Source organism: Monodelphis domestica, chromosome 6, assembly GCF_027887165.1.
Source record: "Monodelphis domestica isolate mMonDom1 chromosome 6, mMonDom1.pri, whole genome shotgun sequence".
Classification (NCBI taxonomy): domain Eukaryota; kingdom Metazoa; phylum Chordata; class Mammalia; order Didelphimorphia; family Didelphidae; genus Monodelphis; species Monodelphis domestica.
Window position 1 is genome coordinate 195,091,588 of NC_077232.1, and position 282,187 is coordinate 195,373,774.

Sequence of the window (282,187 nt, forward strand, 5' to 3'; positions counted from 1 at the left end):
TTGCTATTAAACCACAAAACATTTTAATGAATAGGACATATTGATAGGATAAGGCTGTGAAAAGAGTATTATTTTTTAAGCCTTAAAATGTAAATATTATGTGTTTGTGCCTGTGTGTATATGTATCTATCTTTTGTTTTTGATATTATTGGGCATGCCTTCCCAGCATCCCTTCCCATTAGAAATAAGCAATAAGCATTTTCTTCCCTCTTAGAGGAAGCAGAAGCTCTATGTGGACCAAAATCTAATCAAATTCTCCATGGAAAGAATCATAGCAACAAGGTTGGTAGGGACTTTTTTTCAATAAAACTAGGTTTGTTAGGGGTGGGTATGTATTTTTGTTTCTTAAAGAGAATTAAAGGGTAGTCAATGCCAATTTTTCTGCTCTCAAAAATTACTCAATTCCTCCAGTGACCAAATTAAAACCACTGAGGCTTTCCACTTGCAGTCCTCACTCTAGGATTTCTTTATTAAGCTGGTAAATAAATGTCTTTCATGACTCTGAGATAAATCCAAGCAGATGGGTGCAGCCTAAGGCAGACCATGAATGCCCATCTTTCCTGGCCACTCTAACCATGACAAAACTCCTAAGCAGCCCCACCTGCTTCCAGCAGGCATCTGTGTGTGGACACAGAACAGAGAGATGGGCATGCTGTGGGAATAATCAAATGGAAGCAGGCTAGGCAAAAGCTTCCATCTATTCCAACAAGCCCAAAGTGCTGGATTTTATTCTTTTCCTTTCTTTCACTCAGGTCTAAGGATAGAGGCAAAAACCTTGAGAAAAGAAAGCAAATTGCTCTAATGCTGATGATTAATTTCGCTAAATCTCTTAACATAACATTTTCATGCAGGTAATAATACCTACGATTTACAGAAGGCTTTAATGCTTCCCAAGCCCTTCCTATACATATTAACTTGTTTTGAGTCTTATAGCAAACTTGTGAAGTAGGGGGCATTATTGTTCTCATTTTACTAAAGAGAAAATTTAGGCTTAGAGAGATTAAGTGACTTACCAGGTGACACAGAGCTAGTAAAAGCCTGAAGATGGATTAAACTGAGGTCTTCTGACTCCAAGGCTAGTACTTTATCCTTTATGCCATGTTGTCTTTATTTAGATGGGCATCACGTCTAGAAACTATAATAATAATGGTATTGTTGGCATCAGTAGTTTATGATGCCACATATTGAAAGAGGGGAAAAGGAATTAGAAAGGGAGTCAAAGATCTGAATTAGGGGCAGTTAGATAGCACACTGGATAGAGTATCAGGCTTGGAATCACGAAGACCTGAATTCATATCTGCTCTACAACATTTCCCAGTTGTGTGACCCTAGACAAGTCACTTAATCCTGATTGCTAGCCCTTGCTGCATTTGTTTTAGAACTAATATTAAAACAAGGTAAGGTTAAAAAAAAAATCTAGATTCTACTATCTCTTTACTTTGCTACTTAAAGCCTACACAATATAGCAGTAAGTAGGTTTCACCTTACTTGCCAGCTACTTTCTTTCAGCTAAATTAGTATATTTAATGTTCCCCAGAGTTGGCATCTTTTCTCTTGGTCTGAGCTCTGTATCAGCCATTCCTTCCAGGAAAGTAATACCTCCTCACACACACATCCTTCCTAAAGGAAACCCTGGTTGGTTCTCTTCATTCTTAATGTTCTCTCCCTACTGAAATTATATAATATTTATTTTTCTGCCCTGCCTCTGAAGCTTACTACCTGTGTGACTTGCGGCAAAACATTTAACTTCCTTGGGCCTCGATTTCCTTATCCCAAAAAAGAAAAATTGTGACTCAATGGCTGCCAAAGTCTCATCCAGTCCTATATCTATGGTTCTGTGAACCATTTAAATGGTATTTAAATATATTCCTTCCTCTTTCAACTCCCCTATGAGAGAGAATGTAAACTTCTTGAGGGCAAAGACTAGCTATCTCCATTATCTAGTCCCAAATCCTTTAGATGGAAGAATATGTGAATTAGATTTGATAATTGAATTGAATTTATTTCAGCTATGCATTTTTCAAAACTAAATGTGTTTTCAGGCAACGATTTCTTCTTTATGGGACTCCATTTTCTCAAACTGAAAGTGTTAGACCATTTCCAAGGTCACTTCCACTTCTAATTTTGAGGGAAAACATACTTTAATGCAAAGAGTGTTAGCCTTAGAATAAAAAGGGAAAGAAGAAAGGAGAAAATAAAGAAAGGAAAGATTTTAAGTGCCTACTGTTGCCAAATACTGGGCTGAGGATTTTACAAATTTCTTATTTGATTTTTGCTTTCTCCTCCCTAGAATGACACAGATTAGAAGAAGAGAAAAGTGAAATTACATTTTTAAGGACCTTTAGTAGCAAAGAAGAGAATAAGTAGCACCCTCAGTTTTCCCCTTTACAATATGGAGATGACCCTTGCAAATATCTGTTTCAAAAGTTATTATAAGGATCAAATGCATGGAAAGTTCCTTGTAAGCTTTCTAATGCAATAGAAATATAAAGCATTCAAATGGTTCTATAATACTACAGACCAAATAATGAACTGTAATTTTATACCTCTATATCCCCTATTTAACCATAATGCCTTTATAAAATCCACCAGGAGAAATCTGACATATTCTTCATGAGAGGAAGGGGATTTACATGTTCCCTCAAAGAGGAAGGATATATATCCTTTCTTCTCAACTTCCCTTTATAGTTGCTTATACATATATATATATATATATATATATATATTTAGATAACATACTTTATGTTCTACATGAATATGAGATAAAAACTTGTCTGTTTATATAGCTGTATATAATTGATAAGTGCCTTTAGAGGAAGAAAGAATTCATCATTTGCAACTATTACATAGCAAGTTTGGGCCTTAGAGTTAATAGTATTCAATTCACTATTCTGTATTTGAAACATATATTAACATGTGAACCACAAGATTTAGAGCTGGAAGAGGTTTAAAAGATTATCGAGATGTAGAATTTACCCAAGTATCACAGGCAGAAGTAGCAACACCAAGATCTGGTCCTATGTCTTTCAACTTCAAATCTACCATTTTTTAATTATGAATTTTGAATCATAGTGATGGGAGTGATTTAAGTATTTTTCCAGTAAGATTTTCTTGTTTTTAAGTCAAAGAAATTAGAACTTTTAGTTATTTGATTTGGACCAGAAACCAAGTTTCCTGTCTCCAGAGCTTAGTAGAAACTTTCTTAATTGGTGATGTAACCAGACTTGAGTGTTTCTTCAGACGGGTCCTAGAGGCAGAGCCCAGGCCATTCATTCTCTTTGCTTTATTTTTCTTTACTTGCTTACTCTTGATTTTACTCCCTTTAGGAGGATAAGAGAAAATGTTATAAGGGAAAAGACTTTGGTCCTCCTCCTGTGGAAAAGGATCTCCATCTTTTTACCTCCATTTTTGTTCTTTCCTGTTTTAGATGATGGGATTGATATTGTAACCCTGTGAATTTTGAAAGGCCAGGAGAGAAAATGATCTATTATCCTGTGTTAAAAAGTGATTTATGGAACCCAGTCATGATAGCTGATAAAAGGACTCATCACCTGGCAACAATGCCATATTTGAACAGGAACTTAATGAGACATGCTGTGTAAAAACTATGCTCAGTACACTTATTCTCCTTAGAGGTCAAGATGTGATGGACCCACAGGGTATCCCTAAAATGTTAGGGCAAATGTTTATGCTTTTGTTCTTACTATATCTTGGAAGCAAATATTCCTTTGTAAAATCTAATTGATATTAATTTATAGAGAACAATAGAAGTCTCATAATACATACATTTGTTGCATAAAACAATTTTTTCAATTTTACTTATATTTTTATTCAAAATTTTACAAAAGCAACAATACAAGCACTTCCATATTCAAAGAAGAAGATAGTACCACAAAGGAAATCACAAATTTCCTCTATGTTTAGATTACTTTTCTTCATATCTTTATAACATGTATGTATCTATAGATACTACCATTTCCTATTCTTTTCAAAAAATCACTTTTTTAATTTCATAACTACCCTATAACAATAACATATATTATAAATGAGTATCAAAGGGCAATAAAGGAAGCACTGCGTTTTGGATAGACAGCTAACCTCAAGGCAAGCTTGGATATATGCCTGCCTATAATAATGTGAACGTGAAGAAGTCACTTTGTAACATCTCTCACTGCCCCAGTCAATTTGCCAAGGCTATAAATTTGCTGACACAGTTGCTGATCTGCACTGTTAAATGGAATTTCCTCTTTCAGAGTTCTCTGTATCAATGAAATCACTGGTCTAGACACAAAATCAAATGGCAAACAAACATTATCTTCCTCTCTAGAGTAATCTTAAATTCTGCATGTGCCCTAACATTTTTTCTCAAAATGATTTCACATGCATTCACCCATCTTACCTCCCAATAGCTACATGAGGTATGCAGAACAGATGACATTATTGACATTTTGAAGATGGTGAAACAAAGTCTCAGACAGCTTAAAAAACTTACTTCCCTAAGGCCATAAGACTATTAAGGCACAACGGACAATATCAAAATCAGGTTTTCTGAATCCTTGTTTATGGTTGGGTTTTGTTTTATGTTTTCTCTTTCATTAAGTCATTTTACCCCATCTTTCAATAAATAAACTAGAGATGAAATCAATGATTTTCTCATAAAGTTCTCAGGAGACAGAATTGAGCCTCAGGTGATGACATGATTCATCTACAAAGACTTTCCTTTACTCTATACAGCCATCCACAGTAAAACTGTGGCTACTCAGATTCTTTAAGTTTTGTTTTGTTTTTGTTTTTGTTTTATTTCCAGGCTATCCAAGTTTTGAAAGAGAGAGTTGAGCCAACCCCTTAAATACACTAATTCATCATGCTTCTCTTCATGCTCTTGGATGCTATTTTTTGTTTCGTACTAAAGATAATTGAACATTTTTCTTAATGATACAGAGTCACCTTGAACAAAAATAATCCCATTGTACAGTAATGCAATGATGTGATCAGGATAAAACGAAATGTACAGAGCGCCACCCAATACAGTTTTTGGATTCTTGTATCTATTTTCATCATATTTCTATATATTATTTGTCTCTGGAATTCCACCTTGAGACTGAACTGCCTTCATCTATTAGAGTCCATTATGCCCAACCACTCCTGAACCCTGCTTTATATAAATCATCTTCCTTACATGTCTATCTCCAAAACCTCAACGTCTACTTCTTGCTGTGGAAACAGTCACAAAATCATACTGCTATTGACTGGAAAGAAGAGGTCAGTCAGCTTCCCTATAGCTTCACCCATCATTCTTTTATTTTTTAATTTAATTTTTTTTTATATTTGGTCAATTTCAAATATTATTCCTTGGTTACAAAAATCATATTCTATTCCTCCCTCCCCTCTTCACCCATCATTTTTGATAAGTTCCTAAACCAAAGTATACATCCCTAGCCACCATTGCTGATACATGTTTTCTCCTACTAAAGAATAGAAACCCTTGCATTTGAACTCTTAGATTTGCAGAGTACCTGGCACAGTAAGCAATTAATAAATGATTATTAATTCATCAATTAATTTATTCCTCTTACCAACTTTCACTTTTATTTCTTCATTGTAAACCCTACTCTATTACTTACTACTTTCATATTTTATAAACTTTTACATACTTTTTATGATTTTACTACTATAGAAGCCACAACTGAAGATATTAAAAAGAATTTTTTCAACACCAAAGTTCTTAGTACTGTCAAATAGCTCAACATCAAAAATAGAAAAGTTTTTATCAATAGATACTACACTAAAGATGTGTAACAACTTTATTTGCCACTATTCCCTAAAGATCACTTGAGCCTTTCCATCTGACTTGTTCCTTAAACTTCTTCTATGTGTGCTCTTTTCATGTGATCCTTGAGAGCAAGAATTTTCCAGACATTTCTATTTGTATCCCTAGGTTTTTGTACATAGTAAGCCTTTCACAATCACTTTTTCATTCATTTATCCCCAGAGATTTTCCTGTCTGTATAGTTTTTCAATTCATGAATGATCCTCTATTCAAACATTATTCATAACTTGGAGTTTAGCAACCACTACTCACCCAAGATATCTGCCATTCTTACAAGTAAAGGAAAATAATTGAATTTGTGCCAGATGATAAGCCTCTGCCTATATTGTACATTTAACAGAATCTAGCTTAATTGAAATGCTAATTTTGCAGATGCTATAAAAACATGGCATATTACAAAGAAGTGATGCTCCTCCCAACACCTAGTGAACTACCATTGTTTCTAATTGCTATCAGCAATTATTTTTTGGTAGATAAGTCAAATACACATATCTTGTTAGTTTTCTTTTTCAAGGAGAATCCATAAGGGACAAAATGTAGATAAAACCAGACTCACCAGCTGCTGAGAATTGCAGTCTATATTGATGGATGCACAGCAGTCTTTTTCCTAACAACTGTCAAGTTCAAGGGGTTATGTTTCAATGGCTTTACATACTATCTACTCCTACATTACTACTCTACTCAGGAATTCAGGAAATGTAGGTTCTCTTTCATATTCTTCTAGTGATATTCTGGATGATCAACTTATTTGCATGTTGATTTCTCCAACCCTTTTGTGCCAATAATTTTGAATGGGTCTGAGGGTTTTGATTTGTCTTTATGTTTAAGGAAATAGGCACTGGATGACTAGATTTTATAGCAATATTTCATTGCTTTGATGGAGTTCTGATGTCATTCATGTGGTTACTTCATCCACTGGTATAGATCACAAGCTATCTCCACCTTCCCTTTCTACATTGTTCTTATTTAAGTTCTCTGAAATGTTTTCCATGATTGGACCCACTCAAAATAGTAAGGCCTTCTTCTAGTTTTCTTAACACCATATGGATCCCAACTGAACACATGGACTGTACATATCCCTCTCGGTCTTTTTTTTTTTTAATCCCAGCCTGCCTTTTTTTTTCTCACAAATCTTTAACTCCCATTTTGCACTGTACTATGCCTACAGCCCATGGAATAGTGCAATGGTGAGAAAGTGAATAAGCAGTGGGCTTGTAATCAGAAAGCCCTGAGCTAGAAAACTTCCTCAGCCACTTACTAATTATGACACCCTAATCAAGGCATTTAAACTCTGTATACTTCAGGCAACTCCCTAAGACTTATTTTACTCAGTCACTCATAGTTGCAAATGTTCCCCATGGTAAAAAAAAATATATATATATATATATCCTTCAGGTATCTATTAGTTTTAGACTAGTAAGGAATATTTAACCTTTGCAAAGGCCCTTAAGAAGATCATCAAGTAATTTCAAATTTCTTCAGCTAGTGACTAGTACCAGTGACATATTCTACTACCAGATGAAAATCAAGTCTACACATATTTATTAAGTACCTCCTAAATGATGCCAGGGACTGTGCTAAGGGTTGGTAATATAAAATTTAAAAAAAGCAAACAGTTCCTTACAATCTAATGGAAGAAAATCAATCATAGGTTAATACCCCAGGAAAAACTCCCAGAATGGTAAGGCATAATCTTCATATGGAGATCTGGGTCTCTGAAATGGGATCAGAGAATGAAGATCAGCTTGCACTAAAACAATAGTTAAAACCAAGAACCAGAGCAAAGCTGATTGGGCTAAATACTGTGCTTGATCTCTACCTTGTATCTGCCTTCCAATCAACCAAGGTCTCCTCAAAAAGAAAGAATATAAAATATTATCACAAAGTGATTTAAGATTGGCATGGCACTTTACATATTATCTCCCAGTAATTATTAATTATCTCTATTTTTATGGAGGAAGAAACAAGACTCAGAAAGATGAAAAGAGTTGTCCAAGGTCCCAAATCTAGTAAGTATTTAAGACAAAATTTGAACTCAGATCTTCCTGACTCTAAGTTTCAAACTTGATCAACTCTATCACCCAGTCAATGTTTATTGATTTACTGGATTAACTGTTTTCATTGCAATAACTCAGTCTATCAAGTCTATCAAGAAGGAACAGGACTGTTAATATTAAAAAAGCCATAAGGAAAGGGTTTAGGATGTTGTTTTAGGAATGTTTGGATAGATGAGAGAAAAGATAGTTTTAACAGTCACAATGCAGTTGGGCTCTCTCTCTCTCTCTCTCCCTCTCTCTCTCTCTCTCTCTCTCTCTCTCTCTCTCTCTCTCTCTCTCTCTCTCTCTCTCTCTCTCTCTGTCTTGGTTTCTTTTAACCATGTTTACCCCCTCTGTCTGCTCCTAAGGACAGCATGTTGACTATGGTGAGTTGGGCCTGGGCCACCTTTCCATAAACACAAGGATATTTTCTACAAAGACATTATAACAATAGAATCAAAGATCTAGAGCTGGAATAAAAGGATCTTAGAAGCAATTAAGTCCAATTCTTTATTTTTACAGAGGAGGAAAATGGGGTTGAAAATTTAAGTCACTTGTACAAGTCCTTGGTGTTTTTAAATATAATTTGCCTACAACTGGAGAAATAGCCCCAGTGTTAAAATATAATAGATCATCTTTCCTTTAATCATCGAGGTCAGCATGTTAGGATTTGTTTGTTTCCCAGAAATTGCGTTGATTTCCTGCCATGGCATCTAGCCTACTTCAAGTTGTCAGGATTCAACTATAAGACTGACCTTGGCTATGTTTGCTAATCTTCCTACACACATTCAGGGAAAAGCTTTACCAAGGAAGTATAGAACAAGTCATCTTCTTCCTTCTTTTAAATAAAATCTCTTGAAACCACATTGTGGTTGTCTCCATGCCAAGGTCTTCTCAGAATTGCTACAGTTTTAATATTATCAAGCCCTCAGATTTGTGAGCCAATAAACTTTTTTGCTCTCCAATAAATGAACAAGATTCCTCCCAGGAAATGTTATCTCGTTCAGGAAAGGAAGCAGCCACTTAAAAGTGCTGCTTAATAAAGAATTTTTAAAGAACAACTTTTTTTAGGTAAGAATAGTAGATCATATTCTGTCTGCTGTGTTTTTAAAAATAAAAGTAAAATTTATTATGGGCTCTTTGAAAAGATATGTTGCCATAGAGGGAAAAATATCTATATATATATATAGCCAAATCACTAATTCAGGATGACTAAAAAGAGGATAGTTTCAATTAATGAAGGGGATGAATTTTGGAATTTAGTGAAAGAAAAATCAGTTTTAATGTTTTCAGATAAAGAAATATTTCAAGCTACTGGGTAGCAGTATGTTACCATGTAAAGATCCTTTGGGATCTGGCTTAATGAGTAGATATGGGTCATTTAATTCTTTTGCTCACTCATTAATTCACTCAAAAGACACTTAAGTTCCTAGCAGGCACAAGGATTTAGAGGGAACAAATGTGAAAATAGACTAGACCTGTTGTAGCTTATATTGCAAAATGGTTTATGTCATCTCCCTTCTCCATGCAGTCCCCCAAGACATTCCTCAAATCTGGCTAGAATGTACCACCTTCTTATCTTTTGCCTTAAAGAATCCTTCCCTTCTTTGAAGGCTTATTTCAGTTGTTGTTTTTTTCCCAATCCCTCATTGCCTAATTCCTCTCTCTCCCATCTCTCCCCCATCATGTGTACTTTAGTTTCCTTTCAATAGAAAGTTCTTTGAGAATAGGAATTTTGTTGTGTTGTAAATCCAATACTTAGCACAAAATCCTCACATGAGAGGTATCTAATAAATATTTACCCAAATGAATTGAACCTACTCACACAAATTCTCATCATTCACTCATATTTCTCTCCCCATCTGAAATAAATTGTTATCTTCCTCTCTTCTTCAGATAGTTCTCTCTTTCTTCAGGATTAAATTCAGCTACCACCTCCTCCATGAAGCCTTCCTGTATCTTTCCTCATTATGTTCATATAATTTTTTCTAGGTGCTTCTTTTCATTTCTCACACTCTGCTTTAAATCCTGGTTATTTGTCTTCTGTTCAATAAACATATATTAGGTAGCCTGGTTCTCAATCCACTGAGCCATCTTGCTATGTTTAATTTGATTTGATTTTCAAATCTTCATTCTCCCTCCCACTCTGCCCTATCATTGAGAAAGCAAGAAAAATAAAATTCTGGTTTTATTCTCATATTTGGTGTTTTACTGGCAAAGACAAGGCAGTACTTTATCATTTCCTTATCTAACTTATATTACAGATGAGCAAACTAAGGCAAACAGGGTTAATTGAGTTATTCAGGATCACACAAGTAGTGTCTGAATCTTTATTTGAACTCAGGTCTTTCTGACTTCAAGTCTAGGACTTTATTTGCTGAGCCACCTCACTGCCCAAAACTCAAGGAAAATAAATTCCCATCTTGGTCATATCTCTTCCCCACCTCTCAAAAATGTTTCAGTCTGCATTCTTAGTCAATCATCTCTCTGTCAGGAAGTAGGCAACATGTTATATCATGAATCCTCTGCAAATGCCTGTCATATTGCTTAATCTTTCTGTCTTTCAAAATTACTTTTAGTAATATTTTTATTATTGTTCTGCTTCTGCTCACTTTATTTTGCATCAGTTCACAAAAGTCTTCCCAGATTTCTCTGAAATCATTGCCTTTTTCATTTCTGATAGCATAATAGCATTTCATAATAATATTAGTTTTCATGCTACTCAGAATAATAGCTAGCACTTTACAAAGCTGGAAAAGTATTGTACATATGCTCTTTCACTTAAAAATACAATTATATACTATATTTACATGCATATAGCATGGGTTGTTCAGGTTTTCCCCAAATAATGGCTACTTTCTCAGTTTCTAATCCATGTCACCATAAAAGAGAGCTATCATTATATTTTTACATATGAGTCCTTTTCCTCTTTCTTTGATTTCTTTTGGGTATAAACTTAGTAGTGGCATTGCTGGGTCCAAGAATATATACAGTTTAATAGCTTTGGTGGCATAGATCCAAATTGCTTTCGAGAATGACTACACTAAGAACTTGGCATTTTTAAGACTAAACCCTCAGGGTCAGTTTATTTCCTCCTATGCAGTCCACTTTAAAATCCAGGGGATGCCAAAATCCAACCATCCAGCCACCAAAAAGCATTAAGCATCTTTATATTCTAAGATCTTGGCTGGATGAGATGGGTTGAGGGACAAATTGTTGTTCAGGCATTCCAGTCATGTCTGACATTTAGTGACCCCTTTGAGGTTTTCTTGGCAAAGATATTGAAACAGTATCATTTCCTACTTCAATTCATTTTACAGGTGAGGAACTGAGGCAATCAATCTTTAGAGTCTTGACCAGGGTCACCAAACTAGTAAGTGAGGTCAGATTTGAACTCAGGAAGATGAGTCTTCTTGACTTCAGGCTAAGCATTCTCTCTACTATGCTGAGAGTTGGGGGATGGGGGGAAGAGGTAAATGATCTCTGCCCTCCCAGAATTTTTGATTTAGTGGTTGAAAGGATAAAACAAGTAGTTACAAGATGATGATGATGATGATGATGATGATGATATATAAAAACGGAGAAGCATAATGAGAATTATGTATAGTGCATTTGGATAAAAATGGGTGATATTGCACTTGGAAATGCAATAATCTATTCTCTTAAATAGGTTAAAAATTCCCTAAAAATATGAATTACTTTATTTGTTGTGTCTATTTTTTTTAGTATAAAATTAAACATTAGCCCAAATGGATCTGAGTTCTCATAGCTTTCCATGATGAATTATCAAAACTTTAGTATCAAAATATTTTTAATAGAATGCATGTTACAATCTATATATTTCATTTATAATTTTCCTATGAGAGCAAATCACCATTACCATCAGAACTTTGTTACTAGAAATAATATGGAAAGCCTACGGTTCTCTCCATATAGGTAACTGTTCTTATGGGAACGTCCCAACAATGTCAGCTTGACATGTATCTCTGAAATGGTAAGGTCCTGGGAGTTGTCTAAGGTTAAATGACCTACCCAGATAGCCATGCTGTGGCAGAGACAAGACCCAAATCCAATTCTTCCTGTCTCTGAATTCTAGTAGTATAACCACTTCAACAAAAAAGATAGGCTCATAAAGGGAGTTTTCAATAAAGATGCTTCTATGAGAGGAGCCAGAGTTCTTTCAACAACAGCAGCGACAAAAGTTGCATGATTTAGACAAGCAAAAATGTTTTAAGTGTTTGACTTAAGCACTTCAGTCATGCACAGCATCTATTTTAGAATCTGAGTATTATATGCCAAGTTAACTCCATTTAAATTCAACTGCAAAGAAGATGGAAAGAAAATTAATCTTATTCCAAGAAATTATTTTAAGAAAGATAATGCTTCTTAGCCAGAAATGATGTCAGGGTATATTTTGTCTAATCCAAGCTTTGAGCCAAGCATAAAATCAGTTGAATAATGATCTAAGAAGACTCATATGGCCCTTTGAGCCAGGACAGGGGAGATTTTTTTCTGACTGTACAATTGACAAAATGAATTAAAAATTAATTTTGGCAAGTTTTAAAATATGTTCCTGATGTGAATACTCTTATCTCTTAAAGAAACTTTCCTAAAATATTAGCGATAAGAAGGTCATTAGGGCATCTATGTTTCATTCAAATGTTGTCATTAAAGGCAACAAAGCTTCCACTAACACTTGGATGAGGGAAGTGTTCCTGGTGATTCAAAAGGTCCACATTCAATGACTGAAGCTTCCTTATTTGTTTCTAATTCAAGTCAACCAGTATTTATTAAATGTTCACTTTGGGGGAGAGAAGCAGCCTAGTGGAGTAGTCGGGAGAGGGCTGGATCCTAGAGTTAGGGACAGTCTTGCTTTTCACACATACCAGGTATTTAATGATGGACTGGTCACTTAGCCTCACTGTAAACCCTTCTCTAAAACTAATTGGCTGCTATTCTTCAGTGGAGGGAATTTCTATCTTGAGATTTTCTAACACTCATGAAGTCAGAGAATCAAACAAAAAAGAAAAATTTTCTTTGTATAAAACATAAACAAAAATCTAAAAAAAAGGTCCCTGCCCTCAGAGAGTTCAGATCATACTTAAGAATAAAATATGTAAGTAGACAAACCAATATACAATAATTTAAGGAGGACAAGAATGCTAGAAACTAAGGGGTCAGAATTAGCTTCTTACGGGGGCAATGTGGTTCCATATATGAGCTAAGACTAAAAGAAAGTAAGAGGCCAATCTACATGAATTAGAGATTTAAATGGTGACCATTCAGGATATAACTTTAAGACTTCAAGCAACTGAGAAGTAATTTTTAAAGACCAAGTGAAGTAATCAATTTAGCAGGCTAAGAAAGATAGTAGATACTTAAAGAACCAAAGATCCATAACAAAATAACACTCCCAATTCTTTTTAGAGGGTTTTTTTCTTTTAGCATCCACCAGATCAATGCTATCTTTGGTTTTACTCATTTCTTCTAACAATGTTTATATAGTCCATCATGACAAAATCAAGTTCTGGTTTGTGTTGGCTACATTATTTATTTACACAGTGCACATTCCTACAAAATAACATAAACTGGAATTGTTTTTGAAACCATTTGTTGCTCCCTCAAATGGCTGCATCTAAAAGGCAATGGAAAAGTCTTAGTTTAATGCAAAAGAATGGAGGCTATTTGACTCTCCAAAGCAATCTTTAACTCATATTAAGTATGGCTGCCATTCTTTGGCTCCCCTTCCTCTCTCATTTAGTGGAATGAAATTGCCAGACTGTTTCTGTGCCACCAACAGAGTTCCTGGTTGGGGTAACTACTGCAGTCATTCTGCCTCATTTGTACATGCTCTGGACAAGGCTCCATTCTGAAGGATGAGGCTAAAATAGGATAATGTAACTGGTGGTTTGATTTGACACAGTGACACATGCCTCCTCACTCCTAATACAGACGTATTATTTAAAGGGACTCATGATTGCCTTACATTTTCCCATAATAATGCATGTTCTCAATCCCTCTGTAGAGCCAGGAAGAAAGGGGGAAGGATCTGGCTGATTAGCCCACAGTGTCCCTTGGGTTTGTCACAGGAAATGAATCACTCAGGACCAGAGATATGGAACATTTTGTCTTTCATCTTGCAGCTGATGCTGAATACTTAATATAGTTGGGATTCTCCCTGTTCTTGAGTAACTCTAAAGACTCCAGGCAGATGAATTCTTTGTTTTTGGAAGTACTTTATTACTTTAAATATTATATTTCTTTCATTTATTCTGTACATTTTATAGGATTTTGTTAGGACAAGAAGGCACTTAAGGGATCATCTTGGAAAGAATAATCTCTCTGGAGTCAGAGGACCTGGTTTCAAATACAAACTCTATTGCTTAATATAAGTAATACATATTATAATATAATCATAATAATCTTCAGGTTCACTTTTATTGGTGAAACCACCAATATCATTTTAAGATGCATTTCTTTGAACAAGAGAGCAAGATGATTTCACTCAAAATAGTCATAGGGACTCTTAAAGTAGTTATATTAAAGTCTGACCATATTAAGAGTTACAAAACAGTTCCTAATAAAAGGAATGCCGTGTCAGATGAGTCTAATCTGTGTTACACACTGCCTTTCCCCCAGAGTTTTCTAGTATCCCAAACAGGTTAGAGGAGTTTCTCTTCTCTGCAGGCATGAAGTCACCACCATTTGTGTATATCTGCTTTCTCAAGGGCCATTGACAAGTCCTCCAGTTTCTTTTATATACTCACTTGAGGATTAGTATTTGCAAAGAAATATTTCTTCCTAAGAGTAAACATACAGATATTCCCCCTACACCTTGTAGGCAAAATCTCCTTTAAATAACCTCAGTTTCTAGAGGGGAGGAAGGGGTTTAGGTTCACAGTTTTGCTCTCAGTTCCTTCATAGCATCAGTCAAATCCAGTTCAAATACAACATTCCTTCCCACCCCTCACATCCAAGACCCTAACTTTTTAGGGGAGCTGACTTCAATATCCTCACTGGATTCTTGGGTTCTAAATTCCCCAGGGTTCAAACTCCCTGCTTAGAGATGACACCATTGACTTTGAGCCTAGAACTGAAAAGGTCAAACAAAAATAGATCAAAAGTTTAAGTCCAATTCTAGGACCACATGGCCTGTGGTAGGGAGAATGGAGGTAATCCTCAGGTTTCTCCCTAAACTTCAGCCGGTCATTTGTTGTGAGTAAAATTAGCCCATAATCCATAGATACCAGTGCCAGAAAAAAAAGAGAGACAAATTGTCTCAGAAAGATTGTTTTAAAGATTCAAATAGTTCAGACTCTGTAGCCAATTGAAAGATGCTCTTCTAAACCATGCAGAAAGCCCACTCATGAACCTGTTCTAATTCCTCTCAGAAGTAGCTCCCCTCAGCCCTCACACACACACACACACACACACATATCTTTTCATGAAGGTGACTTCATCCGAGGTGATGTAAGTATTGCCCAATCCTCATTACACACACATGAAAAATGAAATTTCATTTTAATCAATTTAAAACCTAGGGCAAGTCACAACCTCCTGGGGTTCTGCTTCTTTATCTATAAAATGAGAGTTGGCCTAGGAGGTTCTTTTCTACCCATGGGATATAATTTATCCTGACACCCTTAAAAAATGAGGAACGCTAAGGACCAAGAAAGTTTATAATGTTTTCAGAACTGGGCTGGAAACTTAGAGCTTCAAAGAACCACAGACTTTAGAATTAGAGGAAACTTTAGAGGACATTTAGTCAAAACTTCTCATTTTATGTTCTAAATTCCTCCTGATTAGAGAAATGCAAATCAAAACAACACTGAGGAACCACCTCACACCTAGCAGAGTGGCCAATATGGCAGTCAAGAAAAACAATAAAGGTTGGAGGGGATGTGTCAAAATTGGGACACTAATGCATTGCTGGTGGAGTTGTGAATTGATCCAACCATTCTGGAAGGAAATTTGGAATTATGCCCAATGGGCTTTAAAAGGATGCATCCAGCCATACCACTACTAGGTTTGTATCCTATAGAGATAAAAATGAAAACTGTTTGTACAAAAATATTTATAGCCATGCTCTTTGTGATGGCAAAAAATAAAAAATAAAACACTGGAAAATTAGGGGGGATGGCTAAACAAATTATGGTGTCTGATGGTGATGGAATATTATTGGGCTGTAATTGTGATAAACTAGAAGATTTCTATATGAATTGGAAGAACCTCCAGGAACTGAGGCAAAGTGAAATGAGCAGAACCAAGAGTACACAGAAAGTGAAACATTGTGGAACAATCAAATGTAATGGACTTTGATACTACAAAACAATCCCAAGGGACTTGTGAGAAAGAATGTTATCCACATTGAGAAAAAGAACTGTGGGAGTAGAAACACAGAAGAAAAAACATATGATTTATCATTTGTTTATATGGGTGTATGTTTGGGATTTTGGTTTTTAAAAATTGTTTTATTGCAAATATGAATAATATGAAAATAGGTGTAAGTGCATTACCCAGTGGAAGGACTAATTGGCTCCAGGAAGGGGGGATGGAAGAGGGGAAGGAAAGAAAATGAATCATGTAAACATGGAAAAATATTTCTAAAATAAATTAATTAATTTAAATTTAAATTTAACAAAAAAAAAAAAAAAACTTCTCACTTTACAGATGAGGCCCAAAAAGAATTTGGAATTTGCTTAAGGTCTCAAAAGAACAATGTGGCAAATGTTGGACCAGAAACCAGGTGCTCTAATTCCCAAACCTGCATTTTTGCCACATCTCTTCCACTGAAAAATACTAAGGCAGCAGAATTTTTTTCTTCTTTTGCCTCAGGGCATAATAAGTATCAAGCTGCAAAGAAGACAGGGCTAATTGGGCCATATCTGGAATATTCACTTTATAGAGCTGGTTTAATTTTAAAGAATAAGCTCAACAGCAAGAATGCACAAAAAGTTGAACTTTTTTTATTAGTTAAGATTAGAGAAGGCATCAGCATTTTAGCCCTTCTTTGAAGTAAAAAGAATATTAGATTTGGAGCCAGGAAGATGTGAATTCAAATCCTTATTCAGGCATTTAAATGCTATCTTTTAATTTCTCTGGATCTCAGTTTCCTTCTCTCTAAACTGGAGGAAATAATAGTACCTACCTTGGTTTTAGAAGTATTCAGTGAGATAATATACATAAAATATTTTGAAAGCCTTAAGTACTATATAAACACTTGCTATTATTTCAAGCCCTCCAGTGAATTAAGCAGACCCTGCCTGGATTTACTGAATATCTGAAGACTGAAAGTGAAAGGCAAGACCTTGTCCTCATTGACAACAAAGCTGTCTCCCACATAGAGCAGCATAGGAGTATCATTGGGCGGCTTAAGGGAGGGAGGATAGGCTTGTCTATTATCTCTTTCCCCTACTGTTTCTGCCAGGAGGGGAAGCCAAAAGTTGAGGCTAGAGGCTGCTACTCTTCTCTTCCTGAGAGGTGAGGGCAAACAGTGGAGTAGAATCATCAATCTGAAAAAAAAAAAAAAAAGCACAGACCTACCAAAATAGTTCTAATGAGGGTCTTTAATGAAGCAGAAAATTTAATTTGAAAAGACACAGAGAACCCCAGTCCTGGGACTTCCACTGAACTACAGAATGCCGTGTACTTATACAGATTTTTAGAGAAGTGGGAGAGCTTATGCTGGTATGAAACAGCCATAATCTAAAATGACTGAGAGAGGTCCAGATGGAGTAGCCAAATGCTAAGGTACCTAGGAGTAGCTTAGGTCCAAAAGAAGAAAGTAAGAAAACAAAAAAGGTACTTGACACTTGATTATATCAGCTAATCCTGTCCTAAATCATCAAGGGGTGCTGGAAGGTTTTCTTTTCAATCTGGAACCCAAGAGTTGGTAAGGGAGTTTCTTGAAGACACATTTCTAGGGTCTAAGGTCAATTAGGAGTTTCAGAAAACCAAGTTATTTTTTTTTTATTAAAAAAAAAAAAGAAACCGGGGTGGTCAGAATTAGTATCTGTCAGCTCTCTTAAATATTATTAGGTTAAGAAATGGAGTTTTCAGGTTCATGATAAATTTCTGATCACTAATTTTAATGGGGAAAGGATCTCCAAGTTTAATATGCAAGCATGACTAAATACCAGTTTCATAGCAAACACTCATTGCAAATTACAAAAAAAATCCATTAATCCAAGTTGAGAGCAAAACAGAAATCAGAGAAAGTACACATTTGAGTATGTTTGTATACAATATATTGTTATTGTATGTTTATAATAATGTGCAAAGAAATTCTATCCATGCATGACTTGGGATCCAGAAATCATTAGGCTACCCTTAGCCTTCATGAGCAAGTAAAGCAAATGAAGAAATGGATGCTAATGGGATCAGAAGGAGGGCTAGAAAGGATACCAGGATAATAGAACTAGAAGGAGCCTCAGAGATTAGACAGTTCAAACCCCTCATTTTACAGGACTTCCATAAGGTTATCATCAGCTATAAAGGGTCAGAAAAAAAAGGCGGGTCATAGGATCATAGAGATAGAACAGATTGTTCAAACCAAATTCTTCTTTTTAAGAAAACAGGAGGAGAAGATGACTTGCCTATGGTCTCATGGCTGAGAATTAGAAGAACTGGAAACTTCGCCTATCTTCTTTGACACTGAACCTAGAAGTCTTCATTATACCAGTTACAACCACAAGAAAATGTCTATTTGTGGGCCACAGAGTAGAGTGATGAGAGTCACTCCTGATGAGGATGATGATTTATGATGATATTTGCTATGCCACAGACACTATTCTAGGGGCAGCTAGATGATTCAGTGGGATAGAGCACTGGGCTGGAGTTGGGAAGATCTAAGTTCAAATATGAGCTTGAAAATTTACTAGCTATGTGACTCTGGACAAGTCACTTGACCTTTTTGCCTTAATCCCCTGAAGAAGGAAATGGCAAAGCAATCTAGAATGCCAAGAAAAATCCCACACACAAATATGACTGAACGACAATGAAAAGAAGGCATTGTGCTAAGTGCTTTGCAATTATTATCCATTTCACTTAGTCCTCACAACAACCCTGGGAAATAGGTTTTGTTATTATTCCCGATTTATGGATAAGGAATCAGAAGTTAAGTGATTTGCCCAGGTACAGAGGCCAAATCTGAACTCGGGGTCTTCCTGACTTGCAGCGCAGGATTCTATCCAACAACTCACCAAGCAGCTTATGGTGACCCAAAAATAAAGAAAATTATTCCAAAGGAAAATACTGAGATTCACATTTTCCCCTTGAGAAGAAAAGAGTAAAAGGAAAAAGAGAAAAAGACAAACTAAAGATTAGGACACTAATCGCTAGGATCAGCACTGTGGGACAGTACTCCATTGTTAAGTGGCTGGGTCCGCTTTGGTCACCTAGCAACCTGAAGAACTCCACACAAGTCTGGGAACTCCCAGCTAGACATGTCAGTGAGACATGCCCACAAAAGCCTTTGACTGCCTACACAAGCTCCCCAAACTCCCGATCTTATAACCCCAGAAAAAGAACTATTATTTCAGCTTCTTCTCCACCCTGACTAGCCTCTCTGCTTCTTTGATAAGGGATGATAGCTGAGATTCAATTGGCCTTCAACTTCCCTGCTTTCTCTAGCTTATCCCCCAACAGTGACGGAGCGAAGAGCAATCTTACAATTAACAAGAACGATAATAATATTAACATCTAATGCGCTGTAGTTCTAATATTTTTCCAGGAATAAAAAAAAAAATTACTTGCTACTTAATTTTCTTTACCCTCTCAGATGCTGTGAAAAAAGTCTTAAATCTTTCCCAGCAATGGTTCTGTGAGAATCTTAGAAGCTACTCTTCCCTACAAATAAATTTTCTCTCCCAGTTTTTCCATCTCAGGGAATGACACTTGTATTCATCCAGTCACCTGGTTCAAAATATTGTCATCATTTCTATGAAGAACTACAAAACCATCATAAAGTAATAGAAAGCATTTTAAAGGTCTTAATGATCACATAGTCCAACATCCAACTAAATGGAAAAACCAAAAGGAGAGGGAGAAAGCAGCTTTTATGGAACAATTACCACTCTAGCTAAAGGCTTCAGGATGTTTTCTGGGTGTTCTGCTGCTGCCTGGCAAGGATCCGAGTTGGCCAACTGGTAAAAGGACCATCACAGCCTGTACTATGGACTCTCAGTGTTTATTCAAAGGGCGTACCCATCACCCCTTTCCAAGACCCTTTACAGCTGGAAAACTAAAGATGATCCATAGTTTGGGGTTTTTGTTCTTTGTGTTTTCCCCTGCATTTTGAGAAAAGCCCAGTGTGTCTTTTACAGTGTTCAGTCTTTGAATTTGCAATGTTCCCAGTCTCTGGACTTTGGTTGGTGACTAGGGGTGGGGGTGAGGGATCAGGTGGAGACTGGAGGATGAAGGGTCTTCTTTCCTATTTGCCAGCAATATTATTGAGCCCAGAGTCACAAGACTCAACTCCCACACTGTTCTGATTGTTTGCTTCCAGGCAGGGCATAGAGGTCTGGCCAGGCGAGTAAACAATCCTTAGCTTGCAGTGTCTCTCACAGAGCTTATATTACTCAAAAAGAACTTGGTCTGTCACCCCAAGACCAAATCCCTTCACAAAAGGGCTCCTGTTTGTTCTTTATATCTTGCACACTTCAAAATTGGTACATCTGAGAAGTCAGGAATAAAACCCCCTTCGGAGGGTTAGATTTATCAAAATTATTGCCTCTGCCCCAGCTTGTCATTCACTGAAGAAATGTCTTGGGGGCACCAAAATCATGAAACTATAGAGTTTCAGTTCCAAATGTCTGAAATCACAAACTCAGAGATATAGTACTTTATCCCATCTCATCTTTATATGTATTACTTCCTCCTCTTCTGCTTATTCTGTTTTTAAAAATCACCTGAAGAAAAATCTGAGGTCCCACTGTAAAATAGGGGCACAAAGGGAAAAAGGAGGATGGAGGGAGAGAGAGAGAAAGGGGTTGAGAGGGTGAAGAGATTGTTCTTCCCCTCTCTTTCTTTGGGGGGAAATAGTCAAGTCCTGTCTCCTTGAGAGAGGGAGCATGTCTCCTCAGAGAATGGTTCTGGGAGATGGAGGACAAGAACTAGAAGTGGAAGCCCTAGTAAGATGACACACTGCCCCCTTTGAGGTTCAATCTCTTCTTGAGAGCCAAGATGAATTCTTCTGCCTCTGGTTTCCTCAGGGACACTGTCAGTTCCCTCCAGGATCCTGGGGCTACACTACTACCAAGGAGAGATGTTTATTCCTTGGGCTTGACAGTTTGGATCACTGGGATCCAGAGGTTAACCCCCCTTTTGGGGAGAGGTATGACCTCCCTAAGTCTTCAGCCCCCTTTATTATTGCTAGAAACTGACCCATACCTAAATCTAGAATAACAGATTAATTTATTGGATTCAAACAGGGAAGGAGTGGTAAGGGGGTATCAAGTAAAGAAAATGGGAGTACAGGAGGCCCTACAGTTGTCCCCTCTGGCAAATTGGTCCTCAAAAGTTTAGGGGTTCAAGGCTTTCCCAGACTTACTCCCTCTTCTTGTCTGCTGTCAGTTGATCCTAAGCTAACTAGTTTTGAATACAGGAGTCCAGGGGAAAAAAAGGAGAGAGATAGAGAGGGAGATCCTTGAAAAGTGCCTCTGTAGACAGCTTTCCTCAAAGTCCCAATCCACAATATCCACTGATGACTTTTGATTATAGTTATTTGGAATTGAGTGAGAGGTATTCAGGGATTCCAGAACAGATAGTTGATCTCCAGAGAGATAGCTTCTTCCCAGTCTAGGAGATCTGCTTCTTCCCACCTGCTCCCAGCTGGAAGAAGTGAGAAGTGAAGTCATCAGTTTCACTTCTCAGCTTCTCATTCTCTTCTGGAACCTTCAGTTTTTTTCTTCTTTCACCTCGCTCACTCTCTTTGCAGCTGATCTCTGTCATAGACTGCTCTCTGCTCAGAGTGGACTATCTATCTTCCTGTCTTACACCATCCACTTACCAGAGCAGGAGGGAGAGAAAGAGGGGCAAAAATACACAATGTCTTATATTCTTTTCCTGTGTTTAAGAGAGAACAACATAAGAGCTGGATCTATTCTTCCCTCAATTATGGTTGTCCTAGATGCCTTTTCTCCTGAATATGTTTTTATTTTTTCATCTACTTCAATAAAATTATAAGAAAAACTACTGTATTCTATACCATACTAGGTCAATTGCAGTTCAATGGGGTTAGTATCATCTAGTTCAGCTTCTTCATTTTATAAATGAGGAAATGGAGACCCAAAGAAATAAAGTGATTTGCACATAATCTCACAGGCTGAGAAAGGATTCAAAAGTCCAGGTCTACTGACTGTAAGTAGAACAACTCTACTATACTGTAGAGTAGCTTAAGATCTGGTGCTGATTGTGTTATAAAAAATGACAAACAAGAGGATCACAAGAAAACTTGTAAAGACTTACATGAAGTGAAGTGAGCAGAACCAGGAGAATGATGTCCACAGTAATAGCTATTAAAGTGTAATGATCAGCTTGCATGATTTATATATTAACAGCAATGCAAGAATCTAAGGGACTCTTGAGAAAAAAGGCTACTTAGGACCACAGAAGGAAATGATAGAGTCTGAATGCAGATTGAATTGCAGTCTTGAATTGCAGCATTCTTCACTTTATTTCCTCAACGAATTTTTTTCTCTAGTGTAAGTGGTATATGTCTTCTTTCACAACATGATGAACATATAAATATGTATTGTGGGTTAACACATTTATAACCTACATCATATTGCTTGCCATCTTGGAAAGGAAGGAGGTATGGGATGGAAGGAGAGAATGTGGATCAAAAAATGTTAGAAAATTATTAAAAATGTATCAACAATTTTTTTTTAATTTGACTGCTGAGCCAAATATCCTTTGCAATAAACTACAGTATCTGAGAATACAGAGCAATAGTATTCAAATTGGAAGATATCTTAGGTGACTGTCTGAGCCAAAATGTAGTCTGGATCAAAGGGGACAGGGAGTGAAAGCAAGGATTATAGCTGTCAAAATATAAGATTAGACAAGAACAGAGTCCATGCGAATTGAGAGAAAGAAGCAGATTAAAAAATTCAGAGGAAGAAATAAGCGAACTGTGATAATAGGTTAGATTCAGGAAATAAAGCAGAATGAGTCAAAGATTAATTCTTTCATTTTTCATTTTACAAATGAACAAAATGAAGACCTGGAAAATAAGTGACTTCTCAAAGGCATCAGTGTCCAGATTCAGATCTTCTAATTCCCAGCCTCACCCTTTTACCTTACTGAAACTTCATCGTGGCAGTCAAGGGACTTAAAATATCATTGGAAATCTAACATACATGACACCTGACCAGATCTCCCAAATATCCTTTCCACAGGCAAACATCTGGACCAATTTCCCTGATCACTGCCTCCACTTGGACATCTCTTTCCATTTCCAGTCTTACAAAAAAAGATTATTTTCTCCAAGGTTACCAGTGATTGTTAATTGCTAACAGTTTTCCCCTCAGTCTTCATTCATCTTGAGGTCTCCTTAACCTGTGACAATGGTGACCCTCCACTATTCCTGATTATTCTATATTCTCTTGGCTAGGATGTTACTCTCTTCTAGTACTCTTACTAGTCATCTAAGCACTCTTCTTCAGGTTGTCTTTGCTAAATCATCATCCATCTCCTGTACCTAATTGTGGATGTCCCCAAAGTGTCTTTCCTGGGCTATATAGTTTTCTTGATAATTTATTTTGCTCCAATGAATTCAACTGACCTCTTTAAGGAGATGAATCAGATCTATCTAGCTATCTGTCCCTATACTCTCTCTTCACTTCCAATTGTGTATCATTAGCTATCTGCTAGATCCGTCACCTAAATATCCACATCTCTGTCTTAACAGATATACTCACATGCACAAAACCAAAACCGTCCCTTACCCAAATATCATTGTTTCCACTTGGGATCATCCTTATTCCAACTATCTGATCAATCAACTTCAATAGTTCTCTCTCAACCATCCCCATAGTCAATCAGCTACCAAATCATGAGGCTTCTACTTCTTACTTCTCCCACCTCCTTGTTCTTTTCTCTATTCACTTGTGCACTATCCTGGCTTACAAGTTTTGTCTCCCCTTGCCTAGATTTAAAATAGCCTCATTGATCCCCATGCTTCCAGTCTTTCTTTCTTTTCTTCAATTCATCATCCATACAGATGCCAAAATCATCTTTTTGTTTTGGCACCTGACTTACCAAGTCACTCTTTTGCTCAAAAAGTCCTTAGTGATTCTATATGCCCCAAGGTTTAAAGATGAATTGCTCTGTATGGTATTGAAGATTATCTACCATCTGGCCCTAGCCTGCCAATTTTGAGTTTGTAAAAAAAAATTAATTTTAAAGAACCACAAATTTAATTTATTGAATAAATAACAAATGTACATTTTAAATAACAAATTTAAGTTAATTAATATAATTTAAAATCTCTACAAATTTAATTTTAAAATACCCAATTTTAAATTTTAAACAACAAATAATTTTAATAACTACTTTACATACCACAAAACTGAAATCATTAGTTATTCCCTGAATATAACATTCTATATTCTATTTTCATAATTTCACAAGACTTTATCCCCTATACCTAAAATTGCAGTCCCACCCCACCAATCCCACCTCTGACTCCTTCCTTAGTTTTTAAAATTATTTCTTTTTGCAAGACTTAGGTAAGTTGATCTCTCCCCTCCGAAAGGCTGGAAGGCTTCCTGTTCTCTACATACACTGTCCCTTCTAAAAATGACTTCTATTTACCTGTCTGTGCATATGTTTCAATCCCCTTCTGTCCCTTTCTCCATTCTCACTCAGTACTTTCTAGTGAAATGTTACAATTAGATTGGAAGGGTTTTAGGAAAGAAACACAAAGGGAATACACATAAATAATTTGATTTTATTTTAACAGAGAGGGGAAAGGGAGAAAGGAGGAAAAGGGAAATCAGACTGCTTAACCCCTGGTTTAACACCCCCCAGCTAATAAACCTATCTTCCTATCTAAAATCCTAAAGACCAGTACAACAAAACCTCAGAGCCCTCACATATTTAGCATCCTTAGCAGGTAGATACTGCTATCCAGATATGAAGGTCCTCCGAGGTCCAGAGAATGGCTGAAGTCTTCCACAATCTTCCCTTAGTCCACCTAAGAGTATTGGGGAAACTCCTGCTCACTCTTACTTGAAGGTCTGCTTGTCCAAGGTTCAATGGAGTCCAGGAGAGATAAGATCTGCCACCATCAGATTTCCCTGTCAGCTCCAACTCCAGTTGGGGTAGCTCTGTCTCCAACAGTTTTGGAACCTTCCCCTGCCAGCTCTAAAGATTCTCTGTCTTGAGGACCTGCCAATCATGCTTTGCAACCCTACTGCTACACTAGTGCAGTGTAATTGCCATGATGATGGAGATTAGATTTTAATTTTAAAAATCCTTCTTAGGCTAGTACACAATGCACCTTTTATATAGTAGTGTTAACTTGGAAATAACACAGAACTACTAAAGTCTTCAGAAAAACCAAGTCTTTAATCAGGAAAGAGACTGGTCCAGTAATGTGCTGCTGTCACAGAGCCAAGTGCCACAAACTACCGTGGGACTCTGGGGACGGATCTCTGGGAGAACGCAACATGCTAGATGATTCTCCGAAGAGTGACAGAACTTGGGGGCTTTTATACTCTCTGGAGTATTTGGTACAGCAAGCATGCATAGACAAGCTCCAAGCAGGCTGCAAAGAGGGTACAGCCAGTAGCTGGGCATCATGGAGCAGTCAACCATAATAAATATAAAAGGAAAGAGTCAAGCTAAGAGCTGGGATTCCTAAGAGAAGACTTTAGTACAATGGGAGAAGCTACTAAAACAAATAAGGGTACTCAGCATTTGACTGTGTCTAATCCCACTCAAACTGGGGTCCCCAAACACTTCAGGGGCAGGGGCAAAGTTGGGGTCTCCAGATTTCAAGTTGACAGTGGGTACTTAAAATATGTATTCATTCAATAGACTTGTATTACATGCCAAGCAGAGGCAGCTAGATATTTCAGTGGATAGAGTGCCAGACCTGGAGTCAGGAAGATTTGAATTCAAATTCAATCTCAGACACTTACTAGCTGAGATACTTCCTAGCTGTGTGTCCTTGGGCAAGTCATTTAACTTCTGTTTGCCTTCATCCTGTGGAGAACAAAATAGCAAACCACTGCAGTATCTTTGCCAAGAAAACCTCATGGACAATACAGTGGTGCTAAGGTCCATGGGTTCATGAAGAGTTGGACATAACAACTAAATAACAAGACACCATGCACTGCACTAAATACTGGTATTAGAAAGGGGGAATTAGACTTCCGGTTAAGATGGCGGCTTAGAGAAAGCTGAAGTTCAGATCTCCGGAAAACCCTTCCCGACCAATCTCAAACTAGAAGCTCCTAAGGCGCCGAAATTCAAAACGACCAACAGCACAGACCCTGGGAACCCTCCTCCTGGACCTGGACCCGGTTCAAAAGGTACGGCTCCCCTTAAAAGCCAGAACCCGAGATCCCTCGGACCTCAGGGGTAGGAGCGCAGAGTCCAAGGCTCCCGGAAGCGGCAGCCGCGCCGGGCTCAGAGAGCAGGGTCTGAGGAACAACAACCCTCAGGGTCTTCTACCCAAGTCCCAGTCCGGGTGAAAGTTACTGCCTGGGGCTTCCGCTGCAGAGAGCCTGTCGGTCCGGGTGAAAGTTACTGCCTGGGGCCTCTGCTGCAAAGAGCTGGTCGGTCCAGGTGAAAGTTACTGCCTGGGGCCTCCGCTGCAGAGAGCTGGTCAAAACAACAGCAACCCTCAGGGCGGGCAAGACAGCCTCACGGGCTGGATCCTGCTATCCAAGTCTCAGTGAAAGTCTGTGCTCTCGGAGCTTGGGGAAGCGGCAGCCCATCCCCCCGCAGGCCGAGGAAACAGCCTCAGGGCCAGGGATTCTGAAGGCAATTTCCGGAAATCGAGCCAGGGGGAGAGTGTGGCCTCGTGGTCCGACCCTTCCATTCCAGTTCCAGTGAGGCATATTCAGTTTAACCCAGGGAACGCTCATAGAACAAACATCTGCCCAGGACTAAAGCCTCTGATCACCAGACAAAGACAAGAAAAGCCAATCCTCCACGTTCAGAGATGACAAACTCCACAGAAGCACAGAAGCCCCAAAATACCAAGAAAAATAAGAAGAAAGGGGCGACTCTGGACACATTCTATGGAGCCAAAATACAAAATACAGAGCAGATAGAAGAAGATATACAAGAAAATTCTCCAAAATCTTCCAAAGGAAATAGAAACTCTCCACAAACCCATGAAGAATTTGAATCAGAAAGGACCAAAAAGATGGAAGCCCTCTGGGAGGAAAAGTGGGAAATGATGCAAAAGAAATTCACGCATCTACAAAACCAGTTTGACCAAACTGTAAAAGAAAACCAGGCTTTAAAGCAAGAACTAATAAAGCAAAGCCAAAACACCAAGAAATTAGAAGAGAACATAAAATATCTCACCGACAAGGTGATAGATCTGGAAAACAGGGGGAGAAGAGAAAATTTAAGAATAATTGGACTCCCAGAAAAGCCAGAAATAAACACCAAACTGGACATGGTGATACAAGATATAATCAAAGAAAATTGCCCAGAGATTCTAGAACAAGGGGGCAATACAGCCACTGACAGAGCTCACAGAACACCTTCTACACTAAACCCCCAAAAGACAACTCCCAGGAATGTAATTGCCAAATTCCAAAGCTATCAAACAAAAGAAAAAATCCTACAGGAAGCCAGAAAAAGACAATTTAGATATAAAGGAATGCCAATCAGGGTCACCCAAGACCTTGCAAGTTCTACTCTGAATGATCGTAAGGCATGGAACATGATCTTCAGAAAGGCAAGAGAGCTGGGTCTCCAACCAAGAATCAGCTACCCAGCAAAACTGACTATATACTTCCAAGGGAAAGTATGGGCATTCAACAAAATAGAAGACTTCCAACTTTTTGCAAAGAAAAGACCAGAGCTCTGTGGAAAGTTTGATACCGAAAATCAAAGAGCAAGGAATACCTGAAAAGGTAAATATTAAGGAAAGGGGAAAATGTTATCTTCTTCTTTTACTCAAACTCTCTTCTATAAGGACTACATTTATATCAACCTATGTATACTAACATGTGGGGAAAATGTAATGTATAAATAGGGGGTAAAGAAAGACCAAATAGAATAATCATTCTCACACAAAGATTCACATGGGAAGGGGAGGGGAAGAAAACTCCTATAAGAAGGAGAGGAAGAGAGGGGGGGGGGGGTTTACTTAAACCTCAATCTCAGGGAAATCAACTCTGAGAGGGAAAAACATCCAGATCCATTGGGATCTTGAATTCTATCTTACCCAACAAGGGTAAGGAGAAGGGAAAACCAAGGGGGGGAGGGGGAGAGGGAGAACAAAAAGGGAGGGAAAGAGAGGGGGGAGGGGGAGGGAACAAAAAGGGAGGGACTAAAAAGGGAAACATCAAGGGAGGGGACAAGGGGGACTGATTCAAAGTAAATCACTGGACTAAAAGGTAGAGCCGAAGAAGAAAAGGTTAGAATTAGGGAAGGCAATCAAAATGCCAGGGAGTCCACAAATGACAATCATAACTTTGAACGTGAATGGGATGAACTCACCCATAAAACGTAGACGAATAGCAGAATGGATTAGAATCCAAAACCCTACCATATGTTGTCTTCAGGAAACACACATGAGGCGGGTTGACACCCACAAGGTCAGAATTAAAGGATGGAGTAAGACCTTCTGGGCCTCAACTGATAGAAAGAAGGCAGGAGTGGTAATCATGATATCTGATAAAGCCAATGCAAAAATAGACCTGATCAAAAGGGATAGGGAAGGTAATTATATTTTGTTAAAAGGGACTCTAGACAATGAGGAAATATCATTAATCAACATGTATGCACCAAATAATATAGCACCCAAATTTCTAATGGAGAAACTAGGAGAATTGAAGGAAGAAATAGACAATAAAACCATACTAGTGGGAGACTTAAACCAACCATTATCAAATTTAGATAAATCAAATCAAAAAATGAATAAGAAAGAGGTAAAAGAAGTGAATGAAATCTTAGAAAAATTAGAATTAATAGACATATGGAGAAAAATAAATAGGGATAAAAAGGAATACACCTTCTTCTCAGCACCACATGGCACATTCACAAAAATTGACCATACATTAGGTCACAGAAACATAGCACACAAATGCAAAAAAGCAGAAATAATGAATGCAGCCTTCTCAGATCACAAGGCAATAAAAATAATGATTAGTAATGGTACATGGAAAACCAAATCTAAAACCAATTGGAAATTAAACAATATGATACTCCAAAACCGTTTAGTTAAAGAAGAAATCATAGAAACAATTAATAATTTCATCAAGGAAAATGACAATGGCGAAACATCCTTTCAAACCTTTTGGGATGCAGCCAAAGCGGTAATCAGAGGCAAATTCATATCCCTGAAAGCTCATATTAACAAACAAGGGAGAGCAGAGATCAATCAATTGGAAATGCAATTGAAAAAACTCGAAAGCGATCAACTTAAAAACCCCCAGCAGAAAACCAAATTAGAAATCCTAAAAATTAAGGGAGAAATTAATAAAATCGAAAGTGATAGAACTATTGATTTAATAAATAAGACAAGAAGCTGGTACTTTGAAAAAACAAACAAAATAGACAAAGTACTGGTCAATCTAATTAAAAAAAGGAAGGAAGAAAAGCAAATTCACAGCATTAAAGATGAAAAGGGGGACAGCACCTCCAATGAGGAGGAAATTAAGGCAATCATTAGAAATTACTTTGCCCAATTATATGGCAATAAATACACCAATTTAGGAGAAATGGATGAATATATACAAAAATACAAACTGCCTAGACTAACAGAAGAGGAAATAGAATTCTTAAATAATCCCATATCAGAAATTGAAATCCATCAAGCCATCAAAGAACTTCCTAAGAAAAAATCCCCAGGGCCTGATGGATTCACCTGTGAATTCTATCAAACATTCAGAGAACAGTTAACCCCAATACTATACAAACTATTTGACATAATAAGCAAAGAGGGAGTTCTACCAAACTCCTTTTACGACACAAACATGGTACTGATTCCAAAACCAGGCAGGTCAAAAACAGAGAAAGAAAACTATAGACCAATCTCCCTAATGAATATAGATGCAAAAATTTTAAATAGGATACTAGCAAAAAGACTCCAGCAAGTGATCAGAAGGATCATTCACCATGATCAAGTAGGATTCATACCAGGGATGCAGGGCTGGTTCAACATTAGGAAAACCATCCACATAATTGACCACATCAACAAGCAAACTAGCAAGAACCACATGATTATCTCAATAGATGCAGAAAAAGCCTTTGATAAAATACAACACCCATTCCTATTAAAAACACTAGAAAGCATAGGAATAGAAGGGTCATTCCTAAAAATAATAAACAGTATATATCTAAAACCAACAGCTAATATCATCTGCAATGGGGATAAACTAGATGCATTCCCAATAAGATCAGGAGTGAAACAAGGATGCCCATTATCACCTCTACTATTTGACATTGTACTAGAAACACTAGCAGTAGCAATTAGAGAAGATAAAGAAATTGAAGGCATCAGAATAGGCTAGGAGGAGACCAAGTTATCACTCTTTGCGGATGACATGATGGTCTACTTAAAGAATCCTAGAGATTCAACCAAAAAGCTAATTGAAATAATCAACAACTTTAGCAAAGTTGCAGGATACAAAATAAACCCACATAAATCATCAGCTTTTCTATATATCTCCAACACAGCTCAGCAGCAAGAACTAGAAAGAGAAATCCCATTCAAAATCACCTTAGGCAAAATAAAATACCTAGGAATCTATCTCCCAAGACAAACACAGGAACTATATGAACACAACTACAAAACACTCGCCACACAACTAAAACTAGACTTGAACAATTGGAAAAACATTAACTGCTCATGGATAGGACGAGCCAATATAATAAAAATGACCATCCTACCCAAACTTATTTATCTATTTAGTGCCATACCCATTGAACTACCAAAATACTTCTTCACTGATTTAGAAAAAACCATAACAAAGTTCATTTGGAAGAACAAAAGATCAAGGATATCCAGGGAAATAATGAAAAAAAACACATATGATGGGGGCCTTGCAGTCCCAGACCTCAAACTATATTACAAAGCAGCAGTCATCAAAACAATTTGGTACTGGCTAAGAAACAGAAAGGAAGATCAGTGGAATAGACTGGGGGAAAACGACCTCAGCAAGACAGTATACGATAAACCCAAAGATCCCAGCTTTTGGGACAAAAATCCACTATTCGATAAAAACTGCTGGGAAAATTGGAAGACAGTGTGGGAGAGACTAGGAATAGATCAACACCTCACACCCTACACCAAGATAAATTCAAAATGGGTGAGTGACTTAAACATAAAGAAGGAAACCATAAGTAAATTGGGTAAACACAGAATAGTATACATGTCAGACCTTTGGGAGGGGAAAGGCTTTAAAACCAAGCAAGATATAGAAAGAATCACAAAATGTAAAATAAATAATTTTGACTACATCAAACTAAAAAGCTTTTGTACAAACAAAACCAATATAACTAAAATCAGAAGGGAAACAACAAATTGGGAAAAAATCTTCATAGAAACCTCTGACAAAGGTTTAATTACTCATATTTATAATGAGCTAAATCAATTGTACAAAAAATCAAGCCATTCTCCAATTGATAAATGGGCAAGGGAAATGGATAGGCAGTTCTCAGATAAAGAAATCAAAACTATTAACAAGCACATGAAGAAGTGTTCTACATCTCTTATAATCAGAGAGATGCAAATCAAAACAACTCTGAGGTATCACCTCACACCTAGCAGATTGGCTAACATAACAGCAAAGGAAAGTAATGAATGCTGGAGGGGATGTGGCAAAGTAGGGACATTAATTCATTGCTGGTGGAGTTGTGAACTGATCCAACCATTCTGGAGGGCAATTTGGAACTATGCCCAAAGGGCGACAAAAGAATATCTACCCTTTGACCCAGCCATAGCACTGCTGGGTCTGTACCCCAAAGAGATAATGGACACAAAGACTTGTACAAAAATATTCATAGCTGCACTCTTTGTGGTGGCCCAAAACTGGAAAACGAGGAGATGCCCATCAATTGGGGAATGGCTGAACAAACTGTGGTATATGTTGGTGATGGAATACTATTGTGCTCAAAGGAATAATAAAGTGGAGAAGTTCCATGGAGACTGGAACAACCTCCAGGAAGTGATGCAGAGCGAGAGGAGCAGAACCAGGAGAACATTGTACACAGAGACTAATATACTGTGGTATAATCGAACGTAATGGACTTCTCCATTAGGGGCAGTGTAATGTCCCTAAACAACTTTCAGGGATCCAGGAGAAAAAAAACACCATTCATAAGCAAAGGATAAACTATGGGAGTGGAAACACCGAGAAAAAGCAACTGCCTGAATACAGAAGTTGAGGGGACATGACAGAGGATAGACTTTAAATGAACACTCTAATGCAAATACTATCAACAAAGCAATGGGTTCAAATCAAGAAAACATCTAATGCCCAGTGGACTTACGCGTCGGCTATGGGGGGTGGGGGTGAGGAAAGGAAAATGATCTATGTCTTTGGCGAATTATGCTTGGAAATGATCAAGTAGAATATATTAAAAAAAAAAAAAGAAGGGGATTAATTACATTAGAAAGCTTAAACTTCAAAAAAAAAAAAAAGAAAGAAAGGGGGAATTAGTCCTTGACCTCAAGAATCTTACATTATAAAACTGTTGTTTTCTAGTTGTTTCTTTTGTGTCCAACTTTCTGTGACCCATTTTGGGGATTTTCTTGGCAGAGATACTGGAGTGGTTCACCATTTCCTTCACCTGCCCATTTTACTGATGAGGAAACTGATTAATAAGTTACAATATGTTGAATTTAATTGAATGAAATAATGAATGACAAAAAAGGACTATGAGCAATATAGCAGTTCACATAATAAAGGCAATAGTGAGCTAGAACTACAGTGTGGGCAAAAGATGGGCAAAATTTGGATAAGAAAAGGGAAAAACATTTCAAGGTGAAGTCGCAATGGCAGAGTGACAGCTGAGTACATTAACAGCCTGTCTCAGAAGGATGATGAGGAAACTGGTTGGTTTGGATTGGATAGTAATGTACTCTGCATAGGGTTGAATAGGCCAGATTAGGTCAGATAAGGAGAGATCTGAGAGCTGCTAAGAGGAATTTTGATTTGATTCAGTTTTAAAATGGGAGCCACTAAAAGGAGTTAATTAGAAAAAAGTGATGTGGTAAACTAATGGAATATTAGAATGGAAAGTGGTCTAAAAGAGTCATCTACTTAATATATTCATCTGGTTAATCTATTATTTTTACAGAAAAGGCTTAGATAGTTAATGGGACTTGAGCCAAGTCATACATTTAATAAATGTCAAATCAAGGTCTAGAATTAAATCACTTATAAAGGAAGCATGAAGAAAATTAACCCCTCAGTAATAGGTAGCAAGGATGGGCAGGACAGAGGTTGGAAAACAGATAAGAGATTATTGTAAAAATTCAGTAATATGTAGACGGTACTGGCCTAAGACAGTAGGAATAGGGGGGAAAAAAGAAATTTCAAAGGAAAAAAATTAATGTAGCAACATAGAGATTATAGAAGAGTGAAGTCAACAGATAACTCCAAAGTTTATCACTTGGGCAAGTGAGAAAAGGGGGTTACTATTAAGAGTGAGAGGGAAACTGAGGAGAATAAAGAGGTTATGGAACAGATTGGTTTTATGCAATCACCAAGTACTGTACAGATGAAGAGTGGCAGGTCTAGCAAATGTAAAGGATGAACTAAGACCCAAAAAGATTATGTTCATACTTCACTATCATATAGTAATCAAAACATTCTCCCTAATAACTGATACAATTTATTTTATATCTATGTTTTATATATATTCATATTTCATATTTGTATTTATATTTAAATTAGGACTTTTAAAAAATTTTACATGATAGCAGCATGAAGTGAAAAATCTTAACTATGATATATTCTTATTTTATTTTGGTACTTTCAATAATTTGCATACCTCAAGTAATTTCATATTTCCAGGTCCTTGCTAGCTTCAAATTGCCCAGGTTTTCTCCTAAATAGTTGTTGACACTGTGCCTATTATATAGGCTACCTAAACAATGTGGAATTTTCTTAACTGTGATTGTCTAGGGATAGGAATTCCTTTCATCAAATGTAAAGTAGAACTCATGAACGGCTTAGTAAATAACTCTAGGAGAACTGAAACTTTGAGAGGTTGAGGAATTTGTTCAGGGTCGCACAGCTGGTAAATCTATGTAGTAAGGATAGATTTGAACCCTAGTCTTCTCAACTCAAAATCCAGTGCTCTATCCAACAAAGCCATCTACCTTATATGTAAATTAATTATAAACTTTTCAAGTTAAAAAGTCATTTTTTTACTATGAAATGAGTTTTAAATCTTGGGTATACAAAACCCTTTTCTATACAACAAATATACCAGTTAAGTCAGCTCTCATTCCAAATGAGGAAGAATATAGTCATTTCAATATTCCCACCTCAGAGTTACCAATACTGAAGATCCTGATTCAAAAGACACTCATTAAGAGCATCTATGGCTAAGCCACTGTACAAGGCACCAGACATGTGCTAGGTATAACTCAACCTTTCCAGCTATGGGCCACTTTAACTCCCCCTTCTCAATTCTAAATTGAAGACTTTCCAGCTTTCATTCTAGAACCTAAACCTATGGCATGAAGGTCATTCTAAATTAAAAATTAACTAAAATAAATTAGCTGCCTCAGGCAACCCTTGATAGCATCTTTAGACTTTCCGAAGGCTGCCCATCTTAATTCTATTGCTATCAGTTTGTTGCTATGATTTATCACTTAATGCTAAGTACCTTTCTTTCCTGGAGGACTTAAATCCTGCCCCCTTTGCTCCTAGCTACAGAGCAAGGACAAAATATAGACCTTTTACATATATGTAATATCAGAAAGAAATGGTCTAAATGTTGTTTGAAAAAGGGGGTTCTCCTTTTCTGAACTGGTCCTGAAAGAATGGAGAAGCAAATTGAGACATGGTAACTTTAACAGTAGTTCGTGCAATAGAAAATCACAATCTCCAAGTGGCAAGATATCTGGGAGGCCATGCAGTACAAATTATACCTGAACAAGAATTCCCACTATTATGTAACCCAGGGTCTATATGTTCCCATCCCCCTCAAGATACTGAATTCACAAAGAGTGGATTTCTCCCTGCAGGCTAACTCAAAAAAAAATAGATTTTTCTCTTTGGCTTATTGCTCCCACCTGGCATTTACTTCAGGAAATTCTCCAAATATAGTTCAGGTACATATTATGCCTAGCTTTGTCCCAAATATGAGTAATGGACTTAATTGATAATGTATAAGCACTCAGGTAAGACATGTACTTTACCTTGCCACAAATATTACTAGCACAAAAGACTCATAGGCGTCTGTGCCTATGTTTAGAATATGTGTGAAACAGAGAACCTCAATTTTTCTAGAAGAGGATTATATATAGGGGCTACAGGGGACTGAGTAAGTTATCCCTCACCGTTAAAGCTGCTCTATCTAAACTGTAATAATAGGGAATGGCAAGACCCTGATTCCTTTGTTCCCCAAATCATACCCTTCATCATTCATTCAGCAATAAGGGACCACTTGGACTACCCCTTCTTCAAGACTAGTGCTGCTCCAGAAGTTGCCCTTTGTTTCTATAAGTTCTTGTCTCCAATTCTTGAATTTGGAGACAACAGCCCATTAGGCTGATGTTATAAAGGAAATCTTCCTTCTCTGGCCAGAAATTAAAATTTGTATTCACTTGGTCTGTACAAGCCATACCTTCCCCAAAGACTACCCTCTATATAATCAAAAATCCCCAATACCAGACATTGAGGTTCATGAATATTGCCCATAATTCATATGGAACTAAATTAATATGCATGTCTGTTTCCAATATACACTCCCGCAGGAAATCTCTCAGTGCCCTACATATCTGGTACAGTCTCTTAGGTTCTATATGAGATCTACTCTTGTGATATCTTTTCTCAGCCTCATGTCAACCTCTACCCTGTACATCTGCCACAAATTATCATGAAGTACTAAGAAAAAGAGGGAAAAAAAGGGGAAAGCCTTTGCTTTGAAATACCCATTTAGTAAAAGCTGCTACCTCTTGAGAAAGCCCATTCCACTTTTAGATAGTTCTAACTATCAAGTCTAAATTTGCTTCTTTGCTATTTCCTCTCATCTATTAGCTGGACAACTCTAATTTCTCTCCCAAAGGAGAACTCTTCAAAATCATCAAAGCCAACTATCAAGTTTGACTTAACATATCTCTTGTCAGTCAATGGACATTTTTTCAACATCTTCTATGTATCAGGCTCTGTGAGAGGTGCAAGAGTTACAAAGTAGGGGTTCAGGAAAGGCTTTCTATAGAAGGTGAGTTTTCAACTACAACTTGAAGAAAATGAGAACAATAATGTAATTAAAATTGTAATAAAAAAGGATAATCTGTGGAACTATTTCTGGTTGTGATAAATGGGATATACTCTGGCTTTGCTATAGAGAACTACTAGGGGAACCTTGTGAGATACCTTAAGTCAATCTTAATATAGCAAGAAGTCAAAGGTCCTCACCATCTTTATTGTCATCTTCATGACACCATGCAACTTCATTGGTATAATCATATACTTAAGAGTAGGAAAGAACGTCATTGATCATCTTGTCGAACCCCCTTCATTTTATGGAGGAAACAGATGTTCAAAAGAAAGGAAGGGGTTTTTTCAAAAGTCATCCTGGTTTGATCCCAATTCTTCTAACTCCAAATCCAATGTTTTGTTTTGTTTTCCATTCTAACATGCTTACTGGTGCCATTTCAAAAATGTGGTAACCCAGATCTGAACTCAATACTACCAATTCCTTTTGACCAGAGAGAATGTAACCGAAGTTGAACCTCCTTATTCCTGGACCTTTCTCAATATAGTCTCAGATTGTGGTATTTTCTTGACTATCATATCACATTGAAAATTCATATGGAATTTGCAAATAAAATAAATAGGTACACTTGTTAATGGTACATTAAGACTTTCTTTGTAGGTGCTGTTTTGCTGCTTTACAACCTCCAGATAATATTCCTCAGTATCCTTTTCTTAGAACTTAAAATTCCTGATTTTCTACAGGGTCTTGTGAGTTTGCTTTAAGTAGTTGTTAATATGTACTCTGCATATAAAAAAGGTTGCACACATATGGTCCTATTATATTCCTAAAAAAATGTTGATTCATGATCTCCAAACTAGGAAATAAAAATTCAGATTCATTCCTGCTTTGTTATATCTTCTCCCCTACAGCTCACCAATTTTCCTTTTCCAATTTTAATTTTCCAATATTCAAAATTTCCAATTTTAAATTTCTGCCCTATCAGAAAACTCAGGCCATGATGTCTCTGTTTAGTCTCAGAAATAGAGTAAAAGAATATACTAGATTGCTTGATTTTCCTGGACCCTCTTTAAATCAATGGAGCAATATTTCAAAGCAGGACCAGCCTCCTTAGTTCAGTTTCTTGGAATCTCTACTATATTTTAAAACTAAGTTCACATGCAACATTCTACATGAGGATTTTCCTGATCTCTCTGTCTCTCTAGTCTTCTCTCCTTTTCTCTTTCTTTCTTTCACACACACACACACACACACACACACACACACACACACACACACACACACTAACTCTTTGCTAATAATTTTCTCTTCTCAAAATAGCTTTTTTTTAATTGTCTTTCCGTGTAGCTTTTTAACTTATCTGTTTACATGTTGTTTTCCATTAATAGACTTTAGACTCCTTGCGTTTAAATTCTTTTTCATTTTTATTTCTATATCCCTAATACCTAGCAAAGTTCCAAACATATTTTAGATGTCTGATAAATGCCAATTGAATTGAAAATACTTTTGGGTTTTTCTATCATGAAATATCTTGCTTTTCTTGGTAAAAAATTTACAATGAAACCAAAGAAAGATATTTAAGACTATCTAAGAGGTAGGTGTTAAGATTGGAAGAATTTGGTTCTGTTGATTTATTTAGTTTAGTTCCAAATAGTTTAATACTCCTTATCGGTTAATTCATACAAAAAGAATGATATAGAGATTTTAGGTATTTTCCAATTAATTTGATCAACAGATAAGTATGTGTCATTTTCCAACAAACATTTATTAAGTGTTTACTGTCTGAAAGCACTCTGCTATTTTGTGGTACAAAGATTAAATGGTCCTTACCTTCACAGAGCTTAGATTTGACTAGAGGGACACATTATCTAAACTTCATGTATCTGGGCCTCAATTTCCTCATTTTCAAATGAAATTGAGGGACAAGGTATTTTTGAAGATCTTATTCAGCTAAAAATCTAGTATCCTATACAAATAAATAAATAAAAGGACATTTGAGAAGCATCAACACAAACAAAAGAAAGTAGAAAGCATCACAACAGAGGAATGTCCTGAGTTAAAGGAAGATGAAATTTCTGAGAAAGTAGATGGGGAAGTACATTACAGATATGGGAGCCAGTGTGAGTCCAAGGCCAGAAAGCAAAGATGGAGGGTTAAGTTCACAGGACAGATGGTAATTCACTTTGGCTAGAATGCAAGTGATATGAAATTTATCCAGAAAGGTAGACTGGTCTTAAACAGCTTTGAGTTGTAGCAACATTGTTTCCCTAGAAGCAAAAGGGAATAGCAGATTTATGAATTGACATGTTCAGAATCATGACTTCTGTATTTTCTTTTGGCAACTGTGTTGAGGATGGATTATAGAGGAGAAGATATGGGTAAGGCCAGTGAAAAGAATATTACAATGTCCAAAGAAGAAACAATGGAGGTCTGGATTTGTGTAGTCATAGTGGAAATGATGAAAAGAAAGAGGGGAGTACATTAGAAGAAATATTGAATTTGGAGTCATATTACCCAAGTATGAATTCCAACTATACTATGATCTTCTTGATTATTGCTTGTTTAACTTCTCTGGAGCTTAGTTCCTCTTTGTAAAATGAGAGTCTTAGACAAGATGATTCTGTCTAACTCTAAGGCAATGATACTATCTTTCCTCTAAGATGCTATGGAGATAAGCCACCAGAGCCCTTATTTTTCTTTCCACAGCTTCAGCATTCTTCCCAGTAACTCTAGGAGAATATGATAATTTTATGAGGATAGCCCTACACTTGAGAAAAAAATTTCAGCAGACAAATAAAATACAAAGTGATGAATTAATTAGAAGTCATACACTTGAAATTTCAAGGCCATGGCCTCTTCTATCTAGTAAGGTGTTTTAATTTTTAATCATTTTTTTAAAAAAACATCTAAACTAGAAAAGATTTTCATGTTATTTCTTGACATGGTGATAAAAGATGAAAACCTTGCCATTATAAAATAGGTTCAGAGCTTAGTGACACATCTCTTTATTGTCATGTTTCTAAAATATTCTCTACTCAAATGATTTTCCCCCCACTGGTATTTATCACTCAACAAATTTCTTTGCTCATCTCTAATGCTAGCATGGAGTTGACACTAGTCTCTGGGCAGTTCTGGGAGCAGAGTATTGGTTCTGACAGGTTCTATCAAGCAACAAAGAATTTAAGTAGTGGCCAGACCACTGACTATATATCTGCCTTTTGAAAAAGTCTATCTAAATCCAGAGGGGTTTATCATCAGCTTGACTGGAAGATGCTGATGTTTGTGGACACAGCAAATCTCAAAGATCAGCTTCTGAATTATAGAGTTGTTTTAATCTCCATTGATAGAAAGATGACTAACACTAGCAAAATTATAGATTCTTGGAATTTCAAAATATTGAATTGGGAGCTGTGTAAGAGAGAACTTCATGTATGGATGCACTTGGCTATATGACTGTACATGTGTGCTAACTCATGAATAGTATTCTCTCTAAGGGAGAGCTGGCCCAGGGGAAATGCTAATGTGTTCCTTCCAAGTACACAGAATTAATAAACCAATTAATTAATCAATTAATTAATTGATTGATTGATTTAAAGCATTTATTATATGCAAAACACTGTGCTAAACTTTGGGGATGCAAATTGAAAAGCAAGATGGCTCCTGACCTCAAGGAGTTTATAGTCTAGTAGGAGGATGAAAAAATCACAAACCTTTGAAATTTCAGCAGCAATTGAAGAAAGACTCAGGACTCCTGAAGGTGCAAAGGCAAGATAGATGACAGTATATCTTCAACAAAAATCATGTTTCTGATGGTAAACCATTTGACAATACCAATAGTTTCAATAAAGAGAACTCTGTCTTCTTGTTTTGTCATAACTGTGACCGCTGAGAGGGCAAAGGGCAATTGCATCTGCAGAGAGAGTTACTATTTCCACAAGGATTGCTTCCTTGGATGATGGCTGAGAAGGATGGGATGGAATCAGGAAACAATTATCTTGGGGTTACTGATATGAGGCTGTTAATGAACTCTTTCAATGATTGAAGGGTCAACCTTCCCAGGACTGAAGCTTATCACCATATGGGTGACCACTTTTGTCTTTCTATTGTATTTCATGTCTTCTTAACAAATGTTTGTTAGGTGAATCTGACTGCAGCAACTCATGGAGACTGTCTCCTTAGGCTGAAAAATATGGTGATTTTTGTTAGTGGCATATCTTCAAAAAATCAAATTATGGAAATGTTAAAGTATTTAGATGAAGTTTATGATCCAAATATCAAGAAAAATACCTCCATCTGCTGCCTGTATGCTTATGGAGAATTTTAGGGGAAATAAAGATAAGAATCACACAGTATGAAAAAACCAGGATGGGTCACAATCTGGGGGCAGGGGGTTAAAAAGATTGTGGATCCTTCCAAGACTTGAAATAAATTAAGAGTAAGTCTAAGATAACAATTAATGACTGCTCCAAATGGAGAACACCCAAAATGCAAAGAGGAAGAGGAAGAGGAAAGACAATGAAGAAGAGAAGAGATGAGCTCACCCACTTTGCCTTGGGAAGCTAAGTGGCCCAGTAGATAGAGTGTCAGGCCTGGAGTCAGGAGGATCTGAGTTCAAATTAAGTTTCAGACATGTGACACTCCGTGACACTGGGCAAACCCTGTTTACCTCAGTTTTCTCATCTATAAAATGAGCTGGAGAAGGAAATGGCAAACTAGTCCAGTATCTATGCCTAGAAAACCTCAAATGGATTCACAAACAGGTAGGCATGGCTGAAAAACAACTAAACACCAACAATAAAATTTTGCCTTGGTGATGATCTAGAGGTAGAAGAATCCAAAGAATGATAGGTAGAATATTGACCTGATGGTATAGATTTGAACCCCAGGCATTCATTTATCACAATCTAGCAGGAACCAGACCCTCGTTTCTCTTCCTGCTATGCAGGACCACAAGCAACCTGAAGTTATCTCTTCTATTCCTAGACCCTAACAAAAGTTAGAACCTTCCCTGCTCTTCCCTTTATTTAAAAAAACAGGAGACTTCCGGTTAAGATGGCGGCTTAGAGAAAGCTAAAGCTCAGATCTCCTGAAAACCCTTCCCGACCGATCTCAAACGATAAGCTCCTAAGGCGCCGAAATTCAAAACGATCAACAGCACAGACCCTGGGAACCCTCCTCCTGGACCTGGACCCGGTTCAAAAGGTACGGCTCCCCTTAAAAGCCAGAACCCGAGATCCCTCGGACCTCAGGGGTAGGAGCGCAGAGTCCAAGGCTCCCGGAAGCCGCAGCCCGGCCGGGCTCAGAGAGCAGAACCCTCAGGGCCTTCTACAGTCCCTGTGAAAGTTACTGCCTGGGGCTTCCGCTGCAGAGAGCTGGTCAAAACAACAGCAACCCTCAGGGCGGGCAAGACAGCCTCACGGGCTGGATCCTGCTATCCAAGTCTCAGTGAAAGTCTGTGCTCTCGGAGCTTGGGGAAGCGGCAGCCCATCCCCCCGCAGGCCGAGGAAACAGCCTCACGGCCAGGGATTCTGAAGGCAATTTCCGGAAATCGAGCCAGGGGGAGAGTGTGGCCTCGTGGTCCGACCCTTCCATTCCAGTTCCAGTGAGGCATATTCAGTTTAACCAAGGGAACGCTCATAGAACAAACATCTGCCCAGGACTAAAGCCTCTGAACACCAGAAAGAGACAAGAAAAACTAATCCTCCACATTCAGAAATGGCAAACTCCACAGAACCACAGAAGCCCCAAAATACCAAGAAAAATAAGAAGAAAGGGGCGACTTTGGACACATTCTATGGAGCCAAAATACAAAATACAGAGCAGACAGAAGATAATATAAAAGAAAATGCTCCAAAACCTTCCAAAGGAAATGGAAACTCTCCACAAACCTATGAAGAATTTGAATCAGAAATGACCAAAAAGATGGAAGCCTTCTGGGAGGAAAAGTTGGAAATAATGCAAAAGAAATTCACGCATCTACAAAACCAGTTTGACCAAACTGTAAAAGAAAACCAGGCTTTAAAGGCCAGAATCAGGCAGCTGGAAGACAACGAGCGTGTAAAAGAGCAAGAATCAATAAAGCAAAGCCAAAATACCAAGAAATTAGAAGAGAACATAAAATATCTCACCGACAAGGTGATAGATCTGGAAAATAGGGGGAGAAGGGATAATTTAAGAATAATTGGACTCCCAGATAAGCCAGAAATAAACACCAAACTGGACATGGTGATACAAGATATAATCAAAGAAAATTGCCCAGAGATTCTAGAACAAGGGGGCAATACAGCCACTGACAGAGCTCACAGAACACCTTCTACACTAAACCCCCAAAAGACAACTCCCAGGAATGTAATTGCCAAATTCCAAAGCTATCAAACAAAAGAAAAAATCCTACAGGAAGCCAGAAAAAGACAATTTAGATATAAAGGAATGCCAATCAGGGTCACCCAAGACCTTGCAAGTTCTACTCTGAATGATCGTAAGGCATGGAACATGATCTTCAGAAAGGCAAGAGAGCTGGGTCTCCAACCAAGAATCAGCTACCCAGCAAAACTGACTATATACTTCCAAGGGAAAGTATGGGCATTCAACAAAATAGAAGACTTCCAACTTTTTGCAAAGAAAAGACCAGAGCTCTGTGGAAAGTTTGATACCGAAAATCAAAGAGCAAGGAATACCTGAAAAGGTAAATATTAAGGAAAGGGGAAAATGTTATCTTCTTCTTTTACTCAAACTCTCTTCTATAAGGACTACATTTATATCAACCTATGTATACTAACATGTGGGGAAAATGTAATGTATAAATAGGGGGTAAAGAAAGACCAAATAGAATAATCATTCTCACACAAAGATTCACATGGGAAGGGGAGGGGAAGAAAACTCCTATAAGAAGGAGAGGAAGAGAGGGGGGGGGGGGTTTTACTTAAACCTCAATCTCAGGGAAATCAGCTCTGAGAGGGAAAAACATCCAGATCCATTGGGATCTTGAATTCTATCTTACCCAACAAGGGTAAGGAGAAGGGAAAACCAAGGGGGGGAGGGGGAGAGGGAGAACAAAAAGGGAGGGAAAGAGAGGGGGGAGGGGGAGGGAACAAAAAGGGAGGGACTAAAAAGGGAAACATCAAGGGAGGGGACAAGGGGGACTGTTTCAAAGTAAATCACTGGACTAAAAGGTAGAGCCGAAGAAGAAAAGGTTAGAATTAGGGAAGGCAATCAAAATGCCAGGGAGTCCACAAATGACAATCATAACTTTGAACGTGAATGGGATGAACTCACCCATAAAACGTAGACGAATAGCAGAATGGATTAGAATCCAAAACCCTACCATATGTTGTCTTCAGGAAACACACATGAGGCGGGTTGACACCCACAAGGTCAGAATTAAAGGATGGAGTAAGACCTTCTGGGCTTCAACTGATAGAAAGAAGGCAGGAGTGGTAATCATGATATCTGATAAAGCCAATGCAAAAATAGACCTGATCAAAAGGGATAGGGAAGGTAATTATATTTTGTTAAAAGGGACTATAGACAATGAGGAAATATCATTAATCAATATGTATGCACCAAATAATATAGCACCCAAATTTCTAATGGAGAAACTAGGAGAATTGAAGGAAGAAATAGACAATAAAACCATACTAGTGGGAGACTTAAACCAACCATTATCAAATTTAGATAAATCAAATCAAAAAATAAATAAGAAAGAGGTAAAAGAAGTGAATGAAATCTTAGAAAAATTAGAATTAATAGACATATGGAGAAAAATAAATAGGGATAAAAAGGAATACACCTTCTTCTCAGCACCACATGGCACATTCACAAAAATTGACCATACATTAGGTCACAGAAACATAGCACACAAATGCAGAAAAGCAGAAATAATGAATGCAGCCTTCTCAGATCACAAGGCAATAAAAATAATGATTAGTAATGGTACATGGAAAACCAAATCTAAAACCAATTGGAAATTAAACAATATGATACTCCAAAACCGTTTAGTTAAAGAAGAAATCATAGAAACAATTAATAATTTCATCGAGGAAAATGACAATGGCGAAACATCCTTTCAAACCTTTTGGGATGCAGCCAAAGCGGTAATCAGAGGTAAATTCATATCCCTGAATGCTTATATTAACAAACAAGGGAGAGCAGAGATCAATCAATTGGAAATGCAAATGAAAAAACTGGAAAGCGATCAAATTAAAAACCCCCAGCAGAAAACCAAATTAGAAATCCTAAAAATTAAGGGAGAAATTAATAAAATCGAAAGTGATAGAACTATTGATTTAATAAATGAGACAAGAAGCTGGTACTTTGAAAAAACAAACAAAATAGACAAGATACTGGTCAATCTAGTTAAAAAAAGGAAGGAAGAAAAGCAAATTCACAGCATTAAAGATGAAAAGGGGGACAGCACCTCCAATGAAGAGGAAATTAAGGCAATCATTAGAAATTACTTTGCCCAATTATATGGCAATAAATACACCAATTTAGGAGAAATGGATGAATATATACAAAAATACAAACTGCCTAGACTAACAGAAGAGGAAATAGAATTCCTAAATAATCCCATATCAGAAATTGAAATCCAACAAGCCATCAAAGAACTTCCTAAGAAAAAGTCCCCAGGGCCTGATGGATTCACCTGTGAATTCTATCAAACATTCAGAGAACAGTTAATCCCAATACTATACAAACTATTTGACATAATAAGCAAAGAGGGAGTTCTACCAAACTCCTTTTACGACACAAACATGGTACTGATTCCAAAACCAGGCAGGTCAAAAACAGAGAAAGAAAACTATAGGCCAATCTCCCTAATGAATATAGATGCAAAAATCTTAAATAGGATACTAGCAAAAAGACTCCAGCAAGTGATCAGAAGGATCATTCACCATGATCAAGTAGGATTCATACCAGGGATGCAGGGCTGGTTCAACATTAGGAAAACCATCCACATAATTGACCACATCAACAACCAAACTAGCAAGAATCACATGATTATTTCAATAGATGCAGAAAAAGCCTTTGATAAAATACAACACCCATTCCTATTAAAAACACTAGAAAGCATAGGAATAGAAGGGTCATTCCTAAAAATAATAAACAGTATATATCTAAAACCAACAGCTAATATCATCTGCAATGGGGATAAACTAGATGCATTCCCAATAAGATCAGGAGTGAAACAAGGATGCCCATTATCATCTCTACTATTTGACATTGTACTAGAAACACTAGCAGTAGCAATTAGAGAAGATAAAGGAATTGAAGGCATCAAAATAGGCAAGGAGGAGACCAAGTTATCACTCTTTGCGGATGACATGATGGTCTACTTAAAGAATCCTAGAGATTCAACCAAAAAGCTAATTGAAATAATCAACAACTTTAGCAAAGTTGCAGGATACAAAATAAACCCACATAAATCATCAGCTTTTCTATATATCTCCAACACAGCTCAGCAGCAAGAACTAGAAAGAGAAATCCCATTCAAAATCACCTTAGACAAAATAAAATACCTAGGAATCTACCTCCCAAGACAAACACAGGAACTATATGAACACAACTACAAAACACTCGCCACACAACTAAAACTAGACTTGAACAAATGGAAAAACATTAACTGCTCATGGATAGGACGAGCCAATATAATAAAAATGACCATCCTACCCAAACTTATTTATCTATTTAGTGCCATACCCATTGAACTACCAAAATACTTCTTCACTGATTTAGAAAAAACCATAACAAAGTTCATTTGGAAGAACAAAAGATCAAGGATATCCAGGGAAATAATGAAAAAAAACACATATGATGGGGGCCTTGCAGTCCCTGACCTAAAACTATATTACAAAGCAGCAGTCATCAAAACAATTTGGTACTGGCTAAGAAACAGAAAGGAAGATCAGTGGAATAGACTGGGGGAAAGCGACCTCAGCAAGACAGTATACGATAAACCCAAAGATCCCAGCTTTTGGGACAAAAATCCACTATTCAATAAAAACTGCTGGGAAAATTGGAAGACAGTGTGGGAGAGACTAGGAATAGATCAACACCTCACACCCTACACCAAGATAAATTCAAAATGGGTGAGTGACTTAAACATAAAGAAGGAAACCATAAGTAAATTGGGTAAACACAGAATAGTATACATGTCAGACCTTTGGGAGGGGAAAGGCTTTAAAACCAAGCAAGATATAGAAAGAATCACAAAATGTAAAATAAATAATTTTGACTACATCAAACTAAAAAGCTTTTGTACAAACAAAACCAATATAACTAAAATCAGAAGGGAAACAACAAATTGGGAAAAAAATCTTCATAGAAACCTCTGACAAAGGTTTAATTACTCATATTTATAAAGAGCTAAATCAATTGTACACAAAATCAAGCCATTCTCCAATTGATAAATGGGCAAGGGAAATGGATAGGCAGTTCTCAGATAAAGAAATCAAAACTATTAACAAGCACATGAAGAAGTGTTCTACATCTCTTATAATCAGAGAGATGGAAATCAAAACAACTCTGAGGTATCACCTCACACCTAGCAGATTGGCTAACATGACAGCAAAGGAAAGTAATGAATGCTGGAGGGGATGTGGCAAAATAGGGACATTAATTCATTGCTGGTGGAGCTGTGAACTGATCCAACCATTCTGGAGGGCAATTTGGAACTATGCCCAAAGGGTGCTAAAAGAATATCTACCCTTTGACCCAGCCATAGCACTGCTGGGTCTGTACCCCAAAGAGATAATGGACACAAAGACTTGTACAAAAATATTCATAGCTGCGCTCTTTGTGGTGGCCCAAAACTGGAAAATGAGGGGATGCCCATCAATTGGGGAATGGCTGAACAAACTGTGGTATATGTTGGTGATGGAGTACTATTGTGCTAAAAGGAATAATAAAGTGGAGAAGTTCCATGGAGACTGGAACAACCTCCAGGAAGTGATGCAGAGCGAGAGGAGCAGAACCAGGAGAACATTGTACACAGAGACAAACACACTGTGGTATCATCGAACGTAATGGACTTCTCCATTAGTGGTGGTGTAATGTCCCTGAACAACTTGCAGGGACCCAGGAGAAAAAAAACACCATTCATAAGCAAAGGATAAACTATGGGAGTGGAAACACCGAGAAAAAGCAACTGCCTGAATACAGAGGTTGAGGGGACATGACAGAGGATAGACTCTAAATGAACACTCTAATGCAAATACTATCAACAAAGCAATGGGTTCAAATCAAGAAAACATCTAATGCCCAGTGGACTTACGCGTCGGCTATGGGGGGTGGGGGGGGGGAGGAAAAGAAAATGATCTATGTCTTTAACGAATAATGCTTGGAAATGACCAAATAAAATATATTAAAAAAAAAAAACAACTCTTCATCCTTTGTTCTCTGAAAAAAAATTAAAAATGCAAACAAAAATCAAAACAAGTTCCAGTACTGAGATTTCAGATATGCCTTTTGATATCTATATGTATAAAACATCCGTGGTGATGCCATCTCCTTTTGCAGCCCCTCCAATCCCAAGCAGGGAAGAAAAGACCACAGAAGAATCCTAATTCCAAAAAAACAAGAATGTTTCCCATTGCTGGGTTGAGCCTTGAAATATTTTGTGCAACTGTTTTTGGTCTCTGAACACCTCACTCAATCTAAAGAAAGAGATTTTTCTGAGTAGGGCTCTGAGAAACCCAGGCGAGTATTTTGCTTTTTGGCTCCTGACATTAATATCAGCAGCTGCCTAAGCAGATGCTCATTTACCCTCTTTGCCAGAATGGAGATGGAGTAGGAGGAAATCCTCCCAGGTCACAGTTCTCCTAAGACATACAATAAATACATTGCAGAAAGGAAAAATTATAGCAAAATAAAGCATAAAAAGTGAAGTGTTAAGGCATGAAACATTTGATCTTCACTGAATTACTTTAAATGCACTCCAAGGCTTTCAGGAGCTTAATAAACAGTGCTAACCCTAAAGCTTTTAGAAGTCAGAAGCAGGAGCTCCCAAGCATCATAATTAGTATCTGAAATGTCTTTCTCGTCTTTGCATAGAGAACTAAAAAAGTTCTTTAAATCAGGTTGAAGCCTCTGGCTTAATTTTAGCTTTCTGCAGCATCAGCAAGGCCCCTCCTTTCCTTCATTCCCTGAAATGTTCTGCATCCTTCAAAGAATCACAGACAGAGCTGGAAGGGACTTTATAGGCCATTTGTTAGAGATGACAAAGCTGAGACTCCTAGAGGTTATGTGACTCACCCAGGGTCACAAAGGTGGAAAATGATCAATATAGATTTCAAATCTAAGAAAAGACTCCTAACTTGCTTCTTCAATCAATTTTGTAGACATTCAACATACACACAGACCCTATGGACTCCCAATAGCATCAATGCTACAAGAGAAAGCTTTCTCTGTAATCAGAATTTATCCTAGGGGGCAGCTGGGCAGCTCAGTGGATTGAGAACCAGGACTAGAAATGGGAGGTCCTGGGTTCAAATTTGACCTTGGACACTTCCCAGCTGTGTGACCCTGGGCAAGTCACTTAACCCCCATTGCCAAGCCCTTACCACTCTTCTGCCTTGGAACCATTACACAGTATTGGCTCCAAGACAGAAGGTAAGGGTTTAAAAAAAAAAAAAGAATTTATCCTAGTCTAAATTCCAGTAGGCTCCAGTGGAATAAAGGAAAGAACCCAAGCTGCCCACCTACTTACTACCTGTATCACCTTGAGCAAACCACACCACCCCAATTTGAGTCATCAAACTTTAGTTAGATACATACTATGTCAAATCACCTGCCCTTCAGGAAATTAATATTCTCATAACCTAGACTGGTTTGGACCAATTGATCTCTAAAATGCCTCCCAATTTAGTTTCTCTAATTTCTTTTTTGCTCAATCTAAGACTGATATTCTGCATCAGGGAAAGGAGTAGAAACTGGCTTCATCCCTGTAAAAAAGGTATACCAAAATCTGATTGGACCTTGGGGAGAGGGAAAGAGAGATAGAAAGAAATAAAATTGTTTTTACAAATTCAAGGGAAGCCAGGATCAAAGGCAAAGTTGATCTGGTGATCAATTTGTTCTCGATTGTTAATTAACAGAAGTTCTGAGAAAGCAATTTGGAAACCTAAAAGGTCTATAAAAATGTTAAGTAAATGCTACCTGAATAATTGCTGCATTCGTTATTCATGGTGACTTCAGCACTAGAGGTATGCTGATCTGATAATTGCTTGTGTCAGCTTTGTTATAAACAACCAGATTAATTTCCTGGCTTCACAAACGTCTCTGCTTCAGTTCTAATCTCCACAAGGAGTGGGTGGAGGGGAATACACATCTGGACATCTGGCTGTGTCCAAGAACCGAGAAGGCTTCATATATTGCCCTGCCAATTTCTTTTGGGGGAACCATAATCAAATATCTGCAGACAAAGGAGATTAGGCCAAGGTTTCTGAGGAGATCTAAAACCTCAAGGGAAATGATAAGGACTTTGATTACTGTCCTGGATCACCCCAGCAGGGAGAGGAGCCAGAAATCCACAGCTGGCCCCAGCTCTACACCTCCTGCCTTTCCTCTCTCCATCAATGAGTTCTCCCAGGCTGTGGAGCTGGGCTGGCATGATCCCTGTGAATACCACACCCAGTTCCCAGGGCTCTAGATTTTTCTTAGGTCAGCAAAGTTCAAGAATGGAGTTGTTTAAAGAAAGATTTTTTTTTTTCCCTCAAAGAAACAAGAGGAAAATAAAAGGACTCATAAAAAACACTGAAGTTTTATACAGCAGATATTTTCTGGACTCACACTTTTAAAAACTCTAATTACAGATTGATTAAGCTGCTACAGCTTGAGACTTTTTTCTTGCTGAAATTTTGTCTGGGAAGGCATTTTTTTTTCAATCTTTTGGTGTCTTTCCCTCCAGCTTTCTCCTTTGGCCCTTGGCCAATATCCCAAATGCAGATATTGAGTTGAAATTTTCTTTCCCATGACTTAGGTCACCTAGCTAACAAATTGTTTTAATAGAGACACGGGGAGACTGAGAATACCAAAAATCCCAAGAAAAGGAAACATGGAGTACACAATAAGGAAATAAAAGAAACCAAGTGAATTCTACTAAACATTTAAAGAACAATTAACTTCAATATTGCCTAAACTATTTCAAAGAATAAAGAGAAGGAATTCTTCCAAATTCTCTTTATAACACAAATATGGTAGTGATACCTTAATCAAGAAGAGGTAAAACGGAGAAAGAAAATATAATAAAAATATAATAAAGAATAAAGAAAATATAAACTTCTTTCTAGTATCTTATTTAAAAATATTTACATCAATATTCATATCCCTATGTTGACTGGGAAAAAACACAGAACTATTAAATAGTCAAAATCACTCTTTAATCAAGGGCAAAAGGGGTTCAGTGCTAGTAGGCCTCGACACAGAGCTGCGTGCCACACACAACTGCACAGAGTTCGAGGATTGAACTCTGGTTGCTCTGGTCACTGACCACTGGAAGTGCCAACATGCTAGATGACAATCCCCTGAACAAAAGAATTTGGGGATCCTATATACCATTTGGGGGAAAACCAGGGGCAGGGAAAGATGACTGACATCACTATAGCTACAAAGAAAATTGGAGTGTTCAAACTACCCTGACAGGATACAATCAAGTTTGGGAAAGGAAGCCTAGCTAGAGGCTAGGGTGTAAGAGAAGGGGCTACTTACAATGGATACCAAAGGATGGTTCCTGTCCAGGTGTGGATCTTCTTGGGAAAGGGTCTGATACCATAGGGGAGACAACCTAAAACAAAGAGGGTTCTTAGCATATGCTTGATCCCACTCAACTAGGATTGTCATTCCCCTGAGGGTCCCCCCACTCAGTCTGAAATTGCTAGCCTGGGATTTCCTTTAGGGTAGATTCCTATGGGGACCAGGAACAAGTATAAACTTTGGGGTCTACAACCTTTAAGCAAGTCCTGAAACTTGGGGTTCATCAGATTCCACTATGCCACAAGTTTGGGATTCCTAGATTCCATGTTGACACCTGTAATGAATATTGATGTAAATATTTTCAATAAAATGTTGTGGATGTGAGAAGGTGTACCTCTTGGGTTCAAGAAGGATACCTTTTGCAAGAATGCAAGACTCCAAAACTTAGCTTAAAAACAAAAAGAGTAATTTATTGATTTAGAAAGTAATGTTGAGAATAGCCAGGAGAATAGCATGGTGGAACAACAAGATGGGGAGCAGTTCCTTGGGAGGACAGCATGGAAGGAAAAGCTGTCCCCCAGATGATATCAGTTCTGGGGATTTTATACTCTTTACAACAGATGCTATGTCATGATGTGGATGTGACTTAGAGTGCTTGATAGTCACTCAGGCATTTGGTGGGGTGGGGTGATGATCTGACTGGAGTCTGCCTGGAGGCATAAAGATTCCTTAGTTTTAGGGAACAGACAGATGTCTGAGATGTAGCCTGATAGGATCAAGGTGTAGCCTGGAGGTGCATCTCTCTGTCCATCTTAAATCTAAAGGACAATCAGAGGACAATCATCTCAGGGTCCTATGGGGTCATTGGATGTTTTTAGGCTCAGAGTCACAAGGATGTAAGGGAGCAAGGGAATTTCCCTGATAATAGTTTACCTGAGTTTCTGGGGGTACAATGCCCATGTCATAAAATACTAGAAAAAAAGATTATATAGCATTATATCACAAGGAGCATATACCATGACCAGGTTGAGATTATACCAGGAATGCAAATTCAAAATTAGGAAAACTATCAATGTAACTGACAATATCTTTAACAAATCAAATGAAACTACAACATTTTCTCATTCCATGCAGAAAACTTTTCTGACAAAATGCAACACCCATTCCTTATGAAGACATTAGAAAACACTGGAATAAATGGACCTTTCCTTATAGTGATTAATGGTGTCTATCTTAAACCATTAACAAGCATTAATTGTAATGAGGATAAATTAGAATCCTTTGCAAAAAGATCAGGGGTTAAGCATGGATGTCCATTATCACCACTACTATTTAATTTTGTATTAGAAATTAGAAAGCAATAAAAACAGAAAAAGAAATTGAAGGAATTAGGATTGGCAATGAGGAAACAAAATCATCATTCTTTGCACATGATATGATGGTATACATAGAGAACCACAGAGAATCAACCAAAAACACTAGTAGAAACAATTAACAAATTTAGCAAAGTTGTAAGATTGCAAATAAACCCATATAAATCATCAACATTTTTATTTATCATCAATGAAGTCCAAAAGCAAGAGGAAGAAAAAGAAAATCCATCCCAAACATCTCTTGACAATATAAAATACCTAGTGTTATACCTGCCAAAAAATACAATTATAAAACACTTATCAAACAATTAAATTCAGACATAAACAACTGGGAAAACTTTATGCATGAATAGGTAGAGCCAATAAAATAAAAATAACAATCCTAACTAAAGTAATTTACTTCTTCAGTGCTATACCAATCAAACTACCCAAAAATTATTTCATAGATCTAGAAAAAAATATCAAAACCTTTTGGTAGAAAAAAAAGGTAAAGAATATCAAGGAAATTTATGAAAATATGAAGGAATGAGGCATATCTATAATATCAAAATATGTTATAAAATGATAATCATCAAAATCATCATGGTACTGGCTAAGCAATTGAGTAGTAGATTAATGCAATAGGTTAGGTAATCAATACACAATAGTTTATGACCATATTAATCTTGTGTTCAATAAACCCAAAGATCTAAGGTTGAGGGTTGGAAGGACTTATTACTTGCCAAAAACTGTGAGAAAAACTGGAAAATAGTATGGCAGAAACTAGGCATAGTCCATCATTTCACTCAATATACCAAGATAAAGTCAAAATGGATACTTGATCTAGAAATAAAGGGTGATGCTATAAACAAAATAGGAGAATGTGGAAAAGTTTACTTGTCAAACTTTATTGAGAAGAGAAGAATCTATGACCAAACAAGGAATAGATAACATTATGAAAAATGAAATCTATAATTTCAATTGAATTAAATTAAGAAGTATGAACAAAAACAATGCAACCACAATTATAAGAGAATGTGGCAAAGTAGGGACACTAATTCATTGCTGGTGGAGTTGTGAACTGATCCAACCATTCTGGAGGGCAATTTGGAACTATGCCCAAAGGGCGACAAAAGAATATCTACCCTTTGACCCAGCCATAGCACTGCTGGGTCTGTACCCCAAAGAGATAATGGACAAAAAGACTTGTTCAAAAATATTCATAGCTGCGCTCTTTGTGGTGGCCAAAAACTGGAAAACGAGGGGGATGCCCTTCAATTGGAGAATGGCTGAACAAACTGTGGTATATGTTGGTGATGGAATACTATTGTGCTAAAAGGAATAATAAAGTGGAGGAGTTCCATGGAGACTGGAACAACCTCCAGGAAGTGATGCAGAGCAAGAGGAGCAGAACCAGGAGAACATTGTACACAGAGACTAATACACTGTGGTATAATCGAACGTAATGGACTTCTCCATTAGTGGCGGTGTAATGTCCCTGAACAACTTGCAGGGATCCAGGAGAAAAAAACACCATTCATAAGCAAAGGATAAACTATGGGAGTGGAAACACCGAGGAAAAGCAACTGCCTGAATACAGAGGTTGAGGGGACATGACAGAGGAGAGACTCTAAATGAACACTCTAATGCAAATACTATCAACAAAGCAATGGGTTCAAATCAAGAAAACATCTAATGCCCAGTGGACTTACGCATCAGCTATGGGGGGTGGGGGGAGGAAAAGAAAATGATCTATGTCTTTAACGAATAATGCTTGGAAATGATCAAATAAAATATATTAAAAAAAACAATTATAAGAGAAACAACAAATGAGGTCTGGGGGAACAGGAATTTGCAGCAACTGTTTTTGACAAGGGCCACATTTCTCCAATATATAAAGAACTAAGTCAAATTTACAAGAATACAAAGCATCCCCCAATTGTGAAATGGCCAAAGGATGTGAACAGGCATTTCTCAAAATCTGTAGTCTTATAAAAAAAAATGTTCCAAATCACCATTAATTAGAGAAATGCAATTAAGACAACTCTGAGATAAGATCTCATACCTATCAATTAGCTAATATGACCAAAGAGAAAAAATGATAAAAGTTGGAGAGGATGTGGGAAAAAATATATACTGTTTGGTGGAACTGTGAACTTATACAATCATTCTGGAGAACAATATGGAACCACGCCCAAAGGGCCATAAAAATATGCATACCCTTTAACCTTGCAATACCACTTCTGGCTCTCTATCTCAAAGACATCAGAGATATGAGGAAAAGGACCTATTTGGTTTTGGTTTTGGTTTTTTGGGGGGTTTTTTTGGTAGTGGCAAGGAATTGGAAAATGAAGGGATATTCATCATTTGGGGACTGGCAGAACAAGATATGGTAGATATATGACATTAATGGAATTTTATTGTACCATAAGAACTAACTAATGGGATAAGTTAAAAAAAACTTTGAAAGACATATAAACTGATGCAAAGTGAAGTGAGAAGAACCAGGAGAATACTGTATAGAGTAACAGAAATATTGTATCATGATCAACTGAAGGATTAAACTATTATAAGCAAAGCAAGGTAACAAGATAAACTCAAGGGACTCATAACAAAAAAATGAAATCCACAGCCAAAGTAGGAATTTTTCAGTCCTCTTGAAGATCAAAGCATGCCATTTTTCAGTTATTTTCTTCATCATTTTTTCTGTAGATGTCATATGTATATTCTTTCATGGCATGAAGAATATGGAAATATGTATTACGTGACCGTACTGATATAACCTACATCAGACTATTTACTAACTCAGGGAAGGGAGGGAAAAAATATAAATTGTGAAATGTCAAATTGTCAAAAATTGTTTCTATATCTAATTGAAAATAAATAAATAATAGAATTATTTATTTTTATAAGAGAGAATAAAAGAAAGAAAGAAAAAAGTAATTCTGCAAAATCAACCAAAACAGTGACTAAATCCCACAAGGTAACAATTTGCCTAGTTGTGTATATTCACACAGTTAGCACAATGATTTTCCTTTGCATTAGTCTAACTCTCAACAAATTCTAGTGGGTTTCTGCTGATTGTAGAATTAAATATTATTTTGTTTTTATATCATCCTTTTAAAATGTACATTTTTGTGTATATTCTTTAATGTTCATTATTATTAGTGTAATCAAGCATGTATTTAATTTATAAATAACATAGAGGTACTGTTGTTCATATTCTAAAGTTGTTGTTTTTCTGAGTCCCTCAGCAAATTTTGGAGACTACTGTCCTAATGTGCAGAGAGTTAAATCATTTTCTCAGAAAGGGTTACACTGTTAGGATGTACAAAAAAGAGATCTTGAATCTTTGTTTTCCTGACTCTTAGGCAAACTCTCTATATCTATATTTCTGAAGATTTATTAACCAAAGAGAAAGACCATGTATTACACCTACTGATGACACTAGAAAACTTAGAAAACAGTAGAAAACTAGAAAACTAATTTCTAAATAAAAAAGAAGAAATTTTAGAAACCAAACAATTGAGAAGAATTGAAATAAAAAAAGTCTACTGGACAAATTTGCAACTGATTGTTTTTTTTTAAACCCTTTAAAAATCAACAAAAATGAATAAAAAATACTAGGTCATTTTTTTTATTTTTTATTTTTTAAAATCCTTACCTTCCATCTTGGAGTCAATACTGTGTATTGGCTCCAAGGCAGAAGAGTGCTGAGGGCTAGGCAATGGGGGTCAAGTGACTTGCCCAGGGTCATACAGCTGGGAAGTGTCTGAGGCCAGATTTGAACCTAGGACCTCCCATTTCTAGACCTGGCTCTCAAACCACTGAGATACCCAGCTGCCCCCTACTAGATCATTTTTAAGAGAGGAAAAAGTCAAATTATCACTGGGAAAATAAAAATGGATAATTAGTAATAAATGAAGGAGGAACAAATAATATTTCTTGAAGACTAGTACATGCACATACATCTATACACAGTTTCATTTCTACAATAGAAATATATTTCATATATTTATATGCTACATGTATTAAAAAGTAACAAACATAATGCATGTTCATTTGTCATAAATATTTATATAAATATATATTGCATAGATTTATTTAAATACATTTTTGACAGAAATGAAAGTGTATACAAAACTTAAATCTACAAATAATCTCCCAAGGGAGGGGTGGGGAAACCATCAAACATGTAAAGAATAATCTATATACTACATGAGTTAGTCTTAAAAGAAGCAAATGGCATCTGTCCAAATTCCTCCAATGAGACACCCACCCCTCCCTCCCCCTCTCCACACCCATGGAGGACATTCCTCACTTCACTCAGCCCTTTGTGGGATAGCCCAATGGGAGCGCTTCCTCCTGCCTCTCTTTGAGATAAAAGGGGGGGGACTCTGCATTTGGGGGGCCAGGGCATAGCACTTGGTCTCTGAAAGGTTTGCCATCACTGGCCTTCACCATTTAGAGATGAATTGATTTGTCTCATAGCCAGCAGACATCAGAGGTGAGAATGAACCTGTTTTCCTGGCTTAGGAGCCACTTTTCTATTCACTTCTTTGTTAATAAAAGCATGATTATGTCAATATATCAATAATCTATATTTCCATCCATGACCAAAGGCTCTCACAAATGTTTGAAAATCACCTTCCTCACAACAGACTTGTGAGGGCAAGTTAAAAAAATAAATGAGAATAAAGGAACCTTTCCTTAATATAGTTTAAATCATTTATCTAAAACCAAGAAATAATATAATTTGTTATAAAGAAACATGGAAAGGGGGATATCTAGGGAACTCAGTGGATAGAGAATTAGGTTTAGAGAGACAGAAGGTCCCAAGTTCAAATTTGGCCTCAGATGTTTCCTAAGGATGTGACCTAAGGATGTGCAAGTCACTTAATCCCCATTGCAAGATCCTTATTGCTCATTTGCCTTAGAAACAATAAATAGTAATAATTCTAAGGCAAAAGGCAAGGGTTTCTTTAAAAATGTTAGAAGTTTGACCCAAATAATCAGGAGTATTCTAAGGATGTCCATTATCTCCACTATCATTTGACAATAGTATTTGTTACACATTTTGGAATAGTAATACTGCACTATTAGAAATGATAAGCAGGCTAATTTAAAAAAAAAGCCTTGGAAAGAACTACATGGGATATTGAACAGTGAACTGAATAGAACCAAGAGAACATCATACACAACTACAGAATTAATACTGCATGAATAAACTGTGAATGTTACCTCCAGAGAATGAACTGAAAGTTGGAAACATGAAAGACTTATTTTGTGTGAACATGTCTGTCTCCTGGACAATTTGCCATTTTTGATGTGGGGATGGGCTGGGACACACGGATAAATTCAAAAACAAAAAACAAGAATAAAAGGCATATTGGGGAAAAATGTTCTTTGACGAGGAAAAATAAAGGAAACACTAGCTACCAAAACCATATAAGAAAAGTAAAATAAAAAATAAACATGAACAAAATGGCCGATGTCATCAACATGATAACTTGTTTATACAACCCTAAGGAATCAATGCAAAATTAATTGAGATCATAGCTTTTAAAAAGTATAAAAATATGAGATAAATCCTGAAAAGTCATCAGCATTTCTGTATATTACCTTTTATATTCTGTATATTACCTATATATACCTTCTGCATATTACCTGTATACTACCTATATTACCATTCTGTAAATGAGAAAAATCATTTCTCAGTGATTATTTTGCTTCATAGCCTTTCAAAAAAAATTTACTATACACTATCTAATAATCAATCTAGCAAAATACTCAGACCTATATAAAAATAATTTCTAAAAAATAAAGGAATATTAATTCTAACAAAACACATAGACCTATATATATATTTATGCATATATATATTTTTTTTAAATAAAGGAAGATTCAAGGAACTAGAATGTTTTCAATATCCCAATATAGTAAAAGTGATGATACTATTGAAATCATATATGTAGGTTCATCTCTGTACTAATTAAATTTCTAAGAGTATTTGAATGACTTATATCAAATAATCACTATGTTAATATAGATTAAGAAAAGGTAAAAACATAATTAAAAAAGGAAATATTAAAGGAGTTCTGGTATTATCAGATTTCAAATTATATTAAAAGTATTTTTAATTTCTTAAATTTCTTTTTTTAAGAATTTTTTAAAGACTTAAAACTGATAAGAGAAGAAAAAGTAAAAAGTTAGTTCAGTAAAACATATTTACAAAGTTAAGACATAAAACCAGTCATCAGTATAATTTCATTCAATAAAATAGAGTAGCCTAGTCTACCCGGGGAGACTATTCTATAGAGACTGTTAAGAGAACTAGAAAATAGCAACAAAAAATAGATTTCAAGTAACATTGTATATGGTACAATTGGGCACAATAATTCCAAATGCAAAAAAATGATCTACATATAAAATGTCATACCATGTTTAAAACTGGAAGAAAATGAAAGACTGTATCTTTTACATCCATTAATATTTTGTACATTAATAGATTCACACTTTGTAACTGAATTTGACAGCTGAGTGTTACAGGGAATACAGAGCATTGGTCTTGTAATGAGTGGAGATCTGAGTTCAAACTTGACCTTTCATTCTTGTTCTATGACACTAAGTAAGCCACTTGAACTTTTCCTATCTTATTAATTAATCATTACAGGGCTCAGGAAGACAAAATCTACCCACCATCTTGAGTAGCCTGAAACAGCAAATGATAAATTCTGACACTGGACCGAGTAGCTATGTCTCCTTAGGTAGGTGGACAAAGAATGGGGATGAGTGAATATGAAGAATAGAGTCTTAGTTACCACAGAGTAGGATTCCCAGTGACCTTCTCACAGCCACTTCTCAGCACAGGAGGAAAGAGAATGAAGGATAAAGAGAGCAGTCTCTCAGTACTTCAGTCATGAAATTTTAGGACCTTAAGAATGCTCAAGTGCCTTGATAAATGTCTTAGAAAGTTTTCTCCCTTGCTGTACTAACACAAGAGATAAGCTCCCTTCAGCCTCATTATCCCCAGGCTAAGTACATGACCAAGGTCCAGGCTGTGGAGGAAGGTCGTCTTAGTCCTGTCTCTCTGATGGGCAATGCACAGTAGAAACTAGTCAGAAATTATTGCCTCCCTACACAGATAGATGATGCCCTCTTTCCCAGACAAAATGGCCTACTGACATTCTTTGCACTGAATGTTAGGATCGTCAAGAATAAAAACCCCTCCATAGACATTCTTCCTGGTTCATTTACTAACAGGATAATCAATGAATGAATGAATGAAAAAAAAATTGTCGTGTGCTTAGTAAGTACAAAACCCTATGTATGTACTGAAGATACACATGGAAAAGCAAGTTAGTCCATTCCTTCAAAGAGCTCCCATTCTAATGGAGGAGATAAGACATAAAAGATGTCCTAAAGGTCTTAGTACACTTTTATGCCTAGTTTAAATATTTTTAGCTTACTTAATCAGCACTAAGACATTTGGGACACCTTAAGTCATATGAAAGGACTTTATGGTCCTTGAATTTATCTAGCAAGATGAAGGGATTACACTTTCTAGTGTCTTTTCCATTGGGAAACCCATTTATCATTTTTAATGTTCAACTATTTTTAAGTGCCTAGGTGTTTGGCAAGGACTTTCTTTTCTGGATCTTCCGTAGCTCTTGTTGCCCAAGAAACATGGGCTAAGATCCTTGCAGAGGCAAGGTTCCTTTCAAGTATAATGACTACCTAGACCTTGGATGTGAGCCAGGATGGAAGTCACCCCAGTAATCTAAGACAAAGGGATGGCTGCTGAACCTTGGGTCCTGTGATGGCAGTTGGTCTTCAATAATATTCATATGATTTCCCCCTATTTAAGCCACCTATACTCTTTCATTACCATCTCTTCAATAAAAGAGAATGAGCCTGAGATATTTTGTACAAATTCCTTATTTAACTAATAAAGAAATAAGCTGAAAGAAAATAGTATGGAGAAGATTGAGGACAGGACTTGGAATTAGGAAGATACATACTAGTTCAGTGACCCTAGGAAAGTTACTTAACTCCTTAGTGCCCCAGGCAACTAAAACTATAAATTACAGAGCACAGGTTAATGTTGGGGAGGAAAGGCAATGTCTCTTAACTAAAGTTACCCCAATGAAATTACAAATCTAGATCCTTCTCCCTAAAATCTGTTATTTCTATCTGATTATTCATCTGGTCTTTTTTTAATAGAGTTCACCTGGAAATGGTCCTAGAATAAGTTGTTATTCTGCTATTACCATTGTATATTTAATACTCTGTGGACTCTGGATAAGATTTCAGGCCATCTGGGAGTGAGGTTGATGGAAGGTCCCATCTTTTAGTATGGGTCAATGTTACATAGAGTAATTGTCAACAATTTGGTCAGTAATAGGTCTATGCTTCCAATATGGTTTATTTGTTGAATTCTCAAGAATACAAGGAAAGAAAGGCTATTGTATTTATCATTATTGATATTATCTGATGTTTGTAATTCTTTGATATTTGAAAAAGAATTTATATATTATCTCATTTGAGTCTTGCAACAATCATTTCTGTTTCACAGATAAAAAAAATGAAGTTCAAGAATATAAAATGGCTTGTGCTTGGATTCACAACTAGTAAGTGTGTCAGATTTGAAATGAGGTCATCCTGATTCCAAGGATTGCAGCTTAAGTGATTCAGCACTCAGGTTCACATATAGAGTTAGTGGCTCTGCAAGTATTCGAGATTCCTAACTTGCTCTTGGGTGAGTTTTCCATAATACCCCAACTGGCTCTTATTTAGTTTTCCATTTTAACTGAGCTCCCTTACTCATTATCAACAGAGATAAAGCACTATATAAAAAGACCACGGTTTTTATTAGCAATACCTCAACTGCTCTCAGAAAAGACCAATGTAATCATACCATGTAAGAAGAAACACTCGTTCCTCATTCTGAGACATTGCTGAAATTCTTTCCACAAGCAGAAAGCTCAGTCGATTAGTATTCTACTGAGAATGTAATTCAGGATCCAAACGAAGGAAGTGAACCCTTAAGCATAAGTGCAGCCCTAGCCAAATAGGGAGAGAGACAGAGTTAGCCAATGAAATATTTTAGTCCAAAATCAAGGAATTATACATGTCAGCTATAGAGCAAAATACATTTATCATAGACCTATGGGCACATGCGGACTCATTCAAAAAGACATGGCCCCTGTCTTCTAAGAGCTTATAGTCCAAAAGTGGAAGCAGAAGCAGTGAGGCATGGTACCATGGATTTAGGGTCAGAAGGCTGGGGTTTAAGTCATTTCTCTTTCCTTTATTCTCTTTGAAGATCTGGGAACATCCCACCCCGAGTTCTCTCATCCCTAAAATAAAGATTTGGATTACATGGCTTCTAAGCTCTAAATGGACTACCAAGTCACCATTCTAACTCTAGATCTATGATCCCATGATTTTTTTAACCCTTTCCTTCTGTCTTAGAATCAATACTGTGTAAAAGTGGTAAGGGCTAGATAATAGGGGTAAGGGTTAGGCAATAGTGACTTGACCAGAGTCACACAGGTAGGAAGTATCTGAGGTCAATTTTTAACCCAGAACCTCTCAGTTCCAGGTCTGGATTTCAATACACTAAGTCACCTAGCTACTTCTGATTATATAAATTCTGACAAAGATTTGTCCAAACTTCTATAAGGACTAGAGACAAGACAATAAGAAGAAAAGAATATACATTAAAATATTTCTTTCAAGCACAGGAAAAGACGAGACACATAGAAGTAGGATGGAGTGTTGGACAATGTATTAAATGATATTGGGGTTGAATCTTGTCTCTCACACATATGATATATGTGATCCTGGGCAGGTCACTTAACCACTCTAAATCTTAGTTTTCCTATTTGTAAAGTTGGGGCAATAATGGAATTGTCAGGATGTAATGACATCATGTATGTAAAATGCTATCTAAATGATTGTTATTATTATTTTCAGGAGAGAGAATAAAGAAGAGAGTGAAGGAAGTGATTGTATTAATCCCTAGGAAGAGAAGCATGGGCAAAAGAAAGTTCAGTTCTTCTCTGACCAAACAAGGAAGGTATTCATTTTTGTTTTGTGGCAGATAGAAGTTTAGGGTTAGAGGAAAGAAGGGAAGAAATATTTATGTGCCTACTATGTGCCAGGTACCATTAGGTGCTTTATGGGCATTATTTCATTTCCTCCCAACAATTCTAGGAGGTAGGTGCTATTATTATCTTCATTCTACAAGTGACGAAAAGGAGGTAGGCGGATGTTAAGTGATTTGTCCAGGGTCACACAACTACTAAGAATCTGAGCCTAGATTTGAACTCTGATCTCCCTGATGGCAGTTCCAGCATTCTAGGCACCAAGTCAACTAACTATTTAGTTGCACTGTTTGAAATAAGATAATTTTTTGGCAGGATGGTGAAGGAGGGGATGACTGGACGAAGAGGGTAGCCAGATAAAAAATTCTATAAATAACACTGCCTAAAATTAGGGGAGTTCTGAGACAGGGATGAAGTGCTCAGAGAATGTAAAAACTTCAAAGAATATAGATTTAGAATTAATCCTGTCATTTTATAGATGAGAAGTTTGAGGCTCAATGGTTATAACTTGTCCGGGCTCACTTAGGTGACAATTGTAGATTCAAGATTTAAACCCAGGTCCTCTTCCTTCAATTCCAGCACCCTTACCATGACTCAGAACCACAGATATCTGCCTTTCCCTATTCCAATGAACTCTCCACCATGTTCCCAAACTTCCACCATCACCACTTTGCAGTCAACTTAACTCTTCACTCTGTTTCTTTCATATCCAATCAGTGTCCAAATCTTCTCAAATATTCCTTCATAACATATTTGTTTTTATTTTTTTTAAATCCTTACCTTCTGTATTTTGGTTCCAAGGCAGAAAAGCAGTAAGGGAGAAGCTTCAGGTCATACAACTAGGAAGTGTCAGAGGCCAAAATCTAAACCAGGACATTGCATCTCTTGGTCTGCCTCTTCATTGACTAGCTGCCCTCTCCACAACATATCTGAACTGAACCTTCTCTCCACCTCATGGCCACTACTACCTTCCTTTGGGCCATCATCACTTCTTATCTGCCCTTTCATATTAGTCTGCTGATGGTTCTCCCGGTTTCTACTCTCTCCACTTGCTAATATATCTTCCCCAGAGCTGCCAAAATGATTTTCCAAAATACATGAAAGACCATTTCATCCTCTTACTTAAAAACTGCTATTGTTGCACAGGTTTCTTTTGGATCAAGCCCTCCAGCAACCAAGAAATCCAAAATCAGGGCAAGGCAGAAAGACATAACTGGACATTTTTAAAAGTTTTTTTCTGGTATCAGAAAGAGGCAAAGAAGAGTACTAATATGGCAGGACAGCAAGGGGAAGAAAATATTTGGGTTTTTCAGGAAGGAGGAAAATGATTAGGATGATAAAGGAGTAAGATTTAGCATATTTGTCTCAATATGTTTTGAGTCTAGCTGCTCAGATATGATCATAATATTCAGTTATTGGAAGGACTGTCCTATTGGGAAGGAATTAAACTTTTGTTTGACACTGGAATGCAGACCTGAAAACTCATGGGTAAAAGCTATAGGGAGGGCAGATTTTTTATCTTGATACAAGGAAGAAAATATTAATAATCCAAAATCTGAATAGGCATATTACCGATAAGGCAATGCATTCCTCTCTCATGAGATATTTCCACAGAAGATTTGACCCATGAGTTTCAGGTCTGCATTCTAGTGCCAAACATAAGTTTAATTCCTTCTCCATAGGACAGTCCTTCCAATAACTGAATATTATAATCCTGCTTGGGTAGATAGATGGTTCAATAGATAGAGCACTGGGCTTGGAATCAGAAGACATCTTTATGAGATCAAATCAAGCTTCAGACATTTACTAGTTGTTTGATTTTCTTGGGTAAGTCACTTAAACCTGTTTGCCTCAGTTTCTTATCTATAAAACAAGCTAGAGATGGAAATGGCAGATCATTCCAATATCTTTGCCAAGAAAATCCCAAGTGGGGTGATGAAGAGTAAGACACAGTTGAAAAAAAAAGCTGAAGAAAACATGATCATGCCCATGTAAATCTTTTCTGGGATAAGCATATCCAGTTTGTTTGGAGATTTTGTTGTTATTGTTGTTTAACTGAGGCTCCTATGCTGTGATTTCAAATTTCCTTACTATCCTAGAAATCATGCTGTCATCCTCCAAATAAGCCACCTCTAATCACACAGGGCACCTCATGGGCAGAAGCACTATATTGTTGGAGAGAAATCATAGGAATATTGCTTGGGGTGTGATATTGGGGAAAAGAAGATCATCTGGTAACTGCCTAACATTTTAACTAGTTCTTCTAGCTGACTAGGCTCTAAGGTCTGTTATTTTAGGCTATTTAAGACCTGAAAGTACCTTCCATGGCCAGTAAATTCAGTAATTTGGGGAAAGGATGGGTTAGCACAACCTAGTTATAATTATGTAAACTGAGGAAACTGAACTAAGACATCTCTCAAGTCCCTCCCAATCCAGAATCCTATGAACGAGGGAAAAATACCATTAACAGTAAAGGGTGTTCCAACTGTATAATTGGCTGAAGGAAATGAAGAAAAATGTTCCAGCCAAGACAACAGCATCACATTTTGAAAGCATTAACATTTTGGCCATGCAGCTCCACCATTTAGTGAGACTCAGAGGAAGTACAAATTCTCTTCCAGCCTGACGAGTTTATTCTATCTGCCTGTGCTTTGTCTGTCCAAGCTCTTGCTTCAGAACACACTAATCAGTGGGCTAAAACCACATTGGCACATTATATCTACTTGCAAACTAGCAAATTCAAGTGTAGGCAAAACAACACAAAGCAAAATGAACTGGAAGGATGTGATTTTAAGGGGGCTTTGCCCTCTTTTGTTCAGTGAACTTTGGCAGCTCTCAGACCACATTAGTTGTTAGCAGTTCTTTGTTTGAAACCACAAAATGAAATGTAAAGACTGGCTTTACATTGTGCTTCTCTGATCTCAAGCATCCCAGAGTACCAAGTAAAGTGTCAGAAGCTGAAGGGTAAAAGGGGTATTTATTAGCGCAGTTTCAGCTTCAGTGCTACATATTAGTCACTATGCCTAGGGAGTTGCCTCAAATTGGTATAGAGACTTGGACCTTTCTCCTACTCATAAATCAAGTCAAGGAGCATTTATAAAGTGCTTATAATGTGCCAGGCATCATGCTAAGTACTGAGAATTTAAAAAAAGACAAAAAAATATATAGTCTGTGCTTTCAAGGAATCCATGATTCAGTGGGGGAGATAATATGCAAATAATTCTGTCCCCCAAAAAAGAGACAAACATAGGATAAACTAGAGCTGATCAGCAGAGGGAGGCACTAGCATCAAGGGGGACCAGAAAAGGCTTCTTGAAGAAAATGACATTTTAGATAGGACCTGAAAGAAACCAACAAAGCTGGGAAGCAAAAATGAGTGGGGATTCTAGGCATGGAGATCTGCCAGTGAAAACGCTGAGATTTGGGCAATGGTTTGTGCTTGGAACAGGAAAGAGGTCAATGTTACAGGACACTCCCACAGAGGATGTGGGAGGCAATTAAGTAGAAGAATAAAGGAAAGGTAGGAAGGAGCCAGATTATAAAGAGCTTCAAATGCCAAACAGAGGATTACTTTCTATTTGATCCTGGAAGTGAAAGGGAGCCATTAGATTTTAGTAAATAGGGAAGGTAATTTTGTTAGATTTATCAATTTGACATCAGTGGAAGACAGATTAGAGCAGGGAGAGATTTGGGGCAAAAATAGAAACCACAGCAGCCTATTTGCAAATACTCCAGACATGAGGTGACAAGAACCTGAACTAGAGAAGTGGAAGATACAAATATAAAAGATGGTAGGAAAAGAAAATCGATGGGATTTGGCAACAGATTGAAAATAGAGAGTGAGAGAGAGAGTGATATGTCAAGGTATGGGGCCATAAAAGGACCTTTCTGTTACATTTTTTAAAGTATTAAAGTAAATCATTATTTGCCTCTTAAATATTCACTGAATGAATGAATAAAAAGTAGAAAATAACACCTGGGCTACAGAGGTTAATTTGATGGTCAATCGGACTTTTTAGCAAGAAAAAAGAGAAGGATTAGTGATTTTAGAGAAAGCTGGAGTATTGAAAGTAATTGAATATGGGAGATATAGAAGATAGTTATGCCAAAGAGACAACTAGAAGATTAAGTAGGATTACATCAGAAACTCTTCTGATTGGCTTTAATTTCATTCTTTTAGTTAAAAAAAAAAGCACCTAAACTTATGAAGAGCAACATATTTTCCAAAATTTTATTTTTGTTTCTACTAACATATTTCCTTGAGTTAGTGGCATTTTGGCAGAGGCATTTGGCAATAGCCTCAGAGCCAAATGACGTTGGTGTGGCCTGGCTCTGCTTCTTCATAGCTATATAAGTATAAGCATTTCAGTTCAATTCTCTCAGTTTCTGTATCTAAAAAATGGGATAATAGTACTTCCTCCACCTACTTCACAGAATCACTTTTTGTAAGATTTCATCCTTGAAGTTCAAGATACACAGAAACACACACACATACATATAAATTAATAAGCTCAAAGTCTGACAGACCTTAAATCCTATTTTCTTTATTTTTGCTATAATTTACTTTCTCACTATGCTCTAACCCCTCCCTGCTAGGCTTCTTTTTGTTTGTTTTTCACAAAAATGAATAAGATTGGAAATTTTAAACAAAACAAAAACACCAACAAAAGACACCAACAGGAATAATTTATGATAATGAAACTTCAAATACTGAAATTATTATATATATTTAAGAAACTGTTCATTGATGCATTGAGAATATATCCAACCCCATTTGTAATTTAAGTAAAGAAAGGAAAGAGGGCAAAAAAGTGAATAAATGGAATTTGAACAGTTTTTCATCTTTGTAGCCACATTGTTTAACACACAGTAGGGGGTTTAATAATATACTTGCTTAGTTGAATTGATTTATTTTTGTCACTAGATACTGATGACTATAAGAGAGACTGAGACTATTCACTGCATCATTTTGGTAGATGAAGAAAGAGAAGACATATGGGCAGAGGCAGGCTGGGAAGGGAGAGTCTGAGGAGCCACAGGTATAGAACATTATTACTTTGATTAGTGACCTCAGAGCAGAAGGTTGGAGTTTAGTGTCAGGCAGATGACACACTATCTTGGAGATACTGTGGATAAGAAGGTAAAACATGGTCTGGTCTTGGAACATCAAGATGCAGCCTTAGATACTACAGTTGTGAAAACCTGGGAGGCTGAAGAATGACAGTATCAATAATAGAGATTTTTAGAAAAGGAGGGCTTTGGGGTAGTAGGGAATGGTGAGTAATGTGATTGCATATCACAACCAACCCATTACTGCTACCTACTTTGTGAATCGTTCTACCCCATCTGAAAAGAAAAGATAAGAGGTAAGGTCTTGATGATTGCCACCATGGCAGAACCCAACCTCTCAAGGTGGCTGCCATATCTGTGAGGTGATCTGACAGGCAGGGGATCATTAGCAATGAGTGACTGACATATCTGAAGGGCTAACACCTAGCTCAGGAGGAGAAAGGTAGAAACTTACACAGAGGGGAAGGAGACATGAGGTGAGATGGGGGATAAGGACTGGACAGGGATAAGGATGATTATATTGTAAGGAAGACTGACAATATCAACCACAGGGTAGAGCTAAGTGTGCAGTGGTGCTATTTAATAACCTCGCTAGAAAAAAATAGAGAGAGAGTATCCCTTAAGTTTAATGTTTTCTCTATCACTTTCCTAAGTCTAGACAACCAACAAAACAATAAATCAAACTGTACTTTTGTTTGCTGGTTTCTAAGGTGTAAGTGCACCCACTGAAGATTTAACAATCAACTATAAATAGCTAGTGTGAACTACCTCCAGCATATTCCTTCATCCACAAATTCCCAGAAGATCACTAAGAAATCCTAAGCATTGAGAATGAAGACCATTGGCTTATGGTACTGAAAGGCTAATTGACTTACTTATTTAGGGTGATCTGTTGTTGTTCATCCTTTGTTTTCATGGAGGACCTGTGGCATTGCCCATAAGTTAAATTTAAGTGAGGCACAGTTGCCAAGAGTCATCAGTCCCACTCTCTCTTATAGTCATCTGTATCCAGTGGCAAGATACAAGTCAAGACAATTGGCAATGGCCTGGGATATTACAGATGACCTTATCTTCTATGTTGGACCAAGCTCTGAGCACTCCACAGAGTCTGCTTCAGCTGCCTTCTTGGCTATTGCAAAAAGATTTTGCTAGTCCACCCACTCCCCTGGGAGAAGTCGTCACAAGCTTGGGTATTCAAGGGTGAAATAGCCAGATATAGAAACAGGATTTGAATCCAGTTCTTCCTGACTCAGAGACCATCTCTCTAGCCACTACTCACCCTGGTCCTTGTAATGGAATATGTTTATATATATATATATATATATATATATATATATATATATATATATATATATATATATATATATATATATATATAATGGAGTATGTTTAATAAGTGCATTCAGACTGATTGTTTCCTATCAACTTCCTACCTATAGTGGACATTCACTCCCTTCCTGTGAATATTCTCCCTTCACATTCCTTAGCACTAAGGCCATCAGACTTTCCTACTACTTTTTGGATTATTCCACTGTTTCATTCCCAGACTCCTCTCACTTTACTCTTGCCTTTAATTCACTAAGATTCTGCCCTTACTCTCTCTGGGGCTTCTCTATTACCATGACTTTGAACATCACATCTCTTGGAATAACTCCTAAATATCTTTATGTCTGCTTTCTTGAACTCCAGACCCACATTTCCAACTACCTTTTGGAAAACTCCAAAAGTAAATGGATCTTGGCAGTACCTGTGATTAGGCATATCCCCTCATCAGAAGCAAGAATTGTCTTTGTTGAAGAAAAGCAGAGGTCAGCAATTTGGGGCAGGTGCTAATAATTATAGCCCAAGGCAGATAATTACAGGCACATAGAAAAAGCCACATCAGAGGTTCATCACCACTAATAGCTAAGCAACCCCATTGATTCTGGAGATACATGAGCCATTATGGTATCACTTGGAGTATATTTCATGTATAGCTGGGCTAGACTGGTGTTCAGGTCCCCAATTACAGTAGATTCCTTTTTCATTCATGTCCAAGTTTTTTTTTTTTATTTGGGTTTTGTAAGGTTGGGGGTTGTTGATGCTGTTCTCTAAGGTTTCTTCCTTTGGAAATCAACCAGAAATAATTAATACTGTAATTTTGTAATCTCTGGAAAAGTGAAGCTATTTGAGGACTCTTTCCTTGACAGCATGTGCCCATAGTCACAGAACTAAACTAAGAACTTAATCTAGTTCAAATCAATTGCTTATGAGGAAATTCAGCCCAATTTTTCCAACAAAGTACATTTTCTTTTTTCATCTTACATTTCTTTCATCATAATTTGCACCATTTCTTCTTTCTAGAAACTTACACACCTCTCAACCAGGTCCCTTTGTGGCACATTTTCATTATTTTGGAAACTGTAGGTATTCCATGTCTCTGCCACACAACAACATTGACAGCATATTAGTATTAAAAAGAGAGATCTTTGTTTCTGGGAGAAATTTGGGGTCATTTAAGGAATTTTACAGATTAGTGAAGTGAACCTATCCTTCTGTCTCCTTCCTATTGAATATTGAGCTGAATTTAACCATTTTCAGTGTCCAAAAAAAAAAAAATATATATATATATACACATATAAATGTGCTATACTGTAAAGATTACAATTTAGGAGACTAAAGGCAGTATTATATTTTTATGAGGTTTATTAAAGATTAAGGATTAAAGAAAATACAGGATAAGAAACACGTGCCTAGGCCAGAGAGGCCTAGACAAGATAATCTCACAGCATGGAAGAGACGACGTGTCTGCTCCAAAACAGAAGTCCAAAAAGCCCGAGCCTATTCACAACCAGGTTTAAATACCTTCTCAATCTCGGCCCACATGAGAATTCAGTGAGATTACAGGGCATTCTGGGGATTAAAGTCTTGGATTAGTGTCTATTTTTTACAATACATACATACATATGAAGGTACTTATGTAATGATAGACAACCTTTATAGGTTATCCCTCTAACTGCATGTGATAATTTAAATAGACCAGAGGTCTTTAACCTGAGACCTAAGGACCACTAAAGGGGTTATAAATAGATTTCAGGGAATCCCTGAATAAGGGTGAGATAAAAATCACTTTATTATCCAACTTTATTTTTTTATTTTATGAATTTATTCCAATTACTTTATTTTCACTATTAATTTCCTTTATAATCCTATGTAGTATATTTTATGTGTTTAAATATAGTATTCTGAGGAATGTTCCATCAGAAATAAAGGTAAACTGAAGCACAAAGTTCCAAAAATGATCAATTTATTAGTAAAACTAGCCATTGTCAATAAATTAAATCCTAGGATCATCAGTAATCAAAGATATTTATGGAAGAATTCACAGTATTCTTATAGTCTAAAAAAGGGAAGCAATAAAAATTCATGTTCATGAAAATTAATACATTTTTATAACATTAATTCATAAGATTGGCAAGAATAGAGAAATGGGTTGATCTGTAAATTAGGGATGTAGGTGATCCCAACTACATGTGACTTTAAATCAAAGATCAGATTTATTATTGGCTTGCTTGTCTATATTTAATAAGCAATTCATTGATATACTACAAGAACATCATGGAGTAATTTGTAAGTTTTCATGAATTCAAGTAAGGAATTAACTTATATACGAAAAGGGACTTTAACTCACAGACTAGGGGAAAAGTTATAAAACAAGGAACTTGGGCTCACAAGAGTGGAGAAATTAAACTAACAACTTACAAACAAAAACTAACATAAGTTTTAAAATTCATAATAGTCCTCAGCTGAAAATCAAATATGATCATATGATTGAACATAATTTTCAAATAACATTTCTTATAAGGAGTTCATAATTTTCATCAGATGACCAAAAGGTTTATGATAGAAATATATTGAGTGCTTTGCCTATACAATAAGAACTCTTCATCTACTTCTTTATTTATTTTTTTCCTGTTCACTGCATGGTCAAAACAATATTTTTTGCCTTTCTTGCAATCATCAATGCATAACTGTAACCTCCTGCATTTACATATTAATATTTTTGTGGGTGGACACCTGAGAAAGACTTTGAAAACTGAGGGAAAATGGATAGAGGAGAGAAAGAGAGATTGAGAGAAAGAGACAAAGGCATAATGACTTAGAGACAAGGAGTTAAAAAATATGGGCTCCATTGTGCTTGCCCCGGTGATGGAATTGAGAGAGGGTTCTACAGTGCCCTCGAACTTTTATTGGAGAGTTTAGGAATATGGAGTGGGAGGTAACTAATGAAAATGTGACATGGCATAGGCTTTAACATTGGCTCAATTGACAATCATGTAATCAAAGAGGAGGAGGTTAATCAAACATGTGACTTGGTAAGAAATGTGGTCTAACAAGGTGGGAGCTAGGACCCTGTGGCAAATAATGTCCTGCTCAGGAATCCCTTTGTCCTTTGGACTAAAGATTTGGAAATACAATAATCAAAAAGTAACATGACCATGAGTCTGGTATATGAACACATAAGATACAATATCAATATACCAATCATACTTTCAAGATACTAATATACCTGGTATGCTACAATAGCATGTTCCTTGACAAGTAGTAAGCTTTGCTTTTTAAAAGGGAGAAAGTTCTGGATGAGAGAACCTGCTGCAGTACTGGCTATATGATATAAGACAAAATCTAAAATAAAACAAACAAGCTATAATACATATCATTTATCCTGTAAAAATGTATATTTGTTATTTCTTTAAAAATCAGGAAAAATATAGTATCTGTCATCTAGTGAAATTATTTTAAAAATATTTCCAACTCATCTCACAATCCATTTGTTTTGGTAAAAAAAAATGAAAAATATATTAATGTCTTAATACTTATATTTTCTACTGATAATAGAACTCATAATGTAAAGAATTCGCTTGGATTTCTATCCTGGGAATAAGAAACAGACTTGATTTCATCATGGGACAAACAATTTCATTCACTTAAAACCTAATAGGTGATTAGCTCCAATGGCTTTAGCGTGTATGATCCTGTTTTATGTCTTGTCTGATAGTAATCTTTGGATGGCTGTCAAATATGCCTTTTTATGTTATATGTCTTTTAAGGAATTTTTTTAATATTAATTTTTTAAAAATATTTTTCCATGTTTATATGATACTTATTCCCCTTCAACTTCTCTTTAGGGTAAGTATAATTCTATACCCCAATCAGTATATTTGTTTTGCATACTCTGAGCCAGTTACGTTGGGAGTAAAGTTTAAGCATTGCCCATCACTCTCTATGATGATTTTTCTTGCTTCTTTCTGTTATATAACTTACCCCCACTGTATCTCTCCCTTCCCTTTTATCTCAGTGTAATCCTTTCTTTCACCCCTTGAAATTTTTTCACATCATATCATATGTATACATATAATTTCATATTATCACATTTACATACACATCTTATCATTCTACATCATCATATATACAATATCATCATAATCAATTTACTTCCCCACCCTCTTTCTAAGTATATCCCTTCTATCTTCTCTACTACTATTAGTCATTTTTGAGAATTACAGATACATTCTTTCCATGTAGAAATATAAACATTTTGATTTTAATTAGTCCTTTCAATTTTCTCTTTCTTATTTACCATTTTATGCTTCCCTTCAGTCTCATGTTCGTGGATCATGAAGTCTTGGGACTTCAGATATTTTGTTTAGGTCTGACTTATTTATCAGTAATACTTGGAAATCTTCTATCTTATTGAATATCCATTTTTTTTCTCCTGAAAGAATTATTAGTTTAGCTGGATAGGTGACTCTGCATTGTAAACCCTGATCTTTCACCTTCCTGAATATTATATTCCATACCTTCAGATCCTTTAATGTAGAAGATGCTAGGTCTTGTGTAATACTGATTGTAACTCCATGGTACTTGGATTGTTTCTTTCTAGCTGTTTGAAGTATTTTTTTCCTTGGCTTGGTGGCTCTTGAATTTAGCTATTATATACCTAGAAGTTGTCATTTTAGTATTTCTTTCTGAAAGTGATCTGTGAATGCTTTCAATTTCAATTTTATTTCCTTGTTTGAGGATATCTGGGCAGATTTCTTTGATAATTTCTTATATTTATATGCCCAAGCTTTTTTCTAGATGATGGTTTTCAGATAGTCCAATATTTTTTTCAAATTAGAATTCTAGTCCTATAATTCTTAAATTGTCTCCTGGATCTATTTTCCAGGTCAGCTTTCCCCCCAATGAGATATTTCATGTTTTCTTCTTTTTTTATTCCTTTGATTTTGTTTTATTATTCTTTGATTTCTCATGAAATCATTAGTTTCCAGTTGCTCAATTCTGATTTTTAAGACCTAATTTTCTTCTGTGTTTTTGACTCTCCTTTTTTTCAATTGGTCCATTTCTCTTTACATCACTTTCCTTTCTTCTTGCATTGCTTTAATTTCTCTTCCCCACTTTTCCTCTTCCTCTTGGTTGGTTTTTGAGGGTTTTTTGAGCTCTTTCAGAATCTGTGTCCAATTCATATTATTCTTTTGTACTTTGCATGTGTTTGCTTTGCTTTCACTGTCCCCTTCTGTGTCTGAACATTGCTCTTTATATCTCCATAAAAATTCTTTAGAGTTATGTGCTTTTTTGTTGTTTGCTCATTTTTCCTACCTATTAATAGGTAGGCTCTGTTTTCTGGGAGGTTAGGGTATCCTCTTTAACTTCAGTCTTTCCTTGATGCTATTCTTAGCTTATTTTCTGTGTTTCTTCCAGTTTCAGTTCTTGGAAGATGGTGTGATAGGCCGAGAGCTCTGAGAGTCTCATCCTCCTGCTGATTCAATTAACCCTTGAGATCCTGATAGCTCAGAGACTTGCCTTGGGCTTGGTGTAAGCTTCTGGTCATACTTTCCAGGGTCTGAACCTGAAACAGCAGCTGGGGGGTGGGGAATGGGGAGGGTTGCTTTTGGCTTGCTCTTCACTTATTGCTAAAGTCTCTTGCTGACTCTGCTCCCTTCTCACCCCTGTGCCCCAGATGTTCTCTGCTTCCTTTTGGGTTTTTCTTTTCTTGAAAGTTGTTTCTGTCTTTCATTCTTTTATTCATTTTGTGATGTTATTTTAATATTGGTTGGAAAGGATTCTCATGGTGACTAGGAGCTACTCTGCTTTAATCCATCATCTTGGCTCCTCCCCCAAAAGTATACCTTTTAAGGAATCTGAAGTAATATTGATATACATATAGGAGACCTTTTAAAATATATTTAATATCCCTCAATTCATCCATCTTTCTGTCAATCAACAATATTTAAGTGATGATGATGTGCCAGGCACTGTCCTAAGATCTAGGATACAAGTACAGAGAATGATACAATACCTACTCACAATAAGCTTACATTCTAATGAAGGAGATAACAAATACAGATAAAAAATAAATATAAATTTAATAAATTTAAATTCAGTCATTAAATGCAAAATATTTGGGGATGGAAGATATTAAAATTTGGGGAGATGAGGAGAAGTTTCATGCAAAAGATATTTCCTGAAGTGCGTCTCAAAAGAAGAGAAGAACTTGATAATGTGGAGATAGAAGGCAGTGCTTTCCAGGTGTGAGGAACAATAAATACAAATACAGAGATGGGAGGAGTGTTATGAGTGAGGAACAAAGGTAAATTTGAATGAATCACAGAGCATGGAATGGCAAATAATGTCCAATGAATATGGAAATATAGATTGGGGTCAAGGTATGTAGCACTTTAAAACAGAGAAATACATGTTTTATTCTTGGGGAAATAGGAAGTCACTGGAATTGGTTGAGAAGAGTCACAGGGTTAGATATGGGCTTAAGGAAAATTAATTTGACAGTGGAACATAATACTATGGACTATAGTGGGGAGACACTTGGGGCATCAAATCCAAATAGGAAGTTGTAATGTTGTAATGATCTAGGTGAGAGGTGGTAAGGGCCAGAACTAGGGGGAGATGATAAGTGCCCTTTGGAGGGAAAAGAAGGGATCAGTTTGGAGAACTGTTGAAAGTAAAAACAACTAGATTTGGCATCTGATTAGATATGTGGGTTTTAAAGATAAGGCCCAGGTTATCAACCCAAGATGGATTCTGGTTCCTTTGATAGAAATAGGGAAGTAAAGAAGAGCAAAAAGTTTAGAGATGAAAAAATGAATTTAAACATACAAAGTTTATGATGTCTCAGAAACATGTTTTCAAATGTCTAAGTGGGAAATGATGATCAATCTATCCCATCCTTTCCATTTCCATTGTCTAACTTCCTAGTTCAACTCTATATTGCTTCACCCACTGCAAAAGCTACTCATCTATCTCCTTGACTTAATTCTCTATAATCTATCAGAGGAGGGTGAATAAATCAATCTTCCAACACTACCTTGTTCAAAAAATGAAACTGTGTTATTTTGCTCTATAATATAAAATTCTAGGTCTACGTTTACTTTAGTGAGTGTTTTGTTGTTTTGTTTGTTGAGTTTGGGTCCTCCTAAATCACTGAGATTGGAAGTAAAGCTTATGGACCCAGCCCTACTTACTGATTGACCTGCTCTATTTATGACCTGGGCTGGCTGACTTCTTCCTTAGTCAGTTAAGTGCCCTGACCCTCTCCAGGATCTGCCATTTTGGTGCCAGATTTAGTACAGACACTTGATTGGTTTAGCAAATTACAGCTCAGGACTCAAGTGGTCCAACAAGCCTTAACCTCATTAGTAACACAAATTAGTCATGTACCACCAAGTTAAGCCTTAGTGAGTTTTTTAAAATGTGTCTTGAGGAAATATTGGACCTTAGCAGCTGCATAGACTCTGTTCCATTGATACAAATGATTTAACACAAGAAATACAAAATGTGCAAAATAATTGGTTAGAAAGCCTCTGGAAACAGAAATACAAAGAAATACATTTCTTGTTTATAAAGGGATTTTCAACAAAGGAATAGGGGATACAGAGTAAAGGAAATAGAACCAGGAAAATAATTCATACAATGACCATAATAATGTCAAGGAAATCACACTACAGAAAATCAGGCACTCTGATCAGCTCAGGGATCCATCATAACTTCAGAATGTTCATAATGAAGCAAACCTTCTCTCCCTTCTCTCAATTGGGAAGAGGTGAATTCTAGGTAAGGAATGAGGAATGCAGAATCAGACATGGCCAATGCATGGGTTTATTAGGCTTGACTGCACTTCTTTGTTACAACAAATAGGGTTCAAAGATGGGGAGTGGCGAGAATTGGGAAATAGAAGAAATGTAAATAAAGAGCACCCATAAAACATTTTTTTAGGGACCAGGGGGTGATGTCTTTGATTATGAATTTGTCTCCTCTGACTGCTGCCAAACCAGATGCTTAATGTAATCTCTCTCCAGCTGGTATTTATAACTGGAAGCTAAAATTGAAGAAGGGCATAACCACATACCAGCAGCAAAAGGACATTACATCTCCTGCTCTGCAGTCCCTGTGACCATGGGACAACTCCGCAGGTCATCAGTGGCCTGTGACCTGATCCAAGGGGAAGGAGCAGGCTTCATTCTAGCTGTAAACATTTTCATTGTACTCTTAAACAAGAGATGGACTGCAAGTCGAACTCATGTGACTATTCGCGCTCAATTCCCACAGTATTAGAGTGCAGAGCTAGCCTGTTCTTTTCAGAAAAATGTACTTGGAGTGGTGAGGTAGGGGGAGGAGGGAGAGACTGTTGACTTCAATTTTAAATATTCCCTGAGGCCTGAAGTAGGAGGATACAGAACAAGATCTCTCTTTCTCTGGAGCAATAGCTAAGCCAACAGAGCTGCATGCAGGCTAAGACTTAAGGTACCTTAGGAACCAAACAATGTCGGATGTCTGAGGGAAAGAAAATCTAGCCAAACCACAGCTGTCTCCATTTCTTTCAGTGGTGAGTCTCCCACTCAAGAACCCATTTTGCCTTTTGAAATGCTGCAGAGATTTGCTTCAGCATATGATAGGACCAACTGTCTAGTCAGGACTTCTTTCTCTTCAATTCTCTATTTTAAAACTGTGAGTAATTTTTGACAACTCCTCATTTTTAAACCCTATAAATGACTTGCCCAACCCCCCCATTCAAAGAAGGGTCAAATTGGGCTGCATTTTTATCAGTCCAGTGTGCAATTTGGCTCAGGAGGGTGAATGTGTACCCGTTGCAGATTTTTTTTTTAAATACACAGCTTGTTTCTCGCTTGGCATTACTGTCAAAAGATTGGATTTCTGCCATATTTCTTCTGAAGGGTATAATTTTTTTTATTGTCATTGCAATGCATGTAGTCTGTAAGGTCCTTCCATTTTCTGACCTCAGCTACTCATCACAAAAGGATGTAGGGGAGGGAGGTACCTGGGTAGCTCAGTGGATTGAGAGCCAGGCCTAGAGATGGGAGGTCCTAGGTTCAAATGTGACCTCAGACACTTCCCAGCTGTTTGACCCTGGGCAAGTCACTTGACCCCCATTGCCTAGCCCTTACCACTCTTCTGCCTTGGAACCAATACACAGTATTGATTCCAAGATAGAAGGTAAGGGTTAAAAAGGGGGGGGGGGATGTAGGACCCCTCAAACTGAAGCATAGAATTTTTTCTATTTTTTAAAAAATCACCATCCTTGAATAGGACAGTCAAAAATACATAAATGCATATACATGTGCACATGCATATTTGTATATATGTGCATATGGATATATATGCATATATAATGTTATATGTGCATATGATATATATATATATAAATATATAGAAATCTTAACACTGACTAGAACAATACTCTAAGCTATCTCAAAAAGACTATATGCACAAAGGGAAAGAGAGCTTTCTGTTGCAAATTTCAAGGAAAATTTGTCATTAGAAAAAAATAAGAGTGATCTGGCTATATTATTTTTCCCTTCACAAAGTAATCACTTCAAGTTCAGACTCAAAAAAAAATCATTGTGTCAGGAATGTGTGTAGGAATTTAAGTATAATATTATGACACAAATTCCTCCACCATTTATGGAAAAAAAAAAAAAAGATCTCCATGGAGTCCTAGGCACTATATAAGAAGTAATTATCAGTGCCTTCTGGATATAATGGAAAAGTCCAAGATATTTATAATGGGAAATACATCAAGAAACACATAATTTCATTACTAGAGGTGCCCCCTTCACTGAGCCAAATCATGACATGAAGATAGTACTTCCTGAATTGCTATAGTCTTTATCATCATCAACATCAAAACAACAATAATAAAATTTGAGTTGCTGTAGACTTCTGATCACCCTTCTTGTGATAATGATTTCATAATTTCCCAGCAAATTCTAGTAGTCATTCTAGCTTGAATAGGGCTTACCTTCTATTGACCCAGGCTTAAAGAATCCAGGATCACCTATATACTAGGGCAAGGCACTAGAGAACTTCACTGGGGGAAAAAAACATGAAATAAAGAAAAAAAAACACAATGAAAAACAAGGAGGCTCTGTTCCTTCCAGGTCAAAATCATAGCCTGGTGGTGTGAATGAAGTATGGATTTCAACTGCTGAAGGGACAGAGATTTTTTTTTTCTCCTGGAGAAGTGTAAACTAGAGAGGAAGGTACAGGTAGAGATAGAAATAATATGACTTCAAATCGTGTTGGGGAAATACCCATTAGATTTATTCTGTCTGACTCCAGAGGACAGTCCTTGGAGCCATGTTGGAAGGTATATGGAAAGGAAAACTAAAGCAAGTTCTGGGCTTTCTGCCACTGACTTGAAACAAATAGTAGGTGGAATGTTAGAGAGAAGATATTGACAACACTTACAGTTGGTGGGGGAAGGGACAACTGGGAATGACATTTGTTCTTGTGATGAGCACTTCCTTACTGGCCCTAGAAGTAAAAGGAGTCTCTCTACTGGTATCTGGATAGAAGTGCCTCTATTTTCCTGATTTTCTCAACTGTGTGCTCTCCCTGGATTCCTGTGATTGTGTCATCTACAAAAGGACGTAAGGGAAGCAGTTTGAACTGTAAGGCGATTCTTTAGGGGCATCAGCCTGAAGAGACAGGCCCACCCAGCTCTTAAGGTCAGAACTTTTCTTCCTCTCACTGTCTACTGCTAAGACTTTTGAAATTAAGAAAGCTACCACAGATATAAAATAGACAAGAATAACAGAAACCCTCCACCACCCTGTGAGACCTGGCCTCAGCTCAAAGCTGAGAAAGACTCAAAAAACCTCATCTAGGGAAATCCCTCTTCCCTGATACTTCCCCAATCCAAAATTGTTATTAAAAGTTATCTTTATTTGAATATCACAGTCAGATAAGAGGACTAGCATTTCAAAGGGCATAGAGGGAGATGAACCTCAGGACAGCCATTCAACTACAAAGGTCCTTATCAGACCCCTGCTGGGTGACCAAAATCTAGAGAGAGGCTTGTTGCTCAGGAGGGTCCGTGCTTACCTGCTCTGCGGTATCTTACACATCAATCCATAGAGAATACGTCCCCTCAGGCTATCATAGGTGACCCATTTCTCAGGAACCCCATTTTTCAAAATATAGCCTCTTGGCAGGGGCATCCTTTTACTTCACTGGCAGCCATATAACTTCTCCCTTCAACTCCTTATTTCCCTGCACAAGTCCTTCAGTTTCCCCTGTTTTTCAATCCCCCCATTTTCACTATAAATGTTACAGATAGAATCTGTCAAATGATCAGTTTAGAATTGATATTAGGAAATGACTTGCTAACAATTAGAACTGTTTAAAAATGCCATGGCTACTTCAGAAGAGTGGAGTGCAACTAACTTGCTAAAAAAGAGTAGCACAACTTATCTATGAGGGCATGAAAATATTACACAAAAATAATCTTTCCAAAGAATATCCTTTTCAGTGTCAAAACTTATTTTTAAAAATTAAGCAATTTTATGGCAAGTACCCTAAAGTATATTCCTACTTTCTTAAGTGAGTATAATGCACAAAAATTTTTAATTCATTCCAAGTTTTCTCTTTCTTTACAGTCCCTCCATCACCTATTGATAAGGCAAGAAATACAATACCCATTATACATAGGAAATCACATAAAACACATTTCTACATTAGCCACATTATGGGTCTGGCCAGGAAAAATAAAAAAAGGAAAATAAATATGTTTCAATTTGTACTCAGAGTTCATTAGTTCTCTCTCTGAAGGTGGATAATATTTTTCATCATGAGTCCTTTGGAACTGTCATGGGTCATTGTAGTGATAATTTAATATTCTTGGATGATATCAGGTCTTTATTAAACACATTAATTGTGGTATAACTTAGCATAATGAGAAGAACCTAGGACATACAGTCAGAAGATCTTAGTGAAAGCTCTGGCATTTCCACTGACCTTCCAATGTGACACTGAGCAAGTCAATTAACCTGACAGAGCTTCAACTTCTTTTTCTATAAAATGTGGGGATGAGGAAATGGGTGAGATGGCCTCTAAGGTCCCTTCCTGCTCTAAATCTAAGACCCTATGGCTGGTCTTTTTAACTGATACCAGATCTTCATGAAAAACATCACCTGGAGGGTAGTTTAGTGGTGTGGGGAAAGCACTGCACTTTAAGTTGGAAAATAATAACAATAGTAGATACTTATCTATAATTATTAATTATAGACAATTATCTATAATTATTGTAGATATAATAATTATAGCTATATTATATAACTATTATAACAGATATAACAGTGAACATAAGAATAATATTAGAACACATGTGAACATTTGTAATCAATTCCCACAGAATTGGAGTGCCAAGCTGGACCGTTCTCTTCAGAAAAAGGTGCTTGGGGTGAAGGGGGAAGTAGGGAGCTAACATTTATATGGTACTTCCTATGTACCAGACACTGTGCTAAATAGTTTACAAATAATTCATTTGATATTTAACAGTCCTAGGAATTAGGTGATATTATCATCCCTTTTTTTTATAGCTAAGGAAACTGAGACAGAGAGGAAGGGTCAGGATAGCTAATAAGTGGCTAAGAGTGGAATTGAACTTGGGGTTTATTCCTAACTTGGTGCTCTATCCATTTCACTACTTATCTGCTTTAATATTTAGGTTCAAGGGGGTAACAGGTTGACTGAGGATTAAGAGCCAGGCCTAGAGATGGGAAGTCTTAGGTTCAAATCTGACCTCAGGCACTTCTTAGCTGAGAGATCCTGGGCTAGTTACTTAGCCCCCCTCCATTTCCTAGCCCTTACTGTTTTTCTGCCTTGGAACCAAATACATAGTATTGATTCTATGAAGAAAGGTAAGAGTTTAGAAAATTAAAAAAAAAAAAAGATGTGGGTTCAGGGTCTGATTCTTCCACTTACCTGCTATAAGACATTGGACAAATAAAAGAACTTTCCTGAGTCTGTTTTTTCATCTATAGAATCAGTATGTTTATATTCATAATCTACCTCATTCAGATTAAAGCATTTTATTACTTATTGATCATTGTACTATACAACAATGTACTGAGAATGTCAAGCTATGCAGAAATAGATATCTGTGTTAAGAAATACATGGTCCCAAATTGATGTACTTTTTTTGGATTTGGGGTTTTTGTTTTTAATATTTTTTTCCCATTGCCTAAGGCTTTTAGCTATTTCTTCCTATATGGTTTGTGTTGAGTGTCTGTCTCTAGAAGCACTAAACACAATCCTTTTTTCTAATAATTGCCAGTTTCCAAAACTGAAAACTGGAAAACCAAATACTCAATTTTGTTATAACTGTGTCAAAAGCAGAAGTAGACCCCAAAATAAGGTCAAAAGGGATTTATCTCTGAAGAAAGTGTATGAGCTTTAGTAGTTGAGCATTCTGACATGTTTTGATCACTTAAGGGTTTTTTGAGGTGCCATAGGAAGTTATTTTTTATTTGTTTTTAATTAATCAGATATACTTAAGATAAGTTAATTGACTGGATTAGTGGCTATCTCAAAGACTGAGGAGTTATTATATTAAAAAGGAACCTAAAAGCCCATTTTTACTGGGAATTATAGACTCATAGTTGGAAAAGACCTCTGAGGCTTAACCTAATCCAAACTGCATCAGAATAAGACACCCTTCTGTAGTATGTTGTTCATTCTTCCTTCATTTGAAAGAGGACTGATGACATCATGGGGTGATACCTTATCTTGTGAGTGAATTTTACAAAGTGAGTTATACAAACTCAGCAGCCTCACTTTCTCTTTCAGTCATCCAAGTCCAGTGGCAAGATAAAAGTCAGGATTACTGGTGATGAATGGCATTGGCCTCTTCAATATCTGACCAAGCTCAGAGGGCTCCACAGTGCATAGGTCAGCCACTGTCATGGCCATTGGAACAAATTTTTCTCATTCGTCCATTCTGCGGGAGTCTTCACATGAAGAATAATAAATAAGGGGTCTTCCAATCTTTGTTTGTAAGCTCCATTGGAGAAATATCCTCTTTTTCCAAGAGCAGCAGATTTCAGGTCTTGAGAACTCTAAATGGTAAGGAAATATTTTCTTAAAGCAAGCCTAAATTTCCTTTATGCAATTTGCACCCATTATTCCTGCCTTCCAGGGCCAAGATGGCCAAAATTTCATGCAATACTCCAAATGTGGTCTTACCGGGGAAGTATACAGCAAGGCTAATCCCCCAGCCCCCATTCTTGGAAACTAGATGCTCCTTAATGAAGCCTAAGGTCACACTCTATTTCTTGGATATCAAATATTCTATTATTGACATTTAACATGTAGTCTACAAAAAGCCTCAAGTCTCTTTTTTCAAAATTACTGTCTACATATGATGCTTTCATATTATATTTACGAAGTTGAGATTTTTTAAAACTTAATGTAAGATTTTACATTTATCTGTATTAATTTCACTTTGTTAAATTGGGCCCAATGTATTCATTATATTATATAACCCAATGTCTGAACTATCTCTCCAAGCCATGTCATCTACAAATTTTATGAGTATGACAATAGCTTCATCTAAGTAATTGATTAGAATGTTAAAAAGCAGAAGGCCAAAAGCAGACAACTGAGGAACTCTATTGGACTTCCTTCTAAATTTATATGGAAAATTTAATAACAACTCTGGGTTTGGTTCCTTCAACCAGTTCTGAATCTTCCTAACTACATTATTTTCTAGCCCATATTTTTCTATTTTTTATGAAAGAATAGTGTGAAAGATTTTGTCAAAAGCTTTCTAAATTCTAAGAAAATGATATGTACAATATTTCCCTCATCTAATAATCCTGACATAAAAGGAAATCCAGAATCTATTTTTACACCAAGAAAAAGAAAAGTTATTGAAAAAATCAATATTACTTATATTCTGACTTCTGTACTTCAAAGAACATTTTTCAATCAACTTGCGAAGGCCTTCTCCTAAAAATATTGTTTCATGGGTTGCTTTGGCCAAAAAGTTTATTGCCTAAGTATCCAACTCTCTAGTGATGAGCCTTTATAAACTTAGCTAAGGTAGTCCATAGACAATTGAGAAAAGAGAATACATCTCAACCCATTATCAAAGTCTTTCCAGGTTTAAAGGATCCACCAAAGCATTCACTCATAGCTAGTAGGTCCAATAAATAGACCCAGGGGACTTTAAAATTAGGAAGACGGTAGTTCAATTTGACCTCAGCTACTTACTAGCTATGGGACCCTAGACAAGTCATCATACTTCTGTCTACATTTTATCAACTGTAAAATAGTAATAATAATTTTACCCTCCCAAGGTTGCCATAAAGATAAAATTAGATAAATATTTGTAAAGTGCTTACTTAGCCAGAGACTGGCATTTAATAGATATTTAATAAAATGTTTGTTTCTTTCCATGGACAGGCCAAAAACTTTTGGGATGTCCTTTTCCTTCCCTGTAATATGAAGGGTTAAATTAAATGAGCACTAAGGTCCCTGTGATCTTTATGATCTCTGTCTTCAACCATGTTATCCCCTGGTTTCATTTTCCCTTGTTCCATAGAACATTTATTTCTTTAATATTGAAACTTACTCTGGCTCTGTCTTTATCTGCCCTTCACTCAAAAGAGTATTGTTTGAGATCATGGGATAGTATAGTAATGTGTCCAATTCTCAGCATTTTTTATTGGATACATCCAATTCATAGTGGCCCCAGACATTTAAAATCACAGCAACATAAATCAGACCAGTACACAGTTTAACAGATGGTAAACTCTTTGAGGTTAAGGAACATGTCTTCTTTATGCTCTGGAAAGGTTCACTAGTACCCAATAAACTCAATAAATATTGGTGCTAAAAGATAGCTTGTAAACATAAAGTCCATGTCACCCCACAGGCATAAAAATACATGCCTGAGACTAAGCCCCAAAAAGCAATTTACAATATAATTCAACAAGTTGCCACATACTACCTTGCACACTTCAGCATGTAGATTGACTCATCACAGAATTTGAAAGTTAAAGGGACCTCAGTGGCCATCTGGTACAACCCATATGAAAAAGAAATTCCCACCATAATATACTCAACAGGGGATCACCCAACCTTTGACACCCACTTACAAGAACCCACCACCACTCTAAATGACTCATTCCACTTTTGGACAGCTCTGATTGGAAGACTCTTGGCAATCACTCTCCATTGCTGGTGGTTCTGCCCTATTGAGCCAGATGGAACAAGTTTAGTCCATCCTCTACATGACAACCTTTCAGATGCTTAAGGATGAATTCTAGAGCCTACAGCTTTCTAAGGATGAAAATGTCAAATCAACTGATAGCTGGCAGGCTCAGTTCACTATTGAATAAAGATTGAACATTCATTTACATGGGATTTGTTAAACCAAGTCTATATCCAATGAAAAAGGAAGTCTACCATTTAAAGAACATCTCACCTATTTTATTCATTCTTGGAGAGATAGATTAGTCACCTTAACATCATCTGTTTAAAGGAAATGAATCTTTCAAGAAGATTCCTTACTTGCCATATCTTTTGGCTGAAGTTAATCAACCTTTTCAAATTTGTTACCAGCTTAGAAGTAAGGGAATGTGCTGAGGTGAACCAAACCATAGAGGAAGGAACTCGATTTGTTAGAAATAAGCAGAGTTTTCTCATTATTAACACCATTTTTGCTTTCAGAAAGAAAAATGAAGGACATTAGCTCTGAGAATTAAAAGCTCGGCCTTTAGCAATTCATTATTCATAAATAATACATCATGAATTATTCACCAATTTCATTTTAATAAAATAGGTAATAAAAGAGTGAGCACAAGTGAAATGAACAGATGTTCCTGGAACTTGTATTTATTTGCTTCAAATTCTACATTAAGCCTTTAAATTAATCTGGGCCTCCTTATGTATAGGAAGATGAGGCCACCCTCAATGCAATACTTAAATGGCACCCAAAAGGCTACCTGCCAAATATCTCTCCCAATAACCATCCATGTTGCTTGGAATTCCCACCATTTAAATTAATCCTTTGGACTGAAATATGTGATTTCCAGAAAGTCTCTATTAAAAGTCAAATATGTTGCCTAGAAATGATAATGCATCAAATCAGGAGTCTTTTTTTTTTGGTCCTTTATAGGGAATTCTCCATAAGAAAAATCCTTCCACCAAATTCTGCTCCCCTCATGCACCTTTATCCCCATTTTCTACCTTTTACTCTGGTGACCTTAACCAAATCAATACTATCATTGCTTCTCAAAATGATGTGTGTCAAATGATTCCCCTGTGGGTCAAATTAATATTTCTTTGAGCTACCAGAGCAAATACCCTTTTCTGACCACCATTTCCTCATATCATTGGATCATAGATCCTGGACTTAAAGCTAGAGAAGTAAGCACAGAGGTCAAGTCTAACCCCATCATTTTATAGATGAAGAAATAACTAGTGACCAAAATGGTTTAGTGACTTACCCAAGATCACACAGTTAGAAAATATCTAAAGAAATGGCACTAAGGAATAAGAGAATATATAGGAATGCTGAAGACTAATTCTAATAACCATTTTTCTGAGAGTAAGCCCTGACAATAAGTGAGTGTCACTTGAAGGCAATACAGGACAAATGTCTTGAAAACCCAGTAACAGAAGATCCAATGATATCTTTACTCCCATATTCTCTTACATTTAATATTTATCTTATTTTTAATTTCTGCAGATACAAATTAAAATTGATCCACAGGGGAAAAATCATCATTTACTTAAAATATGATTTATAAAACTATCAACATTGCTATTTATTCTTTATTTTTAAATGATAGAAAATGTAGGACACATTAAGAGCAGCATACAGCTTTGGATGTGGAATGGAGTGGTATTCTTTTTTTGTAAACAATTTTCAAATGAACTCCTAATATTAATTTCTCAAGTAAGCAAAACAAAGCTAAAAAAAAGAGTAGCCTTTCCAAAATAATTTTTAAAATAAAGTTTAGGAATCAATATAGAAATATCCATTTAGTTCTTCAAAAATATTAGAAGGTAATGAGACCCAATAATTACTTTCCTCTACTGTAAAATGAGAATAATAGTACCTAACTCACAGGGTTATTGTCGGGATCAAATGAGAAAATGCTTATAAAAAGTACTTAGCATTGTACCTGGCACATACTAGGCACTACACAAATGCTTATACCCTTTCCTTCCTAGAAGCGTAGGTTCATCCATGTTAATATGAATAGGGCATTAAGGTAAGGCATTAAGGAAGAGATGGGAACTGGCCTTGATGTTAGAATTGTGCTTTCTCTGAAGAAACTCACTAATGTCAGGATTTAACTCACAATATTTTTCTCCTTGATAGTTAAGAAATAAGTTTATATCTTACAACTGATGTGAACTGCATTCAAAAATTTATTATCATACTAACCAAATGTGAGAAAAATGTTAATGGGTCATAAAACTGACTTTATTGTATATATTCTTCAAAAAAATCACAAATTAAATTCTTTTCCCTCTCACTCTAAAAAAATCAAAAGTTCTTTGTGTGTGCATCTCTGTGTGTGTATATATATATATGTATATATAAATATATATTTCTAAATAATCAATTTCCAGTCTCAGAATCACTTGGTTCCAAGCCATAAGATATAATTTAGATCTCTCTTTAGAAAAAGAAGAGCCATGAATATAGTCAGATTTGAATTTTCTCTATTCTAAATGCAATTTATTTCCAGAAGATCTGAGAATACAATGTTTTCTTTATAGGTATGTCAGGGATTTTTGTAGAAATACTGCAGAATGCACTGTGTTTTTATCAATGATCTAATACATATATGAGGGACATCAGTGAAGTCTTTGAGCTGTCTGTAAATTGTAGATACGCAATTGCCAATACTGAGACAGCCCTAATATCCTCTTTGGGTATCTTAGTTCTGAATGGATCATAGACCTAAGGTGCCCCAAAACATAGGAGGGGGAATGGCACCAAGGTAACTTTTGGTCACTGTTATCATTAAGGTTTTCTTTATGAAGTCATTGTAGAAATGACCAATATATATATCTGGGTCTCCTTTGCCAAGCAAAGAAACAAATGTGAGCACCTTCAAGAAAGGACTGTATTGTTTCAGTTTTTATGTTCTCAGTGCTTGTGATAGTGCTTTGCACATAATTGATGAAAAGAAATTTGTTGAATTAAAAAATGAACTGGATTCAGGTTATGATACTAACTGGTTTGCTAAAATCAGGTCAGATAATCCTTGAAACCATTCTACAGTCAAGTATTTGGGCCAATCCAATACAAAAAGTCATTTGAAAAGTAGAAGGCAATGTTTCTGGGTATTAGGGGAATATAGAAATAAAAGCTCCTGCTCTCAAAGAACTTACAGTCTACTGGGTCCAGTTTGATACTTATGAAAGAGAAAAGTGAATGTTTTCTGTGAAGTGAAAATATTTTCACAATATTTCTATAAGAGTCTTGAAAGAGCACTTAAGTATTTCTATGTCCTATTGTTTTTTGTCCCAGTTTTTACTTTAATGACAGGTCCTTCAAAGTCATTGATTCATAGGCAATACTTTGGCTCCATGTGCATTGATGTAGGTGAGAAGAATCTTGGCCCTCTGTTCTATCACATCAATAAGTTTTTCAATTCCTTGTCGACCTCCTTGGCTTTCCCAATAAACTTTGTCAAGAAACAAGGACTGAAGGAGCTTCTCCCTTAAGTGATGACTCTTCAGAATTGAAATTGCAGATTCAGGAAACCTGAAAAAATAAAATGTCATTTCAATCTAGAAACTATTTAGAAGAACTATATTTTTCATCAAAAACTTTGACCATTATTTATCCACCAAATATTACTGTACCTAATTATCTTATTAAAAAATAAACCATTTAAGTCACTGTCACACAATTGGCATGTCCTTCAACAATGACATTATCAGAAAATGTTATCCAATTTATGTGAATTTAATATCATTCCCATTTTGATACCTGGAAATTAATCCATATAGATATTAATGCTTTTAGTGGGTGGCTTGACCTTATCTCTTTAATCATTTATTTTGCTTTATCCATGGTGATAATTTTCAATGATCATAAAGAATGAGGATGCTTATAGGCTGTCATTAGGAAATAGGACAAGTGGGGCAACTAGGTGGCTCAGTGGATTAAGAGTCAGGCCTAGAGATGAGAGGTCCTAGGTTAGAATATGACCTCAGACATTTCCTAGCTGAGTGACTCTGGGCAAGTCACTTAACCCCCATTGCTTAACCATTATTACTCTTCTGCCTTGGAATCAATACTGTATTGATGCCAAGATGGAAACTTTAACATTTAAAAATAATCATAATAAATAAAGGAATGGGGCAGGTAATTTTTAACAAGAACTATATTAATAATTTTAGCATATATATTTTTCATGGATGCTAGTAAAAGTACCAATATATAGGGTGACTAAATATGAGGGCTCTCTATAACTTCCTCAATTCCGAATTAAGTAGGCTGAGAATGATAGTCTGTTTGATAGAAGCCTTGAAGCATCTATCTAGCCATGCTTTGTGGGTAGAGGCAAGTAATATGACCCTCTTGAAAGAAGGCATAAAGAAAGGATCCTATGAGAGATTTGAGAATGGGAAGAACGGGGTGTTAAATGTGGAACTATATACTTACAAGCTACTTTGAACTTCCTGGAGAAACTTACAGTATAATTGAGTGGCTATACTATTAATTAAATAAAAATTTATGCAATGAAGAATGAATAATCCATGATTTGTAAAGTCTTTAGATGTCCAACTTATTTATTTGTAACAGGAGAGTAGCATATATGAGAAGAAACTATTGCAATCAGAGGAGGGAGAGAGGAAGATATCCTTAAAAACAAATCCAATCTTCTCAAAGGGAGAAAAATGTTTTCTAAATACAAAATAGTATGTATTTCTTGATTCTTCCAAATGAACTGATTAATGAATCTATTGTCTAAATAAATCTTGAATTAATTACATTTCCATTTTGCCTTTCAATGCACACAAGTTATACATTTTTAAAAGCTTCTAATTTAAACTCATTCCTCACATCTAAAAGTCTAGTTCTAGTAAGAGAGAGAGAGAGAGAGAGAGAGAGAGAGAGAGAGAGAGAGAGAGAGAGAGAGAGAGAGAGAGAGAGAGAGAGAGAGAAAGAGAGAGAGAGAGAGAGAGAAAGAGAGAGAGAGAGAAACTCAAGATGAATAGTCCCTGATGAGCACTCCCGCACTCCTGGTGACTATTATGTGTAGGGATCCATAACTTAAGGAGGCTTTTAAGGAGACCTATTTATTACATAACATCCTTCCTAATGGGCACTGTTGTAAGGAAAGTGATGGCATTTTGCAGGGAAGTGGCATGAGACCAGCAGGAAGATTCTAGAACTTTGGAAGGGGTTTAGGCTAGGAGAAAGACAGTTGGGATCTCTGGATAATCTCTGGAAGTGTCAGCTGCAGTTTTCTTGGAGTCTATTCTTTTCCTGATTTCTTATTTTGCTGTTTGTCATCAAGGCTATCCCTGGTGAACCTGATCCTGATACAAGTCCGTGAGATCAAGTCTGGATCCTTTTGGATCTAAGACCTTCCCTTGCCTTAGCAAAGCCTTACATAGACCCTTTCCTTAATTCTAACAAGGGGGAGTGAGGTACAGTTGAGTGTTTAGTTAAGATTATGAATTGTAGATTTGAGTTAGGGAGAAGTAAAGTAAGGAATTCTCTAAGAAGAAATCCCTTTTCAGGGGATAGATTAAAATTAGAATGGATAATCCCAAATCCCCTTTCCACCTTTCCGTTATGTATTAAATCCAAATTGACCTGTGTTTATATATTTTATCTGTGTTTATTAGCTCAGGGTCTGGCTCTACCTGCCCTGAGCTTGGCTACCCTTCCCAAACCAAAAACTGGCCCTAATATATTATACCTAACAGTTAACCTAGTGAAATCAGATTATATATATATATATATATATATATGTAGTAAATTAGTTATTTTAGCACATACACTAAATTGCAATCTAGTTGCCTGACTTCCTACAAAAAGATGGCTTGGGTACAATAAGAATGGAAAGACAACAAGTCTTCAACCTTCCTTCAGTCCACAAAAAAGATATACAAAAAAATTCATACATCAATAAAGCAATCTCTAAGGAAAACTAAATTGGAATTCTGAAGAATATCATGAACATAGAATTTCCTTAAATTCCAAAAAATTCCCCCAAAACCCACATTCTTATTTAATCTCTCTGAGCCACAGTTTCCTCATCCCTAAAACAGGGATAATCATAACCCACTCCCTCTCATAGTAACTATAAAGTTCAAATGTGGCATAGATTTGAAAATATTTTGTATTTATATATATTTATAAAATAGCTTATATTTCCATAGTCCTTTATGGGTTATATATGACATATATGTTATATTGTAATATAAGTACATACTTATCATATATAATTTGAGTGAGAGTGTGTGTGTGTGTGTGTGTGTGTGAACACAAAATCAATGGTAGCTTTGGGTGGTGGCAGCAGTGTCCTGGAGCTAGCTCAGTCTTGCTCCAAGTCCTGATGGTTAAATTTTAATAGTGAGCATAAACAACAAATTTGAAATTGACAAATGCTCAAACAAGATTCTGATTTATCATTTTGCTAATTATTGACACTTTAAAAAGTGAAAAAGAAAATGTTAATAATAAAGATTAAAACTAAAAGTACATGATGCAAACTTTCTTCCCCCCGCCCAAGACTTGATACCACTAGATACTGGTACACCATTAGATAATGGTATTACCATATCACTAGATAATGGTATTAGTAACATCTTCAATATTTATTTATTTATTTATTTATTTATTTGTTTGTTTGTTTATTTATTTATTTATTTATTTAAAATCTTTAATTGTGTCACTATGAGTACTCCTTCTACCAGTGGAGATCATAACTACTCTATAACTCAGGAGACAATCTTCACAAGTTGTTAGCACTAAACAATTTGTCATCCTATATCTCCCATAGGGATAAGATGCTCCAACATTAGTTAAGATGATCTTTGCATAAGAGCCACCATCTCTTCTTTCCACAGGCCCACCTTCTGTAGACTCTACCTAATCTCAAAGATAAAGGATATATAAGACTGGAGAAGGTGATAGACTCATGATGTTATTGGAAATTAAAACTCTACAACATCCTTTATATCTGAAAACTTCTATTTACTCACAATCTACTGCCTACTCTATTCTACCATCTCAGTTCAGACCCTTGCCATCTGGGCTATTGTGATTACTCCCTAATTAGTTTCTCTGCCTCAAGACTTTCCCTGGTACAAGACTACCCAGATAGGGGGCAAAGTGATGTTCTTTAAACACAGATCTGACCACATCACTCTTGTACTCCAGAAATTCTGGTTGTTCCCTATTGCCTCCAGGATGGACTATAACTTTTCCAATTCAGCTTCTAAAACCTTTCAAAATCTGCCCTGATATACCTTTCCATTCTCCTGAGACATAACTAGCTTTCCTTTACTTTGTGGCCCAGCCGAACTGAACTTCTCTCTGTTCTTCACCCAGAACTCCATCCTCCACCTTAATGCCTTTGCCTTTAAAGTACCCCCCAGTTCTAGAATATACACTTTTCCCCTTACCCCCATTTCCAGGAAACCCTCTTTAACTTTTCCTTCAAGACAAAGTTTAAACACTACTTTCTACAAAAAGCTTTTCCTCATCCCAGCAAATGTTAGTGCTTTCCCTAACTAATTACCTTGAATTTAACTACTTTGTACAAGGTATAAAAGATACAAGATATTTATTTTCTATTTATTCTGTATACTTATACTACAAATACTTATATATGTAAATAGCATCTTCTTGAACAGAATACAAAATTCTTGAAAGTAGAAATGGTTTCATTCTTCGTTGTTGAATGCCCAGTGCTTAAGATAGTGCCTGTCTTAATGGCTTAGTATGTAGTAGTTAATAAGTGCTAACTTGGTTTGGCATACAGGATGGGGAAGGTGTGAAAGGGTTGTCCTTTGCATTGGTGGAAGCCCAATGAAATCACACCAATGAAATCAATGACCTTTGAAAGTGACAATGTATTAGTAGCCATGAGGTGGTAATGGAGATAATTCCTCCATACTTTGGTTTTGCTCTACTTAGCATTACTTCCCTAGCTCCAGGCTCCTTCCCTAAGAGACACAAAGTACATTTCTGTTAGAAGTAGTGCCTAAAGCTTAATTTCTCTCTGAGCCTTGCTATTTTTTCTGCTCTGAAAAGTGTATGAGCTCATTATTATTATAATCCAAAAACTTACTCTTTGATTCCTTCTAATAATTTGAAATTTAAATTATCTTCACTTCTGTCAAAGAAACCTTTATTGTCTATAAAGACCAAGTGCCTTGAGTCATGCTTTCTTTGAACAATGTGTGTTAGCTCCACAGTGTCTGGGTTATCACATTTCCTCCTCACTCCCTTCAGACCACAGGCATCCTCCTTCCGAGGTCTGAATCCACAGCAGTTTACATCTAAGCGGTTGTAGATCTGAAAATGCAAAGGTTGAAAAAAAAAATAAGCCAGGCTACTAAGTCACCAACATTTAAGAATATACAGGAGGGTTTTTCAAGGCTTTATTAGGAAATGACTCACCCAAGATCAAAGAGAATGAAATAATTTAAAGGCAACTGTCAAGAGTAAATTCATCACTTGGCACACACCATAATTCCACCATGACTTGCATAGTCTAGCTAGAAGCCACATGGTGTAAGAGGACAGAGGGTGGGGTTTGGAGTCCAATGAACCCAGGTTTTAAATACCAACTCTGAAATTTACTACTCTAGGACCTTAGGCCAATTATCTACTCTAGGATCTTAGGCCAATTATCTAACCTCTATTAGACTTGCTTTTCTCATCTATAAAATTGGATTATAATTCTGATAGAATTTTGAGGCCATAAAGAAATAATATATATAAATTATTTCATGAGCCTTAAAAGCATTCTGTTAGTACTCATTAGCTCCAGCTTATCCTAGCATTAAAAAGGCCAGATAAATCAATACAACTAGTCATCTCTGTCAATATACAAAGCCCCTTCTTGATATAACACATAGATATGTGGTCAGAAGAGTCCCTTGCTTTATTCCAGAATTGTATTCCAGAAAGGAACTGTAGCTCCTACAGCATAAAAATTTCAGTATAATTAAAACATAATAGCAGAATCTTGGAACCAAAAAGACATGAATCCAAATTCTGCCTCTAACATTTTCTAGGGCAAATAAATCACCTAACCTCTCTGAATTTGTGTCCTCATCTGTAAAATGGGCAGAAGAGGAAAGAGAACAGCATTATTAATTATACCCGAAGTACCTATTTCACAGAATTGTTTTCAGGCTCAAATGAGATAATGTCTATAAAGTGTTTCACAAACATTAAAGCTTCTATGCATATTATCTACCATCATGATGATGCTCAAAGGCAGATGCCTCCCAAAGACCAAGAGGCTATTTGTCTGGTGGATTGTGTAATCTTCATACTTTGTCTTTCTTTGGGGAAAACACTAGTGAAGAAAACAAATAGTAGCCCTCAATCCCAAGAGTTTTCCCATCTGTCTTGTGACAGTAATCCAAACCACATATACATCATATTACTAGGATGACAGGACTAGAGATTCAGAGAGGGAAGGAAATTTAGAGATCTAACTCTCTTCTTGTACAGATATGCCATGCCTGCAGTCACATAGTCAAGTCAGCAATCATTCATTAAGCATCTATTAAAATCTTGACAATTTGCTAAGCAGTAGGGATCCAAGGTAGGAAAAAAAAACACTCCCAGCCCTTAAGGAGTTTGCAATGGAATGTGAAAGATGAAGATGACACACACACAGGTAGGAATGTAGAGTTAAACTGTTATCTTTTGACTCCAAATCCAACACTCAATTTCCATTGCACCATACTTTCTTCCTGTTACTAGAAACTGAAATTTGAAGACATCCATAACTTTGTCTGGAAGGGAGGGAGAATGGAGCACAAGACTGCTCTGGACTTGTAGTCAGAGGTATAGATCTGAGTTCCAGGTCCTGTTTACATATGTCACTGTAGAATAAGTGAAGACCAGGAATACTGGAGCCACTTAAATGAGTTTATGGTCCCTCTAAAAGAGTTTGGGCTAATTATTCATACAGGAAAAACCAAATGGATGAAGGGATAGAAAATGCTTAGGCTATGTTAACAATTGAATGAACTATAGAGATTGTCCATCAGCTTATTATATTAAAAGGGTCCCTCAGATGAAAAATTAGGTTGAAAAAGTGAACAAAAGGAGGAAAATGGACTGGATTAGTTTAGCAAAATTAAAAGTAAGTTTTTTAATGGTGCCACACTACTCACTGAAGAAAAGGTCTACTTTTTTTTTTTTTCCTGCCAACAGTTTTCTAGAGTTGTAAAGGGAAGACACCAAAGACCTACTTAGCTTATTTGGGAAAATTGGCTAAGGTTGCTCACTATCCTCCCACACTCATTCCTCCTCTTTCCTTGTCCCTACCCCACCATCCCTGACACTGTCTATTCTGCCTTAGAACAGGCAATGATAAGATAAGCCAGTCATAGTGAGCTAGTTCTGTAATGATCTTAATTAAGAATGATCCCTGCACTAAAAAGAGAAATGGTGCATGAGGAGAATTTGATGCCCTACATGGCTATTTACATACACACAGCCTAGAGCAAATTGCTGGTGAGGGAAGCTAATACTTCAAGAGAGTTGACCAGTAGTTATAAGAGTCAGAAATTTTGTAGAAGAGTGGCATGGATATGGCCAAAAGAACAGAGATATGCTTACGTGGAAAAACAGAAAGCCAGGAACCTGTCCCGAATGTGGGTAAGAGTGTAGGAATCTGTCCCCAAGTTGACAGAAAAGCAAATCAGATGCCACAAGGGGTCACGATACAGTTTGTCCAAAGGGTCACATGGGCTAACCAACTGATGCAAAGGTCCTATCATATAGGCTTACCATTTATAGTTTTAAAGGGATCATGATTAGTCAAAGATAATTGAGAAAAGTTTGGGGAAAAATAGAGATTTTATTTGCATAAATAATTTATTTGACTATATCTGGGTAAAAAAAAATGAAACATAATATAAATGGGATAGTATGTGGAAACCATTGCTGTAGTTCTGTTGAGTACAGAAGAAAAAATGAATCCAGAAATCTGGACCTCTCAATTCCTTCTCCCTGTATAGGCATCAGCCAAGAAATACTATGGAGTCCTCATGCAACTCACCTATCCTTTCTTTCTATATACTTCTAGATATAAATTCCCTGATGTACTATGGATGCTCAGACCTATCTGAATCTGTCAGCAAGGCAGCTAGAGATTGTAGATGTTTCACTAGACTTTAAAGCACTTTGAGGACAATATCCTACAATGACACCTCCTACCCCACCCTGAACATTGGGCTTTCTGCATCTGTATTGTTGACTATTAGCACAGGCTCATAAAAACACATTTACATTTGGATTATTTTTCTCTGTACCACAAATGCTAACAAAGATGTAGCTATAAAGAGCTTTGCTGGCATTAAATAACACTCTATAGAATATGTCCCATTTTTCAGTGAATGAATATTTATTCTGCCAATCTATTTTCAAACTGCAAGAAATCAACTAGAATTGGAGATGGAAAAGATCTATTTGGGTTCTCTTTTCTATTCCCTTGACAGTAGGTTGTTTCCTATGGTATGTTTTTAAAGTACTTTGTCCGATCTAGTTTTGAATGACTCAAATGATGATGCTTTCTTCAGCCATTTCCCTTGGAAGACTATGCTGCAGTCTGAGTCTGTCAGACCTCACGATTAAGAAATGTTTCTTGTGTGGAGCTCAACTTTCCTCTTGCAAAATATTATCCAATTAAATTTAATTGTACCCATTCATATAATCAGTAAACAGAAAGACCAAAGATTATTGCAAAATAGCATTAAGTATATATATATAAACATATATGTATACATGTGTCTACTTTTATATGCCAGTTTTATAAGTGGCTTTATATGTTCTTATATATACATTTATCTAAGCATGTGGTTATATATATGTACACATAGCCCTTATAAAACCAGTGGATATATGTATTTTTTCATATATATATATATATATATGTATATATATATACACACAAAGAGATACCTCTCTATAAATGTATTTATAGACATTTAAATCTAATCAAAAGAGACTTTGAAGTCCTTGTTTCAAGTTTTGCTATTGACACATATTAGTTGTGTTACTATGATCAAAATATTATGTCTTGGTGCCCAAGATCGATTCTCTAAGGCTAAATGTTACAGATGAGTGGCCCATTTGTAATTCTTTAGAGAAATTCTACACTAGATATACTATACACCAATAAAATCACACTTCAGATCCACCCCCCAACCCAAGTGGGAAAAAAAAAGATAAGTGTTCATGTATATATTGGTGTTCCTTTAGAACAATCTCTTGCCTTCTTTGTTATACTTTTCAAGAAGTGATAAATAAAGCCTTCCTGCTGTTGCTGTTGTCTAGACAACTAATAACCAGTACATCCAGGCTCTCTCTACAATTCATTTTCTTTGGGCTTCCTGAGATTATTTTTTTCTCCCTAGCTTTTCTCAGAAATCTATCTAGATCCCTCCATTGCCATTCATAGTCAGTCTAAAAATAATCCACCCTCAACTTTATAATCCACTCCTTAGACTTTAGTGGCTCTTTGGCTGCCAGTTACTAGAGGAACATTCTGTAGAAATTTCTGCTTTTTATTTTTAAGGGGAGAGTACAGCTTTGTAATGTCCAATAGTGCAACTCTCACAGATATAGGAGTAGACTGCTCATGTTGAAACACTCCCATTTTTGACTAGTGCATTCCTAAGCACCATAGTTCATGTCTGTATTTCTATTGTGGTGGCAATTCAGTAGTCATCCCCAAAGGAGGTGGTGTTTAAGGAAGAGTTGGGGATTTTTTTTTAGTTTGTTTTTAAAGGAAACAGCTTCAAACTGACTACTGAACTTCAGGAGAATACATGATATGGCACGATGGAATTCAAATATCTTCTCACCTTTTAATTCAATATAAAGATACGGTTTTGTCCAATGTAGCCTGCTGTATTTGTCCGCTTCTCATTATTTAAGAAAACGTATGTTTTAAGCATTTCACTAACTAAAATTAACTCAAAAGAATCCAGGTGTTTCTGCCAAATTTCCTGCTCATGGGGATATTTTTAGACAGATTTACTTCTCCTACCAAGGTATTTTTTTCCCCTCCTTCCTTTTTGGTACCATTATCCTTACAGCTCAGCAAGAAAACTTTCCTAGTTGGTTATTTAAGTTAGGCCTACAGAATAAAAATAGAAAGACCCAAACTTCACTGATCCAGCTCTATGCTGTCCTTTTAGAAGCTTCATAAATATCTGAGATAGACCACCTTGAGCTGTTCCCCTACTTATACCCTGTTCCCTCTCCTGATGGTTTTACACATTAAATCATAGCTGTTTCTAATCAAGACAACTCCAGCTAAATGAACGTGTTATTTATATTCTATCTCATTTCCCATCAAAACAATTATCAAACATTGTGTCCTTCATAACCAATCTCATTCCAACTAGGTTCAATATCTGAATAATGTCTGAATGGCCAATACACGACCGTCATCAAAAATCACTGGATAAGGAGGAGGCCATAAAGAAGTCATTCAGTGGCATTTTTGGTTTTCTTTTCCTACACTACCCAGATAGTTTTGTGTTTTACCCTCTGCTCATCTCCCTCCAGCTTCTCCTTCACAACTTCTACCTAGCCCTCCACATTTCTTGATTCCAATGAACTCTGTCTTCACTCTAATTCTGGTTACAATTCTATATCACAACTTGAACCATATCTTTTATTTTTCTTCCTATAGGCATAGCCACATCCTCTGAGGACTATTAATTGTCTTCGTTGACCATCACTCTTCAGTACTATCCTTATAAAGCCTAGAAATCTAATACTTTGTAAGATGTTTCCTTTCTTTCATGACTATGAAATTCTGGAACAAGAAAAATGTTCAAGTTTTTCAAAGAAAATATTCATTCTTGGCCATGTGAAATTCTATCCTTACTGTCTCTTGTTCAAAAATAATTAATCAGTGCCAAAAGACTAAAACTTTATATATATATATATATATATATATATATATATATATATATGAAAAAAAAGAAAAAAAGAATAAAAAAGAAAAAATAGATTCCTCAGACTGAAATTTCCCAAATTAACACCAACTGATATTTCCTATCCTCTTTTACAATTATGATCCTGGGCAAGTCACATAACTGATTGCCTCAGTTCCACATCTATAAAATGAGCTAGAAAAGGAAATGGCAAACCACTCAATTTTTTTTTTGGCCAAGAAAAGTCCAAATTGGATCATAAAGAGTCAGATATGATGGAAGGACTGAACAATAAAAATGCCCCCTATTCACTTAGCTCCAACCCAGATCCTGGGCCCAATGCAGTCACAATAATAATACAAGAGTAAGAAATGATAAGACTGTAACTTAGGACATTCAGCTTCTGCTCAGACTTCATGCTGGTCTCACCCTGGATTTATATCCTAGTTCTGATAACTTAACCCATCTCTTGTTCATTTGTAACCAAACTCCCTCCCTCATACTCTCAGTGTGATGTAGTAGAAAGAATGCTTGATTTGAAATCAAGAGAAACTGGGTTCAAATCTCATTTTTGGACCTCAGGGTTTTTTTTTTATTTAAAAAATGGGGAAAGAGTAAACTAGATTAACTAAATGTCTTTTTTCCCACTGAAATCTAAAATCAGAGGATATGAATTATACTCTCTTCTCAGGGCTTTTGAATAGATTGAATGTAAACCATTTTTTAAAACTTTAAAGTGCTATATACATGCCAACCATTTATATGTATGGAGACAACCTGGCAGAAAGGATGAAGATTAATCTCAGGGCTGGAAAGATCTGATTTCAAGTATTGCCTCTGAACCATGCTGGGTATGTGAATCTGGGCAAGTTACTTAAATTCTCCAGGCTGAAAAGTAGTGGATCCACACTTGTAAGAGGATTCTCTCCCTGGGAGTTTCCTATCTCAGTTTCAACCCCAAATATCTTAATATCTTTGGTACTATTATTGCTAATAGACCCCCAATCATAGTCTGTTCACCCACTTCCCCTATGCTTCTAATGAAGCCTGGGTACTCTGCCCTGAATCTTACATTCTATAGACTTTGTTTCTTCTTGATTGGTCCTTCTACATCCCAAAGCCTTGTCTGGAAACTAGTTTAGACCCTAGAATTGTCCAGGGTCACCCAGCCAGTAAGTCTGTCTGGGGCCATAATTCATCCTTGCTATGTTCAGCTCAGATATCTCTGACACCAGCTGCCTACCTGGATCTCTCTTGCTATCTGTTGCCACATTACTCGGGGACCATTCTCTGATGGATCACGGAACTCATCCTGCCTCCCTTCCACGGGACTTCCCTCACTATTCCCGACCCCATCTCCAGATATTTCCTTATCTATAAGCAAAGAACTGTTACAGGCTCTAGCCCCCATGCATCTGTATCTGACTGTAAATCCTGCAGGGTTTTAAGTGTGTCCTTCCCAGATCCCTGTTTGAGACCAAAATAATCAAGAACCAATATTTCTTTATGGTCGCTCTCCCCCACGCACCTGCCCTGCGACTCTGGTGCCCAATCAGTTCCTACCCACCTCAGACTTTCTCTTTCTAAAAGCAAGGACAACTGAGAACGCAGACTACGCCCAACAGGGAGGACATACACCAAGACGCCAATCATTCAACAAGATGCATCACCATCACTCCTTCCAGTTATGATGACCTCGCCACTCCTAAGGATTGCTGCTGGGACTCCCCACATGTTCAGCCTCAGGGTTCAGCTCATCAGTGGAATAGGGAAACCTCCACCTAGCCCCAGGACCATTCTCTCCACGTTGATAAATATTTCTGGATTCCACAGCTGCAAGTCTGAGAGCACCTGCAGCTTCCCAGAATCTTGACCTAAACAAACACTGTCCTTTAAAGCACTTATGATTCATACCCCCTGGGCCATACTCGGACTCACAGACCCATCCTTTTTCTCAATTAATCAATCAATAAGCATTTAGAAAAACACCATCTTTTTTTTGTCAGACACTGTGCTAGGAACCGGGAATTCAAGGGCAAAGAATGGACCAAGCCTGACTTTCAAAAAGCTTATACTTCTGGGGGAGGCTACAATTGCACTTGTATGCAGCATAAATATAAAATGAAAAAATACAAATATTTTCAAAGTAATAGAGAACCAACCCCAAATCGGGGCAAGGTCTTAGAAGAATAGTTATTAAGCAGAGAAATAATAAGAATTAACATGTATATAGTTGCTTAAAATTTGCAAAGCACTTTATATGCTATAGTACTTCATCTGATCATCAAAGATGAGTATTAATTATTGTATCCATTGTACAGATGAGGGAACCGAGGTTTTTACACACTCTCATAATTAATTTCTCTCTCTGCTTCTACACTTAACCAGGTCACAAAATCCAGGACCTATTCCACTGATCTGCCCTTATATCACCCACTACCTTGGTCAGCTTTGGACCCTTTTCAACTACCTGCCTCTCAAGTCTGGCATCCCTCAAGTTACTACCTTTTATTACAAGGTAGCCTGGAACAAATCCCTCTCAGAATTCCAACCTAATCACCCAACTTAGTAATGGAACCAAGTAACTGGGTTACTTTCTTCCCTCGATTATCATCCTGTTCTTGCCTTTCCCCATCTTTGTTCACATCATTGCTACTGTCAGAGGAAATTTCTCCTTTCTTTCAAGGCTCCCTGCAGGTGCCATTTCCTCCCCAAAACTTTTCCTGATCAAGATACATCTTTCTGGGGGAATGACATGAAACCAGAGAAGTAAATGCAAGACTTATAGAGGAAATATCAAGTAATTGTAATGCCAAGGGCACCAAAAAGAAAGTCCTCCCTTGGTCCCTGATAGCCATCTCTTGGGGGACTCCTTGTAGGTAGGTAAGGAATTCTATGATGTGCTAAGACCACAAAGACATTCATTTAGAGCTGGACAGGATATTGGAGACAAGGAAGTCCAACCCCTTCATGTCTTCAATGTCTTGGTGACTTGCCCAGGATCACTGAGGTCATGATTAGAATTAGGTCTTCCTGAGCCCCCAGTCATCATCTCTCTCTTTTGTACCATCTCTCTGCCTCCTAATGCCATGCAAACAGCACCACCCAAATACACACATGTATAACTTACATGGTTATACATGTCAGAATCACTTGTTACACATTCACTTGCCCCAGGACCTTCAGCTTCTATCCACTGTCCTCCTCTGCTTGGAGTTTACCAAACAGCACTCATTCTGCTCACCATTATCTCTTCTCTAAAGAATGCCACACTTTGAAATAAATGCTACTTTTGTGTCTTAATTTGGAACAATTTCCTACCTCCATGAAGCAGGGAGACAAGACATTTATTTAATTTCTAAAGAGCAGTAACGTGTAAGTATCCCTTGCCCCAAAGCCTCTATTCGAATTCCTCATCATAGGGTGAGGGTGATCCGAGGCTCTCCAAGGCTATCCCAGGGGAACAGTCAAGTTCCCAGGCTCAAAATTATAGGTCCAGTTACAAACTGAGTATCTGTCATCTGAGACCAGCTCTGTTAAGTTCAGAGAATCAATTACCAGGGGATGAATTTGGCCCCAGAAGTTTATGGGAACTGTTTACTAGGGTGCAGAAAGGAGGGATCATCCACACCAATGAAATCAGGGGCCTTTTAAAGTCTTACAGAAGTATTTAAATTCCATGACACATTTGATGTTATTTCAATAGGGCTCATGCTATGTTTAGGATCGATATCATCCACATCTGACTTTTTATCAGATGCCAAGGATCACCCTGTCCCTGAGAGGCTCAGGAGTGAGTTTGCCAGACAAGTGACAATCTATTTTTAGGCCAAAAAATAAAATTCTAGTTCTATAATTTGCACAACCAGTGTCTCATAAAAATAACTTCTTCCAATGGGCCACACCCACTCATTCAGAAAGGATTTGTGAAGGGCAGACCAATGGCAAACCAAAGGAAAAGCATAATCTTTGCATTTTAAGCAATGTGGATTTATATGAGAAGGGTGGGATCATACCCTATGTTTAGTAGAGAAAAATAGTTACCAAGGCTTAAATCCAGGACAATGAGGAAACAACATTTTAGCCATACTGTTCACACCATCCTGTTTTTTTGTGATTTTTTTCTTTTGTTTTGTCTTTTTAAAAGCTAAACCTCTCACATGATTAACAAACAGACCCAAATCTTTCACAGGCACCCTGTGAGCTAGTTAGGTAGTGTTGCCATAGGAACCCGAAATCTTCCTTGTCCTCATTTTTGTGTATATGAATTTCCAGCCTTCACATAATATTCCCATCAGTTTCCTTTACATAATGCCCTTACAAGAAAAACACTGAAGAAAATAAGCAACGGGAAAAAAAAATCGGTCATGCTAAAAAGCAATTTTACTAGAATTGACACTAACTTTATTGAGCCAAGTCAAGTCACTGTTTGACTCATGCAAAATGTTTCAGCAGAGGAAGGGAATGACTTAGGTTTAAAAAAAAAAGAATTGCTTTTTTCCAAAATCAGTTGAACTAGAACAATTATTTTTAAAAAAAATATTAACAAGAGGGGGGAAGAGCAGGGGGAAAACTGGAATCAGGCAAACTGGTTTGGGTATGAATATGTAATCTCTAAAAGGCAAAGCTGATCCAAGCCCAAATTTGGAGCAAGTCCAGCTGAGGACCATAAGGAACCTGCTTCCATTAGTCAGGGTTCAAGGGTGTTCAGGCCATCTTTACTGTCCCTCAGTGCAAGAACTTCACCTATGAGGGCTCTAAAACTGGTGATCTATAGTTCCCCTACATTGGACAGAATTCTATTTTTCCTTTTGCAAGTAGACTGGTAGCTTTGGGTGCAACCATGGATGCCAGGAATCAAATCTTACAAGGTAAATAACAACTTTCTAATGTTCTATTTTCGTACCACTTCATACCGCATAAACAAACGAGAACAAAGGTGGGCTTTGGTGAATGCTGTGACAAGCTTTACAATAAGCTTCTCTTTCAGGGTAGAGAGGCAGGTAGTGATGAAAATAGCTTATACTGGCTTCTTATACCTCAGAAATCAAAAACACTTGTTTTGCTGATTATCTAGCCTCAAGAAAGTGACAGTGCTGTACTTTGGGGGAGATTTGTGGAAGAGGACAGACTCTTAAACATTTACCAGCACATCTTTGGATTCAGAGCCTTTCTTTCTCTGCCACATATTTTCTTGCTGCTACCAGATGTTTTTTAAAAGGGGTACAACACCTGGCACATAGTAGGTACTTAATAATACCAGTTGACTTCACTTCACTGTCCATGGTGCTTAATCAATATTTGTTGGTTGATAGATCAGTTTAATAGTCATCAGCTATAAGATCTGTTTTAACAATTTGGTCCAAGTAGATGAAGCTATTAATATTGATAGAATAATAATAGCAATAATTATAGTAGTAATACTATTCTATATTCAGATAGTACTTACAGGTTGACAAAGTGCTTTTCTCACAATACTTTGAAAGGAAACTAAGATTCAAAGACTGATTGGCCCAGAGTCCCACAAAATCCAAGTGCAAGCCTTCTGATTTTAACTAGCAAGCTTCCTGATCCAGTAAACTCCTTCCCCATTCATGTCTGCTTAAAGCAAAGGAATGATGATGACCCACAAAGGTTAGCACATAATTTCCCTGAAAGAAGCCCTCCAAAACTCTCTGAGAGAGGCATCATCCCTCCCTTCTTGCTTCTAAATCTAAAGCTTGGTTACAGGGGGATTGGAGGCATCCTGGTTAACCCAAAATAACCTTCTCTCTGCCCACCTTTTAAAACCATTTAATACACCTTGAGAAGCGTGTATTAATAGCTAGCACAGGCCAGACATTGTTCTAGGTGCTAGAAATAGAGGCACAAATGACAACAGGTTGTTTTTTGGCTAACATTTTCTAAATCCATGGAAATCCATGGAAATAGGACTGGAGCCAAATAAACCCAACCCCTAAATGCTAGTTGACATGATTAACTTGTGACTTATCCTTATATCTGAGCTCATCATTAGAGACTCAGATGCACACTTCTTGCCATTTGGTTTATGCCAAAATAATTGGTGCCATTCAGCTAACCTCCCAAAATATATGCAAAGAGAGTATGCAGACCCCGACCAACATTAAACTAAACTCTAAGGTCACATTCAGAGGCAGCCCTATGCTCCTGGTCACGAAAAGATAGTTTTTGAAGTTAATAGGCTTCCTGAAGATAATGGGAGGGATTTTGCTCCAAGAAAACCCCTAAAAGCTCTGTTTAATCAAAAACCTTTTAAATCCCCAAATGCACAGCTGCTGCCCTTCTCTGAGAATTACTCAGCTCTACCCACTTAGGAATTATTGGTACCATGCAATCAACCAAGGTTCAGTGACTACCATAGGGTAGAAAAAGCACTAGACTAGGGTGTCAGGAGACATGAGTTTTGTACTCTCCATTTTTTAAGCAATTGTATGTCTTTAGTAAGTCATATCATCGCTTTAAGCCTCCACAGAAAATGGGTGGGGCGAATGTCGAGTTTTGGGGTTCTAGAAATATTCCTGAGCATCTACCTTTCCTGAAATAGAAAAAAGTTTAAGTTAAGGTCTCGCCAACCAATCTACCACCTGACTAAAAATGTTAGCCAGTTAAATTGCCATTTGAACAGTTTCCTATAGTCTATATAGTTTGTGACCAAAGTGGGAGAGATCATGTCCAGGTTGGGGAAATTGGAAAAGACTGGTGATATCAGTGAAGCAACCCTGCATATTCATTCATTCCTTCGATAAGCATTTATTAAAGACCTGACAAGTGCAAGTCACTGTGTTAGGGGCTGAGTATAAAAAGACAAAATGAGAATGAAAAGCAGTCCCTGCCCTCCGCAATCTTGGAACAGAGAAGCCCTAGGTTTGACTCTTACCTAGGACATTTTCAAACTATGCAAACATGAGAAAGTCAGATCAACAATCTGAGCCTCCTTTTCCTCATCAAAAGGATGAGAACAAACTAATCTCTGAAGTAATGGCTTCACAGAATAATTCTGAGGATCAAATTGTTTTAGAAAGAACCACTAGCTCAGAGGATCATAGCCTCAGAGCTAGATGGGACTTTCAAGACTGTCTCATCCAACCTGAATATTTGGTAAGAGGAAAATGAAAGCTGGGGCAGGGTGGGGGGGTGAGAAATTATTTTCCCTCAGGTAGTAAAACAAATGTTGAAGGATAGCTAGCATTTCCATAGGAAAACTTGGTAGAGAAATGTGAGGCAGCAAAAGCAACCTGAGCATAGGAATGAAGAGGTAATATTGAGTATTAAGAGCAAGGAGTTGACAAAGCAGGCTAGAGGGAGAAGAGGAGGTAAGGATAGAAAACTAGTTTGGAATAGATTGGAGAGAATTCTTGTATATCATGTAAAAGGACTTGGATTATCATATTCCTTGCTCAAAAATCTTGATTGATTCTCCACTGCCTCCAAGGGGGGAAATGGCCAAAAATGATGTTTTAGTGAAGGAATTCTTAACATGGGGTCTCTGAACTTTTAAAAACAAGTATAACTACAATTCAATAAGATGAATGTTCTTTATAATCTTATGGATTTTAACTTATACATTTAGGACACTATTCTAAAAAAAGAAATTCATATACTTCACCACGTTGTCAAAGGAGTCCAAAATACAAAAAAAAAAAAAGTAGGCTTTTATGCAAATACAAATCTGGTGCCCAGAATTGAGTGGTGCTCTATAGAAGGGGAGGCTGGCTAGAAGCAAGGATATCAGTTAAGGGGAGCCACTGCAACACCCTAAGTGTAAAAGTGCTTAGATCCTAAATTACTACTTGGCAAAAGGAACGAAAAAAAGATAGCGGGCAGAGTCATTCCAAAGAAAGAATCAATCGAACTTGGTGAATGATTGAATATATGGAACTAAAGTGAGGAATGAATCAAAGATGGCTAGAATGTTTCAAGCTTGATTGACTGGAAGAATGGTAATACCATCAACAGAAGAAAAATAAAGGAAAGAAAGCTGGCTTGTGAACATGACAATGAGTTTTGTTTTTGATAAATTCAACTTGAGGTGATGAAAAAAAAAGTGCTTTGCCATTTACAGTGAATCAGCATCTAATGAACAGAGAAGGCATTTCCTTCATCCTAATGGAATGCTTTCAAGACAAAATGACATGGGTAACAGAATGTCAGACTTGCAGGGATCCTTTGATTCAAGTTTGGCTTCTAATAGACATTGACTATGTGGTCCTGAGCAAAATCACTCTTAAGTGTCAGTGCCCCAGGAAACTCTGAGTTTAGAGGTTGAAGATGCTAATCTACATTAGTAAGGGAGTTTCTTCCTTGGGACCTCTACACCAATAAAACCAAAAGTTTAGCTCAAAGAAAAAAAAAAGTCAGAGGGAGAGAATACTTCTAAAATGTCAGATTCCAAAAGGTCAAGGATGAAAGCTTCCAATTCATCAAACCAGGTGAAATGTAAAAGGCAATATGGGGTTTTATTTGTGCTTCAAGCACTGATACTTACTGGATCATGAAACAATGATAACCTTGATACCTAAGAAGTTGACAGGATCTCATCCCATCTAATCCCTATCCTCATATATTTAGCATAGATTCTATAGGAGTTTTAGCTTCTATGAAGTAAAAATGGTTGAATACATACTATATATCAAAAAATGGGTTCATTTAACATGGATTGAATAACACAGTACAGCATAGAATTATTTCTCAGTCAGAAAAGTAGTAAGTGGTAAAGAGACTTTGAATCCAGGTCTCTGATTTTAAATACAGTATTCTTTCTACTATATAATGAAAGACTTGGGTTTCAGCCCTGCCTTTGATACATAAGAATTTGTGACCATCAGCAAGTCACTGACCCTTTTCAGTGTCCCCAAGCAACTTTCTAAAGGCTGTAAATTATAGAAAATTTGTTCATCTGCTTTAGTGTAACCAGTTTCCATCCCTTAATTCTCCAATCCTAATGAAAAATCTTTACCCCCCCACCCCAAATATAAACTTGGATATTGAAAGAATTAGGCATTGAATCCCAACGTGATGTTTTTATGCATTTAAAAAGCTTTTAAAAAATACATGTAATTTGAATCAAGGCTATGTCCCTTCCTTGCTTTCTAAAATAGCTTGGAATGTCTAGAGGAACTTTTCAGTGGATTCAGCATTTTGAGTTATCCAAATTATCTCCTTCTTCAGTGCATCCAGGGACTCATAAAACAAGGGTATGACTCAGCACCTCTGTGACACAGAAAGTGTCTAAATGGACCAATGGAAATGGTAGTAATAGACTGATGATCACACCAAAATCTAGGAGATTCTAAAGGGACAGGTGGCAGAGGGGAAATATACTGAGGAGTTGTCTAAATGTATACCTCTTGGAGAAATTCATTGGTTGCTAGACCACTGAATTTCACGAATATGCTTGCACAACTTCATCATAATTGTGTCCTATCCAATAGTACCAACCAGTCATAGTCTCTGGGGGTCGAAGGGATCCTAAAAAATCTTAGAATTCATCAATTGCCTGTGTTTATTTGATTCATTCAGGGATATTGAAGAATTTTGAACAAAAATAATTAGAAATTTGAGTAAAATATTGTTCTACATATAATAACTATTTTAGTTCTACATATAATAAGCATTTTAGTCAAATGCTTCCCACAGTACAGTATGCTTTAAGGTCTTAGTTCAAAGACTTAAAAGTAGAAGAGACCTAAGAAATCATTTAGCCCAATATTATCATTTTACAGATGTGACCAAGAGTGGTTAAGTTATCTACCCAAGGTAACAAAGACACAGCCTAGATTTGAACTATGGTTCTCTGACTCCAGATCCAATGTATCACTATACAATATTTCTAATTTACCTCCATTTAAAATATTTCCCTGTTAGACCTATAGGGACACTGCAATACTAGTCATTTTTCATTAAATAACAAAATACTTCCTAGAATTTTTTTCTTGGGAATCTAATAATTCTAGCTCTTCTTTTGGACTAGAGGTTAAATGAAATTTAAACTCACTTAAAATTCCTCAAAGTACTAAAGCTCACCTTTCAATGGTATCATGGTTTAGGGATTTTAATATTCGTTGGACACAACTACTGACTTGGCATTAACCTCTTACCTGGAGCAAAAAATCAAAAAGTGCCATCTTAGACCATTCATGATGATGTACTTCAGTACATCCCCATTCAGCTTTGGGTGCTCTACCATTTTGCCAACACTTTTGTTTGAGCAATTGTTGATAAGCACCCCAGGTGAGTGGAACTGAAGAATGACTTTCATTATCTGTTGGAGCCAGTGATGAGTCCCAAAGAATCACAGGGCAGGGGTGACCATCTAGAAAAAGGGAGAGAGAAAAAAATAAACAACATTAACATGCCTTAAATAAATCACTTCCAAACTCTTTAATCCAATTTCCTCAACTACAAAATGAAGGCATCATTGAAAAATAAGTGCAAGTTCATCTATTGGGAAATGACTGAACAGATCATTACATATTATTACATACTATTGTGCCATAAGAAAGCATGAAAGGGACTGTTTCAGAGAAACTTAAGATCTGTATGAACAGGACAACAATTTATATCACAAAACTATAAAAATAAAACATGCACAATTTTGAAAGACTTAAGAATTGATCAAAACAATAACTGACCAATATTCCAAAGGACTCATGATGGACCATGGTACCTACCTCTTGATAGAGGTGATGGGTTCCAGATGCAAATGAAACAGTTTTTGGATATGACCAATGTGAGGATTTGTTTTATTTGATTTGACTGTGTATTTGCTATATGAGGATTTTGTTTTTCTTTTATTTCAGTGAGATGGGGGAAGTGGAAGATTAAATTTGTTTTTATTCATTGAAAAAAAGGATTAAAAAAATAAAAGTATATAGTTTCTAGTGTCTGCAATGGGGAAGCAAGAAGCAGCAGCATGGGAAATCAAAATGATGTAAAAACAAATAATAAAATATTTTGGGGAAAAAGAAAACAAGATGGAGTCAGAGTAAGAGAGATTTCTAAGGTGTCTTCCAGCTTCAATGATTTCTGATCAAAGAATTCTATGTCAGACAATCTTCTCCAATAGAATTTTCAAGAGTGTTGGGATATTTGAGAATCTTTTTTTTTTTCTTTCCAAAGATATTTTATAGATGTGGTAGGAACTGGCTCCTAACCACCAATAACAACGTCCTTTAGTTAATATGGTCTTACTCAACTTCTAAAAACAGTTACCACAGAAAAGAAAAAAAAAACCCAGACGTTTATAATTGTCTATTCAATGTCTGAGTAGAGCAGCTCTCCATTTGTAATAACAGCTGTCTGCTTTTCTGAGGCCATGTTGTGATGTCAGAAAGACAAGGATTTTTAGAAGTTATAAGTAAAGCTGTCTGACTTTCATAACTGTCCAATACAATCTGTAAAAAAAAAAATACAAGCAATCTCAGCAAAATCCATAAAATTTCTGGTATGTGTAAGATTCTGGGCTAGATACAGGGGATAGAAAGCTGAAAAACAACATAATCCCTGGCCTCAAGGAGCTTAGAATGTGATAGGGAGGGATAAGACAAGGACATGAATAGTTCAATACAAGATAGAATATGATAGAGGCAAAGTCAAAATTTGAAACATTTTAAGAAACTTGAGTGGGAAAGATCATTTTCTCTTACAAGAGTGAGGGAATCCTTTACAGATGAGTTAATGGGTAACAGTGCTTGACTTTGAAGGATAAGAATAATTTTCAGCATTTCAAGATGACAATGTTGTCCATCCCAGAAAAAGATGTAATCAGAAATTTCTTGGGCATTATAATACAAAGCAGAGACTCTAGGAAACCACTACTGGGGAGACCATCACCAGGGAAGAGAGCAGAGCAGGACTGGGCTGGGGAAAGATCCCCTGAGTTATGAGTAAGTCTCATAATTATAGATGGAGTCTGCTGGTCTTCATCTTTCTATTTCATGAATAACTTATTATATAAATCTCCTGTGTACTCTGCTTTCCAATGAATCCATCCCTAAATCCACATGATACATGATGCAACATGGAACTCATGAAGACTCATTAGAGAGAGGATGCCCCTTTTCAGATGCAGGCACCCTGCCTGGGATAAGTTCACCACCCTGCCCTAGGTAAGGCTGAGTTAGGAGAAAACACCAAGTTAGGAGAAGTGAAACTGAGATCAGCAGGACTTTCAGCTTAACTAGAGCACAAAGTAGATGAAGGGTAATGATTGAAATAGGTTTAGAAAAATAGGTCACCTATCAGACTGAGAAGAAAATGGATTGTCAGGTAAATTCTATAGTTTGTGTTTTATCCTGCAGCTAAAGGGGAACCTCTGAAAGTTTTTGATTGCAAAAGTGACATAGTAAGATCCTGTATATGAGCACAATTACTTTGGCAGCTGTATGAAGGACAGGCTAGAGAAAGAGTAGGCAAGAGACAACAAAACTAGTCTATCACAAGAGGGAAGGCAAATATAACACAAGACCTTTAACTGGGATGGGGAAAAGAGGCCAAGAGATATTGGAGAGAAAAGATTTATAGCATATTCAGTGTGATCTGTTGAAAAGAGCCTTATATTCTGACTCTGAGGGTCTGTGACATGTTCTAGCTCCACTATGGACTCAGTGTAACCCTGAGCACATTACCTCTCTCTCTTCTCTTTCTCTCAATTTATTCATCATCATTCAGAGGATTCTGAATTAAATTTTTCCCACCTTAAATTTATTATTCTGTCCCCCCTGCCATTCCCACTATCACAGTGGCCACTGACCTCAGTCCCTGACTGCCTTCCCTGCCTGGGTCCTATTTCCTGAACACTTATCCACTCCAGCCCTGAATGCCATGGCTGAGGTATATATCCATTTGGCTCTGTACTTTCCCCTACAGAGTGGTTAACAGGGTAACCAGTGGTGGCAAAATAAGATGGATAGAACCACAGCCTCCCTGGACTAGCAGAAGAACAAGAACTATGGTATCACTTTAGAATCCTTGCCCATCAGTGGCACTCCCATGAAAAGGGTGCCATGGGGGCTACACAGATGTTACTGATGGAGTGATGAATGGAGAACACTACCAGGACAACAATGGTCCAAACCAGACCTATGAAGTTCTTTCACAAGGGGATCAATCACATTCAGAACCAGAGAGTATCTGTAGATGAACAGAAGAACAAATGGAATATATGAAGTCCTTGATGCTAATTCTCCAAAGCAAAATGGAAAGAAAAGTCAATAAAAGAGTTGGAGAAAAGATTTGCAATGCAAAAAAGAAAAAAACTAAATGAGGGCAGTTGACTTTATGTAAATGAATTCAAGAGACTTCTGACACTGAGTGGAAACATGTGTCTCTGCTACATAACTTTAACCCCAAGTCTAGCAAGAGACCAAAGATGTGTCCTGCATGCACTCAATCCTCATCTCCCCCAAGCAGATTCCCCTGGTTCTCCAGAGAAAAATCCAAAGAATAGAATACACTACAACTGAAATATATTCATCTTACTCTCTTACTCAATAAAACTGTTCACAGTCATTGGGTTAATTATGTAAGGTTCTTTGGGATCAAGCCACATATCCTTAGAATTGATCATTGTGATTACAGCTTTTTTTTCCAGGGCATTCAAAGTGAGAGAGAAGTAGAACCTTCAGGAAAATATTCTCTTGTACTTTTCTTTATTGTCTTTTTCTACTGTAATGCTAATCAAATTCTCTTTCAAATAGTAAAAAACAAACAAAAAAACCAACAAATCTATTATCTAATGAGTTGGAATTGACTAGATTTTTGGGATTGGAAATTTAGTAAGAGAAAGGAAGGAATCAAAGATGATGCTGAGGTTAGAAACAGAATGTCTGAGAGCTTAGAAGCAGAGCAGTTGGGTAGATAGAGAGGTTGTAGCAGGAAGAAGTTCCCTTTTGCATATGACTTTGAAATACCACTGGAACATTCATGTGGTAATGCCCAGAAGGCAGCCAGAAATACAGAATTAAAGCTCAGGAGAGTGAATTGGATTAGAAATGCCAAGCTCTCTATGTAGAGGTGACACTTGAAGCCATGGGAAAGGAGGAAATTATTAAGAGAAGAAAATAGAGGGAGTAGAGGTCTAGGGCAAAGCTTTGGGAGCCCCAGGAAGCATAGAAAGGACATTTGATATGTCTGAGAGAAAATGCCCAAAGCAAAAACATCAATCTCAGTAATAGATCACATTTCATACCTCCTCAGAAATAAAATTTCTCCAAATATCATTTCTCCTTAAGTATATGTTTAGAGTAAAAACCTCTCACCAAATTATTTTTCCCCTTGCTAATGACCTTTGAGAGCTGGAACTTCTTTTCCATTAATAAACTAAATGGAGAAAATGGTCAAGTAATTCACTCCCAAATCAAGACTTACATTGCATGTGAGCTTTCTTGGTTCCAGAATTCCTATTATTGACATGAAAGGAGTTGAACCACATGAACCGTTAACGTGTCTCTCTTCTACCCCTAAGATGCCAAGATAAGCAGATCCAGTACCATAAGGATATATTCATACATCAGGTTGGAGCCAAACACTCCCAACTATTCCCCTATTGTATAGTCATAGAAAGACTGAGTCTAGAACTTAACTTTTTAACCTGGAATCCTTAAAACAAACCAAACACACACACACACACACACACACACACACACACACACACACACACACACACACACACACACCAAAAATAAAAGGCATCCTTTTCTCTAAACTGTAAACATAAGTTAGTCAGCTCATTCTTGACAGACTTAGAAAACAGGTGGATGACTGAAACCTCTGAAATGATGATTGGAATGTCTTGACGTGCCACTGGAATTTTAAAAGTCCTTTTTGAAATAATCTCAAGTGTTCTTGGGTCTTGCTCTTTAAAAAATTTCCTCATGTGTTAGTAACTTGTATTTCACGACCTCAATCATTTGCCCTAATGTAAAAATTCTTATCTTGAGTCTTTAATTCAGGAAACATTCTTCTTCCCTAACTATTCTCTAATTTGGTATTAGGGTGACCTCGATAACTTTAGCAGCACAGGATCAATAATTCTAATCACCTCCTCTCCATTTGGGGCTCTTTTCTTCCTACAGTTAGCTTAGAAATGAGGGAGAATGCAGATCCTGGCCCTTGACAAAGGCATATGGATATTCCTCCAAATTAAGGTAAAAGTGAGAAGAAAATGTGGCACCAAACTTTATTATTCATTTTTACCTAATCACAAAAGTCAGGAAGAGAGAAATAAAACAAGGCAAAGTAGACATTTAAAAAGTCCTATCTCCTTTTAATATTTTCATTCTTTCCCTCAACATTTCCATCCAATGTTTGATTTATATTTAACTTTACTCTTTCCTTTATGGGTGGGAGAGGTAAGTAGAGGATGATGGTCAGGACCTGTGATTTGACTCATGTAGGGAACTCCAGGTATGGCAAAGCCCTCTGATGGAGGCAAATAGAATTGCTCAGGGCACAAAGAAGTTTGATAGCTTAGTCATGGCCACACAGCTAGTTGGAAAGAGGACTTAAACCAAGTTTTCTTGACTCTGAGATTGATGTCAACCATTCCACCTCTCCTACTTGACTTCTTACAAATGGGAGAAAACATAGAATAAATGGATAGAGTGATGCAAGTAGTCAGCAAAACCTAGATTCAAATTTAGACTTTAGACACTTCCTATCTACATGACCAAAGGAAAATCTCTTAGCATATCTAAGACACATCTTCCTCCATAAAATGGGGTTAATAATAGCACTTACCTCCCAGAATTGTTATTAGGATGAAATATGATAACATATGTAAAGAGTTTTGCAAATCTTAAAGCACTATATTAATATGAGCTCATGGAATCATAGATATTAGGCTGGAAGGAGACTGAGAACCAATATAGTCCAAGCTTCTTATTTCAAGATGAACAAACTGAGACCCAGAGAGGATGACTTGCCTAGGGTCATGTAATAGTTGAGCTGGAATTCAAATTTCTATACTGTTCCAAGATCTTCTATTTTTCCATTTTTTTCTTCTCTGTGTTTAGCTTCTAAAAATAATGCTCCAAAGTTTCTACTTTCCTCCATACTCCTCTAAAAATTATTCAAGCAGAGAAGTCCCACAAAAGAGTATAGAAACATAAAAATGCAGGTCACCCAGGTGATTTGTCATTTAATATTAATATGCATTTAATATATGTCATTTAATATTTCTGTTGAAATATTAGACAGGAGATAAAGAAGCAGATAAACTCATCCAGCTCTCTTCTTCTTAGAAAAATATCAAACTTGAGGGTGACCAGGAAGGAGGATAGGCTAACCTTTTAAGCTCCAAAAGGACTTCAATTTCAGAGAAGCTTTGAAGATGAGATCAGTTTCACATCTGCACATCCTTGGGTCACTAGAATTTGCACAAATCTTTGAGTGATGTTTTGAAGTTACATCAGTGTTTTAAGTCATAGCAAGTATTTTGTTGTCATAGTTGCACAATTGTTATTTCAAAATTCCAAAGCACTTTCATTCACAACATGATGATCATGGAAATACATATCATATGATAATATCTGTACAACCTATATCATATTGCATCCTTGTTTGGGAGTGGGAAGAGGTTGGAGGAAGAAAGAATAAGGATAGCAAAATATGAGAAAATGAATATTGAAAATTGTATTGACATGTAATCTGGAAAAAAGTAAAAATGTACTATTAAAAAATTCCAATGCACTGCTAAACAACGGAAAGAAATATCTCAACACCCTTTCATTGAGAAAACTTTTTCATTTTATTCCAAAAACCCCAAAGTAGTCAAATAGAGTCAGAATATCATGCAGAGAATATACATTAACTTGGATCAAAGAATTTTCTTTGCTATTTTCCAGAAATCATGCAGAATGGTAAGGAAAACCATCACAAATACATATTGTGTTTTAGAAAATTGTTCCAATTTTTAAACATCAAGGAATCTCCTAAGTCATCCACAAACAGAAAAAAAAAACTTCAGCTAAGAGCTTAAAATTAATATTTTAATTCTTTCCTTGCACTCATGCACATTTTTCAAGGAGGACTCAAAGTCTTCTGATCATTTTGTAGGAACATTCCCTAGGAATTGTCCTCCTGGCAATAGATGTCCCAGTGGGAGGAAGTGGTACCTGAGGCAAATAGGCAATAAGTAGTATTTGAAAACTGAGTCCAGTGTGGATCATTCTCATGCACCCTGCATCTCCTTAAGATCTCTGATTGTTACTTTGGAATATTCTGATATAAACTCCATAAAAGTTGTGTTTCCACTTATATGATTCCTTAGGTTAATGATGCTTTTTTGCAAATGTGGGTCTAGAGTCAAGGAGCTGTGAGTACCACTGATGAGAAAAATATAATTAGAAAAGCATGATTTTTTAAAAAAAGAAATGAATTGGACTTGGCTGCATTTGAGGGAGTAACCTAAAAATAATGTTTATAAACAGGACACTGGCTCAATCAACTTAGACTGAAAAATTTCAATAGGTTTTTCTCTTCTTATTCTGGCCTGTCAAAATGATGCAATGTTTTACTCTCCAGAGATAGCTTAATGGTGAAGAGATACAATTCTAGCTGTCACAATGGAGAGAAAGCAAGCTTTATGGGAAATAAGAAGGTTCAAATAAGCTAAAGCCTATACTTCTGTCCTGAAGAGTTAGATTTGCCAGTATATCTTGCCTAAGTAAGCTGAATACTTATTCACAATTTTTCTCTCTTCACAAACATTTTTAAGACAATTCTACATGAGAAAATGCAAAAGAAGCAAACCCCTTTGAAGCAAATGAACATGTAAGTCAGCAGTAATGATGGCATTTATATAACACTTTAAGATTTGCAAAGTGTTTTTTTATGAATTTTATCTCATTTTTTCCTCACAACAATCTTGGATTAGGATAACCATTTTACAGATGAGGGAACTGAGGCAAACACAATATTAAGTGGCTTAGGGCCACACTATAGTCCAGTGCTCTATCTACTGTACCATCAACTTTCTATAGCAAAAACCTAATTTTTCCATTGTTGGGAATATACTATCAATGTTTTATTAAAAGTTATTCATATCAATATTATGTGTAATTGAATAGAAACAAACTAAATTTTAATCACAGGGCAGGGGACAGGGTGGGGAGGAGCATGAAGACTCTATAATGAAATTAATATAGACTATAAGGAAATATGGAGAAATGCTTGGAATCATGCAGAACAGGGGAAAAATCAGAACCAGAACAGACCATATTAGAGGAGAAATGAATAGGAAGAGACAAAGCTCCCTTCCATAGGTCTAGAGTAAATAAACATTATTGCAACAGTTGATGGATAGAATTCCATTTATTTAACTGTAACTAGTTGCAAAGCAGATGGCCATGGTTCCCTACAAAACAAACTTTGGTAGCTTTATGTTACTTCTAATAATGTAATGTAATGTAAATTCCCCCACTTCTTAAAGCTTAGTCTTTTGCAGTCTTGCCCCAAGCTATCTCTCTTGCTTCCTTGGGATTATTCTCCATCCTACCCTTTCCCATTGAGCCAAAGTGGCCTTCTCCCTGTTCCTCAAACATAATATTCTATCTCTTCTCTGTACCTTCAAATGGATTGTCCCCCATGTCTGGCAGGTAACCCCTTCTCAAATCTATTTCACAGAATCCCCATAATCCTACAAAATAGTTCCCACACTGTCTTCTCCATGAAATCTCTCCTGATTCCCTCAACCACTAATGCTCAACTATTTTCTATTTATTCCACATTCTGTAAATTAAACCTTACATGGCTTTTATTATCTCTATCTTTAGAATTTAGATTCCTTGCTAATAGACACTGGAGATTTTTTTTTTACTTTTTATGTTTTGTTTTGTTTTGTTTTGTTTATTATTGCAAATGCCTTCCACATAGTACATGATTGCAAGACATGGTAGATAGGGCTCTGGGCTTAGATTCAAGAAGACATGAGTTCACTTCAGTTTCAGATATTTACTAGATGTGTGACCCTGAGATAGTCACTTAATCTCTCCTTGCCTCAGTCTCCTCCTCTGTAAAATACAGGGTAATAATAGCATTGACTTCCCAAAGTTGTTGTGCGAATCAAACAAGATAACATTTATAAAGCACATGGTGCAGAGTAGGTGCTATAAAAAGTTAGCTTTTAGTAGTAGTAAGAACATAAATGTTTGCTGATTGACATTCAAGTTATTGTGGGGTTGTTCTTACTTTTGAACTGTGGTAGGTGGCACAGTGGATAGAGTCCTAGACACTAACTCAAGAGAGTCTAAATTCCAAAACTGCCTCAGGCATCTACTAGATTAACCGTGGTAAAGTCATTCATCCTCTTTTGGCCCATTTTCCAGCTTTAAATTGGGAGTGACAATAATAGTACCTCCCACACCAGGTTGTTATGAAGATACAAATGCTAATAAATTCTCATCAACGCGGTAAATTTCCAGTGTGAAAAATGCCTCTAAAGAAGCAAATGGGCAACTTCCCTTTAATATATATGATTTCTTATGCAGTTGCCTTGGTCACTGAGTGGTTAAATAACCTGTCATACATGATATAATGGAAAGAATGTGAGGTTGAAAATCTGAGGATCTGTGTTTGAATCTCAACTCTGCAACCTGGGTTACTTTGGGCAAATCACTTAATGTCTCTGGACCTCAGTTTCCTCCTCTGTAAAATGATGAAGCTGGGCTAGATGATCTCTAATATCCCTTCCAGCTCTAAATCTATGATCCTCTGAACCCTCATCTCAGTGCAAGACCTGAACCTAGGTCTTGCTGAATATCCAAAATCAGTTCTCTGTCATTTAAGCCACAGAGCAGCTTAGTGGGATTCATTATTTTTTATAAAAAATATAAAAATATTTTATTAAAAATTTATTAAAAATTTTTTATTTAAAAAAATCATTTTTTAATTCAGAAAGAAAAATCAGTAAGCTCACTGTCCTTTGCCTGACTTTAGCATCCATATCCTTTGCTTTGAACATTGGCTCTTAGATTACACCAAACTCTAGGTGAATGCTAAGCATGTTGAATATAACCGGGAATATTCATGTCTGCATTTCACAATGAGTAGATTCAGTTATAAAAAAAATTCTAAGAGCTTTCATGAGAAGCCCTTTTTACCACATGTGCCAAATTCCCAGCCTCTGTTTGAACATGACAAATTAGAAAGCGACAACATTGCTCATCGCCCTTCATTAAAAAACAACTTTGCAAAGCTCAGGAAGAGAAATAGATAAGGACAAATGAAAACTATGGCAAATTTTCATTATAGAAAATGAGTTCTGTGGGACTCTGAGGCAATTGTCAATAATCCATTACAGGGTCCTGACGATAATGTAGCTATTCCCTAATTGTGGATGGCAATTGTCAATCCATTATGCGGCTCCAATGATAATGGAGTAGTTCCCTAATTGTTGATGAGCTCCACAGCATCATCTATCTCTCTTTTTCTACAGTGCTTATCACAATCACACTGACATTTAAACAAAAATATTAGGCAAGAGCATAAAGAAGCAGATAAACTCTCTCAGCACTCTTCTCTTGGAAAAAATGGCAAACTTGAGGGTGATCAGGAGGGAGGGTGGTTTAGACTTTCAAGATTCAAATCAATGTGAATGTAAATTTAGAGAAATTTCAGAGATGAGATGAACTTTGCATCTACTTGTTCTAGAGCCACAGGGATTTGGGCAAATCTTTGGAAAGTGTATTGAAGCCTGGAGGAATGAAAGAAACAAGTCATTTCCATGGTTGATGAATTAATTAAATCCTAAGAGGTCAAAATGATGTATGTCACCAGAATTGGGAAAAGGAGATCAGAATAAAGACTTTTGTCTGCTGAACCAAACATGTAGGCTTTAGCCCACTTTGTGACAGCATCCAGCATATTTTCACATTCCAGCCTGAGTGAGATATGCTTCTTTCACTTTGGCAAAAGCATCATTCCAGGAAGAGGAGACCATTCTCTAGCCATCTACAAATGGAAAAAAGTAAAGAAGAAAAATCTTCCCCCCTGCAAGAATGATGTATTGAGTAATGCCTCAAAAATAGCCACCCAGTGATATAATACAGTTGCAAACAAGAACAATCTGGAGTTCATGAAAGAACTGGGGTGTGTGGTATAGAATGGGATCTGGTAGGAAAGAACATTTGACTAGGAACTGAAGGATCTGATTCAAGTCTTGACCTCACCATTTACTTGGGAAGTGGTCAAAGGCCAGTCCTTTAATCTTTGTATGTGCTTCAGTTTTCTTACATGGAAAGTAGGAGAAAGATAATTCTTGTTCTTACTCATAGGGTTTTTGGAAGAACAAATAAAATAATAACTATAAAAGTATTTTTTGAAATACAAAGATCTGGGAGGGTGATTATATGGTCATTAGTTTAAATTTTTTTAAAGGATTGCATAATGGTTAGAGAGCCAAAACCCAGAGTTAGAAGGGCTTTGGTTTAAATTTGGCCTCAGATATGCCTTAGCTGTGTGTCCTTGGTCAAGTCACTTAACCCCAAATGCCTATCCCTTGTGGCTTTTCTTGGATTTTATACTTGGTATTTATTCTAAAACAGAAAGTAAGAGTTTTAAAAAAGAACAAAAAAGGATAAGACAAAATGCTGAATGTTACCCCCAACCTAAGCAACTAAGCCCTTTAGTCCATTAAGGATATTGGAAATTTTAGTATACCTTGGTCACAGATGGCTTTGATATGCTCAGATACATTCCCCCAATTATAAATGTTCCTAAGCAGTGTATGATGAATTCATGGCTTATCCAATTTAGGAGATCTACAGGGTATTCTTATAAAAATGGCCAAAGAAAAGGAGTTAAGTGCTCTATTGTTTTTTTTTTAAAATTTGAAAGCAAACTAAATTATCTGCTTTTAAAATGAAATCATTTTCCCTGTTCAGAAACTGGCCCAACAGGCAAGAACTTCTGTTCTCCACATCAATCTCTGACTTCCTCCCTGGCTATGGAAATTCCCTGGCTTCCTGTGTTTCAATTTTTCCCCTCTGCAAAATGGAAGAAAATACTTGACTTCAGAAGGGAACAGAACATAGTCTCCATGCCAGACCTCCCCAAAATCATCACAGTAGAGGCCTCGAGTAGGCAAATAAGACTTTACTAATATTAAAGTCTTTTCCTTGCATGAGACCTTTTCTGATCTCCCCACTCTTCTTTCTTGCCCTTGAAATTTCTTTGTAATCGTATATCCTTTGTTTTTCACTTTTGCACACTTTTTATAACATTCCAAGTAGAATGTAAATTTCTTGAGGATAGAGACTCTTTTGCTTCTGCTTTTGTAGCCCCACCACCTAAGTCATACACCATGCACTTAATATACACTTAATGAATTATTGAATGAACTTTGTCTCCTTGAGGGCCTGAAAGGCAAAGGTCCTCTGGTTCTGGTTCCCTAGTGCTAAGAAATAGCAGGAAGACCCAAAACAAAGGTATGGCCATTGTCCGTGACAAAAAATAACTTTATACAAAGTCACACTGCAAATTGCTTGGACCCAATTAAGTCAAAGTAGTTTGCAAGTTTGGGCGAGCCACCATGTTTCTGAAAGTATAGCAACATTAGGGCTATTTTCAAAAACTCCTCTATGTTCTTCTGGACTCACTTGTCATCCTGGAAACCACGTGAACCAAGACCAAACTACACGATTCTCTTTTCTCCTCTACCATCACCTAGCAACGGATTGTTCTTTTATCGGAAGCTACTCAGGTGAGGGAAGAAGGGGAGAGTAAGGAGAAAAAAAATCCAGGATGATTTTCTCTTCTAACATAACGAGAAAGTGTACGACAGGTTGGGAAATAGTGAGATTCTTGATAAGAGCTTGTGGGGTGCCTGTGGTTTGTCAGCTAAGCAGCCATGACATACAGAATTCCTAGAACTGGCCACCTTCATTTAACATGACAGCTCCATGGCCATAAAGCCTCATCCTAAAAATAGCACATGCATCATGTATCTTCCACGCTGGGTATGAATAATAGTGGAATGCTTCAAGTCAGCCCCAGCAGTACCCCTTGAGATTCATTTACACTGTTAAACAGACTACTAGGGGAAGCTTTGGCAGGATTACTAAATAGTTCACAAAGGGGGTGGGACAACCTTATTTTAATATCCCTTGTTCTTGGCTTTTGCAAGGTCATCTATTGTCAACTTTATCTTTTCCTAATTAAATTTCAAGTTACTTGAAAATATTTTTATTTTTCAAAAAAATCATCTATTGTTAGAAATGTGAAAGAAAGCATCAGATGAGCCTTGTCATGATCTCTACAGAAGCAAGTGCACTGTCCTTGATTTGACACCCATACTTGTGACATACTGTAACAAGTCAACATTGTTGAGAAAATTTTAGTTTTCTACACCAATAATACAAATAATACAAGCAAATTACAAGTAATATAAGCAAGTTCTGGCTTTTTAAATTGCATTATTCTTTTAAATAAAAACACATATTTCTAATGTATTTATTTGCCTTTCTTCCTAGCATATAGGTATCGTGAATATTGAATGTCAAAATGGATTAAGTTTATATGAGAATAAGTAGGAAAAATGAAGATATGGTAGTAGTAGTTGTAGTAGAAAGAGGGCTGAACTTGGAATCATCAGACCTGAATTCAGATTCCAGCTCTGAGCTTATTCCCAACTGCATGAGTTTGGGAAAGGTATTTAGCTTCTCTATCCCTCTGTTTATGTATCAAATATGAGGATCAAACCTAACTTTGTCAGGGGTCCCTACTAGGAAATCTATTATGCAATCACCTCTCTGACCCTAAAATAAAAACCTTCATTTAATGTATAAATTAAAACAATACTAGGGTTTTGGCTCAGACCACAGAAATTTAGTGGACATTAGCAGTATATGCAGTCCTTTAGCAGCCTAAAATAGCTGGGTTTGACAATGGGTAATTAATGAGAAAAATTGGTTAAAACAGGGAATTACAGGAATTTCTTTCCCAGGTCCCTTTGCCCCAAATGAATTCCTCTCGCCTAGTCCTATCCTCTCATACGCCAGCTTCCTGGTGTCCCAAGGATAATATTATCAGAGATCTAAAGCTGGAAGAGACTTCAGTGGTCATCTAATCCAACCATCTCATTTTACTAAGGCCCAGAAAGGTTAATGAGCTTGTCTAAAGTACAAGGGTACAAAAGCAATGAGCATCAAAGGGGGTACTTAAACCTACCTTATCTGACTTTAGAACTCCTTCCAGTACACACACGTGCACATGCACACACACACACCCATTCACGTGCTTCAAATTGCTTACCCCAAGCCCCAAAATTGCAAGTTACAGTTGTATACCATGGATTATAATCCCTAAAGCTGATTTCTAACTGTAACTCTCTTGTGCTACAATTTTACAGCTGAAGATGCAAATTCATCATTTCAAAGATCAACTTAAAACATTTTCCTGGAGGCTGAATTTCAGTTCCTTTAGTAAACTAGTGAATAAAGAAATGTAAGATGAGGAATTGTCTAAAGGATGAGATGAGGCAGGATGGAGTGGAGAGAAAGCTAGCTTGGAATCAGGAAGCTCTGACAGGGTAACTTGGGCAAAGAATTTATCCTCAGGCTCCAGGGAAATCTCTGACATTATAAATTACCTGTAGAATAGATTTTCTTACCTGGAGTTCTCTATGTCAATGAAATCACGGGTTCAATACGAGAAGAAACAGATAGACAGACAGACACACATACACACACACAAAGAAATCTGCCCAGTGACAGCTGATGAATTTTATAGCAACCAGAGCCTCCTCCTACAATGCCAAGTATGATGCTTTCACAGCTTTCCTTCTTCCTTTCATTCAGCTTCTGAATAAATATATCCTTTCTCTTCTCTGTGATAAAGTCAGGGGTATAACTCTCAGAAAAAAAGAACTATTAAAAGGAACTTTTAATTGGTTAAGTGGCTAACTTTCATTGTATGTGTGCAATTGTAAGCATACTGATACATAGAAATCTAGGCAGCCTAGTGGACAGTGCTAAACTTAAGATCAGAAAGACCCAAGTTCAGGTTATGCCTCAGAACCTTATTAACTGTAACAGACATGCTTAAGTTTCCATATCCCTAAAAAATTCTCTAATTTCTACAATCCCTCAAACCCTTCTCCTTTTCTTAGCAAATTTCAAGAAAAAAAATCTTACCTTCATTCTTCTTCTCACTCTCTTCATAATCTTTTGTACTCTGACTGCTCAACTGAAAGAGTTTTCTCTAGTTATCAACTGCTCAACTGAAAGAGTTTTCTCTAGTTATCAACAATCAATTGTCACTAATCAGAGATCAAGATGACCAGTTGTCAAATCTAATGGTCCTTTATCAATTCCAATATTTTTTGCCCATCTGTGCAGTTTTTTGATACTCCCCCCCCCCATCCTCTCCTCTGGATTTTCATGGCATTACTTTCCCTGGTTCTCCTCCTACCTGTCTCATCATTCCTTCCCAGCCTCCTTTGTTAGGCTATCATCTATATCATGCCTTCTATGAGTATTCTCAAAATTCTATCCTAGGACCTCTTCTCTTCACCTGAACATGCCTTTTGAGGAGCTCATCAACTCACAAAGAACATGATTTTTAACTCTGTGCTGAAGATTCTAAGGACCACATTTCCATTTTCAGTCTCCTAAGTTTTAGTTGATCATCTCAAACTGCAATTGGATATTTCAAACTGGATGTCTCAGTCATCTCAAAATCAATATGTGTAAAACACAACTCCCCTTCCCCTTCCAATCTACACTTCTTCAAAGCTTCCCTGTTTCTTTTGAGAGAATTATCATCATTTCAACCACACAGACTTGCATGCTCACTGTTAACCTTGACTCCCCATTTAAATCTTTTTCAATCTACATATCCAAACATTGGCCAAATCTTATAATTACTTTCTCTCCACCTTTCATCTTTTGTCTCCTTCTCTTTACTCACTTAGCTATGGCTTTACATCAGGTCAACATCACTACCTACCTGGGACACTGAAATAAACTTTCAATTGGATGGCCAACCTCAAGTACCTCCTCATCCCAATCCATGTGCTACCAACCTGCCAAAGTTATTTCTCTAAAGCCTGTTACCTTCTTGGCACCTCCACCTACAACTCAGTGAAATCCAATGACTACTGACTACCTCTAGGATTAAATATTAATTTCTCTGTCATTTAATGCTCTTCGCAACCTGTCCTTTTGCCATTCTCTGACTATATTACTCTCCTCCATGAAATCTATAATCTGGCAATTTTAGTCTATTTTATTGTCTCTTACATACATATATTCCATCTCCCACCTCTAGGACATTACACTGGTTATCCCTCAGGTCTAAAATGTTCTTCCTTCTCACTTCAGGATCATAGAATCTATGACTTCTTTTAATATTCAACATAAGTGGCATCTTTTCTAAAAGTTCTTTTCCAGTTCTTAGATGCTGAAGTCTTCTCCTCAAAAGCTACTATAAGGAGGCAACAAGGTGGCTCAGTGGATAGAGAGCCAAGCCTGAAGATGAGAAGTCCTAGGCTCCAATCTGGCCTCAAATACTTCCTAGCTGTGTGACCCTGAGAAAGTCACTTAATCCCCATTGCCCAGCCCTTACCACTCTTCTGTCTTAGAACTAATACATAGTATAGATTCTAAGAAAGAAGTTCAGGGTTTTTCTTTATTTCTTTTTTTAAAGCTATGCAAAACTACTCAGGATTCATTGATTCATCTTGTATGTAACAGTTGATGTACATACTTTTTTCCTCCATTAGACTATAAGCTCATTAAGAGAAGGAACTCTCTGTGCCTTTTATTTGTATCCACAATTCTTAACATAGTGCCTGCTATATGGTAATTGATTTATAAATGCTTGCTGATTCATTGATTTATTGAATTCCTGAATGTGGGGCCCTAGGAGAAAGTGCCAAGACCCCTGCAGCTGGAAGGTGCTCTTTGTCAAAGTGTAATGATTAAGTCCTCCCTACTGATATGTTTATGACCTTGTCCTTGTTTGATTTGGGAGATTTCCCTCCTTCATAGAATGAATGACACTGAAAACAAAGCATCCTCATTTAGCATTAATCCCCAAAAGTGGTGTTATGATCCAAGGTGAGTAAACCAGAATAAACAAATGTTTTTTATTGCTTTGTTTGCTGAACAAAATCCATTTTGGACAGGAGAGTCCTTCACATTCTACTATATTTGTCAGAAGACAAGAGTATGACTCCATAACTCTAGAACATACTGATATGAATCAAGGTTGCCAGGAAACTCCCAACTCCAAACAGTTGCCTCAAAGGATATCTATTCTGAATTCAAGCTACCTAGTCCTAAGGCCTTCTCGAGTAGCAGTTAAACTCTAGAACTCATCCTCATAAAAATTACAATTTATTCAAATCATGATCCTCTGGGATTCTCCCCAAAATGTATCATAATTTCAAGGTGGGATAGTTAAAGGAAGCAATCTGGATCTGACCAGATTTAGGGTCTTTGAAATAATTCTAACTCAATCCAAGCTCAGTGTAGACTCCCTGGGTATAGTCTTGTACCACCCCCCCACCAAAAAAAAATAAACACATTGACCAGAAACATCCTACTTTGAATCAGCATTGTAGAACCACTTCTTGGGTCAGATTTGTGGTCTGATTGCATCCCATGGACTCTTGTGGCAGTGATATAGCCCTCTTACCTATAGTTTTCTCCATTTGCAATGGTTGGTTCTTTCCTGGATTATACCAAAAAGTTATCCAGCCCAGAGAAAGGGTCTACTCTACCTCCAGAAAAAAAAAATTACAAATCTGGAATCACTCATGAAAGGAACTTTGAGAATTAAACTAATTCATTCTCTTGCTTTTTAACTACCAAAAGTGGTCCAAAAAGTAAAACTACCCTTTTAGGACAATAAAGATCAAATGAAATAGTGTGGATGGAAGGGTTCTGAAAACATACAAATATGTGGAAGAAAAGACTAATAAGGGCCCCAAATAGAGTAAGTTTTGGGGACTGGATTCCCAGGAGTATCAATGCCCAGTCCAACCATCCTACACTAATATTCTTCAATGAGTGGTATGAAGGTAGCCTTGATCTTTAAAAGATTTATATTAATGGAACACAGAGCACCAAAGAGGAATGAATCTAAGGTTCTAAAATCCAAAAACACTGGTTCAAATCCACATCTAAGACTACTAGTTAACCCTGGGCAAATTATTTCAGGCTCAATTTCCTCAACTATAAAATGAGATTATATGACTCGAAAACCCAGTCTGACATTCTGTTAGAAAAATCAGGCAGGAGATATTAATTGGAAAGGTCTCATATAATTAGCCCAACTTCATTAAGTTTGGAGAAGTTCATGACTAAGTTGGCTTCAAGCAGATACATTTTTCAGACACAGAAACTTTCTAACCAAGACTACTAAATGATGGAGGCATTCTCCTTGGCACCTGTTAAAAAATAGTCCCCACATTAGAAAAATGACATCTTTGAAAGATTTGAGCTATTTGATGTAGATTTGTTCATGTTCTTTGATGGTTTAATCTATTAACATTTCCAGCAAATTCTTCTTTGTATCTTGCTCAAATCTATGGCACTGTAGGTTGAACTTAATTCTCTCCCATTCTATCGTTAGTAAATACAAAATTAATACAAAAACAATGAACTCTGCCCCCAAGTTGTTCATTAGAGCAGACACCAACCCTTCCCCCTCTGCCCTCCCAAATTGCCCCTGGATATAATAACACATGGGAATGAGCCTGAGATCTCTAGGGTTACCCAATTAACCAATATGGGTTCAATTTTTTTTTTCCTTCAGAACCAAACTTCTATGAAACTCTCATAGTCTACTAAGATTCTAATGAATGGTAACTCTATTGAAAGACATTCTGCTGCTGTTGCTACAGGCCAGTGGAGAAATATGAATGGGAAGACCATTTACAAAAATAAAGAGAAAGACAGAGAAGGGGAAAAAATCTATTCAAAGCCCCAGAAGCTCCAAAAGGATCATTAATGTGGAAAAAAAAAGTTACCTTGAATGAACTCAGATTTCCTGCTCACAGATGGCAGGGTTCTGTTAAGGCCCAGGATGCGGTCCAAGTGGAAAGCAAACACTTCACTCATGTCCAGGGGTCTCTTAAGCAAGCCACAAGGACTGGTGCCACAAGAAGGCCATATGTTCCTTGGGTTCCCCTCCAGCACCAACAAGCGAGCTCCAGTCAGAGACTGTAATTCTTGGATGTCTCCAATAGCACTGTCAGCCAGTAGGCGCATCCCATAGATGTCTTCTTTGCTCAACCAAGGGGGGGCACTCTCACTGTATATCCTAATGTTGCTCTCTGCAGTCCTGGGCAATTGGAGATCGGGTCCCTGGGCCAGTCTCCAGGTCTGCCCCCAATCCCTGTCCACCTGTTCCTTGTGCGGATGCCCAGGGACATTGGCATCTGCTGCCAGTGCCAGCCCATGGGGCTGGATGGACGGCTTAGTCCACATCTCCTGTCTCTGGGGTAAGGAGGCCAGGGCATATTTTTTCCTGCGTTTGGGCTTCACTGTCCCTCGAATGTTAGCAGGCTTGCTCCTCTTGGAGCGTAGCGTGATATAGACCACGTTGGGTTGCAGGGTGGTCCCGTTCCCCTGGCTCTCAGGGGGTGCCAGTGTGCCATCCAATGGCAGCTCCAGGAAGGATGTCCCAGCAGCATCCAGATTCCGGTGGGGGCCCTTTTGTGGTGCCCTTCGATGCTGCAGTGACACATGCCCAACCTGGCTCACCAGGAAGCCCAGGTAAAGAGCACAGGCAGTTCCTAGCAACAGATTTCTCCTGGTCCTCGGGCGCCTGCTACTCCAAAGCCTCAGCACCCTCGGGATGCACAAGGAGCAGACAAACCAGTTTATGAGTTGGCCTGGCTTGTCTGGGCAGGTCATTTCTTCGGTGCATCCGCATGGTGAAGAGACTTTAAAGCCCGCAGACTGCCCTGGCTGGGATGATACATGCTTTCCAGCATTCAGCAGACCCTCTTCTTTGATTCTCAAGTAATCTCCAGTGAGTAGTGGAGGAAGGAAAAGGTTGGTGATGGGGCTGGGAATGTCTTAATGACTGTGCCACTCGGCCACAACAAGCTCCTGGCTCCTTATCAGCCTCCCCAAGGGAAGTGTGATTTGTTTCTGAGAATGAATGGAAACAGAGTTAACTGAGTCACCAGCTCACGCCACTCCAGTTCCTCCCCTCTAGGAGGAAAGGAGTTGAAACTGACACTCTTTTCCTTTCATAAATATACCCACTAATTGTTGAAAAAAAAATAGAGAAGAAAGCAAATGAAAATCCCAAGATTCAAGTGCAGATATGATATAAAGCAGTTCCCAAATCCCAGTTAAAATAGAAAACCCACATCAAAGACTAGACTGCCACTGCCAAACCAAAATCATTTATTTTTGTCCTGAATGTGACTGTCAAGCACTTCTCCTTTTAGTTCCAGAAAGTACATGAGACAAGTAATGGACAGTTTCTTTTCTTTTTTCTTTTTTTTATAGATGTGCTGCTGTAACAGAAAAATAGCCCCACATATAAACACTTAAATTTTCAGGAATATACAGTCTTTTTTTTCTTCTGGGACATAGGTTTCTCAACATTTTCTTCTTTACCTTAAATTAAAATAGCTTGGTACAGTAGCCTGAAGCCACATACTATGATCAGTTACATTTTTCTCCTATTCAGTCACACAAAAATCCAGCTGGTTTTTTGAAAAAAATATATTATGGTTATTACTATTATTATTCCTTTCCTGTTCTCCAAAACTAATTGAAAGAAAATAAGAGGGAGCATTGACCTAATTTTCTTTCCATTATTAGAGGAAAAAAAGTAATAAGCAGTCTTACCTAGGCAGCTGGTCCCATGCTTTGCTCAGGAAAGTAGAAGTCCCTGACACTAACGCAAAGAACTTTCTAAAGGCTGAAGTAGAGCACATTTCATGGCCAAGAATACTCCCCATTTCAAATGTTTCCATCCAGCCCTTTGAAAACTTGATAAATGCAAAGGCAATTGGTTATAAAAGACTAGTTGGCCATATACTCTTAATAACTTCATCTATCTTTTTATATGCATATTATAAAAGACAAAACGTCTTTTTTGAATTGTGAAACAAAAAGCCCCACTGGATAGACTAGGTTTCATTTGAAAGTACATTCTACCATTTCTAACTCCTGGGAGCCCTCTAGTGACCTGCTAATAAACAGTCAGAGAAAATCTCAGCCGGGCAAAATTAAGGGGATCAAAACTGTTTTCTAAGTATTATGGAAGCATTTGCAGGGGAATAAATGAATTGTTTAGGTCAGAAATGTCACCAGACTCCATCAGTCATACCTACCTGGTGAGGATGTCCAGAGATTAAGAAGCAGCAAGATTGCCAGAAGAGTTCTGCTTCCCTCACCATCCTGCCACTTCAAAGAAGAACTCTCTCTCCCCAACTTTAGTCCTGGAGAAGAGAGGGGGGAAAGCCCACCTGTAAGTGAAGAAAGAAGTCCCAGACCAGAAGAAGAAGCCAGGCAAATTAAAAAGCCAAGAAGCAGTGAGCTGCAGAGCTAGACATGAGCAGGGAAAGGGCATGGAGAGTATGCACTTATACACTGCAAGAGTTCACATGGAGAAGTTACAGCATGTTTCTGATTGGAGGCTTCCAAGACTAGGTCAGTGATTGGTTTGGAGAGTTTGCAGGTCTCATACAGAGGCAACAGTTTGTTAACCCGGGGTCTCTTCCAGTCCTATTTCTTGAGAATGGGAAATGGGAACTGAATACAGGAGGATGTCAGGAATTTAAAAAAAAAAAGTTTATGTTAAGTAGAGTATGAAAGAGTAAATAAAAATCCTTAGGATTAATGTAGTGAACATAGTCCTAATATTTTAGTACATAAATAAAAGGGATGTCTAGAAAAACTGAAGAATACAAAGGAAAATGAAATAATCAACACATAAATGGAAAATTCTAGAATATTTGGCAAGAAGGCAAAGGATTATTTTAGCCTATATAAACCTCTCTCTCTCTTTAACTAATTTGCCTAGTAGAAGGAGGAAGAGGATGGATTCCATTTTTTACAGCAATCAGACTGGCATGTTCTTGTAGGTTTTGGCAGTGAGATTAACTAAACACACATTGTGAATGGCTGGCTGATGTTTATACCCTTTAATTTTATGCCCCTCCTCCCTCCCTCTGTCTCTGTCTCTGTCTCTGTCTCTGTCTCTGTCTCTGTCTCTGTCTCTGTCTCTGTCTCTCTCTCTCTCTCTCTCTCTCTCTCTCTCTCTCTCTCTCTCTCTCTCTCTCTCTCTCTCTCTCCCCCTCCCAAATCCCTTAAAGTACACTCACAAAAGAACTCTATTACTATGTGGAGTGAGGAAATCACTATTTCACCACTGGAAAAAACTATTCAATGATTTTCAGATGTATTTTTAAATGTTTGAAAATAAAAAGAGCATGACCCATTTAAGAATTAAAAGTAAGCTTGGCAGAGGCTAGACTGGAAAGTTCAATAGACTGTTCTAGCTGATAGAAGAAGGAAAAAAAAACAAATAAACAAAAATCCTTCAGGAGAAGTAGGAAAGAGATTTGTGTGGGTTAGTAAATTTAGTTGCCAGAGAAAATGTTATCCTGGTTGAAAAAATAGCATCAGAGTCTGCAAATGCAGCTATGACATAGTCCCATAATGTTTCTTCTCCCCGTCATAATTTATTATAGATTTAGAACAGAAAGGGGTCTCAGAGGGCATTGAAATCCAAACCCTTTATTTTTCAGAGAGAGATACCAAGGCCTAGGGTGACTTCATATTGAGCTAGGTAGTATATCAGGCAAGTATAGAATTGGAATTACAGTCTTCTGATTCTACAGTTAGAACATGCTGCTCCACTTTGAGGGCTACCTAGGAGAAACAACAGAAACAAAGTATTTTTTTTCTTCTGGGAAATGAAAAAAAAAAATCAACAGATCCATAGAAGGCAAGAATGAAAAAAGAGTTTTCAAAAGCCTAATGGAGAATACTCACAGGATAAATTAACACCCTTTCCCCCATTTGTTTCAAGCAAATAGTTAAAGGCTAAAATGAAGTTACCAGAAAAGTCAGAGACAAAATTGAGGTGAAATTTCTTAATAGCTTTAACCCTAAGAAAGATTCAAGGTGACTGAAAACTGAGAATATCAGAATTAGATAAAATAAAAATGCCAAAGACTAGTCTTTCACCTGACCCATCACTTTCTTACTTTGTCTATTCATTTAATGAGCCCTTATTATTAACACCTACTATGTGCTTTTTTGTTGTTGTTTCTGAATCTCTTAAAGTGTATTCACAAAAGTGAGCCAAAGATTGCTAATGTCACGTATACATCTAGGTATCACAGTAGATAGAGCACTGGACCCAGGTTTAGGGCATCTGGAATTCAATGTCTTCAAACACTTTCTAGCTGCGTGATCCTGGACAAATCAATGTCTATTTGCCTCAATTTCCTCATTTATTAAATGGAGCTAATAATAGCACTTTACATCCCAGAATTATTGGGAGGAAAGAAGGATATAATATCTGTAAAGTGCTTTTGCAAACCTTAAGATGCTCTATAAAATGATTATTATAATTACTAAAGTTTGCAAAGCACTCTAGACACATTATCTTATTTTAATCCTTTCAAGAACCCTGTCAGGTAGATGGTATTGGGAATTCTCAATTTACAGATGAGAAAACTGAAGCAAATAGACATTATGAGGTCATAGAGCAAGTTAACGTTGGAGATAAGATTTGAGCCTCTGTCCTCCTGTCTCCAACTCCACTGCTCCAAAAGGCCAAGTATTCCTACCTGAGCTGACCTGCGGATTCAGGACTTCTATATTCTGAAACCAGTTCTGGTCCAGCTCAGAAGACAGCTTGGTGCAAAGGGTCCTTCTTGGTTCGAGTAAGCCTGCCTTAACTTTGACTTTTGCAAACTTGGAGGAACCTACGAGAAAAACCACTATCCACATCCAGAGGAAACACTGTGGGGGTAAAAACACTGAAGAAAAACAACTGCTTGAATACATGGATCAAAGGGATCCATGGGGATGTAGACTCTAAATTAACATCCTAGTGTAAACAACATGGAAATAGGTTCAAATCAAGGACACATGAAATACCCAATGAAATTGTGCTTTGGCTGGAGGGTGGAAGAGTGGATGGAAGGGAGGGAGGGAAATAATGTGATTATTGTAACCAAGGAATAATGTTCTAAATTGACTAAATAAACTTATTCAAATGGGAAAAAATAAATTAAAAAATTAAAAATTAAAAAACCAAGGACTGCAAATCTGCTTCTTCCAGAGAGGAAATCACTGTTTCTCTCACCCTTTCCATTAGGAAGACATGTTATATGAGTAGCCCCAGGGCAATTGAAACAATGGATCCATGCTACATTTGAAGTAGATATAGGACATGAGAAGAAAGAAATGCCTTCTCAAGCACCAACACACAATGGAAGGTCCTCACATAAGTGGAAGTGCTATCATCCAGGGATGGGAGAGAGGAGGAGATAGACTCTTTCACCACAAACAAACATGGAACTATGAGCCTGTCCAGTCATCTAAGGTCTCTTCCATTAGAGGGAGAAACAAAGACAAAAATTGCTAAAGTGACTAATAAATCCAAGGGTATAACCAATGAGCACCAAAGGAATTTTTACCAACTGCTATGCATATCCTTCCTTAATTTGCTCATCATTGGTAAATTCAAATATGCTTAGAATTGTGACCTTGAAAGTGAATTTGTTGGAGTTTTTATCTGTTTATTTCATTTACTCTTGAATTTAAAACAACCTAAGCACCAAAGTCAGGAACCTTGCTTGTCATTTTGTAGTCTTGGCACATCTGACTGACTCATAGGTTGACCTCAAGTGTTTCATATTCTGGATCAAGGCAAAAGAGACCTACGTAGCAGTGTCCCAAGTTGGTATAATATCTTAATTTTAACATTCATAAATTACAATAATATTAGTTCCTTGTGCTTGATGGTGAAAAGTTTATCATAAACATCTTTGAAGATCTTTTCCATCTTTCATCCATTCTGTCATCTAGTTTCAGCCTTAAATGCTCAAGTGGTTTAGCTTAATCAGCTTTTAATCAGAAAGTGGTGTTAATTCATCTGTGTTTTAACATTAAGACCCAGATACGTTTGTAGTATTAGGGGAAATGTCATTGAAGAAGGAAAAAATGGAAAATGAAGCTGACTTAGGCAAATATACAAATAGGAGTTCCATGCCAGAGAAAAATGCAATTTCAAAAGCATTGAGGAAATAAACTCTCAAGGTATATGAAGAAGAGAAAGATGCTCAAAGAGTAGGAAAAACAATACCAAACATTATTATTATAAAAAATAGTGAATGAAAGAATAACAATAATTATCAACCCCAGGAGAATAGTTTATCCAAATGACATTGTGAAGGCAAACAACTTTGAAATAATTAAGAACTCTAACCACGGCAGTGACCAATCACAATTCCAGAGAACCAATAATGAAACATTCTATCCACCTCTACATAAAGACATAATGGTTTCAAGATGCAGAATAAGACATACATTTTTACATGGTTATTGTGGAAATTTGTTTTGCTTGAATATGCATATTTAACAAATTTTTGTTTTGTTTTGTTTCTTCATTTGAGAAAAGAAGATGTGAAGATAAAAGATAAGTACTTGTAAATTGAAAAAAAAAATATATATGGGAATAATCTGAATACATATGGAGGGCATCCTAAACTAGTATATTAGAAAAAAACAGGAAGTTTTTTGCAAGTGATATTCTATATTAACAGAAATATTTTCCATCACACAAGGTGGCAAGAACCCAATGCTTACTGTTTGTTGGCTATAAGAATAAATACTTTTAAGACTATAAAATACCTTTTTAAAGATTTTGCCATACATATGGCAACATTATTTGTGATGTCTTGAAAAAAAAAGAGTTAATGTTTTGTAGTAGACAGAGGGTTGACTTAGGAGCCAGAAAAGATTCAGATTCCAAGCTAACCTCTACCACACACTGGCTATGTAGCAAGTTGCTTAATTTTTCAGGGCTCTAGGCAATTCTCTAAAGTAATAAATTGCAGAGAAAGTGACCACATGTATTGGTAGAAGTTCTTCCCTATTAGAAGTCCTTATAACAGCTCCCATCCCCTAGTCCTGCAAAATATAATAATGACTCTATGTCTAGAAAAAATATGATAATGATTCTCTGTCCAAATCAGTGGAGAACGAATGTTATTCAGACGATGACATAATAGATAGCATTTATATAGCACTTTAAAGTTTGCTATACACTTTACTTGTGTGATTTCATTAATTGTCACTATTTTGCCAGTACTGTTGTGGGTGTAAGAAATGGAACAATAGAGTCTCCAAAACTTTCCAAATGAGTATTACTGAGAGGGTGAAGGATGACTTACCACTGGATAGCCTTCATGCTCCATTGGTGTTCTAGAGATGTCTGGAGAGAGTGAGAAAGTCCCAGAACATTGGGTGAACTCCCTCTGATGAATTAATAGGAGGACCTGGACAAGATGGGAAGGAATGTAATAATCTGCAAGGATGAAAGGACTATAGAGTAGTTCAGAGATAAGCTGATGTAATGGAACTATAAAAGCGCTCTTGACCAGAGGTCTGTTCAGAGTTGTAAAATCAGTATCTGTTAGAGTTAATCCCCTAGATAATAAAGCCATGGGCTTCATTTGTTGGAGAGTGACAGAACTGAAGAAATCAGCACAGGAGCTAAGCTGTAGGAGGCAGAGGAATGAAGGATATTAAGAATGGCCTATAAACATTGATCTCCTGCTGCTGGACAAGCACAGAAGGAGAAATCAGAGAGTATCAAGACACAATGCCTGGAGCCACCCAGAGAGCTAGAAGAAAAGAAAAACATGGCAGAGATAAAGATTATAGGGAAGATATAACTTCAGTGAACAGGAAAATCCTGGCTTTCCTCTTTTCTGGTACTATATCCAAGGTAATACAGTAAGTCTCGAAGACTTATAGAGAATTGGCCAGGGAAGGGATCAATCCCTTGACAATATGGTATGGTGAGTCTTGACCTTTTCTGGGTTGTGAACCACTTTGGGGTGGGCTATCGATCCCTCCTCAGAATAATGTGTTTAAGCGTATATAATTAATTATATACAATTACAAAAGAAACTAAATCTATTGAAATAATCAAAAATTCCTTTTTTACATTCTTGGACCTCAGGTTTACAAAATTTTCTTTAAGAGGTCAGATATGGGTCCTTTCTGAATCCACTAATTTGTAAACAAAGTCATATTTTGCTTTGGAATTTGTGAGCATGAACTTAGGAAGACATAAACTGATGCAAAGTGAAGTAAGTAGAACCAGAAATCATTGTACATAGTAACAGTAATATTTTAACAATGATCAACTCTGAAAGACTTAGCAACTCTGATTTAGACAATGTTCGAGGATAATTCCAAAGGACCCAGGATAAACAAGCTATCCGCATCCAGAGAAATAACTAATGAACTCTGAATGCAAATTAAATCATATTTTTTCCCTTTCTCTATTTTTCTTGTATTTCACTTTGCCACATGACTAATATGGAAATAGATTTTGTGTGATTTCTCATGTATAATTGATATAGTATTTGCCTTCTTAATGAGAGAGGGAGGGAAGGAAAAGAGAGGGAGAAATTTGAAACTAAAAATATTTTAATAATTTTTTAATAATCAACATAAAAACAAACAAACAAAAATACCTTGGAGCTTGTACTTATAAAGGAAGCTGGTAACTTTCTCTAGAGGGAGTGCCTAATATTGGCATTCTTGGATTCTGAACTGGGTAAACAAGACAGAAGAATGAGAAGTTCCCAAAATGTTCCTTAGATGCCCAAGCCAAGAAGAAGACATCTGACATGAGTTATCCTCAGATTCCTTGCTGAGATTCTAACCTTTTATAGGCCAGGCTCTTGAGACTAGGTTCCCAACACTGATTTCTAATTCCTATGTTGTACCTTTGGCAATATGTCCCAATAACCTAAATTAAGTTACTAATTTGTCCTAGCTACCAGATATTTTTAATTTAATTCCCTTTCCTAAACCTTTTTACCTTCATATTCTTAATTGATCTTCCTAGACATGACTCCTTTTGGGGATGTTTAATCTCAGCCTTATTCAGGCTAACATTCTCTTGACACTCAAGAGCCAGTGTGATAACAAAAGTAGAAGATACTTAATTTGCTTCTAGGTCTAAAAATTTTTCTTCAAATTTTGTTCTATGTTAAATATCAATTTAATGAGAACCATCGGCATTTACTTCATTACTATGCTTATTTTGTTAAGATATAATTTAATGGAAAAAAATGGAATCGACCATGATGTGTAATTAGAATCTCAGTTATTTCATGTTTCAAGTAAATCCCACCAATTTTATTCTATGAGATAGTCCCTTTGTTCCTTTGTTCCATTGATCATCTTTTGTCCTCCAAATAGCTGCTATAATTCTATTCAAGGTTATTCTTTTCTGTACAAACTCAGACTCTTTCACACCAACATACTGATTTTCTTTTAGCAAATTTAGGTCTTATTTTTCTATAAACACTTCTAATATTTTATTTTTGTTTCTTTGTTCCATTGATCATCTTTTGTCCTCCAAATAGCTGCTATAATTCTATTCAAGGTTACTCTTTTCTGTGCAAACTCAGACTCTTTCACACCAACATACTGATTTTCTTTTAGCAAATTTAGGTCTTATTTTTCTATACACTTCTAATATTTTATCTCAGTCCAGTTAGGGCATTCTCCCATACTTACATATGTATTTCCTGCTAGGTGCCAGGCACTGTGCTAAGCAGTAGAGCTACAAATATACTTTCCAAAACTAACCCCTTATCCTAATAATTCATATAAGCAAAGCTAACTTGGAAGAAGGCATAAATTGAGGAAAGCAATATTTATGATCCCCACAGATAGCCACTAATTTTCCTTTTTTCTTTCCTATCATAGGTCAAGTCTTACCTAGGAAAGTTAGACCCAAGAACAGCTGTCTTTTCATTATTTTCAGTCCTTCTTCCTATTCTTCATAACACTTCTAATCTTTCATCTTTAAAAAAGATAATCTTGTTAGTACTTTCTTTACCACCCTGTTTCAAAGAAATCTCTACAAATGAGTTTCTTTACTATATATATATAGACAACAAAGGAAAATTTAAATTATTCTTAAAAGAAAGAGGGGAAAAAAACATTATCCCATGAGGCAAAGAATGGGGAAGCCAGTTTTTCTAGTCTCAGAACTGGAATTTTCCATCAACTTCTCTCACATATCCTTGAGAAGGGACTAATCCTTATTTCCACTCTACTCCTTAAACCCACAGAAGTTTTTTATCCCCACTCTTGCAGGAATTTAGTTATTCACCCTCTTTTTGACTCAATTTACTCAACTGCAAAATGGTTATAATTCAAGTGGTTGGTTCAGTGTCTCCCCCATAGGAAGCATTAGATAAATGTTATTTATTTAACTACTCAGACATTTATTTTATTATTGTTGTCATTTGTATAAGAAAAAGCACATGGGATTTGGAACTAGAATTTCTGAGTTTAAATGCCAAATTTGCCACTTACTAAGTCTTGGTTTCCTCATTAATAAAGAAAAAGGGTTGAGCTTAATGACCTTTTTGGTTCCTTCCAGCTCTAAAGTCTATGATTCTATGTTCTTATCCTACAGCCAATGTGATCTTGCTTGGAATAAAACGGATAGAAGCTAAGTACTGCTTTGCTGGAACACCCCTAACATTAAATATTAATGTGTCAATTAAGTTAAAATCTACCAAATACTCCAATAGAACAAGTATTTCTTAAACTCTTTCTATGCTCCAGGCATTATGCTAGGTTCTAGGGGTACAAGGACAGAAAGGAACATAGTCCTAATCTTTAAAAAGCTTATATTTTGCTGGAAAAGTTTATGGTCTATAGGTCACACATACCAAGGCTTCACACTGTATACACATTAATGAATATTATATGCTTCATCAAGCCAGAGAAATGTCTTTTTAACCCATTCAACCCCAGTGGAACAAAGCAGTTTAGTCTCCAACTTTCCTCCAAACATTCATGGTGTAATCTGAAGGCCACCCAAAGGATAGATCATTGACATGCCATACAATTATACTCAGACTTACCTTCACTGCTAGTTTGCCTGTGGAAGTAGGAAATGAAGTACCTGTCCTGTGAAAAACAAAAGAAAGTCATTTTTTCTATACCAAATAGTACATGGGGAGATTGGTTGTGGCCAGTTGTGAAGAGCTAGATGTCAGTTTTGGAGTAAGGAAGACCTTGGTTCAAATCCCATCTCAGACATTTAATAACTGTATGATACAATTCAACTCACTTAACTTTATAAGCCTTGGTTCTCTTAACTACAAAATTAGGTTGATAATAGCACTACCTCACAGGATTGTAGAAAGAATTAAATGAGAAGATATATCTACAGTACTTTGCAAACCTTAAAGTTATACATAAAGACCTGGTCATTATTTTTTTAATTGTTTTAATCCCAGCTCAGTGTGAGAATCTATGTTTCATAATCTGGATTATTTCTCATATCAGGCAAGACTCTAAAGTAGAAAAACTCTAAATCAGTTTTTGTAAATTAGGGAGAATTACTGTGTATTTCTGAGTTTGGGGTCTGGATCAGAGCTTCCATTCAGTCTACTGCTTTTTGCATTTTCTTTGTTCTTAGGAAATCCAAGGAATGTTTTCCCTTTTAACAGAATTTGGTTAATAAAGGAAGGGAATAAGAATTCTTTTCCTGTTTATGTGTTCCCTATGATGTCAGTATGAAGAGGGGAAGACAGTTTGATAGCAATCTCTTAATTAGCAATCTACCAATTAGAAATGTCTCAGGATATTCAAGGTAAGAGTTCCTAAACCATTATTGAGCTACCTGACCCAGCTTCCAGCCTGGTGAGCTTTCAAGAGAGCAATAGATCTACATCTATAGATCTAGATCTATAGGTTATGATGCTGACCTAACCAATAAATGGAGATGTAGTCAATAAATTTATATTCTTACCCCAAACTCTCAAAATAATTTAAATTGTAAAACAAGGTAGTTTACATTTCAGTTACCGGAATTTTTGGATTAAAGGAGAACTATGGTCAGAACTTTGCTATAGGAAAATCACTTTGGCAACTGTATGGAGGATTAACTAAAAAGGAAAGAGACTGGAAACCTACAGAAGACCAATTAGGAGGCTATTGCAATAGTCAAAGGAAGATGTAGCAAAAGCCTAAACTAGGGTAATGGGTCTGAGTGAAGAAGACAGATATAAGAGATACCATGGAAGTTAAAACACTAATTCTTTGCTTATCAGCTATCTGAGATGAGCCAGAGTACAGGATTGAGGATGACAACAAAGTTGCTGGGCTGATTGGAAGAGGGTACAAAATTACAGGTAGCCCCCCCCAATAGAAATAGAGACAAAGAATCTACCAGTATTAACCCACTTTTTTCCTAGAGAGATAAATAGACCACCAGTATTAACTGACATTTTGCCTGGGCCTTTCATTGGTTCTTTTCTCCCTCTATCTCATGTTATATTTATGTATATGTCTACCACTTTCTACTCCATCCAGTTCTATAACTTTGTAAATTTCTATTACATTAAAATCCATATGTGTCCCTGTAAATACTTAAAAAAAATTTTTTTTACAAAAGAAAAACAAATTTAGGTAACCAGGAAAAATATTCTTTAACTAAGTTTCTTCAATAAATGTCTCATTACCACATATATAAGGAACTGATATAAATTTATTAGATTAAAATTATTTCCTTCATTGATAATCAATGGATATATATATATATATACACTGGCATTTTATTAAGGAAGAAACTCAGGCTATCTATAGGCATAGGAAAAATGTCCTAAAACACTGCTAATTACAAAGTGCCCATTGAAGTTATTCTGAGATCTCACCTCATACGTATCACTTTGGCAAAGAAAATAGGCATGCCAGTGTACTTGGTAGAACTATGAATGGGAATGGGCATTCTAAAGGACAACTTGCAGCCATGCCCCAAACTGTGCATACCTCAAAGAAATCCATGAAAGAGGAAAGGGATCTATGGTAAAATATATTTATAGCAACCTTTTTGGGGTAACAAAGAATTGGAACTAAAGGTGTTGTCCTATTAGGCAATGACTAGACAATAGATGACATGTAATTATAATCAAATATACTCTATGTAATAATGTAAAGGATGATTTCAGAGAAATCTGAGAAGACTTACATGAACTGAAACAGAATGAAATAAGTAGAACCCAAAGAACAATTTATTTAATAACAAAACATTGGTTTGATAGCTTTCAAAGACCTAAGAACTCTGGCCAATGTAATAATTAACCAAGATTTCAGATGACGATGATGAATATTGCTAATGTAACATAGTCTATACCTTCTAACAGAAAAGTAATGGATCCAGAGTGCAAAATAACACACATATTTTAATACACATGATGTAATTTGCTGAACTATTAATATTTGTTTCAATGACTTTATTTTGGTTTTGCTAAATATTAGTAACTGAGAGAGAGAAAAAATAGATTTTTATTAATAAAAAATAAATTGAATTTTTAAAAAATAGCCATGAGTTAACCTGAGGAAGCAATAAGGACTGAGAAAAAATGTAAAACATTAATCTGAAAGGCAAACCTGAGTATCAAGAAACCTGACAGGAGAAACTGGATTATCATAGCCAAAAATCCATATTCAAAAAACAAAGGAATTAGAGGATTAGGGCCAGCTCTTTCTATTAAGAATATGTTCCAAGCAAAATTCAAATCTACTAAAGTTTCCATTTATTGACACATGGGGAAAGATCCCTTTTCTTGGGAAAGTCAAAAGTGGAAAAAAAATTACTTGACTTTCAAATCTCACTTGAATAACAACATTTGAGTTACTCAGGTAATGAGTAAATAAGAAACATATGGATGAGTTTACCCCTAAATTATACAGAGTTTTTAAAATAAATGGAAAAAGAATTTAGTAAAAATGGGTTTAGGGTTTTAGTACATTTGGTTTTTTAATGCAAGACAAGTGATGATTCTAGAATCTTTCAAATGAATTTGACTAATTGCATACATTTTCCAAAAATAATTGAAGTTTCAAGTTTATAAAAAAATTAATGGGCATTTATTTTATTTTATTACTACATTAATTTTAAAATTTCCAGCTGATAAGCTAGTAGTTTTCTTTGTACTAATGTGTTTCTGATTGCTACTCAAGTATATTAAGTTGAATTCTTAATTCAATACATTGTTTCACCCAAAAATGGGCTTGTAATTTATAGTTTTTGTGTTATCATTGAGGGCCATTGTATTTATGAGCTAGAAGGGACCTTTGAGAATATTTAGTTCAACCTCATCCATCTATAGAAGAAGAAACTGAGTCTAATGGAGGTGAAGTGGTTAAAGTAAGACACATCCTCTATATCCAAAATTAATATTCTGTCTACTAACTCAATAAAGCAAAAATCAGTCAATGATTATGAACTACCAACAAAACTTAGAACAAAAGGCAATTTGTAGATCACATGAACCAAATTCTTACATTTTATTAATGCAAAAATTCATTAGAGGGGTAAGAGAGTTTTCCACAAAGGTTGAACCAAGGCTGAAAAAGACTATCGATTTACCTGACTCACAGGTTCATGCCATTCTTCCATGAGGCTTACCTTATTTAATTTCTTATTATGGCACTACTATTAACAATAATACCACCACCCAGAATAATCTAATTTGGTAAATAAGAAAAGGTAAAGAAAAGGGCTTCTCAACTTCTATAGGAAAAGGACTTTCGTGGCAATCTAATCCAAGCCATTACCTGAAAAAAGAGTTCCCTCTATATTATCCTGAATAAGTTAGCCATAAAGCCTTTCAATTAAGATCTCTAATGAAGTGAAGCCCACTATCTCCCAAGACAGTTTAATGCATTTTGGATATTTATTAGGAAAATTATCCTTCTTTTTTCCCAGCCTAAATTGGCTTCTCTTGTGGCCTTTGGCCAGGCTCTGCTACAATCACTGCTGAGATATGAAGTGGGCATTAATAAGAATTTAACTAGGTGGGAGCAAGTAAACACAATTACAAAACAGAATGGGTCTTGTGGTGGAAAGCTTCAGAAAAAAACAAGGTTGCAAAAGTCACAACTATTTCCAGGCTGACACAGCATCTAACATTTGTGGATAAATTCAATCACAGAGAGAAGGGTCATGGCTCCTCTGACCAGGCAAGACCTTCATTTTGCACAGCTTGATCTGAGATCTGGCCTCCCTTTGAAGATGGGGAGAGACTCAGAGGGAATCTGCCCACTGACCATGACTTATTATGCCCTATTTCCTATCATGTCTTATACTTGGCAACAATTATGTGCTTACCAGCTTGATAAAACACACACACAGATTATAAACAGTCACATGTTTTATGTATATTTATATGTAACATTTATATATTTTCATATATGTATAGATTTCTTTTACACTTTAGCCGGGTCACTTATTTGTATTTTCCTAATCCCTGGACTTAGGATAGCTTCCTGGACTGCCTAGCACAGTGTCTTTATCTCTTCTATCTCCTTGGTGCTCCCCGGCCAACTAGCATAAATCTAATCCTTCCTCCACATGATGGACATCCATTCAAATACTTTAAGTTGCATGTAGTCACCACGAGGTCTCCTTCAGGATCAATGTTCCCAATTTCTTTCAAATGATATTTATAAGGCATGAGCTGAAGGTCCTTCACTATCCAGGGTGACTCTGGACACACTGGCTCAGCAATCTCCCTAAGGACAATGCCCATAATCCAGTGAAATACTTCAGATGGAGGAGAATGAGGGCACAGTACAAAGGGGCTATTATCTCCAGCATCTTGAGTGCTGTGTCTTTTAATGCATCAGTACGTGCCTCTAAGATCTCACCATTTTTCTCTTTGTTACTATACAAAGCATCAAAATTAAAGATTAAAGTCCTGGTTCTTTTTCAGAGATGTTGCTCTTTAGCCAAGGTTTTTCTCATCTTACTCTAAAGTGTTTGATTTTTTCTAACTCAAGTGCAAGATTATAATTATCACTATACAATGTTTTCTTATTTTATTTTATTTTTTTTAAACCCTTACCTTCCATCTTGGAGTCAATACTGTGTATTGGCTCCAAGGCAGAAGAGTGGTAAGGGCTAGGCAATGGGGGTCAAGTGACTTGCCCAGGGTCACACAGCTGGGAAATGTTTTCTTATTTTTATCTGAATGTTTTAGTCTATCGAGTTATTTTTATATTCTGATTCTGTCCTTCAATATATGAGCCATCCTTACCAGCATCTTCATCTGTAAACTACCAAACTATCCCATGTGGGCATTTATCCAGGTCCTTGATACCCACACTGCTACTCTAGACATTGTTACAACCTCTGCCTGGACAGCTGAGATACTCTTTAGTAGGGACTTGTTTGAGGACAAGTTAGAGGCAAGACCTGAACCAAGGTCTCCCTTAGTCTAAGAAAGGCCCCCAACCCACAATACTTTACTGCTTCTCTAAATGAACCTAATAATAATCATGTAATACAAAATATTTTGGAGGGTTTTTAACAATATATCAGTAAATATGATTGTTTGAGTCATATTTGTCCAGTTTTCAAACAAAAAAGTATGGAAGTTAAGTAAAGGTTCAACTTTTTTTTAACAAAAACCTGTTCTCCAAAATTCATTGGCACAGTTGTTAATGGAAACTTTATGATATATTCCAATGATGTTCAACTTCAACACTGCCTGTCACCATTTTGCATACAGGACGATGGATTTTGAGTTGAAATGGATCTTACAAGTCATTTAATCCATCCCCTTTATTTTATAAATAAAATACTGAGGTCCAGATGGTTGAATAACTTGCCAAAGGTCACACAGAAAGTAAATGGAAGGGGCAGGATTTGATTCCAGGTCCACTGAGTTGAAATATAATTCTTTACTCTCCATCAGTTGAATAGTTCCCTGAGTAAGCTACTAACTTACTATTAAGTTATGATAAACAATTAACCTATTGTAAGGTACATTTAAGGGGGGAAACTCCATAAATGATAATTCATGATAATATCAGAAGTCTCTTGAACCTTCAAAAAAGGGCACAAATCCATTCTTAAGTCTATTGTTAGTATTAGACTCATATTTACTTTTGTGGACAGAGATTCTGGTATTAAAGAGTCAGAGATCTAGGGTAGAAAATATCTCAGAGAACAGCTCATTCAACTTTCCCCTCCTTTTTTTGCAGATGATAAAACTGAGGTCCAGGGAGAGTAAGTAACATGCCCAAAGTCACATGAGTAGGAAAAATAAGAGGTAGGATTTGCACCCAGATCCTTTGACTTTAGAAAACCAGTACTGCATACTAGCTAGTTATTGCATTTAGCTCTTTTTTTCCTGAAGCAGTTTTTTTACCCCCAGTTTAGTCTGCTTTGTTCCAGGGCCAAAGCACCCTGAGTAACTCTGAAAGTTGTAGAGACTAGAGAAGGGATGGACAAAGTGGGAGAATAGAAGGTCAGATGAAGACAACTATGGTTGTGGGATAGATAAAGTGAAAACTCAACTCCTAGTTATTCAGTGCTTTATCACAAGCCTTTACACTTACATTCCATGCTTTGTGTTTTCAAGCTGGATAATATGACTCAAAACATCATATTTATGGGACAGCTAGGTAGCATAACATATAGAGTGCCAGGCCTGAAATCAAGACAATTGGGGTTCAAATCTGGCTTCAGATGCTTTTTTAAATTTTGAATTAATTTAAAAACATTTTTCCATGATTACATGATTCATATTGCCTCCCTTTCCTTTTCCATCCCTGACCCAGAGTTGATAAGCAATTCAACTGGGTTATACATATATTATCACTCAAAACCTATTTCCTTATCATGCATTTTTATAATAGAATAATCTTTTAAATTGAAAACCCCAAATCATATACCCATATAAACAAATGATAAATCATATGTTTTTCTTCTGTGTTTCTACTCCCACAGTTCTTTCTCTACATGTGGATAGCTTTCTTTCTCATAAGTCCCTCAGAATTGTCCTAGATTATTGCATTGCTTTTAGTAGCAAAGCCAATTATAATTGATCATCCCACAATGTTTCAGTTACTATGTATAATCAATCATCTCTTGGTTCTGCTTGTTTCACTCCACATCAGTTCATGTAGGTCTTTCCAGTGCTTACAGAAATCCATCAATTCATCATAGCACAATAATATTCCATCACCATCATATGCCACAATTTGTTCAGCCATTCCCTAATAGAAGTACATCCCATCTTTTTCCAATTTTTTGCCACCACAAAAAGCACAACTATAAATATGTTTGTACAAATAGATCTTTTCCCTTTTTCTTTATCTCTTTCGGATACAAACCTAGGAGTGGTATGGCTGGATCAAAGGGCAGGCAGTCTTTTAAAGTCCTTAGGACAGAATTCCAAATTGCCTTCCAGAGTATTTGGATCAATTCACAACTCCACCAACAATGCATTAGTGTCCCAATTTTGCAACATACCCTCCGACATCTATTATTTTCCTTTACTGTCATATTGGCCACTCTGCTAGGTAAAAGGGGATACCTCAGAATTGTTTTGATTTGCATTTCTCTAATCAGGAGGGATTTAGAACATTTTTCATATGATAATTGATAGTTTTGATTTCTTCATCTGAAAACTGCCTACTCATATCCCTTGACCATTTGCCAATTGAGGAGTGATTTGATTTCTTATAAATTTGACTTAGTTCTTTGTACATTTGAGAAATTAAACCAATGTCAGAGAAATGTTATAAATTTTTTTTTCCCATTTGGTTGTTTCCCCTCTAATTTTGGTCACATTGGTTTTGTTTGTACAAATTTTTAATTAAATATAATCAAAATTATTCTTTTTATATCTCATAATATTCTCTCTCTTGCTTAGTCTTAAATTCTTCCCTTCACCATAGATTTTTTATTTAGTGTTCACCTAAATTACTTATCTTGTTACTCTTTATGCTTAAGTCATACACCCATTTTGAATTTATGTTGGTATAGGGTATGAGATATTGATCTAAATCTAAATGTTGCCATCCTGCTTTCTAATTTTCCTAGCAATTTTTACCAAATAGTGAATTCTTATCCTAAAAGTTGAGATCTTTGGGCTTATCAAACACTAGATTGCTGAGGTCATTTCCCCCTAGTCTATTCCATTGATTCCCCCCTTCTATTTCTTAGCCAGTACCAGATAGTTCTGATGAGCACAGCTTTATAGTTCAGATACTTTCTAATTGTATGACCCTGGGCAAGTCACTTAACCCCAATTGTCTAGCTCTTGCCACTTGTCTATCTTAGAACAAATACTAAGACAGAATCTGGTAAGTGATTTTTTAAAAATCATAATTACCATTATAGTATTAAATAGCCAAAAAGCCCTCCAAACTCCTAATATCAGATTATTCTTTAATTCATTTAGGATAAGCAATAAAATGTAGTAGGCAGAACCCTTATTAGACTCAGAAAAGTACAGAATTAATATTAACTATTAAGGAATTATTTATTATATATGTAAAATCATTTTTCAGAATTCAATTACATAATACTATAATTACTATTAACTAACACAGTATTTTAAAAAGTCATAAAGCCCTCCAAACTCCTTCCATTGTCTGTTTATTATTTGGGTCTTTAAGGAGAAACAGTAAAATATAGTATTAATATTAAGTAATTTTTATAGCATTGGTATACTCAAAGGTCCTTTCTCAGACTCAGGAAGACCTTGGTTCAAGTCCTACCTCTGGTGCACACCGAATCTTGGGTGATCAGCCAACTGTCTCCCAGAAAGAATCTCAGCTGTGAAGGCAGAGGTTGTAACCATGTCTAGAATAGCATTTGGGGCAACCATGACCCAGGTAAAGACCCAGCAGCCATACACAGGTGACAATAATCCCATTTTATCATTGTCCCTCTTCCCTGCTGTCTCATAGCCCTGGGGCTTGGGATACTCATTTATGAAGAGACTTAGAGAAATCCCAAGGGCTTCTGCCTAGAATGGCCCATTATAGTCTAGGCACCATTTTCTGATGATTTCAAAAACTTATTTCAGAGGATTCTTAGAATGAATATATTGAAACCATCAACCAAGCCCTCTTCCAATAGTGTCCCAAGTGCTAAGAGAAGGTTAGAAATCATGGAAGAAAAATGGACTTGGAAGAGCTGCAGAAGGTCTACAGCAGTGGGGGATGGACAAAAAGGAACACAGAACTTTGGAGAGAGAGAGGGAGGAGTGAGCTGATCCAGTTGTTGGAAACTGACACACCAGAGAGGTTGGCTATGGCTAATTCCCTGATCCAGGGATCTCTTTCCCTGTGATTCCTGACCCCAAATCCTCACAAGAAGACAAGCCAATTGAGCGGGACTTCGAGACAGAAGCTGTCTATTAAGAAAGATTTCCATCAACCTCCTTGAATTTGAACTTGGGGACACTTTCTGTTTACCCTGACTCCAAAGGGGGGTCAGGTGAACCAAACCCTGATCTGCCTGACTTTGGGGGGGAAAGGAATTACTTAGATAGGCACCCCCTTCTCCCTCCTTCCTTCTTGAACCTCAAATTCCTTACTCTCCATCTGCCCTGTTCCCTTTCTGTTTCCCTCAAAAAATAAACTCAGTTAAGAAGACCCAGGAACTGCCTGAACTATTACTAAAGGGAAACTCTTCAACAAGATCCTTCAAAAAAGCAGCCACCGTGGGGGGGTTTGTCAGAGAGGGCTGAGGGGGGAAAAGACAAACCATTCTCCTCTATCTCCCTTAGCTTATCAACATCACCTCCTCACTCTGTCTCTGCCTTAGAGAGGGAAGACTCCATTCCCTTTATCACCTTTATCCTAAATCTCTCCTCTTTCTACCCCTCTATTACACAAGTTTAATGATAAGGTTTTTATATCATGTTTTTCAGTTCCACAATGCCCAGTTCCCCTTTTTACCCTAGGACTCTCCAGGGTGTTCGCTTGATTTAACACATCACTAGTATTTTTAGGGATGCCATCAGCAGCTCTGTTGCCTCTCTGTCCTTCTCAAGTGAAGTGTAGCTGAGAAGTTGTTGCCATGGAAATAGCAGTGCCTCTTTATTACCCTCTCACATAAATGCAATGTGATGAGAAGGACTAATACATTAGCTCCTACCTGAGCTTTATGGGTCTCAAGATCCATTACCTAGAAAAGCTATAAGTCATCCTGGGTCCTGGCAGATTGGCTTGATGAAGTATGAATTTGACAGCTTGTCTGAGAAGATGGATCAGAGCTATCATCTGGAAATCATGCCCTGGGCAGACCTGAGAAAATGTTTTACTACTTAAATTGACAAAAAATGCCAAGTCACGAGGTACATTTTATTTTATGGTGCCGGAAGAGGTGATTTATTTGAGATCCATAAGAGGGTGTGACGATATAAGAGCAGCCACATTTCCCAAAGCACCATGTGGGACAAAACCTATGTATGGAATCAAGACCAAGCCCAGACAGGCCAAGGTAGAAATGATACAATGAGAATGCTGGAGGTTGAGGAGGCTCAGGCCATAAGGATAGAGTCAGCAAGGGAAGAATATGTTGACTGAAAAAAAGAATTTTAAAATGTTAACCTCTAATGCGGAGTTCAGCTCAAGGTTCAGACAGAAGGGCAAGGCAGCAGTGATATAGAGGAATTAGAAGTGTTTTTATAGGGGGGAAAATGAGCTTGAGAAAACAAAAAATGATGTATGGAGGAAGAATTGGCAGTGTCAACATGGAATCTAAGAATCCCAAACTTGTGACCTAGTGGAATCTGATGAACCCCAAGTTTCAGGACTATCTTATAGGTTGGAGACCCCAAAGCCTGTCCTTGTTCCCTTTTTCCCCATGGGAATCTACCCTGAAGGGAATCCCAGGTTAGCAGTTTCAGACTGAGTGGGGGACCCTCAGGGAAATGATAATCCTGGTTGGGTGAGACTAAGTATATGTTAAAGACCCTCTTTATTTTAGTTTGTCTCCCCCACTATATCAGGCCCTTTACCTAGAACAGTGGTTCTCAACCTTTCTAATGCCGTGACCCCGCGATACAGTTCCTCATGTTGCAGTAACCCCAAACCAAAAAGTTATTTTGGTGGCTACTTCAAAACTGTAATTTTGCTACAGTTACGATTTGGAATGTAAATACCTGATATGCATTATGTATTCTCATTGCTACAAATTGAGAGGTTGAGAAAGGCTGACCTAGAAGATCCACACCTGGGCTGGAACCAACCTTTAGTATCCATTATAAGTAGCCCCTTCCCTTACACCCTATTCTCTAGCTATAATTCCTTTCCCAAGCTTGATTGTATCCTGTCAGTATAGTTTGAACTCTCCCATTTTCCTTGTGGCTATAGTGATGCCAGTCATCTTTCCTTGTCCCTGGATTCCCCAAATGGTATATAGTTTCCCCAAATCCTTTTGTTCCCTACAGTCCATCTAGCATGTTGGCACTCCCAGCGGTCAGTGACCAGAGCAGCCAGAGTTCAGTCCTCGAACCCTGTGCAGTCCTGTGTGGTGCTCAGCTCTATGTTGAGACCTACTAGCACTGAACCCCTTTTTGCCCTTGATTAAAGAGTGATTTTGACTATTTAATAGTTCTGTGTTTCTTCCCAGTCAACATTTTGGAGGTCCCACTGAGATCCGAAGTCCCCGCTGCCTGAGCCCTCCTGCTAACGAGGACCCCAAGACTCGAGGTACCCCCACAACCCATTTGGATTTGAGTCAGGAGTCCGGTTAGCAGAGGGGCCTGGTAAGTGGCTCTCAGAGGAAGGACTCGTGTCTTATGTATTTGGGAGGGACTCACTCTTTAATTAAGGGATTGTTAAGCAGCTGTCTGTGGGGTACACAGAGAGCCCCATCATCCAGTGCTACCCGGGTGCTGCTGGACATGGAAACAGCTTGTCTGTGATCCCAAAAATTGGAGGTGGGGGCAGCTGAGGAACCACCTAAACCATTTGTAAGGTTTGGGCCTGATTCAGGGAAAGGTTAGAGAAGATGAGAAGATGATAGAGTCTGACCCCAAAGTCTATTGGACTACATGGAGTCTAGTTCCACCTGGCTTAACTAGATTTGGGTGTGTGTGTTGGTGCCTGTGTGAGTGCAGCAGGGTCTGTGCAAGGAGAGCAGTTCAGAGGGTGAATGGTTGGCTGAAAGCTTTGAATGGGAAGCTTGAGCTGGAGTGTGAGAGCCTGACTGTTCAATTGAGGGTCTGAGTAACTGCTTTAAATTGGATTAAAATAGAGAAAGTTTCTTCATGAATTGAAATGCCTTAGCTTAAGGTTTCAATGGTTATAAAGTTTGAAAGAGCTTCTCCTAGAAGCTGAAGAACTGAAGTTCTGGATTTCTTCTCCATTTTCTGTGGGCTTTTGCTTATATTGTATGTCTAATGGATTTCTTAGGCGGAGACTTCGCCAATAATTTCAAATGCTTGTGATTTAAATCCTGTCTGAAAGTTGTGTTAACAATGAATTCCTCCCCAAAGTTGAAGAGGCGAGACTGGAGCTGGAGATCTGGAGATGGGAATATCCAGCTGGAGGCAAAAGGAGGTCCAGAAATGCTTAACTTTAAGGTCCAATTTTTCTTCCCAAAAGTTTTGGTAAGGTTGATGTGTGAAATATATGGTACCAAGTGCAGTTAATATTGGCAATAAGTTGCATTTTATTCTAGGTATTAACTTGGTTATTTGAGGGCTATAATTTCACTTTTTTCCCAAGCTGTTAAGTGTTTTTAAACAGCAAGGCTTTTCTGAAACACATGTGTGTGAGTTCTGGAGTAAAGACATTTCATTTTAGGATGGTCAACTACAGGCCTGACTGGTCATTGAATTGTTGTAAATGACAAGAAATATTGGGGGAAAGGCATCGCTTTAAAGGGCAAGGAAACCCTGAACATTTTTAAACTGACCAACAAATTTCCTCTCTAGGAGTGGCTTCAGCCTTAGACCAAAGTGGTTTGAGGCAAGGCTAAGAGAAAGGCAAATTTGGAGCCAAAAGTAAATTAGATAAAAAAAAAATAGTAAAAAGAGAAAGGCATTGTAGAGGTATTCAGAGTTAAAGGTAATTTTTAAACTTTTTCGTTAGTAACCCCAAGTTTTGTGTTTGGAGGAAAAATGTTACAGGTTTTAGTTTTCGAAAAGTAAAAGGATCGTGGACTATAACCTGATTTTTGGAATTTTTAAGGTAAATTTCCAGAGAGCAACCATTATAATAGATAAGATTTTTGTTTTAAAAGACCAGTGAATACTCATAACAAAGTGAAGAGAACTAATGGTTTTGCGAGCATTATTTCTGATAATCATTGACATGACCGCTAATAGAGAAAAGAATTTGTCATCTGGGAAACTCCTTAAGAAATTTCTAGGAATGCCCTATATTTTACTACCTCAGTTCTGGAGTGTGGGTGAAGTGGTTGAAGGTTCTTAGGAGCCAAAATCCTGGACCAGATTTTCCTGCAGCCTAGAATCTGAAGGATTCCTGAAGAAGACATCTCTATGAGAAATCCGAAGGAGCCCCAAGATACTGAATCCTGATAAATATTGTTTCTCGTCGTTTTCATTGACTTTAGAAATATTTCTGTAGCAGACCTTAAACTGGCCATTTTACTTCCCCTGAGAATTACATTTAACCTGAGCAAAGTCCCCTAAAGTAGAGACCCTAGAAAGAGCAGAGTTATTCCCCAAATTTAGTTGAAGTAGGAAACGTTGAAATAGGAGCATTTTACCTGGTTAAGAGGTTTGAAAGGTACCATCTGTTCATTTGAGAATTTGCAGCAGAGATTCCAGAGTGCTAGGTTGTCTCAAAGTAGTATCAGATGTTAACCTGGAAATAACATAGAACTATTAAATAGTAAGAAAAACCAAGTCTTTAATAAGGAAAGGGATAATTCCAGTATTTAATTCTTTACTCAGAGTCTGGAGCCACAACTTTTTTCAGGGTTTAAACCCTGGACTCTGGGGAGCCCGGAACAAAAGACCCAGAAAAAGTTAAAGAATGAAGGAGCCTAAAAATGATTGTTAATAACAGAAGGTAATTTTAAATCCTGAGCATGGTTAGAGAGAATTACCATCTAAGAGTGAATTGCATGGGAAGATAATTGGGGAAAGAAATGCTATGGAGGAAACTGGTTATTGATACAGTCACCAGGGTGAATGGAAGGCTAAGTTAATGTCAAGTTCTACAGGTGACTGCTGATCATGGCCAATTCACACATGGCATTAATATTCCAAATTACAGGAGCTTTGCTCCCTCATTTTAAGTTACTTCCCACTTTTCTCCTGTTAATAGCAAATTTTCTATAATGATGAAGGAAACCTCAGGAAGGCAAGGCATAGAATATGGAAATTGTGAAGGCAGCTAGAAATTTTTAGCCATTATGAATAAGTAAGCAAATTCAAAGAGGTCCCTTTTCTTAAAAGGAAGAGTTTAGGTCATAAGGAAAACCTGGCAAAATATCAGTGCCCAAAGGGGGGGAGGGAGGCCTTGCACACAAATAATAGATTCTAAGCATCATTTTTAACAAACAAGGTTCTGATAGAACACTGAGTTGCTCCCTACTACCAGAAAAGTTTATACATTTTGGAGCTTCAAGGCAGGAAAAAATGAGATTAGAGAAAACCTTTTGTGCTTAGGAATACTAACGAAATCACCTATAGACTAGGCCTAAATTAAATGGTAAATGAGCCCTCATTGCCAATGAATAAATACTCAGGAAAATGAAACGTGTATCCAAAACTAATTTAGTTAGACTTGACTAGACTAGTTAGACTAGAACTCAGTCAAATCAGGAGAATTATTTTAACAAAAATTTTTATCTACAGACTTTGCATTAGCTGATTCAGTTGCAACATTATTTTTTTTCATACTAGGTAATAGTTAATCGAACGAAAAAGTCTAAAGTTGTTTAAGCACGCAGGGTTATGGTTGTTAAGTAGTTAAAGGTGAATGGAAACAGCTTCAAAATTCCTAGCATCTCAATCTCCCCAAAGGAGTGGTGTGTGGTGTGAGGTGTGTGAGATATTTTAAAATTTAGGAAAATGAGAAGTATTTTTAATCTTGAATTTTTTGGAGTTAATTTCAATATTGAAACTTAAATTTGACTTTAGTTTTGAAGCTGAAATTGTCATGCAGTTTTTTTTTTAATTATGATTCAGGGACTATTGTAATAGAATATATAGTTAGAATTTTCCTTAGTTTTAATTTTTAGCCACAAACAGGAGGAAAGGCCATTTTCAGATTTACAAGTCCTGAATAACCCTCTGGGATGTGGATTTATTTTTGTCTTTATATTTCTATAGTTGTAGGGTTGCTTTTTATATGATTATTTTGGTAGAGTAGGTAATATTTCTGATTAAGCATGTAGTTTACATAATTTATAATTGGAAGAGACATTACTAGAATTAATAAAATGAGATTGCAGATTTAAGATTAGCAGTGTGGATAATCTTTGTAGTGAGTAAGTATATAGGGAGTTGATCAAGTCCTGTTAAAGAATGTGTTGATGGATTTCTCTTATAGCTGCAAGGAAGCTGTCTGGTTCAAAAGGATGAGTCTCCAGGAGGACAGAAGTCTGCTGGAGAAGAGGCTGAAGGCATTATATCAGGACCCACCAGATTTGAAAACCTTAAAAACTTTGGGGAAATGGGGTAGTGTTTTCATTGTTAGTTTTTGCCAAAGGCAGACTGCCTGCCTTTCTGGCTCAAATGTCAATGTATCAAGGGCATTGGGCAATGCCCCCAAATGCCAATTGCCTGTACCTGTACCCCAAAGCTTTCCCGCCATTAGTGATGAGAGTCTAACCCCATGTTGCATTTCCCATTTGTCTGTTTGGTCAGCAATGTCCAGTCTTGACCAAAAGGGGGGTGTTGCCAACATGGAATCTAGGACCCCCAAACTTGTGTCATGGTGGAATATGATGAACCCCAAGTTTCAGGACTAACTTATAGGTTGGAGACCCCAAAGCTTGGCCTTGTTCCCTTTTCCCATGGGAATCTACACTGAAGGGAATCCCAGGCTAGCAGTTTTAGACTGAGTGGGGGGACCCTTAGGGGAATGACAATCCTAGTTAGTGGGACTAGGCCTATGCTAAGGACCCTCCTTGTTTTAGGTTGTCTCCCCTATGGTATCAGACCCTTTCCCAAGAAGACCCACACGTGGGCAGGAACCATCCTTTAGTATCATCCATTGTAAGTAGCCCCTTCTCTTATACCCTATCTTCTAGCTATGATTCCTTTCCCAAGCTTGATTGTATCCTGACAATGTAGTTTGAACACTCCCATTTTCCTTGTAGCTATAGTGATGTCAGTCATCTTTCCCTGCCCCTGGACTCCCCAAATGGTATATAGGATCCCCAAATTCTTTTGTACCTTGGAGTCTCATCTAGGGTGGTGGCACTCCCAGGGGTCAGTGACCAGAGCAGCCAGAGTTCAGCTCTGTGACTAGCCCTACTAGCACTGAACCCCTTTTGCCCTTGATTAAAGAGTGATTTTGACTATTTAATAGTTCTGTGTTTTTTCCCAGTCAACAACAGGAAGAACAGCTGTAGAAATAAACCCAGATACCTTTCTCAGGAAGGAAAAGTTTAGAGAAGGGAATCTTTCTCCTATATGATGAAAAATCTAGAGTTGGAAGGGACCCCTGGAGTCAGCTGCACCAACTCTCACTGTCTCAGTGTGGCCATCTCTCTAGCACTTCATCTCCTCTTATCTACAGATGATTTTGATTCTTGCCAGGAGGGGAAGCAGCAAGTTGGGGTCAGTGGCTGCCACTCTGCTCTCCTCAAAAAGAAGGCACACTGAACTTGAATCATCAGTCTAAGAGATGTCATTTCAAGGTGCAAGAACGCCTGCTTGTTCTTACCAAGTGGGGAAAGAAGGGCTCCAAACTTAAAAACCAAGGCTTGAACCCTTTCACACTAAATACAAGTCCCGCAATGTATATACTATAATGAGCAGAGGAATGAAGTGGTTTGCAAACAGATAGCAGAGAGTAAAGTTTTCCAAGAGGGACCTTGCTGCATGCCATGGAACGATATAGGCTCAAATCTGGAATCTGGGAACTTTATAAAAAGTGGGCACAGAGAGAACTCTGGGCTTTGATTTCCTGTTTCTGGGAGAGCTTGAAAGCTACAACTTCCTGCTGCTTGCTTCTGTGTGAGCCTAGTGGGGGTTTTAGATTCCTTTTTTTCCCTTGTGGAGCTAAAGCTACCTGTCCTGGTGTCCTGGTGTCCTGGTGTCCTGGTGGAGAAATCCTATCTACGTTGTCATCTACTTTATCATCTACTCGTGTTCCGGTGTCCTGAGAGAGAGTTCCCAAGTGCTGTAAAGATTTCTGCTGGCAAGCTTGTAAACTGACTGGGAAAAGGCCTGAAGCCATCTTGGGCCCAACCCAATAAGGATTTGAACTCTCTCATAAAGGGTTCAACTTAACTACCCTGATAAACTATAAATATCTAACCAAATGTCATCTGGGACGATTATTAGGTCAGGTAGTTAGATAGTCAGGAATTTCTAGTTAGCAAGGATAGTAAACTAGGCAGCTGGAAGAAATGAAGGCACCCCTTTCCAAGGGTCTTATAAAGGGGGGAGGTTTAGTTAGAATTTCTTATATGAGGGATTCTGAATTCCTAATCCTCCTGTCCTGCTACAGTGAATCACAAATAAACATTGTCTTTGGCTTTTTTAAACCTGGTCTGAGAGTCAGATAAGCATTCTGGGCCTGTGAGAGACCTGCAGGGCCTATCCTCACTGTGGGGTATCAAGTAACCAACAACCTTTGATATTTTAATTCTACAAAACTATCATCAAGATTATTCCTCTATTTCAGTTGTCAGAGCCGGAAAAAGGAAAGAACCAAAGAGATCTGGGACTTTTATGGGCTAAAAAACCATTTTGGGGCTGCTGACAGTTTGAGGCCTGTGTGCAGAGAAAAAGTCTGTCTAATAGCCATTTTTTTAGACTTCTCCATGGAGAGAAATTTTAACTTTGGATACATCAATTTTACATAATTGATACATATATCTACATATACTGACACAACTATATGTTACATGTATATAATACATAGCAATTAGCAAAAACAAACAAACAAAAAATCATTTATCCAAATCTAGAGCAAAATAGAAACCAGAGAATACAGTGAATACAGAAGAAATACAGAGAATACAGGAAGGAGTCTCCCATTAGGAGTGTATTTAAAAAAAATAAAAGAGGGAAGAATGGGAAAAGGAACACGGAGAAAGGGGGTCCCTGTCTCTATCTAAACCCTTTTCCTTCCCACCTCAAGTTTGGGGGTGAACTCAGGCCTTGGCAGCCTAAGCCCCCTGAGAGATAGTCAGGTTGACTCACCCCTGGGCAATAGAAGCTGAGGTAAAGTCTGCTCAGGTTTCTCTTCAGAAAGTCTCTTCAACTGGGAAGTGTTGGGGGGTGGGGGGGAATTTCCACTCACCAGCAGGAAAAATGGGTAATCCTCAGGAGAAAGTCTTTTTCCTAACTTCTCTCTTTGGCTTCTCCAGACTGAGAGAGTCACTGCTCTCCAAGCCAGAGTCTTCTCCTCCTTTGGATTTCACTCCTGGGACCCCTCCCCCGTTGAGGTGATCAATTTCACATACTCCTCAGCCTGGCACTTTGTGCCAGCCTCTCTCTAGTGCCAGCCTCTATCACAGTAGTAAAGTAACACAATTGAGAGTTCTAAATGTCATGCCAAAGGGAAATTCCCTCATCTCTAGTGTAGCAAGATTGGAATAAGAGACATGATGGAGATTGAAGGCTCCTCTCACATCAGCTTCTTCCCATTGTCTTTTTCCTTCCTTGAACAGCCTTAAGTGGGATTGGCATTGTCTATCATCTTTCTTGAAGCAGGATGTCAAAAGAATTGAAAGAGAACAGAAAGACTGAAAAGACCAGATCTCATCTCTCCTGTTCTCACTAATTCTTCACTGCCCCTCAGTTAGGTGTTGAACTCTACCAATGAGGAGAAAGTCCCAAACAAACAAACTTTGGAGCTTCAATTGCATACAGTTAAGAGATTAATGACAGGGGAGTTCAAGTGACTTTCCCAAAGTCACCCAGTGATATGTTAACTCAAGTCCTCTGACTCTAGAACTAGTGCCCATCGAATTCCATTATACCATGTTTCTTCTTCACTTCTTTTCACTTTTGGCAGTACCCAGAGATAACTTGAAACTAAGAGTACAAGAGATTGTGATAATGCCAGGTTTAACTTAAGATCAAGAGTAATCATACAGACTTTGGGTTTTTGTTCCTCATAAACCAATAAGTTGATAGAAATCATTCAACTTTGAAATATTGCTAGAATTAAAGACAAACTAGCAATTTAAGACATAGTAAACCAAAAGGTAGTGACTATATCTCAGACTTCTTTCTGTTCTTCACATATTGTTCCTTACACAGAGAGTACCTTAAAAAGACTGAGGAATACATTGAGTTGAGTGCAGCAGAAGTAAAATGGAACCATCTAATACATTTATTCTTCTTTGATTGATACCACGATATTTCCTAGGACTCAGTAAAATAATGTGGTATGTTTGTATTTTTAAATGATTAATGTTGCATAATGACTAACTTTAATAGTGCCTGATGCACAAGAGAAACAAGAAGAAGTGCCTGATGCAGAAGAGAAACAAGAGAAGAGAAGAGAAAGGCTTCTTCTATCTTGTTAGTAGTGGTAAATTACTCAAGGAAAGAATCATAAGGGAATTCATGCAAGGAAGTACTACTGAGAGGGCTGCTAATGGGGGTAAATTTCTTCACAAATTACTCCAGGGAAAGGTAAACCCAGAACTATATGAACACAATTACAAAACATTTTTCACTGAAATAAAGTCAAATCTAAATAAAGAGACAAACATTAATTCCTCATGGGTAAGTCATGCCAATATAATAAAATGACAGCGTAATATCAATAGAATTAGTGAATATTTCACAAAGGTAAAAAAAAAACAATGACAAAATTCAGCTAGAAGAACAACACACCAAGAATGTCAAGGAAATGAATGATAAATATATATATATATATATATATGTATATATATATATATATATATACATATATATATATATGTGTGTGTGTGTGTGTGTGAAGGAAGGTAGCCTAGCCACAATTGATCTCAAACTGTATTACAATGAAATAATCATTCAAACAATTTTGTACTAGTAAAGAAATAGAGTGCTAGATCAAAGAAACAGATTAGGCTATCCAGTACATAGTAGTAAATAACCATAATAGTCTAATGTTTGATAAATGCAAAGATCCTAATTTTAGGGACAAGTCCTCACTGTTTGCTAAAATTTGTCAGGAAAAGGGGAAACCAGTTTGGCAGAAAATAGATATAGACTGACATCTCAAACTATATTCTGAGATAAAGTCAAAATGGGAATATAATTTATACATAAAGGGTGATATTGCAAGCAAATCAGGGAAACAGAATATTTTACCTTTCAGATTATGGATAATGGAAGAATTTATGACCAAACAAAAGAGAGAACATTAAAATATGTAAAATTGATCATTCTGACTACATTAAATTGAAAAAGGTTCATGCAAACAAACCAATGCATACAAGATTAGAAGAAAAATAAGAAACTGGGAGAAAAAAATTTACAATAGGTTTCTCTGATAAAGACCTCATTTCTCAAATATATAGAGAACTGAGTCAAATTTATAGGAACACGTGATTCCCTAACTGATAAATGGTAAAAAGTTATGAACAAGTAATTTTCAGAAAAAGGAATCAAAGCTATCTATAGTCATATGAAAAAAAACCCTCTAAATTATTGATTAGAGAAATTCAAATTAAAATAACTCTGAGGTACCAATTTAAATCTATCAGATTGGTTAATATGACAGAAAAGGGAAATCATAAATGTTGGAGAGGATATGGGAAAATAAAGACACTAATTCATTGTTCATGGAGGTATGAATTGATTTTGCAGGGCTATTTGAAACTATGCCTAAAAGAGTATGAGACTGTACATATGCCCTTTGACCCAGAAAAACCACTCCTAAGTCTATACCCTAAAGAGATAAAAGAAAAAGAGAAATAGCCATATATACAAAAATATTTATAGCAGCTCTTTTTACAGTGGCACAGATTTGGAAACTGAGGGGATGTTCATCAATTGGAGAATGGTTGAACAAGTTGAAGCATATGATTGTGATGGAATACTAATATGCTCTAAGAAGTGACAAACAGGATGGTTTCAGAAAAAAAAAAACTGAGAAAAACTACATAACCTGATGCAAAGTGAAGTGAGAGGAACCAAGAGGATATTGCATTGAATAACAATATTATAATGATGAACAATGAATAACTTAGGTATCTCAGTATTACATTAATTCAAAGGACTATAGATGAAAAATACTATCTACCTCCCATAAAAAAATTGATGGGATTTGCATGCAGATTGAAGCATACTTTAACATTTTTTCTTTATTATTCTTGAAGGTTTTTTGGCCTGTATTTTCTTTTCAAAAATGGCTAATATAGAAAGGTTTTGTTTGACTTCACACATATAATCTATATCAAATTGATTACCTTATCAAATAAAAGAAAGAAGAGGAATGGAGAGAGAATTGGAAACTCAAGTTTAAAAAAATTAGTAAAATTTGTTTAAATATAATTAAGAAAATATAGAAATTAAATGAAAAAAATTACTCAAGAACTACCATCTCTTTTATCTACTATCTAGCATAATTGTTCCTTTACTTGATTTCTAGTGTCTACACTTAAGCTTACTTTCCTTCTCCTCTCCTCTCCTTTTCCTCTTCCTTCCCTCCTTTTTTTTGCCCTCCCCTCTTCCTTTCCTTTCTGTTACTACCCTTCTTTTCCCCCTCTTCTTCACCCCCTTTCTTTCTCTCCTTTCCTCTCCTTTTCATTTCCCCTTCTCTCCTTATGGCCCTTCTCCTCCTCATGCTTTTTCTCCTTCTATCTCTTCTATTTCCCATCTCTCCTTTCTATTCCCAAATTTCCTTTCCTCTTCCTCATTTCCTTCCCCTGTCTTCTGTGTTCCCTCTCCCCCCCCTTTCCTTCTCTTCATTCCATCTTCCCAAATTTCCTTTCTACTATTTTCTCCTTTCCTCTCTCCATCTCTTCTGGACTTTCCCTACTCTTCTTCCTTTTGATTTCATCTTCTCTCATCATATAACCTATTGTCCTCTCTTTCCCCACCTCTTTCCTTCCTTTCCCCTCTTCTCCCTTACTTCTTCTCTCTTTCCCTAGCAGTTTATTTATAGTTGGAAAGAACAGAAGTTTTATCTTATCATACCCATGACAGGTATAGATAACCAGGTATGAAGAGAACATTCTATCATCCAGTAATATCACCGAGTTGAATACCTGGATGTTGTCTTGGAGATGAACTAATCCAATCTCTGCAGTTTACAGGTGAAGAAACAAAGACGTAGAGGTTTTAAATAATTTATCCAATGATATGAAGCAACTTAATCGGAGAACTGGAATTAGAAACCATATTTCTTGCCTCCTAGTATTGTGAAAGAGCTGGGATTAGAAACCAAGTCTCCTGACTCCTAATAAATTTTCAAATGCCTTTTCTGGCTTGTGACACAAAGTCATTTGGAAATAAATCACCCCCAGACAAAAAGGACAGTAATAATAATGGCTCAGATTTATATAGGGCGGTAAGATTTACAAAGCACTTTCCTAACAGCAACCTTCTAAAGTAGGTAATGCAAGTTTTATCTCTACCCCCCCCCAATTTAATTGATGAAGAAAGTAAAGCCCAAAGGGTTGAAGTAACTTGCCCAGGAAGACAGAGATAGTAATTATCTTTAGGTGGAACTTGAATCTAAATCTTCTATCTTGAACACAGATGCTCTTTCTGCTATATCAGCTGCTCTCACTTTCCCAAAGGATCTCAAATTAACTGAAATGATATCTACATCAAGGAACCCGGATTTCATTGGTGAACTTACTTTCCTTTTCTCCTCTTCTTTCCCTCTTCTCTTATTTTCACAATAAACCCATACCTATTCTGTGGAAGGGGAAACTGAGACCCAAAGAGCTTAAGTCATTTGCCCAGGATCATACAACTAATAAGTGTCTGAAACAATATTCAAACTTGGGTCTTTCTGACTCCAAGTCTTCCGCTGGATCCACTGTGCCACCTAGCTACAAAAAAAAAAAAGAATCATAGACAGGCTTTAGCTGCTCTCATAATTACTATGATATATACTGTGACAACAATGCCCTAGTAAACAAAATCTCTCTTCCAAACACATTAAAATATTTTTTCTATACTTATTTCCATTCTAGAAGCTAGGTTAATTTTAAGTTCAGGGATAGTCCACAGCAGGAGGGATACCAAATAATAGCATTTTCCAGGAACTGGAGGGGTTTAGAGATCAAACAATGAATAAGCCAGTACACTTAAAGTGAACAAGAAATGGTATAAAGGCTAAGCCCTAGAGGTTTTTCACCTGATAATGAAGCCAAGCAATATTCACCTATGTGGCAATAATAGAAAATCTGAGCTATAGATGTCAGGAAAAAAAATAATCATTCTTTAGGGATCTGGGTAAAAATAGTGCTTGAGCAATACAATGGAGAAGAGTTACAATTCCAACTCCTTGAGAGCAAATGCTATATGGTTTTGCCTTTCTCTGAATCTCCAGGACTTAACCACATAGCAAACTTTTTTCCTTAATTCTTACCTTCTATCTCAGAACTAATAGTATATATTTGTTCTAAGGTAGAAGAGAAGTAAGTGCTAGGCAATGCATGTTAAGTGACTTGCCCAGGATCCCACAGCTAGGAAGTGTCTGAAGCTCTATTTAAGCCCCGGACCTTCCATCTCTAGGACTGTCTCTTAATCTACTGAGTCACCTACCTGCTTCCATATATCAAACTTTTAATAAAAGCTTGCTGACTAACTGGAGGTAAAGTTTGGCTTCAGGACAAGAGAGATAACACTCCTAATGAACACAAACTATATCAGTTTCAGAAAGGACACATCAAAATCAACTAGTGGATTGTTCAGTGGATAGAGCACCAGACCCAGAGACAAGTGGTCCTGGGTTCAAATTTGATTTCAGACACTTCCTAGCTATGTGACTCTGGACAAGTCACTTAACCCATATTGCCTAGCCTTTACTGCTCTCCTGCTTTGGAACTAATACAGAGTATTGATTCTAAGACCTCAGAAGATAATGTTTGTTCGTGTTTTTTAAAGGAGACATCTACAAAAGCATCTAAGGTTTTAATGTCATTGAATTTAACTCACATAATGCTTCAGTTCTAGCCTTCTCTTGTTCCTTACACAAATCACTACATCTCCTCTATTGACTTTTATTCTTATTTGGAATATACTCCTTCTGGCCCTAACCCTCTAGTGTGATGAGCAGTGATAGGGACATGATGGAGACTGATGGAGAGCTTATCTTACATTTTCTCAGAGTCTTTTCTTTTAATTACATGAAGCATATTTGGCATTATTCAGAAGTGGGAAATGAGGAAGACCTGAGCAGACCCCCAAATGCTCGGCCATGGAAGTTCAGAACATCTGTAAGCAGATATAAACATATCAAGGTCCCAATAGCAGTATGTACCAGATAAGAACTTAGGGGCCAACCAGTCCCCCAGCAGAAGACATAAACATGTCAAGATTCCAGCAACAGTATGTACCAGATAAGGACTTGAGGGCCATACATGCTGGTGGGTAGTAGGGATAAAAACCTCTGGATTCACGAACTACAGTTGGAACTCTGTACTGAGTCCCCTGGTGCGCACCAGACTAATAAACGACCCTTTGCCTGATTGCACTGTCTATTGGTCTTCCATGGTGGTAGGCGATAACCCAGACCCTAACAAATCATTTTTAAGTGCTTTGAAAACTTTAAAACACTATATAAATACCAGCTATTATTATATCATTACTGGGCAGCGAGGTAGCACAGTGAATAGAGTGCCAGGCCTGGCATCAGGAAGATGCATCTTTTTAAATTCAAATTTAGGTTCAGACATTTACTACCTACATGACCCTGGGGTTGTCACTTAAGCCTGTTTGCCTCATTTTCCTTATCTGTAAAATGAACTAGAGAAGGAAATGGCAAACTGCTCTAGCATCTTTGCCAATAATACCCCAAAAGGGGTCAGGAAGAGTTGGATATAGCTGAAATGAATGAACAACAACAACATTATCATTATTATTAAACTCAGTTTAGTAATAATAATAGGTGGGGTGTATGGGGTGTTCAGGGAGGGGTAGTATCTCTGGTATGGAAGGCTTGTCGTGCCCTTCTAGGGCAGCTCTCCAGCCACTGACCCCCACCTGACACCCAGCTCTCACTTGTGGCTCCCAGTAGCTGCTAGCATGTGGCAGAGGCCACACCCCGGGCAACGGCTTCGACAGACCGGCTAAACCCTGTGAGGGTAGCCATTGGGTCATCGTGGACCCCTGGTGAACCAGGGCTTTACTCACCCAGCATGTGAAGACTGCTACGGCTGAACAGGTGGAAGAAACCAATAAGAAGGTTCAACGGCTGAGATGGCAACGCAGCAAAGCACTGTGGAGTGCTTAGAGCGTGCTGGAACACAAAGGACAACACGGCCACCCAATGCAGCTGAGGAAGTCTCCAGGTGTAACGACTTTTCGTGCCACTGGACCCAGGCTTCCAAGGCCGAGAGAGTGGGACTGTCTCTGTGCATCGACTTTTCCACTTAAATCTCCTTCACGCACAAGTGTTTTTGCGCACACTCATCTATCATAGATGAAAATGCACAAAGGCAATCGTCATCCGGTTACTGAGAGACTACTACTAATAATAATAATAGATCACAATCTAATGACATCATGAATAGAGAGCCCTAAGGAAACATACCTGAAGGGTAGTAAGGAGATATTAATCAACAGGACTTGACAAATTATTAGAGATAGGATGTCAGGTGAAAGAAAAGAAATAATTAAATATGTCAAAGATAGTTTCAATGTGGGTTACTGTGAGGAAGGTGAGGCCATTAAGAAGGACAAGGAAATTTGGAGAATGAAAAGGAGCAGGTAGGGGGAGGGGAAAAAAACCATCAGAACTGACAACTTACATAGTACTTTTAAATTTACAAATGGAATTATATGCATTTGTAAGTTGATCCTTAAAACAAAGCTGTGAACCACATAGTCTAGGCATAATCATCTTCATTTTAGACTTGAAACCTGAAGCTCACAGAAGGCAGCACACATCTTGGAAAGGTTAAGTGTGGGATTCTATTCCTGCTCTCTCCTAATTCCAAGTCCATCACTATTTCCACTAAATCTTATTGGATCTCCTGAATTTGAGGTGTCAATAGGACACTAAGCATAGACATATGTGCAACAAGCAGTTGGCAATACAGAATTAGAATTCAGGGCAGTAATTAGGGCTAGATATTTAGATTTGGGTGTTAAATGTCTACAGATGATCACTGAAACCATCTGGATGTAGAGAAGAAAAGAAAGCCCATATCTATATCAAGAGAAAGAACTGTGGGAGTAGAAATGCAGAAGAAAAACACGATTTATCACTTGTTTATATGGGTCTATGATTTGGTGTTTTGGTTTTAAAAGACAAAAATGAATAATATGGAAATAGGCATCAATATATACACATGTATAGCCCAGTGGAATTGCTTGTCAGATGTGGAAGCAGGGAGAGAAGAGGGGAGGGAGAAAAAATAAATCATGAATGAAGGAAAAACATTTTTTAAATTTAATTTTTTTTTAAAAGAAAGCCCAGGGTTGGGCTTTGGGGGACACCCATACTCATGTTTAGAAAAGGCAAGAAAAATATGAGGAAGCAGTAAAGGAGTCTCAGAAGGAATTATCAGATAGCTAGGACAAGAATCAGTAGAGAGCAAAGTTATGCTGCTCAGGGGATGTAAGGGAAGGGAGAAAGAGAAATAAGACTATAGAGAAATAGGAGCTGATGAATAAAATCAAATGCCATGAAACATTCAAAGAGAAACAACTGGCAGAGTTAGCAATTAGAACATCATTGGTAACCTTTGAAAAAGTGCATTCAGTAAAGTGATAAGAATAGAATTCAGGCCGCAAAGATGTAGGAGTGAGGAAAGGGTGACAAATTGGAGCCAGGTTGTATAGGGGACTTTTTCTCAAGGAGTTCAAAAGGGAAAGAGAGTAGAAATTGACATAGGATGACAGTTCAAGGGGATGGCAGGATTTTTTCCTATTTTTAGATTTTATTTGTTTATTTATTTAACTAACTTAGAATATTTTTCATGGTTATATGATTCATATTCCTTCCCCACCCCATAGCCAATGAGATATTCAACTGGGTTTCACATGCATCATCGATCAAGCCCTATTCCCATATTATTAATATTTGTATCAGGATGATTGCTTAAGAGTCTATGTCCCCAAATATATCCCCACTGAAACATGTGATCCAGGAATTGTTTTTCTTCTGTGTTTCTATTCCCACAGTTCTTTCTCTGGATGTGGATAGCATTCTTTCTCATAAGTTCCTCAGAACTGTCCTGGATCATTGCATTGCTGCCAGTAGAGAAGTCCATTATGTTAGATTGTGTCACAGCATATCAGTCTCTGTGTACAATGTTCTCCTGGTTCTGCTCCTTTTGCTCTATCACTTCCTAGAGGTCGTTGCAGTTCACATGGAATTCTCCAGTTCATTATTCCTTTTAGCACAATAGTATTCCAATGGCAGAATTTTTGAGGATAGGGAAGACCTCAACACATTGGTCAGTCACAGGAAAAGAGCTAATAATTAGGGAGAATCTGAAGAAGAAAGGGAGAGAATGAATCAGTACAGCTAACTCTGGAAGACATGGTAAGGATCAGGAACACAACTAGGATTTAGCTTGTTATGGAAAAAGACAATCTGTTAATCTAAACTTCTTCCTCTATAAAATGGAGATGGTAATAATAAGAGCATTTACCTATTTCATTGAACTATGAGGACTATTTGAGATGATGAGCAAACCTTAGAGCACTCTACTGATGTTGGTTGCCCATGTTTTTATTTTTTTTCCAATGGAATTCTGATGGAAATGGTTCTGTTGCAGATGTTAGCTTGTTATTATCCTTTCATCCTCAATTTTCTAGATGAATAAGATAATTGCTTTCTGTAATCAAATCAAATATTAGGATATGGCTACTTTCTGCTGATTTAATATTAACCAAAGTGTCTTTATTAGTACTAGTGTTATTCTCTGAATATAACAGAACATAGAAATAGAGAATGGGAAAAAATCTAAGATGAGGACTCCCAGAAAGGATCATCTTGTATTTTCTCCCTAGAGTATGGGGTTTCTCTGAGAAATAGTTTCAGTTGTTGTTGGGGGTTTATGGAAAGAAGAGAACATTTGGAACAAGTGCTAAACTGTGGGGATTGTCTGCCTGTAAAGATGAATAAAAGGAAGGGTTATAACTCCTACCTCTTATTATCCTTCAGTGTCTAGAACATAGAAAGCATTTAATACATGCTTGTTGTCTTGACTTTCCCAAATATTGGCCATATATGCTCTAAGGTAAAGATGTGTGAAGAGGGAGGGAAACAGGAAGTAAAGGAGTGTAGGAAAATATTCTCCTTACAGATATTATACCAGGGCGAAAGGGGGGAGAGGCACAGAATTGCCAGTTTGCTCTTATATTGATAACTTCCCATTCAATATCATAAGGCTTTCCTTTGATTCTTCTAACTATTTAAATAAAGAAAACCCAATGTCTCCTGACTTATTTTAGATGGCATGAATATCACCTAGTTTATGAACATGGGCACTGTTTCAGGAGAGATTTCAGGTTCTGAAATCTTATATTTGTTTTTATCCTCTCAAACCACATACAATCTCATATATGTTGCAATAGCCTTTCCTCTGAGATTAATTCCCACATATTATATATATGTGTGTGTGTATATATATGTATATTCACCATTTACTATATGATTATACACACATATATATGTGTGTATATATATATATATACATATATATATATATACACATATATCTTGCATTTACATCATGGTTTTCCTGTTATTTCTCCCACTCAAATTCAGTGAGCTCCTTGAAAACAGGGATTTCCCCCCCCTTTGTATCCATACTTAGACCCTGGAACACAATAGGTGCTTTATAAATATCTGTTAACTCGGGACTTCGACTGGTCCTCATTACCGGTTCCCCTGCTGCTTTGTCTTCTCAGTCACTGCATGGGGTGGTCCAGTATATGAAGGAAAGCTTGGTCATTGCAGGATAATGAACTGTGATGTCATAAGAAAGATCCGACAGCAGTCTGACTGTAGGAGAGCATGATACAGAAAGGAGGATAATAGTGAGGGGGGAAGTCCTGGCTCAGATATCTCCTTCAGCTCTGTGACTGCACAGGGTTGTGCTTGTTTGTAGGGACTAGTTTGTAGGTCACCAGCAGGGTGACCATAGGAGAGGTGGTGCGGTTGGAAAACACTGCACTATCTCATCTATGAAGCAAGACCCAAACCCTCCAAGGTTTGCAGATGGCATTGGAGGAGCCTCTCCCACCCAGGCTGGGATAGGGGCAGCAACGTGACTCCTGATCCACTTCAATCCCAGAACAAATACTGAAACACACAGCAGCATTGTATCCTCAGGGAAGAAGAAGGGGACCTCGAACCCCGTGTCTTAAGTTAGGGGACCTTATTAGTGAGAAATCTGGCCTTTGATTCACTAGTAAGGGCACAAGCAGAGGGGAAGGTCAGAGAACCAAAGCTAGACATGAAAGACAAGGAAGAAGGCCGAAAAGGAGAATGATCACATGAGAGACGAAGGTGGAGCCACTAAGCAGTGTTAGCCTGGAAGGAACCAGAAGTTCGTGGAGACTGCCTTGGGAAGAGAGAGAAAGCCCTGCTGTAAGTACAGTAGGAACCAGCTGGGTAAATGTTACTGGGGAGTGGGAACGGGTGACTACATGGCTGAAGAATGTCTCAGTTTGGGGAGAAGGAGGGACAAAATAGAAACAAAGGCAAGCCGGAACAGAAGAGGCTGTACTATTAACAGCAAATGAACCTTTAGTCCTGATTAAGGAAATCAACTGAAAGGAAAAGCAAAAGTGAGTAGAGACAGGAAGAGCACTTCTGCTCCACAGCCCACATTCAGGCTTGCCGAGGCACCTGCTTGGAATGTTGAGCAGGGACGGGTAAAGGCAGCACTAGAGAACTGAGAGGTGAGACACATTACCTCTGAAAGCTGCTGGACCTAGCTTCGGATCCTGGCTCTGATTTTCTCTGTCCGTGTAGGAGCTGGGGTGATCACTTACCCTCCCAAGTTTCTAAGTCCATAAAAAACAGTTTGGACCAAATGATTTCTGATATTTCCTTCCCGCTGTAGAATTCTGACGTTGTGAAAAGAAACCGAGAGCCCATTCACTGGTGATAGTAGTTACCAAACGAATGTAAGCTGTTTGAGGGCTGGGACTGGATGTTTTGGTTTTTGGTTTGGTTTATTTCCTTGAGGCTCGGCACTTTATACATATATGTTGTTGAAGTAAATTCAGGAAAATGAAAGAAACCAGTTGAATTGTGATAATCAGGAAATCCATTTTTGTGTATTAATCATTTTAGTAGTAGATAATTACATAATATTATAGAATTTTCAAAATAGTTTATGTTACACTTTACAACCCAGAAGAAGAAATTTAGACTCAGAGGATATAGGCAACAGAGGTAGTTATCAATGAATCCAATTCAAAACATGACCAAATTCGGTTTTTGTGACTTAACATTGCATTATTGATAATAATCCCAACATGTATTTTTTTTTTAAATTTTTCCTCCAAAAAGTAATCTGCTACATGAAGTTCTTTTTTAAAAATCACAGTTGCCTTGAATTACAAAGGTATTCTGCATGATCAGGGGGAAAAAATAGCTTCTCTTTTAGAGAGTAAAAAAATATCCATTGTCAATGTACCTCTCTTGAAAATGAAATAGCTAGTGATGCTCCATGCAGAAATTTGTTTATATCATAATCATTTTCGTAATGTCCCAAAACTGTTGGGTAATATGCTTAAAAACATCCTCAGACACTAATTCCAACAAAAATGTGATACTTAACCTTGGCTAATGGGCACTAAACAGTCAGAATTGAGCCCAGGAGCTCTATTCCACACTTTAAATCAGTTTTTCCAATGTAGAGGTGAATGTTGAGAGTTATTCTAAATTATTATTTACAGCTATCCTTGTAATATTATGCTTATAGGAAGCATTTGAATTTACACTCTAACCAAATGATTTCTCACTGTAGGTTTTAACACTACTCATTTATTCATTTTTCAGTTTTGGAGGGGATTGGGACAAACTTATGATTTCACTAGTGTAGGGAATTCTGGGTAGGGTAACTCTCTCTACCAATGGAGATAGGCACCTGTTCTGGAATATAAACTGTTGGATAGCTGCCAAAGATAGATTAGAACAGTTAAACAGTGTCACCCAGCCAGTATGTATAAGAGGCAAAACTTGAAACCAGGTCTTCATGATTTCAAAATCATTTCTCTTTCTACCATACCTCCATTTCTTATTGACTTCTTATAAAAATGTAACACAAGGTGGAGCAGAAAGGTAAAATGTATACCCTAAAATCAAAGAAGCAGAAATAGTTTATCATGTATATTTTTAGACCTATGATAATGTCATACTTTTTATTTCTGGATAATTTCCTTTAACCTCTGAACTCAACCCAAAGTTCGAATCCTGCCTTTTACTTTCTGCACATAGGAACTAGGGCATTCACTTACCCTACCAGGAATCCCTCTCACTGAGTCTGAGTAAATCTGAAAGAAACACAAATAACATTTATATGCACAACTCATTTAGGATCAAAACATTCCCCATGTAGATTCTAAATGATCACCCTAGTCCAAATATTAATAATATGGAATCAGGTCTTGATCAATGACACATGTAAAACCCAGTGGAATTGCTTGTTGGCTATGGGAGAGGGGTGAGAGGAGGGCAAAGAATGAACATGAATTATGTAACCATAGAAACATATTCTAGATTAATTAATTAAATAAACTTAAAGAAGAAAAAGACCAAACTTTTCCCAAATCTAAAAGCAAAATACGTTGAGTATTTATATATGTGTGTGTTCTATTTCTTGACTATGTAGATCTGTTATGAATAGTTTTTTTCAAAGATAAATATGCTACCATTCATGATTTCTCATCTCAACCTTCCACTACAGAATAATAATAAGCCTCTTATTTCTAATTGTTTTTCAGTCATATTCCCTCTAATGTTTACTCTTACATATCACAATCTCCACCTCTGTAGTCTACTATACAAACCAGCTCAGGTCTCCACCCTTAAAAACCTTCACTTGAAACTGCCATTTACTTAAGCCACTGTGCTAACTTCTGTCTCCCTTTCACTATTAACTCATACACACACTCATTGACTTTTCAATAAACTGCTAGAATGACTGCTCCATCACTCCTTTCATTTCAGTCACTTGCTATGCATCTTTTTTTGTTGTTCACACTTCACTGAAAACACTCTCTCAAAGATTACTGAAAACTTTCCCTGAGTATTCTTTGATCCTTTTCTATAGATGTTGGTTCTCTTAACCACTTCCTTTTCTTGCATATTCTTCTACCTGGGCTTGCATGAAGCTAATGTTTTCTCATCCTTAACCTTTCTTTGTTGGATCTTCAAATATCTTCCATTCCTCTTAAACATACATTTCCCAGAAGGCTTTGTCCTGGGCCCTCTACTATCTCTGCACTCTTCTTTAAAGATCTCTCCTGCTTTAGGCAGATAGCTTCCAAATCAAAATATGCCAACCCTAATTTTTTTTTCTAAATTCCAAACCAGCAACACAAACTTCTTTCTAAATATCTCAAGACCTTACTCTCCTGAACACTTCAACCCACAAATGTTCCAAACAAATTTCAAGACCTTTTCTAAATCCAATATTATTACCTATGGAGAGCACCACCATCAGATGAAGTGACTACCTAGGTTCATAACCATGAAGTTTTGCTTGGATCTTCTCATTCCCTTTTCTCTTACTCTATCTGAGGTGTCACCAAGCCCTTTTTGTTGTACTTCCATAATATTTCTTGTATCCACCTATCTCAAGTCATACTGCTACCAGGAGGGGACAGAAGTGATTTCAGTTTTTGATAGGTTGAATTTGAGGTGCCTGTAGAACTTTAGACATGTTTCCTAATATCTCTCTCCCCCTCTGTCTCTCTGTCTCTGTCTCTCCCACCACCCCCTTGAGCAATTCTCTAAAACTATAAGTTATAAATGAACCTCTTATTTGTATTGGCAAAGAAAAAAGCAGACCTTGTCCACAATGAAAAAATCACAGATCTGGAAAACACACACACACACACACACACACACACACACACACACACACACACACACAAAGAATAGTTTCCAGAGAAAGGCAATCTAAATGGTGAAGGACTACAAGTTCATCTTATATGTGAAACAGTTGAAAGAAATGGGGTATCTTTAACCTGTATTTGCAGTATAACCATAAACAAGACACATAGGGATCTGTAAAATGCAAAAACAACAGCTAATATTTATATGGCAACATTTGTTATTTGTGTTTGTTACATGTATCAAATATGTAAATATATATTTTTATTTGTGACTTAAGGTTTGCAAAGCACTTTACATGAGGTACCTAATTTAGATATATTATCTCAGAAGAACCCTTTGAGGCGGATTCTTTTTCTATTCCCATTTTACAGAAGAAGAAAATCAGAATGAGAAAGATAAAATGATTTCTCTAGGATCATACAACTAATAAGTATCTAAAGCAAATTTTGAATGTAGGTCTTCCAGGTTCCAAATACATCCCTCTGACCATTAATCCACTTACCTGCTGCATTTTTCTACTTCTTAATCTTGTTGTGAGGGAAAATGTTTTCTTTACTTTTAAAGCATAACATAAATGAGTTTTTTATTAGATGAAAAATTAGGAAACTAAAAGAAAACTCATAGTTTCCCTAATTTCACCCTTTTATTTTATAATTGTGGAATCCCAGCAGTGAACCTGGAGTCAGGAAAACCTGATTTCAAATCTAGTAATGTGGTAGAGTATTGGTACAACTTTTGGGGTTTCACTTTCCTGATTTATAAAATGAGAGAGTTGCCATATATGTAGTGTAGTAGAAGAAGAATCATCTAGATATGGTTGATAAAGAGATGGACCTAGAGTCAGGAAAACCTGAGTTCAAATTCATCTTCAAACATCCAAATTCATCCTTAGACACTAGGCAAGTTATTTAACCTCTCTCTGTCCCAGGTTTCTCAACCATAAAATGAGGATAATAAACTATTTCCCAGTTTAATTGTAAAGCACTTAGTTGTAAAGCACTTAGCATAGTGCTTGACACACAGTAGGCCTTTAAAAAATATTTGTTCCCTTCCTTAATCTTTGAAGACATTATGCAATGCAGATATTTTAAAGCATAATGCTAATCTATTCGGATACTCACATATATTGTGGTGGTTGTTTCCCAAGCATCCATTATTGAGTAACATTTTCAAATTTTTTTAGAAGCTAAGTCTCAGACATGAAAGAATTTCATTGGATTCATTCTGGACTGGCTGCTGAACTTCTCCCATTCACTTCTAGATTCAGAATACATGCCTCTGGAAAAAAACAGAATATTCCCTTCCATTCCGTGTCACATTCAGAGTCAGAGAATGCTTATTCTCACAACTTTATTTCTCTACTTTCGCAGAAAGAAGAGAACTATAAACTGTATCAAGCTGAAATTACATCAAGTCTCAATATCTTCAACCAGCTCCTAGGCAGCAGCAGCACCATGGCGGAACAAAACAACAATGAAACAGATCTCACTGTTGGCTTCATCTCCTCTGCTGTAGCTGTCATCTTATTTGGCTCCAATTTTGTTCCAGTTAAAAAATTTGATACTGGCGATGGTAATTCTTACACACACACACACACACACACACACACACACACACACACACACACACCTTTGGCCAGGAACATTCTGATGACAGATATAAAAATTGTCGTTTTGTTCCTTTTCAAGCAATCTTTATATGGCATGGTTTTATGTTTTCTTACCATCCTGGTCACCCTGTTTAGGACTGTCACTCAGTATCCTTCCTAAAATCCCACACCTAAATCTGCCAAGATAAAATCCAGAAACTATATGAACACAACCACAAAACATTTTCCACACAAGTAAAGTCAGGTCTAAACAACTGGAAAAATATTAATTGCTCATGAGTAGGCTGATCTGATATAGTAAAAATGACAATTCTGCCAAAATTAACTTACTTCTCCAGTGCCATAACAATCAAAGTAACCAAAATTATTTCATAGAGCTAGAAAAAAGTAATAATAAAATTAATCTGGAAAAACAAAATCCTAAAATCTGGCACCTAGAACTGGACATAAAACTCCAGATTTTGTTTTACCAGGGCAAAGAAGAAAAAAATGATCACAGCACTCATTCTAGATACTTCTGCTAATACAGCCTAAGATTATATTTGTTTAACTAGTTGCTATACTGTAAATTCATTTTGAGTTTTCAGTTCATTAAAACCCTGTAGTCTTTTTCACCTCAGCTAGTTTTTAGCCATAACCCATCTCCCTTGATCTTACTTTCTCTGTTGATTTTTTTAAATCCAAATACCAAACTAGTTGTATTCTTATTTTTTCATTTGACTAGATCTACTTCATCACACCAGTCTCTTAAGATCATTTTTAAGATCTTGAATTTTATCATCTAATAATATCATCCATCCTTTCCAGTGCTTTCTTATATACAGATTTAATAAGCATGACACCTACATCTTTACATTTTTATCTTCCTTTTGTCTTCATATCTTTATCCAGATCACAAATAAAAAGGCTAAACAGAATATAGTCAAGGGCAGAGTTCCACAGAATACCACTAGAAACCTCAATCCAGACCAATAACAATTTTTAGTAGAAATTTGGAGTCCAGTACTCTGATCAGTTCTGAATCTACTTAACAATATTATCACCTAGTCCTCATTAGATTGGTGATGATATTATGATATTTAGATAAGACTATATATCTATGAATTTTCCTCAATTAAACAGTCTAGTAACAATTTTTTTTAAAGGAGTTATGATAAGCTAGGCAAGATTTGTTTTTAATGATTCCATATTCTGCCTTGTAGTCCTTTTTCTTTTTAAGCCATCCCTTCATCAATAACTTATGGCATTTTTCCAAAATTTCAAAAATCTGCCTTCTTTTCTCTTTAAAAAATGAATTAACATTTTACCCTATTTCTAGGGCTTCTGAATTTCTCCTGAATATTCACAACTAATTGTCATAGTTCACCTACTGCAATTCAGTATGTCAGAAGTTAATTTCTAGGGGAGAGGTGATAATGACTTGAATTCATGGTAGAGCTAGATGCTCTTATATCATCTCCTTACCTCAATTTTTCTTTCCCATTAACCATTTTGTTCTATCATTTTAAGTTTGAGGCTCATATAATTATTTGAAGAAAAAGTGTAGTTTAGCAATTCTGTCTTCTATCCCTAGCCCATAATCATCTTTCTCAACCCATCACAAGAAAAAGTTCTGCCACGTCTTTTTTTCCTTGATTCCCAACACAGCTTGAAAAAAAAAGTTTTTGTTGTTTTCTCAGCATGTATCACAGTGATCAGTTCAGATCTGGCTTTAACATTCTTGAAGCTATTTCTCATACAATCATATTATCATTTTGTGTACATTCTGGTACTTGCCTACTTGTATCCCATATAGCCTTAAAAATATAAATTTATCATCTTGGAGCAACCACATTGGTCTCTTTTGAACTATCCCCTTTTTCTTCTTCACTGGAATCAGTGATGAACTGGCAAATATTTAACAACTGGCTTAGAAAGGGAATGTCAGGGCTTAATCTGCATCACTCACATTTCTCTATCACTTTCTTAAGTTTGGAATTGCACAAAACAGTGTCAAACTAATTTATAGTATTTCCCGGTTTTCAATGAAAGTACCTGAGTAGAGTCGACTGCAATTATAATTTAATCATTTTGTTCTTGAGAACTCCTAAACCCAAACACAACTTCCTTTTTTTTTAAAAAAAAGTCAGATCATATGATTTGACCTTATTATTTCTGAACTTGGTGAGATCTACCTCCCTAAAATCTAGGGTATACATCTCAATATCCCGAGCATTTACGTCCTTGTCTTAGTTTCCAGGAATATCATCCTTTCTCCTTTAGCAATCAGTTCTTCCTCAGCTTCTGAAAGATAAAATTAATAGCTAAGTATGAAGAAGACTGAAAGAGTTCTAGATAGAAAAGATATAAGTAGGCTGCCACGTATATCAGCAATGATTTATGCTTCAAGAACTATGAGATATCAATGAGGACCTTGTATGACTAGAAAAAGAGGTCAGCCAGTCACACATGGAGAACAAGAGAAAACAGAATAACAGTCCAGATGATGCTTTGATTCTCACAGAATGTTAAAAGCCCCAGAGAAAGGCCACCAGAATGCAAGATCTTTCCTATGAAGGATATATGACACAGATGAGAATTATAAAGAATAAAAAAGACATGGATAGATTGTGATCTCTACCTTTGAAGTCAGTGGTGTTGTTCAGTTATTTCAGACTTGTCTGACCATTCATGAGCACAATTGGGGTTTTCTTGACAAAGATATTGATTTGTCATTTCCTTCTCCAGTTTATTTCATAGATAAGGAAATGGAGGCAAACAGATTTAAATAACTTGCCTCAGGGTCACCCATCCATTAAAAGTCTGAGAGCATACTTGAACCCAGAAAGCTCTTTTTCTAACTCCAAGCCCTACACTCTATCCTCTGTACTACCTAGCTGAAAGCAGTATTCAAATCCATAAGAGCAGAGATTCACTGAAGCAGTGAAGTAAGATGGGATATAAAGTCCTACCTAATCAAATTTATATTGTTAAAAGAGGAGATAATAATGCATGTAACAACTAATTTCACAGATTTATGAAGATCAAATTAGATAAAATATTTAAGTTATTTTGTAAGATTTAAAGCACTATTCAAATAGCTTTTTATTGTTATTATTTTCTATGTTAAAGGGCTCTAATTTTGAGATTATGTCATCCTGTGATTAACAGATATGGAAACAGAGTCAGAGAGTTCAAGCAACTTACTCATGGTCTCATAGCCACTAAGTTTTGGTGCCTGGATATTCTAGAAGATGGTAAAATCCTTTCATGGTTTTTTTTTCTTTTGTGTTGCTCACTCAAATGCTTTCTACCTTTTTAAAAAATATTTCCACACAGATGTATATTTTATTGATGTATATTGCTATTTCATTGCCCTCATATTTCCAATCCTTACTTTTGAACAAAGTATATTCTCACATTGCTGTATCCCAATGGAGTCACATCATAGGGAGCTCTCAATTATATCAATCAATTAATAAATTGAGAAAAAATTTATTAATCATCCACTATGTGCCAGACACTGAGTCAACCAGTAGGGAAACAAAAAGGGGCAAAAGACAGTTTCTTCTCTCAAAAAGCTTATAATCTAATGGGGAAGACAATGTGTAAATAAATATATAGAAAGCAAGCTTTAAACAAGATAAATAGGAAGGGATTAACAGAAGAAAGGCTTTAAAATTACCAATGAGACTATACATTTTTAAACTTTTAATTCATTTTGTTACCCATTATTGACACATTTAGGTATGAATATCTTAAACCATAATATAATTTCTTCTCATATCTATTGTTATTGTCCCCCATAAAATTTCTGAGTTATAATTCACCTTCCTCTATTATGCTTCTGAAGAACTTTATCATTCCACAAATCAAAAGAATAGCACTGATTTCTTTTTTTTTTTATTTAAACATTATTTTATTTGGTCGTTTTCATACATTATTCACTGGAAACAAAGATCGTTTTCTTTTCCTCCCCTCCCCCCCACCCCCCCGCCTTTCCCTCTCCCATAGCCGACGCATGATTCCACTGGTTATCACATGTGTTCTTGACTCGAACCCATTTCCCTGTTGTTGGAATTTGCATTATAGTGTTCATTTAGAGTCTCTCCTCAGTCTTATCTCCTCCAACCCTGTAGTCAAGCAGTTGCTTTTCATCAGTGTTTTTACTCCCACAGTTTATCCTCTGATTGTGGGTAGTATTTTTTTTTAACATCCCTGCAGATTGTTCAGGGAAATTGCATTGATACTTATGGAGAAGTCCATCACCTTCGATTGTACCACAATGTATCAGTCTCTGTGTATAATGTTTTCCTGGTTCTGCTCCTTTCGCTCTGCATCACTTCCTGGAGGTTGTTCCAGTCTCCATGGAATTCCTCCACTTTATTATTCCTTTTAGCACAATAGTATTCCATCACCAACATATACCACAGTTTGTTCAGCCATTCCCCAATTGACGGGCATCCCCTCATTTTCCAATTTTGGGCCACCACAAAGAGTGCAGCTATGAATATTCTTGTACAAGTCTTTTTCCTTATTATCTCTTTGGGGTACAAGCCCAGCAGTGCTATGGCTGGGTCAAAGGGCAGACAGTCTTTTATCGCCCTTTGGGCATAGTTCCAAATTGCCCTCCAGAATGGTTGGATCAATTCACAACTCCACCAGCAATGAATTAATGTTCCCACTTTGCCACATCCCCTCCAGCATTCATTACTTTGCATAGCTGTCATGTTAGCCAATCTTCTAGGTGTGAGGTGATACCTCAGAATTGTTTTGATTTGCATCTCTCTGATTATAAGAGATGTAGAGCACTTTTTCATGTGCTTATTAATAGTTTTGATTTCTTTGGCTGAGAACTGCCTGTTCATGTCCCTTGCCCATTTGTCAATTGGAGAATGGCTTGATTTTTTGTACAATTGATTTAGTTCTTTATAAATTTGAGTAATTAAACTTTTGTCAGAGGTTTTTATGAAGATTGTTTCCCAATTTGTTGCTACCCTTCTGATTTTGGTTACATTGGTTTTGTTTGTACAAAAACTTTTTAATTTGATGTAATCCAGATTATTTATTTTGCATTTTGTAACTCTTTCTAATTCTTGCTTGGTTTTGAAGTATTTCCCTTCCCAAAGGTCTGACATGTATACTATTCTGTGTTCGCCTAATTTTCTTATAGTTTCCTTCTTTATGTTCAAGTCATTCACCCATTTTGAATTTATCTTGGTGTAGGGTATGAGGTGTTGATCTAAGCCTAATCTTTCCCACACCGTCCTCCAATTTTCCCAGCAGTTTTTATGAAATAGTGGATTTTTGTCCCAAAAGCTGGGATCTTTGGGTTTGTCATATACTGTCTTGCTGAGGTTGCTTGCCCCCAGTATATTCCACTGATCCTCATTTCTGTCTCTTAGCCAGTACCAAATTGTTTTGATGACCACTGCTTTGTAATATAGTCTGAGATCTGGGACTGCAAGACCCCCTTCCTTTGTATTTTTTTTTTCATTATTTCCCTGGATATCCTTGATCTTTTGTTCTTCCAAATGAACTTTGTTATGGTTTTTTCTAAATCAGTAAAAAAAAATTTTGGAAGTTCCATGGGTATGGCACTAAATAGATAGATGAGTTTGGGTAGGATGGTCATTTTTATTATATTGGCTCGTCCTACCCATGAGCAGTTAATGTTCTTCCAATTCTTCAAGTCTAGTTTTAGTTGTGTGGAGAGTGTTTTGTAGTTGTGTTCATATAGATCCTGTGTTTGTCTCGGGAGATAGATTCCTAAGTATTTTATTTTGTCTAGGGTATAGATTCCTAAGTATTTTATTTTGTCTAGGGTAATTTTGAATGGGATTTCTCTTTCTAGTTCTTGCTGCTGAGCTGTGTTGGAGATATATAGAAATGCTGATGACTTATGTGGGTTTATTTTGTATCCTGCAACTTTGCTAAAGTTGTTGATTATTTCAATTAGCTTTTTGGTTGAGTCTCTAGGATTCTTTAAGTAGACCATCATGTCATCTGCAAAGAGGGATAATTTGGTCTCCTCCTTGCCTATTTTGATGCCTTCAATTTCTTTTTCTTCTCTAATTGCTACTGCTAGTGTTTCTAATACAATGTCAAATAATAGAGGTGATAATGGGCATCCTTGTTTCACTCCTGATCTTAATGGGAATGGATTTAGTTTATCCCCATTGCAGATGATATTAGCTGATGGTTTTAGATATATACTGTTTATTATTTTTAGGAATGACCCTTCTATTCCTATGCTTTCTAGTGTTTTTAGTAGGAATGGGTGTTGTATTTTATCAAATGCTTTTTCTGCATCTATTGAGATAATCATGTGGTTCTTGTTGGTTTGCTTGTTGATGTGGTCAATTATGTGGATAGTTTTCCTAATACTGAACCAGCCCTGCATCCCTGGTATAAATCCTACTTGATCATGGTGGATGACCCTTCTAATCACTTGCTGGAGTCTTTTTGCTAGTATCCTATTTAAGATTTTTGCATCTATATTCATTAGGGAGATTGGTCTATAATTTTCTTTCTCTGTTTTTGTCCTGCCTGGTTTTGGAATCAGTACCATGCTTGTGTCATAAAAGGAGTTTGGTAGAACTCCCTCTTTGCTTATTATGTCAAATAGTTTGTATAGTATTGGGATTAACTGTTCTCTGAATGTTTGATAGAATTCACTGGTGAATCCATCAGGCCCTGGGGATTTTTTCTTAGGAAATTCTTTGATGGCCTGTTGGATTTCTTTTTCTGATATGGGATTATTTAAGAGAACTATTTCTTCTTCTGTTAGTCAAGGCAATTTACATTTTTGTAAATATTCATCCATATCACCTAGGTTGGTATATTTATTGCCATATAGTTGGGCAAAGTGGATTTTAATGATTGCCTTAATTTCCTCTTCATTGGAGGTGAGATCCCCCTTTTCATCCTTGATGCTGTTAATTTGCCTTTCTTCTTTCCTTTTTTTAAATTAAATTAACCAGTACTTTGTCTATTTTGTCTGTTTTTTCAAAGTACCAGCTTCTAGTCTTGTGTATTAGCTTAATAGTTCTGTCATTTTCTATTTTATTAATTTCTCCCTTAATTTTTAGGATCTCTAGTATGGTTTTCTTCTGGGGGTTTTTAATTTGTTCATTCTCAAGTTTTTTGATTTGCATTTCCAATTCCTTGGTCTCTGTCCTCCCTAATTTGTTAATATATGCACTCAGGGATATGAATTTTCCTCTAAGTACTGCCTTGGCCGCATCCCATAAGGTTTGAAAGGATGTTTCGCCGTTGTCATTTTCTTCAACAAAATTGTTAATTGTTTCTATGATTTCTTCTCTAACTATCCGATTTTGGAGTATCATGTTATTTAATTTCCAATTAATTTTTGATTTGGGTCTCCATGTACCCTTGCCAATCAATATTTTAATTGCCTTGTGATCTGAAAAGGCTGCAGTTAATATTTCTGCTTTTCTGCATTTGAGTGCCATGTTTCTATGACCTAGTGTATGATCTATTTTTGTGAATGTGCCATGTGGTGCTGAAAAGAAGGTGTATTCTTTTCTGTCCCTATTTATTTTTCTCCATATGTCTATTAACTCTAATTTTTCTAAGATTTCATTCACCTCTTTTACCTCTTTCTTTATTTTTTGGTTTGATTTATCTAAATTTGATAGTGGTTGGTTCAAGTCTTCCACTAATATGGTTTTACTGTCTATTTCCTCCTTCAATTCTCCTAGTTTCTCCATTAAAAATTTGGATGCTATACCATTTGGTGCATACATGTTGATTAGTGATATTTCCTCATTGTCTATACTCCCTTTTAGCAGAATATATTTACCTTCCCTATCCCTTTTGATCAGGTCTATTTGTGCTTTGGCTTTGTCAGATATCATGATTGCAACTCCTGCCTTCTTTCTATCAGTTGAGGCCCAAAAGGTCTTACTCCAACCTTTAATTCTAACCTTCTGAGTATCAACCCGTCTCATATGTGTTTCTTGAAGACAACATATGGTAGGGTTTTGGGTTCTAATCCAATCTGCTATTTGTCTACATTTTATGGGTGAGTTCATTCCATTCACGTTCAAAGTTATGATTGTTATTTGTGGATTCGCTGGCATTTTGATATCTTCCCCTAGTTCTGACCTTTCTTCTTTAGCTTTCTCCTTTTGAACCAGTGATTTACTTTAGGTCAGTCCCCCTAGTCCCCTCCCTTGAGATGCTTCCCTTTCTAGCCCCTCCCTTTTTATGCTCCCCTCCCCTCCCCCCTCTCCTTCCCTCCCTTTTTGTACTCCCTTCCCCCTCCCCCTCCTTGATTTTCCTTTCTTTCTTGCCCTAATGGATAAGATAGAATTCAGGATCCCACTGGATCTAGATGTTCTTCCCTCTCAGATTTGATTTCACTGAGAGTAAGGTTTAAGTAATTCCACTTCACTCTCTCTTCCTCTCCTTCTCATATGAGAGTTCTTCCCCTCCCCTTCCCATGTGTATCTTTATATGGGAAAGATTATTCTATTGATTCCCCCCTTATTTCTTGAAGTTAATCTTAGTATTATCGCGGTTCCCCCCTCCCTTTTCCTTTCTTTGCCCCAGTGTTCCCCAAATCTTCTTCATGCTGCAAGCTTTCCCTATGCATGTTTCTTCTAACTACTCTTATGATGATACAATTTATGAGAGTTACACAAAACATTTTCCCCACATATTAATATATATAATTTGATGTAAATGTAGTCCTTAGAGAAGAGAGTTTGACTTAAAGAAAAAGATAAGATTTATCTCCTTTTCCCTTTCTTTAATATTTACCTTTTCATGTTTCTCTTGCTTTCTGTGCTTGGATATCAAATTTTCCACTAAATTCTGGTCTTTTCTTAGCAAATGCTTGGAAATCTTCTATTTTGTTGAATGCCCATACTTTCCCCTGGAAGTATATAGTCAGTTTTGCTGGGTAGTTGATTCTTGGTTGGAGACCCAGCTCTCTTGCCTTTCTAAATATTGTGTTCCATGCTTTGCAGTCTCTTAGTGTGTTAGACACTAAGTCGTGTGTGATCCTTATGGGAGCCCCCTTATATCTGAAGCTCTTCTTCTTGGCTTCTTGTAGGATTTTCTCCTTTACTTGGAAGCTCTTGAATTTGGCAATTACATTCCTAGGGGTTGTCTTTTGGGGATTTAGTATAGAAGGTGTTCTATGAATCCTTTCTATTTCTATTTTGCCCCCTTGCTCCAGAACGTGAGGGCAATTTTCTTTTATAATCTCCTGTAGAATAATATCGAGTTTATTGTTTACCTCTGGTTTTTCTGGGAGACCCATAATTCGGAGATTTTCTCGTCTCCCTCTGTTTTCCAGATCTGTGACCTTCTCAGTGAGATATTTTATGTTTTCTTCTAATTCATTAATTTTTTGGGTTTGCTTTATTGATTCTTGCTGTTTTGTCATCTCGCTTTCTTCGAGGTGCTTAATTCTGGTCGTTAGGTACTGGTTTTGCTTTTCAGCCTTGTCTGCCCTTCTATTGGATGCTTCGAGTTCTTTTTCCAATTGAGCATTCTTATCTGTCAGACAGCTGATCTCTTTCTCCCATTTTTCTTTCCAGGTTTCCATCTTTTGGATAAGTTCCAGTTTGAGATCTTCCAGAGCTTGTTGATAGTTTCCATTTTGGGAGGCGTGTTCTGAATTTTTTTGGATTTCCTCCTCATTCTCCTCTTTTCCTTGGGTACTTCCACCATAAAAGTTTTCAATAGTCACTTTTTTTTCCCTTTTTTCCTGGAGGCTTGATTTTGGGCCATGTGAGCCATCCCTTTGGTGGTTTTATTCCCCTTTCCTTTTTGGTCTGGCATCTGGGTTATATGGGTGGTTTTTCTGTGAATTTAGGTTGCTTCAGACTAGTTCTTCCCAGCCTCCAAGGTTTCTTAGAGTGCTGGGTCCCTGAACACAGCCACACTGCCCAGGTGTTCAGCTCCGCCCAGATAATCAAGGCATGGTCCGCCCCTGTTGTTTAGCTCCGCGGAGATGTTCAGCGCAGCCGCCCCAAGTACAGCTCCGCTGAAGAGCTGGATTCTCCAGTGAAACCGCCCTGAGACGTTTTTTCCTGGCAGTCCCCAGGTCCCAAGGACCCTGGAGTGCCCCCCCCCCCCCAGACAGAGACGTTCCCCACTCACTCGCTGTCCCGGTGAGCACTCAGGTAGCTCACTCTGGTTTAGTGGGGGAGGTGGGGTGGGGGAAGGGCGGCTCAGTTCACTTTTCTGTGCAAGCTTTTCCTCCTTATTATAGTGTGGAAATGTTCAAACCCCACGTACCTTTGCCTCTGTGGGGTACTGGGGAGTCCTTCTGTTCCTCCAAAGGTGATTTTATGCTCCTTTGATGTAGTCTATTTCGTTCGGTGCCGGGGAGAGGAAGCGTGTGGTGTCTAGATTGCAGCCATGATTACCCGGAAGTCCTGAGGTATATTCATTAGCACTGATTTCTTAACAAGTGCTCCTAAAAATGCCCAGGTTTTTTAAAAGTTATTTTTTTAATTCAGTATCTAACAGAATGGAAGGGGAAGTTGTTTATTGGGTTACCTATTTGTATATTTCTTTAGTCTCTTCATCACATATCATGATATCTAAATACCTCAATTAATATTCCCTTCATGCCTGCTATTTTTAATGGCAACTGATTTCACAACATAGCTCAGTAGCATTCACCCACTCCCTTTGGCCTGAGTTTAAAGTGCTCTTCATCAGATCAGCAAATCACTAAGCAAATATATTCTTGCCCAGCCATAATTAGATGTATTCTTAGACTGGCCAAGAATCTTTAATTCCTCTATCTTGAGCCATGGATCTTAAAGCAAATACCATTTTCTGATCCCATTCTCTTAGTAAATGGTTTACTTTCAATACTATGCTTTCTTTTCTTAAGTCCCTACCACCAATTGAAAGTAGTGGGGAAAAGGCCATCTGTGTACCCAGATCATTCCTCATCTAGGGCTTTACTGCCCCCTAGAGAACCTTTCTAGGTCCTAATATTGATATCATTTATTCCCACTTGAATCATCAGAAGTGGAGATTGTTCTGGGAGTTTGAACAAGTCTCAGAAGACAATTCCTAATGTGCCGGATTCCTGGGGTATGAGGACATCCTAATGTCTAGTGTTAGTCATGGGAGGTCAACATATGACTAACTCAGCATCCCTAAGAAGGGAATCACAGACTCCCAACATATATACATACATACATATATATATGTTTTTTTTCCTCTCTGTGACTGGTGATAGATGATCTCATTCCTAGCAGTCTCTGTGGTTCTTCCTTTTCATTTTGTAAACAAACAAAAAAAGCTCCTTTCTAGGGATATCAAGATCAACCAAGAAGAAGGTGAGGGGTGATCTGGAAAGAATCAGATGTTTTATATGTAGCTCCACATCCAGAGAAGTTCCTCTTTCTTCTTGATTTCATTTGTATAGACACAGCATTGTGTACTGGGACAAATGATATTTGAGTTCAGGAAAGACCTGGGGTGAAATCACTCCTCTGACTTTAGAAGCTATGTGATCAAGGACAAGTGAGCCTCAGTTAACGCATTTGTTTAAAAAAAAATGGTAGTGGGAAGGAATAATACTACTTTTAATAGCTACCTCACAGGGGTATTGTTTGGGTCCAATGAGAACATGTAGAGTATTCCAAAAAGTCTTAGTATAGTTTTAAACTATTAAAGCTTAAACAATTTTTAAACTTTAAAATAATCTATTAAAATCAGTAATACTTATATTTTTCCACCCTTCATATTCAGAATAATTGTAGATCACTTCCTCCTCACAGTCTTTTTCCACAGAATTTCGAATTGAAAAGAACCTCAGTAACTGTTTTTCTCTCTCTGACCCATACCCCAAAAAAGAATCTATACCAAAACATTCTCCCAAAGTGAAGTTAGTCAGTCTTTACTTAAAGATCTTTGATCAGAGGGAATCTGCTACTTTTCAAAACAGCTCATTCCATTTTAAGATAGCTATAATCATTAGGAAAGGTTTTCCTGACATCCAGCATACATTTTTCACTGCAGCTTGCATTCTTGACTCCCCATTTTGCCCTAGGGACCAAGCAGAACAAATTTGCTACTTCTGTCATATGACAGTCTTTCAAATACCTGACTACTTCTATTATGTTGAGTCTCCTCTACTTTAATCTAACAGTCCATACTTCCTTCTATTCTCTCTTCTATGGAATGGAATCAAGTGTTTCACCATCCTGGTGGATCCCCTCTTGACTTCCTCCAACCTTCCAAATATCTAATACACAGACCTGACTACAATATGCTCAAATATGATCTCAACAGGTGAGTGTTGCAGGATTACTACATCCTCATTCCTGAAACTCAGCCTCTTAATGCAAGTTAATATTGATTTTAGCCACAATATCTCATTGCTGACTTATACTGAGCTTGCAATCCATTTGTAAAGCCTTAATTCTTTTCCAGACAAACTTCGGTCAAACTCTGCTTTCCTTGTATTATAAGCATGACATTTTCTTGAAATCAAACAAAAGATGCAATGTATATTCCTATTAAATTTCATTTCATAAACGGCAACCCAGTATTCTAGGAGGTCAAGCCATTTCTGGGTCTTGTCATAGAATATATCAGCTATCACTTTTGGCCTCATATCATCTGAAAATTTGATAAGGATGCCAAGTATGATTATTTATGTCTCTGTTAAAAATGTTAAATAGCATTGGGCCAAGCACAAGACTCTTGGTATGCTCTACCAAAGAAGTAAAAGGATAAGTATTTTATATAACACCTTCCATGTCCTGAGGGTAAAATCCTAAATGCTTTTTACAAGTATCTCATTTGATCCCAAGAACAACCCTGCAGCTAGTTGATATTATTATCTCCATTTTTTTAGTTGAAGAAACTGAGGTTGTGATTTGTTCAGGATTATTTGAATTCAAATCTTCCTGACTACAGGTCAGGCACTCTATCTATTGGGAAACCAGCTACTTCTAGACTGCTAGTGACATCCAGGTTGCTTGACAACAATCTTTCAAGTTGTTATAGAATCATTAGTAACTATTTAGCTCACCTTTCTCCATATTTTCTGTAAGAATAGCAGAAGATACTTTATCAAGACATTTTTCTAAAAGCCATATATACTTTACAGAATTTTTCTAATCTGACAATCAATTTATTATTGTTCTGTTTATTAATGAGCGTAGTCAGATGTGACCTGTTCTTGAAAAAACTCTTCTGTTACCCATTCTAGATACCCACTAACCATCTATTTAATATTATGTTCTGGAGCAATATTGGCTAAGCATGCCTGCTGGGCAGGTACAGGAGGAGCTGCTCCATTCACCATCTTCCCAGTGCCTGAGGACATTTTTGCATTCCCCACCCCTCTGTCCAGCCACCCAGAGCAAGCACATCCTTCCTCTGCTTTCTAGGGTAATATGGGGGTTCACAGGTAGCTTGAAGTTGCAGTTTGGGCACACGAAATTGAAAACCTTCAACAATGCTGCTATAGAGACTGCAGACAGATGGGGAAAGAGTTGGCATTAGAATAGAGTTGGGATCAAGCCTTTCCTCTGACACACTAGCTGCATGATCCCAAGCAAGCCATTTATCAGTCAGTGATGCAGGCCACTCAATAAGACTGGAAGTTTGGGATCAAGTGCCTACTTGCCTTTAGAAGAGAAAATTCATCACCAAGACTTGCTCTCTAAAATGATGAAATTAAAAGTCTGGTCAAACAAATTATTAAGAATAACATTTTCTAAACATTTCACAGAAATGAAAGTCAAAGTCACTGGTTTTAGAGTTTATAAATGTTATTCCATTGCCATTTTAAAAGATCAAATCATGTCTTTTCACATCTTATGGAACCCCTTCTGTTCTTTGTTTCCCAACCTGGATCATTCCTTTTATCCTCCCAGAGAACATTTTCCCTGATAAACTGGTGAGTAGAGAAGCATTCTTCGAACCCTTTCACCTCATATAAGAGACAATTCAATTTGTACCCAATAAACTCGTAGTTTGTGACTGAACAGATCCTTCTGTTTCCTCCATAGGCAATCTGGTAGAGTTCTCTATTTCTCTTCATATTTAATGAGACTTACATCCTTGGTTTTCATTTACTTCTGTACATTCTATACACCATTCCTTCTGCTAAATTAGGACCAAATTGCCATGTCTCTTTATTGCACTATGGCTCTGTACCATTTATAGTTAACTTATCTTTTTCTACCACATTAATTGATTGATAACTAGTTCTAGGGTATAAGCAGATTTCTAATAATTATAGCCAATGAGTACAATAGTCTATAATCAGTCATTATCATTGATGTAGTTTCTCAGTCAATTTCCATCTCATTCCTTTTCTTCTCTTCTTTCTTCAAAGTTGGGCAAAGATTTACATTACAACTTATTTGCTTATGGCTCTAGCTTCTCTCTTTTAAGTGGACCTTTGGATGAACTTTCCTATCTCATTTGAAGTATTACTTTTACCATTTTTACCAAATAGTGGGGGAAATCCAAAGGAGTATGGGAAATCCTCAGGAGATGTTTCCACCTGCCTACCCCTTTATCACTAAAATACCCAAGTCTGCTTAGAACTTAGAAAGTATATTTTCATTTTTAGGAGATCAACTCCCAGCTTTTCACAATGTCCTATCCCAGAGACAATTAAAACAATTCAACTATATGTGCTTACTTACCCTAGTAAGAGTTCTATCAACATGGGCTTTAGGAAATTGTGGTAGATTCTTGGTATCAGTTTTCTTTTGTAGGTAAAGGCACCAGGATGATCCTAACATGAAAGTAGAGAATCATTCACTAATTTCTTGTTGTTAGAAGTAATCTAATCTGCATTGCAAAATTCATAAAGAAAGAAAATACAAGTGTCCTTCCCATAATATCTCTAAATATATATACCTAGTAATATTGAGATGTGAATCACTGAAAACAAATTATTGCTTTATTGTCAGGAATGTTTCTTCAGTGGATTCTCTGCACTGCCATATGGACAGTTTCCTTAGTGGTCAATCTGTTACTCCATTGTCCCAAGTTTTGGCCCCTTGCAATGCTTGGGGGTTTCATTTGGGCCACAGGTAATGTATAGAATATCTTTTATTATTTAAAAAACTATGACTAAAATAATGTGCATTCACCTACTTCTATACTAAGTAGATTGTCATTTTCTTCCTAAGCAATAAGGAATTATTAATCCAACATTTTATTAATATTTAAGAACTATTTTTATAAATATATGCCTCCATAAATATCATTAATCAAAACAGGAAGATATTTTCTATCCATGTTTTCAATTTTCAGTATCTTAATTAGATTAAAGTCAATCTTCTCCACCCAAGCTACCCAATGCCAAATTGTTCCTTGATTCAATTCAATTCAATTAGCATTTATTATTGCTTCTAAATTATTCTTACAGTAGGTTCTGTGTCTAAAAAGACTAGTGGAAGCCAGGTAGTGCCATGGATAGAGTGTTGGACCTGGAATTAGGACGATTTGAGTTCAAATTTGAATTCAGATCCTAGCTCTGTGGCTCAAGGCAAGGCACTACATCTGTCTTACCTTGGTTTCCTCATCTGTAAACTGGTGATAATAATATTACCTCTCCCCCAGAATCATCAAAAGGATAAGATGTTATAATATTCATTCATAAAACATTTTGTCAACCTTAAAATACTATCTGAACTATTATCATCATTCTTATTCTTGTCCACAGAAAGCTTATATTCTACTGTTGAGATAACAGCAAATCGCAGATTGGCAAATATGATGCATATACAAACTATATAGATACAAAGTATTTATAAAGCAATGTTACACCAAGGAGGGAAAAGCACTGATAACTCCAAGGCTCAGAAGAAGTCTTGAGTTGGAGACAATAGCAATAAGCAATAGCTAACATTAATATTTGCTAAGTGACAGGCACTTTACAAATAGTATCTCATTTGATTCTCACACCAACCCTGTGAGTTAGATGTTATTTCATTACCCATTTTATGGAGGAAGAAATGGAGATAAACAGAGTTTAAGTGACCTACCTAAGGTCTTATAGCTAGTCAAAATCTCAGGTCAAATCTGAACTTACATCTTCCTGACTCTAGGTCAAGGAACTCTATCCACTGTACTACTTGGCTTCCCCGAATAGTAAGAAAGTGAAGAAAGCCCAGAAAGGAGCTAGCCATTCCAAAAGGCACAAGGGAGGAAAAGAGCATCCCAGACCCAAAGAAATGCCTGGTAGAGTTCTATACAGAAAGACTATCCTGGAAATGCCACCTCTCCCACGCTCCCTCTGGTCTCTCATTCTTACTCCTTAGTGACACTTTGTAAACTAGCTTTCCCATTCTGAGAGAGCATCCTCTGAGACAAGACACCAGCAAGTGACCAGATTAAAAGCATCCCTCTTCCTGTCTCATCAATGATACTTACAGAACTGTTGTGAGGAGCAAGTGAAAAAATGTATTAGTAAAGTGTCTTGTCCAGTGCCTCACACATATCAAGCAGGTCCTTAAAGAATGCTCGTTTCCTTCTTCCCCTGCCTCTGCCCTTTTCTGTGAGCACCTGCCCCTTTTAAAGTCTAGTAATGATGGGAAGTAGAAACAGTTGGTCTTACCATTCCCAGGATCAGTCCTGGCTTAGGATTGGAGAGAATATTACATTTACCTAATATTTCAAGGTTTCCAAAGGCCATTCCTTATAATATTTATAAGAGGCATAGAAAGTTGTTTTCCCCATTTTATAGATGAAGAAACAGATTCCAAAAGTTAAGCAACTTGTCCAGAGAAAGAGTCACAGAGGGACCAAATTCGAATTTAAACCAAGCCTTTTGGGCTACCCAGTTTTATATGTGGTATATTTTTTGGCAAATTCCCTCATACATCATGACTAAACAGTATCTCTACTATTAATCTTGCTGATGCCTGAAATTCCACAATTAGAGCTTCATTTATTTGACTTAGAAAAATGGGATTTTTGCTGTTAGTCAAGAAAACTGAGAAGGCAATTCTTGAAAACACATCTCAGATTCTTCCTTTGGCAGGAACCTTTTCTTACACTTCCCTTCTCTCTGCCTAAAGTAACCTATAAAACAATTGTTTATACACGTTTCTGTGTAAATGTGGTTACCTGCCTCCAAAACAATGCATGTTTCCTGAAGGTAAGAATAGTTTCACTTTTGTTTTTATGTTACTGTTGCCCAATAGAGTGCCTGGCACATAGTCAACAATAAATACTTACAGAATGAAGTGAATTGAAAGGAATGGAATGGAATTCTTTATCAGAGAATGTTGACACTCTAAGACTGAGGTTCTTGACCTTGAGTCATGGATTCCTTTGGAAGTCTAGCAATGACTAGGAACCTCTATTAAAACAATGTTTTTAAACAAAGAAAAACCGCCTAACATTACCAAGGAAACCAATAATATTGAAATACTTTCAACATCCATTTTTTAAAGTTCATGGACCCCAGACTAAGAACCATTGCTCTAAGGGCTCCTATAAATCATATAGTTCAACCCCCTCTTTTTACAGATGATAAAACTCAAAGGAGAAAACTGAAATGACTTTCCTATTATCATCTAGTTAATGAGAGAGTGAGGATTAAAACCCAGGGCTTGGAGCTTTAGTCAGGTACACAGTAATGAGAAATGATCACATTCTTTTCTCAGGACAGGTTTTGATCAAGAGAAATGTAGAGACAAAAAGAAGCAGCCAAGGGCATGCTGACCTTTATTCACCTTGGTATGATTGGCAAGGGATTTTCTCATGGGCTAGTTCTATTTCGAATAGTTCACCTCAAGGCAAAGAGCCTCAGTTTCCTCATCTATCCTATGAAGAGGTTGAACTGGCTGACCTTTCAGATTTCCAAGATTTGTTCCTGCTATAAATCTGTTGCAAGCTGACAGGCAATGGTTTTATGTATGTGAACACTCCTGTCCACATGTTCCTGTCCAGTTCATGACTCTTCTCTAACTACTGGTCTGAGAATTGTGTGCCCTTCAGAAAAATTGTGATACATCCAGAGTCCGAGGGGCTTTTTGGATACAAACCCTCCCCTGCAGCCCAATTTACCTCAATCTAAAAGCACAGCCAGCATAAAACCACCACCATGCTCAGCATCAGCAGTGCTTTCTAAAAATAGCATGTGCCTGAACAAAGGCACATGCCAAGGCTGAAGAGTATTTCGGCAGCTTGCTGAGGAGCTCTGCCCAACATTTTCTGCAAAATATCTTGCTTTGAGAGTCTTGCTTTTGAACATTATGACTTTAAAATGTGTGCAAAAGAAATATGCAATCATTAATAAATGGGGGGGGGGTATGTGCCAAAGGACTGGGCGTAATCTAGGCAATGAGTTGCTATTCATTTTAAATTAAATAGAGTTTCCTTCTAAATATATCTTTATGGTAGTAAAGACTGTTTTCCCATGATTTTTCTCTTGCAGGTAACATCACTGTCGTTCCAATTGTTAAAACAATTGGTTTAGGCCTCGGACTTTTAATCTGGGGATCATTTAACTCTCTAACAGGCTGGGCAAGCTCAAGGTAACCCAATTCAGACAGTTGTCATTAGCAGCCAACCCTTATTGAGCTCCTCCTCCTCTGGGCAAGACACTATATTAAACATTAGGGATACAAAAGAGGTTTATGAAACAATCTTTGAAAAGGCACCTCCTTCCCTCCCTTTTTTTCATTAAACCTGTCTTTGAATCAACACTGAATTTCAAAGCAGAAGATCAGTCAGGGATAGGCAATGAGAGTTAAGTGACTTGCCCAGGGCCACACAGTATACATTCTAAAAATTAATATTCAATACTCCAAGTAAAAGGTAGGAAGTGTCTGAGGCCAGGTTTGAATCCAGGACCTCTTCTTTCTGGCTGGCTGTCTCTCTACTGAGCCACTTAGCTGCTCTCTTCCTCCCTTCTTTGTGGAGGTGAGAGACTATGGATATATGTAAATACTCAAATGATTCAATTGGTTTAGTTGGCATGTTGGTTAGTTTTAATTAACTGCTCCCTCACCGCCTCTCTTTTTAATTCCTTGATGTATATAATATACCCACTGGGTAAGAGAGGGACCAAAAAATAATACCTGTAGAGAGCTTCACAAACTTTAAAATACTTTGTTAGCTTTTATTATATTTGAAAAAAGGGGGAATCCAAAAATAAAAGATAATAATTTTTTGTCCTGGACTCCTTTTACAGTCTATCAAAGCCTAGACCACCACTACCCAAAGTAAGCATGCAGAAAAGATACAGGGAAACAAAGGAAACCAATTAAATTGAAATATAGTCATCAGGAGCCCAGATTAAGGGAATTCTGATCTAGTTGTATACCCATAACCCTGAGCAAGGAGTAAGAGCACTAATTCTAAAGTTGGGGAGCCTGGGTTCATGTCTCACCTCTGCAACCTCAAGCAAATCGCTCTATTTTTACCATCTAGAAATAGAGATTAGAACAGATCACTTGATAAAGTCTCTTCCAGCTTCAGATCTGATCCACAGGCCCTTTCAGTACTTCTAGGCAAGACTCTTCAGATTTTAAGTTTCAACCTGATACCCAGCCAGGTCTTTCTAGAGAACACCAACCCTATCCATCCCATTTGCACACATCCCCTCCTTCTCCCAAGTCATGAATCAATGCTTCCAGAAAGAGAAGAAACATAATAAAAGAAGCTAGAGATAGCACCAGAAATCTTCACAGCATCTAGCCAAGCTTACTGCTAATTTTGGATTTAATCTTTATATTGAGAAAAAAATTAATTTAAGATTTTAAGTTGCAAACAAATTCCAGTTCTGTTGTCATTCAAGAGATTTTTAGCATCAAGATTTCCTCACAATGATGAAATTACAGTAATCATTAAACAAAAAAAAATGTATCCTGTCTCAGAATTCATTACTTATACAATCCTATGATTTCATCACTCTTATTATTATTGTCTGGCACATTGTTTATTGCCACATCCATCCTCATCCATGCACTGGGACAGCAAGATGGTTCAGTGGATTGAAAGCCAAGCCTAGGAATGGGAGGTCCTAGGTTCAAATTTGACCTCAGACACTTCTGAACTCTTTGACCTTGGGCAAGTCACTTAGCACCCACTGACTAGTCCTTATTGCTCTACTGCCCTGGAATCAATATACAGCATTGGTTCTAAGACAGAAGGTAAGAATTTAAAAAAAAAATTAAAACATATATTGGATGTACTTGTCAGAGCATATACCCTACTGATCTTGTCTCTGAGCATCCAGGGATACACAGTGTGTCATGATAGCAGGACTTTGGCAGAGTAAGACATTTATGCATGTATTTTTGTATGTGTATGTATGTATATATCTGTGTATTTACAGAAATCTACATACATAAATATACAAAATTATATATACAGATCCCCATGATCCTATATATATAACCTAAACATACATATACATCTATAGACAATGTATACACATACCTATCTGCATATATGTAAGTGTGTGTGTGTGTGTGTGTGTGTGTGTGTAAAACCTGTATATAACCATTGTGACAGGACAAATTTCAAATGAGAGGTACAGAGGAGTAAGCCATACCTTAGGAGAAAAGCATTTTTACTTAAACTTTCATTATAATTTTAAAGAAAACTCACTATCATAGTAACATTTAAAATTTGCTCAAGTTATGGGAAAGAATTATCTCTGTTAGTGTCCATTTCACAAGATTAGAGCCTTAGTTGCAGATGGGAGGTAGGATAGACTTTTCTACCTTTGAAGTCTTCCTCCAAAGTCTAATTGAAGAATTTTTTCATAAAACCAGAGCCGCAGCTGGGGAGGGGAGACTAGGCATATCTTCCACATGGAAGCCTTCTTCCATTTTCTAATGGTGGTAGAAGGGTATCCTAGATCCTCAAAAGTTATACCAGTGAAATGTAAGCTTTAAACCTAATCCAACTATGTTGGGTTTTTTTTTTAATTTTTCAGATTTGGATGGTTTGGGATGGATCCTGAAGAGGTATCAAGGCCCTTGCTAAATTACATTGGAGCCGGACTTTCCGTGATAAGGTACCCATTTATTTCTATGTCCTTCATTTTTGGGCCATCAGATATTTTCATAGTTGATCCTGGCAGGCAGTGGTTTAAGTTCTGAACTTGGAATCAGAAGGACCTAATTTCAAATTCTTCCTTAGGCATTTAGCCTCCTCAGTCATTAGTAAAATGGACAGAAAAATATCACCTGGCTGAATAAATCATGGCATTTGAATGCAATGGAATATTATTGGACTGTAAGAAATCATGAAAGATAGTTTCAATAAAACATGTGGAAGCCTATATGAACTGATACAGAATGAAGACACCAAAAACAGGAAAACAATTTAAACAATAACAATAACTTGTGCAGACAAGAAACTTTGAAAGACTTTAAGAACTCTAATTAATGCAATGACTCACCAGTTACAAAGGGCTGCAGTTGTACCATGTTATCTATGTCCAGACAGAGATATGATCAACTCCTGATATCGAATAAGATATATTTTTGACATGACCAGAGTGGATTTTGTTTTGCTTGAATACACATATATGTTTCAATAATTTTGTTATTCTTTTTATTGATAAAGTGGTGGTGGAAAGAGAGGAAATTGGTTTTCTTAATAGAAAAAAATTAGATGTGATTTTTAGAAAGTCAAAATAATAATAATTAGAATAAATAGAAAATCACCTACCTCACTATGTTGTTGTCAGAATTAAATGAGATAGCCTATGTGCAAATCTCTGTGCAAATATTAGTTTATGAAGAAAGGAAGAAGAGGATAATGAACTTATGGGTTAAGAAAAATCAAGTCCATTTATCAAAGTTTTACAACTATCTATGTGACAAGTGTGGAGAGAGCCCATATGGGAGTCAAGAATACCTGGATTGCCTGTCTCTGATGTATATAATTTCTTTTTTTTTAACTCTTACCTTCCCTCTTGGAGTCAATACTGTGCATTGGCTCTAAGGCAGAAGAGTGGTAAGGGCTAGGCAATGGGGGTCAAGTGACTTGCCCAGAGTCACACAGCTGGGAAGTGGCTGAGGCCAGATTTCAACCTAGGACCTCCCATCTCTAGGCCTGACTCTCAATCCAGGGAGCTGCCCAGCTGCCCCCATGTATATAATTTCCATGACATCCCATGTACCATAATCAGGGCACTTAAGCTCCCCTTGTTCAGGCAGCTCCCCTAAAACTTTTAGTTGCAGAATAAACGTAGATCTCTCTCATCACAGGACTTTTCCTCATTGGAAGTCTCCCATACCATTGAAATTGCAAGAAGAGAACAATGTTTTTCCTATCACTATAGCTATGAAAAATTGATATGGAATAGTTTATTCTATGACTATTACTCTCTCTCCTACTTAAACAAAATGTTTCTTATCATTAGTCCTTCTCTACTATCCAGACCCACAATTTCTTATCTATTTATCTGCACTTCACACAACAAGCCCCAATTCTATCCTAAGCCTACCCATCTACTCCTCTGAGCACAAAAGCACTAAATCTGAAATTGAAGTTTGATGACCCCTTAAACCTTTTTCTGACTGTTTCTAATATAAGAGCAACCATCCCTAAAAAGGGGAATATATATATATATATGTAGAAAATGCATATATTTTTATAAATGAATAAAAATTTAGATGAATTTCAATTGAATCTATGGTGATGGATCCTGGCTTTCTTGATCTTAAAACAAGTTTATGATTTTATGACTTTCTGTCATCTGCACTACCCAGAAGCCAGCCTCAGCCTTGATTTAGTAGATTTAAATCCACGCCTACTTGTAACTTATTTTATCCTTTTATAAACTGTGCCCAGAGTCTCTATTTCTCAGACACTGTTCTTCTATAGTCTCTCCTTTAAGAAAAAGGAGACCTAATCTTATCAAATTTAAACCAAGGCTTCCTATGCATCTCACTGAACAGCTCCCTCTCAGATGTGCTTTCCTTTAAGATTCTCACAGTAGCAGAATGAACAAAGAACCAAATGAAGCACATACTGGGACTGAGATGACCCAGAAGCCTGAGAGTCCTCATCTCCTTCCTGGAGCCCCCACCATAGGAAAAGTCAACACAAATCTGCAATGTTACTCATGCCTTCCACCAGTGACTGATTCTAGCTTCCAAAGGCAGCCCTTTGTGCATTATCACAAATTAGCTGCTATATAGTAAACAATCAGCAAACATTTATTAAATCCCATATGTTATAGCAACTAGGTGTGCAGTAGCTAGGATAAGGGGCCTGAAGTCAGAAGATTCATTTTCCTGAGTTTCAATCTGACCCCAGATACTAGTTATATAATCCTGGGCAAATCAATTAACTCTATTTGAATCAGTTTCCTCATCTATAAAATGAGTTAGAGAAGAAAATGGTAAATCACTCCAGTATTTTTGCCAAAGGGAAAAACAAACAAACAAACATAATGGGGGTGAGGAAGTAGGATTTGACTGAAAAAAAATTTCTATATCCTAAACATTTTACTAAGCAGAAAGCCTACAAAGGGGAAAAATAAACCAAAAAACCAACCCTCCCCACCAAAAAGAAAAAAAAAATTACCTCTGTCCTCAAGGAACTTACTTTCTAATGGTTAAGATAGCATGGAAATAATGATGTACAAGATAGATACAGAATGGACAAAGGGTAATTTCAGGAAAGTAACTAGCAGCAAAGGGAATTGGGAAAAGCCTCCTGTAGCAGCTGGGATTTGAGCTGGATATTGAAAGAAACCAGAAAAGGTGAGGAGGGACACCATTCTGATATGAGGGAGAGTCAAAAAATCATGGTGTTGGGAGATAGAGGTGCAAATGCAAAGGCTGTGGAAAAGAATCAAGTATGAGAAGACTGAAGGAGTAGAAGTCAGGTCCCACAGAGCATTTTATAGTTGATCCTGGCCACAATAACCACTGGAGTTTGCTGAGTATGGAGGGAGGTGGGGTAATGAGATCAGATCTTTGTCTTAGGAAAATCACTTTGAGTTGGAGTAGGGGAAAGAGTCCAGGCAGAGAAATGAACCAGAAAGCCTGGGCAGTAGTACAGAGGTGAGATGCTAAGGGTCTGTATTGGGGGTAGCAGCTATGTGAAGAGATGGAGACTTATAAGAGAGCTGTTTTGAAAAGAGAAATATTAAGACTTAACAATAGAATGGATTTGTGAAATGAGTACAAGAAGAGTCCAGGATGGAAACCAACTAAAAATCATGGCTTGGGACTAAGCATTATGAAAACAATCACTTTCACATTTCTATATTTATATTTTCAGTGCTTAGCACAAGACAGGCAATAGGACAAATAAATACTTATTCACTGATTGATTCTCCTTTAGTGTTTGAATGGTTAATCTGGAGACCAGTAAAACATACCTTACAGTTTTAGTGTGGAAATGAGAAGAAGTGGATGATAAAACCAATTATTATTTTTTTTTTGGTGCCTTCAGACTCTCCTTTGATAATCTCCAGTATTCAAATTTCTGTATTGAAGAATAGATGTCTAAGATCCATGCCCTCTGTATCATGAAATTTTAACTTGGAATGAAAGAAAAAGAAAGAAGAAAAGAGAGAGAGAGAGAGAGAGAGAGAGAGAGAGAGAGAGAGAGAGAGAGAGAGAGAGAGAGAGAGAGAGAGAGAGAGAGAGAGAGAAAAGGAAGGAAGGAAATTAGCTTCCTTTGTAATCTTAAGCATATTATTCATTTAAAGATATTTTGAGAAGGGTTCCATAAGCTTCACAGACTACCAAAGAGATCCACATATACACACACAAAAAGGTTATAAAAATCTCTATTCAAGATTGTTCTAAAGCACTGTCTTTCTAGCAATTTTTGGAATCTATTTTTGTGCCACAGACTGAACAAACTAGGTTTGTTGCTTTGTTGTTTTTTGTTTGTTTGTTTGTTTGTTTTTTTGTGAAATCATTGTTACATAGATTGAGGAACATTAGGGGAAAGCAACCAAATTCAGAGCAGAAAGACTTGAACTTGTTTGATGTTTGATGTCTTCTTACAATTTTTTTTCTTATGACCTTACCATCACTGACCTTTCCTATGTCCTGTGAAATCACATTTTTAAAAGTTAGATTAATCCTGTAACATGTACTTCCTCTTTTCTATCTACTATATTTGATAATATTTTAATTGAAATGTTTCTAATACATTTGTGGCAGATTTCTTGGGGAGGCATTTTTTTTCTTTTGACTCAGAGAATATAGATGAAAGGGGATTCTAAGATAAAAAAAGAAAAGAAAAAGGTACAGGTTTTATGATGAGAGAGAAATATGTTGACATGAGAAATGAAATTAGCAAAGTGATCTAGAAAGTAGCAACTACTGACCTATATATCTATTTCCCCATCTTTATAACAGTGTTGTGAGAATATTCTAAACCTCTTTGAGGACATTTTTTGAGGACATTCTTTTAAAATAAAATTTTATTGATTTTTATGTTGACTAGATTTCTCCTGTATCTCTCCTCTATTTTTATCACAAAGAATTTTTAAAAGAAATAAAGAATTAGAGTATGAAGAATTTTTAGAAATCAGTAAATTGATCAATATATTGAAAAGTTGGAAGTTATATACAATGTTCCACACCAATGAACCTTTACAAGGAGATGGTTTATTTTTTGGAGAGGGGGGTGTTCTTTATAGTACCTCTTTGGACCAGAATTGTTTTTTATAATTTCACAAAATTGAGGGAATTCTTTATGAGGTTATTGATAGGCAACAGGCAGATGATATTAGAATACAGTAGACTCTAGTGCTGCCATTACTCAAATGACTGAAATATATGGAGAATGTAAGACCCCCTGGACATTTTTTTTACTATGAAAAAGTATTTAGCTTAGTAAAGCAAAATTCCACCTTAAAAGCATTTATTTTCCTAGAGAGTATCTTCTGTCCATATATCAAATTTATAAAGAGTTTTTGAAAGATAAAACAAAGGATCCAATCACATTCATGATCATCAATATTAAGAGAAGCATAAAACTCAGAGACATATGATCCTCAGAGGGGTTCACCACTCTCATGGAGGAGTTCCAATGCAAAGTTAAAGTTAAAGTCAAAGTTAAAGAGGGATGGTTATGTCCTTTAAAAATTCCTTATTTACCAATGACTTCATAAAGACAATATGAAGTTCCAAAACATTGAAAAAGTTTGGCCTAAACATTCAAATGAGAAAAACCATGGAGATTAAAAAGTCTATTGTCCATATTCTGCCATAAAATTTGATGGCAGCATATCTGGAGCTTGACTAGGTTATTTTTTCCCCTGGGTTAGACAGTATAATAGGATAAAGAATTGGTCTCAGGCTTCAACAAGAGGAGGAGAACAGGCTAGATTTCCTTCAGGAAATTTCAAAACTCTTTTAATATGACCCCAAACATCTCACAGAAATTACGACCCATTTAATATTGTATATTTTTATTTTCAATTCTGAATTTTCTCCTTCCCTCCATCTGCTCTCATTGAAAAGGCAAGAAATATGGCATCCATCATACTGAATTATGTAAAACATTTCATTATTAGCCACATTGCAAAAAATAAATAAGAAAAATAAGGTTAAAGCAAATGTGCTTCAATCTGCAATTAGAGGTGATCATTTTTATCTTTGGAGATAGAGAGTATTTTCCATCACAGATCCTCTGGAAATATCATGAGTCCCTGTGCTCAGTAGAGTTGCTAAGCCTTTCATACTGGATTATCAACATAATATTATGGTTACAGTGTAAATTGTTCTCTAGATCTGCTCACTTAACTCTGCATCAGTTCATATAAGTTTTCCTAGGTTTTTCTAGTACCCGTTCCTTCTTTATTTCTTAGAGCACAATAGTACTCCATCACAATCATACACCATAATTTGGTTGACCATTCTCCAATTGACAGATATCCCTTCAGTTTCCAATTCTTACCACCACAAAAAGAGTTGCTATAAATATTTTGTAAATTCTTTTCCTTTTTCTTTGATCTCTTTGAAATACAAACCTAGTAATAGTGTTACTGAGTCAAAGGGTATGTCTTTGAGTATAGTTCCAAATAGTCCTCTACAAGATCAGTTCACAGCTCTACCAACATTGAATTAGTTTATCTACTTTTCTGTCATTTTAGTCAATCTGATAAGTATGAGGGTGGTACTTCAGAGTTGTTTTCATTTGCATTTCTCTAATTATTAGTGATTTAAAACATTTTTCATATTGATTATTGTCTATTGATAGCTCTCATTTCTTCTTTGGAAAACTACCCGTTCATATCATTTGACTATTTGTCAACTGGGGAACAATTCTCATTTTTTATGAATTTGGCTCAATTCCATATATAGTTTGCAAATAAGACCTTTATTAGAGAAATTTGTTATAAAAAAGCCCAATTTCATACTTTCCTTCTAATTTTGGCTACTTTGGCTATTTATTTTGGTTATGTAAAACCTTTTTGATTTAATGAAATACAAATTATCCATTTTACCTACTATGATCCCTCTTTCTCTTGTTTAGTCATGAACTCTTCCCTTATCCTTAGATCTGAAAGATAATTTTTGCCATCCCTAATTTGTTGAAAATATTACATTTTATGTTTAACTCATGTACTCACTTTGAGCTAATCTTGGTAAGTGTTGTGAAATGTTTTATATGTCTAATTTCTGCCAGGCCAGACTTCTTTCCAGTTTTTCCAGAAGTTTTTATCAAATAGTAAGTTCTTGCCCTAATATTTTGAATTTTGGGGGTTATCAAACACTAGATTACTATGATCATTTGCTACAGTATATTGTATACCTAATCTATTGCACTGATCAACCACTATATTTCTTATTTTGTACCATATTGTTTTGATAATTACTTCTTTGAGATCTGCTACTAAAAATCAAAGATCTACTAGTGGTCCTACATGGCTATGAGTCTTAGGTTACAACCAACTCAGAAAAATTAAAAATGAGTATCACAAAGCGATCAAGGAAGAAGTGCATGATGAAAATAAGAAGACTATAATATATCACAAATAAGAAACTTGAAAGAACTAGAATAAAGAACATCACTGAGAGATAACATGAGGAAAAGGATGTTCTGGTCATATGGTGAGACTAAGGAATAGTTGTCAAAGCTTGAGCCACTTCACAAATATCCTATCAAAATCAGGAGACAAGAAAGACTCCCAGTATGATCAGCATATCCTCCACGGAAAACATATGAGAAAGCTTTGACAGGAGTCACACAGAATGGACAGAAATTGGTGATGACTCACAAATCTATTTAAATATCTGTAGAAGGTAGAGGAGAATGTTCATAGTAGGTAATATACTTCTGTAAAGTAGGAGGTATGTATGACATTCAGCAGTATGTCATCTGCCGAAAAGTAAATAAAAATAGAGAGGTTGGGGGATTGTGGAATCTGGAAAATGTTTTGATCATGTGCTAAAAAGACTGTCCTTGGAAATCTAGTAGTCAAATAGTGGATAAAACAATAAGAGAACATTATAATCTTATTAGGGTTCTTAATTTCCTAGTAAGCAATAGTATCTTCTTCAGAGCTAACTAATAAATTAGGTGCTTCATAAAGGTACCATACATCTCTACTGATTCTTAACCTGTTAGTTCTTTTAGTATCTCTGTACCATTACTTCTTTTAGAAGTGTCATATTTCTATTAACCCACCTGGAAACCAGAGGGAATTTCTTCACTATAAAACTTCTAGATAATCTGATGTTTGCACTTTCACTTGAAATCATACTGTTTCCAGATAAAACAATTAAGAGATAACATCACATACCACAATTCCTCATTGTTTTTGTGCACACACGCACCCTCTTACTATTGTTTTCATCCTTGACCTCCCTGGAACAGAAAGTCTTTCCTTTAATGGTTTTTGCCCAAGACCTGACTCTTAACACTAACACTAAGTAGGTTGTGGTCTGACTCCAAATGCTATGTGATCATTCAGTGTGGGAAGATCAGTTGTATTCAACTGTCCTCATAATATAGTCAATCATGAGTTTTGTCTCCAATATAATTCCAAATGTCTTTATCTACCAACATCCCCATTCCATTGTCTCCCACTTTGAGATAGATGGTGTGTCTCCCTTAGAGGGTCTCCCTTAGAGGAGAATCACAACATCACATGGACAACCACCACAGCACATACAGGGGTAGCATCTCGCCTCAAATACACCCATAGCTGCCCCACACCAGCTAAAACAAGTATGTCTTAGAATGCAGGCTCTGCATCCCAGGGCAGTGACCAATATGGGTCTCAACTCTGCCCACTGGTATTTGAGTTATAATAGAACAAGTTAATATAAGGCAGTCAGATATGAATGGGTTGCAAAAGATTATAGGTGTCTTCTGTTACTATCAAAGCCTTCATCATCTTTCCAATATCAATATTAGCTTTAACTTTCTGTTGTTTCTACCTTCATTTCTCTTTCACCTATATTTTTTCATTCCAATCACATCACCCTATCTTGTCATCATCTTTTTCTGGAGGACTGCTATAACCTGCTAATTGATTTCCCTGTCTTAAGTCCCTCCTTCTATTCAATCCATTCTCCATATAGTTTTCAAACTAATTTTTCCTAAAAAATAGATTTGACTATGTAACTCCCCTGCTCATTACCTCCCCATTTTTCTCTAAGAAAAAGTACAAATTTATCTTCATTTTTTTAAATTTTCTACTTCTATATTTTCTATTCCATATAATTATATGTGTGCATAAATAAACATATAGAGAGTGGGAGAGAGAATTAATACTCAAAAATGTGTTTAACAAACATTTATTAAGCAACACTCTTTGCCACTCCATAGGCAGGTACAACTGTTATATTTTACTGTTAAGGATGCATAATCAAAGAGTTTAGAGAACACTCCTCTAAAGAGCTCCTAGGAGTCTGTCTGATTATAGTCAGAGTCCTAGGGGAAAGAGAAATACTGAGCATCTGATCAGTAGGATGTAATGAGACTTGAGAAAGGGATGACTGCTTGGCTGTGCTGGGTTTTTTTTTTTTTTATTCAACAAGTCTCAGTTGGGTCAACTTTAAGAGTCTCCTTGAATCATAAGCCTTAGGGATGTACCCACAAGGATAAGAAATGGCTATATTATTTATTATGCCAGAGTTAAATTCTAGAAGTATTATATTCCACAGGGCTGCAGTTACCATCCCCCCAAATCATCTCCCTAGATAAAGGATCATAGTCATATTTTTCTATCCATTCCTATAGCAGCCAACCCCTATGAGCCGTTTATGCCCTTCTCCTGCTAAAGTTGCTTCTGCATGAACAGATCACAATTTTCTACCCCTGGAGATTGATTTCAGATGACATTGGCATATGGACTCATAGAAGGAGGTACCTTTACCACAAAAGCTTCTAAGAGTCATTTTTTGGTATAGAGGGAGTGGGTAAGATTTTAGCATCCTTCACATTGGGAATCACAGACTCAGAGGGTTGAGGCATGGGACTTTTGTCACACACAGACTTCTCACAAACAGGCTAGATCACAGAAGCACAGATTTAAAGCTGGACTAGACCTTAGAGACCATATTGTTCAATTCCCTTATTTTACAGATAAAGAAACTGAGGCACAGAGAATCACACAACTAGCAGCTAAGACAGGATTTTGAAATCAACTTTTCCTGACTTGGAGACTAATATCCTATCTATTATGCCTTGTTTTATCTTAAGGATATCTGGCATGTCTAAGAGCAAAATCCTAGCAGCCCAAAAGACTGGTCATCGTGAAATGGAGAGAAGGCATTGCCTCTCTGGGGCTATTTTCAGCATTCATGTCCCTAGCCAGAGGATCCTCTAGAAAGAGACCAAGATGTCTTCATAGTGTGGGGCAAAAAGGGTAAAAATAGCCAGAGCCCTCAATTTCTCATTGAGAATAAAAGGACTGTCATACTCAGGTCTGGCATGAAGTATGTTGGGAAAGGAATGGACCTCCCCATGGTTTCCAAGCAACCATGAGGAATGGTAATTTCCATAATTCCCAATTTTGACTACCTCTGGTGATGATGTTTTGGAAATTTGAATGTATTATGTATTATAAGGTATCTTCATTAAAGTCACTGTCACTATAGTGGTGTTCATTAATGTGGGGCCGATAAGTTAAATATTAAAATCAAGATTTCTTCATTATCAAGATTTTTCTTATGTAATGCATCCTACCCTGATAAATTAAGCTTTGTCAAAGCAGTCACAAAATAGATATCCTTTTTAAAAACATATAGTTTGTATTTTTAAAACTGATTTGATAATAATGCTAATAATAATTACCATAGAAGATTACATAGTTCTATACTCTGCACATATGAGGCCTAAAATAATTTTTTTAAGGATCTGGGGCAAGATCCTTGAATATATAGTCTTGGGAAGGCCAGCAATGTAGGAGCCTTGGTACCATATGGAAGAAAAAAATATATTAATATTAGACCATGAATCAAAAAACAAGCCTATTTAGTATTTTTATTTATCAATGCTATTCCAAATCTAAGGTGGGGTATGTGAGAGAGAAACAGACAGAGAGAGAGAGAGAGAGGAAGGGAGGGAGAAAAAGAGAGGGAAGGAGCAAGAGAGAGACTGAGACAGAGACAGAGACAGAATGTTTAAGCTGACAGAATTCCTCCTTTTCCTCTGATATGACTCAACAAAAGACATTTTAAAGTAACATTTCAAAATATTAAATCAGGAAAATTTCATAATATGGTAAAATGCAGTCACAAAGTTTATTTAAAATTTATATTCTATGTAATCTAATAAAATAGTCATTTAACATTTCAGGAATCCTGGAGAAGCATCCTCCTAAAACCACTGATGCCAGCTCTAACAGGAGAGCAAATTATCAAATATTTGGGGTGAGCATTTACATCTCAGAAATCATTTAAAATCAGGGTCTGATTTGTTGTTTTGCTTACTTACTAGACTTAAGAAAGTGATGTAGAAAATGTTGATATTGTGTGATAAGCTTTAAAATGAGTACATTTGTTGTCTTTTGAGAGCCAATTATTAAACATTTGTCAACACACCCACCACTTACTCTCCTCTCAATGATTCTTCCTCCTAACCCTTCACTCCCATGCCCCAAGCTAGTCACAGGTAACCAGAAGGAAATAAAGACCTCATTGTACTGACTTCCCTCTTAGGTACTTCACTTTATAACTCTAATCCTTTCTGGCAGATCATTCAGTGGCTCCAGGCCCATCTTTATTTGGTAACTTCCCTAATAATTTCAAGGGAGGAGTATCTAGGGGCTTTCTAAAGAAAGGAGCCAAACAATATTTAAGAACTTATAGTTGAAGACTCATAAATGTTTTTTTTTTTCCTTTGGGATTGATCTAAAGGCTTGTCTACAATCATTTTAGATGCTTTTTAAAAAACTTTATTTTTTTCAATTAGCACTCATTTATTTTCTTGACTTCTTATATCTCCTCCCCAGTAGACTATTTCTCAGAATATTTTTGGATGCATAAAATAAGATTTTAATAAGAAGTCAATTGCATCGAAATAATTTTCTTTTTTAATCATGACTTGGTTAAGAATAGCTTTGCAATGAGGATGGAGATTTCATCAAAAATGTTTAATTTTGGGGTCTTTGCATTATCATTGTGATTTATTGGGGTCTTCCTGGGAACTTACAATCTGTTCAGGTGTTATTTCATTTTTCTTTTGAGTCCACACAGAGCTTATACAGCAAAGAAAGGCAGCTAGCATTAATTAATCTGTGAAATGTAAACTAGCCTACCCATCTTCAACTGAATGGTGCCAAATGGGCTTGCTCCAGTTCCCATCTCTAAAGTTTAAAATCTTTTGGCTTTGGTAACATAAGTTTTGCACTTCTCAATTTTTTTAATACAGTGACATGACCACAGCACCATTTTTTTAAAGTCCTAACTTTGGGGATTAGGCCCAGCTAATGTCATCTCAGTTTCAGCTGTTGATAGCTCCCCCACCTCTGCTAATACTCCATATATTGGAAACAGCTGAGTTCACAGATGGTGGACAAGAGCTGGATGCCAATTTAACAGATTATTACCCTCAAAGTTTGCTGATTCCTCGAATTAAAATTTTCTGCCTGTCAGTTGGGAGAAGGAAAAAAAAAGCATTGGTTCAAATCAACCCCTTTGCAGAATTAATTTTGCAACTCTATACTAGACTGACTGATTTTTTTGTTATAATTCATGAGTAAGATGCCATCCTACAGAAAAATAATTCCATTGATTTTGTCTTAGAGAATTATAGGACCTCTGAATTCCCTTCCAATGGTAAAATCCTAGGGTTCTAAGACTGAAAGAGAAATACATATAGATGATGGTGTTCATTACTAAAAAACATAGCTGTTACTCTGTAAGGAGCTCTCAACAAAACCCTTAATCACCAGAATCAATTTTCTTCCATTTGGGTAGCCTTATTTAGAAAAAGAGGTAACTACAGATAAAGTAATTTATTTTATTATATGTAAAATAATTTTAACATTTATGAAAATTGAGTTCTGAATTCTCTTCCTTCTGCCCCTTCCCAACACATTAAGAATGCAAACAATATTATTTTAATTATACTTGTGAAGTCATACAAAACATATTTCCATATTGGCTATATTACACAAGAAAACATAAAAATAAAACAAGAAAATACCAAGTACAAAAATATGTTTCAATTTGCACATGGAGTTTACCAGTTCTCTTCCTCTGAAGGTGGATGGTATTTTTCATCTTGAGTCCTTTGGAATTATCTTGGATCATCATCTTTAATAGAGTACCTAAGTCTCTCATAGTTGGTCATTCCTTATAGTACTGTTTTTACAATGGTTAATGTTCTCCTGGTTCTGCTCACTTCAATTTGCTTCAGTGTGTATGAGTGTCCACAAATTTAGCAAAAACAATCCTCATCATTTCTCATAGCATGATAATATTCCATCACAATCATATTCAAAGACTTATTCAGACATTCCTCAAATGGTGGACATCGCTTAAATTTCCAATTCTTTGCTACAACAAAAAGTTGCTCTAAATATTTTTGCACAAATAGATCCTTTCCCCTTTTCTTTTCTCTATTTGGGATATACACCCAGGAGTAGAATTGCTAGGTTGTATAATAGGCATAGATTTTTGGCTCTGTGTGTGTAATTCCAAATTGGTTCTCCAGAGTGGATGGATCCATTCACAGCTCCACCAACAGTGGATTTCCCTCTATTTTCATATCCCCTCCAGTATTTGTCATTTTTCTTTTCTGTCATCTTAGCTAATCTGATGGGTATGGTGTGATATCTTTAGAGTTGCATTTCTTTAACAAATAGAGTTAGAGTATTTTTTTAATGTGACTATTGATAGCTTTGATTTCTCCTTCTGAAAAATACCTGTTCAAAATATTTTTACCATTCATCAATTCTGGAATGGCTCATTTGTTTTTATTTCACTCAGTTCCCTACATATTTGAGAAATTAAGCCTTTGTCATATAAATATAAAATTTTCCATGCTTTCTGTTTTCATTCAAATTATGGCTATATTTATTTTGTAACTGTAAAACTTTTAAATTTGATATAATTAAAATTGTCCACTTTACTTTGAGTATTACTCTCTATCTCATTTAGTCATAAACTCTCATCCATATATCTGACTGGTATGTTTTTCCATCCTCTTCTAATTTACCTATGATAATATCCTTTACATTTAGATTTGTCTCAATGGTTATATGTTATGAGATGTTAGTCTATGCCTAGTTTCTGCTCTTTTTTAAGTTTCCTGGCCATTGTATTCTGCTGATCCAACACTATTTTTTGACAAATACAAAAATGTTTTCATGACTAGCACTTTGTAACATAGTTTCTAATATAGTACTATGAGGATATCTTCTTTCATATTCTTTATTGCATCCCTTGATATTCTTAGCCTACCCATGATAAATTTATATTTCTTCAGTTGTTCATATCTGTCTTTATCTGAGTAAAAAGTAACTATGTTCCAAAAAACCCCCGTGTTTATCTTGGCAACTAGAAATCTACCTTCTTATATTGTCTACAGTTATGTAAATATATTTTTTCTTTTTATATCCTGCTGCTGAATTTGGTTTGAAGTATATAGAAATGCTGATAATTTATGGGGATTTATTCCATATCCTGAAACTTGCCAACATTGTTGTTTCAACTATTTTTATCTATAACTAGCATTCTCCATATATACCATTATATCATCTTCAAAGAGAGATAGTTTGTTTCTTCTTTGCCTATTTCTATTTCTCTAAGTTTCTTTTGTGTTCTTGTATCAATAGTTAAGCATTCCTATTACAATATTGAACAATAGTTATGATAGTGGACAATTGCTTCACCCATTATCTTATCAGGAAAACTTCAAGTTTATTGCAATTATAGATAACTTATTCTTAGTTTTAGATAAATATAACTTATCATTTTTAAGAAATATTCCCTTTATTCTTATGATTTCTAGTGTTTTAAATAGGAATAGATGTATTTTGTCAAAGGCTTTTTCTGCATTGATTTTTGTTATTTGTTATTGATGGGATCAATTATGCTAATAGTTTTCCTAATATTAAACCAACCCTGCAATCCCAGTATAAATCCCATCTGGTCATAATGTACAATCTTTGTGATATATAGTGCTGTAATTTCCTTAATAGTGTTCTATTTAAAACTTTTGCATCCATATTTTTGTATGCTTATTCATTAAGGAACTTTGACTATAACTTCCTTTCTTTGCTTTTGTTCATCCACTTTTAAGTATCAAAACCATTTCTATATCATAAAAGGAATTTTGTAGGACTCTTTCTTTACCAAATTTTTCAAGTAATTTAAATAATATTGGAATTCATTTTTTCCCTTAAATATCTGGTAGAATTCACTTGTAAATCCATCTTGGTCCTGAAGTCTTTTTCTTAGGTAGCTCATTTATTGCCATTCAGTTTCTTTTACAAAGAAAGGGTATTTAAGAATTCTATTTCCTGTTCTATTCACCTGAGTTTATGTGTATTTTTAGTGTTCATTTCATGTACATTGTCATTTTGAGTAGAACTTAATCAGGCAAAAAAACTCCTAATTATAGTTTTAATTTCTTCTTCATTTTGGTGCATCCACACTTCTTATTTTTCACACTGGTAATTTGCTTTTCTTCTTTCTTTTTTAAATCAAATTAAGGGAATGACTAGCCTATTTTATGGTATAAGAAAAACTTTGTACAACTGAAGCCACCCAAATTGGGATTGGGCTATGAGGTAATGAGTTCTGCATCAATGACCATCTTCACATGGAGATTTGAAAGTTACTCCTTAGGAATGCTTTAGAAGGAGTTTGGTTTAAGGTCCAAGTAATCTTAGGTACAATGGCCCTTAGGTACAACTCTGAGATAACAGTAACTAACATTTACCTAGTTCTTTAGGGTTTGCAAAGTGCTTTGCATATGTTATTTAATTCTTATAACCTTTGTGAAGTAGGGACCACAAGCATTAGTACCACCATTTTACAAATGAGTCAGTCAGTAAGCATTTGTTAATTGCCTCCTATGTACTAGGCACTGTACTAAGGTATAGGCTATAAAGAAAGACAAAAGATAATATACACTTTCAAACAGATCACACTCTAATAGTGATGACCACTTGGAAATAACTATGTATGAACAAAATGCATGTAGATAGGGCAACTTAGAGATAATCAATATAGGGAAAGGGACTGGAATTAAGATGGGGGTCTGGAAGGATTTCTCATAGAAAACTGAATTTTAGCTGGAGCTTGAAGGAAACCAGGAGAAGCTAAGAGGGAGAGATGAGGAGGAACAGAATTCTGGAGGACAGGCAGTAAAAATGACAAGTCTAGAGATAGCATGTCTTCTGTGAGGAAGTCAGTGTTACTGGATCACAGATGATGTTGGAGATGGGAGGAATAAAGTGTAAAAAGCATTGAAAGGTAAGGAAAAGGCCAGGTTGTGAAAGGTTTTGAAAATCAAACAGAGAGTTTTATTTTTGATCCTGAAGGTGATTGAATATAGAGTGATGAGGATCAGAAAGATTAAATGATTTATCCAGGGTTATTCAGTTAAAAGTTGTCAGAAGTGAGATCCCTATCTCAATCTCCCTAACTGGAATCCCATTAAAATCAGTAGTAAGCCATGCTGACTCTGTGTGATACTAAATACTAGGAGTGTTGTTATGGATTAAGAATCTAGAGAGGGATATAAGATGTCATGGGTTTAGTCAAGATTGATTGGCAGAAATGTCAATTTCATGGCATGTGTCCCAGATCAAAATGTATTTGAGAAATGTATAACAAAATTGAAAAAAAAACAATAAAAGACAGATAAGGTAATTTTGGGTTTTCTAAGACACTATTTGATCCAGAGAGATCTATTTCTATTTGAGTTTAACATCACTGGAATGAAGTACTGAACTGTGTTTTAAAGCCTGTGGAAGCACTGTAGCAATTTAAGGAAACTCCAGTGAAGTAGAATTAATAGTCATAGCTTTCATTTATAGAATGCTTTAAGGTTGGCATGATACATGCATTACCTCATTTGATCCTTATAACAATACTGTTAGTTGGGTGCTATTATTATCCCCATTTTATAGCTGAGAAAGGTTAAACAATTTGTCTACTGTCATTCAGAAAAAAAGTGATGTAGATAGGATTTAAACTCAGGTCTTCCTAATTCCAGGTATTGTTTGGAAGATAGCTATAGAAATATTCCAAGTAGAGATCTCTATATAAACTAACATCATCTAGCTGACTTATGTGGCCATCAAACTGTCAGGGTAGGGGTAGGACATAGCCAAACCTTATAAAGCATAGAGAGAGCTCAGAAAACCTGAAAAGCAGTTGGGGAGGGAGAGACATAGAGGAAACATGATCAAATATGCTGTGGACACACTGGAAGAGGCATGGCAGTCAGGTGGTGGAGTGGAGTGCTTGTCCTGGACTCAGGAAATCTCATCTGAATTCAAATCTCATCTCAGACACTTATAACTGTGTGACCCTGGGCAAATTACTTAACCTTCACTTTCTTTATCTATAAAATAAACTAAAGAAGGAAATGGCAAACCACTCTAGTATCTTTGCCAAGAAAATTCCAATGAGGTCATGAAGAGTTGGACACAACTAAAAAGACTAAACAAGAAGAAGTAACAAACATGAGGGGCTGTGGGGCTGTGAGGAAAACACTCTGGTTAGAGATGAGTATGCATATTAGGGAACAGCAGGAAATAAAATGTGATAGGGTTGCTCTGGCCAGATTATAGAAATCTCATGAATAAGTCAGAGGAATTGGCCTTAGTAAGAGGGAAATAAGGAACAAATGAAAGTTTGGGGTCAGGATAGTGACATATCCACCATGAACAAATAAGGGTCAAGAGATTAGGAACATGAATTCTTCTGGGTATCTTTCTCAAAGAAAAAAATATTCATTTTGGCCTTTAAATTTTAAGCACGTCTTCCAGAAATAATTTTAATTAATTTAGTATTATGCTAAATGTAAATGTTTCTAGCTTGGATTGACTCAGTTATCAAATTGATCTTCTTAAAGTATAAGATTAGCTATATCAGTCAAATCCCATGTCCTCCTATTACCTGCAGGCTCAAATATAAAATCCTCTGGCTTTTAAAGTCCTTTACAACTTACTTTCAAGTCTTTTTATGCCTTTACTCTCTTGAATATGCTATATAAATCATTTATAATGGCCTTCTTGAAATGCCTTGAAAAAAAATAAGAAAACTAACATTAATAAGGTGCTTTGAAGGGGACAGTTATGTACCTCAATGAATAGAAGGCCAGGAGATAGAAAGACAGGAGGTCCTGGGTTCAAATCTGATTCTCAGACATTTCCCAGCTTTTGACTTTGGGCAAGTCACTTAATCCCCATTGCCTGGTCCTTAACATTCTTCTGCCTTGGAACCAATATACAGTATTTATTCTGAAATGGAAGGAATGGGAACAGAACCAAGATGGCAGTTTAGTAGCAGTGAAAGTCTAAAACTACTCTGACTATCCTTCCAAAACAGTCTTTAGAAGGTTTCTCAAAAAGCCAAGAATCAAAGCAGGATGAGCAAGGAGACTCTCCCACTGGATATAACTTGAAAGGTAGTGTAAGGGGTGGAAAATGTGAGCGGTATATATATATATATATATATATATATATATATATATATATATAAGGTTGGACTGGATTATTTAAGAGTAGAGTCACCAGGAATTTAGTCAAGTTCCAAACAGATTTATTTTAACAATTTATTTATAAAATATAGAAAGAATGAAAGTAAGAAAATCAGAGAGAGAAGAATAGGGTAAGATATCTAGCCTAAGCATTAAGTATTTTGCTCTGTCCCCTGACTCAACCCAGGCAGGGCTAATTAGTCCTTAGCCCAAGGGGCCTCAGCCTTGAGGACCTGAGGATATAGGAAGCCTCTCTCAAGAGGAAAGGTCTCTCCTGAGGCTACTCCCTTCAAAAAATCCAGGAAAGGAGTCAGTCTTTTTCACTCACCACACGTGGTAGTTTTAAGAAAGTAGAAGCAGCCTGAGATCCTCAGTCAGAATTCCTCCAAAGTCAAGTTGAAGATGAAAGATGAAAAAGTGATCTCACAGGAAGTTTGTGGCATTTTAAAGATTATTCCTTTTTGTCACTTCCTGTGACTATCTTCCAATTTATGTGTACCAATTATAGCTAAAGCTTTGCTTAGGACTGTCCAGGGGAGAGTTAGTTGATTCTGATTCATCACCTAATATCACATATGTGTGTCATAGACCTCCCCCACTCAAGTGTAAGTGAGATGTGTGTATATGCTTCTGGAGATTAAATCTAAAAATGGGCAGGGGAGAGTTAATTTAATCTTCACAGTAGGTAGAGAGTATTGATTTTCACAGGATAAAGCAGAACTGGAAGCAAAACTGCACACAGAGGAGTGCTTGCTAACCACCACCCCTATCCCCCATGCCAGACTCAGAATCTGGGCACAGGTCAACTTTGGGATCTAGGGACCAGGGCTACACCAACAAAAAACACCTCAGATCCACCCCTTGAAGTCCCAGGCCCAGGTGAGGTAGGGAAGTCCTTAGCACTGGACCTTTTTAAGGATCCATGGAAGCAGTTAAAACTTAGGCCCAAGGCAAAATCCTGCAAGCCAGCAGGGAAGACAAAATCTACCAGCAGCTTTCAGAATTCATAGTCTACAGGCAAAAGAAAGAAAGCAAGAGAGAGAGAAAGAGAGAGAGAAGAGAGAGAGAGAGAGAGAGAGAGAGAGAGAGAGAGAGAGAGAGAGAGAGAGAATGAATGAATGAAAAAAGGCTGGGAAAATGAGCAAAAAGAAAAAAATTACCTTTCAAAAATTTCTATAGGGAAAAAGAGCAAAGAACAGAAAAAACAGGAGATGGTGAGATCCAAGCAACCACAGGAAACACTTAAAACAATTAAATTAAAAAATGGAATTGGTAGCAAGCTCTGGGTGAACTAAAAAAGGAATTAAAAATCAAATAAAATAGGTTGAAGAAAAATGGGAATAAAATGGTGAAAGGAATGAAAGTAATGTAAAATAAAATAACAGCTTAAAAAACAAAATTGGTCAACTGGAAAAAGAGGCATAATAATCCAATGAAGGGATTAAAAAAAACAGAACTGACTTACTGGAAAAAGAAGCAAAATAAACCAATGAAGGAAAGAGTACCATTAAAAGTATAATGGACCAAATGGAAAAGAAGGATCAAAAGGTCATGGAAAAATTCAATCTTTAAAATTTAGAATTGGGAAAATAGAAGCTAATGATTTTACAAGTCATCAAGAAACAAAATCAAATCAAAAGAATGAAAAAATTGAAGAAAATATGAGATATCTCATTAAAAAACAACTGACCTCAAAAATAGATCTATGAGATAATTTAAAAATTATTGAATTATTGGACTACCTGAAAATTGTGACCAAAAAAAAATTCTAGACATATTACAAGAAATTATATAAAAAAACCCTGCCCTGATATTCTTGAACAAAAGGGTAAAATAGAGAATGAAAGAATCCATAGATCACCTCCTACAAATAGATCCCCAAATGGAAACTCCCAGGAGTGTTACAGTCAAATCCAAGAGCACCCAGGCCAAGTAGAAAATATTACATGCAGTTAGAAGGAAATAATTGAAGTCTTTTAACCATGGAAAATTATTCTAAATCCTCTAATTAAATATTTTTTTTAAAAAAAGAAATAATTCATATATCATGGTGCCCCAGTCAGGAATACACAGGATCTGGGAGCTTCCACACTAAAAGACTGGAAAGCTTGGAATATGAGAAGGCAAAGGAATTGGGTCTACAACAATGAATCATCTACCCATTAAAACTGACTATATTCTTTCAGGGGAATATATGATCATTTAAAATAGAAGGAAAGGGATATTGTTGTTGTTGTTTTTCCCAAAAGGGTACTTTGAGGTTTGCAAAGTGCAAAGGTTTACAAAATACATATATGTATTTTATTCTCACCACAACCCTGGGAGGTGCTAGTGTTATCTTCAGTTTGCTGAAAAAGACACAGAAGTTTAGTGACTTACCCCAACTCACACAGCTAGCAAGAATTTGACAATGGTTGGTCTTATAACTACTGTACCATATAACTGCTTCCCCAAAATGATTTAGAAAAAATACTTCATTTCCTTACCATGTGTGATCATTGCAAATCCCCCAGCTTCATCAAGTTCCAGGTAAAATTATACCTTTTGCCAGAAGTTTTTCTAGGATCCCTTCAAAACTAGACCCTTCCCTCTGTAAATTATCTTCAAATTTTCTATGCACATCTTATTTGTACATTTGTTTGCATGCTTGCTTCCCTATAACCATTTGAGCTCCTTCAGGGCAGGGATTCCTTTTTCTGAGTTTCTTTGTATTCCAGGGCTTAGCATATTGCCCAGAATATAGGAGGCAAGTAATTAATAAGTGTTTATTGTTTTGAGTACTTTAGAGAGAGAGAAAGAGAGAGATCCAAAATAATAAAGTTCCTCCAGATCCAATGTATTGTCCTCACACATCTCTCCTCCCCAATACAATATGCGGCAACAGTTACAGGAATGCCAAACAAGATTCCCAAAACAGCTATAGGAGTCAATACTCTAGAATGCCTGACACAATAAATATTTCTCTTAAAATAATAAAAGGAAACTTCCAAGTGATCCATATTTAATCCTTTCTGAAAGAAAAGGAGGACTCTGCTTTGAAGCCAGTTACTTCAAGAGATCAGAAAGGCAAAGGATCTTAGCTAGGTACCTTTTTTGCTTTAAATTTGATTATGGCTATGAATCTATCTTCCTGAGACCTTAGCTTTGTTCTAGACTTTTTATACATTTACTGAAGCAAAAAATCTAGAAAAAATGTAAGACAAGAGGAAATATACTTTCTTAGTTTTTCCAATTATACTAAAAATTGGGGATGGGAAAGTTTTAATATCCTTCCACAGCTATTACACTGATTTAGCATTGGGTTATGAGAGACAAATTTAGGACATACAAGGAGACTAGATAGAAAGAAATAGATATAAAAGACATGTCAGACATTGACTGGATTTACAGATTAAGTAAGATAACTAAGTCAAAGTTTTGAGCATATATGAATGAGAATAATAGAACTATGAACAGGAAAGTTGGGAAGAAAAGCTTGTTTTAGAGGAAAGATGATGAGTATAGTTTGACATGTTGAGTTTATGGTAACCAGGAGGCACCACAGTAGGCTAGAGCTCAGAAGAAAAGTTGAAACTTGAGGTATATTCGATATTTATTGTCATAGAAGTACTTAAAATGCCAGGTCATTAATTCTCTCCCCCTCCTGAATTATGATAGCTGTGATTGTGAATTAGTAGTATGATTAATAATATTAACAATTAATATAATTAATATAATTTGTTTTTCTTACAGTGCTGTTATATTTTTATTTATAAAAAGTGAAGTACCAAGTTTAACATGTTCCTTGGACACAACACCATTACTAACTGAACGTGTGAGTATGGTATATGTTACTGCTAGAAAATACTTCGTTTATACATCCAAATTTAGTCCAAAGGAAATTTTAACAGGTGTATATGTAAGTGAGGGGGGTGGATGCTTAGATTTCAGGATAATAGAAAATATTTAATATGTATCTGTAAGGGCTAACAGTCAGCACAGAAAGTCATACAGTTATAAGGATATATCATTATCAGTCTTGAATGTTCTTCTCCCATGAATAATAATCACTTCTTAGATTTATGCTTTTCTGAGAGGGAATAAAGATTCCCTGAAGATATCAACTGTGAGTAAACTCATTCGAGGGACCTGATCTCCTCACACATATAATGATGATGATAATGATAATGAAGCCACCGTTTATATGGTTAAGATTTCCAAAAGAGTTTGGCATAAAAGAAAGTCCTGGCATTTAGAGTCAAGGTCCAAAGAAAAAAGAAAGTAAGGGGAATCTGAAATTTCCTTTAGTAAAGAGAAAGGCATAAAAGTGATGAGCCAAGCCACAGCATCTCATAGTAGAGTAACATTGAACAAATATTTTATTCTATAATTCTGTCCTTCCCCGAGGTTTGAGATAAGGACCATCTAGGGGAGATTAGGTTGAAGGGGAGGTTCTATTGAAATAAAATGAAGCGATGGAAGGGTATGGGCAGTTGACAGAATTCTGAGCCTGGAGTTAGGAAGATTCCTCTTCTTGAGTTCAAATCTGGTCTCAGATACTTTCTAGCTATGTGATCTGAGTAAAGTCACTTAACCCTTTTATTTTAGTTTTCCTCACCTGTAAAATGAACTGCAGAAGGAAAAGGCAAACTACTCCATTATCTTTGCCAGGAAAACCCCAAATGGGGACAAAGAGTCAGAAATGACTGAAAATGACCAAACAACAATACAAATAAATAGGCTTGGGCTGAGGTTTGCAGTTTTCTAAACTTTCCAGTTTTGGCACTAGCCAGTGGAAAGGGGAGCATGTAAGTTTTTCAACAGTACAGTTTTGTTACTGGGCTTTTTAGGCACAATCACAAAATAGACAAATCCCCTCTTCCTAACTCTCTTGCCCTATTCCACAGGTCCTCAAGGCCTTTGGCAGCTTTCTACATTTGAGTGTGTCTCACTCTACATCCACATTTACCCTTCCCTTTTTATTTCCATAATTATTGTTTTATCAAAAGAAATTCAGCTTCAATAAAGCTGATCAAACCTTGGATAAAGCCAATGATGTCCTAGAGTTGATTTGCATTAAAAAAGAGATTATTTGAGACTATTTGCTCAAATAAATTCCCAATTATTAGTCTGGGAGATTAGTGCCCTGCCTCCAACTTTCTGATAGTAATTCAGGCAGTAGTTTTATATAGAAAAATCCTGGCCTGATAAAAAGCTTTAATACTAATATCACTTCCACCACAAACAGCATCCCCTTCAACTCAGTGCTTTCTTTTTTAAGTAACTCTCAGTTCCACAGTGATAGGTAAAAACAGACAGCTATATTGTGAGACCAGCACAGAATGAATATCAACACTAATTCTTTAGCTGAGAAGGATATCTTCAAAAATTTTTATATTGTTTACTTATTTTTAATATCTTTTATTCTTTTATTATAATTTTGAGTCCAGAATTCTCTCCCTTCCTCCCACCCTTCCTGCACAGATGGCTTTTTAAATTTTGTTTTCTGATAGTTATTTAATTCTAATTCTTCTTCTATGAATTTAGGGAATTTATATTTGTGTAACTTCAATTTCATTTAGACTGTCAGCTTTATTGACATATAATTGGACAAAATAGCTCCTAAGAGATAATAGCTCTTAAATGGAAGCTTAAAAAGGTTTGGGGGAGCAAAGTAGACAAATTGGGAAAGGGTCAAGAGCTGAGCTGGGAAAGGAGTGATACACTAAGAGATTCTTTGTGTGTGATAGCAGGCAAATCTATTAACTATCCTGAACTGTAGTTGCCTCAATGTCAGATGAAAGGCTTCCTGCAATGTCCCTTGAGGTGTCTCTTTTAGCTCTAGGTATATGATCCTAGATCCACACAATTAGAATAATTCATGGAACTGTAATTTTCATACAAGTGTGTGTGTGAGAGAGATGAATAAGGTTTTGTAGTTTTGGAGCTGGAAAAAGGAACCTTTGAGGTCATCTAGATTAACCCCTTCATTTTTCAGATGAGGAAACTGAGGACAAGAGAGGTCAGTTGACTTGTCTAATGTCATGCAAGTAATGAGTTGTAGATCTGAGGTTTGAGCTCACATCCTCTGACTCCCTATCCCAGGTGCATTTCCATTGCACCATGCTGCTTCTCCATCCCTTCCCACCCACTCCCTTCTTGTCCTGTCTCTAGGACTTCTCAAACATGGATCTTAAACTTATTACCATCAAAAATGCTTTCTTTGCTTGATTTTTGTTTTTGTTTTTTGATAGGCAATCAACAGTACTCAAACTAATGGCCTGGATTATTCGTGGACCAAAAAGCTTTCTCAATTCCAAAACAGACTATTGTAAGGAACTGTGGTGTTTTTTCCCCTAGATTAGAGGTCGATTTTATGTATATATAACTATTTTCTAACATTTTGCCATCCATGTCAACTACTTCTTGAAGAATGAGAAATCAGACTTGGAACCACCCTATATTTTGCCTATAGGTTAATTTTCAAAATTGATGCTTTTGTTGTTTATTGATAAAGAAATAAGAGGCAAAAATAGGACTTTTCTTTCATGATATGACTTCCTGTATTCATGTTTTAGGTGCTTAAAACTCTGAATTATACACAACTGACTATACTTTCTGTGTATCCAAAATATTTTTATCTTTACAATGACAGAAAAAAATAGCTTAGAAGCTGCTTTTGAAATCAGGATTTTCTTCAGGCAGAAACAGATCTCTCTAAATTTTTTTAAAAACAATACCTTTAACTCTATTGAATTCTTTTATTTGTTTGATCAAAATATTTGTTAGGTGGAATATGACCAACCAAAATTATCAATCAGTCATGGCTTTGGTTTAAGGCATCAAATTTAAGACTTAGATGGACTTCCCTAGGAATTTCCTAGATAATAATTTATGTCCCCAGAAATTGACCTCAGGAATTCTAGGAGTAACTTACAATCATAATATACTAATGTAGTGCTTTAATTGCAAAACACTTGCATTCACCTCACAAGGTTGTTGGGAAGCTAAGTTGAAATGACATATATAAACCACGTTATAAATGCTAGCTCTTATTATTAATATTAATCTCCCTCAATTTGACCACTGCCATCATGAAATAAAAACAGGATGAAAGGTAATTATCCTGTGAATATGTAAAAAGCAAAGGCAAAACAACATGCAATCATTATTTTATCTTTCAAGAAATATTTTGCCCTCCTTACCACTGTGCTCAGCTTCACTAGATCAAAAGTAGAGGATATGGTGTCTGCCTACAAGGATCTTTTAGCCTAGTTATGGAAAAGAGTTTACTTACTTAACTGGCCAATCATTTGACTGCTGGGTCATGGTTTTTTTCAACCACAACATTTCTCAAAAAACACTTACCAAATCCTAAAGGGATTGAAATCTGCAATGATGAGGATATGTCCACACTGAGGAAATTACAAAGACTATGAAATATAGTAATAAAACTATACATGATTACTTGGGAATGATTACCTTTTAAACTTCAAAGAGATTAACTTTCTGAAAATCCTTCATTTCTATGATCAGTCTTCATAGTAGAAGATGAATGACAGTTGTATTTTTAGATATATTGGTACACCTTTATCATAGCAGAATTTTGCTTTACTGCCAGTCATAGACTTGATACAATGGTAATAATAAATCCCATTGATTTGTTAGTGACTTGTATATTGCCACATGCCCAAATTATTATCCCACATCTGTGTATTTCAAAAATGTCATTACATAATAGGGATTTTCTTTTCAAGAGGCTGTGTTCTAGCAGTTGTATCTGGAATACTCTATGGATGCAGTTTTGTACCAGTAATTTATATCAAGGACCATGGCAAAAGGAATGACAGCATATATGCAGGATCTAGTCAATATGGTAAGATTACATGACGTCTCTTATTTATCCTTTTGATTGAATTAACTGGAGCTTTGAACTCAGTGATAATAAACTTAAATATAGCTAACTGTAAGGGTAAATAAAACAAAATTTAGATTTGATCTTTCCTTCCTTTTCTCTTTTCTCCCACTCTTCTCACTCTGTTTTTTGTTTCTATTTCTGCTTTTTTTCTTTCTGTCTCCCAGATTTAAGTGACAACAGAAGTTGCTAGTACTTCAAAAGTACTCCAGGAGTCTGGTGGACGTGGACTTGAGAGACCTGGATTCTATTTCTGGTTCACCACTTACTATTTATATAACCAGAGCAAGTCACTTAACATTCTTAGTTCAATTTCTTCATCTATATAATTTTCTTCTATGATTTAGTGAAATATAGTATTCAAGGTTTTAAAAATTAGTATTTTGTGCCTTTGTGGCAGTAGAGGGAAGATGACATGATCCATAGACTCTTTCCTTCAGTGTTCTTGTTTTGTTTAAATTCTATATGATCTAATCTTACCATCTTTTCATTTGTTCAATAAATTTTTCTTTTGCCTCTACATTTTTGGATTTCAATTTGGTGATTTTTTTTCAGAGAACCTATTGTTTTAGAGAGTATCCCTGTGATTTGTTCTAAATTCTGTACTTTCTAGTATGATTTTGATTTCTCCTTTGAATATATAAATTCTGTTCTTCTTCAATCTGTTTTCAATTCTTTTGAGGCCATATGGTTTAGTGTGAATAAAGAGTTGAATCCAAATTCAGAAAGCCAATGCAAGTTCACATGGTTACACATCCTGGCTGTGTGATCCTGGGCATTTTGCTTAATTTTATGCTTCCAGGTAACTCACTCCAGGCAGAGAAGGTACTAATCAGTAGAGGAAATTTCCTATGTTAATCTGGCAGTTAGTTATACTAATGAAATCAGAGATCCAGCCCCTATTCTTAATTCTTCTAAACTATTATAGGGACTCTTAGAGTTGTATTATTATAGGAGACCATCTTTGGGGGTCATAGATTCCTTTCGGAATCTAGTAAAGCCATCAGTTTACCAAGGAAATCAATTATATTGAAATATGGTTATATTTTTTTTCTAAAAGTTAATAGACCATAGGTTAAGAATTCCTATAATTTCTGTTGTACAGAACTGTAACAACTGTTGTATTTACACCTTCATCAAAGTTGCTGAATTCATTTCTTTTGCTATGAAATACTTGTTAATTGAGTTAGGATTCTTCTTAAATTGTTCCCTTTTCTTCCTTTGTCAAATTTGTCAATTTATCACCCTGGTAGATTTTCTAGAGGGTCCATTTTTCACTTTTATAATATAATACCTTTTGAAATCAGCCCACTTTGTTGAATCTAATTCCATCTCCCTTCAAAACTTTTTTCTTCATCCATTGGGCTAGATAATATCTGTAGCCTTCAAAGGAAGCAGAATTGACCTGCTGGCTCATTGCTACAAAGACACTAAGGGCCTCTTCTCTACCATCTGTTCCATTCAGCTCTATGTACTTTCTTTTTTCACCAACTTAGAGATGGGGGCCTATACCCACTGTTCCCATTCTACTGAAAAGAAACTGGCATATGGACATGCTGAGAAGTTTCTGATCCTGGCTCTGCACTTCTTCTTCATCTATGTTCTGCCACTCTACCGAACGTTTCCTCTGCCTTAAGAAAATTTTGAGCCCCTACCCTGGCAGTAACCTTGCTAAAAGGTTAATTTAAAAAACAGATACTTACCACTACCCCAGCCAGAAGGACAAGAAGCTCTGGACTCAGGCCAGGCAACTCATATTGTAGGCTATACAAAGAGAGCTTGGAGGCATCAAGGAAAATCAACTAGGGAAGTATGGTATGTTATTTTTTGGAAAGAATTATATTTTAGTGATTTTCTTTTTTCCCTGGTCTTCTTGTTGCTTTTCTTGTTACAGTATTAGGCATCTTTCTTTGAGATAATAAGCAGACTGTTGTCCATCATCTTAAATTCATACCCCCCAAAAAATGTGTTTTCTCTCTTCCCTCTCATATGATCATTAAGTTTAATTTATTTCATTTTCCTAATTAAGGTATAAAGTAAGCTAATAGAAAGAGTGTTTATTTTAATATACTGCCTCTGATACTAGTTGTTTGACTATAAATGAGTCTCTTTACATTGCAGTTCCTGAACTAGCTCATTTGTAAAAAGGAGACAATAATAAATGTTTTCACTCACCTCTTAGCATTATGGTATCAAAGAGATTGTGTGTGTGTGTGTGTGTGTGTGTGTGTGTGTGTGTGATTCATTCATCTTAAATCTTCTGTTTATCTTTTCTTAGAATGACTAAACTTCTTTATCGAAGTGCTTATGTATGTGACTTTCCTAATAATACCAAGTTTTCATTGAAAAGCCTGGTTATATCTCCACAGTGATTTTTTTTCAGTCTCATAAAATTGAACCTATCTGACCAATTCCTTTATATTATCATGTGGACACAATGAAACATGAAAGAAGACTGATTTTCCAGTCAGATATGCTGAAATATCCCTTTGGCATGCATCTAGGACATATTTGGTGGTTATTTGTCATCAGGTGCCATAGTCACCAAATGGACTGATTAATCTGACGGCATGAAGTTATTACTACTTTTCCTCCCTTTTCTCCTTGTCTTAACATAATCTTAGCTGCATGTTCCCCTTCCAGAAAAGCTCATCAAAAAGAAAAAAGGTAACAAAATGTACATACCAGAGGTATATCTATCAGCAAAAAAACTATAAATAAGTTATGTACCTAGTTATTAGGGAGTAGATGGACAAACTAATATATGAATGTAATGTGGTATCACTGACACCACAAGAAATTAGGAATCAAAAACCAAGAGAAGAACACCAAGACATAATGTAAATCTAAGAAAAAAGAACCAAAGGAACAATATATGCAGCATGAGTACAATATTAGGAATGAAGATGACCCCAAAAGGGCAACAAACTCAAGTCAAATATAGTGAACACTTATCCTTCTTTTATAGTAACAAGTTGTAAACTACAAAAATGGAAAATTCCATAAACTGTAAATTGCCATTATTTAGAGCAGTTTTACTTAACATTGTTTTTTTAATTAATTTGTTTGTTAGATTGTTTTTTTAATTAATTAATTTGTTTGTTGTATTAAAATACCCAACTAAATCTTTCTCTTTCCTCTTTGCCCCAACTAGAGAAAGCATGATTGTTTGTTGTGAAGTGATTCATGTTTCAAAATAAAATGTATAATTTTTAAAAACTTTACATTATTATGTACACTTATTCAAATGTGGTGTTATAGTTGCATAGTCAGCGAGAAAAGCTTCATACTCATATTCTTGTGTCTTAAAAAAAAAAAAGATGCTAAAGCCCCGAATAAGACAATTAACTCTTTGTTCACCTCTAGTTCTTTCTCCATCTCTTGATAGGTCTATGTCTATATTATCAGGACTCTTAGCATATTTTATATTCAATAAATATATTACAGTTGTTTAAATATAACATTTTTATGCCTTTGACATTTGTGTTTTTCAGATTTGGACTACGTCTTTGCACATTTCAGTGGTATCTTTGTTACAAGCACTGTCTACTTCCTGGTCTACTGCATGATTATGAAAAATAATCCCAAAGTTTATCCTCAAGCAATATTACCAGGTATGAATATTTAGTCTCTGGGTTTCAACTGCATCATGTATGAGATATATCTGTATATATGCTTATATATATAATGTGTGTGTTTTATATGTATGTATATTTATTCATTTTAGTTTAGATACCTTTGACTTCAAACAGAACCACCCTTTGAGAATCTGCTTTCCTTTGAAAATATACTTCTTTTTATGTTTTGATTACCTAAAAGTTGACATAAAATGCTCAGGAACTTTGAGAAATAACATTTAGTGATATAAAACACAGGTTTTGTTTATAAATTTTATCAGAAAGTTCTTGTTCTTAATGGTACTATGGACAAAATGCTTCCTTACTAGTTTCCTATTATTATTAATCATTAAACAACTTTGCCACTCTAGATATTTTTATAAGTGAAGATCATACGAAAAAGCAATTTTCATCACCACATTCATGAATATTTAAATAATTGATCTAAAAAGAATTCTTCTATTTTAGTACATGGAAGTCATAGAATCTCTGAGCTAGAAGGAACCTTAAAGATCATCTAGCCAAACTAAATTGAATGACAATCCCTACTAGAACATATCCCCAAGAAAACAATCCAGCCTTTTTGATGCTACCACCCTTGGTATCTCATTTCTACTTTTGGATAATCCTAATTATTGGGAAGTTTTTCACTCTATCAAGCCACCCATTGCTACTTATTCTGCCCTCTAGGACTCAAAGTTTAAGTATAATTATTCTTCCAATGTGAGGAGCCTTCAAGAAGTGAGCACTGAATTGTCTCCTAAATCTTCTCTATTCAGAATATCCCTAGTTACTTCAAGCTATGGAATATTTTTCAGTCCCTTCTCACTATGCTAGTCATGGTCCTCTAGGTACTCTATGTGCTATTTTGTAAAGATCTTTTTACATCCCAGCTCTGTTAGCTATCCCTTTCAGCTCTGGTTTATTCTATAAGTTTGATAATAAGCAATAGTCATCTGCATTTTTATACTATGTGGTTTAAATGTGATTTAAAATATTAAATAGTGGAGGGCCATGCCCCAAGAGACCTCCATCCAAACTGATATCCAACCAGTAATGATAAATGAGGACGCAACTACTTCCTCAACTCTAAATCCACCTAACTGGACTTGGAGAGAGATGTCTATAGCCCATTACTCTGTTGCAATAAAAATCTGCAATAAGAGAGACTAAGGCACAAATTTCCAAGCATAATTACTTTATTAACAAGGCTAGTAATAGCCAATGAAAGGAATTCCAAATGTCTTAATACCTAAGAAAAAACTGAGAGGTTTACAGAGAGCATTTTCATAGTCAACAAGGAGGAACAAAATCAAATTTATATTCATGAAATTAATACATATTCATGATATACATATTCATAGGATTTTCAGGAATAAGAAAGTCTAATAAGAATAGGAAAGTAAGTTGATTTATAACATTGGGATTGTAACTATTCTCAATTCTGTGTGACTAATTAAATCAAAGTTCACCTTTTTCATTGGTTCAAAGGTCTATAATTAATGAAGCAATACATTGATATGGTGTGAGAGTACCATGAAGTGTTTTGTAAGTTTTCATGTGTCTAATTAAGGAATTAACTTACATACAAAAAGGGGAACTTTAATTTACAGAAAGAAACAAGGAAGTGTGGAACTTAACCTCTAAAAGTCTCCTATTAAAAGCAAGCTTAATCAAATTGAATAATTCATAGCAGGTGTTTGCTTAAAATTGTCTATTTTATTGATTGAACACAATTCACAATTTACATTTCTCAATTCTCCATTTTGTCAGTAAGTACAGCATAAGAAACTTCATCAAACCCTTTGCTCTAAAGACTAGGTTAAGCCATATCTTTATTTTCTGTGATCCTTTCTAGACCCTCTAAAATTTTATAATTTCATTCAATAATTTTCATTTTTAAATGGTTTAAAAAGCTGGAAAAATCTACATGAACTGATGCAGAGTGAAATAAGTAGAACCAGGAGAACACTGAACACAATAAAAGCAATACTGGGTGATGAGAAACTGTGAAATTCCATGATTTTGCTTTATAGGTTCCTTTAGAAATATAAAATCTAGAATATTTTGAAATACATTGGTGTAGAAGAAAAGTATGGGATAATGAAGAAGATTTGGGCTATATTTTAGGAATATACTTTGAAAAGATAATGGAACAATATTGAATTCATTTAGGCATATACTTGAGAAAACAGCATTATTCATTTTAGATTTAAAGTCAAAAGAGATTATAGAGATCATCTAGTCTAATTCCTACATGCAATAAAGGAGGATAGGTAAGCCTAGAGAAACTGTGACTGTGAGTCCCGCAAGCAGGAAGTGACACAGCCTAGATTAGAACTCTGGTTTTTACAATTTTCCCTATACAATACTGCTTCGTTTTAACATAAAGAGTGAGAAATAGAAATTCATAGATTGGAAAATGTCAAGTGAGTGTTCCATTCATTTTAGCAAAAGCTCTTTATCAATATAAAGATTGCTATTATTAATTGTCCAGTAAACATGGATTCATCAGTCCTTTTAGAAAAGAAATTTAAGTGTTTGTTTTTATCACATGAATACCATGATTGAGAAAAGTGGTATGGCACCAGAGGATAGCAGAATGAATCAAGTTCTGGAGAAGTTGAGTTTTAAGTCCTGTCTCTGACTGGCTATGAGAACTCTCAGAATCCCATGGCAATTCTTCTTAGACTTGATTCTCCAAGTCAGAAGTAGGAAAGCCACAACATCCCTGAGAGTGAACCAGATTAAAATGTAATTGAGAAACATTTAACTATATATAAAAATATAATCCAATATAAATAAGATTATATTTTGAAACTAAATCAATATACAGCTCCCTTTCTTTTTTGAGTTTGATACTGTTCTATAATACCAGTGATCTCTACCAATGGGGTGGTTCAGTTCTAAACCTGTAGCTCCCCATACTTTTGAAATTTCTGGTCCAGATCAAATAAATAGTACAGTTATGGCCTTTCTTGGCTTTAGCATGCCTCTTATAAAATTGCTTGGATCTCTTCTTTCTTAATAATGGTCATGTTTTCAAATAAACTGATCAGGATTTCACAGATAATTAAATGTATGGCCTAATAATTCTCTTTCCTCTTAAAATCCAATACCTCTATCTGATGCCCATATAGAATAGAGATAAGTATTATACCTTCAGTTAGCTAGGAAAAGGATTGGACAGCAGGATAATTTGCATTCTCAAAGAGCTGTTACTAATGGCCCAAAAATGGACCCAGTGGTGCTGATAGTGATATGGTGACAGATAATAAGACAGAAGTAGAATAGGATATAATAATTTCTGTTGTTTTGTTTTATTTCAGGTTTTTTTTCTGGAGTACTTTGGGCATTAGCCAGTTGCTGCTGGTTCATAGCTAATCACTCTTTAAGTGCTGTGATCAGTTTTCCAATAATCACGGCAGTAAGTAAATGCATTTTTGCTCCTAATTTTTTTTTTTAATTTCAGTCTAATTTTTGCTGCAAACTGATATTCAACTAAGTTGTGCTAATGTCATTCAGGCTTACCAATTTAGTAATTATCACCCTCATCAGGACTTACAAATTCCCTGGCCTTCCTTTGAATAGATTTAATTTCATTTTAGTAGGTCTCTTTATTCTGTATCTCTTCAAGGGCAAGTTTTCCTGAGTCTCTCTGTAAAACATCTCATCTATCCATATCTTTCTCTCCACTCACATGTGACAGCTCCATAATTCAAGCCCTCAGCCCTTCTCTTCTAAATTATGGCAGAGGTCTCCTAATCAGACTCCCTGTTTCCTGTCTTTTTCATTTCTAAATTCATTCTCCACACAGCTAACAAAATAACCTTCTTAAAGCACAGACTTGACTGCATCACTCAAGCTCAATGTGCTAGAGTGGGACTTTATTGCCTTTAGGATAAAATAAAAACTCCTTCACTTAGCATATAAAGCATTTTATAGTCTAGCTCCAACCTACCTTTCAAGACTATTTTCCTCCTCCTCAGACAATCTACATTTCTGACAAACTAACCTAGCTGCTGTTCATTATATACAACATTCTAATCTAGTTCCTCTGAGCCTTTGCACATATGTTTTTCCTCATCTATCCTTCTTAGAATCCATAGATTTTTTTTAAGGTGCAGCTGAGGTGCCACCTCCTGTAGGTGTCTAAAACTCATTACAGCCAGAACTTCTCTTCTCTTCTCCAGTCTACTCCTCTTTCAACCTTCTGTCTAACTTTTGTGGGTTTTAAAAACCATAATATTGTGGGCATCCCCAGGGGTCCCTCCCCCCTACTTCCTGGTGTGGGATGGGTCTTGAATTGGACCAATCCCGTGCTAGGGAGGGGCTAGGGAGGGGCACCATTTCCTGGTGAGGGGGTCTATATAAGGACCAATCCCACACCAAGGAGGGAATTTTGAATCTGAGAAGATTCAGGATTTGGAGGGGGAGGGGTAGTTAATTTCAGCCTAGGTGAACTCAGGTGAGTTTTTTTCTTTTAATAAAATTTTTGAAAGATCAAAGGCAGATAGTTTTCTTTCACCTCTTCACTATCAAGATTTCTGTCAACCAAGTTTGCAACTTCAAACCCTTCACTCTCACCCTACATATATAATCAGTTGTTAGATCTTGTGATTTCTATCCCTAAAGCACTTCTAGTATATATGCCCTCTGCTCTCCAGTCATATAACCAATTCCCTAGTTTAAGTCCTTATCACCTTTTGACTGGACTATTATAATAACCTTATCATTGAACTCTGTCCCAAATTTGTTCCCTTCTCCAATCTATTCTTTTCCATCTTCCAAAGTATGTCTTAAGCGTATGCTTATATCACCACTATACTACTTGGCAAACTCCAATAGCTCCCTATCAGCTCTAAGATCAAATATAAGCTTCTATATTAGGTATTTAAAGTTCAGTGACCTGTAATCTTGCCTGTCTTCTAGTATTCTTATATTTAGGGCAGTACTAGTGAAGGACCATTTGTGGAAGGCCACAAAGACTGCCACTGCCCTTTATCCACCATCATGGATTTAACTCTGGAAGATGATTGATTTTTCAACAGGAAAAGCAATTTCCCTAATTCTTACATTTATTGACTCCTCATTCCCTGATCCAAGCTACTCTGGGCACAATTCTCTCTTTGGCTCTAGTCTGGAATTTCTGTTGACCTAAGATAAACCCAGGAGTAAAGATGATCCAAGTCCCAACAGTCCTCTTAGAAGCCCATGCCTTCTCTTGTAATGGCCTGAAATAGACCAACAAACTTTGGGCTCTTCTGTGATATCTGGGATCATGTTCCTCCCTGTCTTGGGACTTCTTGGTGGTGTTGAATTACAACACATTGCTCAGTATGTCATACCAATAAAAGTGATGGCAAAGTGTTTCTATAGCTTAGAGTCCCTGATTCGGAGTCAGGAAAGCCTAAGATCAAATCTCAACATATAACTTAGAAGCTATGTGACTCCGAGCAAATCATTTAACACTTTTCAGCCCGTTTCTTCATCAGTAAAATGAGGATAATATCACCCACCTTATAAGGTTTCATGTGAGGAAAAAGTGAAATAATATTTTTAAAGGAACATATTCAAACATCATAGCAATTATAGCAATGATGATGATGAAGATGATTGACAATGATAAATCAGATATAGGACAACTCATTTTATTTCCACACAGAAATTAACATTAAGCATAAAAGAAATTACAGTACATATCAATAAAGCAACTTCAAATTCAGAAACTCAACTTGTAGCCAAGTGATAGGCAGTCCCATCCCAGATAGTACTGTTTGACCTGGGGCAACTTACTTCATTGCTAGGTACTTCCTGGCAACACTCTTGGAGAGTAAAGCTGCAGGGGAGGTGCCGACCTGGCCTTGCAATGGAAGATGGGCATTTCCTCAATTGAGGGTACCCAATTAAGCAGTAAAACCCCAGATAGAGCCCCTCCCCTTTTCTATCTGGAAATTTTCCTATCCCAGACTCTTCTTTTCTCTGGCTCATTTTATTCTTTGTCATGTTGCCTTTTTTATTCTCTCCTTGCCATATTCGTTCTCCTCCCCCCCACCCCCCATTTTCATCTCTAGTATTCTCTCCTGGCATCTTGGGACCTACCTGTTATTAACCTGAACTCATCTATCAGTGCTCAGCACAGTGCCTGGAATATAATAGGCACTTAATAAATGTTTAATGACTAGATGTAATGCCATAAATTTCAGCAGCAGTCCAAGCACCCTAAAATTCCACATGGGAAAGAGTCAAGTCTCAGTGACAACTTAAACTAAATAATGAATACTTCTTCAATTATCTGAATTTCATTTGAATTATCCAACTATTTAATTCATTGTGTAAGGACCAGAATATAAGGGGTTAAAATTAAAGGGTTGGGCTAAATTTATCAGAGTGGGGTCACCAGGAATTAATTAATTGCAAATGATTTTTTAAGAAATTTATTTATAAAATATAGAAAGAGTGAAAGTAGAGAAATGATAAAGAGGGCAGAGTAAGAAATCTAGTGTAAAAAGCTAAACTATTTGCTCAATTCCTGGCTTTACTCCAGAAGGGCTCCAGATGCCCCAGCCAAAAGGCCCAGGGGTCAGTTCAGGGTTTTAGCCACAAGGCTTCTTCCAAGACAAGGGGCCCCTGTGGAGGCCAGTGCCTCTCAGAACAAACCAGGGAAAGGAGTCAGCCTTTTTCACTCACCCTTGTGGTAGTCCTATTAGAAGCAGTCCTCAGCCAAAGCTCCTTCAAGGTCAAGTTGAAGGCAAAAGACCTCTCATAGTAAGTTCTTGGCATTTTTAAAGACTATTCCTTTTTGTCACTTCCTGTGCCTTCCTTTCATTTTACATGGAGCAATTATAGCTAAAGCTTTGCTTAGGGCTGGGGTTCTGATTCATCATTCACTTTCACACATGTGGGTCACAGACCTCCTCCACTTAAGGATAAGTGGGGTATATACACTTCTGGTGATTAAATCTAAAATGAGCAGGGGAGAGTTAATCTTATGTTCACAATTTCCCCCTGTGATCATTTGGGAGACTAGTCTACGCAATTGATCATTTGACATAATCATCTTGTACCTCTAAAAATCTTCTAACTACAGGTGTATACAATATTGCACCTATTAAGAGGAAGAGATAAGAGAGAAACAGAAGAGAGAGAATGCAAACCAGTGTTTGCTAGGCACATTGACAAAAAGCCAATTGGGGGCAGTGTCCTTTGTCATAAAAGTTTACATTTAAAATAAATGTGTTCAACCACCTTCAGTTCAATCAACTACACCCCAAAAAGTTCATTCTGGATCTTCTTTATGCAGTGTAGGTTTCTGCAGGCATCTTTCTCCAAACAGTTCAATTTCTGGATTCATGTAGGTAGTCTCTTATTCCAAATTAGGCTCAAATTCAATTCAAAGTTCACAACAATAATATAATCCCCCTGCTCAATTGCTTCATTTGGTTCTGTATCTATCTGTCCAACCTTGGGAAAATATCTAATGTCAATATTTATTCATCATTCTTTCAGGGCCCAGGACTTATAGCTGCAATGTGGGGTATCTTCGTATTTAAGGAAATAAAGGTAAGTTTAAAAGAAAAAAAAGTAAATTCTCGGATACAATCCACTCAAAGAGACACATGGGACTTGGAAAAAGAGAAAGTAGACTTCCAGGAGCAAAACAAGGCTCTCATGAATCAATTGGATGGCAACATGGATAGACTGCCAGGTCTAAAGTTAGCAAGTCCTAATTTCAAATTTGACCTCACACACTTACTAGCTTTCTGACCTCGGGCAAGTCACTTAACCTATTTGCCTCAGTTTCCTCATCTGTAAAAAGGGAATAGTAACAGCACCTACCTCTCCCAGGTTGTTGTGAGAATCAAATGAGAAGTGCCAAACACAGTGTCAGACACATAGTAAATGCTATATAAATGTAAGCTATTATTATTACTTGAGGTATGATCAAGTACTGCTTTCTAAAGACTTATGTATACCACTGAATGGTCAGAAGAGATGATATTTTAAATCATAACATTTGAAACCATAGCCCCTGTAAATGGAGAGATTTCAGTGGAGTTTGTGGTTGTGAATCTTTTGTTTCTCTGGGAAAAAGAAATCTCTGATGAAGCTCCCATTCTTTTGAAATATTTTTAGTGGCTACATGCCACATATTAAAAAAAAGAAGAAGAAGAAAAATTCTTTAGAAGGGTGTTATTATTATGGTGGGATCTGAAAAGGAATATTTCAATCTCCATAAAGAAGATAAATTCCATGGAGCCAGTTGATGACAGAGTATAAAATAACATGCTTGAGACCTTATATTTCCCATGCATAACCTCCTCAGCATTGAACATTTATAAAACCATAGTAATGGGTGACCAACTTTCCTGGGGGAAGGGCAAAGAGGGGAGTAGAGTGGCATTCTACAAAATGATAGAATGGTTGGAATTCTATCTTTTTAATGTCTCTTTAGTGGCAGAATGGGTAGAATGAGTCAGGAAGACCTGTTCACATTCCACCTCTGACACTAGCTGTGTGACCACAGCCAAAGTCACAATCTCATTAAACCTCAGGCAGTTCTCTCTAAGATCCTAACTCATGGATGGGATGTCATCTGTACTGATGGAAGGACTTTCCCACATCAGCAACATCACAGCTCCTATACAAGTTGGCACATCCTCGTACCCCAAAATAGCCATGACAGAAATGAACTCAAAAGAGCCCATTTTGAAAACTATCCCCCATTTGCCCCAATCTCTAATGGGGAAAAAAAATCACACTTTTGAATACTCTGTGCTGTGTATGTGTACAGTATTTCAGAGTAGGTTTATAGACCATATCATAAATGCAAAAATGTTGTACCAAGAAGCAAAAGTCATGCTATTTTCCTCCTTAATATGCAGCTGTAGCACAAAGCTCTGCCTGGTTTTAATAAGCACCGATGTTATCTCCGCTTTCTGAAAGCTGTAAAGTGAATTTGTATATCTGGCCGATTCTCCACACGATAAATCATTTCAAGGCTTTTTAAGAAATCATTTCATTCCTGCTAAATGAGAAGGAATAGATTTAGCAAGTCATGCTTTGCTAATATGGGCAAGATTCTTGAGTTTAAACAAACAAAAGAAGCCATTATTTAGAAAGCTTTTTGGAGCACAATCCATTTTTTAAGAACCCAGAAATATGCTAATAGCGTGTCAGACTTGGGCTACTTTCTTGCACATGGTTCATATTTCTTAGTTAGAATTACCTCACAAAGAATCTTCATGCCCCAAATCAGTTGTAAAGGTCTGGGAAAGGGATCCGTCTACCTTGCAGTGAATAATGTTGCCTATTTAAGTGTGTGGTATCTAATAGCTCTTAAGAAGGTGTTAAGGCCCTGGGAAGATGTGGGAAAGGGAGATATTAGGAAGCACACCCAGAAAAGTACAGCCAAAGAGTAAGAGTTGCCAAGGAGATATCTCAAAATGAGTTTGCTCTCTATTGCAATAGAAAAAGAAAGTTAAAATATCTGCACCTGGATCCAAGGATATCCCTTGAAAACAGGTCCTGCTTGAGAGGTATATTTAAGGAGGCTTCCTCAGTGGATAGAAATCCAGCTCCTACTTATATGCTGAGGGCCTCAAAAGTTGAAATCATTTGTAGAGAAATGTCAGAGCAAGGATTCAACATCTGCTCTGCTTGTTGTTCAGTAAGAAGGATTTAGGATGGCTTTAAGAAAGCATTTCCTCAGTGAGCATGAGTAAATGTCAAAATATCAAAACCTATTTTGTTTTGTTTAGTCTTTTCAGTCCTGTCTCACTCTTAGTGACCCCATTTGGAGTTTTTTTTGGCAGAGATAATGGAGCAGTTTCATTTCCTTCTCCAGTTCATTTTATAGATGAGGAAACTGAGGCAAACAGGGTTAAGTGACTTGCCCAGGGTGTCTCAACTGGTAAGTGTCCACAATTTAAACTTAGGAAAGTGAGTCTCCCTAAATCTAGACTTAGTACTCTATCCCCTCTGCCACCTCCCTGCCCTAGAATGATCTATCATTGTTTTTTTAAAAGATGAGTTTTCATGGGATCAATGTGCAGTAGATTGAGAACTAGCCTCAAAGCCAAGCAGATTTACTTTCAAGTGCTACTCCTTTGACACACACCAGTTGTGTGACCCAGAGAAAAACAATAACTTTTCAGTACTACCAACCAGTGGAGTAAAACTCAGTTAGAAAAGGGAGCCACTAAACCAGACAGGGATCCCTGGGAGCACACACTGATCTAGAAAACCACATATCAACATTATCTATGTTCTATTGCATTTTTAGTTAGCTTGTTAAATGCTTCGCAATTACATTTTAACCCAGTTTCAAATTCAGGTTGCCTATTTGACACCTCTGCTCTAGGCAACTTTTTGAGTTGCAGAAAACATATTGATCTGCAGTAAGAGAGGGACTTACTTCACCCTGGCTATTACAGGTCTTGTTCCTATTCCTTATCCAGAGAAAGTTAAGAGTGGATCTCCCTGAATGCTGAGGATTATACTAATATGGCCTTTAGAGCCTCCATCAAACCTTAAAAGTCCCTGATTTGATAAAGAAGTTGCTGGTGGTTTCCTGTTAGCAGTCGTCATTCTGATCCCAATGTGCATGGTGGCCTCTGGAGAGGTAGCTGAAAAAAAATATTTCAAATACATCACATGCCAAACAGGTTAAGCACCAGATACACAATCTTCCAGAGAGGGCTTCAAAGGGTATTTGTTGTTGTCAACAAATACAGTCTATGGTAGTGAGAGCTAATGTGACTTAGTGAAGAGAGCCATGATGACCCATAATACAAGTTGGAGAGGAGAGGAAAATGACATCTCCCCTTTCTGTGGCCCCAGGCAACTCTCAAAGGTATTGAGTTGTGCTGGTTTGCCTCTGTGGGAAGAGAAACCATACCAGGAGTTTCCTACACCCATAAAATTACAGATCCAGATGCAAAAAAAGAAAAGAAAAAAAGAAACACTCATAAATCTTTACCTTTACCTGTGGAGAAAGACTCCTTGGGAGAAATGACATCTTCTTCATGTTTCTAGCACTCCACGCTATTTTGAATTCATGTACTTTGAAGAAGTGGAGGAGTTGAATAATTTTCTACATGATTAAACCACATGCATTAAAAGCTAGAATCAGATTTTTGTGTATTTGATGGTAGACAGTCGTGCCCTGAAAATGAATTTATTTATTCTGTACAGTTCTGCAGCATGATTATATTTGTTCTTCGTTTGAGAAGTTTGCATTGGGATCTTTCAATTGTCAACTTTTTAAGCAGATGTAAAGTGATTTGTTTGGTTTGGGGGAGAACTTTTAGTCTAATCGCTTGGGGATAAGGGACTTCTAGGTCCTAAACTATTCTTTTACCTTGCCTGCATGGAAAGAAGCATCAAGTGCTCAGGTAGCAAAAGCCCTCAGAGGCACAGGTGGTCAACAGAAATACTGAAACAAAGCCTCTTGCAGTTTATACCAAAAAGCAGTTTGTTGAGATATATGAGATAGGAGCTTTGGGTAGTAGATTGAGGTGCCATGCTCTCGCCTGAATACCTTTTCCCGAAATCTGTTTTTCTTATATAAAGTTACTTTACTTTTTAAGAAATCAAAATCCTTTAAGAGCTAGACTCTATTACTATTCTCAAATATAATTCAAACTCATTAGCCTGGCATTCCAGAAGATCATAGTTTTAGAGCTCTAAAGGGCATCATAGGCCATTGAAACATGAAGAGGAAACTGAGGCACAGAGAATTTAAAGTCTTACCCAGAATCCCACAGCTAATATCTGAAGGGGAGTTTGGATTCAGGACTTAGTGACTCTGATGCCATGCTCAATCTACCATACCAAACCAGAATCCTACACTCAGGATTTTCTATGATGGGAAATCTCCTACCTTTCCAAATTTATCTCATGCTAATTCTCACTGTTTGTCCGATACCCCAAAAAAACCAGATCAGCTTATACTCCCTTTCAATTCTCCAGCACTTTGTTTCATCCTTAATCTTCCTCATATCATTCCATAGAACTTTCATCTTCTCCAGCCATCCCATTATTCCTTTTCGAAATCCTTACTATTCTTAAAGACAACTCACAGATCATCTCCTCCAGGACCTACCCTGACCCCTTCAATCCAAAAGCCTCTTTCCTTAATCCAAACATGTGTAATGCTCTTACATCTTAAATGTTTTTGTTGCAATTTGTTCTACAGCAGAGTTATTGGATGTAGATATAGATATAGATATACCGTAGTCTTTAGAAGTCATTTCCCATACCTATTTACAATAAATTATAAACTGCAAGAGAAAATGGAACCACTTCCTTCATTATTTTGTAACTTTCCAAAATCCTGGTCTTGCATATAGATAGGCATTTAATAATGGATTGTGGAATAAATCTATTGTTTCAATAGACTGTTCACAGTATTATAGTATTAGAAAGAATATCAGAGTCCAAATAGTCTAATCCCTTCCCATTACCAATAAGGAAACTAAGACCCAGAAACAGTAACTGATTTAACCATTGTTTCAGTGATAGAATTTGAACTCAGGACATCTGCCCCCTCCAAACCAGATACTATATTTATTGATCTTGATACTGTACCTACACTGTCTCATTAATTTATTAAGTAGCTACTGTATTCAAAACACTGTGCTAGCATCTAAAACAGATACAAGCTTAGAGAAGTCAGGATTCCTGCCCTCATAGAGTTTACAGTATAGGAGGGGGTAAATTTTTACAATATATTCCTATGATAGTCTGGTTTGAGAATCAAAAGTCATTGAGATATATATTGTGTAAAAGTTACCGATATTGCATATTATATACTATAATATACAAATACATTACATATACCAATATATACTCTAATATACTATTGTATAAGAGGAAATTTTCTTTTTGGGGAGGTTTGTATCAACACTTTTTTCTCATTTCTTTGCCACACAGGGTATTAAAAACTACGTCCTAATAACACTTGCATTTTTCATCATACTGTCTGGAGCCTTGGCCACTGCTTTTTCTAAAGTTTGAATGAATCACCAGCAGATGGTAGCAGTGGTTAATCAAACTCCTTTAATATTGGAAGTGCTAGAGAGAGCTGATATTTTCAAAGAAGAAACAACTTATTTTTCATAACGCAAGAAGAAATAAACTGCTCTCTGTGCCTGTAATTAGAAAACCGTTTTTTTTCACTTGTTTCAAGAACACAGGAAGGAAGAAACTTGCTGCATGTGAAATGTATTTGAACAAAGAAAAGTTCATCTGGCCCACCAAATGGAAAGAACATCTGTAGGACTTTAATGAATGTCCAAAAGATATTCAAGTTTTTCCTGGATGATTTTCATGATTTTTAGACATTTATTTTTCCCAGGAATGGATCACCCAAATCCAAGTTCTCTTATACCTTTCTCCATTTAGAAGGGTAAAAAGGAGGAATACTGTTGTCTCCATGGTAATTCATCAGTGGGGATCTGTAATGTGATGCTATATATTGTTTAGCCCAAACTTTATACATGATCAATGAGTTTGTAGTTTGAATCACCCAAACTCAGTAGCTTAGAATATATTATTTTCTTTTTTAAAAATCAAGTATTAATAGATTAGAGATAATAAATGATTGGCAAAAATTACTCAGGGTTAGGTTTTGGAAATAGATTCTGAAGATGTCAAGATTCTTTCTAGATAAAGAAAATATTGATATTAGTAACTGAACATGTTTGATTATTTTTAAATGTAAGAGATCTGGCTATAATATAACAATAAAGAGAGAAATGCCAAAAGTTATACTTTCAAGTGAGTGTTGTCCCTCAATGTAGTCTACCTGACAGTCTATACCTTTATTGTTATGATGCTACAATTACTTAAAGTATTTTTGAAGCTGTTGTTTGGAATTGCCTTCAGAGACAATTAGTGAACGCTTATAAGAAAAGTCACATTAGCTTATAATCATAATGCATTTCTAAGCAAAATGAATATTGTTCAACCTAATCACCTAGCTCATTTTTCACCATAGTTCCAAATGAATGATTCTGATTTTTAAGAGCTTCAAAAGATGAGAATTTTCCCTCATTGAAGATATATTTTAAAACATGCTGTAAGTTCTTAAGAAAATTCTAAGAGAGCTTCTAAAATTTTTTCAAGCACCATTGAAATCATTCAGCCTCTCAACATGATTCCCATTAAAGGAGAGGTAGTGGTTGAAATGCATAAATTCTAGGAAGTTTCTTAGAATATTAGTTTCATGTAATAATTAGGTTTCACAAGCTTTCTATTTTAACTTGTTTCTACTGCAGAAAACTGTAATAGACACATCTTTTCTAACACTTACAGTCTTGAAATTGAGAAATTATGCTTGCATATGAATACTTGATGTCTCTATATCCAAGTAATTTACATTACTTTCTTACTGTAAATCAGAACTATAATAATGACTTATTTTGTGGACTTTCCAGGTTAAATATGTTCATCTGTGAAGACAATATTTTAACTTGGAATGACATTAAAATATCTTTTTAAAAATTGACAGCTTATTTAAGGTGAAACTCTTTTTATTTTATATAGTATTCAGAGCTACTTATTTTATAGTCATGGTGGGTCATTACTATAAATTGCCCATTCTCTATAAATAGAGACATTCTTTACTTTTGTCATCATTGTTATTTATCCTTGATTGTGGTATGACCACCATTCTGCCATTGCTTACATTCAGAAAATGAATGTAGAGTTTGATGGTAATGCCAATATATGAAAGCCTTTTCCAAATGATAACAAGGTCTTTGCAAGCTGCCTGACTAAGAGTGATCAGACTAACTATGCAAATATATTTTAATTTATTACTTATAAAGACTTAACCAGGCACTAAATAATATAGTCTAATTCATGTAATCTTCATTTGTGAAAATTCTCTTGCTCATGACCAAGCCATGACTAGGAAACTTTTGCATATAGGGCAAGTGCCACAAAAAGTACATTGAGTTGCATGTATAGAAAAAGAAAAGTGTTTATTCAAGGATGACACCAGTAATACATGTTTAACAACTGGCTTGCTGGTGAAGGGTGGGGGAAATGTATGCATGACCAATTTTTTGGTTAAAATGCTTTCTCCTTCACTTTATTAGGTTTAAACAAGGAACAAAACAATAAATCAAGGTTTAATTTGTAGTGTTTTCCAGTTTCTGAGGTACTAACTCACTCACACTGAAAATTTAACAATCAGCTCTCACAAAGAGTTTGAGCTGGCCTCAGAATACCCCTAGACTGACATCCTGGTAGCTTCCTATTTATTCTTTTGTTATTATTAACCAGGCACTAACTTCTAACATTTCTACAATGCAGAAAGATCACAAGAGACATAATGAACACCAAACAACACCATACCACAAAATGCCAATCAAGTCAATGCTCCTCAATTAATTCCCTCTATTTTCTTTTAAAGAAAAATTTTCCACTGAACTATTGAATCTACTTTAATCTATTTTGCTATATAATTGGTGGCAAAAATTATTCAAAAACACTATAGGACCACAGAGACTTATTACTGAACTTTCAACAAAGTTTGACCAACTTAGGAATGATGGAACAAACTTTAAAAAATGGATTTTAGGGGGGCAACTGGGTACCTCAGTCGATTGAGAGTCAGGTTTAGAGACAGGAGGTCCTAGTTTCAAATCTGGCCTCAGACACTTCCCAGCTGTGTGACCCTGGGAAAGTCACTTGACCCCCATTACCTAGCCCTTACCACTATCTGCCTTGGAACCATATTGATTCTGAGACAGAAGGTAAGGGTTTTTTAAAAATGGATTTTAGTCATTTAAAAGTTAGTTTTCCCCAAAATTCTTGAGGTTTGAATCTTGTTTGAGAAACAATCTGTGCCAAGGGGAGAAACATTCCTAGTTCAAATGAGAGATGGTCCCTTCATTTTCATATGGATATAGATATAAAAATATCAAAGAAAATCTTCAGAACCTAATAATGGAATGAGAATGAGAACCATATTTTTTTACTTTTTTTCTTGCTCTTACTCTTCTATGCTCCCTCTGGTGGAGAATGAAAATAAGTACTTTGACAAACTAATACTAATACTAATACTACATCAATGTCACTTCCTTTATAAACTTCTATATTTGTGGTTTACATCTTCAACAATTTGGAGGAACTATTCTTTAAATGTTTCCTAAACCTTTGCAGAATGCAAAAATGAATAAAGTATTTTAGTTTTTAAAGTGAACTTAAATAATCAAAGTAGATTATTGGGTCAACAAAAACTTGAAAGTATGATTTCTTCAGAAATAATAATCAAAATATTTCCATAACTAACAGCCATAAGATATATTTTAAGTCTCTAAGTTATTCAAGTTCTTTTGGAAAACAAAGTAAAATTCTATTATACAAAATGTCTCCTGATCATATAAAAGATGATTCTATCACAAATGAAAAGATCATTTTTGTGGTTGTCATTTCTATCTTCATGACATTTCTTCTAGGTGTTCCCTTCTCTTCCCTCACAATTTACCGCCCTAGTATAGCCTCTCTTCATTGCCTCCTGTCTAACCTATACCAATAGCTTACTTGGTCTTCCTACCTTTATTTCCTTCCCACTTCATTTTTGGCTTTCAGCTGTCAAAGTGATCCTCCTAAAGTGTAGTTCGGGCCATGTTTGGCTTTTAAAGCCCTGGATAAACAGATCTCTTCCAATCTTTCCAACCTTTGTTACTCTTTATTCTCTTATACATAATCTATGATCTAGCATTATTGATTTACCCACATCACACTCTATCTCTCAACTCCAAGCATGTCCCCCTGCCTGCATTCTGTCTCTCCTCACCTCTGTTTCATTTCTTTTTCAAGATTCAGTTTAAATCCTATCTTCTGCAAGAGATCTTTCCTGATTCCTTTCCTAACACTATATATACACATATATATGCACACACATAGATGTAGATATGTATATCTTGTGCATATGTAGTAGTTTTCATGTTGCTTCTTTTATAAGAATGTGAGAATAAGGACTTTATTTCATCTTCACTTTTATGCCCAGCACATTTGGCATCATACCTGACACAAAGTAAGAACTTAATGGACAATGATGATGATGATGTCGATGATGATATTGTTATACCATAGAATATCTATGAAGTCTGTTCACTTTGCAGATTTCATCAGGATGGAATGGGATCCTGCATTTCATGGTCCATAATTAAGTTAACAACACTGGGTTATAACCAACAGGCTTCCTTTTCATTTTTATGCCAGATTTTTTTTTACAGAATATACCCTCAAGGCAATGTTCAGCCTACTCTTTCTAGAGGAAGGTGCAGGTCCTTCATGCTGAGTTTCTAGATCCTGGTATAAATGCATTCAAGGCCCATTCCAAGATCAACTATAAATTATACCCAAATCAAGCCTTCATAATAAAAAATAAACCAGACTTCCTCAAAAAGTTGTACCCAGACGTGACTGCAAGATGGATGAGGTAGTGTCTGAAACCAAGCTTTTGGGGATCTATAGGGAGCAGATGTAATAAATATAAAGCAAACTAAGGAACACACAACTTGGAATCAGCTCACCAAAGCAAGGGAGAGGAGATGTTGTATTTAGGATGTGGATGGGGGAAACACTATAGTCCAGATTACTGACTTCCTAGTGGTACTAGCTCTGCTCAAAACCCATGTCCATCCCTGTGTACTAGGAAAGACTGATACCAAACTGCCTCTCTTCATCAAACAAAATGTTTCATAAATACTAAATTCTTCTATAGGAAAATGGGCATGGGAGTTATAGATTATAGACTAAAATGATATACTCAAATTTAAGTTAGCGTCTAAAGAAGTTATAAAAGAACATTCAAAGGCAAAAAAAAAACCCTTGACAACAAATTATCATTCCTTAAAAGAAAACTATATCTATGTGGAGATAATATAAAAATATTTTGTTAATCTGGCCACAACAAATTATAAATGAGAAGCAATGTGGTGGTGGAGTGGTTGAAATTGGAGAACCTGGATTCAAATCCTTCTCCTACTTACTGCTTGTATAACCTTAGCAAAATCATATAATTTCTCCGGTACTCTATTTCCTTACCTAAAATGAAGGGATTCAACTATTTTACTTCTAAGATTCTTTCCAGCTCTAAATCTATGATGTATTATATAACTATAATTTATGATACAAATAATTCTACTGTATCATGAAAACCTCTGATATTTTGATAGGGCCTATGAACCCCTTCGTGGAATAATGTGTTTGTTTGGTTTGGTTTTAATTCATAATTGAAGGAAATTCTAAATTTCAGTTAGGAGTTACTGAAAATAAAAATATATATTTTCCCCATCTAAGTTCATGGACTCCCTTAAATCTATCTAGAAACTCCTTTGTCATCTGTGGAAACCAAATTAAGAAATTCTGCATTAGCACTTTTCCATGTATTAAACACTTTATTTTGAAAGGGAAATAATTTTCTTTTAGTTTAGTTAGCCACCAAGCATTAGTTAAACACTTAATATGTGCCAGGCATTGTGCTAAGAGCTAGAGACACAAAACAAGGCAAAGACACAGTCCTTGCCCTCAAGGAGCTCACAGTCTAATGGGAAACACAAAGCACAAACAACTGGGTACATCCAAGATATAAAGAAAGGAGATGAAAAATCATTGCAGAGAAAGAGACTAGCAATTGGGAGAAAAGATCTCTTTGTCACTACTCCTTTCTTCTTACTTCAAGACACAATTCAGATTCTACTTCCTCTAGGAAGCTTTTGCTGATTCTCCAGAGTAAAAAAAAAACACTCCTACATCAATATTGCATTTTTTACAATATTGCAATATTGCATTCAGACATTTTAATACATTTATCCCATTCTAACCTTTTACTCTATCTTTTAATATAATTTTTCTTTACCATAAATAACCAATATATTTCAATTTCCAAAGAATATTTTTATCAATCCCTCCATGGTATTTTCATTACACATCATTGAGACTCTCCTAGAAACAACCTTCCCAGACTCTTCCATTTGAGGAGGAGCAGCAGAGATGCTCTGTGGACTTGTCACTCCATCATTGCAATTGTCTTAAAAATATGTATATTATAAATATTATACAAAATAGAAAATTTTAAAAGGCAGAAATAAGGAAGAAATTCTATTTGATCCTAGAGTCAACAGGGAGCCTTTGGAGTTTAGTGAGTAGGGGAGTGACAGACTTAGATTTATGCTGTATATACCGAATTTTAAAAATTCATTTGTATCAGAGGTGTCAAAATGGTCCACCACATGTTGTAAGAAATGATGAGCAGGATGATATCAGAAAAGCTGGGAAGATCTACAAGAACTGATATAGAGTGAAATAAGCAGAACCAGGAGAATATGGTACACAGTAACAGCAATATAGTACAATGACCAACTGTGAAAGACTTAGCAACAATCAGCAATATAATGATCCAGGAAAATTCTGAAGAATTAATGACAAAGAATGCTGTCCACCTCCAGGGGAAGAACTATTAGAAAAAGAATGCAGATCAGAGCATACTATTTTTCACTTTGTGTTTTTATTTTAGGGTTTGGGATTTATATGAGTATTCTCTTATAGTGATGAACAATTTGGAAATGTTTTGCATGGTTGCTTAACATGTCTGGGAGGGATGAAGGGGAGGGAGACATTTGGATCTTATTATTTCAGAAAATATATGTGTAAAATTATTACATGTAATTGGGAAAACACAATTTTTTGGATGGCCCACAAAACTCCCAAGTGTGACCTGAACCAGATTAAAAGTAATAAAAATACAACACAATGCTAATTTGTATTTTCTTGTCAATATGTTAGCTTCAGAGATATGTTTCTATTTGAGTTTGGCACCACTTCATTGAATGATGCATAAAGCTGCCTGAGTTCTTATTTACAGAGTATAATAAGAGGCTGGACAATGACTACTGTCTTACAAACTCAACAAAAGCACTGTCCTTAACACCATCTGACTCCTCGGTAAGTCTTTTGGAGAAAGAGAGTGAGGATGATTGTGGAGGCATCTTTTAGAGAAGAGGCAGGAAAGAGGACCTGGAATCAAGGGTGCATGTATAGGTGTTGGCCTTGAAAAGGAAAAGGGCTGCTTTTATTTAAAATCAAATTGAAGGAGAAAATGAGGGGGGAAATATTGGTGGAAGTGCTATAAAGAAGATGGAAGGACAGGAAACTCTCGATGTTTTCAATGTTTTTATTGAAATACAAAGTTAATTTGGGGACTAAGACGAAGATGAGGTCTGAAGGGGGTTCAGTAGAAGACGTGGGAAGATATGAAAAAAAGATTTGGAGCAGACATTTAGGGGAATAAGATAAAGAATCAGTGATGGAAATAGAGAAGGATTTTCTTCCTGACATGATGGCCCAGTTGATGTCAGATAACATAAATTTCGAATGGGCCCAATTAGCACAGTTTTGCCAATTTCTCCAGCTCTGATCAACAAGGAGTGAAGAATTAATGTATCCCAAAAGAGGAATGCTTTGGGGGGGAGGGACCCAGGAATATAAAATACTTTGTAGTCATCTCTTGCATTTCTAGAGTTCATTCTGGATACAGACAACCTTTAACAACATAGAGTTAGATTAAATTTTATTATAACTTAATAGTATAATATTTTTTCTGAACAATATGATAAATATTTTTTCTTATACAGGTTAAGGTCACAGACAAATAGGGTGGATCCAGGACTCAAAATCAAGCATTCTGTTATTAAGTTTGATGATCTCTTTCCACTATACCATACTAGTAATATGTATATATTAATTTTAAACAAATCTACAATGCAATCAAACAATCTAAATACCCTCGTGAAGTTTAAATAATGGGATTTGAGAAAGGCAGCATGATTTAGTGGAAAGATTTCTGGATTCTAGATTTGAAGATTTTAGCTGACAAGATATTCTTAAGTGGGTTGACCATCTGAAAGGGAAGCAGGGGACTGGGGGAATTTAGGATTAATGAAAGGAGTACATAAAGTAATAAAAGAGGCACAGAGACACAAGATTCATCAGCTTAATGTCCAGCTTGTCAATTGCTCCTCTGATGGTATGAGAGCAAGCAAACTATAGATGAAAACATTTTTATTGAAGTTTCAAGGAATGGGGAATGGGAGATAATTGACCAAACATGTAACATGGTAGAGAATTTAGCATCAGCTTGGTAAACAACAACAAGATAAAAGAGATGGAGGTCAAGATAATGTAATAGCCAATGACCAGTCCAGAGGTTCATTTGACTTTCAAACTACAGGCATGGGGAGGGATCTGAATACCACAAGATTTGAGCCCCAATTCAATGCAAGGATCCAGAAATCAATTATGTGAAATATTAGAAATATATCCATAAGTCATGAGCATGAGCATGAACATGAGCATATTGCTCATAAGAGAAAGCTAATGAATGCATCTTTAATAATTTCATGATTTGTTTATACCTGGAATCCTACAAAGATCCAGGTTTGAATTCTAACAGAAATTTACCATCTATGACTATCTCATAACTTCAATTTCATCATCCAGGAAATGAGGGGATTAGGCTAGAAAACTTTTGACTTTCCAGTTCTAAATTTATGCCTTCTGATTAAACTTTTGATTCAACAGGAGTGATGCAATAAAAGTCAAATGTAGTTTTATATAGAAAGACAAATCGAGGAAGAGAAGGCAGAATTGGCTTTTTAAAGATTCAAGCATTATTCATACTTTGCTTAAAAATTGAATAGGTCTTGTAAAAGCTTTAGACACTTTTATTTCTTTTACTTTTCTAACATTAAAGAGCATGTAAGTACTATATTTTAGAACTCACTCATCTATTGAAGAATTATTTTTTAAAGTCTGTCTTATACTCAATCAATTCTGATCAAAACACTTTTGAAGCACAGAAATGTTTTAAAGGTCAATTTTTAAATGCTCCTATAGTAATCATTCATGTTTAATGAAATGAATTGGGTTTCTTATAATGATAGTTCACATGAATATATTACTTCACATTTTGCAAAGCACTCTACAGACATATAGCTACTCTGTAAAATAGGTAGTAAATGTATTATGATCTCCATTTTATAGATAAGTAAACTGAGATTCAGTGAGGATCCCATGAAAAAGAAGTGGTAGATTGCAGATGGGAAAACAGGGCTCCTTACTCAAAATCCACATGGTCTTTCTACTCAATGGCATTGCTATCCACATGTACCATTGTAGCTCTCATCATTAAAAGTGTAGAGGAATGTGAAGTTTAATATTCGATTAAACTGTTTGATAAACTTACTGTTCAGTAGTTGCTTTATGTTATAGCTTAAAAAGTAAAACTTGGTGAAAATAAATATATTAATTGCAAACTTGTGGATTGTTAATGTGTGCTCTGGAACTCCAATATGAATAATATTTTCTTTGACATTAACCTGGATTTCAATTAATTCTATTCCAAATTTCAAATGAGCAAAATAATTGAGGAACAGAAGAAAACAAATATTGTATAGGAATTTCATGAAACCTTCCAATAAATGACTTTGTAGTAAAAAAAAAAGACAAATATTGTGTCTTAGGGTCTTGGTTCCAAGATAGAATTCAGAGTAAATTAAAGAGAAACCTTTACACCAAAACCAGAGTGAAATTGGTTTGTTAGCATTGATTCATCAAAGAAGAAGTACCTGGGGAGTCAGTGGGAGATGGTATAAAGAAAAGAAATTAAGAACAAGGTTCTATTCATCATATGTGATATCATGGTGATTCTCCTCTGAGAGAAATGCCTGAACTGGGAACCAAGTGTAGTCAGCATTTGAAACTTATTTTTCCTTACCTAATTTCTCTTCCTGTAGTCAGAGGAATTGGTTTAACCCATTCTCTGAGATCTACTACCTGTGTGACTATGGGACTTCAGTCATTTAGTTTTCCTGAGATTCAGAGCCTCAATTCCATCATCTGTGGGATGTAAGAGTTGAACTGGATAGCCTCTGAGGTCCCTTCTAAACTTCAAGATAGATTCATGCTCATATCTTGAATTCATGATCACACCTTCTTATCAAGTATGGCTTTCATTCAGTTATTTCTTCTATAAATGATACATATAAAATATTTATGATTCATTGGGTTTGTTTTCATCCTAATTTTTGGACATATTTTTGAGAGAACAGGCTATGGAAAAGCATATTCTCATTTTTCAACTTCAATTTACAATCTGTTACTGCTGTTACTGCTTATGATTAATCATGAAATGTAAAGTTTCAAGATATCGTAGAGCTTCTTTAATGAAAGTCCTTGATTTTGCATATAAGGAAACCAAGGCCAAGAGAAATGACAGTATTTTCTTATGATCATTGTTACATAGTAAAAGGTTAAGACAAGATTTTAAACAAAAGTTCTCTGACTTTTCATTCTAGTATTACAATTATGTTTCTAAAGTTTCCCCAATTAAGTTGATTTCACAATAATAACCTTAATGTTATGATCTATAGCAAAGAAGGTTCCCAAAGCTATTTTTTCCCTCCTCAATGGGCTCAGTGATTAGTTCAGTCTTTATCTACAGCTCAACTCCTGCCCATATTTGAGGAGGCTTTAATATTCATATTGATACTATCTCAATGACCCCAACTTCCTGGGTCCTTAATTTACTCCGTTTCTACATTCTTCTCTTCTGCCACTTCTGCTAGAGAGGGAGATGGTCACACACATGATCTTACTATCATTCACAAGTGTTCTGCTTCTATGTTCATAAACTCCAAATGCCTCTATCTGATCACTATATATATATATATATATGTATATTTACATATATATACATTTCTCTGTGTCTTACAACTTCTAATACTGTTTTTCATACTCACTGTGTCCTCCATTCCCTCCACTGCTCAGTTCTTTCTGAGACCATCAACCCTGCAAGAGCTATGTAAGCTACTAGTTTATTTCCCTATTTTGACCCTTTGACCAAATTCAATTCTACACTATCTCCTACTTGCAAATGCCTTTTTGACTGTCCTATCACTATTCATGAGAAAGAGCAGATCAGAATTAATTCCACCATCTAAGTCCTTCACTCCTCTTTTTATGCTATTGAAGGGAGCTTGAGAAATTCATAAAACTGTGTTGACTGGACCCAATATTTATTTATTTTCTCTAATCTCAAATGGGCCATCATATCAGCAAAAAAATCCATCTATACCTCCATAACTGATTCTCTAGCCTATTTACCTCAATGTCTGTTCCAAGCCTTCTCTTCATAGTTTCTCGAGCCTCCTAATCTACCCTTTTTCTCTCCCTCCTCTCAGATTAACCTCATTTCACTGAAAACCTTCACTAAAAGCTTCCAGTCCTTCCTCTTCTTTATAGCACAGCACTTTGATATCTTTCCCTCCCATGTCCTCCTTCACTTTGGTTTTAAGGAGTTACCCTTCCCTGAACTAAGGCCAACCCCTTTACATGCATCCTTGATCCCATTCTCTCCCTCCCCCCATTCTCTATCAGATACATTTGTAATCATCCCCACCCTTTTTCTCCAAGAAATTCAATTTCTAAGACAATAATCATTGCCCAGACCCTAGGTGTTTTCTACAAGTAACAACTGAGGCAGTTTTATGCATCATTCAATGAAGTGCCATCAAATTCAAATAGAAACAGATCTCTTAAAGTATTGATAGGAAAAAAAAAACATAAATTATGTTGTAATTTTATTTTCTTAAACATTTCCCAGTTACTTTTAATCTTGTTCAAGTGGTACTTGGGAGTTTTGTGAGCCATTTTTGACAATTCAAATGCAAAAGACTTTCTTAATGTTACATACAACATAAGTCTGGGTATGTTACTCCTCTACTCAATAAATTCTAGAGGGTCCCTATTGATTCTAGAATCAAATAGAATTTCATTCTTATTTTTACCTTTAAGAATTTTCCATTTTGTATAAGGTTTATAATATACATGATTATTGAGACAATTGTAATGATGGAGTGACAAGTGGACAGAGCTTCTTTACTGCTACTTCTCAAATGGAAGAGCCTGGAAAGTTTGTTTCTAAGAGTATAAATTGATGTGTAATGGAAGTACTATGTAAAACTAGTTACTAATGAAAAATCCTCCTGAGGTAACAGTTAGTCTGAAGGAAAATGTGCTTCTGCAAAGGAAACTGTCTGCAAGCACTCTATATCTCCAATCCCATCTCCTGGTAATGAGTATTTGGAAGCTAGTCAGCATGAGATGGGTAAAAAGACTTCTCACTTACAACATCTCACTGAAAGTTATTAATCTGGGGCAATTAGGTGGGGCAATAGATAGAATAACAGGTCTGGAGTTGGGAGAACCTGGGTTCTAATTTGACTTCTGAAACCTTTCAGCTGTGGAACCCTGGGTGAATCACAGTACCAGTTCCCTAGCCTTTTCTGCTCTGGCTCCTTTGCCTTTGAATCAATATTGATTCTCAGAGGGCTTTTAGATAAAAAGAAAGAAAATGAGCAAATCAAAATACTTATGGAGGAGTTGAAGCAGCACTAATCCATCTCCTATAACCAAATCAGTATTGTTTTTCCTTTATATGTTAATTGTTTACTCTTGTGTATAAAGAGCAGAGTAGTTTGAATTGTAGGTGACCCAATAATCCATTTAACTTCTTCTTCCTGAGTTCCCTTGTTAATCAGGATGGAGTCTGAACAAAGATTTCTTTTAACAGTACCAGAGAAAGACATGTAGAGACATTCTGAAACTGGTTTCTTTCTACTGACTTTTTGGTGGCAGGTAGACTCTTTGACTGATTACATAGCTAGAATTGGAAGCAGCTTGGCCATTTGTCTTGGGTGCCTCCCTTGGCACATCTCTGTTCTTTGCATCCTTCACTGCTGCCATCTGGTGAGAGAAAATGCTGTAAAGGGAAGATTCTGGATTCCTTCTTCATGAAACTGACACACAACTCCATAAAAGTCCTTTGATATTTTGCCTCAATGTCTATTTTTTTTTTGTATTTTTTGTGAAGGAGATTAATCTGGAGGTTCTGATCTTGTAAGCTTCAAAAGATCCAAAGAGCAAATCTCTAGGAATTGAGTCCCTGATGAGTTTTGTAGCCAGATCAACATAGTTCTGGGAGGTTAAAGGAGTGATCTTCAGGACCCATTTCAGCAACAGCTGAGGTGAAGATTCATATGACAGTAATTGTACATCTGGGCATGAACTTGGCGGGGTCAATAGTTTGAAAAAACTGTGTTAAGTCTAAGCCCACTCTCTTCAAAGACTTGGATGGCATAAGGGGGAATATGACTCCAAGATACAGGAAGAAAATCATTGTCCTTTTGTTCTTGCAAAATCTTTACATCCATTGCTAGTTATTCTGACTTTTTCTTTACTGTCTGATGACTTTATGCAACTCTGTCCCAATTAAATACAATTCACACAAAAATCAAGACATCGCCCCATGAGGTCAATCATTCTCTTCAAAAATGAGAAAAGAGTAAAGACATCTTTTAAATTAATATCCCTTTCTAAAAGTTAATTGATTTTAAGTGATCAAATGGAAGGGGTAGGAGTGTTGTCCACTCAATGGAGGCTGACAGCAGGAATCACAAATTTATGGGGGTCTAAGCTGATGGCATGAATAGAAAAATTTCAGTCTCACAGAGTACCCCTATAATCTTGAGTAGAAGATCTATCAAACCTTGCTCTGGGATATTGGCTCAAAGCATACTTTCTATACAGTATTAGAAGGTCATAATTTATAATTAAATATATTTATTTTGGGGAATGGTCAAAATATTTTAACAATAGTAGCATGTTATCAGAAGAATGTTTGGAGATGACTGATACAGAGAATAGAGAATGGGCCTGATTTCAAGTCTCCCCTCTGTCATATATTGACTGCTTGAACCTGGGCAAATCATTTAACTCCTTGGTGTCTACACACAGCATCTCCTACCATAAATTGCAAAGCAACTATATTGATACTAGTGGTTCTCTATTCTCAGTGAAATCACTGATATAGATTGGATCACAGCTGAAATCTCCTTTTGACTATAGACATCTGACAAATCCATAGCTTCAGCACTCCATATGTGTTCTCTGGGCATAATTTCAGGACCAGAGAAAGTTCTATGTTGTCAATTACACTACTAAGGACTGACGGAGTGAGGGGAGGGCATATAAGGGATAATGAAAGCTTTGAGTTATCCTGTTACCCTGCACACAACTCTCTATAACTCCCTTTTCTTTCTTGAGAAGTAACCATTTTGTTAAACTCATCTGATTTTACATTCTACTCCACTTGCCAACCATCTGAAAACTCTTGTTAAAAAATGAAACAGCCAAATCCATTTCTGAGTAGCTAGTTAAAAGCAACAGTACACAGAAATAGATCTTTTAATTTTACTTTTCATACATTTTAGGTCAGGGTGAAGAAAAGAGATATCATTGAAAATTAATTTATGTCTAAATTTAACCCCTAGAATCTATGATTGGGAAACACTAATCATTAGAGTATGCTTATTGGGGGCGGGGGAGAGGCAAGTTCTTGTTTGTCTCCTTTACTTTGGATATATATGTATGAATTATGAGTCAGAATGGGATAGTACACAAAGAATTAGCCTAAAAACAGACAGACCCAGTTTCAGGTCCTGCTTCTGACAAATACTATCTGTGTGATCCAGTTTTCTAGGCATTTATAAGTTGCAGAAAAGGTGCCAGACTACATTAGTAAAGTTTCTTCATATACCCATGAAATCACAAATCCAGTTCCTAACCTTATGTTTCATATCTATATATGTAACATATGTAATATGGGGTCTCTGGGTTGTTCTGGGAGGACTAACATCTCTGATACGAAGACTTGCCAAACCTTTTTACTGCTTCTCATCCACCTTTGGGGTCCACCTTTTACACAACTCTCACCTAGAAAATGTTTTATATTATTCAATGTAATATTGTCTGCTCAGATCCCTTCACTTCCTTTTCCCTCCATGAGGTCTTCCTTGATCATCCACTACTACCACCACCACCACCACCACCACCATCACCCAAAGGAAGCTAATCTTCAAATTTTCTTCCTGAATTTTCCTGCCCCTTTTTTTGATAATAATCTCAATCACCTTTATAAGAGAAAGGTATCAGATATGTTATTTCTTTGGCATAGAAAACTCCATCTCTCAGTGCAGGCTAGCAACTTCTCAGTATTATAGGGTCTGACAGAGTTGCCTGGAGACTCCGGAGAAGTTAGATGCCACTTATCCAAAATACTTTGACTTTGTTTTATGCTAAAGTGACATTCATGACAGAAAGAATATATTTTAAAATTATTTTAGAGCTTTGTAGTTAAGCATCCATCATCTGCTTAGTGTTACATTGCTCTATGTTTCTGAAATGATTCCATCATTTTTCCAGTTGATAGGCCCCACAAGACTTCAGTGAAATTGTTGGAAAATATTATTCTTCCCATATATTAGCTACATTTTGTCTTTCTTACTCTCTTCATTGAAAGGCTAAGGATCTAAACATAAGGATAGATACCACAAGTCTGGGGGAAATGGAATATTTTACCATCTATGAAAAAGGGAAGAATTTATAACCAAACAAGAGAAAGAGAGCATTACAAAAGGTAAAGTGGATAATTTTGATTATATTAAATTAAAAGAGGTTATACAAACAAAGCTAATGTAATCAAGATTAGAAAGGAAGCAAAAGACTGGAGAATTTTTTAGCAAGTATCTCTGATAAAGGCCTCATTTCTCAACTATATAGAGAAATGAGCCAAATTTATAAGAATACAAAAAATCTGATAAATGTTCAAAGGACAAGAATAGACAGTTTTTAAATGAAGATATCAAAGCTATCTACAGTCACTTAAAAATGTTCTAAATTACTATTGATTAAAGAAATTCAAATTCAAATAACCACTTTATACCTATCAGATTGGCTAATATGACAGATAAGAAAAATCATAAATGTTGGAGGAAATGTGGGAAAATTGGGACATTTATGCAATTTGGGATGAGTTGTGAACTGATCCAACTGTTCTTAGAACTCTGCCTAACTGTTCATTCCCTTTAACTCAACAATACCACAACTAGGTCTGTATGTCAAAATGAGAGATCAAAGAAAGGGCAAAGAGCCTATTTGTACAAGAATGTTTACAGCAGTTCTTTTGGGGATGGAAAAGAATTGGAAATTGAGGGGATGTCCATCAATTGGGAATTAGCTGAACAAATTGTGATATATGACTGCAATGGAATAGTATTGGGCTATAAGAAATGATGAGCAAGATAATTACTGGGCAGAAAAACCTGGAAAGACATATAAATTGATGAAAAGTGACATGAGCAGAGCCAAGAGATCAGTATACACAGTAATAGCAATATAATGCAGCAGTGATGGAATATCTTTTAGAAACCAAATGCCTCGACTGCCACCCTCATGCCATATGTGAACCCCCTGCCTTACCACAGACAGGGCAGGGAAGAAGCATTCCCATTGGACTGCTGGTCAGAGGGGTGGGTAATGAGCTCAGGCAAGCATGGAGTTGGGTGGGAGCAGCCCCCTCTGGCACACATGCCATAGGTTCACCAACATGGCTATACAGTGATCATCCATGAGCAACTTGGACATTCTCATTAATTCCATCCCTGACAATTCCAAGGACTTAGGATGAAAAAAGCTATCTACTTCCAGAGAAAGAACTGATGAAGTCTGAATGCAGATTGAAACAAACTATTTTTCACTTTATTTGCTTTGTGATTTTTTTATCAGTCTCCTTCCCCATGACCAATATTGAAATATATTTTGCATGGCCAAACACATATAACTGTTTCCTCAGAGATGGGGAAAGGGAAGAGGAAGAGAATTTGGGACTTCAAATTTTAGAAAGTGAATCTTAAAATTTGTTTTTACATATAATTGGGAAAATTAAATATTACATTAGAAAAAAAGAAATACTAAGAATCAGATACTTGATATGTGTTAGAAAGAAGACTTGCACCCAAATCTTCCTGGCCTCAAAGCTTGCATTTTCTCTAGTATGCTAAACTGTCTCTATATCAGAGTATCTTTCTTCATTTTAAATAAAAGATTCCTTGAGAGCAAAGTCTGTCACCTTCAATGTCTAGTATATTGCTTTTCATTCAATAAGAACTTGGTGAATGAATGAATATTTGGTTTCATCAGTAGATTAATCCCTTCACCAATACAAATCTCATTGTATCTCTCAGAAGGAGAACTTCTCTTTCTATCCTTGATGCCTTTCACTGATATTTACATGGTAAACAATAAATATTTTTTCATTCATTCATCAGAGACCCTTCACAATTTAGTAGATGATTTTCATGAGTTGGTATAATAAAAATATGTATGCACATATTTTTTAAAAATTATGTAGAGGCCAACTTTCTTTCTCTTGACTTAGACCATTCTTCAAATAACACCTATCACCAGCCCTTTGCTAAAAGCCTTTCTAATTGGTTGACTTTGTTGGTATTCCCTTCAAACATCCAAGATCACTTTTATCATGATTAACTAATGGATTGGGCTTTGGTAGAGAATGCACATCAAGGATTCCTGTCTTTTTTGTCATAGACTCCTTTAGCAGTATAGTGGAAACATATGCACCTTTCTGTTAGAGGTAAACCTGACACCAGCATTCTGTTAATGAAAGTTTAATTTTGGAATGAAATGGGGGATCCATAATCTATTGAATAATTAGTAAAAAGAGGGTTTCATTAGCCCTAACAAAACAAGAATATCCAATAAGAATATATTGGCACTTAGCTCCTCTGGAGGAGTCCCTTCCCCAACTCCTCTTCTTCATAAGGAAACTCATCTGCTCATCAGGGAAGAACAATGGTAACTCAAGTGGTCTTCAAGTCCAAAAAGCCTAGACTTCACTTGGCTGAGATTTCTATGCCCTTCAATGAACAGGAAACCACATTAGGCAGGACAAAGTCAATCAGGTCTTAAGGATAAACTTTGTCTTCTTTTAGGTAAACACTTCCTATGTTACAGTTAAGAAGAAAGAACATGTATCAGGGAAACATCAGTCCTATCACAGAGATCATCTAGTCAAAGCTCCTATTTAAAGAACAAGAAATAGAGTCTCAGAGGTTGTGTTACTGAAACATCACTATTTCTCACTTTTACTAAAATAAGGTAGCTCTCCCCCCAGCCCTTTTTCCTCAATGGTAAATTTTTGAACAATTTTTAAACAGTGTTCTTCTATCCTCTTCAGAAATTGTCATGGGAGGTAATTTGGAATGTTGGAACTGAGTCATGAAGAATAGGATGCATTAAAATTTCTGTTTTTGAGGTAGAGAAAGCATATCTCATCTATTTTCCTAAAGTTTGTGGTCTGAGTAATAATGAAATGTTTGGGGGTTTTTTTTGTTGTTGTTGTTTTGTTTTCTATATCCTTAGGCTGCATTATCACGTACAGGCTGACTTTTTGAAATAGCCCAAATCCCTTTTTACACACTGTTATAGAAATTCTGTTTCATCCAAATGAAGTCCCTAGTGGAAAGCCCCTACACAGCAACAACCCCCCCCCCAAAAAAAAGAGCCCTTCAATTTGAGGAAGACAATTCACTGAAAGAAAATCATTAAACTGCAGGCTCAAAGAATTCTAAGAATATGCAATGTGTATCAACTGTATCCTTTAAAACAGAGAAAGATAATTGGCATTCCTCTCTTTTAGCTTTGGCTGAGAAACGTGATCAAAATACTTTGCCCTTACTTTAAGTCAAAGTGGCATGTCTGGTAGAAAAATATATTTTAAAATTATCTTATGATTTTATGGCTAAGATCCATCATTCAATTGGAGATAAATTAGTCAATGGTTCTGAGATTACTCCATCCCTTTGTTTTCCAATTGTTAGTTTTCACCAACTTCAGAGAGAATCTAAGAAAACATTCTTCTTTCTATGCTATAGCTATACTTTGTATCCCCCTTGTGCCTTGCACAGTCTTTGCTTCGCTCAAAATAAGCTCTTAATAAATCTTTGTTGAATTGAATTAAATTCCCACTGAACAATCAGAATGATCAGTAGAATAAAGGATTTGTCTTGGTGCTCAGGAAACTTTTCATCCACCCAATCATATCTTCATTGTTCTCAGCCCATCAGAGGTAGCACAGGGACTAAGATATAGGGATTCCTTACATCTGGTTCAGGGAACTCATGAATGCTCTTCAGAATGGTGTAAACATTGTGCAAGATCTTCTAAGTTTTCCTTCACTAGATTGTACTGCCTTTCTGTTTCTAGGCTTATTGGGAAGTAATATATAATTGAGAATTTTCCCTAGAGGCTAAGTGACCTTGGAGGCAGTATAGTACACCGAAAGAAACAGTACTCTGGAGACTGAGGACTTGGATTCAAATTTTACCTCTGATAATTATACTTCTTTGACTTTGGGCAATTTACTTAAGCTCCCTTAGTTTTGCTTTCCTCATATGTTAATGAGGAAATTGGAATTAATAACCTCTTTAGTATGTTATAGCTCTATACTTTAATCTCTGCTTCACTTTCCTTACCTATAAAAAGGGGATAACAATAGCACCTCCTTCTCAGAGGTATCTTTAGGATCAAATGAGATAATAATTAGAAATTGCTTATTCAATTTTGACAACAGAGTAAACATGATGATGATGATGATGATGCTATAATTACATGGACTATGAATTCCAGGAGCACCTATTCTTTTTCTTAATAGATAAATTTGTTTTACTTGACTACTCATATTTTCTGCAAAGGTTTTGTTTTTTCTCCTGTTTTGGGGGAGGGAACAGAGGGAGAGAAATGAAATGCTTGTTAATTGAAAAACATGTAACAGGACAGCATGTTCTGTGTCACATAATCAGAATCTCAGGATAGGAAAGAATTTCATAGACAATTCCTAACTCACAAAGGAAATAAATGACATGTTTTAATCTGCAATCAGATCCCAACAGTGACTTTTTTGGTTGTGGATAGCATTTTCCATCATGAGTCCCTTGAAATTTTCTTGGAACCTTGCATTGCTGATAATAGTTTAGTCTTTCACAGTTGATCATCATACAATATTTCTTTAATTATATGCATTGTTCTCTTGGTTCTGCTTACTTCAGTTTGCATCAGGTCATATGACTTTCCAGGTTTTTATGATCCCATCCTATTAGTCATTTCTTATGGCTCAATAGCATTCTATTACAAACATATACCACTAACTGTTCAACCATTCTCCAACTGATGGACATCTCTTCAGTTTTCAATTCTTTGCCACTATAAAAAGAACTGCTAAAACATATTTTTGTACAGGTAGGTCCTTTCCCCCTAAGTCTGATATCTAGGTTACAGACCCAGTAGATGGTATTTCGGTCAAAGAGTATGAATAGCTTTATGGTCCTTTGGGCATGGTTCCATATTACTCTCCAGAATCAGTCACATTTCCACCAACAATATATTAGTTTCCCAATTTTTCCAGATCCCCTCCAATATTTATCATTTTCATTTTTTCTCATATTAACCAGCCTGATAGTGTAAGGTAACAACTGAGTTGTTTTAATTTTCATTTCCCTAATATATTTAATCATTTTTATATGACTAAAGATAGTTTATTTTTAATTTCATCTTCTGAAAATTGCCTGTTCATAATCTTAGATCATTTATACATTTTGGAATGTTTGTGTTCTTATAAATTTGATTCAGTTCTCTATATATTTAAGAAATGAGACCTTTGTCAGATATACTTGCTATGAAATTTTTCCCCAGTTTCTTGTTTGTCTTGTAATATTGGTTGCATTGTTTTATTTGTGCAACTTTTTTAATTTAATGTAGTCAAAGTTATCTATTTTATATCTCATAATGTTCTCTATGTCTTTTTTGGACATTAATTCTTCTCTTATCCATAGATCTGACAGGTAAACTATTCCATGCTCCTCTAATTTGTTTTTGGTAATCACTCTTTATTTCTAAATGATGAATCCATTTTGACTTTACCTTGGTATAAGGCATGAGGTACTGATCTGTGCCTACTTTCTGACATACTGTTTTCTAGTTTTCCCAGCAGTTTTTGTTGAATAGTTCTGTCAAACATTCAGTTATTATGGTCATTTACTCCATGCTGAATGCCTAATCTATTCCACTGATACACTGCTCTTTTTCTTAGCCAGTACTAGATTGTTTTGATGGTTGCTGCTCTATAAAACAGTTTGAGATCAAGTACAACTAAGCCACCTTCCTTCATATTGTTTTTAATAATCCCTTTGATATTCTTGGACTTCTTCCAGATGAGTTGTATTGGTTTTTTTTTTTAAGTTCAATGAAATAATTCTGCGTAGCTTTGTACTGAACTGAATATGTAAATTAATTTAGGCACAATTCTCATTTTATTATATTGGAATTGTCATTTTATTATATTGGCTTGGTTTATCTATGAGCAATTAATGTTTTTCCAATCATTTAGGTATTTTAATTGTATGAAAAGTGTCTTGCACTTGCAATCATATAGTTCCTCGATTTGTCTTAGCAGTGGACTACCGGGTATTTTTTTTTTGTCTATGGTTATTTTAAATGGTATTTCTCTTTCTTTCTACCTCTTCCTGTTGGACTTTATTAATGGCATAGAGAAATGTTGATGATTTATGTGGGTTTGTTTTATATCCTGAAACTTCACTGAAATATCCACTGAAACTTTATTCAAGTTGTTAATTGTTTCCATTAGTTTTGTGGTTGATCCCATTCATTCCAAGCTATCACCAAACATATTGCTTCTTTGATTTTCCACATTTTTTCTGGCAAAAAGAGCCAATTTCAGCCCATTATGAGCTTTAGTAATTCTGTTGCTATTTTAAAAAGACTATACTCTGCTTTTGTATTCACTTTTTTTTGGTATGTAACCCAAACTTCCTGGAACCACTTTTCTTTTTTCTCTAAGTCCTCTTCTTTGGTGACCTCATTAGCATTCAGGGATTCAACTATCATTTCTATGTAGGTAGCTACCAGAGCTATATTAACCTTTGGACTCTCTTCAGAGGTCTATTTTTGCATTCATAATTTTTATTGAACTTTTAAAACTGCATGTACCATATGTGTCAAACGCAACATGTCCAAAACAAACCCACTATTTACTCTTCCAAATCCATCATTCTTGAGAACCTCACTATTATTATCAAGGGCCTCACTCTCCCAGTCACCCCGATTTATAACTTTGGTGACATTCTTGACTTCTCATTGATTCATTCTATACAACCCAAACATTCAGAAGTGTGAAATATTTATAATGTTTCACTTTATGATACATGTAGCTGGTATTTCTTGATTCTACTCTATTTTCCTCTTTATCTAACTCCTTCCTTAATGTTTGAGCCACTGAAGCAATAAATTGAATCTAGAAGGAAGAGGGATAGCCAATAGTTGGTAGATGGTTCTGAATTACAGTGCATAGAAGGTGATATTTCAACATTGAAGAAGACCCAATTTTGAATGTGACTTCCAATATTTAGATTCCTCAACCGTATTAACAACAATAATAATATTATATACTATTATATGGTATTTACTATTAAATATGGGAATTACAAGATTCCAGGCACTTTTCAAATGTTATATCAGTTAATCTTCAGAACCATGAGAAATAGGTGCTATTCTAGCTCTCATTTTACAAATGAGGAAACTGAGGCAAGAAGAGGTTATATGACTTGTCTAAGGTTGGATTTAAATTCATGTAAAATAAATTAAATAAAAAATGATGGAGTTGTACTAAATGACTTCTAGTATGTCTTTTAGCTTTACCCTATGACCCTAGGTAAAATATTTAATAAGGTTTTTAAAATCCACTTAATTTACTATTTTATAAAAGTGATGAATTCCTTCCACCTGTACAGATCAGAAAGTCCACTGTCACTCTAGATAGTTGACCCCAGGGCATAGAAAGGTTAAGTGACTCACTTAGGGTGACATAGGCAGTAAATTTATTGAATGAGACTTAAATTGCAGGTTTGTCCAAGTTCTTCGGATTCAAAATCGCCATGTAAGTTTCCGTTACTAATATTTTATTGTATTACATAGGAAATTATCTATTATATATGTGTAGCTATAGTGATATAGTGACATTTTACAATTCCCACATTTGACCACTAGAGGACAGTGAAGATTTATTCACCACAATCCTTTTTAAAACATTTTTAACTTTGTGCATCCTTCTATATTTTTTCTTTTATTTTCCATAATACCAAATTTATACATTTTTATAAAGAACTTTAAAATGAAAAAAATCATTTATTTTCTTGTTTTCTAATTTCTTTTTTCCAAAATTTGTTTTAAATTTTAAATAGTTTATTTCCATCATCTATAGTAGCATTCCAAAGATTTTTTTTTTGGCCATATACCCTTTTGTCAGACTTGTGAAGTCTGTGGATCTTTTATCAGAATAATGTTCCTAATGTATATGATAAAATATATAGGATTACAAAGAATTAATAAAAGTTTCATTTATCCAGATTAATAAAAGTGCTATTTTCCCTAAATGTAGTTCTCAAATTTTATTTTCTTTTTTTTAAATCTGTACTTCCATATTAGAATCAATACTATCACATTGTGTGTCAAGTATAAGGTAAAAGAGTGATAAGGAATAGGAAAGGGGTATTGAGTGACTTGCCCAGGGTCACACATATAGGAAGTGTCTGAGACCAGATTTGAATCCAGGACTTCCCAAAACCTAGATTTGGCTCTCAATATACTGAGCCACTCAGCTGCCCCCCTATATTTTTCTAACAAAGGTCACACATCCCAGATTAATTATACCTCCTCTGGGGGATCTTGGTTCTTTAGGTTTTACCATTTAGTCAAATCCTCTTCATTTTCATAATAATTGCTCCAAAGAGAAACCATCAGCTGAAACCGACATCTTTGACTTGATCCTGAGAGGGAAGCAATATGAACCTGCCACTGTAGGGTTGGTTGGCTTCCAGAAGGGCAAAGACTCTCATCACTGTAAGCAGTTCAGGGAAAGTTGGTGGGAGAAAGAAGTCAGAAACCTCCCACAGAAGAAGTGCTATTGCTTCCTCAACCAAAAGAAAAGCCAGCCTTGGTAAACTCACTTGCCCTAAAAAGTGAGGGCAACGGCTGAACAGTCACTTGCCCAAGAGATTCTACTGCTAGCAGTCTATGATCAAAGGAAAATCCTCATATATGCCAGAATATTTCGAGGAGAAATTGTTGAAGTAGTCAAGCACTATGAACAAATTAGGTAGCTGCCCTGAGTTGATGGAATTGGCTAAATAAGCTATTGTAAAGGAACATAATGGAGTTTTAATGAGCTATAAAAATGTATACAGAAAAGCACGGGAAGACAAGTGAATTGACACAACATGAAGCAAGCAGAGCCAGGAAAACAATATGTACTAAGAAATGATGAGCAGGTTGATTTTTTTAAATGTGGAAAGACCTACATGAAATGATGAAGTGAAACTAGTAGAACCAAAAGAATTTATATACAGCTCCAGAAATAAGATTTAAAGAATAACTTGTTAATATCTACCTTCAGAGAAAGAACTGGCAAACAGAATCATGAAAGAAATAATTTATATATACATTGGGGGGGCAAGTGATGCCTTCTGTGGTTCAGGGAGGGGAAAAAGGGTTGTGATACCTAAGAATTCTGAAGTAATCAACAAACAAATTAGTTTTTAAAAAGAAAACAGGATTTACAATCACTACAACAATGTAAATAGAAGTATAATTGAAATTAAATAGTATGCAATTATAATGAACAAATTTAGCCTCAAAGAAGAGATATAAGATAATATTTTCTTCTCCTATTAAGAGATATGAGTTCAGACATTTTCATTGTACTGGTTTTGGTATATTGCTCTTTTCCACTTCTATTTTATTCTTGTTTCTAAGTGATAGTTGGTGAGTCAATACCTAGAACAGGAAATGTATTTTTGAGTATGATGTTATGAGAGTTTGTTGACTTGGCTTATGTGATACAAAGGCTGTTTCCTCTTTCAGGGGGTGGGAGGAGAAGGGAGAATGAAATGAATGTTTGATAACAAAAAATTAAGGAAAAAGAAGAGAGAATACTGGTAAATATAAATGATATCAAAATATATCAAAAGTTGAAAAAATAAATGAGGGCCCATAGCAGTCATATGTATGTATATGTATATATATATAATTATATCAATAATTCTTTTGGTTTTGAATAAGTCATTAAATCACTTAAGGTGAGAAAATGAATTTCTCCTAAAGATGCATTCTAGTGAGTTCATATTTCAAAGCTAAGAAAATCTAAACTATAAAGAAAATTTTTATACTCTCTCCTCACCCAGATACCAGGCAAGGAATTTAGTGCAATGCATTATAAAGGGCTGCCAGTTCTTATTACAGTTCCTATCAGTAATATGTTGACTGAATAGGTATCATTTTGAATATTTTTGCACCATAGATTTTGATCCAGAAAAGAGTTAATTAGGTCCTCCCTCACTATTGATCATACAAGACAACATAGAACAACTATCTGGCTATAAAGAAAAATCATTGTTTATTTCACAGCCCCCATTCTCTTCTTTAAGTTTTTGTTTGTGTTTTGTTTTCTCCAGATATGATTTTATTTGTATTGGGAATTCTTATTGAGGAACCTGCCACCACCACTATATATGAACTCTATCTATCTATCTATCTATCTATCTATCTATCTATCTATCTATCTACACATATATATGCATATGTAATATAATTATAATATATGACATATATTATCTGATAATATAATAACAATTCCCAGACTGAAAGTTTGCCTCTAAGTATACCTCTAACCTACACAAAGAAAGTCTACAATGGTAGAAACAAAATATCAGAAAAGGTAGATATCAGCCTTTTTTATTCATTTCTAAAAGACTCAAATAATAACAGGTAGAAACATAAATTTCCAGAATGATAATCCATATGTCAAAATTCATTACTTTCTTTAACATTTACTATTGTTACTAATTGACCACATTTTGGCACCGAAGGTAGAGATAAAACAAGACACAAACTTGTTCATTATTTATCTTCATTTATGCACTAATGCAATTTAGACATCCTGCCCTCTCCCTTCTGCCATCTTCTTAATCTTGTGTCTAGAGGAATTCAAAATCACATTTCATATGTAACAGGTAATACAATCCACCATCAATTTTAATTAGAAAGTATCACATGTTTCCTAACCTGACCTAAAAAAATAATATCAACCTAGGTCAACATGTTGCATCCAAAGTTGTTTTGACTTTGTTATCAATTTAATACATCAAGGTGATACTTAAGATTCCCCATTTCACTCACACCATCTACAGACACTGGTTTTCTATATTTTATATGTACTTATCTCTCCTTTTGTTGGCTGTGGGAAAAATAATTATTGAAATGTTTTTAAGGTGCATTTACCTTTCTGAAAAAGATGTCTCAAAATTGTAAATCCAAAGGAAAAAAAATGCAGCCAATTTTTCTTTGGCTTTTGTGTCACATCTCTAGGATCTATAGCACAAGCAGCTTCATTGATGATGCACTTAAATAAGCATGAACAATAGGAGTTCTGTCTAATCTACAAGGGTCAAAGTAGTTCCACTCTCCAAAGTGTTTGGTGTCTGGGTTTCCTGTAATCATTCTCTATTTTCTGCACAGTCTTCTTTATTTTTTTTTACTTACCATTTTTTAAAAATTGTTACCACTTAACACAGTCTTCTTAAGAAAGATGCATCAATACAAACTGTCATCTACACTGGCTTGAATTCAAAACAAAAGTGAAAGGATGTGTCCATTGTAAGATAAGGTCTAATAGTCTTGAGACCACTACAGTCTCTCCTTAATGGAGACTGGAGTTCATAGAATCTATGAATAGAAACCATTGCTGTAAGATTAGGTCATGGAAAAATATTGACAGTAATATTTTTAAGCTTAATATAGTTGTTTTCTCAAAAATAATATCTCACCAACTACCAGTTTGTCCTTTCCCCTTGTACTTGTGAACCTCAAAAATCTCCTATGGGCCCTGAACCTTGATGTACCAATTGGCCAGCTCCAGGAGGCTACATAGATCAGGGTTTAAGTAACCAACTCTCTGAAGGGTACTTTGGAATAGATTTCCTCTGCCCAGGAAAATGCTACTCCCCCACTGGAACGGGCCACTTGAATGGGCCCTATACCCCCACAGTGCCATGTGGCCCTTCTCTGAGTTTTATTCTATTAATATGTATATGTCCATTTTATATACTTGGCTCCCTTCTCCCTTCCCCCGTCTTCCTGTCCCTCTCTTCCATCTCCCGTTATTTGTCAATGAAACTTGAGTATTGAACTGGTTCCCAATGTTATGATATATACACAGCATTCTAATTCATTAAGGGGCTTGTTTCCACATCTCTGACTGGCCCATGGGTCTTTCCTTAGATATAAACCTGGCCCCAGACAAGGATTTTCTCTTTAGATAGTCACACCTCCAGTGGGAGCTTGGACACTATAAGCCCAGTCTTATAGCAAGGGCCAAAAAGGGAATCTCTGTCTTACCAGAAAGGATTATCTTCTGCCAAAGGACTGTCACGAGACAGTACCCTATCAGAAAAAGAAAAGCAGCTCTTCTTGTTCCTTATATTGGTGGAAAGCTCAGACTAAGTGGTTCAATCTTGAATTTATGGAGTCTCAGAAAAATTAGTATATGTGGGGAAAGAGAAATAATGGAACTGAAACTCTAGTTTACTCCATTTCAGAGATGTTCCAATAAGTTGCTTCTATCTTGCCATGTTTAATAGTATATCCAGTCCTAGCCTCATTGATGTTTTGATTATGAGAGCATTAGAATAATCAGGCTAGTAACTAGGGAGGTTGGGGGGGGGTAGGAGGTATAGAGTGAAAAGGTGAAAAGAATATTCAGTATTATTTTGAAAGAAAGAGAAATCATTATAAACACATATCTCTTCTTGGCAGAGAGATGATAGATTATAGATGAAGAGACCTAGAATGGATAGTCATGGCCAACAAATTGGTTTCTTTTGCTTAAATACAGTTCTTTGTAGCATAAAACCATTTTAGAACCAATATGGGAAGAGGGAGCTGGTACATAATGAGAAATATATTAAAATATATCAATTAGGCTTTTTTAATTAAAGATGGCATCAATGTACTTTTCTTGTTACTAAGATTGATAAGCATACTCCTTTAAAAATAGATTCAGTGCACTCTTTGTGGTGGCAAAAAATTGGAAAATGAGGGGATGCCCTTCAATTGGGGAATGGCTGGACAAATTGTGGTATATGTTGGTGATGGAATACTATTGTGCTCAAAGAAATAATAAACTGGAGGAATTCCATGTGAACTGGAATGACCTCCAGGAATTGATGCAGAATGAAAGGAGCAGAATCTGGAGAACATTGCACACAGAGACTGATACACTGTGATACAGTCAAATGTAATGGATTTCTCCATTAGTGGCAATGCAGTGATCCTGAACAACTTGAAGGGATCTACGAGAAAGAACACTATCCACATTCAGAGAAAAAATTGTGGGAGTAGAAACACAGAAGAAAAACAACTGCTTGAATACATGGGTGGAGGGGATATGGCTGGGGATGTAGACTCTAAATGATCACCCTGGTACAAACATCAACAACATGGAAATAGGTTTTGATCAAGGACACATGTAATACCCAGTGAAATCGCATGTCAGCTATGGAAAGAGTGGGAGCAGAGGAAGGAGGGAAATAATATGATTCTTGTAACCAAGAAATAATGTTATACATTGACTAAATGAATTAATTTAAATAAAAAATAGATTCAGTATTAAAACCTATTTTTATTTTTTCTCTTAGTTCCTGAGAATTGACATCTAAAAAACATCAACTTAGGAGAGAGGACCACGCTCCTTTCTCAGAGAACTCTTAAGGTAATATGGCAATGTGAAAGTAAATATAACATACATGTGTACTTATATATAGAAAAGTTTTATTGATGTCCACAGAATCCTCACTTATATTGTATAAAAAATAAAACAAGTAGACAAAACCCATCAATGCAATGATTGCTTTTGGGGATATATGTTACATTCTGCATTAATGGTGCCCAATCTCTTTACCCAAAGGAAGGAAATATGTTTCATCATCTATCCTCTGCAACTAAAATTAATCATACAATCAAAATTTTCATTGACATCACTTTAGTAATTGTATATACAAAGTATTCCAAAAATCTTAATGCAGTTTTATTTGGTGCATCTTGTATTATTTTTAGTTCTGCTTACTTCATCCTCTATCAATTCAAACAAGTCTTCGGCATCTCTGAATTTTTTATATATATTTTTGTTTCTTACAGCACAATAATGTTCTTTTATATTCATATGATATACATTCTAACAATTGTATTTAGAAGAAATTAGTTTGTATAAAAGTTTTATTTGATATGAAATCCAAACTGGGGTAAGAAAACCTCATTAAATAATATCAATAATGGAATATTTGGCAATTATAAATAGATATTGGATTTTTCATCTTTTAATTTCTATTTTATGAATTTATCCAAAGAAACATTAGACACAGAACATTTAAACACATGCTGAAGAAATGGAAGTCTGAGGGAAAGAAGAGAAAGCAGACTTGGAGGTATGGGAGTAGGGCAAATGTATCAATGAAATGGGACTTCGAATCTTTGGTTATCTGGAAAGCTAAGAAAGAAAGAGCTCAAATGCCAAATGCTGGTCAAGGCAAAAGATGGAACCAAGAATTACTCTTAAAGCTTAATTATTATACTAACTATATATGCCTAGGGCCAATCATTTAGATTATATAACCTGTTTCACTACAGAGGAAAAGTGGTTAGTAATCTTCAGTATCTGATTCTTTGTGACCCCATTTCATGTTTTCTTGGCAAAGACACTGGAATGGTTTTTCATTCCCTTCACCAGCTCATTTTGCAGAGAATGAAACTTAGGGAAACTGGGTTAAGTACTTTGCCCTTCTTCAACAAATTTCTGCCTTAGTCATCTTCATACTTATTTTCAATTTCTCCTATTGACTCCTTTCCTACTGCCTATGAACACGTCCTTGTTTCTCCTATCTACAAATCAACAACTTTATATCACTTCTACCTATGCCAACCAAATTTCTTGAAAAGGCCGTTCAGGGCAGGAGTCTCTGCTTTCTATCCTCTTACTTCTTAACCCCTCATTACCCATCATTCTACCAAAACTGCTCTCCAAGGCTACCAATGATTTCTTAATTGCCAAACTGGTTAACTCTCAATCCTCATTTTCCTTCCTTTCCTTGACTTCTCTGCTGCTTTTTTCCATTGTTGATCATGTCTTCTCTTTGATACTCTTACCTCTCTAGATCTTCAGAATACCACTTGTTCCAAGTTTTCCTCTTACTTATCAGATCATTCATTTTCAGTTCCCTTTGATGGATCCTTATTGAGGCCATGCTGTTTAACCATAGGTTTCTCCAACAGTTTTGTCTTAGGCCCTCTTCTCTCCTCCTTCTATACTACTTCAGATGATGATCTTATCAGCTCCTATGGGTTTAGTTACCACCACCATAATAATTACTTTTAAATGTCCCTTTCCTGCCCTAACCTCTCTACTTACTTCCTTGCATTTCCACCTACTTTTCAGACATCTCAACTGGATGTCTAATGGACATCTTAACTCCTCATGTCCAAAATTGACATCATTATCTTTTCCCCAAACTCCATCCCATTCTCCCAACTTTTTGATGATTACTGAGGGTACTATTATCCTACTAGTCCCTCCAGCTCAGAATCTACACATCATTATTGAATTCATACATTCTCTCACCTCCCCATATCCAATATGTTGCCAATGCCTGTGGATTTTTCCTTTGCAACATCTCTCAGATATTCCCCCATCTTTCCTCTAATACTGCTACCATATGAAAAAAACCCTGATCAACTCATCCTAGGATTATTTCAATAGCCTGTCAGTGAGTCTGCCTGCCTCGTCTCCCCCCCCAAAAAAAAAATCCATACTCCCTTCATCATTTTTTCTGGCACTAAATGTTATTTTATTTTCACCCAATTACATATAAAAACATTTTTCAAAAAATATTGAATCTCAAATTCTCTCCCTCTCTCTCCCACAACACACAACCTGACTTGAGATTGTAAGAAAGCTCAATATATATCTCAATAAATGTTTGTTACCTGACAGGCTGAAAAATCACCTATTAAGCCCTTAAGTGTGCTTTTGAATGCTGAAGAAACAAGTGCAAAACCAAAACTAGACCCTGCCCTTAGGAGGTCTAGAGTTAATAGAAGGAGATGGGTACATTGGGGATTGGTGGCCAGGGAAGGGTATTTAGTCTAGAAAATTATAGGAATGGAGAATGGCCATAGGGGTGTGCATTGACATACCCCTTCCCAGAATAATTCATGGTTCTTGAACTTGAGGTTGGGGGCCATAGAGATTCCAGGGTATAGATGTAGTGGCAAGACAAATGGTGAGAAGATGACCAAGAAGTAGGAAGTGAAGTGAAATATGGTCAAGTTCTTGAAATAATGAGCCGGGTAAACAGTCACCAGTAGATAGAGGCTACAGAGTCGTGGCCTAGGGAAATGGGTATTTTATTTACATCAATGGAAACAGTTTATATATATGGACTGTCCCTTATCCAGATTAAATCACAGATGTGACTCCAACCCTAATCCTAACCAAATAAATACAACATTAAACTGCACTGATTTCATCCTGCACTATAAGTCTTGAAACGCTACATAAATATGAATTGTTTATTTACATCGTTGTAGTCTACAATGGGTAAACAGAATTTTTTACTCCTAAAAATGGTTTTGGTGGTCTGGTATGTAAAAGGGAGGGGAGCTTAACCCTTCCTGCAGAATTCTAGTATCTTTACTCGGCTGTCCCATGCTTTTGTGCTCTGCAAAACCTAACTCATATTTTCTTTATAACAGGTAGGAGAAATTATTGTAAAGTTAAAAGGTTGTCATTTGAGCCCAACTCTACCATTTACTTTCTCTGTAATCATAAGTACCAAAATGACCTTGTAGACACATTCTAGTATTAATCTATTCCTATGACCAGTTTCAAGAAAAGTTTGGAATCTGCTTTGTAAGGATATTAAAAAATCATGAGTAATAACTTAGAAGAAGTTCATCTAGGTGAGACAGTAGATAGCATTCCAGGTTTGAAATTAAGAAGACTTAGGTTCAAATTTGGCCTAGATACCTCCTAGCTGTGTGTCCATGGATAAGTCACTCACCTTGATTGCCTAGTCCTTTATGCTGTTCTATTTTAGAACTGATCCTGAGACAGAAGAAAAGGAAGGAAGGAAGGAAGGAAGGAAGGAAGGAAGGAAGGAAGGAAGGAAGGAAGGAAGGAAGGAAGGAAGGAAGGAAGGAAGGAAGGAAGGAAGGAAGGAAGGAAGGAAGGAAGGAAGGAAGGAAGGAAGGAAGGGAGAAAGAGAGAGAGAAAGAGAGAGAGAAAGAGAGAAAGAGAGAGAGAAAGAGAGAGAGAAAGAGAGAGAGAGAAAGAGAGAAAGAAAGAAAGAAAGAGAGAAAGAAAGAAAGAAAGAAAGAAAGAAAGAAAGAAAGAAAGAAAGAAAGAAAGAAAGAAAGAAAGAAAGAAAGAAAGAAAGAAAGAAAGAAAGAAAGAAAGAAAGAAAGAAAGAAAGAAAGAAAGAAAGAAAGAAAGAAAGAAAGAAAGAAAGAAAGAAAGAAAGAAACAGAAGGAAGGAAGGAAGGGAGGGAGGGAGAGAGGGAGGGAGAGAGGGAGGGAGGAGGGAGGGAGGGAGGAAGGAAGGAAGTGATCTTGGGGAAGTTTTAGAACACTGAATTAATAGTTTACAAAAATAGAAGTATCTTCTATTACCACTTTATTAAGTGAAAAATTATGATGGGTTCTTTAAAAGATCAATTTACTAGCAAAGATTTAAGGTTCCTGGAATATTATGGGGATTTTTAAAACCCTTACCTTCCATCTTAGAATCAATATTGTGTATCAGTTCCAAGGCAGAAGGGCAATAAGAGCTAAGCAATAGTTAAATGACTTGTCCAGGGTCACACATCCAGGAAGTATCTGAAGTCACATTTGCCCCCAGAACCTCCCATCTTTAATCCTAGATCTCAATCCATTTAGCCACCTAGCTGCCCCCTGACTGGGGATGTCTAAGTGTTTTCTAATCATCTATATTAGTCTTAAGTTACTCTTCAAAAGGCTCATATGAGGTATATGGATGATATTAACAAGAATTATACCATCATCTAAGCTATCATCTAGGTAGAATCATGTTAAAGTTTGAGCAAATATGTGACTGGTCAGCATTTGTCACACTTCTGCAGAATCATGGCTATATAGGTGAGATCAGCAAAGAGAGGTCACAGGATGAGTAGCAAGTCAATTTGACCCATGTTACCCATTTCCTCAAGAAGCTTAAAGAATATTAGATGTCATTTGCATCTGTGCCAATAACACAGATGACTATTATACAAACTAGAATATGGTAAGTGCATGATAGAGATACAAAATCTTAAGAGATCTCAGAGAGAATTCCATTTGATGGAATCAAGGATTGTCTTTGTGAAGGAGGCATTTCAGTTTTAGTCAGATCCTAAACCTTTTTTATGAATCTGAAAAGCCAGATGTAGAAGAGAAGAAAGAAAAGAGAGGAGAGAAGAGGAAAGGAGGAAAGAAGTTCTTATGGTTTTCCATTTTGCTAAGTCTGGGAAACATTTACTATAGAACTCCTAGGCAAGTTAGAAACCTCAAATGTGTTTTGATTAACAGCTATTTCACAGAGTTAAACTGAAACTGATCAATGCTGAAAAGGAAAAAGGTTTCATTCCTTTTGGTCCCTCTATATGAATTCCTTTCTGCTTTCTTTCACTTTGAAATGAAACTAATAATAAAAGGTCAAAATATTCTCTGGCGAGTATTGTAAACTAGTCACATTGATTAATTATAACCAAGCAAAACAGTGTGCCTATTGTCTTTAAGCTTATGCTAGGACAAAGATGTTTGAATGCTCTGTTGGGCAATGGCTAATATATTGTGTAACCCTGCTCAACTAGATTAAGGAATCTAAAACCTAAATGTATCTCCTCCCCTTTCCAAGAAACAGGTTCCTTGTAGCATACAGGCTTTGAACAGGTACTGACAAGGCAGCTTGACCAGGAATGAGGCAGGGAGTGGAGTGGGGGAGGCAAGTGTGACTTGTCCTTTTCACCTGGCTGACAAAGATGATCTTATTCTGCTTTCCTAGTGCCTAAGGAAACTAAATTGGGTGTAAATATGAACAGGTAGTTCTCAAATGAAGGAAGTCAAGCCAATATGAACCACATGAAAAAATACTTCCAATTACTAATAATAAGAGAAATTCAGATAAAGACTATTTTGAGTTTCTATGCCACATAGATTGGCAAAGATGATAGAAAAGGAAAATGGTAATTGTTGGAGGGTTGTGGGGGAACAAAAACAGTAATGTACACTCTTGTATTACTATACTACTTTACTTTAAAGGTAAAATTAACAGATCCTGGCAACATATTGGTAATGGAGGTGAGAAAAAGAAGTCAAGGATGATACATAAATAAGCATACCTATATATATATATATATATATATATATGTGTGTGTGTGTGTGTGTGTGTGTGTGTGTGTGTGTGTGTATGTGTGTGTATGTAATATTCACATACATGAAAATAGTTATAGCAACATTTTGTATGGTAGTAGAGAACTAGAAAAATGGTGCCCATTGATTAAGAATGAGATGAACAAAATATGGACTATAAATAGAATTATAAGGAAATTATTTCTAATAAAACCTAAATTTGTCTCTGCAACTTTTGCCCACTAGTCCTGATTTTATACTCTGGGGTGAATTTCTTACATCTCTTACCCAAAAAACCCCTTCAAATACTTGTAGACAACTAACATGTTTCTCTGAGTTGTCTTTCCTTCAAGCTAAACAGTTTCAATAACTTCAATTGTTCTTCTTATAGTATAAATCCACCATTCAAGTTGCCCTTCTAGACACCAAATGAAATAGTATATAAAAAGAAGAGTGCTCAGGATAGAGCATTGGGTTAGGGGGAGAGACTTGGATGATAATCTAGCAAATATTGCAAAGGAATAGTCAGATAATTAGGAAGAGAACCAAAAGAAAATAGTAACATGAAAACTTAGAGAAAAGAGACCATCAAGGAAAACAAGACAATTAATAGTACCCAGTTTATCAATGCCCTTTAAATATGATCTCTAGAACAGCAAAATACTCCAGGTATACTCTTATACCTGAACAGACTCTGATTGTAATAATGGGGATCTTTTCATTTCTTTGTTTGTTTGTTTTGTCTAGAACTTTGATTTCATTAGTGTAAGGAACTTCTGGAAAATAAAATCCCTCTAGCAACTTTCTCTGCAATTTAAAGTATTACTTGCTTATGTCTTATCCATCCTCAAAAATCCTTAACTTGATCCATCTGTCATGTCCAATTATTGTCCCATAATCACTTCCTTCAGGTTCTGGCTGAAATCCTTATGAAGGCCATCTATAATAAGATGATTGAATTAAAAATCCACACATAAAAACTAAATTAGAAATCCTAAAAATTAAAGGATAATTTAATAAAGTTGAAAGCAAAAGAACTATTGAATTAATAAATAAGACTAGAAGCTGGTCCTTAAAAAAAACAAACTAAAAAAAAAAACAAATTAGATCATTGCCTCACACCTGGATTATTGCAGGAGCTTTCTGCTTGGCCTATGTGCCACTGTCCCCATTCCAGTCCATCCTATCAAAGTGATCTTTCTTAAGTGCAAGTCTTAGTTTGCCACAACCCTATTCTATAAACTCCAGTGGCTCTCATCTCCAGTATCAAAATAAAATTATATTTTCCACTTCAAGACCTTCAGGACCTGTCCTCCCACTTCCAATTTTCTAGCCTTCTTATACCTTACATCCTCTCTGCCATGTGCCCCTTGATTCAGTGGCACTGGCCTCTTTACGATTGACCAAATAAGACATTTCAAATAAGACATTGGCTTCTTTCAAACCCCAGCTAAACTTCTTATTTATATATGATAGTCATTGCTCACTCCTCTCATTCAACTTCTTCCCAGAGTTTTTTTTTTCTCATTTTAGTGGCCTGTAGAGAGATTGATATCATCCATCTTCTCTTTCAAAGACAGAAGTCAGAAGGTCCTGGAATGACTGACAAAATAGTATATTTCTTCTCTCCCTTCTCACCAACACTGCCCACCCATAATTTGGACCATACAAATAGACATTTGGGCTCTGGTTATATTTATTTATAAGGTAACTTATTTTCCTTCACCTATCCTGAAATTGATCATATCTGCAAGCTAACTGGCACTTAGGTTTTCAGATTGCTTAAAAATGATAACAACCCAAAGAATACCATTAAAATAACCAACATTTAATCAGGACAGAAACAGCTAATAAAGTAACAAAAATAAAATCAGTCACATTTTTAAATTTTAGAATCCATTCTTTTAAATCATCCCATCAAAGCAGTTTAGAACTCAAACCCTCCAAGTGGACAATTCTAGAAGTAGAGGTATAGACTCAGTTTCTCATTGTAGGTGCAAGAGAGATGTCCCTGAATATAAGGATTTCAGTCAATGGCCAAATCTCTGTAATTTTCTGCTTCTTTTTCAGGGTTCTATATGCCAACCCACAATTCATTTCATCTCTGTGTCAGATGGTCAATAAACATTTATAAATGCCTACTATGTAACAGACACTAGGTTAAGCACTTGAAATACAAAATAAAGCAAAAGACAATCCTTTCTGTTAAGGAGCTTGTAATGCAATGGGGAGGAAATGTGAAAGCAAGTGTGTATAAACAAGCTATATATAGGATAGATAAATTGTAAATAATTAGCAAACAGAAGGAATTAGAATTAAGAGGGACTGGGAAAGGTCTTCTGTAGAAGATGAGATTTAGCTAGGACCCCCATGTAGGAGCTCAGCAAACATTTACTAAGCACTTACTCAATCATTGTACACAGTGACTACTCCTGTGCCCTGATAACTTGGCTCATCTCTTTGCCTTCTATGGGAGAGAGAGTCAGGAGACCAATTGTCACTCCAAGTTCCCCTCCCCCCACCAACTGTCATCTTTGTCAATATCTTCCCTCCAATATTCTAACTGCTATTGGTTCCACCTGAGTGGCAGAAAGACCCAAAGGTTGATTCAGTTTTCCTTTCCACAATTCCCCCAGCCCAGCTCCCAGTGTCCCCCCAAACCCCAAACCTTGCATGATGAGTCTCTCCTGCCCTCCAGAAGGTGTTGCTAGAATTTTTGTTGTTGTTGTTTTTCTTCATTTATGTCTGGGAAGGAGTTGAATCCATGAATAAGAGGGTCAAAACTGTGATCACTTAGAGAAATGGATGGTTCTATTAATTAGCTAAAAATTTCTAGTATCAGATAATTTATATTATTCTTGAACAGGGATCATAACCTGGAAGATTATTAATATTTAAATGATTATATTTTAATTTAATTCATTTCCTTTCTAATTCTATGTATTTTATGTCATACATTTTAAAAGATATCACTCTATGAAAGGGCTTATAGATTTTACAAGGCTACCAAAGGGTCTATGACACACACTGAAAGGTTAAGGTATTCTGCTCTAGGTATAGGGATTCTCCTTTTCTTAATTCCCTGGATAATATATTATTAAGAATTGAAAATAAAGTGGTTTACACTCATAAGTCACCACTGCTTTCAAAATCACCCTTAGGTGGAAATATTAACTGTCCAGTCTCCCATCCTCCATCCTTAGACTGGCAGAAAGAAAAATATTACCTTTGATTACCTTATCTAAGGTGAAGGATTGGATTTATTAATAAACTGAAGAAAAGATTGAAAGGATCAACCAGCCAGAGAACAATTGCCTGAAGCAAATGTCTTTGATAACAACATGTAATTGGGATTCACACTGATTCTCTTTCCCACAAGCAAAATTTTTCTCAACTCTGCCAAGTGAGATGCTTCTAACCTACAGACATCTTAGAAAAGGCAAGACTTCAGGTTACAAAAGAAACCACTAGAAAAACTTCACTTTACTCCTCAATTAAATGAAGAAATTTAGTAAGGATTAGACCTAGTTTCTAGTTTTACGTCTGTCACTAACTAGTACATAAACTCAGGTAAGTCACTTCAAATGTCCCGATCTTAGTTTCATGGGACTTACAAAATCTTCTGAGATTATATTATTCCATTAATAGTATTAATTTTTTAAAATGATTAGACCATATTTTCCCAAAATGTAATTGAAATATGGTCCCATCATAATTCTTCTAATAAGGTAAATTCTCTTTTGAACAAAACATCTGAAAAAAGTTTAATTTAACTTTTTTCCTGTTCCTTTTCCTACAATCAAGAAGGATGTTGAAGTGAAAAGGGAACTCAACCAAGAATCAGGTTGACTTGGGTTCAAATTTCTCTCCCAACACACCTTAGCTATATAACTCCTGCAAGAAGAAAAATACCTATAGTTGCTGGAGACCATTCTTGGCATGAAAAATAGTTCAGAAGGAAAGAAACATGGTAGAATAAGACAGGAAATCACCTGACCACCCAAATCTCCTCTAAATATATTAAAATAACATTTCAAAGTGAATTTTAGAGCCAGAAAGAATAAAAACAAAAGTTGAGGTAAAGCAATAATTGTCCTGTCTAAAACAACTCGGGAGGATCATTAGGAAAGATTTCACCTGTTGGAGTGATGGTCTGTTTGGAGGGAAGTACAGATACCCCAACACCAATAAACTGTTTTATTTAGGTATTGTATGGTTTTACACACACACACACACACACACACACACACACACACACACCATTCTCTAATGAGAGATTGAGAGGTAGGGAGGCAGACGACTCAGAACTCAAAATGTAACAAGAATATAAATAAAAGAAAAAACTTTGTTAAGAGAGGTACTCTTCTACTAGCCTAGAAGGGGAAAGAAGACATCTCTTTCTACAATAGTATTCTTTGAGTGACCAACCAGAGAGAAAACAGAATATCATTACGGTCATATTTCATCTCTAGATTCATCCCTTCTTGGTACTATCTATCAATGAAACACAAAATTTCTATAGCACATGAATTTTTTTTCATGGAAGGAATGAAGGAACAAAACTTTTATTTTTAAATAATATTTTATTTTCCCCTTATTACATGTAAAATAATTTTAACATTCATTTCTTAAAATTTTGAGTTTCAAATTCTCTTTCTCCTCGCCATGCTCCCTCCCTCCCTTTCTCCTTTCTCCCATCTCTTTCCCCTTCCTGAGACAGTAAGGAATCTGATATAGATTCTATATGTGCAAGTATGTGAAACATTTTTGAAGGAAGCATTTGTTAAGCACATACTTTGTGCCAGACACTGTACTAAATACTTTGCAAATATTATCTCATTTAATCTTCACAACAACCTTGGGAAATAGGAAACTGTATGCTATTACATACATATACTATTACAGACCTGCTATTACAGATGAGGAAACTGAGTCAAACAGAAGTCAAGTGACTTTCCCAGGGTCAGATAGCAATAGTTTCTGAAAGCTGAATTTAAAACTAGCCCTGTGCCATTGGGATTCTGTTCTTGAAAGGATTGCATTCCTAAGGAATCAAGAATCATTTTCCTAGACTTTCTGTGTCCTATTCAGTGTCCTTACTTATTGATATTGCAGAGTCTTAGACTTAGAGTTAGGAAAGTTTGCCTCTGAAGTCTACTAGCTATGTGATCACAATTTGATAAAAATTAAGTTATAGATGAGATTTTATCTGCAAAGTAGAGAGAATTTCCATACCACACAAGCTATAAGTATTCATCATTGAGCAATTTTATTAATAATCTAGAGCATCACAGTAAGAGATAAAATAAAGATCATTATAAATGCTAGAAGTCCTTATTTCATAAAAATGAAATTATTTTATAATTTACCACATAAAATGATCTTACTCAATAACCATATTCTAAAGAGTATCTGGGACATAGCATGAACTAATCAAAAAGCATTAATGAGGAGCTTACTTAACTTGAGGTACCTGGCATTTCACTGCATATATGAAGTTAAAAAAAAAAAAGGAATGATCTCCTCTCTGAAAAAAGCATACCTTAGGGGCAGCTGGATAGCTCAGTGGATTGAGAGCTAACTAGAGACGGGAGGTCCTTAAGTTCAAATCTGGCCTCAGACACTTCCCAGCTATGTGACCCTGGGCAAGTCACTTGACCCCCATTGCCTAGCCCTTACCACTCTTCTGCCTTGGAGCCAATACACAGTATTGACTCCAAGATGGAAGGTAAGGGTTTAAAAAAAAAGCATACCTTATATCCTAGGCTAGGCAAATAACTCCCCAAGTATAATATACAAGAGCACAATGAGGGCAACTTCTTAATATTGCACATTCTTCTAATGCCAGAAATTGTTATTGTCCATATACATATGTATTTATTTAGGAATAAATCAAAGCCCATGTGTTCCAAGGATTTATTGAAGGCTCCTGTAGACAGTAGCACACATATACTTATCATTTTCACAACTTGAATCAGTTGCATAAATTCCTTGAAAAATGTTTTAACTAAGATGATGCATTAAGTTCCAGGCTACTAGACATGGGCAATAAGATAGGTAGAAATGCAGGCAGGGAATTTTAGTATTAGAAGGAAATGGTATTGAATTTATAATAAAAAAAGATCTGGGTTTAGTTCTTGTTTCCACCATTTTATTAGTTGTGTGATTTTGAGTCATTTCTACACTCTGAACCTAAGTTTCTTTATCTGTAAAATTAGTGGGGAGGACTAGACTGGACATCCTCTGAAGGGTTCCCTCCTACTATAAATCTAAGACTCTTTTAGTTCAGAATATTATAAATAGGATGTACTAAGTACAGTATCAGAATTCCTGGGATCAAGCCTCAATTCCACCACTTACATTCTTATCTGAACTACATTAGGTAGGTAGTTTCCCTGCCTGCCCAAGGAGCACCACTGACTTGTCTTTCCCAACCCACAGGGAAAGTAGAGCAAGAGTGGATTGCATTAGGACCCGGAAGATGGTGCATTTACCCTTTGTAACCGATAAAATTTGTTAGAAAAAACAATCTTACAAAATCCCAACACATTGACAACTGAATCTCCCTAAAGTATAATCAATCACCTCTCCCACTCCCAGGCAGCTAAGAAAAATAATCCAGAAGAACAACTTTGACTAATAAAACAAAGAAGTCTTTACTTGAGTATTTTTTTCATTTGCTAAGAAGAAAACAATGATGATATACCTAACACTGTCCAATTTCTTTATCTGAATTTTGTTGCCTCTTAACGTTGTCTTCAATTATAAAGTTCTAGTAACTGTATGGTATTCATTTGTTTCCACTTTGTTCTCTAATGCATCCTTTTACACAAGTTTCTCTTATTTCCTTGAATTTCTCAAATCTGCCAGTCCTTGTGGTTAGGCAATGTTTCCTTACATTCATACAGCACAATTTGTTCAGCCAATTCTTAAATTCTGGGTACATGGCTTATTTACAATTTTTTTTCTTACAAATAAGTTTTCTATGAATATTTTCATGCACATTGTTTTTTATTGTTGTCAATAACCTCATTGTAACATAAAACTAATAGAAAGACTGAAGTATGAAAATGTTTATTTTTCTAATTTAATTTCTATTTTTTCCCCAAATTGTTGTACCAATTCACACACTATAGGTGTAAGTTCATCATTGAGGAGCTTACAAATAATCCAGAGCATGAGACCAAGCAAGAAATAAGGATTGTAGTAAATAAGTGGAAGAAATTTATACTTCATGAAAATATTAATATTTCACCATGCAAAAATGTCTTCTTCAAATGTTATATGCCTAAGACACTTGTAAGAGGATCTAGGATAAGGCATCAACCAAACAGCAAGCTTTTATTAAGTGTCTACTCTATTCTACGTACCTGACTATGCACGGGGAATTATTTTATGATACCCCCACACCCTCCTGACACACACATATAGTTTGTCTTTTATTCTATGTTTGCCAGATTCATGAATATAATCTGATATTTCAGACATGTTTTAATTTATATTTATTTGATTATTTGGAATTTTGAGCACATTTACAGATGGCTGTTGTTAGTTTTGGAGAAGTTATCTCATTATGGAATCAGCATCCTAATCTGCAAAATTAAGGGTTTGGACTAGATCTCTAAGATCCCTTCTAATTTGTTTGTCAAGTGAATCATAATTTCAGTGTATACCTGCTGTCCAGAAAATGATACATTCTAATTAATTTCCATTAAGTGATTTAGATATTAAAAGCTGAAATATTTTTATCCATTACTGTGTATCATACTATACTTTTCCATCTGTTTTAATAGAAATATGTCTTTCTTTTTTAAGCATTTTATTTTTATATTTTTAGTTCAGAATTGTCTCTCTCCCTCATAATCCCACATTAGAGAAAGCCAACATTTGATACAGCTAGATATATAGGACCATTCAACACATAATTCCATAGATATATGTTCTTTCTCTGAAGATAGCATCTTCCTTCATAAGTTCATCACAGTTTATGTGAATGTTCATATTACTCTGAATAGGCTAATCTTTCACAGGTACCCTTTGAACAATATTGCTGTTACTGAATATAATGTCCTCTTGGCTGTATTTATTTTACTCTTCATTATTTTATGCAAGTCTTCCCATGATTTTCTTAAATTAATCTGCTTATCATTTCTTATAATACAGTAAAATTCCCTCACAATTCTATACCATAACTTATTCAGTTGTTCTCCAGTAAATGAGTATGCCCTCACTTTGTAATTCTTTGCCACCACAAAGAGAGCTGCTATAAATATTTTATAATAGGTAAGTTCTTTTCCTTTTACCCTTATCACCTTAGGAAATAAATTTAATAGTGATATTGCTGGGTCAAAGGTTATACACAGTTTATAACTCTTTGGCAGAATGTTTGCTCTTCAAGATGGTTGCATTGGTTCACAACTGCACCAACAACATCATTGTATCGAAATTTTTCTACATCCCAGTCAACATTTATCATTTTCCCCTTTTATCATTTTAGTCAATATGATAGGTGCAAAGTGGTACCTCAGAGTTTTTTATTTGAATTTTTCTAATCAATAATGATTTAGAACCTTTCCAAATGACTATATATATAATTTTGATTTCACCTTTCAAAATTGCCTGTTCATATCCTTTGACCATTTATTAATTGGATCATTATTCAGATTCTTATAAAATTGACTCAGTTCCCTATATTTTGGAGATGTCACAACTTTATTTGAGAAATAAGCTATCAAAATTCTCCCCATTTTTCCTGTTTTTCTTCTAATCTTGGCTCCATTGATTTTATTTATACAAAATCTTTTTTTAAATTTAACGTAATCAAAATTATTCACTTTACATTCCACAATGCTCTCTCATACTCGTCTATTCATAAATTATCTTATCCATAAATCTCAGAATAATTATGTTCCATGCTCTTCTAATTTATTTGATATCTCCTTTTATGTCTAGGTCATGGACCAATTTTGACCTTATCTTGGTAAACAGCATATGGAAAATATTGGTCTATATCTAGTTTTTGCCAGACACTTTTTGGTTTTCCCAGAAATTTTTAACAAGTGGGGAGTTCTTAGCCCAAAAGCTTAGATCATAATTTTTATCAAATATGAGGTTACTATAATTACTTACTATTATTTATTGTATACCTACTATATTCCACTGATCCATCATTCTAGTTTTTAGCCAGGACCAGATAGTTTTATAATCAATGCCTTAAAAGACAATTTAAGTTCTAGGACTGCTAGCTCCTTCCTTTAACTTTTTTTCTATTAAATCCTTGGATATTCTTAACCTTTTATTCTTTAAAATGAATTTTGTTATTATTTTTCTGGCACAATAAAATGAAACATATCTTTTGAATGTATTATTCATTGTCATACACAGTGAGTGTCTACTTTGGCAAGGGAAAAAGTTATTCACCTTTGAGCCTGATATTGACAAATCTTCTTTCAGTAAAATTCCAAGGCTACAACCAACCCACTCACTTTTTCTTCTCCAAAAACATAATGGAAGAAAAATGATAAAGGCTGCAAGGATGAAGTGGTTCTAATGTTTGCAGAGAGACCAGTTGGGGAGAAACAGTCATGTATTTTTCATTTGATTCTCAGCAATTTAGGCAAAAAGCAAGTTGTGCATCCACATTTACTTAGGCCAAGGGAGTCATCAATACCAAATGCAATTGTCCTTTTCTGTAATGGAGCACAAAATGGATAGGGAGTAGAGTTTCAATCTCTACTTAGTAATGATTAAGCTACAGCGATGGCTAATGCTAGAAAATTTGGTATCTTAATGTAGAGAGATATACAAGCTGAGTATTATTTTAGAAGAAAAAAACAACTAGAAGTAAACATACACTTTCCTTTAACATTGTCAGATTGCCATTTTAAATGCTGCTGTATTTCTAA

The 282,187-nt window shown here is 36.3% G+C and overlaps 2 protein-coding genes and 1 long non-coding RNA gene across 11 annotated transcripts; 2 read left to right on the forward strand and 1 right to left on the reverse strand.

The window, feature by feature from the left end:
* Positions 1-84,775: 84,775 nt before the first annotated feature.
* Positions 84,776-153,037, reverse strand: GASK1B (golgi associated kinase 1B). Of its 6 annotated transcripts, XM_056802812.1 has the most exons (10): positions 149,152-149,260; positions 139,305-139,350; positions 138,145-138,229; positions 135,573-135,677; positions 130,491-130,598; positions 130,003-130,145; positions 128,163-129,291; positions 109,288-109,502; positions 93,322-93,548; positions 84,776-88,769 (listed from the first exon to the last, which is right to left on the reverse strand). In XM_056802812.1, exons 7-10 carry the CDS (start codon positions 129,049-129,051, stop codon positions 88,562-88,564), a joined length of 1,539 nt encoding a protein of 512 aa, XP_056658790.1. In that variant the 5' UTR covers positions 129,052-129,291; positions 130,003-130,145; positions 130,491-130,598; positions 135,573-135,677; positions 138,145-138,229; positions 139,305-139,350; positions 149,152-149,260; the 3' UTR covers positions 84,776-88,561. The 6 variants fall into 6 exon arrangements, with proteins under 6 accessions (XP_056658790.1, XP_056658791.1, XP_007496241.2 ...); XM_056802813.1 differs by lacking the exons at positions 130,003-130,145; positions 149,152-149,260 and adding an exon at positions 152,936-153,037; XM_007496179.3 differs by lacking the exon at positions 130,003-130,145.
* LOC103092390 (uncharacterized) lies at positions 149,310-156,881 on the forward strand. The gene is made up of 3 exons (XR_468740.3): positions 149,310-149,549; positions 154,729-155,396; positions 155,923-156,881. It is a non-coding gene; the product is annotated as an uncharacterized LOC103092390 (long non-coding RNA).
* Positions 156,882-168,473: 11,592 nt separating this feature from the next.
* TMEM144 (transmembrane protein 144) lies at positions 168,474-238,531 on the forward strand. Of its 4 annotated transcripts, XM_007496182.3 has the most exons (13): positions 168,506-169,080; positions 173,934-174,135; positions 189,091-189,213; positions 192,570-192,669; positions 195,081-195,161; positions 201,761-201,802; positions 216,980-217,061; positions 219,481-219,557; positions 220,984-221,102; positions 224,636-224,755; positions 228,088-228,185; positions 232,268-232,321; positions 237,695-238,531. In XM_007496182.3, the coding sequence occupies exons 2-13, from the start codon at positions 174,018-174,020 to the stop codon at positions 237,776-237,778; spliced, it is 1,098 nt and encodes a 365-aa protein (XP_007496244.2). In that variant the 5' UTR covers positions 168,506-169,080; positions 173,934-174,017; the 3' UTR covers positions 237,779-238,531. The 4 variants fall into 4 exon arrangements, with proteins under 4 accessions (XP_001375010.3, XP_007496248.2, XP_007496244.2 ...); XM_001374973.5 differs by lacking the exon at positions 201,761-201,802 and having other exon boundaries at positions 168,474-169,080; XM_007496186.3 differs by lacking the exon at positions 173,934-174,135 and having other exon boundaries at positions 168,505-169,080.
* Positions 238,532-282,187: the final 43,656 nt, after the last annotated feature.

Excerpts from the sequence above, each read along its gene's own strand:
- TMEM144 (XM_007496182.3), top strand. The coding sequence starts at position 174,018 with ATGGCGGAACAAAACAACAATGAAACAGATCTCACTGTTGGCTTCATC. Across the intron at positions 221,103-224,635 it reads TGCAGGATCTAGTCAATATG|ATTTGGACTACGTCTTTGCA; the intron begins GTAAGATTACAT and ends TGTGTTTTTCAG. Across the intron at positions 232,322-237,694 it reads TCGTATTTAAGGAAATAAAG|GGTATTAAAAACTACGTCCT; the intron begins GTAAGTTTAAAA and ends TTTGCCACACAG.
- GASK1B (XM_056802815.1), bottom strand. The coding sequence starts at position 129,051 with ATGACCTGCCCAGACAAGCCAGGCCAACTCATAAACTGGTTTGTCTGC. Across the intron at positions 109,503-128,162 it reads GAAATCTGAGTTCATTCAAG|ATGGTCACCCCTGCCCTGTG; the intron begins GTAACTTTTTTT and ends CCCTTTTTCTAG. Across the intron at positions 88,770-93,321 it reads TTATTAGAAGGAATCAAAGA|GTTTCCTGAATCTGCAATTT; the intron begins GTAAGTTTTTGG and ends TTATTTTTTCAG.